We start from the raw sequence: 288,358 nt of genomic DNA on the forward strand, positions 1-288,358 counted from the left end.
GGAATTCATATTTCTCATGAGGCTCCCATGGCTGCTTTAAAAGCTCATAGCGCTTTGGATCTGACAAAAAGTGTGTGTTCTTACAATATAGTCCACGGTCATTTGGGTGGCTAGTACCTGCATCTAATTCTGCAAAGACAAAAACAAATATTGTGTTTATTTCTATTATAAACTTATTTTGTAAAACCTTGTACAGCTATTTTTCCTTATCTAACCTGAATCTGTGTTCTTGTCCCCATGATGGCTAGCTGGAACGCTGCTGCAACAGTGTGATCTGGTCCTGTTCCCTTGTCCCCATGATTGCTAGCTGGAATACTGCTGCAGCAGGGTAATCCTGGTTTCTTACCCTGAGGACATTTTTCTTTGAAAAAGAAATAGATCAATGAAACACAATGCCATGAGATGATTTACAGTCTACTTTATTTTAAAAAGAATACGAATAACATATTGTACAGATAGCCTAATCTCATATATAAGCATTTTATTTTTATCATAAAGATTTTATAAACATATTTGTCAATCTTCATGTTTTAATAGTTTCATAATCAATTGATTGTGCATGTCCAATAAATAACTTCTGTTCAAATCTAGTTAAAAAGCTTAATAATTTTTATATAAGTAACATTCAAATAAAAAAAAAATGTAAATATGGTAAATGGCAAACTATGTTAGCAAAACTAGTTCTAAAGAAAATAAAAATATTTAAGCAAACATTTTTGCCAGGTTTTTCAAATATCCCAACAAGTACGTGCTTGACCACAAAGCAGACTTTACAAATTACACAACATGATTTTTTCTAATCAGCTGATTCCTTAGCAACTAGGTGTTTTTTTTTATGTAACTTTACTAGATTTATGCATTTAAATGTCAGATTAATTTATTAAGAAAGCAGTAGGACTATTAATTTACAAAAAATATAATTAATACCTTAAAGGTGCGAAGAAGTTAAAAATATTATTCTATTGCCGGAGGCTTTCTTGGCAGCCCTTTCTGTTTTTTTGTTTGTTTTTTTTTTGTTTGTTTTTTTGTAACTAATACCTTTTCCACAGCTAGCCAATCAGAAGTGATAGGGGTGGGACATAAGCACTCGAAGTCTTGAATGTTAAAAGTGTAGATTGACATTTGTTTTCTGACTGGTTCAAGTGAACCGGTATGGACTGGTCTGCCTTGTATAGAATGAATGAAGCCAAGAAAAAGTCAATGTATAACAAGGCCTTTTGGAATGAGGAAATTAAAGAGTGAGCAGTCACTTTGAAATCCAAAGCCAGCAGTACATTTACCTTAAAGCTAGATAGAGTTTACTGTAAGGGAACGTTATTACATTCTAAACCACTTGGGGTGATTACAAACATCCTAGAAAAAGGCAAAAAGGATAAAACAGCAACATTAAAATCATTTGAGGCCATTTACTTTTTAAACGGATTGTGGTTTTACAAATATTCAGATTATTTACATTGAGGTTTACTCACAGTTTATCATTTTTAACTGCTTCCAAAGAATTTGAAGTACAGCAAAAAATAAAAAAAGTGTTATTGCTATCACAAAGGTATTGTCAATGTAAATGTCCTTCCAGCTATCTACATATTCAAAGAATCATTGCTACTACTTGACCCAGCAATAGCAGACAGATTTTAATGTATCTAGTAATATTTCCTATAGAAAATGTGAATAAAACATGATCCATCATAACATTGTTTGTTTGTATTTTTTTTATGTTATATTTCGTGTTTGTGAATGAAAGGTGAGGGACAGCTAATCATGATGCAGCAGGTGCTATGCAAGCTTACCCTCACTGCTCTGAGAGAGCATCTCGATCCTGACCTGAACACTGCACAGTCCAGACTCTACAACAATTCTGCCAGATTATGTGTCAGTCTGTGATGTGGACTAATGTCTACTGGAGGCTAGGTTGAGACCATCAAACTAATTTTACTCCATTTTTTTGAACACCCTCAATTTATGTTTTCCTTCTAAATGTTTGTTGCATATGAAACAAAAAATGCTCTATTTGTTTCTCAGAAGTGTAGCTGAGTTTTGAATAAATTCCAGCTTGTGTGTTTTTAATTTCACACAATTATGTTATACCTGCCTTTAGCTATAGATTTCTAAGAACACACAAACACAGCAATTGTATCTCATTAAAGTTGACCTTGTCGCGAACACAAGAAGAAAAGTTAAATGGGCAATGGGGAGACGAGAGTCTGGCTATTGCACATGTGTATTGAGTCTGCTGACCCTATGAATATACAGTACCATTCTCAGCCTGTCCTTTAGGCTGGAGTCTGAACACAGCAAAAAAGGTGCTGGAATCCTAATAAGGCACAGCAGGGGGGTACTCTTCATGGGGATGGCAGGAAAAACAACAGGAATTAATTGGAGATATTTACTTCCATCTGCACTTTTGGCTGCTGACCAGGAACTGACTCTGGCACACACCAGTTGTGGTGAGGCCTGCTGGGCTTACAGCCAGCCTCTCCAAATACAGGACCCTGGTCAATTTATTAGGAACCACTTGGAAATAAAGCTGTGTGAGTGCTAGGATTCCTATACTTTGGTACCAACACCACACCACCAACTTTTCACAAGGTAACATTTAGAAATATCTGAATATTGATATATGCTCAACAGATTATGCACAATGCATTACTAAATAAATAAATATTAAGTTCTAACTGTTGTGAAAACAAATGAAATTAGCAATAAGCTACATTTTTTATATAAAACACATTCTTTCACAAATTTTAGGTGAATCTCTGCGTGTCACATAAATAATAATAATAATAATAATAATAATAATAATAATAATACATTTAATTTATAGAGCGCTTTTCCAAACCTAAGGAACTTAACATAGCTGAGACAGGAGAAGACACAAGACAAAAGGGCAAGATAGAATACAGTGCATTAACACAGATCCTTGAAGGCCAGTTTTAAAAGATGCATTCTGAGACAGGTTTTAAAAATCTCAACAGTCTCTTAGAAAGCTGGGCAGTGCATTTCAGAGACATGGAGCAGCACTGCAGAAGGCTCTGTCTCCCATGGACTGAAGATTAGTTTTAGGTGGTCGAAGATAACCAGAGTTGGAAGACCGGAGAGTATGAACAGGAGAGTAGACATGAAGCAAGTTGTGCAGATATCCTGGTGCAGTGTCATGGAGCGACTTGTACGTGAGGAGCATGATCTTAAAGTCCATCCTGTATCGTATTAGGAGCCAATGTAATTTAAAAAGCACAGGTGTAATATGTTCCTGAGATGCAATATGGGTTAAAGCACGAGCAGCAGAATTCTGCGCATATTGCAACTTGTTTAAAACTCTCACGCAGACTCCAGATAGAAGCGCATTACAATAATCAAGCCTAGTAGTAATAAAAGCATGAATCAATTTTTCAGCATCAGAGAGAGATAAAAGGGGCCTTATCCGTGCAATATTACAGAGATGGAAGAAGGACACCCTAGTGACATTTTTAATATGGGTTTCAATAGTCAGAGTGGAATCAAAGATAACGCCCAGGTTACGTACTACAGTGGAAGCAGATACATTTATATTATCAATATCCATCAGAAGTTTAGAAATATAGGCTGTATCGACAATAGAAAAGTGAGATAGCCTAGACACTAGTGAAGCAGGACTTGACACAACAGTAAAGTCAGGACAAGGAGAAGAGAGTAGCTGGTTATTGATGTTATCAATCTTATTCTGAAAGAACTGTAAGTATATATTGCACTGGTCAATAGATGCTGAGGATACAGTGTTGTGAACAGGGTGTAACAGCTTATTAAAGGTGGTAAAGAGAGCTTTAGAATTTATGCTCCCTCTCTTAATAATAGAGAAATAGTATAAAGATCTAGTATTATTAATAGAAACTCTGTAGGCAACCTGGTGTTGTTCATAAATCTGCGCATGGATAGTCAAACCAGATTTCTTCCACTGTCGTTCTAGACGACCGCCATCGGCCTTTAAAGAGTGTAGCTCTTTAGTATACCAGGGGCTAGCGCAAGTAAACTAAACCACACAGGTTTTAAAGGGAGCTAGGAAATCCAGAATAAAAGTTAATGCATTATTATAGTGAACTACAGATTCCTCGATTGAGTAGAACTGAGGCTGATGAAGAGGCCAGTTTATGAATGCCTCAGATAGACGATCAGGATCAACTGACTTAATATTACAAAAAGTGATAGTATGGTTACTGGGAGGAGTTACACACAGGTTACACATTATATAGAAGCTGCACAGTACACTCTGAGAATAGTATTCTGTATAGTAAACAAGCAATATGTACAGAATTATACACAGGGTGCATGTTATATGCAGGGTGTGTGCTATAGTATAAAACAAAATTGGTAGAGTTTTAATTGAACTGCTCCTTTCTGCAACTAAGTATGTGGCCACTACAGCAACTAAGTGTGTGGCCACGATAGCAACTAAGTGTGTGGCCACTATATGTTAACTTTAAAGTGGAGTTTGGGGGCGGGTCTCCTCCTATATTTCTCCTGCCTATCAAAGCTATCTGCCTATTTAAGCCCACATCACGATCTATGCTCCTTCTCTTGCATTTTGTTTTTTCCTCCTCCTCCCTACTACTCCTCTATATTTCAATTGCCATGTTGCCTCTGCGCCTGTCTCCTCTACAGGGGGATAGTGAGTCTCACTTCCCCGGCCTCGAGTCAGCCACAGCTACTCATGCCTTTGTTCAAAAAGGGACAGCAAGTCAGAGGGGACCAATGGCCACACTGTTCTTTCGCAGCTCATGCGCTATTTCTTGTCTCACCCAGAGACTCTATTGTTTCTCTCTCACTGTACCAGTAGGAGCAGTGGTCTTCTTAAATACTAAAACCAAATACTAACAAAACTCTATCTTTCAGATACCCCTGCGGGCGCACTCCAGTGCCTGGCCTTGGCTCCTGGAGACAGGGATTTTCATTTCTTCCTTCTTTCCAGGTTATGAACCTTTCCATCCTCTGAGAGCATGGCCCAGTCCACAAGGTCGCGCCTCCAAGGATTCTCCGCAGAGTCAGAGGATTTCTGTGTTTTCAGGGGGTCCCGGGGGCCCATAGGGCCGATCTCTGCAGTACAAGGTTCTTGCGGTATAAAATCCGGACCCCGTCCTTTGTCCTGGCCCACAGGCCACTAACAGTTCAAAACAAGCAATCCTGGCTAACAGGCCATCATCTCAAGCACTCCTGGCCCACAGGCCATCATCATTCCCTCGAGGCTAAACCTCTAAATACTAACCCATATTCTTCACGCAGCCCTAGCTCCCGCCCATGAAATCAACAGTTGTACATGCTTAGAATTGCCCTAGCCTGTTGAGTTTGTATAGAGGGTTTCTCACACATTGTAAGGTTGAATATTTAAATACTGACATAAATACAGACTGACACTAACACCAGCATTCATTTTGAGTATGAAGAATACCTTAAATAAATTTAAAACACTTAAAAATCCTGCAAGGATCCCAACACTATAGTAAGTGGCATATTGCCAAAGGAAACACATGTCACAAATCAAATACACTGCCCATGTTTAAATAATCAAGCCCAGTAAACAGTGCATGTTAGTGTCTTTAGTGTATTTCTGTCTGTAAAAATATAGAAAACATAGGAACCATATTAGTTAAATGAAAGCAGTATTTTGATGCAGAGTGGTTCAATCAAATAGGCCCCTATCTATTATCAAATATTTTTTTATTCATCATTAGCAGTTTTCAGAAAGAAAAGACTTGACACAGGGATGAAGTAACCAAACCAGAAATAAAAAACCCAGACATTTAATTAAACGTAATAAAACCTTAGAGCAAGCTTTCAACATCATTCAACAAAATTTGCTGGATTTGAAACTTGTCTTAAACTCCGAAAAAACAAATTAAATGTTTTTGGCAAAAAAAAAGAAAAAAAAAAATCTCTCGATACGTCACATTTTAAATTGAAAACTTTGGAAGGTTCTTACATTGAACCAGTAAATAATTACAAATATTTGGGAGCATGGCTAGATAGTAGGATTTAAATGTTACCCTGTTCTTCAGCACAAACTAGAAAACAACTGATTTTGAGTACATTGTTGCCTCTAATTGACTATGGTGACATTATTTATACAGTATCTATTACCACGGTCTTGAGAAAACTGGATCATTTGTACCATTCTGCATTGAGGTTTATAATCAACCTGGGTTATTCTGTTCATGATTGTGATTTATATAGATCGGCTGCGGTCTGACTTTATCTTCACGAAGATTGAAACGTATATAATTGTTTATAAGGCTATCCTTGGCAAAATCCCAAATTGTCTTAATACATTGTTAATTATCTCAGACTGTTCTAAGTTTCTCAGGTCCTAAAGTTTATACAAAATTAGCAAAAAAGGCATTCTGTTTTCTTGCTCAGTGGTCTTGGAATAAACTTCAGCAAGAACTGAAACTTAGTGTTTTGATATCTTTAAAGGAGTTTAAACAAAAACTTGACATCTATGTAGCTGAGACATGCTTTTGCATGTTTTGGGTAATTGAGTAAACCTGTTTGTATTGGTTGTGTTCATTTGAATTCATATTTTTTTTGTTTTTGTTTTGTTTTTTGTATTATATGCCTCCTTCTTGATCAGGTCTCCCTTGAAAAAAGAGATTTTATCTCAATGGGACTTTCCTGGTTAAATAGGGTTAAATAATAAAAAAGTAATCTGAAGAGAATTCTGTAATTGGTGTTTTAGATTTAAGAATCTAGGCCTATAGGGAAAATATGGGGTGGTAATAGAGGGTGTTAATATATTTATCCTCCAGCTTTATACACACTTTTGGCACCTCATATACACTCTCAGAGCACTGGAGCTGGTGGATAGCCAGTAGTAGCAGACCAGATTCTCCTGAGAGATACAGCAGGTTGCATTATTATAAGGTAAGTCTTTGATTGTGGCAGGTTTCTTGAAGTACTACTCTGTTGACTGGGGAAGCAGCACCCACATGCTTAGACACACGTGTGAATGTTCAGTCCAATTATTCTCAAAACCTTGCACTAGTACTCTCGTAGGCCTCACAAGTGACACAGTGGGTCAGGAACAAGCCCGAAGGAAATTTGTGGTGAGGATTAATCTAAAAAAAAAAAAAGTCAAAGTTTTACATTATGTCAGAGGTTGTTTGAATCTTTTATTTCTTGAATTCCACTTATCTTCAATGGTCAAATTGGGATTTTGAAGGAAGGGGAACTCCCCTTTCTGATCCACTTTGACAGTAGCAGTTAAATGATACAGTGTGATACTGTAGATTCTTCAACAGAGTTGCATTAAATCAGTTTCTTTTCCCTCATACATGGGGTTTCCATGCAGGACAATTTACACGTGAAATGGCGATGCGCATGCACATTTGGGAGAATTACTTGTGTAAATCAGGTTTGTGACCGAAAAAAACGGCCAAAGAGAGGGATAGGGTGATGAAAAACATGGGAAAATCCACGGCCAGTTTCATAAGGAAACACGCATTTCACATGTAAATGTGAATAAGCTTGTTTACCCTTAAGTGACATCTAGGCTTGGTGGCAGCATGAACGCCTTGTGGGGGGCATCCACTTATTTAGGGCGGGCTCATTTTGGAAAAGTCAAATCAATGAGTTTGTATTCACTACTATTACTACTATGGGCAGCAGTGTGGAGTAGTGGTTAGGGCTCTGGACTCTTGACCGGAGGGTCATGGGTTCAATCCCCGGTGGGGACACTGCTGCTGTACCCTTGAGCAAGGTACTTTACCTAGATTGCTGCAGTAAAAACCCAACTGTATAAATGGGTAATTGTATGTAAAAATAATGTGATATCTTGTAAGTCGCCCTGGATAAGGGCATCTGCTAAGAAAGAAATTATTATTATTATTATTTTACTTCGCTGTGATGACAATAAACAAATAAATAAATAAATCATGTGACAGCACAATATTATGAACTATCCACACAGAACGAATTACCACAGCTCTTTCCGGAAAAAAAGTTTTTTCTTTTCTTTTTGTTGTAACTGTTTCATTTGTCCCTCTTAAGGATCCTTACATTGAGTAAGCACCACCCCCCAGCCTGTGTTAATACTTTATCAGTAGATGATCTTGAGTAAAGTAATGGCGCTGATACACGATCACTGTGCTAACGTGGCTTAAAGTTGTTGTTATAATAAAATACTTAAAAGATTCACCCATTGTTTCTTTCCCAAGTTACTACTCTTGGTGGTGTCTGAGCAACAGAACTTGAAACGAATACAATCATACAGTGAACAGGAGCTCTACAGAGATTGCAATAAACAGACTCCCACACAGACCACATTAATGTAAAGTAACGAATGTACATATAATGCTTACTTTCACCTGACTATTCAATACTGAATAAAAAAACCATACGCTCTTGTAAACACTATGAAGGGGTTTCCAAACACCAGAAGCAACTAGACATGTTATTATTGTGCTTTACTTTGATTTGATTAATGATTTCTCATAGATTATTTTTAATTTAAACTACTGAATTACTATAGTGAAGTTGTTTTCTACAGTTTTTGTCATTTACAGATGGAGGAGTGTTGGCTGAGAGCAGTATGTCTAAATTAAGAAAAGAAAAGCATGCAAGAATAGTGTGAACTGCTTATTTTGAAAGATGAAAGTAAGGAGACATTCATTCCTCAGACTGCTCCCTGCCTCTGCTATCCGTCTTCTCCAGCTCATCCAAAACTCTGCTGCTCGCCTTGTCTTTTCCCTTCCTCGTTTCTCCCATGCTACTCCACTGCTCCGTTCCCTCCACTGGCTCCCAAGCTCGCATCCAATTCAAAACTCTTGTACTCACCTATCGGTCTCAGCCTTTCTGCTCCCTCCTATCTCCAGACTATCATTTCTCCCTACACCCCCATTCTGTACTCACACTGAACTGCTCCATACCTTGTTGTATTCTACTACTGCTCTTAATTATAACTATTTCCTGTATCTTGTACTTGACTTTACTTGGAGCAGCGGTGCAGCGTGGGACTAACACACTAGGCCAGGAGGGGGAAAAAAGGAGGTTTCTGATTTGGATTCACATTTCTTGTAATGTTACTTTCTGTATTCTTTATTTCTCTTTGAATTTGATCTTATTATCTACTGATTTTACTGTACTTTATGACTGCTCTTATCTGTAATGTGGTATTCTGTAATGTGATACTTTGTTTTGTGATATTTTGTAATAACTGTAAGTCGTCCTGGTTAGGGCTCTGGACTCCTGACCGGAGGGTTATGGGTTCAATCCCAGGTGGGGGGACATTGCTGCTGTATCCTTGAGCAAGGTACTTTACCTAGATTGCTCCAGTAAAAACCCAACTGTATAAATGGGTAATTGTATGTAAAAATAATGTGATATCTTGTAACAATTGTAAGTCACCCTGGATAAGGGTGTCTTCTAAGAAATAAATAATAATAATAATAATAATAATAATAATAATAATAATAATAATAATATGGCTGAAGCCAACCTAACTGCATTTTTGATAAATGGCTGCATTGGGTTGTGAACAAGACCCATGACCATTGCTCTTGCACTGCAAACAGTTCATGAAAAATGTGTTTGCCAATCTATTTTTAACATGCTCAACATAGATCACACCACTCTGTGCTCAACATAGACCACACCATTCTGATCATGAACCTCAGAATCCACAAACAGACAGTGAGTCATGAACCTAAGATACAAGAAATCCTTGATTGGAGCAAATCACCATATTGCATAGAAACTTTAGAATTCTACAGATTTGTAGAAAAAAATATAAGATTGCTTTTGGTCAGTTCACCCCAATAACAAGAAAAAGAGAAATCACTGCACTTCATGCATACAGGCAAAACATGCATAAAGACAAGGAGCATTCATATTCCATTAGAATATTTCCATTAGTGGAAAAGGGAGACAACCAAGTAAGACTATAAACCCAGTCTCAAAGGTTTTCTGTGTGAAAAGGCGTAATGCTAGATCACCAAGAAGTCTCACAAACTGTAAGACTGCATGTTCTAGCACCTGTAAGTCTTCATAGAAAGTGTTTAGTCTTTATTGGCCTGTTCAGCAAACCAATTGTATATCATTGTATACTAAAACAAAATCACAATTTATATATTTAGTGCTTTTAATTTAATTTGTACTACTAGAGACCTTCTTTTGGTTCACGTGGAAAGACACATGTGTTGTGGATGCCTTTCCCTTAACCTGTTTACTGTATAACCAGTGTGACGTTTGTTCCCATAACCTTTTTTTCTGATCAGTAAAAAATTTTCTACTTGTAAGCAATCCTCATTTAGTTTTTGTAACCCTTAGCTTAGAAGATGAATAGATTATTTGTATAACATTGAGAACTTCTGCATTTGTTGAACAGTTGGAACAAAAAACAGAAGACCCTGGAGCACTCGAGGTCTGGAGTTTGACAATCCTGCATTACATGGTTTCACTATGCTTTTGCATTTTATTTTTCAGAAAGACACTTAAGAACGATACCAAAATAGACATTCAGGAGATATCCAGCAAGGCCATGGGTTGCAAGGTTGCAAGTCATTTGTATTTTGTTTTAAAGTTTTGTGAATCTCCTCTAGTCCAGTCCTGTAAGAATAAATAGGGATACTGTCAAAAATATAGACAAAAATAAATGCAACAATATGCATTTTTATGGACCAATAAACAATATTGTGTTCATTTGACCAAAAACTGATTTTGTCACAATATGAGTGTTATACAATTTTTGATTGACACTTTGTGAAACTGCAAACCTCAAATATTAAATGCAGAGACCTTGAATTGAATGAGCAGACATCAAATTGAATGAGCAGACATGGAATTGAATGGGCAAAAATCGAATTGAATGAGCAGACATCGAATTGAATGTGCAGACATCGAATTGAATGAGCAGACATCGAATTGAATGGGCAGACATCGAATTGAATGGGCAGACTTCGAATTGAATGGGCAGACATCGAATTGAATGGGCAAAAATCGAATTGAATGAACAGACATCGAATTGAATGAGCAGACATCGAATTGAATGAGCAGACATCGAATTGAATGGGCAGACATCAGATTGAATGGGCAGACATCGAATTGAATGGGCAGACATCAAATTGAATGAACAGACATCGAATTGAATGGGCAGACATCGAATTGAATGAGCAGACATGGAATTGAATGAGCAGACATTGAATTGAATGAGCAGACATTGAATTGAATGAAGAGACATCGAATTGAATGGGCAGACATCAGATTGAATGAGCAGACATTGAATTGAATGGGCAGACATCAAATTGAATGAGCAGACCTTGAATTGAATGTTATATTATATTTAATATTTGATGCTTAGACATTTTAATATTCACTGCTTGTATTTGCTATTTGATGCTTGCACATTCATTATTTAATTTTTGTTACTTTCACCTCCCATACCCACTGACACATACAACCTGCCTCAAAAGGCAGAGGCTCCCATTCACACTCAAAAAGCCAGAACTTGCGCAGATTGATTTTAAATTTGATTCACAGTTATGATGCTGAGACGTTCCAGCGGGCGTGTACCATCTATTAGAGCCCGCTAGAACTGGAAGCTGATTGGCTGACAGTACTGAATCATTTTCTAAATCAATTTAGAATCTGAAACGGGGGGAGGGGGGGGCACTGGATCTAAACTGGACAGGCCTGGTGACATCAATATAAATATTGCAAGGGAGCAGATCATTTATTATTGTGGATTCCAAGACGGCAGAAAGTAAGTGGCTGATGGGCGGTTTTATGGTTAGCAGTGATGTAGTTCACCTTGATAATGCGGGCGACTTTTTTTATTATTGTTTTTTGCTGTGTTTGTCCTGTCATGTTGTATATCTCTTGTGGGTTTACAGTTCTGTATAAAACCACTTACCATGAACTGTGTTATGCACTTGTTATAGTATTAAAGCAGCTGTTTAAGAATATCTTTGCTGTAAAAACTATGCCAGAGTTAAACACGAAGAGCAAGTGAGCTGCTTAAATGTCTAACTGAATTCATTCCTGTCCTTTTTTTGATCCCAGCTATGTCCGAAGACAACGCGTGTCTGCCATCCATGTTAATAAATATAGTTGATGAACTGGATGTCATAAGCCAGCTCAATCGCCCAAAACAGCGCAACATATATACCAACAAGTTGTTGATGACCTCTCACAACTGACCAAATAAAATTGTAAATGAACGTATTGATTGTGTTTTATTTGTTTGCATCATTAATATTTAACACAACAGTAAATCCAACACAACTTAAAAGAAAGGAGAGAATCTCTGACAACACAAGCCTCCTCAGATCGCTGCTGTCCAATTGAAACTGGCGACTGACGTAACCTTCACAGTTGCCAAATCTGCTTGAGAGTCGTGGGTTGGAATTTGCATAAACACCCATACTCTAACATGGGTTGCACTTGTTTTGGGCTTGTTTTGAAAGACAGTGCCGCTTTTTTTTCTTGTGAGACTTGTCAACACTGGTAACCTTCCCCGTCTGTCTCACAGGCAGCCACTGATTCCTGAACACCTCATTTAGTTGTTGACAAGAGTTTGTGCAGGATACAGCAGGCAGTGGCAATTTTAGGAATTAACTAATGCTGCACTTCAGTCCATTTCATCAGTATCCACCACCTCCCTTTCAAGTGCCCACTACCCATATTTACCCATAGGGTGGTGCTGAATGCTTCCTCAGCAGCTGTCAGCCGTCCGGACGTGTAGGGTTTCATAAGCCAGGGAGGTAGTATACGCAGCATCACCTGATCCCCTATATGCTGTATTGCCTGAATGAAAGGGAAATATATATAACGTCTCCGCCGGTTTTCAGCCATGGTCTATATTGATCGTGGTGGGAAGTACTCTTGTAAGCAGCGAATTGTGTTCAATGGAAGCATGCAACGCTCCAAATAAGGTTTTGGGTCATTGAATAATTTACTCTCCAATTTAAACACTATGGGGTAGATGTGCTAAGATGGGCCAGTCACAGCGCAAACATATCACAGTTTGCATTTTCCTTGCGACAATTCACAAAGTGTACATTTTGTCGTATATACTAAGAGAAAATATGTTAATAAAGAGAGGAGATTTGCGAGATTTGTGTGACATTTTTTGGAATAAATAATGAAAGGCAGTTTAATCCCATCAGATTTTATAGTGGGGCTCCCACCTTCACCAACAAATAAAAATGTGTTTCTATCAAAAAGCTTTTCATACTCATACAGAAGCCCCTTACTAAACCGGATATGTTTATCCGACATAAGGAGGTGTCAAGTTTAAAAAAATCCAATACAATCGCACACACATACATTTATAGTTGTGGCAAAGTGGTAATGACGTGCAGGTGAGTGCAGTGCAGAATAATCACACGGACAGACGTTGGTACAGGTGCAAGGGTGTTTATTTAATTTAATGAATGTCCAGAGCCTCAAGGCAAAACCTGTAAATAATAATAGTGCTGGAAGTGATACAGCGGCGTGTATCACTTCTAATTGTAATCCTACGGGTTTGACCCGCAACCCCAAAGTCCCGTTCCGACACCCACACTAAACACGTACACAAAGACAGTGCGTGATACAAGTGTTAAAAGGTGCAAACACAGAGACAGTTCCGAAAGTGAGACAGGTGAGTGGTGAGTGGTGAAGTCCGGGTTTTCGCTGGCCTGCGGCTGCAGCTCCGGATCGTGCTCAGTAATCTTAGTGAGACAATAACACACAAGACACACAGTGTTAGGACACAGACACAAAACACTCACGGTCGCGTTCACGTTTCGGGCTCCTTCTCGGTTATATGTTTTAACCATATGCAAAGGAACAGATCACTCAAGCCATGCCCCCTATTTATACCCTCGCCCATGACCCCGAGGTTAACGAGCGCATCCGCTCCTCCAGTCCTCGGATGCCACGCCGCTTACCGTCTGGGTCACTGAGCTCGGGTGCCATGGCTCCGCCCCCTTCCGAACTGACCGACTTCCATCTACCCTACGGAATAAATTGTCGTGCCATTTCATTAAGGGTACTCTGTTCCTCGTATACCGTGCTCTCACAGGTTGAGAGGGAGATCTAACACTAAGACTCATTCGATCTCTGTCACAATAGTGCTCAATGTTTTTTACATGTATAAATCATTGTGCTGAAATAACACTAGTGTGTTTTGGGTAGGTGTGGCAAAGTGCCCCGCCCCTGTGTGCATTTGTGTGATCTGTGTTGTATGTTGCGTGCGTGTGTGTGTTAATGTTGGTGTATAGATTGGTACACGGGATATAAACGGGTCTGTGTTTCACGTATATTTAAAGTGTAGATTTGTATTTAGGCACGAGGAGAGCACAAATCACTTCACGTGCTGGTTAAATGTAATATGTGAGCACGGGGTTGCACAGAATTAATTCACGTGCTGGGATTCAAGTGAAGGATTAATTAGTAATTGAATCCCAGCACAACAGTATATATGGATGCACATTGTCACTCAGTCGTGGTTGGTGTTCGGTGAGTGGAGAACGAGTGTGGAGAAGGAGGTAATAATAATAATAATAATAATAATAATAATAATAAGGAAAGAACTGTCTCACTCACCGTGTTTCGTTTGTCTGTCTGTCTGTTTACTGTCTAGTCCGTTTTGTTTGTCTTTTTATTTTGGCGTGTAGTGCCGTGTCCTGTGTTTTTGTTGTGTTCCAACCTTTTATTTTCTGTGCTGTTAATTATTAAATGCTGAGCGCGATCACGCGCTCAGCTTAAACAAACCACATCTCTCTGTTTATTTACTTCCTGCTTCTGGTCTGACGCCACCCACTCCGGCCGTCTTTGTGACACGTGGTGTCAGAAGTGGGATAACAGCGCCTCCAAGCGTCAGACCAGGAGAGGGGGTTTTGTGTTAAAAAAAAAACAAAAAAAAAACCCCACAGGACTGGTTTCAAAAAAAAAAAAAAAGTGAAAATGGAAGGCTGGAGAGACGGCTGCCGGGACCTGGAGGACCTCCTCGGGGGCCTCGAGGACCAAGGCTGGTGCATGGCCTGTGGAGTCTACGGACACACGGTGGCGATCTGCCCCTTCCAAGGTGAGGAGGAGGAGGAACCGGCCCAGGAGAGGAAGGTGGGGAGGAGGAGTAAGAAGAGAAGGGGGAAAGGAAAGCTGCAGCAGCAACAGCAACCACAACACCAGCTGGAGGAACAGCAGCCCGGGTGTTACTGCTGTGCTGAGCCTGGGCATTCCAGCACCAACTGCCCCTGGTACCCCCTCGGACAGCTACCCCAACGATGCCCCATCTGCAGAGGTGAGCACTTCGTGGCCCACTGCCCTGTCCATCAGGAGAGGGAGGAGCAGGGGTCGCCTCAGTCTCCACGACCAGCAGGGGGGGGGTAGACTGCTGCTCCCACCGCCCCAACCACAACTGCAACAGCGGCCAGAGGAGCCAGAGAACCTGTTCCCCTGGTGCACCTGGTGCGGAGAGGTGGATCACCGCTGGAGGGACTGCTCCGAGGTGCCACCGAGCTGGTGCGGGCGATGTGAGGAAGGGGGACATGACTGGTCAGGATGCCCCTATGCCAGCTCGCCAGTGCCCAAGCGGAAGGAGCCTGAACGTCCTACGCCTGAGTGGGAGGAGCCCGAACATCCTACGCCTGAGTGGGAGGAGCCCGAACGTCCTACGCCTGAGTGGGAGGAGCCCGAACGTCCTACGCCTGAGTGGGAGGAGCCCGAACGTCCTACGCCTGAGTGGGAGGAGCCCGAACGTCCTACGCCTGAGTGGGAGGAGCCCGAACGTCCTACGCCTGAGTGGGAGGAGCCCGAACGTCCTACGCCTGAGTGGGAGGAGCCCAAACGTCCTACGCCTGAGTGGGAGGAGCCCGAACGTCCACAGCCCAAGAGGGGGGAGTCGGTGCGTCCACAGCCCAAAAGGGAGGAGACGGTGCGTCCACAGCCCAAAAGGGAGGAGTCGGTGCGTCCACAGCCCAAAAGGGAGGAGTCGGTGCGTCCACAGCCCAAAGGGAGGCAAGTCGGGGCTTCCACAGCTCTGGGACCCAAGCCACCAGCAGAGGGAAAATGCCTGCTGGTTCAGCCCCAAGAGCCGGAAGGGGAGGAGTTACAGGCCCAACCCCCTGGAAATTTTTGGGGGGGAGAGAGGCAGGAGGCTGGTGTCCCCCAGCAGCCTCTATTCATGCTGCTGAAGGCAGCACGGCGCGCACCAGCCCAGCCGCCACAGCGGAGGGAGCCAGCGCCGCCAGGAGCAGAGGAGCTGCCTCTGCCTCCGCCACCTCCACCGCTTCCTCCACTAGGAGCAGAGGAGCAGGAGCTGCCTCTGCCTCCACCACCACCAGGAGCAGAGGAGCAGGAGCTGCCTCTGCCTCCGCCACCTCCACCGCTTCCTCCACTAGGAGCAGAGGAGCAGGAGCTGCCTCTGCCTCCACCACCACCAGGAGCAGAGGAGCAGGAGCTGCCTCTGCCTCCGCCACCTCCACCGCTTCCTCCACTAGGAGCAGAGGAGCAGGAGCTGCCTCTGCCTCCACCACCGCCAGGAGCAGAGGAGCAGGAGCTGCCTCTGCCTCCACCACTTCTAGGAGCAGAGGAGCAGGAGCTGCCTCTGCCTCCACCACCTCCAGGAGCAGAGGAGCAGGAGCTGCCTCTGCCTCCACCACCTCCAGGAGCAGAGGAGCAGGAGCTGCCTCTGCCTCCACCACCGCCAGGAGCAGAGGAGCTGAAGCTGCCTCTGCCTCCACCACCGCCAGGAGCAGAGGAGCTGGAGCTGCCTCTGCCTCCGCCACCGCCAGGAGCAGAGGAGCTGGAGCTGCCTCTGCTGCCCGTACCTCCGCAGGGAGTACGGTGGCCGGAGCCCCAGAAAGGGGAGCTGCCGGCCACGAAGAAGGGGGAGGAGGTCTGGAGACCACTTTCCCCAGCAGCAGTTTCGCTGCAGGAGTTCTTGTGGCCGGAGCCCCACAGGAGGGAGCTGCCGGCTACGAAGAAGGGGGAGGTCGGGGGACCACCTGCCCCCGCAGCTTTTTCGCTGCAGGATGGGACCAACAGGCTGTCAGCCGTGCCACTACCGGCAGGGGTGCTGACAGCATTGCCAGCCAAGGGCCCACTGAAGCCTCCCTTCCCAGCCCGAGACTTTGTTCTGGACTGCTGGGTTTTTAAGGGGGGAGGTGGCCGTTGAGGCCATGTGTGCTGCGCACAAGGGGGGGTATATGTGGCAAAGTGCCCCGCCCCTGTGTGCATTTGTGTGATCTGTGTTGTATGTTGCGTGCGTGTGTGTGTTAATGTTGGTGTATAGATTGGTACACGGGATATAAACGGGTCTGTGTTTCACGTATATTTAAAGTGTAGATTTGTATTTAGGCACGAGGAGAGCACAAATCACTTCACGTGCTGGTTAAATGTAATATGTGAGCACGGGGTTGCACAGAATTAATTCACGTGCTGGGATTCAAGTGAAGGATTAATTAGTAATTGAATCCCAGCACAACAGTATATATGGATGCACATTGTCACTCAGTCGTGGTTGGTGTTCGGTGAGTGGAGAACGAGTGTGGAGAAGGAGGTAATAAGAATAATAATAATAATAATAATAATAATAAGGAAAGAACTGTCTCACTCACCGTGTTTCGTTTGTCTGTCTGTCTGTTTACTGTCTAGTCCGTTTTGTTTGTCTTTTTATTTTGGCGTGTAGTGCCGTGTCCTGTGTTTTTGTTGTGTTCCAACCTTTTATTTTCTGTGCTGTTAATTATTAAATGCTGAGCGCGATCACGCGCTCAGCTTAAACAAACCACATCTCTCTGTTTATTTACTTCCTGCTTCTGGTCTGACGCCACCCACTCCGGCCGTCTTTGTGACAGTAGGCTACACATTACATTATGTAAAAATATAAATCTGTAGAGTAGGCCTATACAGTATACAGTACAGTAATAATATTAAATTAATACCTAGCTGAGGTAAAGTGGTTTGCAGTGCACAGGTGTGGTGGTGATGTGATTACGAAACAGAAGACAGACAACACAGTTCACGGTACAAACAATATGTTTATTTATAATCCTGGTCTGGAGACCGCAGAGAATAATCCCAGGCAATACACAGCGATGTGTATTGCACTGTTCCAAACGATGGGTTTTCAGTCCCAAACAATAAACACAGTTCGAAAGAATAAACACAGTACAAAGACACACACACGATCACAAGTCCAGAGTGAGTGCTAAAGTGCTTGTGGCGAAATACAATTTATTCGTGCACAGTTGTGAAGTGTTGTCTGGGTTTAGTGCTGGCCTGTAGCGACAGCTCCTGATCGTGTTAGTCGTCTAATAATAAAAACAGTACAATTAGACTTGACAAACAAACAAAACACTCATGGTTAAATCGCAGCTCTCCTTTCTCGGTTTCAGCTTAACCATAACAAAAGGAACAGATCACCTAGCCACATCCCCTTTTGTACCATCAGTCACGCCCCCTTGGTTAGTGAATGCAACCGTTTCTCCTCCAATACGCGGTTGCCACATCACTTTCCCTCTAGAGCGATGACTTGGTGTATGGTAGCTCTGCCCCCTTTCTAGATGGCCGACTTCCACCTAACCCTTGGAATGAATTGTCTGACCATCCAGTCCGGGGCACTCTGTTCTCTTTGCAGTGCCCTCACAGGTTGGGAGGGAGATTTATAACCAAGATTCATTCTTTCTCTGTCACACTAGTGCACTTTCTTTTTACTTTAGCCTGTAGGCTACCGGTAACACAAAATACGTAATGCTGCTGCGTTGTACACATTGGGTGTACAATGCGAATTAAAGATTATTTTAAACTTTAAACTAAATGATTTTAGTGTTTTCTTTTATTATTATTATTATTTTTAACTTAGCCTACTAGTAGCCTAGACAAGTAACAGAAAATAGATCATGGTGCCGCATTGACAAGTTATGATACTTACATTCGTATTATCATGAGTAGTAGCGTATAAGCCTAATTCATACTGTCCGTTTTTATTTAAGTTAGTCAGTAGTGTATTGCTAAATTGTGCACAATTAGAAACCACCTGCACATTAATAGAATAGGTGTGTTTCCTATTCCTATACAGGTGCTCAGAATGACCTGGATGTGTTTTCAAGGCTTGTAAGTACACCCTGCTTTTAGGGGAAAATAGGTATTTGGGTGTTCGCCTGGCAACGCACGAGAAAAAGGGGTCTGGGAAATGCCAGCAATAACTGTGACTTTTTAAAACGTACTTTCAAAAGTTCTAAACAAATTGATGCAATTGTAAGTGTTGTAATTGCCGGCAGCTTTAGTACATCTCATTATAATATTTGAGAACCCTTGCACTATACGTTGCACTATATCCACCCCATTTTTTCAAATTTATGCCCATAATTACATCTTCACCTAAGGATGAACCGCAAAGCAAAACTGCTGCTGCAAAGCATTCCCTAAAAAGTCGCTAAGAGCATTGTGCTTGTTTCATTTGCAACCGGCTGGCAACTATTGACAGCCGCAACACTTTAGTACATCTACCACTATGTGCATAAAATGTATTTTGGGTGAGTAAAATGCAACATTACCTTGAACTCATGAGTACATACTTTAATGCTATGTTATGGGATATGCATTAACTATAGCCTTACATTTTAACTGTAATGTTAATTTGAACTACTGTACAAAAACTTGGTCTTACAATAAAGACTTCCCTTTCCTTATATTTCAGCTGAAAAAAAATTCAACAAAGTTTTTTTTGCAGCCTTTTAATCCTGCCTTAATAATATTGTAGCACAGGATGAAATTGCTATATGAATACAGGTATACAGCAAGTAACACAGCTCACTGCACACAATTATCCACTCTCTGAATCCACACACCATCACACACCTGATGCACCCTCTTTTATCCCCCCTCAGATCCAGACACAGAAAACACAAAGTTACAAGTATGTGAACAGCACCTGGTGACCCCCATGCCTAATCCAGCACCAAGTCCCAGCACCCTGCTGCGTGGTGCAAGCAATCAAGTCCTGCAAATTAACAGTTCCGGAATGCAATACAGCCACAGACAAAGCCAGTCCGGGGAAGTTGCTACTCTCGATGTAGTTAGCTACTGCATTCACAGAGTCTCCTCCCAGTAGTATGAAGCTGTAACATTTTTTATAGCTGTTTTTTGTAAATCTTTCTTTCTCAGTCTCTTATGCTCTCCCTTTCCAAGTCAACAGACACGCTCCCTAAAAATTAACAAACAGAAAAATGTCCACAAATATAAAAAAAAAGAAAATGTACTGATACTGCACTAAGCAAATAGGGAAATGATAATATTGTATTCCTTATAGCAATATCAAGCATTCCAACTCTCTCCAAACACAGAATATGTTATTTATTATATAGATTTAAAGAAAAATTCTCAAGCTCAAGAATCCTGTTCCTTATTCACTAGTCACAAACATGCATTGCAAGTGAGTGGATTCAACCGTACTGTGGCAGGGCTGAGGCCTTACACCTGTACATAGTGTGTTTTTGTTTCTTGTTAGGGTTTTTATAAATAAAGTTTGTTTAAAATTAGATATGTGCTAGATATGGCATGGCTGAGATTGGCAATCCCTAGAACAAGTGTGGAATGTGGCCAGGTGTTAATTGATTAATTGATTATTATTTAACCCTGGCCACATGCTTTAAAAACGGCTTGGAAAAGCCAGTCCTTGGTTCTTCTTTGTTTGATTGATATTTTTACATAATGTAATGTTATTTGTTCTCTGGAGAACCCTCACGACTGTGTGTGGAACCAGCAACCTAAGCAACAAACCACTAGTGATCACTGAGTGTATATACTGGGATCTTTTCGTTTAGCAAAGGGGAAGTTAGTTTAATCCCACAACAGTATACAAGGGTATGTCGGTTCAGTTGGTTCCTGGAGAGGGACCCTCCTTTTAGTGGAGGTAGTGCTCGACCACACTTGATCAAATACATTTTATTAGCTTTGTTTTGTAACAGTGTTTTGTTCAGCCTTTTTGTATTTATTATTTTCATTACACTTTTTTTGTGTATGTCTGCACGTGTCACATGGTTGTTTTTGAGTGGCAAGGCACTTATTGGTCACATATTGCTGGCAAATTCCCATGCAAGCTATAATTAGCTGTCCCGGCATTTCTATGATCTATTCTCCAGCTACCGCATGCAGTACATTCACAATTTACTTTAGAAATGCCAGGAACCAACAAAGTACAAAAAGCTTGATAACTTGCAAACTCAACCTGTGTAGCAAAATTGCTATGAATATTGTTTACACTTTAAATTTCAATATCATACGTAGTTCATATTTTGTCAATGTGAAAACACCCAGGATGCATCTTATCTGGAAGCGGGTTTGAATTAGGGGAGGGAGTTTAGAATAAAAACATATTCAAGAACTAAAGCACTGCAAATTTTGAATACTTGAGTACTGAAATGCTTGTCCAATGAAAGGCAGAGCAGGGTTTGACATTAACCATGGCCTTGCAGCCCAGGCCGGTAGAGATCGCAGTTTGGCCTGTAGTTATGAAGCACCACAGACCTGACTGGGCTGGTTACATTGAACTAGTGTAATATACAGTATATAGTGCACATGGCTTCTGTTTCATAAATACAGGAAAATGGGCCAGTGTGCCAAAAAGCTGAAAACAAATTTACAACCCATTTTTTTAAAACATAACTACTAACTAATCCTAACTTTCCCGATGCATGTCTTTCTTGTACAGTCAGAATACATACCAAAGTGCTGTGTTACTCGTTCCTGTGACACATTAAATCTTCTACAAATAGGGTTTTCTACAACTAATCAACCAATAAACCAAAAGGAAAGCTTCTGACATCAATAAATCATAAAGAAAGTAATTATGAAAATGAAGATGAACATTTAGAGTGGAGGCTTGATCTGTTTCCATTATGGTTCCAGCTTTATTTGTTGTGAATTCAACATTTCGTTTACATCATATCCAGTCTCATCGACACCCAGATACGCGATCGAATTGTCTAACTTTTTGATTTGGATCCGATGTGTTCAGGTCAAAAATGACATTCACAATCTTTCCAGGACTCGTTGGAACAACCTAGATGCTACTCTTTGCGATACCCTTTTAACTAGGCTGGTCCCATCGACTCGCTTTCTCTCTATATAGTAGCGTTTTCCACTGGGAAAGGCTTGTGTGTGTGGTAAGGAAGGACACGAGGTGATGTCTCTTTTCAATGGCACCAGGGGGTGCCATTTATTTATTTTCTTTGCTCAATTGCTTTGGCGCTGACAAGCGGCGTTTTGTCCGTGGCACTGACAAGCATCATTTGGTCAATGGATAGGCTCCTCACAATGGATAGCTCGGTTATGGATAGGTCTGTAATGGATAGCTCTGTAGTCTCTGTGGGACATATTCCCTGAATATGATATTAATACATGAATGTGTATTAGAAATGTAACTGTATTCATTAATGAAACTGTGTGTCTTGAGAAACAGGGCAAACTGCTGTGTCTTGAGAAGAGAGCCTCTCTCTTGCAGACATATTGAACTATGTGACCTACTGAGCGAGGTGACCAGGGCTAGGTGGCACCTGGACTGGATTAGGTTTAAAGGACAGTTGAATTATGTACAGATAATTCACAAGTGCAACAACAATCGTTTTGATGCAAGGAAGACATAAACTAGCGATGTTCCAGTGGAAAAGGACATTAAAACATCAATGGACTGGGAGTTTAAAAAGGCAAGATAAACAAATGATCTCATGAAAGTGGCTATTTAGCAGAGTGAAAAGACTATAAATATCCAAGCAGAACGAAACATTCTGTGCTCCACATCGAATGCTAACCAAGGTGCTGCCACTCAGCTAAGTGAAGCTGCAACTCCGGGACCTAAAAACGGAACCAAGACGGGACACTGCCTAAAAACTGACCCAAGAAAAGGAAGCAAGCTGCAAGCGAGTCAACGACCACAAGCAACGAGACTGAGGCCCGGCTGGAGGACTGCCGTAAAACTTACAGTGACTGTTATCAGACAAACCAGTCTGGGTCTGCTGTACACTTAAAACCACAGTATCCAAAAGAAACTGTGCCCTGCTATCTGGTTTGCTAAAAGATTCAGCGAAGAGGACAGAGCGAACAGGTGCTGTGGTGGATCGTATACCGAGGACTGAATACTTTGTTGCAGCTGTTTGTTGATTCTATCAAGAATTGAAAGCTTTGTTGCCGAATTTGATCAAATGTGGGATTGAAGACTGTGTTGCTGAGAGGAGAGCCTTTTGTACTGGACACTTCAACAGACTGAGTTTCCAAACCAGTGAACCAAAAGTCTATGCTTCGAGGAACCGTTGAGTATAATTCCAGTTGCATTTTCCTTTCATGGAACTAAATCAATTAATTGTAACACATTCACATAGAATTGAACTGTTAATTATTTAGTTTGCACACTTTGCATGTGTAATAACTTTTAGTGAAACTTGATGAACTAATTATAAGTAATCTGCCTCATATTTTTGTATGAAGAATTTCTTTAAAAGTAAACTTTTGATATTTTATTTTAAAACACTGAAACTCAAAATCAATTATTGTAAGGTGACATTGGTTTTATGCTGGGAAATATTTTTAAGAAAAATAAAAAACTGAAATATCTTGCTTGCATAAGTATTCAACCCCCCCACATTAATATTTGGTAGAAAAAACTGAGAAAACCATTCAATGGCCGAGTGAGACCGATAGGAGCCAAGAGAAGCCGAAAAAAGGGGCGTATCTCATGAATACTGATAGCCCTGACACCACATAGATAACATGGACATAAACAAACAAGATAACTGCTTCCGCATCCAGCGCTCAAAGAATATCACAGACATTTGCAGAGCTTTTTTCAGATGTTATAGTAATAAAATAACGACTTGGATCGCATTATTGAGGAGTCTGGTGATAAAACAAGTGATCAGGAGATGATTTATCGGTATGTACTATTATTAAGAGATATTTGAAAAATATAGCGAACAAGGGGTGGGGCAGGGCTGGAGATGCAGTACTGAGTGTCCTGTTGATATGCAGTGCCTTTTAAACCTGTTTTACTGTGAAGAAAAATTTGGCACTCATATATATATATATATATATATATATATATATATATATATACACACACACAGTCACCTCCAAAATTATTGGCACCCTTGATGAAGATGAGCAAAAAAGATAGTATAAAATAAATAATACCAGTACTGAGCTACATTGTAATTTTTCAACATGTGGAATATATTTGACTTTATTAACCCTTAGCGGTCCATTTATTCAGTGCGTCTCAGGTCGTCAGGTCCAATTTAATTTCACACGCACAGTTTATTTCAGACACGCTGTTTAAAAGTATTTTCCTTCACAGTAAAATAGGTTTAAAAGGCACTGCATATCAACAGGACACTCTGTTTCAGACATCCTGTTTACTAGTGTTTTAATTCATATGAAACTCCATGTAAGCGCTTTTCTAAATTCACCGCATTAAGTCATTTTTGGCTCACAAACATCATCCCAATTAAAGTCGCTACCTTTCCGATAAGAACTGATACTGTAGACAGCTTTTCTAATTTAAATGAAATGCTTGCTTCAGCTGCCAAGTTTTCATTAATTTCTATAATATAATGAAGAGAATGGACATTACCCCATATACTCCCTTATTCTGGTACCAAAAGGTATTTCGGTAGTTAATTTTACTCATTATAGAAAGGCCTTGGATTCAAAACTGCTGACGACCAGCAAGTCCCGCTTTGACTGTCAAAAAGAACAAGTCATGCCCAGCACCACTCTGCTACAAGCAGTTAAGAACAAGATCACAAAATGAGTTGTTTTCCTTCAGCAAACTTACTGTATACTAAAGTTATTAAATACAGTTTACACTTTATTGTCTGATATTCAAACTTAACAGTTTATCTGTTTTTTATTGCAGTAAAACCTTTATATAAACTAAACATTTATATTCTTTAGTTTAATTGATATTGTAATGTCTAAAAGACTTTTTGTTTAGTTGAAGACAGAAACTGAACGAATTCTTAAATTGATTAAATTAAATGCTTGCTCCTGCTTTTACAGTCCATTTGTAGTACAGTAGAGCCTTAAACAAGCAAAAACACTTGTTAATTTAAATATTATGTTTCTTATTAGATCAAAATACTTAAAACATATTATTTCTCTTCAGAGTTTTGTCACTATTTTTAGATCAGAATACTTTTTTATTTAAAACTTCTATGCTTAGTAACAACACAATCAAATAAAATCAAATAGGTCTTTTTAGTTTCAAATATTGGGGCAGCAGTGTGGAGTAGTGGTTAGGGTTCTGGACTCTTGACCAGAGGGTTGTGGGTTCGATCCCCAGTGGGGGACACTGCTGTTGTACCCTTGAGCAAGGTACTTTACCTAGATTGCTCCAGTAAACACCCAACTGTATAAATGGGTAATTGTATGTAATGTGAAATAATGTATAATGTGATATCTTGTAACAATTGTAAGTCGCCCTGGATAAGGGCGTCTGCTAATAAATAAATAATAATAATAATAATAATTGTTCTGTCTAAAAAGGATTACCCTTTTGTTTTTGCTAATTTGCAATACCTAGCCTCTGTGTTTAGTTCTTTAAAAAGTATCACTCCATTTTCAAGCTAATTAAATGAGATGCCTGCTTTTGCCATGATTACAGGCTTCTGCAGCAGCAACTCTTAAATAAGGGAAAGCTTAGCACATTTCACAGGTGTTTTTTGGTCAGTGTGACCTCAAGCCAGTGCGCTCTCTTTACACAGACTCTATAATACTTATTTTTTAATGTTATACTGGACTTTTCAAAAGAATATGTCATATGTCAAGCAGAGCAACTCTGTTATAATATGTTCTTTCAACAATTATTTTACTTGTATAACAGTTTAACTTTAAATGATTTTCTAACATGTATTTCTAATTCAGATACTTCAATATAGCAATCTCTTATAAATTGTAATTTTATTTTACTTCATTTTTATACACAGAAAGCAGGAGGTTAATTTTTAATTAGGCACCTGCTTACAGCAAATGCAACCTTGAATATTAAAACTTAGGACTGCTCATACATTTACTTAATGTTATTATAGTAGGTTTCTTATTTATTTAAATACTTTTGTTTTTTCTTACTATAATCGAACCTAGTTCGATTGCTTCTGGCATATTAACTTTGCTCCATATAGTCTGCCATTCTGCTCTGAGTCTAATTAAAAAATATGCTTTTGCCTGATAGGGAGGTTTGGAACTTTCAGCAGGGCAGCCTAACCTTTTGATACCAGGAGCTCTCTCTTTTTCAGACACTTATTAAAAAGGATACAAAATACAGAATCATTACTATTAGCAATGTATTTAATTCTGTAGCATCCAATCCATATCTAATAAGTCAGCTTTTTCCCAGCAAGATTCAAATTCTCCTGCTGGCTCAGCTCGAAGTGACTCTGCGAACACCACAACAGGCCTGTGCATCCAGCATTTCACCAGAGGTGTGGGCGACCAGGGCCTTTACTTGATACCTGCAAAAACTTGAATCTTGTTAGCTGGGCTCCCATCTCTACATTCTCATTCCCATCATCAGTGTGCAAACACATTTTAACTAAATCTGGGTCCATCAAAGAACCGCACATCCTTGCAACCGAGGCCTTCCATGCAAAAGGATCTAATGACTTATAGCACAAAGGGGACGTGCCAGAACCGACTGACTCATCCTGCACACCCCGTGGCTATGCTTTTACCAGGTGAGCCACTCGGGGACCCCAAAATGTACAATAAGTCTTTGTAAATGTGTTTCATGTGATTTTTTTTGTCAAAACTTTAAAACTACATTTATTTAGCAGCAGTCATTACCTGCTAGATAACTGACCATACTAAAGTTAAGCGACCAAAGCCTTGGAAAAGACAAGGTCAATTACCTACAGGTAATGAAAGCTATGGAGGATGATAATGCTGATATAACCAGTACTTGCACCAGCTTGTACTTGCACTGAACTGCTCCATACCTTGCCACATTCAATTACTGCTTCTAACTATAACTACTTACTGTATCTTGTATTTGATTTTACTCTTATAGGTAACCGGACTGCCAACCGTACTTGGCAGTCTAGACAATTAACACACAATACATCATTGACAAGTTATGATACTTACAAGAGGACAGTCAGTTCTCGTTAATATACGCATTTCAAGGGACCAGCAACAAATTTAGCATTGTACCACTAATCTGTATTATTATTATTATTATTATTATTATTATTATTATTATTATTATTTATTTCTTAGCAGACGCCCTTATCCAGGGCGACTTACAATCGTAAGCAAATACATTTCAAGTGTTACAATACAAGTAATACAATAAGAGCAAGAAATACAATAACTTTTGTTCAAGCAAAGTACAAGTGTGACAAACCACAATTCAATAATACAGCAGATAAAAGTGATAGTTACACCATGATATGATGAACTAGTGATAGTTACATCAGGATATGATTAAATACAAAGTACTACAGGTTAAACACTTGGCAGATTACAGTATTCTGAAGTACAGGATTAAATGCAGTAAAATGGAGGTAGCTGGGTGCAGTCTGGTCAAGGCATCTGTAGGCTAGTACAAGAGTCTTGAACTGGATGCGAGCGGTGATCGGGAGCCAGTGGAGCGAGCGGAGTAGTGGAGTAGCGTGGGCGAAGCGAGGCAGAGAGAACACCAGGCGGGCAGCAGAGTTCTGGATGAGCTGGAGCGGACGGGTGGCAGACGCAGGGAGGCCAGCCAGGAGGGAGTTGCAGTAGTCTAGGCGGGAGAGTACCAGGGCCTGGACCAGGAGCTGGGTAGCATAGTTGGTGAGGAAGGGTCGGATTCTTCGGATGTTGCTCAGGAAGAATCGGCAAGTGCGTGCCAGAGTGGAGATGTGCTGGGAATAAGAGAGGCAGGGGTCCAGGGTGACTCCAAGGTTCTTAGCGGAGGAAGAGGGAGAGAGTGTGGTAGATTCCAGAGGAACAGAGATAGAGAGATCAGAGGAGGGGGAGGAGGAGGGAAAGAAAAGGAGGTCAGATTTAAAGAGGTTGAGTTTGAGGTGATGCGAGTGCATCCAGGAGGAAATAGCAGACAGACAGGTAGAGATACGGGAGGAGATGGTGGAGTCAGAGGTGGGGAAGGAGAGGAAAATCTGAGCATCATCAGCATAGAAATGGTATGAGAAACCATAGGATGCGATGAGGGGGCCCAGGGAGCGGGTGTAGAGAGAGAACAGGAGAGGACCCGAGACTGACCATTAGGGGACTCCAGTTAAGAGAGGGTGAGGTGTGGAGGTTGCTCCACGCCAGGTTACCTGGTAAGTGCGGTTGGAGAGGTATGAGGAGAACCAGGCCAGAGCAGTGCCAGAGATCCCCAGGTCAGCAAGAGATGATAGTAGAATAGAGTGATCAACAGTGTCAAAGGCAGCAGAGAGGTCGAGGAGAATTAGGACAGAGGAGAGAGAGGCAGCTCGGGCACACTTAAGTGAGTTGGTGACAGACAGGAGGGCGGTTTCAGTGGAGTGAGCAGAGCGGAATCCAGATTGGAGAGGGTCAAGCAGAGAGTGGTTGGACAGGAAAGCAGAGAGCATCTTATAAGCCAGATGTACACTGTCCATTTTTATTTAAGTTAGTCAGTGGAGCAGTGCTAAATTGTGCACAATTACAAACCACCTGCATGTTAATAGAATAGGTGTGTTTCCTATTCCTATACAGATGTTCAGAATGAGCTGGAGGGGTTGGCGGTACATGTGTGCAGTCTTTTGCTCCCAACACCTTGGGGGAAACCAGAAATATCATAGAAATTTGTTTTCAAGGCTTGTAAGTACACACTGCTTTTAGGGAAAAATAGGTATTTGGGTGTTCGCCTCAAAAATGCATTGAGCACAACACATGGCAACGCATACAAAAAGCAGGCTAGGAAATGCCAGCAGCAATTGCGACAACTGTTTAAAACATGATTTCAAAAGTTTTTAACAAACTGATGCAATTGCCTGCAGCTTTTGTACATCTCATTATAATATTTGAGAACTCTAATTTGCACTATCTCCGCCCCCTTTTTGCAAATTTATGTAGGGGCGCCCATAATTACATATTCATCTACGCTTGAACCGCAAACAGAAACTGCTGCTGCAAAGCATTCCCTAAAAAGTCTCAAATAGCATTGCTCTTCTTTAGTACATTTCACCCAAGACTTCCGACTCGTTTGCAACTGGTTTGCGACTATTGTGATGGTCGCAACCCTTTAGTACACCTACCCCTATCAGCATGTCTACATTCAATGGACAAGTCACCTGTGCAAAAAAAATAGTTAATCTGGTGATTAAAAATAACCTCTGGTGGTAAATCTCCCACCTGACCTGTGAGGGCGCTAAGTAACAGGAACAGAGTACCCTGGACTGTTTGGCCTGACACTTAATTCCTAGGTGTGACAGGGTGGCTGTGCGGTGACGTCAGGCCAGAAGTAGGAAGGGAAACACTGACACTGGGGAAGTACTGCAGTTCAAAAAGACGCGGCGCGCCGTTTATTCAAATACAAAAAATAATTAAATATTTTAACAAAAACACTTTGCTCACAGAGCAAAAATAAAAGATTTAAATAAAACAAAATCACTAACACAAAATAAACAATACCAGTCAGGCTGGGTAGGAGCAGCTGCAATGGTTTACCAAGGGGTCATGTATTACGGTAGAAATAGGGGACGAGGTGACGTAATCTGTTCCTTTGTTGTGGTTATGCAAAAGAACCGAAAGGACCTGTATACTATGTTTAAAAGAACGTGAGTGTTTTGTTTGTTTTTGTCAGTCTGTCTATATCGTCTTGTTTGTCGTGTGTATTTAGACTAGACGGTTAAACACGATCCGGAGCTGTCGCCCACGGCCAGCACAAAACTTGGACAAAAACGCACTGTTCACTAAATAACATTGTAAACTCACTACCAGCACTACAGCACTCACTGGGAGAGGTGACCGTGTTTGTGTTTGGGTATTAGCATTGGTATTATTCTTCATTGTAAATGGGACTGAAATCAGCCATCATTGTTTGTTTCTGTTTGGTCATCAGACCCCTGGATTAAAATAAACAGAAACCTTTTTCACCAGTACTTTGTTTGTCTGTCGTTTCTTGTTGGATTACTGCACTGCACTGCACCTGCACGTTCCACTTACCACTTTGCCACATGATGCGATGCAGCATTTCTTGTAAACACTAAAGGATGTTTTGTAACACTTTAATTTTCTCACAAAAAATAACCTGTTGACATTTATTAGCGGCTTGAAGAAATCCTCAGCATAATCACAACCCCCCAAGCTGTGCTGTGAAACTGTGGCACAAATACCTACCAATCAAAGTTTTATTTTAAAACAAACAAAAAAAAGACTGCACAAAGCAGGCACAAGAAGTAATGAGTTCTTTGTTCTTAGGTGCTTTATAACACAAACAAGAAATATGTCACCTCTAAATGGATATCAGGTTTAAGTAACACTGTTCCCTTTATCTATTAAGATATTGACCATGAATGAACCCTGTGATTCATCTTGTTGTGTACAGTTCTAGTCTGGTGGCAATGGCAGCTATTATAGCACACTATCAAATGCCAATGCCCTTGAGCTAGTAACTTTAAACTTACTGGTAATACACATGGAGTCAGTTTATTACTTTGACTATTTAACACCCCCATGACCTGGTTATATAAAGATTGTATTAATTTAAATAAAAAACAATTGAAGATAAAGGTGTTTGATAGACAAGCATAGCACAGTCTTCATTGCAGCTTGAGTCTCAATACATACTGTACATATGAGTCAGTCATAGTAAACCAATTACCTCACCTTGGCTGATGTTCAGGCATATTGGGGCATTACTTAGAGGTTTGTTAGGCATCCTGCCTGAGAAGATGGGGGAAAAATCCCTTTGCCAAAACTGGGAAAAGTTACTTGTGGATTAAGACCTTTTAAATGCTCCACAGGATGAGGGATTTGTTCAATTTTGCAACAGTCATGTTTAACTCCTCCACTATTTCCACGAGGTGGGACTGATGCATTAAGTACTATTTAGCCCAACTGACCATTTTTGTGTAAAACCGAGAAAAAAACAATTAAATGTCATCAATCTGTAAAACCTTTTGGTCACACTTTATTTTAAGCAGTGCTTATTTTATCAACTGTTAATAAATATGGCATTTTTAATGCTTAGTTAATATATAGTAACCTATTAATAAACTAATATAAATAGCCAGCTTAAGATGTTCATCAAAGACCAGCCCCCTACTTAGGCGTAATCAACTCTAAAGTAAATCATATTATTAAAAATGGGGTTAAATGTATTTAAATTTTAAATATGTTACTATAGTAATGCTTTGCAAATTACACCAGGTTTTATATTATACCATTTTTATTCATTTATAAATTGGTTATTATATATTACCTAACAATTAATGCAAGTTAACTAGCTAACAGTTAATACTAAAAAAAGTGCCCTTAAATAAACTTGACCAAGTTGTCTTATAGATTAACCTTGAAAGTATTACGGTGTATTGTTAAGAATCAACACAATATATTTGCCAGCATGAGCATAGTTCTTTAATATTCATTTTTCACTAAACACGGTTCATCAGTTAACAGTGAAATGAAACTAATATCCCAACCAAAGTTCGTAGGAACTCGGATCAAACCGATCGAACTGTATCTACTGCTGGTTTTGTTTTTATCATCAAGAAAGCATGGTTGTGACATGATGCAAGGTTTCATGCCACTGTGGATGACCAAAGTATATGAAAAATAATCAAAGCAAGCGTGATTACATTGAAAAATGTCAACTTTGGGAACAAAGACAGCACAGGACACAATAATGTTAAGTCATTTTGTAGGCTCTACATGCTTGGTAACTTTTTAACTACTACATATAGTAAATACTTGTTGGTCAAAGAAGTTCAGGGTTAATGCCAGTATTTTCAATCTGGCTAGTGTGTAATATCAGAAACAGTCAATTGCCAGCGGCTTATAACAAACAGTATGCAGTGAAACTGCAAAAAAAAAAAAAGGAAAAAAAGAATCTCTTCTTTACCAAGGTGTTTTTATCACATATCCACTTATTTGGTTCTCACAATTATTATATCATCCTCAGTGGCGACGCATGGGGGGGCATGCCTGGTCACATGCCCCCCCCCCCCAGATTTCTTCCAGGCAGTGGCAGGAAAAAAAAAGTGCTGAAAAGATTTTTTTTGGTGGCCTCAATACACTTCAATCAGAACCACTTTCAATTATTATACACATGAACTGCCACTCACAACTGACCAATGACATGCTTGCTGTCTGCCAAAGCGCGCGTTTCAAATTTCTGTTTGTGATTGGGCTATTTACTGTCATTCGTGAGAGGTTCAACCTTGAACTCTTCTGATTTGACAATGCACACAGCATGTGGCATAACACAGAGTGAGAGACATGAAGTATGGCCTGACAGCGGTACGGGAAAGGAAAAAATAATTTAAAAATTAGCTATTTGTTTTGCTCGCCATTTGTCTAAACGGCAGAAAACTGTTTATGAACTGTCTGAAGACAACAAGATAGCAGCTACCACCAGCAGTCCTGCACCAGTCAAATGGTAATTAAATTAGTCAGGATTTGTGAGATAAAATAAAATGTTTTGCTGTGCTGTGAACACAAAATGTTAGTTAACAAAAATCAACAACCATAAGTATGAATGAAATTATGTATAGTTATTGTTATTTATTATCATAATGTGAAATTGAAATCTGATGCGCATGTTAAAAGATCAAGTCCTTTGCTTTGTATTTCCTTTTTTATTTTTAATCGGAAGTATTCTAAACTGAATCTTTTTTTAAATTATTTATTGGATCTAATGTTTTTTTTTTTTAAATTGTTCTTTATTTTTCGAAAATAAAATGTCAATGCACGAATAAGAAATCAGGTTGCCGATTGCACCACTGTGATTACACCGTGTAACAAATTTTTTATTTTTTTTGGTTCCTGGGAAGTAAGTGTTATTTCCTAATTGCTTATGCCTCAAAAGTATAGAAAATGGCTATTATTCCCCACAAACTTTGCTTTTGTGACCAGGACAGTGATATTTTGAAATTTACCTATTTTCCAGAACATTCCAGATAGATTCAGTGCTGAGTAAACTTGGAGTAACTTATAGAACTTTCTAGAACTTTCCAGTAATATAAATAGTAGTATAAATACAGGGGCCTTAAGCCCACCAGTTCAGTTTAGTTCCAGCTGCCTAAGTGGATACATATCTGCATTTTTCTGAGATGGCATCAAGGTCATAGGAGACTTCAAAATGGTGGCATTCCTGATGGGTCTCCAAGGCAGTTTTACCAAGTTTCCCTGCTATCTTTGCCTTTGGGACAGCAGGGACACCAAGGCGCACTACCCCGGGCGGGACTGGCCACAGCGGACCGAGTTCTCTGTGGGGAGGAACAACATCAAGTGGGAGCCACTGGTGGACCCCCGGAAGGTGCTGATGCCACCACTGCACATCAAATTGTGCCTTATGAAACAATTTGTCAGAGCTCTAGATAAGGAGTCGGCAGCCTTCAAGTACCTTCAAGACTTCTTCCCTAAGCTGTCTGAGGCAAAGGTCAAAGCCGGTGTCTTCGTCGGACCACAGATAAAGAAGATCCTGGAGTGCAATGAATTCTCCAAGAAGCTCACTAGTAAGGAGAAAGCGGCTTGGAACAGCTTTGTCGCAGTGGTTCGGGGCTTCCTGGGCAATCACAAGGCCGAAAACTATGTGGAGCTGGTTGAGACTCTGGTGAAGAACTACGGCACAATGTGCTGTAGGATGTCCCTCAAAGTCCATATCCTTGATGCTCATCTTGATAAATTCAGGGAGAACATGGGAGTGTACTCGGAGGAGCAAGGCGAGCGCTTCCACCAGGATATACTGGACTTTGAACGCCGCTACCAAGGACAGTATAACGAGAACATGATGGGAGACTACATTTGGGGGCTGATTCGTGAAAGTGATTTACAGTATAATCGTAAATCTCGAAAAACTACTCACTTTTAAATCTTTTGTAGTCATTTTTGTATTACTTTAGTATAAATACATGTTAATTTGGATTCATATATTGTTTTTTTCTGACTTTATGTGAACGAAAAGACACAAATTCGCCCGTTTTCTCATTGGAAATAGGTAAATTTCAAAATATCACTGTCCTGGTCACAAAAGCAAAGTTTGTGGGGAATAATAGCCATTTTCTATACTTTTGAGGCATAAGCAATTAGGAAATAACACTTACTACCCAGGAACAAAAATTGTGTTACATAGTGTTACTCACCTTAAAAAAGTTACCATTTCCATCCCCTCCTGGAAAAAAATCCTGACTACACCACTGCTGCCAGGGTTTATTATTTAAAAATGAAAATATATATTTTTATATTTTTCGTAAGTGGGTAGAGAATATGTAAGTGTGCAGTTTATTTCAAACCTTAATAACATAACCAGAGTGTCTAAGACCCTTCACTGTTATATTTGTTCTCGTGTGAGACTTTAACTCAGCGAAAATATGTGCTAAAAACGGAGTGAAATTGATGTAGCCCTGTTAAAATGGCAAAAAGACAGCTACGTTTGGAATTTTTCTACAACAAAAAAACTAAACCACCAACGCCAGAGACATCAACAGAAACCAAACCTGACTCTTCTGTAGTTCAGAATGTTATTAACAGCACGAGAGTGTGACTATACTTCCATTTCAAACGCTCAGGTTAGTGCAGGTGCAGCTGTCTGTCGATAAGAGGCCCTTGCCTGTAAAGTGTTGTTTGCAGCTCTCTTGATTGTGACAATCTGGCGTAGAACTGTTTGTGATGAAAGATCTGGTAATGTTAGAAAGCTCGCTTAATGTTAACATAAAAATGGTTAAAATCGGGCACCGGGTTTGAGCGGGATTTTGCTTCATTCGTTTGTTTGTTTTTTGGGTGGGGGGTGCCCCACCAGTTTTTCAAGCCACAAGTCGCCACTGATCACGCTCATTGGCTTTATTTCATGTAACAGCAAATATATAGGTTGTAGCAGTCCTCAGAAGAAAATAATTGTTTCAAAATGACACAGGATCTACCTGTGGCATAAAGGAAGCCACACATCACTTTCATAATAAAGCTGTTGACTAATAAATATTTCCTAATGCAAACAAATTGCAGAATTAAAAGTCATCATACAGCTAATATAATCAATAGTAATAGTTGAGTAGATTTAAGAAATTTAAGATATCAAGTATGTTTCTTAGTGTATCTTGTTGTACATATTATACATGATGTGTAGGGTGTCTCATATTGTATTGTATAGATCAGGCTGCTCAAACTATGCAAAATGACATCTGCTATAATGAGAGATAACCTAAACACAAAGTACTATCTTATTTAAAACCACAGGAACTGCTTTTAAACATTGTTTTGAATTGTTCTATGCACATGACGATGTCTGTACACAAGATAAGATAAACTTTAATTCTGAAAAATCTGTAACTGTGATAGGCTGATTTGTTATACGTGATTAAGATTATTTTTTGTATTTAGGATTCAATAAAGAGTAACATTTAAATAGAATGAAAGAAAAGTAACGAATGATTCCCAATTCAGTGGGGCACGTTGAAGATATGGGGCTCCATACATAAAGGTTTGCACCCCCAGCTGTTTGGATGATCTAAAAATATTGTAACCTTTCCCATAAATATTGTCCGATTAACCATGGATTTAAATATCAAAACACACACAAAACATCCCTTGGATTTACTTGCTAGAAAGAAAGAAAAAAAGAAAAAAAATACATTTGGATCAAAAGCCTTCAAGAAAATGCTTTAGGAATCAGAGCAAGCACATCTGTTATGAAAGCTAACCTTACCAAGTATATCAACAGTAAGCTAATGTAATATACTGCATTTTGTAAAGGGATTACTCATACAGGATTTCCACACTGAAATGGCCACACAACACTGAGCATGCAGGTTTGGATGGTTTAAGGCATGAACATTTGATATGGTAGGAAAAAGAGTAGAACATTTGTGTGTGGGCACTGAATAGACAGTTGTACAAACATCTCTGCTTTATGAAGCGCTCTTGGAGATCTGAATTGTTCAAAAGGGTGAAAACAAGCCTTAGGGTGAGAATACGACATCAAGGTCTTTGCACTGTGTTGCATTGTTCCTACTGTTTTATGCCACTGACTGCCAGGTGGTTCTTGCCCTTCCAGCACTAGAGCCCATATGAGAAAATGAAGGGCATTTGACCCGCGTCTGGGAATATTCAGTGGCATTTTCATTCACGTTGCTTTCCTCAGTGTATGTATCAAAATTGTTGTTGATTTCCTCACCATTTGAGATATCTCTCTCTCAAAAATCAACACAACCACCATAGTTACAGTATATTGGTGTAGTCTGACATTGCTTCCTAGCAACACATTTAAAGTGATAGTTAATCTGTAATAATGGAAAGTCATAGGGGAGGTGATATGTGTTAATAATAATGCACCAGGGGAATAGGTTCTTCTGAATCAAGGCAAAAGTGGCTTAAAAAGCCAATCCGGGTTACTTGTCATTCTCATTCACGTGGGGCAAAATTTAAGAGATGGCACATTTAACATCCTCAAAATTGTGTTTTCTTACCTTAATGCCATTGCGGTAAACAAAAATGATAAATACAGGTTAAAAAGAGTTGTGAATACAGTGGTGCTGAACATGACGTAACATGCTGCCCGTCAAGGGGGTGTCTGAAAATGTTGCTAGTAAGTTACCAATATAAGAAAATTGTACTTCTTTGTATTGTTTTTACAGCCCTTTCATCGCAAATACAAGAATTCACTGTTTTTATACTGTAACGGAGTGGCAGCAGCACTGCTCAGGGCAGAGCAGCCAGACAGCAGCTGCAGCAGGAACAAGGGAGGGAGGGGTGGCCCCTGGACTGTGGACTGAGTGTGTTAGGTCCTTATTGGTTATTATGTCTGTATCTGTATCAGTGTGTTTTCTGTGCTTCATTTGCATAAATGTATTACTTTGTATTATTATTACATGTATGATTCTCTCCAACCAGGTCCACCTGAGCTGTATATAAGGGCAGCAGTGTGGAGTAGTGGTTAGGGCTCTGGACTCTTGACCGGAGGGTCGTGGGTTTAATCTCTGGTGGATGACACTGCTGCTGTATCCTTGAGCAAGGTACTTTACCTAGATTGCTCCAGTAAAAACCCAACTGTATAAATAGGTAATTGTATGTAAAAATAATGTGTAAAAAATAATGTAATTGTATGTAAAAAATAATGTGATATCAATTGTAAGTCGCCCTGGATAAGGGCGTCTGCTAAGAAATAAATAATAATAATAATAATAATAATATAGGAGAGTGGTGGCCCAGTTGGGGTTGTACTGTGTTGTCGGTTCCTGACCTGTGTGCGTTCTGAATAGAAATGCCTGTTCATTTTACGCCTTGTTCTTTCCTCCACCGCTGTAATCTGCTACAATACAATAAGGATTTCAGGTTAAAGGTCAAACATTTTTGTTCAAGTGAAAAATCTGTATAATACAAGCTAATCATTTTTTTAAAATAATATTTATATTTGGTTTATATTAAAACAATATCCAAATAAAATTATGAATATTTAGGTAATACAATATAGTACAGTAATATGTTTATTCATACATTAATGTTTTACGGTAATTTATTTAATGTAATTTATTAACAAATACTCCATCCCCCTGGAGGGTTGCAAAAGAGAAGGAAGGGAGGTGAAGAACTATAGTAACTATAGAGAAAATAACTTGTAGCATTGTCTCTAGAATCTATAACATTGTGACAAATAGTTATTTTTCAGTATTTCAACCTTGCCATTTTGTTTTCCTCAATACGTTGAAAATCTTGTACTGGAACAAAAAGCTTTAAATATCAGGCTCAAAATACTCTATTTCAGTTAAGTGTTATGCGTTTCAAAGTCTTTCATCCCATTTAGCATTCTCTTAGTTTCAGAACTGTGTGAAGGGAGCCTTTCTGTGCATCACTGGCCTGACTTGAGCTGCTTGTAAATCCTGACAGTTTTCCAAAAGCAGCAGATGCAGAATAAACATGCCCAACACAAAAGGATAAACTAAGGTCCTGCACTACCATCATAACAGTTTGTCCCTATCTCTTCAATGTGTTTATTCAGCATTGACAACTTTTTTTATTCCAAACAGAGCTTCACAGAAGACAAGTGTGCTTCACATACATCTGTTCGGTGGCATTTTAAAATAAGTGTTTATTCATGATAAGTTAATGTTACATTTAGGGTTAAATTCAAATACTATATACATTTGATAGTAAAGAATGTTGTTTAACATGTAATAGCATTGGCATACTGACACTTAAATAAAGCAAATTGAATATATATATATATATATATATATAATATATATATATATATATATATATATATATATATATATATATATATATATATATATGTAAAACATGGAAAAATAACAACCTCTGATTGGTTAAACAGCATCACATGACCGTGCATATATATATATATATATATATATTGTAACACAGTGGGGATGGGATTGGAGTCATCCCCGCAGTAAAATGTGTGGGTTTGTTTTGTTTGATTGTATTGCTTTATTGTTTAATTGATTTTGTTAATTGTTGTAGTATTAATTATCCCCTGCACCTGGTAGCCATTGTCAAATTAGTACCAGGTGCAGGGTATTTAAGAGAGGCAGATAGTCTGCCCATGGCTGCTGAGAGAGAAGGAAGCAGGATAGGTGCTCTGCTTCCGAGCAGTCGGGTGAAGAAAGGTAGTGTAAACCTGTGTGGTTTGTTTCATGGTGAAGATTTTGTTTTGTGTTCCAGGTAAACAGCTTAGCTGTCCTGATTTATAGTTTAGGTTCCTGTTTGTTTAGTTAGTGCTCGTAAAGAGCTAGGTGTTTGTTTTTGTATTTTGTTTATTTTTGTGTTTATTAAAAATTGTGCAACCGCACTTAAAAATCCATTCCAGTGTGTTGGGTCTATTTTTAAAGGGGCAACGAACCGTGTGAGGTGCAATCTATTACATGTGGTGGCAGCGTGTGTGGGCGCCCCTAGAGACCCAGAAAATGGATTTTAAAGAACTGATCGAGGTGATCAATAAAAATACCGCCGCTCAAAAAGAGCAGAATGAGAGATGGGAGAGAGAGCTGGGGTTGGCCCCGCTGAAGAGACAAGTGCGGGAGCCGACCGAACTGGAGCTGTTGTTCCAAAGGTGGGAGCAAGCGAGAGGAGCCCCGCAGACTCCAGCCCCAGAGCCCAGAGGGGAGGAGCCTCCGCTTCCAGAGGGGAGGAGCCGCCGCTTCCAGAGCCCAGAGGGGAGGAGCCGCCGCTTCCAGAGCCCAGAGGGGAGGAGCCGCCGCTTCCAGAGGGGAGGAGCCGCCGCTTCCAGAGCCCAGAGGGGAGGAGCCGCCGCTTCCAGAGCCCAGAGGGGAGGAGCCGCCGCCGCCCGAGCCAGAGGGGGAGGAGCTGCCTGAGCTGCAGCAGGAGCTGCAGCTGAATGAGGAAGAGGAGCTAAAGTGCCCAGCACCACCACAACCCCGACCTCCACCCCAGCAAAGCAGTCCGGCGCTGGTGGGTACGGTCCCTTGCTCCGTGCTCGTGGACACCATGCCGGAATGCATGGACCTCCCTGTGCTCGACCTAGTGCCCAGGTCGGGGTACCACCAGGCACAGTTGCTCACCTCGTCCCTTGCTCCTCTCCCCCTGAAACCTCAGATGTCACGACGCGGTCGTGTGACGTCACTGGCGTTCCCCCTTCCTCCCGCTGTGTTCCCCCTGGAGTCTCAGAGGTCGTTGCGCCGGTCCCGTGGCTCACACCTCTGCCTGTTGCTGCACCGTCCAGGGTACCGGCCTACGCGTCGGTCGCCCCTAGCAAGCCGTTTGGGTCCCTCCTCGCCGGATCATGGTCCCTACCCTGAAGCGCCGGAGGACTCCACCCATCCTCAAGCCCACCCGAAGGACCGGGAGAAGGTGGAACTTTGTGGACTCGAGGGTGGGTGGTTATGCTTTAGGGGAGGGGGTGGCCTTGGAATGGCCAGTCAGTGTTGCACACTTGGGGGGGGGAGGATATGTAACATAGTGGGGATGGGATTGGAGTCATCCCTGCAGTAAAATGTGTGGGTTTGTTTTGTTTGATTGTATTGCTTTATTGTTTAATTGATTTTGTTAATTGTTGTAGTATTAATTATCCCCTGCACCTGGTAGCCATTGTCAAATTAGTACCAGGTGCAGGGTATTTAAGAGAGGCAGATAGTCTGCCCATGGCTGCTGAGAGAGAAGGAAGCAGGATAGGTGCTCTGCTTCCGAGCAGTCGGGTGAAGAAAGGTAGTGTAAACCTGTGTGGTTTGTTTCATGGTTCCAGGTAAACAGCTTAGCTGTCCTGATTTATAGTTTAGGTTCCTGTTTGTTTAGTTAGCGCTCGTAAAGAGCTAGGTGTTTGTTTTTGTATTTTGTTTATTTTTGTGTTTATTAAAAATTGTGCAACCGCACTTAAAAATCCATTCCAGTGTGTTGGGTCTATTTTTAAAGGGGCAACGAACCGAGTGAGTTGCGAAGATATTACAATATATATATATATATATATATATGAGTCGCTTCACACTGAATAAATCACTACGCACCACTACATTCTAAATTCCATGACAAACTGCCATTTTATTTGTTATTACTTACAAAACCACTGCCAAAAATTAGTGGCATTTCACCTATTTCCTTTAATATATTTGGGGATGAAACTCCACATAACTGGTTCACACCAACTTTCTGAGTGAAGACAGCAGACCAAGGGTGTCCGACAACTAACAAAAACATATTTTGAGAACCAAAAAATTGAAAACATACTAGAATGTGTGCCTCATATATAACGAGTTCACAAACTCACTTCAAGATCCGGCTTCAGTCTCCATCGCAGCTGCTCCCCTTACTTCCTTAGTGTCATTTGAAACTCCGCCCATCATCACAGCTTGTATTCAGTCCTCCAGTTTCTAGTGAGATGCAGAAATTCACAATAAACTAACGTGTGCAATTTATTTTTAATAAGCGAACAATGAATTAAATTAAATTAAATTTGGGACTATATTACACTGTGGATGTATACACATTAAACGTTTCTTATTTTGTCTTAATTTAAATGTGTTTTAATTATTTTAATTATTTTTCTTCCCACAAATGACAGGTAGCCGTGTTATAAGCGGTATAAACCATTTCGGGCCATGCGATTCCCATGATATATACTAGTTCTGGGGTGGTTAAAGGCCATCACCACCTGTGGCAAAGTGGTAGATTGGTAGCAGGTGTATATCGGGTGCAGTGCGGATGCAGTAATTCCAATAACAAACAGACAACAAAGTACGGGTGAAATGAGTGTTTTAATGATTATAAATCCAATTGTCTGATGACCAGCCAGAAAACAATAATGAGCTGGCAATACACAGCAATGTGTATTGCACAGTAATGAAAAAGGGTTGCAGTCCCGCAAACAATAAACACGGTACAAAACACACACAATTAGACACACACCATCACAGGTCCAAAGTGAGTGCTCTCAGTGCTTGTGGTGAAGTACAATATATTACGTGTTATTGGTGAAAAACAAGTGCTGTGGTGATCTGGCTTTGTGCTGGCCCCTGGCGACAGCTCCGGATTTGTTTAGCTGTCTAGTGCTATTTAAAAAAAAAAACACAGACAGTTACTAAACAGAAAATACCAACAAAACACTCACAAACTCTATTTTATTTTGGGGATATCTCCTGGTCCTTCAAGTCTCCTCGTATCTCTGAAACCCAAGCGAAGGAAAAGATTTACAATTCTCCGGCCCCTTTTATGCGATTATGCATGACCCCTTGGTAAACGATTGTAGCTGACTCTATTGCCTGCAGCTGCTATCTCGTTTACCTTCCAGGTCAATACGTTCCTGCCTTTTTCCAGGCTGACTGACTTCCGACCCAGGGAATGAACTGTCAGGCCAACCTGTCCAAAGCCTTACCCTTTCGTTACTTAGTGCCCTCACAGGTCGAGAGGGAGATTTACAGCCAGAACTCATTATATTTCCGTCACATATCCCATCGCTCAGAGTGGAGCCGAAGGAACACTCGGCTGAATCTATCTTTTCCGTTACTCACCCCCTTATTACATTTTATTCTACAGCTTTTGTTAATATCATTAATTATTATGCACACAGTCTTGCTAGTTTTAACTCTTGAACTTAATAGGTTGTTGTAATTGAGGCTGAACCTTAGTCTCTTGGATCAAATGGTGACATACTGTCTGTCACGCTAAAAATGTCAGACTTTATCAGAGGAGTGAACAAGCATGTGTATACTGTTCCACTACATCCTCGAAAGTGTCTTGCAAGTCCACTTAATGTTAGATATCACCACAACTGTCTGCCCATCCCCAGAGAGAAACTTGTCTTTATCTCGCATGGTAATATACTAATATAAACAGAAAATAAATCACCTCTTTCAGCTATTAGGGGGCAGGATTTTCTGTTGCCACAGCTGTAACAGAAGGTACATAGCATAACATAACATAATATAACATAACACAATATAACATACTGTAAGTGATAGTGAATGAGAAACGAGCACAGGTACCCTGATGGCTGTGCTACAGACTGGCTCCATCAGTGGAGTGGATAGACATGTCATTATGGTTATAATTTAACTCAATCAGTCACCAGATATTAAAAATAAGGTGACCTAGACTCAAATCCAGGTCTCATTACCCATCCTTTGATGGCCTTACCAACCAGCTGCTGAGGAAGAGTGGGCACCATCTTGGGAAGCCCATTACACCCTTTCGCATCGCTCTCTTACCTACACATGCTCCCAGGTGTCTATCTCCCTCTCTGAGCCTTTGCATGCATCTGTTCAGTGTCACAGAACCTCTTTTAGGAATGGCTCTAGAGAATTGAGAGGGAAGAAAGGAAGAAATGGTGCATGTTTTAAAGATAAAAAGTCATATATAAAAAAGAAGACAGGTCTTCTCAAGTAACTAGCCTGCAGCCTTGCCAGGTAACACTTCTTTACATTTCTCCCCCGCTCCTCTTAGTGTCCCAAATGTTCAGTCCTTTTTTTATTTATCTCATCTTGGCTGGGGACTTGAAAGCGAGTATCAGGTCAAGGCAGTAATTAGGGGGCTGCTGTCTTCAGGCTCTTCTATGCCTTTGTGGCCCAGGCTTTTGCTAGCCTGCAGGGACTGCGAGTTACCCATTCCAGTCACATCACTTTCTGCTGATGACAGCATCACACCTTCATCCATCACATTTACATTTCAAACTGCCTGCTCTGCTGCTGATTAATTATTTAGCACCCCTTGGTCACTTGTAAGAATTTCTGATCTTGGATCCCAAGGTACTTGCCCCTTTTCTTTTATTGTAGTGCTTTTTATATATATCACTTATTTATATATTTCTTCGTCTGCTAAATACAGTATTGCCTACAGTACTGAGCAGGATCCAACAGCAGTGATGGCATTGTTAGTGCTGCATTTACTCACCCTGCCAGCCCATTAGAGCTACAGTCAGAGGCAATACAGAAAGGCAAGGTGAGAATAAAAACATGAATTTATGAGTACTATTAGAAAAGGACTTGAACATTTAAATCCATGATGATATTTATTTTAAAGTGTTACAGAACCTTCTGCAGTGTTTTTAAGAAACCCATTACTTTATCTTTTAACTTTTACTTGGGAACATTTGCCAGCAGAAATAATTTTTCTTCTAAACATTGCAGTGTATCCGGTCCATGCACTTCTGCAACACTACTGGTGCTCTGATTGAAATGAGTGGAGCATTGGAGAACAGGAAACCAGCATTGTTGCCATCCTGAGAAGACATTTTTTTCTCCTGGCAAATGCTCCCGAGTAAATGTTGAAAAATGTATTGCTCAGTTGATTTATGATCCATGATGTGTTATAAAAATATTCAAAAGACTCAGCAATATGTTTAAGGATATATCACTGAGATACGACAACATGGGACAATGAATTTCTTAAAAACTTTGCAGGGTGTTCTGTAACACTTTAAATCCTGTGTTCAATGCCTTGCCCCCCCCCCCCCCACCCGTTCAGAAACCACACTGAGATAAAAAAAAAAAAAATACATGACAAATCATTATTAAAAGTAAAGTTAAACACACAAATCAAATTATAATACGTGTAATTTCTGGAAAATTTCTAAGGTTATGTATTTTTTACAAATTAGTACCAGTAAAACCCTCCATTATCAACCCACTTTGTAGGGTCCCCTTTTCTCAGCTACTTAGCTCAATCCAGACGGTTGTCATGCTGATGCGCTGGGGAGACCGCACTGTGGTTGATCCCCGGAGCCAGCATCGCAGCCGTTGTGTGTGCTGATGCGCTAGGGAGGCGGTAAGCTGATCCCTGGAGCCAGCATTACACTTCAGCCATTAACACCAGACAGAAGGATATCTACATCATCATATGGAAGGAAAGGCAAATGGATGGAGACACATATGGATCACATTAGTTTACTGTAAAGCTACGTCTTAGTTGGTGCTTATCTTGGCGAGAGCCGAGTTCAAATCAGCATGAAGTTTTAACATCTACTCTCGTGTAGTGGAAATCATGAAGATCTGGATACGTCCACTGACTGCTGTGAATAGTGCAGCTGGCAACAAGGGAAAGACCTAGTGACAGCCTGGAGAGACAGCTGACAGGAGGAAAGAGACCCCATTGGGGCTGGCAAGGGTTAGCTACCCTTGTCGGCAGTATCCAGCTCTGTGTTTACAGGATGCTGGAGACACCCGCCCAAGGCTTCTAAGAAATTAAAGAGAAAAATACCCCTAGAGTCTGCGAGAGCGGGGGCGGAAGATGACTCAACGTTGGACAACACGGTTAATGACTTAGGAACGGAAACGGATATGAGTATGGAGAGTACTTCACAAAAGACTAGTTCAAGATCTGCAGTTAGCAAAGACATGGAACTCCAGGTTTGTGTCTGCGGCTGGAGCAAGGCGACAACGGTCAGGGGTTTGATGATTCATCAAGAGAGAATGAAATGCTTGACGGAGAAGGGACAAGGGCCTCGCACTGATCAGTACTTCTTACGAAGTCAGTCAAGTCAGTCGAATGAAATCCAGCGTCAGGAAGCAAACCACAGTTCGCAGGATATCAGCAACCCTGTCATAGACGTGAGGAGGACATGCATGGACACAGTTAGTGATGAACCTAATGATCCTTGTGAACCCGGTCAGACAAACCAGCATAAGAGAGAAAAGAACCTCAACGGGCACAAGCCTGGAGTTAAATGGCCAAGAGCTTGTGAGAAAACTGCATGGGACACAGTAAACACAGATCTCTGCTTTGCGTTGGAAAGGTTAAGTGGAACAGTTGAAAAGAAGCTGGATACATTTGGGGACACCATCTACGCATATGGAAGCGAGAGGTTTGGAGTTGAAAAAAGGAAGGAAAAAGTACAAACTATTCCTGGAAAGTAGATGGCAGCAGGAGATTGACCGCTTATTTAGAGAAAGGAGACAGCTGAGGAAGCAATGGAGAAGAGCAGAACAAAGTCAGAAGGAGGGACTCAATCTCTTACAAAGGGTCATAAAAGATAAGCTTGCAACATTGCACAGAGCTGAGCGCCTACGGAAACGCTACAAAAAGAAGGAGCGTGCGAGAACTAACTCTTATAAAGACCCATTCAAATTTGTAAAGAAGTTATTCACCAGTGAGAAGAATGGCACACTAAAAGCATCTAAGTTCGAGCTGGAGAGATATTTGGAGGAAACACATACAGATTCAGAAAGGCAGGAGCCTATGTCAATTCCTTCAGACATCCCACCTATCAATCCACCAGAATACCAAATGGAGGACTGTGCACCTAAGTGGAAAGAAGTAGAGCAAGCTGTGAAGAAAGCAAGGGCTTCATCATCTCCAGGGCCTAATGGAGTTCCGTACAGAGTGTACAAGAGTGCTTCAGGAGTTCTATGAATTCTGTGGAAATTGATGAAAGTGGCATGGGAAAAACAAGTTGTACCAAGAGCATGGCGTCGAGCAGGTGGAGTCTTTATACCTAAAGAAAAAGATTCTACAAGCATCAGTCAGTTTCGCCCTATTTCCCTATTAAACGTAGAAGGCAAGATTTTCTTCAGCATTATTGCTCAGAGATTGTCAACTTACCTATTAAAGAACTGCTTCATTGACACTTCAATACAAAAAGCGGGCATTCCAGGTTTCCCAGGATGCTTAGAACACATCAGTGTGATCTGGCAACAAATTCAATCAGCTAAAAAGGAGAGGAAGGCGCTCCATGTGACATTCCTGGATTTGGCTAATGCATATGGTTCAGTGCCACATTAACTTCTTTGGGCAGCATTTGATTTTTTTCAGTGTACCAATGACAATAACAAATTTAGTGAAAGCCTACTTTGGAGATTTGCAATTTAGTTTTTCAACTTCAGAATTCAGCACTACATGGCAATGCCTAGAAGTTGGAATAATGGCAGGATGCACCATTTCTCCACTGGCTTTTACCATGGCAATGGAAGTAATTATTAGGGCATCAAAATGGGTAGTAGGAGGAGAGCGCTTGGCTTCTGGAATGCGACTACCACCAATTCGAGCATACATGGATGACATAACAACCATGACTACAACAGTAGCCTGCACTAATCGATTATTGGGCAAATTAATCATTAACATTGAATGGGCATGAATGTAATTCAAGCCCACTAAATCAAGGAGCATCTCTATAATTAAAGGTAAAGTAGTAGATAAAACGTTCTTCATTAATGGTGAGGCAATACCAACAGAGAAGCCAGTGAAGAGTCTTGGGAGATGGTACGACGGGGATCTAAAGGACACAGTTTGTGTGGGAGAAGTTAGACAACAAGCAGTGGAAGGGTTGAAGAGCATAGACAGCAGCGCTTTACCAGGAAAACTAAAACTCTGGTGCTTTCAGTTTGGTCTACTGCCGAGGTTGCTGTGGCCACTGACTGTGTATGAGGTCTCTTTGACAACAATAGAGAAGCTGGATGCTTTAATCAGTTCATACATCAGGAAATGGTTGGGAGTTCCACGCTGCCTCAGCAGAGTGGGACTTTATGGTAAAGGAATACTGCAGCTACCAGTCTCCGCTCTAACTGAGGAGTTTAAGTGCGCCAAGGTCCGACTGGAAATGACATTAGTAGAGTCACGCGACAAATGCGTAAGGGAGGCAGCACCTGTGTTGAAAACTGGAAGAAAGTGGGCGGCAAAGAAAGCTGTGAAGGATGCAAAGGCTGCCCTTCGAATTGGTGATATCATGGGGCAAGTTCAGCATGGAAGAGGGGGTCTTGGTCTCAGTTCAGCTCCTCCTACATGGCAAAAGGCAGCCCCAGCTCAACGGAGGAAGCTGGTAGTCAACGAGGTGCAAAAGTTGGAGGAGAGGATGAGGTGCGTAAAGGCCATTTCCCAGGCCAAGCAGGGAGAATGGATGCGATGGGAGAGTGTGGAACAACGCAAGATTGGCTGGCAAGACCTATGGTCAATGGAACAAAGCAGGATCAGTTTCCTCATCAGGTCAACATATGATGTTCTCCCATCACCACAGAACCTAAACCTCTTGTGTTCATCACCTGCAACATTAAGGCACATTTTGACAGGATATAAGGTGGCTCTTAGCCAAGGACGGTTTACTTGGCGCCATGACCAGGTGCTGCGATGTTTGGCCTTAGCATTGGAAGACAAGCGTAACATGACCAATAAGTTGCCACCTGTTCCATCAAAACATTACACACAAAAGACAACATTCCTCCGCCCAGGAGAGCAACCACCAAGAAAAGGTGTTAAAACCAATCCTTGCCCAGGACAACTGGAAGCTGCTAGAGACTGGAAAATGCTGGCAGATGTTGGTCAACGGCTTATTTTTCCACCTGAGATTGCCACCACTAACCTTCGACCAGATATTGTCTTGTGGTCTGGATCAGCACGCCTTGTTCACCTGGTAGAGTTAACAGTGCCATGGGAGGATGCTCTAGATGAGGCGTATGAGAGGAAGAAACTGCGGTATGCTCAACTAGCCAGTGAAGCGGAACAGCGAGGATGGAGAGTTCGGGTTTACCCAGTGGAAGTGGGTTGTCGAGGATTTGTGGCACACTCTACAACCCGGTTTCTCAGAGACGTCGGATTCAGTGGCCAAGAGTTGCGTCGCACAGTGAAGAACTTATCTGAAGCAGCAGAGAGGAGCAGCAACTGGCTGTGGTTGAGACGGAAAGATTCTGGCTGGGGATCTCAAGCACAATAGAAAGAAAGAAACGCTGATGTACAGGTAAGTAAGCTGGGCTGAGTTGAGTGGGGGACGCCAGAATCACCGTCGAGCCCTCTTGAGGTGTCGTGGGCTAGTCGACGAAACACTGAGGATGGAAGGTGCCCACTTGAAGACCCCAGAGATGTACCCTACTTAGCTCAATCCAGACGGTTGTCATGCTGATGCGCTGGGGAGACCGCACTGTGGTTGATCCCTGGAGCCAGCATCGCAGCCGTTGTGTGTGCTGATGCGCTAGGGAGGCGGTAAGCTGATCCCTGGAGCCAGCATTACACTTCAGCCATTAACACCAGACAGAAGGATATCTACATCATCATATGGAAGGAAAGGCAAATGGATGGAGACACATATGGATCACATTAGTTTACTGTAAAGCTACGTCTTAGTTGGTGCTATCTTGGCGAGAGCCGAGTTCAAATCAGCACGAAGTTTTAATATCTACTCTCGTGTAATGGAAATTTAGTCTTTTAGTCTTTACATTTCGAGGGTCATATGGTAGTGTGAATTATTATTATTTATTTCTTAGCAGACACCCTTACCCAGGGCGACTTACAGTTGTATACAAAAAATACATATCAAAAATTACAGTACAATTAAGAGTTAGATACAAAATACAAAGACTTCAGTCCTAATAAGAGCAAATACAAAACACAGTATGATTTGATATCGGGGCAGTTCAAGAGCAGATAGTTACATCAGGATTAGATATGAGTGCAAGTGAAATACAAGATACTACAGATTGGGCTAAGTGTATGATTAAATACAGTAAAATAGGGAGCAGATAAGTGCAAGTTAAAGTGAATTAAAGGCAGAGTGCTATATTGTCCAGAAGGGTATAGTTGAGTTTTACAGGTGTTGTCTGGAGAGCTGTGTCTTGAGGAGGTGCTGGAAGGTGGTCAGGGACTGGGCAGTCCTGACATTCGTAGCACTGCGGCCGAGGGAGGAGAAGGAGAGGGCTCTGGAGGCAGGGGAGTGTAGCAGCGGTACAGCCAGTCTTCTACTGCAGGCGGAGCTGAGAGGTCGGGTGGGGGTGTAGGGAGAGATGAGGGTCTGGAGGTAGCTGGGTGCAGTTTTGTCAAGACATTGGTAGGTGAGTACAAGAGTCTTGAACTGGATGCGAACAGTGATCGGGAGCCAGTGGAGTGACCGGAGCAGTGGAGTAGCGTGGGAGAAGCAAGGCAGAGAGAACACCAGGGGAGCAGCAGAGTTCTGGATGAGCTGGAGCGGATGGGTGGCGGACGCAGGGAGGCCGGCCAGGAGGGAGTTGCAGTAGTCTAGGTGGGAGAGTTGCCTGGATGAGGAGTTGCGTGGAGTAGTTGGTGAGGAAGGGTCGGATTCTTCGTATGTTGCTCAGGAAGAATCGACAGGTGCATGTTAGAGTGGAGATGTGTTGGGAGTAGGAGAGGCAGGGGTCCAGGGTTACTCCAAGATTGGCTGAGGAGGTGGGAGAGAGTGTGGTAGATTCTAGAGGAATGGAGATAGAAAGATCAGAGGAGGGGGAAGATGAGGAGGGGGAAAATAGGAGATCAGATTTAGACAGGTTGAGTTTGAGTTTGAGGTGATGCAAGTGCATCAGGGAGGAGATAGCAGACAGACATGTAGAGATACAGGAGGAGATGGGGGGGTGAGATGGGGGGGTCAGAGGGGGGGAAGGAAAGGAAGATCTGAGCATCATCAGCATAGAAATGGTATGAGAAACCATAGGATGCGATGAGGGGGCCCAGGGAGCGGGTGTAGAGAGAGAACAGGAGATGACCCAAGACTGATTCTTGGGGGACTCCTGTTAAGAGAGGGTGAGCTGTGGAGGTTGAGCCGCGCCAGGTTACCTGGTAGGTGTGGTCGGAGAGGTAGAAAGAGAACCAGGCTAGAGCAGTGCCAGAGATTCCCAGGTCAGCGAGAGAGGATGGGAGAATAGAGTGATTGACAGTGTCAAAGGCAGAAGAGAGATCGAGAAGAATTAGGACAGAGGAGAGAGAGGCAGCACGGGCAGAGTTTAGTGAGTTAGTGACAGACAGGAGGGCAGTTTCAGTGGAGTGAGCAGAGCGGAAACCAGATTGGAGAGGGTCGAGCAGAGAGTGGTTAGATAGGAAAGCAGAGAGCTGGCGGTGTACTGCCCGCTCAAGGGTTTTAGAGAGGAAGGGTAAGAGGGAGACAGGATGGTAATTCTGGAGGGAGGTGGGGTCGAGGGTAGGTTTTTTGAGGAGGGGGTGATAGAGGCTTGTTTGAAGGCAGAGGGAAAGAAGCCAGAGAGGAGAGAGGTGTTGAGAAGGGAGGAAAAGGAGGGTGACTTAGTAGGGGAGACAGAGGGTGTTGGTGTTGGTTTTGGAGCGGGAGGGCGTGGGGGGAGGGAGAGGTGTTAAAGAGTATGCGGATATCAGAGATTTTAGAGGAGAAGAAAGAGGCAAAGCCATCAGAGGAGATAGAGGAGGGAGGAGGAGGGGGGGAGGGTTGAGGATGGAGGAGAAGATCGTGGAGGACTGGATAATAGTTTGGAAATAGGAGCGTTTAGCAGAGGAGAGTGTAGAGGAGAAGGAGGAGAGGAGGGAGCGGTAGAAGAGGGAGTTTGGTTCTCTTCCATTTCTTTTCAGCAGAGCGCAGTTTGGTTCTTGCTGAGTGGAGCACAGAGGAGAGCTAGGGTTAGGGAGGGGAGGTGTGGGCCGGTTGGGAGGTGAGGGCACAGAGGGAGTCGAGGGAGGAAGTGAAGGAGGAGGAAAGGGTGGAGGTTGCAGAGTCTACAGAGAGTTGGGAGAAGGAATCGATAGGAGGGAGGTGAGAGATAGCGGTGGAGGCAAGGACAGAGGAGGAGAGAGAGCGGAGGTTACAGTGGAAGGTGACAGTGGGGGTAGGTGGAGTGGGGAGAAAGGAGAGAGACAGAGAAAAAGAGATGAAATAGTGATCAGAGAGGTCCAGAGGGGTGACAGAGAGGGTGGAGGGGCAGCAGGACCTGGAGAAGGTGAGCTCCAGTTGACGGCCAGCTTTGTGGGTAGGAGGGGATGGAGAGAGAGAGAAGTTGAAGGAGTGAAGGAGAGGAAGGAATGTGGCAAAGTGGGTGGGGTTGGAGAGATGGATATTGAAGTCACCTAACAGGACAGTTGGAGTAGACAGAGAGGGGAGGAGGAGAGGAGATAGTCCATTGAGAAAGTGAGTGAGAGGTCCAGGGGGACGGTACAATACAATTAGCAGGAGTTGACAGGGAGAGGTTAGTTGGACAGCGTGAAATTCAAAGGTTGGACAGTGTGAAATTCAAAGGTGAGGAGAGGTCAGAGGGGACAGAAAAGAGTAAGGAGGGAGAGAGGAGACCAGTCCCACCTCCCTGTCCAGTGACACACAGAGTATGGGACAGGACGTAGAGAGAGGACAGAGCAGCAGGAGTTACAGTGTTATCAGGAGAAAGCCAGGTTTCAGTGAGAGCAAGGAAATTGAGAAAGAGGTGGGAGGCAAAGGCAGAGATGAAATCAGCTTTGTTAACAGAGGAGTGACAGTTCCAGAGGGCACCAGAGAGAGTGCGGGAGGGGAGAGAGTGGGAGGGGGGAGAGGCAGAGGGATGAGGTTAGAGGGGTTAGGGGAGCAGCGGCAGAGAGAGGACAGAGGACGGGAGTGAGAGGACAGAATAACAGGGATGTGAGAGACAGTCATAGCAGGACAGGTGAGACAGATAGGTACAGTAGTAGTGGGAGCAGGAGCGGTGAGGGGAGGGTACAGACTAGTAGTTGGCCTCTTCCAGAGCGCTGCTAGGTTCAGATTTTCTCCAACAGCCTCTCCTCGCAGGTCTCTCCTTGCTGGACTCCCACAGCTAGACTCCCGGCTCTTTGGTAGAGAGGCTCTTCAGTTGGCTGGCGCACAAATAGGCTAACTGTCTATTATACTAACCATCTGCCTCTGACTCTGGTTACCTGTAGACTGACCACTAGTAGATGCACTCAGCTTAAGTAGGCTCCACCCTTACTTTGCAAGGGAACTGGTTAACAGCTGCTAAACTACGCTAAAGACAATACTTAAGCAATACAATAGTTTCAATGCACTTCAATGGGATCACACAACTAGAAAAAGCTGTGTGGAAACCAATCAAATTGCAAATCAACCTCGATTCAATTTAACCACATTCTCCTGGTACTAATCACAAACAGTAAATCACCTAATTAAAACAACACCACCTTTATAATGTTACTTAAATACAGCTAATGTTAATTACTTGAAGCAGGATCACTTACCTATCTGCCTTGTTACCTGTAGACTTGTTTAGTTTCATTTCCCCGACAGGTAGTTTAGTGTTCTTTCCCCTACAGGTAGTTTATTTATTTATTTATAAATTCTGTATTCAGGAACCTTAGTTGAGAGACCATGCTACTTATGTTACAAGTGCTAAAGGAATGGCATTATGGGGCATATGGGAGCCATGACCATCCCACATTATAACCAGTTCTGTGGTATAAAGGTGGTATTGTCTGTTAATGCACTAACCTTTCATTTCTGTGACTCTCAGTATGATGTGTAACCTCGAAGTGCATCTGGTACACCAGAGTATAACCATTAACCACCCCCCCTGCAACACTCTGCCCCAAGTGTAGCTAAGAAATGTTCTATGCTGTATTTCTAACTTCGGTATTCATTAAATCCACAAAATGATTACCCTCTGGTGTACCAGATATACTTGATGATTAGAACATGATTCTGAGATCCCTATTGAGGCCACAGAGGCGCTTTAAACTTTTGAGTTTTAAAAAGTCACCTGGATGTGATGACTGAAACACAAAATGATAGAGTCAATCTAAACAACAATACAAATATATTAGTTCAGAAAACTCCTACATTTAACAACCATAACTCTTTGCAGTATTGGAATCGGAGAAGCTTTGCTGGCAGTCTCAAAAGGAGAGCCTAAGGATTGAGTGGGCATTGAGACATTCTCAGGGCAATGTGGATAAGCTAAAACTTGCACTGCTGGTACTATCCCTGCTCTTTGGATAAATGCAGATGACTTTGGTCTCTAGTGTTGACAAGCCAGATTCTTTCATTAGTAGCAAAATGTATATTCAAACTGAATGCTGCGGGTTTTTTTTTACATTTCTCTCTCTTTTTTCAAGAAGTCAGTCATATTGCCTAATTATAAAATTATATTTATTTGTCAAAGCTTACTGCCCCCCTTACAAGTGACATCCCCTGTCAAAGGCAATAATTTCTGTATTGCCTTGGGGATGTGCAGCTTGTAGTCGCCCTCTTTTATATCCTAATATAGTTAATAGGAATCTAGTGTGTATAGTATTATACTTTTTTATACACTGCTTTTTGTAATTTAGCTCAGTAAGTAACCCTGATATTAACCCTTTTCCTAATAAAAAGATGCATTTTCACATTGAAAAACAAAACAATTCTGGCCTTCTCAGTTATTCATTCATTCATTTTGTATAAAAACAGTAACATGGAGTCAGAAAGATAAGTGCCTGAACCAATAATAAAGCAATATTCGTTTCTTGTAACTGTCATTGATAGTAAAAGGAAAGGAAATATCTGTACATACATAACACCTTATTAAATTAATATGCTGGTGTGTTCATAAATGTAAAGACATTGACAGGAGACCAACTAGAGTGTATGGAGCACTTTAACTTAAACTCACAAAGTTTAGTCAGTAAAATTAAAATGCTACAACATTTACTATTTGTAATTACCAAATATGAGGTCTTATACAGATATATAAATATATGATTACTAGAACACCTTGTAGCTCAAAATCCTAATTCTTAGAATACTACATAATATTTTTTTTGTGATTTCCTAACACACCACTGCCTACTACAAACAGAGCTGAAATAAAGAAAGACTGTTAATGTGCACATTTGAGTTTTCTGAGCTTTCTTCACATTTTATAAAATGATCTGGGACTCAACTCATTCAGATTAGGACTGTAATCAACTACACATTGTCTCTGAGGACCGACGTTTGTCCAGTTAAGGGCCTCCTTCATCAATCGTCCAGCGTCAAACAGGCCAAAGCCAAAGCGGGAGAGAGAAAGCAATTAAATGTATTAAGCTGTGATAAGAGAACCACAAATAATCAATTTCCATGGCATTAGCTGTTACCTGTTCAGGGGATGTATAAAAGCTGGAATCTATTGCAAAACTCTGAGAAGATTACAGAGAATCAATCCTTAGTAGTACACATGGATTTTAGGATTTAAAAAGAAATTTGCAATTTTGAAGTTTATAGCAAAATAGAAAATAATAAATAGGGAAGGAGGAAAAAAATCACAGAGGAGCAATCAACATTCCATACTGTAAACATTTTTCATCAAGGACATTTGATGTGCTTGAAAATGTTTACTGTTGAAGATTAACAAAATATGTACTTCAAAAGAGAATTCTACATTTTCATTTGGAAGATTGCAGAGCCAGAGTAAACGATGGAGATGCTGAGTTAATTCCAATAATATCCCATTTGACCATTATTTTGTTTCTTAATAGGGCTTGGAAGTAAAAGTTACTGCTTATTAGGTTTGGTAAGATACTACTTTTGATCACGCCTGTACACATTGGGTTAAGAGCTGATTTCCAAGCATTTACAGAGGCTGATCTAAATATGACATGAAATTGCAATGCGTCTGATTATCATAAGAAGCAGATCTTGTAATAGCAGTTTAAGATGCAACTATAGCCTGAGCCCTAATCAACACTTCTATTAATGCCTGGTTGCTCTCTTTTGTCTCACCACAGCCGAAACCCTTAAGGCACTAAGGCAAGTACCATCAGCAAGGTGAATTTTCTAAGAAACTGGGGAAACTTAACATAGAAAGCTTATCTGTTTAAATATAGGAATTTTATATTGCCTAGAATGGAATCAAAATAATCACAGCTTACCTCAGTTATTCAGTTTGTGTTGTGGTCAACAACAGTTAGCTGTTAGTAGATAGGAAACAAGACCTTTATTTATGTTTTTGTTATATACATTTCCCAACAATGTATCTCTTTTTTTTTAATTGATAAAATTACAAATTAAGCAAATTATTGATTTCCTAGTTTTCCAGGTAAATATTGGGGGTACTATCGGAGGACAGACGGAAAAGCAGTTCACCGGCTGTTAGTTACTGAAATCAGATGAAAAACAACCTTTTGTATACTTGGTTGTAAAATAGACAGAAGAAAAGCTTTTTTTCCAATTAATCGGAACTACTGCAGGCAGGATTTTTTTTTTTTTTTTTAATACAGTATACTGGTGGACACTTATTCCCAAATGGCTGGATTTCTGAACGAAGTACAGTTTTTGCACCTTTAAAGTTTTACAAGCCTAATGCACAATGAAAACACAACAGTCTAAGTTTGACATCAATAACTCATTGGGCACATACATAATGTTATTACATTTTAAATAGTGAACAGATAGGTTTGTTGATTGTTTTGAGTAGTATTGTTCCTTGGGATAACAAAATACTGAGATCAAGTCATGTGATTTCATAAAACCGCCAGGTGCTCAGTGTTTGGTATTTGAGTTGAGTTAAAATTGCCAAAAGAATCTGTATAAATACATGATTTTAATTAACATAAGAACAGCGAAAGATACGACCATGCCCCACTTGAGTAATGAAGATCGTCTGGTTGTTATCGACATGATTGAAGGCGGCCTGTCTGTGAGAGAAGTTGCCCAGAGAATGAGATGTTCTACTTCAACAATCAACAGACTAGTCCAGAGAAACTAGGAAACCAGCTCTGTGAGGGGCAGACCACGTCCTGGAAGGCAGAGGGTCACCACACCAGCCCAGGACCATCACTGATCCATCTGCATAATCGTTTTCAGACTGCAATGGCTACAGCATGAGAAATTCCAGGATAAATAACCTGCGCATCAGCAGAATGACTGTAGCCTGCATGAAAATGATTTGCGTGCTCAGAGGCCGTTCAGGGGTAACATGTTGACATGTTCTGTGGGCCAGAGAACATCTGAGGTGGTGGCAGAGAGAGTGGTGGAGTGTTTTATTCACCGATAAATGCCATTTTGCCCTTGACAGACCTGATGGTGAGCATTATACTGACTGTTGCATTGTTCAAGCCAACCGGTGTGATGGTGGAAGTGTCATGATGTGGGAAGGAATCTCCTTTAACACAAGAACACCTTTGATGCCGATTGAGGGCAACCTTACTGCTCAGTGATACATTGACAAAGTCCTTGAGGCAACAGTTTTTCCGTTCCTGCAAGCCAATCCGGAAGTCGATTTTCCAGCAGGACAATGCAAGACCACACAGTGCTAGGATTACAATTGCACATCTTCAAGAAAACAATGTCTTGCCGTGGCCAGCTTTTTCTCCTGCCAGTCCAATAGAACATCTGTAGGACCAAATCGCCAGTGCCATCCATAGGAGACAAACACATCCATCCAACCTTCGCCAGCTGGCTGCAGTTGCACAGGAAGAGTGGCAGAACATCCCACAGCAGTCTATCCAGAGCCTGATCAGGTCTATGCATCAACACTGCCAGGATTGTGTTTATGCTCAGGGAGGTCATAACCAATATTAACTTTCTAATGTTTTCATTTTGACAGTGTGTAGCGTTTCATACTGAAAACTTATCATGATTCTTTGATCTGTATTTTTGTTCACATTTTCTGTGATTTTGTTTGATATCCATGTTTAAAATATTTGATTAAATCCATTAGACCTGAGTGTTGTGTTTCTTTTGTGCATCAGTATATTAATGTTTTCTCTAGAGCAGAGTAGCTCATAATATATATTTTACTGCTTAGGATAATGTTACTCCATTCTTGCAGTATGTGACAGGATAGCGTCACAGCCCAATCTGTTACTGGCAGGAAAGAGACCCAGAGGCAGGAAGCTGCAGTTTCTAACCGCGTATGCACACTTTTAATAGTCAAACAAAACACAGGAACAAAAATAAAAGGTCTACACAAAACACTGTTGTCAGACTGGGCATTTGTCTTCACTGGCCAGTACAACAATTACACAGCACACACACAATTTAACAACTCACCACCTCAAACACCTTCCCCAAACAAAGAATTTCTCCTTGATTTTATACATGTGGCCACTCACCAATTAGCACCAATTACCTAACTGGGGAATGGCCACACCTGTGATTGCTGGCAGGGACAGGTTTAACCCCAGCCCTGCCAACCTTACACCCCCATACACACACTATTTACAACAGCAGGGCTTCTGCTCTTCCACACAGTCACTCAAAGCTACTGTACATGTAGTTCCAGGCTGTTCAAATCAAATCTACTGTAGGCCTCTACTCATTGTATTGATGTTAGTGTGTTTCAAGAAATTACCAGGCATTAGAGGATAACAAAAATGCAGGTGAAACTGACACCTATTGTAAAAACGGTGTACACACCAGTAATAAGTGGTTGCCTGCTCCGGCCTCCATGGGGAAAGGGAGCGAGGCTGCAACCCAAGTTTTACAGCAAGCTGGCAAGTAAAGTTTCTGTTACTAAATCCAATCCTGCTAGTCTCCAATCCACTCGAGCTTTACAATTTCAATGGGACTTTTACTTCAAATAGAAAAGAAAAAAGAAAGAAAGAAAATGTACTTGTATTTAGGAATCCAGCTAGGTTTCTAGGTTTGGAAACCACTTTTGGCAAAGCAGTTCATGTCTGGCCGGCATTATGGTAATTAACCAGTTTGAAGTTAGCTCACACACGCAGCAGTGGGGGAGAACCTGACAACTCTCCTTGGCATAGCCCTGCAAAATTTCCTGGCATGCTTTCAAAGTGCCATGTGGAACTATTTGTACATTTAGGTACAGAACTGTGCTGCACAGGAAATACCATCGGAAGCCAAGGTGGCCCAATATTTATTTATTTAGCAGACGCAATATGCTTCTTAGCACGAAGCTATCTTCAGCACTTACTACTGGACTAGGTTCAAAAGTGTTTACTAAATCAAAAGCTTCATTTAATCTGTAACATGTCACCCTGTGTTCATATTTATTTAGAATGATGTCATTGGTACATTATCACACTAACCTCCTGCCCCCACTTTTTTTTTTTTAACCCTTTCGTCTGTTGCTGCACCTTTAAAACCTTCTTAGCCCTGCTGTTACCGTTTCGGTATATTATAGTTGTTTTTCCACAAAAAAAACTTTTTGACACTACATTTCAAAACAGAATGTTGTCAGCATTGTCTTTATGAAATGATAACGTCTTTCAATAGTATTTAAGTGCTTCGGTCTGGGAAAGAATACGGGGGAAGGGGGCGAGGGGGCAGGGGCTGTTAAAGGAAGTTTATCAAATTGCATACCAGCATTGATCATTTTAACCCTATATCAAATTCGGATATACATACAAGAAATAGTATATTACTAGGTATAGTTGCAGTAATTACAACACTGGGGTCATTAAAACAATGGTTACTTCCTCAGGGCTAGCACAGGACAAGCCTTAATAGGCCAAACAGCAGCTTCTCTTTCTTAGTATTTCCTTTAATCTGTGTCCTTACCGGTATGTAGACTCCTGAAAAAATATTTTCGTAATATTTAATATCCTTCTTTAAGCATAAACAAAAGACAACTTTCTATTGAAAACCTACAGTATTACAGATATACCAAATACAACACCCTTTGGACACAGCCAGCAAGCAGCTATACTTTGCAGCAGGAGTCGAAGGGTTAATATTGTGTCTTAAGGTGGTTTTCCCAATTCATTTGTCCTTGCACCGCATGTATGATCCCTTGATACAAGGCTTTGTGAAGCACAACCAAAATGTATGGCTTCCCAACAAATAGTGTTGAAAACAACTCAATGAACTTACGCTTCTCTGTCTCTCTCTCTGGTTGTCAACATGATACTCTAGTTTGCTGCCAATAATAGTTACATAAGATGAGTTATTCTAAATGATAACTTCCTTTAAGTGCAACAGAAACATATAAACAATATTTAAAAGAAATGTGTGCATACAATTAAAAAGCACAATCATAGAGAGCAATTTATAAACCACGCTTTGTGTATTTTTTCTTTTTTGACATTTGAAGGATGCATTCTTGTTGATTACAAGGCTGAAATTGAGGTAAAACAAAGAAAGTTAAGTAGACAGTGTTATTAGCTGAAACATTTGTCAACTTGACTTACTTAGTTTCTTATCTAACTTTAAAAATGTTGTTCCTTTATAATATATAACAATATTTGGTTTAAATACTTATTAAATGGCGTTACTGTACATATAGTTCATATTGTACCAAAGTTGTAAAAGCTTTCAGGTTTCTATATTGTCAATTGATGGGAAATAAACATTTATCTTTGTGTACAACTGAAATAGTTCTGCTTTTTTGCACACCTTTATTCATACACTCAAATTGGTATTTCTTAGAAAAATTCTGGACAACAGCCAAAAACACTGCATATTATTTGTCACGATGACAGCATGCACTGGCACATATTGCATGCTAAACTAAGCCATATTTTTCTTCCTGTTATATTCAAACCATTCAAGCAACTAATGTACTTGCAAGTGCCTCTCCTATTTTAACATTAAAATAAAAAAAAATGTATATCATTGGTATATTTGTTCTCTTTGAATGGGTTTGGAGAAATAATTTAATTGAATATTGAATATTCATCTTTTAAATAACAGATTCTTAAAGAAATTAACATAGAATTTTCTAAAAGGCTCTTAGTAGTATACAACAGTGTGTACTTCATATTATTAAGGGCAAATAAATTTGATAAGATGATTCATTTTATTAAAAAGACAGTACAACTCATTGCAAACAGCTGTTTACAGTGGGCTTTTCACCACAGAGCTGTTTTTAAGCTCAATTGTGCATTTTGCAGATAAAGTGGAAAAACTACTGGAGGCTGTATTGTAAGCAGCGGTTGCCATGGAAACCACAGTTTCAAGAGCTGGTTCTCCATTACCACTTAATTTAGGCTTCCTAATTGCATTCCACTGAATCGGTAGCGACAATATCTGCAGAGCAAAACTGCATGCCCAGTCTAGCGCAAACCTCTTTGAAACAGGCTTTCTGAAAGCCGGTAGCTATAAAAACTCAGCAGGACACCAAGCATATGAGAAACCTATATTGCTGCTTCCTGCTTTCCCATCCTTTAGCGACTTCAGTGTGCTCCTCACCAATCTGGCAGTTCACTCTGGCTTAAAGATCATAAAGGCCCAACATGCGGAAACTCTTCTGTGCAAAACAGATTTAATTATACACTGGGCCTAGTATCATGACCATCTTATTTTACCAGACACCAGCAGGTAACCAATATGAAGCTTTACATCTCTTGAACTGCCCTTGTCCTGGCAGTTGTGCACACAATGAGACTGCCAGGACGTGACCTAAAGACAGCATCTCAGAGCCACTAGACAAAAAAAGCATTCCAATTATCGACCACACAGCTTTAATAGAGGAGGCAACTAATATGATAGTTTAAGTGATTCTGCCAGTGAGAAGCTCTCCGTCATTGTCAGATTAACACTTGAGTTAAAGTCTTGTAAATCAGGCACGTTATGCTATTGGGTGCCAAATAAGCAGGGACCATGTTGTGGTTAGGAAACCAGAGGTCTCTTCCCTCAATAGGATTAGTATTGGACAGTCTGGTATTGTACCTTTTGTTCATTATTTCGTAGTTACTAATGTCTGCCTCTTAAGAAGTTCCAAACAGAAAATGTGGGATATAAATAGAATAAGAGCTGCATGCATGCCTTCCTCTAAAGCTCAGTTCCAGTGATGCATATTTATTATGTTTGTCTCCACCAAGATTTCACTTTTCAAACTTAGGGCTTAGAAATCAAATATCCCAGCACAATAAAGACTTTTAAGGATAATTCCAGACAGTCAGCAAGCAAACAACGAAGTTTGACAAAAGAGCTCTGAAGAAGACCGCAAAGCATGCACCTCTACCATAGGCTCACAAGGCAGATTGCTCCCAGCAGCTGTGCTTTAATTCAAATCCTTACATAGCGTTTTCAACAACTAATAACCTTCAGGATCAGCTCACATCATTTTAAATGAAAAGATTATGACCTGAAGTCTTCTATAACACATGACTGCAATCTTAAAATGTTATCACTGTTGCTAATTTTTATATTGTGTGTCTCTCATAGAAGTGGAGCACACACGGATAACTCAATTTACTATGACACACAGACATTAAGGGTCCATGACACTGACACCTATCATGATAATCAATACATTTAAAGCACATTGTAAAAAAGTTGTTAAATGATCGGTACACTAAACATATTGCAGTAGTATCGTGCTCAGTGAGTATGAGTATATACCATACAGGCTCTGCTGTTATTTAACTATGTTAACAATGTGTGTAACAATAAAAGCAATACAAAGGAAGCACCCTTCACCAAGTGTATTTCTACAAAGAAACACTGCAACCAAAAAATTAACAGGATTTAAAAGCATTTATATATAAATCCTCTTAAACAACAATTTTTCAGAGAGAAAAAATATCAATGTGCACTATGAGTTCAAAACAGTGTTTTGCATTTTGATACTACCTTACTGCTTAAAAGTATTTGTTTACGACAAATCTGTATTATTGTTATGATATCTGCAATACAGCAGAAACTTGTTTGCATAGTCAATCACCTGCTCTTACCAGCCAGTAAAACCCTTAGAGACACCTAGAATAAGCAGCCACCTGGACTGTACCTGAGCAGCCACAAATATTCAGCCCCCTTGGGGGCCGTGTTAATTCAGTTCATTCCAAATGAAACAATATCAGTAAAGGGTTTACAAATGAATTTCTTATGAAGGTTTTCAATGGCATACATAGCACAAATGCACAAATTCACAATTAATAAACATCCACACCATACTGCAGTTACAGAGGGGAAGCTCTTTTCAGAAAGATGGAGCAGGCCACCCCCATACATAAAATGAGGCCCATTGCTGTCTCTAATTGATAACTGGGAGACCCCTCTTCCTTAACCCCTTGACTTTTATACTTCTCTTTCTAGAACAACCTCTGCTCAAGTGTTCTTGCTTATTCAGTCATGGTTGGCCCAACAGTTCACAGGTTAAGCATTCCTGGTGGTATTCCACACAGGACATTTTATATTGTTCCTATCATGAGCCCTCTGTTAAGCCAAGATCTAACAAGTTGATCTGAAAAATAACTCATGCATCTATGCTGTTTCATTTTTTTTTTTTCATCACTTTCTGCTGCTGTATCTTTTTCTTTCTTTACTCTTATTCCATCAAGTGTTATGGGGTTGGTAGAGTGACTCAATTTATAGTATTGTCATGGCTTTAAAAAACGGAGACAATTGCTTAAAACCTTTGGCTCTAACCTTTAAAGAAACTTGGTGTATTTTTATTGTTAACTCTTTAGGAAACAGAAAGTTAAAGAGAGACCTTCTCACAACCACCTCTGGTAAAAAGATGAGGTTTACAACAAGCCCTGGTAACAGTTTTGCAGTTAAAGACGATGGCTTGTTGTAAGGGTGGTCTTTCCATACACCGAAATTAGCATAGCAGTGACGCACAGTGCCTAACTGTTTATGATTAAAGATGATCATGGGATATCTTTATTAGGTCCACCTACTTTAAATGTGTCATTTGAAGGGTATATTATTCAAGGCAATCCATATGGTCTCACGCAGTACAATGAAAGAGTAAGCAGTAAGGGTATGCTGCCATCTCAGGGGAAAATGATTTGTTATACAGGAGTGTAGCAGGGCAGAGCCCTGCCTGTAAATAATATTGTTATGTGGTGATTTGGTGGTGGCTGGCAGGGATGGGGTTAATTTCCTATCCCTGCCAAAATACATGTGAGAATGTGGCTGGAGCTAATTGAATCATTGATAATTAGGCTCCAGCCACATGCTATAAAAAGGGGAACAATCCTTTGTTTGAGAGAGGTGTTGGGTGAGTGTTTGTTTGTGCTCTCTGTATATTTTTGGAAAAAGGTGTAGTGAAGGCTAATGCCCAGCCTACATTTTTGTGTTTTGGCCCTTGCGCTGGTTATTTTGTTCTTGTTTATTGTGTGCGAGATTTGTTTTTGTTTGACCTTTTATTTTGGCTCGGTGAGCAGTGTTTTGTGCAACCTTTTGATTTCTTTTTGTTTATTAAACTGCGCAGAAGCGCGTTAACTGCAATTCCTTGTCTCTGAGTCTCTCTGCCTGCCCAATACCATCTGGGCCCACGACGCTACCCTGTCACAAGGAGATGTGTGTAAAAAAGGAAAAATAAAGTCACACATTTATCTCTCCAAAACATATATTTTCAATGTTGATGCCTAAAGGAGTACAATAGCATAAAGTGAAGTTTTTCAAGGTAGTAAAATAACTCTTGGAGCTATTTTATAGTATAGTCACAAAGTGCACTCTATGCAAAAAAATAAAATAATCTGCACCTAATAATAAGCTAAATCTGCTGCTTTCCTTACAGAACAAAATATATTTTCTAATATATTAACACACAGAGGGCTTGATTCTAAAAGCTTTCTACTCCATATCAGTGCCAGCCCACTTGTTCTGCTTGCTCTATATAGATAGATAGATAGATTATATTGAAGAATAACTGGATAGTATTGCATTGTCTATTAATTATGAATTATTTAATTATTATCTAAGTTATTGTAAAGCTTGATACGAAAAACATACACAACTGATGGACATTAAAATCGACACTGGAGTTTCAAGTAGAAACATTTATAAATAATCTTGAAGCTTCTTGGTCAGCTAACGCAATGCATAATGATTTTTCATTCGTAAATAGTGTGAAGTCGGATATACACACATTTAATAGAAAACTGACAACCTAAAACATTTTAAAACATCCAATTCCTCAACGTTTTCTGTTGTAGCTTTCTTGAGAATTCCATCATATGTCTTTATGCCAAAATGTTATACAAAATACATTCTTTACATGCTTTTGGACGCCTTAGGAATGTCAAGAGGTTTTCTTTCTCTCTCCAAATATAGCTCTGAAGCTGAACTGAGCACAAACATTTTGGTGGCAAATAGAAACGTCTGCTTTTATGAGGATGTTCAGTTCACAGCTTGAGCAATGTAATTTTTATACAGGTCCCAGCAATCAATAAAAAAGCCACAGGCAGAATGATTTATCTTGTTGGTTACAGAGACTGTCACCAAGAGAAATTGTAAAAGATCAATTTACACAACCCGGTGTGAGAAAGTTATTGATATAACATGGGTGATAAGTTTCTGTTCGTCAGTGGGCACTCACTGAAGAAAGAGCACTCACCTCTCATTGGTCCACTAGCCAGAGTCTAAAAAGGTTCCTTAGTGCATACAATGAACAATAAACCAATGAAAGGAAAGATTCCATGGTCGATGGATGCTGTGTTAACTGGCCTGTGGTTAAAGTGATTGGACAGGCTCAGATATATTCTACATTTCTCCTGTGAGAAACTTCACTTTGAGACCTTCTGTCTTATTACAATGAGCCCTTTCAACTACAGGTCAAAAGTGTCGGCTCACTTGACAGGAAGTAAGGAAACAAGCTACCTTCCTGCGCAGCGTATTAACTTCCACTTCTCAAATGAGTTAAATGAAGCTTCTCATTTGTAGTTAGCTGCAGTTGAGGATAAGTGAACTCAGGGTTAACCCTCCCTACCAGAACATACATGGGAATGTGGCTGGGGCCAAAATGGAATAATTGATGATTAATTAGGCTCCAGCCACAGGTGTATAAAAAGGGATATTGTTAATATTAGAGTTAATGTTGGTGAAGGTTAGTGTCAGTGTTTTGCTATGCTGTGTGCTGTTTTGGGATTGAAGGATGTATGTACAGTTGTTTCTGTTTCTTTTATTTTGGCCACTGCACCTATTTGTTTTGTTTGTTAGTCTAGTTGTGTAATAATCATGCACACTAGCACTTAAACCTGCAGCTTCTTGTGTCTGAGTCTCTCTCTTCCTTTTTTTTTTTTTTTAAGTCATCACCAATTTTTTACCCTGGTTTTCTCCCCAATTTAGTATGCCCAATTATTATCTGTATCCTCAGCTCACCACTCGCAACCCCCCCGTCGACTCGGGAAACAGTGGCTGGAGCACGTGTCCTCCGAAATGTGATCCTGCCAAGCCGTCATTTTTTGCATTGCGGATCCACAGCGATGCCACCAGACCTATAGTGCCGGAGGACAACACAGATCTGGCAGCTCCACTGCAGAACCATAGGTGCCCTATCGGCCACAGGGGTCGCTGATGCGCGGTGAGCCGTGGATTCCCCTGCCGACCTAAGCCCTCCCTACCCGGGCAGCGCTCGGCCAATTGTGCGCCGCCCCCTAGGAACTCCCGGTCACGGTCGGCTGTGACATAGCCTGGATTCGAACTTGCGATCTCCAGGCTATAGGGCACATCCTGCACTCCGCGCTGAGCGCCTTTACTGGATGCGCCACTCAGGAGCCCCTGAGTCTCTCTCTTCCTGACAGAAACAGGGACCCTGTCACAGACCTAAAGGTATCTTAAATACTGAAGCTTACACAAATACACAAACCTGCACTCAAAGCCTAATTAAAAAAATTAGTAAAGTTACTGGTGCTTTTATTTATTTAAATGTTTTACAAGCTGTTCACAAATCATGTCTGCTTTTGTGTACGAGGTACCTGAACTGGAGAACTGCTCCATGTAAGTGGAAGTCAAGTTATTATTTACACTACTGGAAATACCCAGGATGCCACATATTCTAGTTCACCGCTGGGATATTGAAGCCTGAAGGCAACCAGAGCACACCTCGAATTCTGAGCAAATATTGAGGAAAACATTTATATTCATTAGTTGCAAAAACTATTGCTACATAAAATCATGAAAAAAACAGAAAAATTTAAATCTTTTTTTTTTTTTTAACAAATATGTTTTCTAATAGTAATAGAACCCAAAGAAGAGTGCTTTAGGTCTGATAAGTCCCTCCTTGTTATGTTAAATGCCCTTGCCTTCAGGTTCTATTGTTTAAATTTACAGCCGTGGCGGGTATGTCACTGAAATAGTTGTTTAAAGTACATTTCCCATTCTGACATCAATGAGTTTGGAAAAATCACTTTTCAGCAAACTTTTCTATTGTGGTGTGATTAAGCCACTAACAATGATGAAACTTGATGTCACTCTACCAGCCCCTATATAATGTTGTGGGTCATAAACCATCCCACGCAATTCTCCCAACTATGCACATCCCTTAAACCAGAGTGATGAGAATGCACTGGGCTGCCGGTTTCCCTTGACCCTGCTGCCGGCTAACTCTACCCTTTGATCTGACAAGCAAGGCCTATTCTGAGTGACAGAGTGAACTGATTTGGCATTCTTTCCTTCCCGTCACCAGAATCAGGAGCCACCCACAGAAAAGCAAAAACAGTTTAAAAAAAAAACAAAAAACACACTTCATCGGATACCTTGATCAAAACCCAGCAAGATGTAACAGAGTAGATGTGTCATAGCAAAATATTACAATCATTAATCACAATGTGCTGCCACAGCATACTCACTGCATTGGTAAATAATCACTGTAACAACAACATGTTACAAAAATGAAGGAAACACTGAGATACAAGAGAAAAATGAATTCTGCACCCCTTATCAGAAATGATTTGGGGGTTAAGTGTGGCCATGCTGTCTCTTAGTGATCTACCGGTAATTGCTTAACAAACTTCACTAAGACAGCAATTTAAAATAATGGCAGCAAATGTATGTACAGCTATGCCCAATTTTTTTGCATCACCTAGAATTTTAGAATTGAGACAATGTAACTACAGAAGTCTACTGGAAGCTATTCATGGAACAGGAGTAAGGGCTGCGTGCTGGAAGAACCTCAGGAATTGAGAATAGAAGTGCTTTGTGAGTACATGGTTTTCCCCTAGGCTCATGGAGAGCCACCCTCACGGAGGTGAGACCAAACCGATCGGCCTCCAAGGCTGGGAAGCAACCGATACTTAGAGGTGAGAGAATGGGAAAATGAAAGAGTTATGATAGATTTGGCTGGGGCTCCCCTCTGGCTTGCAGAGAACCTTCCTGGCGGAGGATGAGGCCAGCGTGGTTGAGCTTCACTTACCCCCAGAGGGAGACCGTTGTAGAGGTGGAGTGGCACTGTGGAGGAGGGGAGGATGGTGGAAAATGAAAACGGAAGACAGAGAACAAGGGCATGACTTGGGGTTTAAATAGGGAGATTGGCAGAGATTATTGGCAGGACAGAACAGGAGCCCTAGCTCCTGCCCTCCCGAATCACGCATGACTACAATAACAGTAGTACAGTATTTCATGTTAGATTTCAAAATGTCACATTTTTCAATTTTTGTCAGTTTTTATTAAGTATATGGAAAACTACAAAGCAGTATGTAATTCAATATGTTAGCGTAACATTATTCAACAGGTTTCATTTGACTTTGTGAAGCAAAATTAGTTAATTTTATAGGGTGATGCAAAACCTGGTCATTGCTATAGATTCCAGTTCAATAGTTGTTATTAAGACAGTTCATTAGGAATTTGCGATAACTGCTTTACAGTTGCCAGCGGAATTATAACTCAGATAATGTATTGCTTGGATATTCAATTTACAGTCAGCTGTGCTAAAATGTTTAAGCTCCTACAATCATGTTACATTTTATACCTAAACAAAATTCCTCTGTTTCTTCCAGCAATTTAGTATTTAGTGAAGCTGTCAATAACTCACAGGAAATATTTCCACTAGTTTTGGTAATTAGTTCTGACAGGGTTTTGGAGGAATACACCTGTATAATGAATAACTTGGAATATGTAACTATTGTCCAGTATTGATATCCACCACGTTGGATGCATTGGCAACTGCTGTAATTCTCATATTGGTGATTCTATACTTGGCTGTTGACTCTCTTAACTCCATAGACAGACACGTAAATTGAATACACACAGGATCAGTGGACAATATTTTTATTATTATTACTATTACTATTATTTAAACATGTTTACATCTGTATAAACTACAGGACTTTACAGCCTTATTATTTACATTTGTCATTCAACAACTAGGACTGTACATGCTTCTCGTAGTTAATAAACACACACATCTTCACCAGCTTCATCTCAGAATAGCTGTATAAACATTGGAGTCAAATCATGACATGTTAAACACTAGACAAACCAAAGCATTTTGTCATAAAACAGGCAAAATCAGCATAATAAAATACATTTTCACTTATGAATGAGAAAAAATGCTTCAACAATAAAAAACAAATATTCTTTGTAAATTCATAGTACATTTATATATTGTTTAAATTAAGAAACCAGAGAAATGAATCATATAGTTTACTTACTAATACTAAACAATACAAACTAATTGCAAAAGATAAAGTACACCCTACTGTACATACTGTATAGGACACATTTTTCTTGGGGTACTGGTGAAATGAATAAACCATGTCTCACAAGTATCACAAAAATCTATTATGAGCACTTGGGTGTACTTTATTACTTGTATTATAAAAACATAACAAATAGTATATTAGTACATGAGTTAGCCATTAAAAGTACAGGTGCTGATGTCTATTATGAAGAATATTTTTTTTCACTTTTATTAGAAGCTTATGGTCTTATCAATAGCTTTTAAGTGTTTCTTTCCAAACAGCACTGTGGAACAGCCTACATAACTCGTGTGTATTGATGTCAGAAGCCGACTATAAAGTATCAGCAGTGTTGTGCAAGTTACTTTTAAAAAGTAATCCATTACAGTTACAAGTTACTTGAACAAAACAGTAATGAGTTATTGTAACGTATTACTTTGTAAAACAAATAACTAGTTACATTTATAAATAGTTACTTCTCAGGTACAGTTTACGTTTTTCTGAGATTTTTTTTTTCGGTTTGGGCAGACTGCAGCTCGAAATATTAGATAAGATCAAGCTATTGAACCCACTTGTTCCCTCCTCAGACTGAACTGTCTAGCAAAATGATCTGAAAAGCGATTTCCATGTTATGCATTAGCTCTAGTCCTTTTTTTTAAATGTAACAAGGTGCACTGGTGTTTGCCACTATAAAACCATTGGTATATATAACATTTTAAATACTAGACAAAACAGAGATATTAGTAATAGAATAATTAGGATGCCTTAAATATATTAAGAACAACTGAAGTACCTGAAGTTATTGCAGAGGCTTCACACGCTGCAAAACAGACTCTTATTTATCATCTTTTGCTCTCCTTTCCCAGTGGAGTGAGCCAAAGATGACAATTCAAAATATTTCGTCTCTACTTTATCAAATGGCCCCAGCAGTCTGGCCTAAAATTAAAAGCTTCCCACACCAGTGGGATTATATTTGACTTTAATAACTGAAATGTGTTTTTGCTTTTTATTACAGGGGTCATAGGGCTTCTAAACAAACCAAATGTATCAATTATTTAGAGATGATTCCTTTTGAAGTTGAATTTCGTAGATATTATTTGGAGGGTAAATTCAATGTTCCAGGCCCAGCAGCAGTGTTTTATTCATCACAAATTTCTCTAAAATGAAATTTGCTGGGGAAACTTAATTTGCACTATTGCGTTTGCTTTGCAGCAATACCAACTGTGGTGTTATAGGCCCTAACTACCCCTGGATTCCTTACTAAAAGAAATAGTCGGTTGCTTATTCAGCACATCCTTGTTGGCTGTTTATTGCTTAAGAAAGGAAACGCCATGCTTCATATGCAGCCCAATCTTTAGGTGGTTCCAGCTTTCCAGTTTCTTTTTGAAACTAGGAAATCAATACCCCAAACAACAACTTATGAAGTAAATAGACTGCTGTCAAAACTTGTGTAAAAGAGGTTTCAAGATGGATGAAAAGTCAAATGGTGCCAAACTGCTTTTTGTATAGTTAAAAAATAATTCTCTATGGGGTAATGCCTGTTTGAGCTTCTCAGTTGCATAACAGAGATCGGTGTTGGATTGCAAAGTCAAAAGCCTGGAGTGTTTCCAGCCAGCGCGCCACCTGCCCCTCTGGCTCCCGAAACTGCAGCAGCCATTGCAGCGAAACGTGGTCGGAAACCACAGAGGTAGGGACGGTAGTGCTTGATGGCTTCCACCACAGCCAGCAGCTCCACCTGGGTCACACAGTAGTTGCGCTCCGCACGGCTGAGGGTCTGACTGAAGTACGCTACAGCTCTCTCTTGCTCCCAGGGGCTTTCTTGGGACAGCACCGTGCCGATCCCGACATTGCTGGAATTTGTGTCTAGGATGAAGGGGGCAGCCGGGCATTGCACAGACCAAATGGCATCACCAGGAAACACCAGTCCCTGGCTAGTGGAGGGCAGTTTTTGGTTGGGCATCCACCTTCCAGTAGCCGCTACGAAGATCGAGTGAGCTGAACCAGGATGATCTAGATACCTGATCGTGTGACTCGTCAATCCAGGGCAGCTGGTAGGAATTTTTCTTGGTTACTGCACTCAGACACCGGTAGTCCACACAAAAGCATAGGCTGCCATCTTTTTTTGTAACCAAGACTACCAGTGCTGGCCACGGACTGTCATGTGGCTTGATGACATCAAAATCCAGCATCTCCTGTATGATGTTTTCGTGTCAGAAAAGGGGGAGGTGGAGAGGTGGTTCCCGGTTTGGGGGGACCACCCCGGTGTTGATTTGGTGTTGCACCAGGCTGGTCTGACCCCCAGGTTCCCTGGAATTCATGAAGCAGCTGCGGCAGCTCACCCTGTTGTTCCAGGCTGAGACCTCTGCTACTCGTTTGACACCCCCCCTTCATGGCTTTGCTCAGTGTCGTCAGTGACTCGGCCCCTCTTGTTGCAGCTTGGGTTTGACTCGGCTCTGAGTATACTGTTACTGTAGTCTCGACTGCCACCTTTCACTGCACCCCACTGTCACCGATGCTTTGCTCCAGGTCTTTTTGTTCACAGCTGCTGCCTTTCGTCATAGCCCCAAAAAGGGCTGTGGTCGGTTTCTATTCGCCTCCCATTTGAGAGTTGAACGCCTCCCAGCTTGAGGTGTGGTTGAAGCTAGGCAGCCTCCACTCCGCTGTGGGATTCTCCCTGTGCCCCCTCTCCATCGCGGGCTTGTCTCTGAGCCCCCTCTCTGCCAAGGGCTCCTTCAACCCCGGCTCTGCCGCTCTCCCGGGTTCCAGCTTGCAGCTCACTTGCTCTCCAGGTGTGCTCCAAGAGATCCAGCCATAACCCCCGATCACCTCATCTGCTAGGGGCCGTCGGCTTGCGCCCACATACTGCTCCTCCTCCTCTCTCCCACAGCCAGGCTCCAGCTTAATCCTGGGCTCCATCAAAACCACAAGGACTCACCGGAAGCGATCACACTGATGTGATTGGCACCAAAGAAAAGAAAGAAAGACTGACATGATCAATGAATGCTCAGGCAGTTTATTGTTACAGATCCCAAAGGGTGTCTGCTTGCTCCTCTGTTGCGACCCCCCACCCCCCTCATGGTGACCACCGGCCGTCAGACCACCACCATCCAGTGTCCCCCCACGTTTACACACACACCACCCTCCCCGCCCCGAGTCTTTCCCCACATTTATAACAGCCCCCCACACCAATGTTTAATTACCCCTTTTCCTCAGTTACATGTTACCCTTTGCATAGCGCCCCCAGTCCCTGTACACGCCACAATATCTTTAACATGATTATAAATTGTTAGTTTAAAATGTTGTTATAATGATACTGCAAATATCTGGCTCTATTTTTAGACTTCAATATGCATTTTGCAAATATGCACTCAAAGTTTGTAAACCATACCCAGATAAAGTGCATGGCTCCAATTTCCAAATGAAAATAATACTTTTGTTAAAAAAATCTACATGCATATACTACCTAATTAGTACCCAGTACATATGCAAGTACATATATAGATACATACATACACTTAGCTTGTTTTTGAACTACAGTAAAATGTTTTTATCATTCCAGATTCATGTGCATAAAGAGTGACAACCCAAATCCAAAATGTATTAAACACTAATTATAAAGCCTTTTTTTCAGTCTGTAATTAAATGTAAAGTCACATTGTGGGATGTTATGTCACATAAAAAATAAAATGGTATATAGTATTACTTAAATTGTGATAATTTCATTTAAAATTATTAATTATTATTAATTTCTTAGCAGACGCCCTTATCCAGGGCGACTTACAATTGTTACAAGATATCACATTATTTTTACATACAATTACCCATTTATACAGTTGGGTTTTTACTGGAGCAATCTAGGTAAAGTACCTTGCTCAAGGGTACAGCAGCAGTGTCCCCCCACCTGGGATTGAACCCACGACCCTCCGGTCAAGAGTCCAGAGCCCTGACCACTACTTATAAACATATTACTGTATAAGAAATGGTAATACACTGAATATAGTATACCAGCATGGCTACAGTTTTTATTATTTTATTTTAAGCACTAATACATAGTTAAGAAGGAGTATGTGTTTAGCTGCTGTGTAAATGGGTGCATTTCCTTATGTAGCCTTGCCTGGGCTCATAAACCATCTAAATCAATTTGTTTTAAAAGCACGTTTTTCAGAAACTTATTACACGCTTTAGAGATATATTATATACCTTCAGCTGCAAAACAAGAAACATTACAGGTACAGCAGCAGCCCATTTTTCTAGCCACTGAAAATTATGCTGTATACTAGTCACAGGGGAGCAGTAAAAATTACACTCCAACAGTAACGGGGCAGAAGCCCACAAAGCCACAGCAGTGCTAGTGGCATGGCCAGGCAGCGCTCAAATAAATCAAGATAATTCTCTGCCTGCCTTGAACTTAGACCCTACTACAATTCATCGGTACGTCAGGAAAAAAAAAGTCTGCAAGTGGAATTCAGCTTTACTGGGGAACGTGATTAGTCACCGGTCAGATTGAGCCTCGATTGCATCTAAATGGTCCACTTTATGAACCATTTATCTTCCGCTCAGACCATTTTCATTACACCAAAAACTGATGCTGAGCTACCAGCTGTAAGATACAGCCTGGTGAAAATTAATAACCTTTTTTTTTCTCTTCTCCAGGATCGCATATGCGTGCAGGAGCATTTATACGTGTTTTGCAGCTATTTGCATCTCAGCATCCCTGGCAGTCTTTCAATTTCCTCAAGTCTCTTAGCCTTTGCTCCCGTTTCGCTTTCGCTACACAAACAATTCATCCTGCACATTTAAAATTCTCTTAGCGCCCTGACACCAGGATATAGCCTCAGAGCAGGGAGCAGTTTACACAGAAAAAAAGGGGTATTATTAATTCCTCTGTCCTGCTTTTGACACTAAAATATAGGGATCTGGAGATTACCACTGGGTCCCTTAAAGACCATTTAGAGCAGTGCAATTTTAAAAAGGAGACCTTTATTAATACCTGCTTAGGCTACTGACAGTGGGGAGGGTGAAAGGGGGTCTGGCTGTGATGGAAAATGGCCTCTTAGTGGAGCTGAGTCATGTCGCATGATAATTCATGAGCAGCTTATTGAGCCGTTTGTAGCTGCTGAGATATATGCTGATATGATTACAATGACATACAATAAAACTGTGCAGTATTAGGCAGTATTAATGGTGCTTATCCATTGTCAGGAATTAAGGGGAATTAAAATGAGTCTGACTCTGAGTAGACAGGGTTTTGATAGGGCTGATTAAGGATATTGCTATTTAAAGGAAACTCATTAAAGTATTAATTAAAGTACAATGAGCCCTCAACTGTGTTGTTTTGCTGGATTGTTATGGTCTACTGGTATTTTGTACCCTACACTTGCAGCAGTAAATTAAAAAACAAACTAGTGGACATACAATTAAATAAACAGCATTTACCTTCTGCAGGATATGGCTCTGCTAGACACTAGGCGCTACTGAATATGTAACACAGTACATCTGGAAGCTTTAGCCAGTAGATTAGTATTTTCCCCAGTGTACAACTTGCTAAGAATTTTAAACTTAAACATGTCCTACAGAAGGTTATTCTTCTGTGAGGGTCAAATATAATGCTATTGGCAAAATAACTCTGGGTCACAGTTGGCAAGCTTCCTCTGTAGACAACTGGAGTTAATTTGCAGAGTACAGCAGTCACTAGGTTCAGGTCTTGTCTGGAAATGAAATACTCTTACTCTGTGGATAGGGAAGCAGGTTAATGTGCAAACACATCTTAAACTTGAAATACGTGAAAATGGAAATTAAATAAAGCAGACTAGGCTGAACTGCTAGAATGAAGATGTTACAAATGATGCTGTGCATTTAATATGTGATGTAATTTCCACATGACAAGAGGTAGACCTTTTTAATTCAATGTATTTGACTTTAAAACTTTATGGGAGATTAAATGCATGTTTGCACTTTGCTCACCTTGCTTCATTTATTATTGCATTTACTGTGAATTCACATGCAGAATTTTTACAATCTAATATTACATAGGTTGTACACCTTATTAACCACACTAATCAATTTTGTTTATTATATTAGAATTAGGTATGGACTTCTCATTTTGAGTCAATATCCAGTTAAAACTTTAACCCTCAAACAAACCTCAATATATGTAACTGAAATATTTTATTTCAGAAATTGATAACAGACTGGTGCATGCAGATACCGGGAACTGTTTCTTTGTATATTTATTTAATAATTATCATTATAACATAATACACTGTGGGTATATAATTACAATCAAATATAGTAGTACAAAAGTTGAAAGTCAAATTGAAGTAATCTGAAGAATAACAAAAGAGCTCAATTGCATCTCTAAAACAGTCAATGTATGTTTTCTCCCAGCCTACATCGGCTTTCCTGAAACTAAAATGGAAAAATAAAGACAAACTTTATATTAAACATCTTGTTTAAAATGTTGCATTTGAAATCAAACAAAATAACGTTTGATATCCAGGGGTTGGTTTTTCAAAACCTAATCTGGATGACAGTGATCAGGATTTTGTAATCCTATATTTTGTGATTGAGATTCCTTTAAAAAAAAAAATAGTTTCGTAATTTGAATAATTTGTAATCTGGATAAAAGTAATTCAGCAGTGACATTTTATGAAAAAACGATCTAGATAAAAGGAATCACAAAATATAAGATTACAAAATCCAATCACTTTGATCCAGATTACAAGTTTTGAAAAAACAGCCCCACGAGACAGTTCTAGGCGACTGTTATTGAAGCCAGTACATGTTATTTTATTCATGAAACAGACCCAGTTAAAGCTTTGTGAACAGGACCAATTTATTACTAAAGTTTTAGACAACAGTTCTGATTTGTATATTTAGATATAAAATATGACAATCGAATTGTAAACAAAATTACCTGAAATATTGTTTCTCACGAAGCAGTATTTATATGAACTATTTTAGCCTTTTTTTATATGAACGGCCACTCATTGTAAACAGTATTATTAATAATATATTATCTCAAGACAATATTTTACAGCTTTATTATGCTGGATTTTAAATTGCGTTGTACACCCAATCATTACCTTTATAAGTATCTTCATAAAAAATGTACATAAGGACATGTTACATGTTTCCAGCTCATTGATTCCACGGTCTGATCTCAATATATACTGTATCCCTGAAAATCCCCTGCTGGAAGAAAAGCCTGGCCCCATGCTGACAATGTCTGTGGGTTTCATTCAAGATGCCCATAAAGTTAAAAGAGATTTCTTTATTTATTTGAAGATGTTTATGTGGAGTAGCTGTCGGAGTGTGCATGTGTTCATTTCTAAACAGGCGTCTTTCCCATGCTGGGGTGGGCAAGTAAATCTTCTTAGAGAATTGTGGCCCTGGGGTCAGTACCCCTGCTATTATTCAAGGAGTGCCATGGAATCTTGAAGGTCCACAAAGGAGACAGGACCTTTGCTTTTATGTGTCATCTGAAAGACAGCAACTCCCTCAGTATTGTGTCCCTAGATACCATGCTGGGTGTTAGAAGATGGAGTATTTCTCTTTAGGCAGGATTGGAAACCTGACCTAGAGGTGAGTAAGCCACCTACTAGGGGGCCACCAATCCCTAGCCCATCTTCAATACTTTCAGCAGTAAGTTTGGATGTTTTTTTTGGCTTCTGAAAGTGGAGGGACAGACAATGGCTGCAGTCAGTCATAATGCTGGCAGGTGCAATGAGAGCTTTGCCTCACAGTTCTGCTGAGCATCTCACTCCTGACATAAACAGCCCCGGCTTATTCAGTCTTGACAATTATTGTGTTGAATTATGCAGTGTTTTTGTGAGATGGACTAATACCCACTGGAGGCTAAGTTGAGACAATCAAACTAATATTGATTGTCACCTGAGCTGAATTCAAACCCAGGCCTTCAGAGGCGAAGGCAGGAGTGAATGAACCTGCTCTAATACAACAATTTGAGATTAGTTAATTTAAGTAACATTAACTAAGCTGTAACTACATTGTTGTTAGACCTTTTTTATTTTATTTTTTTACATTATTTAGTACCCATATTTAGCAAAATAAGATGACCAGGAATATAACTGTTAAATACACATTGTAGGGATGCAATGGTTATGCTTTTTCAAAACTTAAACTGAATCAAAACGGACATTTGCATAAAATTCCAATCCGAATGATACCGGCAAACAATAAAACCTAACCAAAAATGTTTTTTTTTGTACAATAAAAAACCGTCTGCAGTTACAGCTCTAAAGGGGCGTTCACGTGCATGCTGCCTTCTTGTGTATTGCATTAACCACTGTTCACACTGAAGGCGGCAGGGGGGAAAGCAGGTGGTTGGTCTGTTGTGACGTCATACCATATATATATATATATATATATATATATATATATATATATATATATATATATATATATATATATAGGGTATTCAAAGTTTTTATGTTTGTCATTAACGTTTTACAAGAGTTGTAGCGCAACTATCTTCTGTTTGTTTTTTGTTTATATAGCCATACGCTGATAAAGGTCCATGAGGACCGAAACATGTTCATGTTTGTTTGTCTGTTTGTTTGCAATAAATTAAAAAAGCTGACTTTGAACAGCTCTTGATGCTCGGACACATACAATATCAACTTTTCCTCCATCATGTTTGTTTGTTCTGTGTGGGCCGTCTTCTCTTGGGGAAAGGAATGCCTTGGTGTGAATGTCTTGATTGAAAACAATGGCTTCTACTTTTTTTGTTCTGCGCCCTGGCGTTGCGTCGCTTCCGTTGTGAGCGCCCCTTAAGTCGCTGCATTTTTGGAAGCTCATCCCACACTTTGCTGCACGAAGACAGTTAATATTAACATCCCTTTATAATTTGAATATGGTAACATAAATAAAAAATGATGACAAGACTTACCTGATTGATTCTGACTGCCCTCAGAAGGAATAACTGCAGCTGTTTTCTTTTGGTTTGTTGATGAAAGGTGGTGGTGCTCGTACTAGCAGACATATACAAACACTTGGCCTGCGTTCCCTAACCTAAACCTTTTGTTAAAAAAAACATCCTAAAAAGTGAAAAACTGAAGCTGGAAGTTTTGGTTGTGTTAGCACCACTCAAAAATAAAATAAACAATATTATGGATTATTTGTTTAATCATTCTGATTATGTGTTTATCACGTTTAAATGATAATACTATTATTATTTTAACACCTTTGGAGTCTGATACTTTCACTAAAGCTCTGATATAAATCTGGGCTGACACCAAAATCTAGGCTGAACAACTCACACAAATAGTGGAGATATGTCGAGATCTTTTCATTGGTTTTGGGGGGTTTACATGCTCTAGACAGATACCAGGCCACTTTTAATTTGCCACTTTGAAAAACGCAGCCTATGGTCTATTATACCCACCCTGATTTCAAATGGCCACTGCTCCATCAAAGAATAAGTATATATAATTACATATTTTCTGAAACTGCACAAGATAAGGATTTTATAAATGGGTAACATGACCTTATGCATCAATGGGGTGTTACCCATAATCCTTCTGCAATTTGAGGTAGTGTCACTGCATATCGTAAAAGTCACTTTTTTCCATATATTTGGACCTGTGATTCTAACAGCTTTTGTTCCACTGTTAAAAAGACAGTGGATTGCCCTGAGTATCCAGAATTCATAGATACCAAATATGTGCACCTTTCTATAGTTTGTAAGGCTTTTATAGGTCCTAGACTGAGACTAGGTCACTTTGAACTTTCCCCTCCCACAAGGTAATGTTGCTGCATGACAACAAGTGACTTTTAGTAACTTTTGTTACATTTGTTACTGGTCATGGTGGTTTGTTCTGGGGTTTAGTCATTCTAGTACTCATGTACCATGTGGTACCTTTCAAAACACTCCTCCAAACAGAGGCCTGGCTGAGAGGGACAGTGTGGACAGTAGTATCGTGTATCCCTCCACATGCCCTTGCGGGGCAGGCACAAAATCAAAGTCAGACTCCATTACGAGGTCAGCAACAGCCTCTGCACTGAGCTGTTTTCTTGCCATTTTACTGAGTAAAACTTCAAAATTAACAATAAAATAATAAAAACACAAATACATTTCACGGCCAATTTATCCCAAATTTAATAGAATTATATTATATATATTTTTAAATGAAGCAAATGAAAACTTTAAATCAATTCAAATTGTTTGGAAAAAAGAAAAAAATTTGATCTGTACGGTATTTATTGAAAAACCAACCCCCAAAAATCCTTAATTACTGTAAAATTGTAGAAATTTTTTTTTAAAGCCAGTCCTACTCACAATTGACAGAACAATATATATTTTTTTATAATATGTATATGTGATAAGGAGAGAAAGGATCAATGTTGTAAATCTCCCTCCCGACCAGAAAGGGCGCTGTGTAAGGATGGTGGTATGCTGCCTCCTATATGGACTGCCGTGACAGTAGGCGGAAACCAGAAGGTGGCCATATTAGGGGGAGCGCATAGTTGCACGTACCCGGAAAGACTCTATTGCAATAATCTGCAGGACGGCCCTCTATTGGAGAAACCATGGCGACGGTTTATCTATACTGTTTATCTTTTTGTTGTCTTGGTTTGTGTGTGTTTTCGTTGCAGAGGAGGAGTGAGCCCACTGAACTATTTCCACCACCAGCAGTCATGAGAGCACTTCCCTGCACAGCACCAAATTCACTGGCACCACGCTTCCCAGGACCCGAGCACGCACACTTCCGTGCACGGAGGACGTGGGACGGACAAAGTGTACCCCCCAATACCATTGTTGGTAAATGGGTGGATTGCTTTTTGTTGTTGTTATTAAAATACACAGATTACTTTTGGGAGAAATACTGCCTGGACATTCATTTCATTCACTACACCACTTACACCTGATGACATCTGGTGTCAGAGTGGGATCGGAGATGGACCCACTGCATTGGCAGCGCTGTTGGAGGCGCAGGAGCGGAGGCATCAGGAATCATTGATCCCAGGATGCACAGCCTGTTCCTAGAGGCTGATCGGGGGAGGGACCGGCGGCTGAACCAGCAGTACCCCTACCAAGGATGAGGGTAGTAAAGATGTCGCTGGAAGATGACTCCGAGGCTTACTTGGTTGCCTTTGAGAAGCAGCACAGTGGCCTCGGGAGTGGTGGGCTACCCAGCTGGGCCCCAATTTGATCGGAGAGGCCCAGGCAGCCTACCAAGCCCTGACATATGAGCAAGGCCTGGTTTACGACCAGGTGAAGCAGGCCATTCTCCAGCAGCTTGACATCACGGAGGAGACGCACCGCCACCGATTCTGGGAATACCAGCAACCCCACGTGGTGGCCTAGCAGTTGTGACCTGGTGGCTCTGCCCCGGCACCAACGATGCAGAAAAGATCACCCAACTGATTGCCGTAGAGCAGTTCGTGAAGGTGCTGGGGCCGGACACCCAGAGCTGGGTCACCAGGCATCGACCCACCATGCTAGAGGCAGTAGTCCGAGTACAGGACCCCCACAGCACTTCACCCCCTCCCCCCATGGGGCCACTTTGCATCGGCACCCCACGGACGGCCTTCCTCCACAACAATGGAGGGCAAGGTCGACCCCCAGCGGGATGAGAGCAGAGAATCCCTCCCCATTGCCAAACCGGCAGCGGGACATACAAGCTCCGTGGGCGCCCTTTCACCCCACTTGTTACCGGTGCCATGAGGTCGGCCACCTCGCCTGGAATTGTCTGGCGGCGATGGAATGTTGTGCGGCCTCCCATTACCTAACAACAGCACCAGGTAAATCCAGGGGTAATGATTGGAAGGGGCCTTGCATTGTTGATGTACAGGTTGGTGATGTGAGCACCCACGCATTAGTGGATGTGGACAAATTTTAATTGAGAAAGCTCTGTTGACGGGGGTACCTCTCTCTTCAGAAATACGGGTAGGAAAAAAAATGACGCGTCCCGAGCCGGGCACTATCACTTAATAAGGTACATCTGATACAAAATACATTATTGTAATCTTCATCATTTTACAGTATAGATACTCTTGAAGCAAGTGGGGGTAGGCTGATTACAGGGGAGTTCTCAGTAAAATAAGCCATTCTGACAGTGTGCCATAAGAATAGTCATTAGCCTTACGGCACTGTAAAGCAGGGAATGAGTCAAAGTCCGGCATACATGTCACAGTGCGCATGCATGATCAGAAGTGCCGTAAGATCAGCCACTCAAGCGTGATTACAGTACCGTAACCATAACCACTGCCAAAAAAACAGTCTGTCGCGTCCGTGAAATTACTCTGTTTAGACCTAATAGAAAATAAATAAAATTATGCTAAACTGACTAAAACAGCCAAATACAAAAATATTCAAAGAATATATAAAATGTTAGATGAAGTCCTGGACCATTGTGAAACTAGAAAAGAAGTGAAAGGGGATACTATGGACAGATAACTGGAAGCTGCTTTAAATTAGATACTTCTGTGAGCTTCATTTACTGTGCATGTGTTTAAGTTCATTTCGTTTGTCTGATTACTTTGTTGCATATTGATTGAATTCAAGTGGAGACCTATCCAGTCATATGTATTACAGTAGCAGGCTATAATAAACCAGCATTCTAAACGAGAACTGCATGTGCTTTTTGGTGGGCTGACAAAGCTTTAATTCTAGCTTTATTTTTTTGCTGATATAAATCTAGGTGGCATGTTAAATTAGAAGTGTTTCCTCATCAGAAACTATTTTAAAAAGCTGGCAAACATCTCAGTCACTTTGCAATTATTTAATCCACACGTTGGCTTCAATTTCAAAAACCACAAGCTGCAGTTCTACTCCATGAGATGCACATGATTTGCTGTTTTTTTTAATTCTTTCTACATTGTGTCTAATTGTATAATACATTGGTGTGAGTGATGCAATAACACTGTATTGAGCTTATTTTTCACTTGCATTTCGGTTTACCGAAAACAGTCAAAAACAGCTGAAACATTGATAACAAACCAAACCGATCATAACCAGGGCAGTAGTGTGGAGTAATGGTTAGGGCTCTGGACTCTTGACCGGAGGGTCATGGGTTCAATCCCAGCTGGGGGACACTGTTGCTGTACCCTTGAGCAAGGTACTTTACCTAGATTGCTCCAGTAAAAACCCAACTGTATAAATGGGTAATTGTATGTAAAAATAATGTGTAAAAAATAATGTAATTGTATGCAAAAAAAATAAAATAAATAATGTGATATATTGTAACAATTGTAAGTCGCCCTGGATAAGGGCGTCTGCTAAGAAATAAATAATAATAATAATAATAATAATAATAATAATAATAATAACCTACTAGCATCCCCATCCTCAAAAGAAGTTGGGTAGCCATCTGGCCAACTGGGTAGCAAAGGTCATAGTGTCTGATTGCACTGGACACCACAAGTGGGGTTGGGATCAATGGGTACCTGTAGAGCAGGGCTCTTCATCTAATGTCCCACAGGGGACAACCAAGTGGCCCACCCACAGTCAGCAAAAATTATAAACATTAACTAAAATAAACATGTGGTGAAAATTGTAGATTCAACAATGAGTGGACCAATAAATATGTATTTATTTTACCAACTGTACCGAACGCAAAGCCAATGTGTTTATTGTGCAATGAATGTGTGTCAGTAGTTAAGGAATACAATATGAAAAGGCATTTTGAAACCAAACATAGAGCTTTTCGAAATACGTATATCTAGAGGCCTCAGCAGTTAGAAGCTCAAAAGTAGAGGTGCTGATCTCTTCCTATCAACGTGCTTGTGCAACTCTTGTGCGATCTTGCACTCATTGATTGTTTTTTGAGATTCATTAAAAAGTATACCAAACAAAGGAGATTAACAGTTTGGTCAAAGACATCAAATGTCATTATTTGGGAAATTAACCAAAATGTAGAAATATCGATTTCCCATATGCTACTGTTATCCCTTTCCATGGGACTATTCTGTCTGTTTTTAATTTATTCAAGTTTTCATTTTTGTGTCAGAGATGGAGTAGAAACAAAGAAACAAGTTTATTTATTTTAAGTGGCACACTCACATATTTTGTGATGAAAGTTTTTGCGTGCGCATCTTTACCTTACTTGCAACCACATTGTTGCACAGTTGTCGGAGGCTGGGCATGAACCAGTGTCCCACACACCTCAATTGAGAGTCTTAACCACAATGCAAAAGAGCTTGACTCCTCTGAATTCATGGTTATTGAGCTTTTAACCTTATCTCCTCTCACTGACAGGAGACAGAATCTGTAACGGCACTGTATCACACAACACAGCCCTGTACAGTGGCACAGTTTGCTGTTAATAACCAATATGAGTTTTGAAACAAAATTAATTACAATAAATGTTCAGATATTCTCTCATTTTAATTAGCTGAAATATGGTATACTATCACTGTGTTACAGAGATAAACAGGAGTAATTAAACCCTGAACCCTCCTCCATGCAATATGTGTTTAGTTTATTTATATAATTGAATATATTACTGTACATAAACAATACATTTTGTGTCAGGGGAGATGGACATGACAACGGTTTTTATTACTATTATTTATATCATTGACCATTTTTGTTGTACACTTTTTGTCGCCAGAATATATTTGAGTACACTATGTAACACAATTTTTGTTCCTGGGTAGTAAGTGTTATTTCCTAATTGCTTATGCCTCAAAAGTATAGAAAATGGCTATTATTCCACACAAACTTTGCTTTTGTGACCAGGAGTGATATTTTGAAATTTACCTATTTCCAATGAGAAAACGGGCGGATTTGTGTCTTTTCGTTCACATAAACAATCCAGGAGCCTCAAAGCCGTGCTGCTCCATAATGGTAACAAGTACCCGTCTCTTCCCCTGGCTCACTCGGTGCACCTCAAAGAGGATTACAACAGCATCAAGACCTTGCTGGACGCCTTGAAGTATGTTGAGTACGGCTGGGACCCCCGGAAGGTGCTGATGCCACCACTGCACATCAAATTGGGCCTTATGAAACAATTTGTCAAAGCTCTAGATAAGGAGTCGGCAGCCTTCAAGTACCTTCAATACTTCTTCCCTAAGCTGTCTGAGGCAAAGGTCAAAGCCGGTGTCTTCGTCGGACCGCAGATAAAGAAGATCCTGGAGTGCAATGAATTCCCCAAGAAGCTCACTAGTAAGGAGAAAGCGGCTTGGAACAGCTTTGTCGCAGTGGTTCGGGGCTTCCTGGGCAATCACAAGGCCGAAAACTATGTGGAGCTGGTTGAGACTCTGGTGAAGAACTACGGCACAATGGGCTGTAGGATGTCCCTCAAAGTCCATATCCTTGATGCTCATCTTGATAAATTCAAGGAGAACATGGGAGCATACTCGGAGGAGCAAGGCAAGCGCTTCCACCAGGATATACTGGACTTTGAATGCCGCTACCAAGGACAGTATAACGAGAACATGATGGGAGACTACATTTGGGGGCTGATTCGTGAAAGTGATTGACAGTATAATCGTAAATCTCGAAAAACTACTCACTTCTAAATCTTTTGTAGTCATTTTTGTATTACTTTAGTATAAATACATGTTTATTTGGATTCATATGTTGTTTTTTTCTGACTTATGTGAACGAAAAGACACAAATTCGCCCGTTTTCTCATTGGAAATAGGTAAATTTCAAAATATCACTGTCCTGGTCACAAAAGCAAAGTTTGTGGGGAATAATAGCCATTTTCTATACTTTTGAGGCATAAGCAATTAGGAAATAACACTTACTACCCAGGAACCAAACAAAAAAAAAATTGTTACACAGTGGTATTAAACGTTTGTCCCAGCACTAAAACTATGTAACAATAGGAATTTACCAGACAGAATCCAAGGGTTCATTCCTGCAAGCATGTTTGGCTTTGAGGACAATGAGACTGGATGAGATATGTTCAGAGTTGTGCCCCTACCTGTGCCTGTGTCATTAGAGATTTGGCGAGATGCAGAACTGATCAAAAGTTACTGAACCACCCTAACATGGATGCTGAAAGACCCCTCCACTACACCCACAGAAAAATACAACAACTTTAAAATAAAAAAAATACTCCCGTACTCCAATACAAACATCACCCACTGTCACTTACAGTGAATAGCCTGTTAGTCCCACAGAACAAATTGGCAAGCCAACTGCCTTCTCTGTGTTGCTGAAAACAATTTGAGAAGTGCTGTGGTGAAAGACCTTCTCCAGCTGTGGTGTTTCTATCTGACTCACACGTGAAATGAGGTCAGCTGTTCAGTTCATTTCGAGGGAGGGGGATCACAGAATCAGCACACAGCTTGGCACAGTTGCCAAGTTTAGGTCAAAATCAATCAGATATCTTGTTGGAACCAGATATCTGACATAAGATATAGGGAACCAGACATCTTGTTGTAAAATGAAACTACTTTGCTATACAGTATGTTTACTATAATAGTAGTCTTTCCAAACTGTACAAACCTGTATAGCGAATGGAAGTGCAAAACAGGCAAGTCTTGTGGAATGATTTTGTTAGTGACAACCAATTGAAATGGTATTAATGGACCCCATTGTTTCCAGTTTATTGGAGTAAACTTAGAAGAAACATGGTCAAAGAGATATGATCAAAGTTTTGGCTAATGCCTTCATCAGTATTATTATTATTTGTTTATTTAGCAGACGCCTTTATCCAAGGCGACTTACAGAGACTAGGGTGTGTGAACTATGCATCAGCTGCAGAGTCACTTACAGTTGCGTCTCACCCGAAAGACCGAGCACAAGGAGGTTAAAGTGACTTGCTCAGGATCACACAATGAGTCAGTGGCTGAGGTGGGATTTGAAACGGGGACCTCCTGGTTACGAACCCATTTCTTTAGCCACACAGCCTCCTATTGACCTAACTTGTCTACTTGAATTATTTTTATTTATCTACATCTATAGTTAAAGATTATAGTTAGTTTTGATGATAGCCAAACCAGTCTGAGGCCAGAACTTATTCAAAAGTAGGTCATCAAAACCTAGATTCTGATACCCTTAAGTTGTTTTAGGGAATGGCAGATTTCATCACATTATAGGGTGAGTTGTTTTCACATAGCTAAAACTGAAGGTGTGATGTGTGACAGGTACTCTATTACATCCCTTTAACTTGGGATTATAATGTCCCTTAAAAATGTATATTACAGTAATGTGTAACTGGGACTGTAGGATCTGCTTCCTTCACTCAATACACAGACACTGAACGGAACCAGTTTCACTCTAGCCACTCTCAATTACTCATGCTATTCACCTGGTGATAAAAATATATTGTTCATTATAGGGATATATCTCTATAGAGAAAGTGGATTTTGGAACTCAAAAAAGTGCTTTTCTGCTTCTTACAGACCTAGTTCTTAAGGTTTTACCTTTATGGGTAAGTAATTGGCCTTCCCCACTGTGCTCATTTTCAGACTACTCCAGGCTGGAAACCTACAGGCACTGAATACACGGGCAGCTAAACTTCTGCCTAAGACTATTGATTGGTGTGGGATACATACTCACTGTTGTGTGATATATTAGGGGGACACGGATCAGTTATCCCAGTTAGTAGCAAATGCAACCGCTATAGCTGTGAAACTGTGAGGAATCTTGAGAGCAAATGGTTTCCTGCTAGACCTTCACCTTCGTAATGCATTGAAGCTAATTAGTGAAAAACATTACATACACTACCCTCAGACCACTACCTGTGCAATATATTTAATACTTGCTTACAAATATACTAAGTGCTTGCAGTATAAATAACCTACAGTCTAAGTTGAATTTTCCAATTTGTAGTATGTAACCATTTATAGTGCAACTGCAACCAGGAAATAAAGGACTACCATGTCACATTAGGCATTACACTTGACTGTCACACAAATAGAGCATTTGCTGTGCCACGGTAAAAATGACACTTACATTGGTCTGCTAAAATCTTCATTAAAGCACTCATTTTGTTATTCTAATCTAAAAGAAAACACTCTGATGCAATGAAAACATGAGGATTCAGATAGGAAATCAAAAATCTGTTGCAACTGCAGAGTTATTATGACTGCGTGTGTTAGCTGTCAAATCCTTTTACGTATATATGAAATTCCACTGTCAGAAAGGGTTATTTTAGGGGTTACTGTTTTACATATTTTGTAGGTTTGTTATCTGGAAAATAATCCTCAAATGAGTGTGGCAAGCGGTCCAGATAAGCTGCGTACCTACTGTTTTAAAGCATTAAAAAATCTGAAATACGCACTAAATTTAAATTTAATGCATAGAAATGTGCATAGCAATCTTCCTGCACAGCTTGTCTGCCTCTCCAACTACATCTCACAGAATACAATGTCTTCAGTTACTAGGAAACTACACAAGAAAAAACAACCCAACAAACATTATCCAATCTCTGGCTAGCCTTGTTGTCTTTGCAACCAATCACAGTAAGAACATGAAACATTTGCCAGCAAGCTACACAGGTTGAAGTGTAAGTCCAGCTACAAATCCAACTGGAACCATCGTCAGAGGTAACCGCTTAAAAAAAAGATGCTTATAATATTAAATTAACTGTTTTATTAATGCGTTTCTGTATGGCTTTATATTGAAGTTAGCATGTTCACTGAGTTTAAGAATTTAATGTTAAAAAATAAGTAACGTAATTAATTTGCAGAGAGTGTCATACCTTGAATAAAATGCGATGAGCCGATAAAAGAACCTTGTAGAGCACACTCGTGGTTGTACAGTAGTTCAAAGTAACATTGCAGTTAAAATGGAAGGCTCTTTTTAATGCCTACCTCATTACCATTAAAGATTGTATTGTATTTATCGAGATTACTCATGACTTCAATGTTGCATTTTACCCCCTGAAAATACATTTTACTCACTCAGTGTTAAAATTAGAGGGTAAGTTACTCCCAGACCCAAAACCTTATCTGGAGCGCTGAGTGCGGCTGTATTTTAAATCTGTAGCATTGAACCTGGTTGGCTACAACATCTCATGAAATTTCAGTTTCTCAGCACGATCAAAACAAGACCCCACATTTTTTTTAAATATAAGATGATGTTATAACCATAATTACAGTGTACAGGTAAGTATAAAATAGAAATTTACAGTCCAAATTAGATAGAATAATTAAGAATGTCTTATTTTGGAATTTCTCACCTAGATTTTTTTTCCCCTGTTTGCTACCATCCTTAAAAATATATATATAACTAAGAAATTGCCTGCCAATTATAACAACACTATCTTGTGTTGAATCAACCCTAAATTACTGTAACACTGCATTCATGAAGCAAAGTAAAGAATATTTATTGGCCATATTATAAGCTGCGTGTTCACAATCCACAAATTCTCCTAGAATAAGGTAATATCCAAGTCCCTTCCTACGAATGCATAAACCCTACAAAGATACAGTGATGATAAAGTATTAGACAGATATAAGTTATAGGGCAATTTATGACAACCTATTTCAGTGCTGAGGTTTTTTACAATCTCTGTTACAGGTACCTGTGAAACACAAAGATTACACTCCTTGGGATAGACTGCAATTTACTGGTACAACTCTGAACCAGACACCTCCTACCGGATTTCACCAGCAGCCTGGCTCTGACAGATAGGCTGTGTGCAGGGGAAATAGACATGCTAACAGCACCCACAAGGATAAGCCATCCTCTTACAAAAACACCACAGGGTGATACAAGAAAAGGACTTGAGCATCGAAAGTTGATATTGATGTCAAATCAAAGCAAGTTTAGTACCTTAATATGTATGTTTTTTTTAGTTGTTGGTTTCTTTTTTATTTTAAACAAGGGATTAGTTTGCTGCCACTTTATTAGGAACTGTAGACAATAATATCAGGTATCACATGATTAAGTACATGAGGCCTAGAGTGATGGGTTACTCTAGTTATTTTGCTGGGAAATGGGTAGAAGTAAAGGTCTACAACTAAAACTAAAACCAGGAAATAAAGGACGACCTTGTTACATTTCTTTAAAGGGAAAGTCTCATTCAAATTGTGAATTCTGCTCCCCTGGTTGGATATGTCCTTTTTTTCTGGTTTTCAATTTATATAAATGTATGTACTGCCCCTGCTTGCTGCCATGTGTAAGAGCCCTGCACTTCTCCTTCCCAGAATCCTACTGGAAAATGACACTGCAGTCTGGTTGAGTTCCACTTCTCTAAATATGTATAAATCAGTACCCTTACAGGGAGCGATCCCCGTCCGAATTCAAGAGAGGGATTTTAAAATAGACTAAACGAGGTGGTCTGTTTCAGAGCTCCTGCAGTTGTGAAATGTGGAAACAGTGGCTCGCCAACACAGGCTAAAATGGCTCATTGAAACACTGAATACAAATCTGATTCGGGGCTTGACACCAGCTGGTTTTATTAGGTGTCTTGATCACAGTTCAAATGTCTACACAGGCTTTAGGAGTCTTCTGGGTTTCTATCACACTGCAACATCATTTTGCATGCAACGTGACAGCCCAGCTGCCCAACATGTCGGCGCCCTGCAGCACAACCTTGAGAACATGCAGATAGCTTTAACAAGTAAAGGAAAGCATGCATTTTAGATTTTTTTTTTTTGCGATAAAACTCAATACATTTATAATTAAGTTTTTCAAAACTCTAATGCAACTTCCCCTTTAAAAAGATATATCTCCAGATATATCGAAAAATGTACTGTAAGTGTGACGTGCAGACAGACAGACACTCCTTATATATACCCAGATTCTGATACTCAGTAACTTATGCTAAGTAATGTTAATACCAAGTTTCATAACAACTGGATACATGGTTCTCCAGATATATGCAAACATATAAGAGTGACATAGAGATGGAAGGATTTATGTACGAACAGCAGACACCCCCATGTACATGCAGAGAGTGATACTCTCACAAGAAAGGGAGGCAAGTGCTAAGAAGAGAAAACTAGATTGTCAAGCCTTAGTTAACGTACCAGAGAGGAGTCACTATATAGACAATAAATCCAAACAAACACTTCAGATAGTGAGCATATCGACTACAAGAAATATACAGGGTGACTCGCAGGATGAATTTCCATTAACTGAGTCAGTGGCAACTTTATTGGCATCACCAATAATTTACTGGAGTCGCTCCCGCTCCCTAGTATCACTGGCTGGATACCACCCATCTCTGCTTTTTGACCAACCCGCTAAAATGTTTTAGTGCTAGTGTAATACCCGAGATAAAAAGAAATACATGTTAATAGTACAGTCCTGGAATCTCCCCCTGTTTGGAACCCCCCTCTGATTCTGTGTGTTGGTTTGGACCAGAGTTCTAAACAAACTGTCGTTTTTTGGGTGTGTGGTGTAAAAAGAAAGTACCGTATGTGTTTGTGTGATACTGTTACAGTTTTGTGAACCGACAGCAAAATAAAAATACTGACGAAAAGAAACAAATTAATGTATGTAACACGAGCGCTAGAAACACTCGCCATTGCAGGTTTTGCAATTACAGCTGCTCTTCTGCCTCAGTCTTTTTTTTTTTTTATGTACCGCTTGCAATTAAAGGAAACCAATCCACTAGGTCATTGTATTTAAGGAAATATTATATGACACATTGAAATACTTTAGATATCCCATTTCCAGTTTCAGTTCTCACTTCTAGGTAGTTTCTGAGTCCAAACCAGTTTTTGACCAAATAGGTGAAATAGGATAAATGGATAATGATTTTATACCTGTGATGTATTGCCATTGAACACCTGTCATAATATGGTATAACGTAGATAGCCAGGATGGCACTGATTCAACGTGATGTTCCTACAAGGTGTGTAAATTCTACATGGTCATTCCTCGCTATCTAAATCCTTAAGGGAAGCTGAATGTGGAAATCTAAGTTTACAACAATAATCCCAGGTCAAATCTGGGTTCTAATACAAAATGGCGGCACCTAAAAGAGACAGGGCCTCAGATAGGAGGCTGTGTGGTCCAGTGGTTAAAGAAAAGGGCTTGTAACCAGAAGGTCCCAGGTTCAAATCACACCTCAGCCACTGACTCATTGTGTCACTTAACCTCCTTGTGCTCCGTCTTTCGGGTGAGATGTAGTTGTAAGTGTCTCTGCAGCTGATGCATAGTTCACACACCCTAGTCTCTGTAAGTTGCCTTGGATAAAGGTGTCTGCTAAATAAACAAGTAATAATATCACCTTTTTTATTACCTATGGCAATGAATTAGAGGTAATAATCATGGAATTATTCCATCAGATATAAAGCCTGAAGCTTAGATAGTTGTTATTACAGGCCGCTGACATACGCCTTAGGAGGGTTTGGTTGTTGCTTTTTTGGTTATTTTAAGTGATTGTAGCTGACAAAATTCCATAAATCTTACCTGTTGTGCACCTGCATTTGTTACATAGGTCTCAAATATGCAGTTTTGAAAGAAACACATGTTATGATATCTAGTTCTACACAAGATCAAATAAATCTGTTTGCAAACCATGCTTTCATATAGCGTTGCACTCCCTTGGTCATTTCAACAGCTCCTTTCTTGTCATTAACTAACCAGCTGCTTCTCTTATAGATTGATATGCTTTCTGACAGAATTTGATCCATAATACACTTCTCACGTGAAACAACCAAGGGAGTGCAATGTAACCAGGTAAGATTTATGGAATTATTTTGTGAGGTACAATCACAACACTGCAATTGGGTGAAAAAAAGAAAAAAGAAAAAAAAGAACAGAAACAAAACAAAACTAAATGGGTGCCATTACAAGACTAATAACCGTACATTGAGCCTTTATTGAGAATCTTTAACCACAGGGTGGACACAGGCAGTTTTTTTAATGACACAGATCCATGGAAACATGAGGTGCTGCTACAAATTAAAACATCATTAGTCCTACAAATGCTAGAAAGGTGCAGTAATGTTTTTTTAATCACAAATTAAACACAGAAGATTGATAATGTTATTCAACAGTAAAGCTTGCAAGGGTGCTGGTCACAAAGCCCTGATCAGCACATTTGATATATGGATTTAAATCAATTTTCCTTATGGCAAATCTATATGCTACTCCACTTCTTTATATTCAGCTATTTGCTGAGTGGCTGTTACTGAGGAGCAAAGGTCACAATCTTGCAGTCTGAGCAGTCGAGTAATCTTTTACTCCTCATAACAGTAGTGAGAGATATTAAATCACAGTTGACGTACCTGAAGCCCAGCAACTTCATCCATATTTTATCTGCTGTAAATTTTATACCACAGCACTTTTTAGGGTGATGTGTTTATTAACTGCCGGAGAAAAAAAACAGTACAGAAATTCAGTTTGTTCAGGAAATAAAATGAAAACAGCCTGGCAAGTTTATGAAGTAAGCACAATAGCCATTTATTACTTTTTTTGTATGCGAACTATACCTAAGTACCATTTATGGTGCCTATAGCCAATAAATGTGCACAGCTTTCCAGAAACAATAGAAACCCCCATAACTATATTACTTCTGAATTCCACAAAATATATGGCAAGGGGCACTTACTGTAACCATTTGGGTCACATTTTGCAGATAGAAAATACAAATGTTTATGGATAAAGCAAACAATGTGATTGTGTGCTAAATCACTCACAGCTGTCTATTTTCCTCACATGCTCTTTCTTCCCTTTTGTCAGCTACTTAAGCTAGCCGAGCACAAGGAACCAACGCTTTGTGTTGGTGGCTCAGTGGGGGGCACATTGTTTTATGAGCAGAAGGTCTCTCATTCAAATTAAGCAACAGAACCCAGAGTAGAGGGCACTGCAGTCTGGTAGCTGACAACTTTAGGACAGTAAGAGCCTGACCCTTAAGTGAAGGTGCTTACTGAACAGAAATGGGCAACTATTAGGCAGGAATGCCCAATATGCAGGGTAATTAATAAACTGTTAAACTATTCAAACTGAAAAACAGAAGCCTAATAAAAGTGAGGGATAGAGCAAGGGTAAAAAATAAATTGGTCTTGGCTGCCTGTCTTTTCATATTTCTCTTTCCTGTGTCCATTAAACATATTTCTTACACTGGTTGTGAACAGCAAATAGTTTCAAACAAATGGGGGTGTTATTTTATTTTATAAAATGACCTGGACAAACAATTTGATTGACTGAAATTATTTTAAACCACCCAAATATCTGAACCACATGGCTAAATCTTATTAGCTACAACACATTAACATACTGTAGTACTTATAGATCATTATGAGAACAGCACATAATATATGTATCTATCATTAGATTGCCATTTGAGTTACAAGTTGATATGTATATCGAGTATGTTTGAGACTTGGTAATTTCCTGCACCAATAAAAAAAGAGAAAGACTGGTAAGTAAAGCTACTAATAACCTATTCATGTGATCATCGCAATTTGAAAACGTGATTGTGAATGGCAATCATATGGTTTAAAAGCGCATTATTTAGGTAGTGTGAATAACTTATAGAATAATATCGGTAATGCTACATACCAGTCTTTGTATGTATTTTTTTTTACTGGAGCAGGAAACTACCAAGTCTCAAAAAACATCTTCAAACACATCTATGATATATGAGCTCAAATGGCGTCTAATGATACACACATGCATGGCATATCTATTGACTGTTTATTAAAATGTAACTAAATTTTAGCAATATGGTTAATGCATATTCATAAAATACTTACTTATGAAACTCAAAAGAAAGCGTTACTGAGCACAATGTTCCCTTAATTTAAAAAGCATGAAATGTCACCGGTGTATGTTATCAGTTGTTTGTGTGCACTTTTATCAGGTCTGCCCCAAAGACAAAGTTGATTGACATGGAAGAACTGTACTGTCAGAGATGCCACCCTTTACCAAGGTCCTCATGTTCTAAGTGCTGAAGTTTTTATTTTCCTAGTCTTACAGAGTGCCTACAATGCAAGGTCCCATGATAACTGATTCCATACTGTACTCCAAACATGAAGGGTCTTTAGAAACAAATCTATTTATCCAAAACCTGCAGCCTACAAGCTGTAACCTTCTAATAACATTATATTACACAGCATCATTCAGACATGTACACTTCGTTTCAATTGCCATAGTTTTTTTTTTTTGTATTATTATTGTTTAATGTATAAAACCAGAGTTTCATATAATTAATACACAGTGGGGGCCAAAAGGCATTGACACAATTTTTCTTCTTAATGCAAAATTCTTCAATTCACCTATATTATTACCACTCAAGAAAAGTGGACAATATATAAAAATATGCTTGTAGTTTTAAATTACACTACTATTGAAAATAAAAAATACTACTCTTTCCTTTGAGTTTGCAGCCAATTTGTTCTCCAAGTTGAACTACACATTTTCATTCATATTTCACTTCATAATTCCAAATTCAAATCATAATTAAAAAGTGTTGAGAAGAATTTTTCTATGTTGTACATATATTGTGTCAATAATTTTGTAAATGGCAATCTTGATTACTCTTTCTCTTTGCTCAGTTTATTCTACCCTCCCCCTCAGCAGGGACAAGGCTGGTCACAGCTCTGTGGCTAAGGAAATTAGCTGTCTTTGAATCCCTACACTTTAAGGACTAAAAGCTATTGTGCTCTTGCTAATATCCAGCCCTGAGTAGTTTAATTATTACATGGTGCAGGCCAGGAGGTGCATTTATCACACTTTTCAGACAGAAGGGATTTCCAAGACCAGAACTCCTTGAATATTTTTTATTACCGGTATTTGATTAAAATACCCACTGCTTTGGTATGCTATATTCTATAGCTGTTTATGATGTATCTACTCTTGAAAGATATAATTATTATTTTTGTTCAGATTTAAGAAGTTATAAGTTTTTTGTAACACACAGTGGCGCTCAATTCATGAGCATGTAAAATGGTCATGTGACAGGGAGAGAAGGAAAATGAGCTGCAAGTCTACCTCCCGACCAGAAAAGACGCTGTGTAAGTTTGATGGTACGCATGGTAGGTTGGAACCAGAAGTCGGCCATTTTGGAGAGAGTGCATAGTTGCGAGATTACTAAACAAGTCCATTGTGATCAGCTGCGGGGCCTGCAGTGATTGGATAGACCGGGGCGCCAGGCTGATCACAGGGAGGAGTTTGGCAGTAAAAAGGGGATGCAGCTACGTGAGTATAGCCCCTTACGTGGACTGTACTAATGCGCCGGAGCGCTGTGTTTGTTTTTGTTTTGTCTGTCTTGCAGGGGAGTAGAGGTTAGGGAGCTGCAGCCATGGAGCCAGCACAAACCCCAGAGCACTGCTATCACTGCACAGCACTTCACAGCACTACCCTGCACCACTGTTCCTGGAGCACTTGTTTCTGCGCACAAAGGTGGACATTGCGATAAGGAACTGATTTTGTATAGAGAACTGTGTTATTATTTTTGAAACCTGCTCTGTTGACTTCCCCTATACCATTGCTGGTATAGGAGCAGATTGTTATTATTTTGTTATTAATTAAATAGACGTTTTTACAATTCAATTGAACTGTTTGGACATTTCATTCTTACCTACACCACTCACCTCCTGACAGGCCATTTTTTTGAGGATGCAACATCGACAATGGATAATTCCAAAGCATATGACATGGTTTTTTTTTAGATTTCCAGAAAGCTTTTGACAAAGTCCCACATAAAAGATTAATCCTCAAACTGAATGCAGTAAGGATTCAAAGAAATGCATGCACATGGATTAGGGAGTGGTTAACATGTTGAAAACAGAAAGTACTGATTAGAGGAGAAACCTCAAAATGGAGCGAGGTAACCAGTGGTGTACCACAGGGATCGATATTAATTCCTCTGCTATTCCTTATCTACATCAATGATTTAGATTCTGGTATAGTAAACAAACTTGTTAAATTTGCAGACGACATAAAAATAGAAGGAGTGGCAAACACTGTTGCAGCAGCAAAGGTCATTCAAAATGATCTAGACAGCCTTCAGAACTGGGCAGACACATGGTAAATGACATTTAATAGAGAAAAGTGTAAGGTACTGCACACAGGCAATACAAATGTGCATTATAAATATCATATGGGAGATACTGAAATTGAAGAAGGAATCTATGAAAAAGACCTAGAAGTTTATGTTGACTCAGAAATGTCTTCATCTAGACAATGTGGGGAAGCTATAAAAAAAAAAGGCCAACAAGATGCTTGGATATATTGTGAAAAGTGTTGAATTTAAATCAAGGGAAGTAATGTTAAAACTTTACAATGCATTAGTAAGACCTCATTTAGAATATTGTGTTCAGTTCTGGTCATCTCATTATAAAAAGGATATTGCTGCTCTAGAAAGAGTGCAAAGAAGAGCGACCAGAATTATCCCGGGTTTAAAAGGCATGTCGTATGCAGACAGGCTAAAATAATTGAATCTATTCAGTCTTGAACAAAGAAGACTACGCGGGGATCTGATTCAAGCATTCAAAATTCTAAAAGGTATTGACAATGTCGACCCACAGGACCTTTTCGACCTGAAAAAAGAAACAAGGACCAGGGGTCACAAATGGAGATTAGATAAAGGGGCATTCGGAACAGAAAATAGGAGGCATTTTTTTACACAGAGAATTGTAAGGGTATGGAACCAACTCCCCAGTAATGTTGTTGAAGCTGACACCCTGGGATCCTTCAAGAAGCTGCTTGATGAGATTCTGGGATCAATAAGCTACTAACAACCAAACGAGCAAGATGGGTCGAAAGGCCTCCTCTCATTTGTAAACTTTCTTATGTTCTTATGTTCTTATATGCTTTGTCAGAAAAATATCCTCAGAAAAATGTCCCAGGTTACTCTCCAATGGGGTATTGGAATATATTCATTTTTATTGTACCATGGATAGAAAAACAAAAACGAATGGAGTTCAAACTGGGTTAAAGTTACCCGGTTATGTTTTATTGTAACTGTACACGTCATGGTAACATTTCTTGTGAATGGGTAACAGTATTCATAAAAATATTCCTGAGCCTGTCAATTTTTAGTACTGTAAAAAAAAGAGTAGGTCTCTGAGAATACGATGTTTGAAGATGGAACTGTTAGAGTTATCCTGACACTAGCTATTCCTGGGAATATTTCTCTTTCACAGTGATTGAGCGGTGAATGACCTGGACTGACCATTGCTTAGAGTGTAGACAAATATTCAGGAAATCATTGTAATTCTACTTCCCACTGGATCACCAGACCTTTACTTGCCAATCAAGACTTTCAATTTAAATGCTACCTTACTTTGCTGAAGCAACAAGCCGTTTGGAAACCACACATGTTAGATGATACTAAAGCACTTTCAGGGTGGATTTATTGGATTTCAACAGTGTCAAAATCAGGAACGTGATCTAAGCAGTTCAGTATGATCCTAATGTAATCCTTATGCCTATAATGGGGTATACATTTGAGTGTGTGTAAATTATATATATATATATATAAATATATATATATATATATATATATATATATATATATATATATATATATATTATTTTAGTGGTGCAATCGGCATCCTAATTTCTTAATCATTTCTCACACACGCATTTAATACACAATAATCAATGCATCAACAACATTTTATTTTTCAAAATCAAGAACAATCAAGGATTTTTACTAGAAGATCCAATAACTAAAAATGTTGCTGTGCATAATAGTTAAATGGCAAGGCACAACTTACATTCAAATGAGAACACTTTAATAAATAAGTTAAATTAAGACAATATGCCCATTATTACTGCAATAAATACTACACTTTAATGCTAACTTATGGGGTATGCCATGCATTAACTACAGTCAAATAAAAGCAAAAACAATTATTCTTAAATATTTGCTTTACAGATCACAAACAATACAGCTGTGAAGCAAATAAACACAGAAACTGAATATTTTTTTTAATTACAACCCTGTAGATGGAATATACTTAAGAAAAGGCCTGCACTGCATACTATATATTTCTAATATTTTAAAAAATAATACTGTACCAATACTACAGCAATGCAAATGAAGAAATGGTAACATTCCTTATTGATCGCATTGCTATAGCAATATAAAGCATCCCGACTCCCTACAAACACTGAATATCGTATTTATTATGCTGATTTACCTTCCAAACATTTGGTAGGCGAGGTTGAGCGGGATTAAGATGGTGTGAAGAAATCCTACTGTAAATATCAAGAATCCATTATTCACCAGTCACAGACACACATTGCAAATAAGTGGATTCAACCATAGGTTTTTAAATTTTTTTTTTTTTAAATGAAAACAAGAACTTATTGGTCACGTGTTTCTGCCAATTGCGAGGTTACAATTAACTGTCCCGACATTTCTGATCCATTCTCTAGCAACTGCATGCAGCTCTAACTGTAGCCAGTGCCATGGTCTTTCACCTTTCATGAGAATTAAAATCTCAGGCGCTAAAATAAAATAATTATAATACAATAAATGTAAAATTATATTTGTGTAAAAAACCTTTCAAAACAGCTGAACTAACCTGCTGTGCCTTTTTATTTTAAAACAAACTTTTACCCATAAAGTAATTTCCTGGGGAAGGTCTGGCTGTTACAAATTCGTCGTTTTCTTTTTCATGTTTTCCAATACATTCAGTACAGGATATGTTTAATAATAAAAATATGCCCCTTAGGTCAACAAACAGCAGGCGTGGGGTTCTGCTTATTCAAAATGCATGTTTTACACAACAAACGTGATATTAAAATAAACAAATACATACTGTACAATACAATAGCTGGATATCCCAGTTTTTCCGTAGCTGAAGTTGGTCAGAATTGACTCTGTTGACACTGCCATAGGCCTTATGTTAATACTCAGCTTCCTGACTGCTGATCTATTACAAAAATGTATCATAAAGTCTAATGTCTAATATGGTAAAAAAAAATGATTCTCTCAAAATGAACACACTTTTCGTACCAGTATCAAATTCACACACAATACAAACATGTATATGTCTGTTGGACAGCCCCAATCACCACCTTCTAAAAAGTATTTGAACTTAAACCCCTTCAAAAGGTGAGAACCCTAACAGTATTCCTTTCATGGTTTTGCTTAATTGTAGCTAATACATGGGAAAAAGCACTTAACCCATAACCTCTATAGAGACAAGTTAGTACCAGCAGTTAGGACAGCAAGAGAATTAGGACCACACCTAAGAACTTTATAGTGCTCTTAAACAACACAAGAGAATGCCAAGCACAAGGATTATTTCAGCTTTAAAGTACACTTTTTTTTTCAGTAGCCATGAAGGGCCCTAAAACTAAATGAAGTCTATTAACTCTCCTTTGATGTGACCCAATCTGAAGACACAAATGACTCAAATCTGTTTACTCCTTTGATTTGAATTACACAATCAATTACCACCCCCTACTGTGGCCCAAATGAGCTAGGCCCAAAGACAAGGGATTGGTTAAATGTTATTGTTGGTAGGCCATTATCTAACAATCGGGGCGGTTAATGCAAGAACATTACATTCATTAATTCCTCCACAGGATTCTCGGAGGGGTTAGTCAAAACCTGACCCACTTTCCCTTTCTACCTTTGTGTCCACTGTAGGGAAGTAGAATGACAATACATTTCTTTTTTTTTTTTTTGTAAGGACCGATTACATCAGCTTTGTGGAGGGGACCATTTCTGTGCTCACGGTAAATTATCTCAAGGGGACATGCTGCAGGCTCTCCAGTACAATATATAATTTTAAGTTTAATGGACCACACATTAGCAAACAGATTGTTTCCTGGGGCGATATTTTAGGGAGTTAGCATATGGAAAACTCTTTGTAAATAAGTGGTGTTAGTGGTTTAATATCTTTCTTTGCAACCAAAAAAATGTGGTTTGGAGCAAGAGGCACAGTTTATACAATTACATGTGAATAGAGTTTACCAGTGTTTGCCAGCACTGAGGGGCTGAGTAGTGAGAACAGGCTGTATATACTTCTGCTGATCTATAGTGAAGCTGGCAGAGCATTTGCTTTAACATCACAAGTTATATTAGAAAAGACATACTCTTTTCTATTGCTGTTGAAATCATTCTTTTTTCTAGAGATTACATTTAAAAGTAATCTCTGGAAAAAAAACTGTAATTGGAAATGTGGAAATACAGTATAGGCAACAAATAGTACAGATGTTTCTATAAAATGCATGTACAGAAAATACATTTGAACAGGCTGCATACGACATTGTATGAGGAACTTTACATTTGAGGCAATAAAAGTATTTAATAAATCAAATGGCTTAAAACATAATTCACTTCATGCTAAGTTTGTTTTTGAGCCACAACCCTTAACCCTTACTTACAATGGGAGTGGAACCCTCCTCCAGTGGATTTTGAATTTTTGAGTTTCTCACTATGAGGTGCTGGACATCTCGCCAGGTGAGATTCGGACTGGAACAAAAAGAAAAAAAGTCAGTACAGTCAGTACATTCCACAAAAAAAAAACAACAACATTATTTCAACCTGAAACACAACAAGTTAACCATAGCTGCTTATTTTCACTAAGGTTTACTCAGCTATATTGCTGGTCTCTTTTCCATGGTGGTAACAGAGGTATTTTGAGCAACCACATTATATGTATTTTAAGAAAAGGAGGGGGGGGGGGGGGGGGGGGGAGGGAGGCGTGAGTGCATTGTGGGGTTTGATACAATACTTCATGGAGCAACAAACAAAATATCCCACATTCATGACTATTAGTTTTGTTCGGAGTAGTTTCATTTGTATATAAGGTGGCACAGGATGAAGTTTAATAAGTGTTTTTCTTGAATGTATCTAGAATGGAAGGAACACTAAACGTTTCCATTGCCCGTAAAAAGAGAAATTATTCACGATAGCTCTACTGCAGAGTTTCACGTTGCCACAACAATGGTGATTTTGAGTAGACCTTCAGTAACCCCCCAGCAGACCCTCTCTTTATTAACTCTGCAGTGGTGTTTGTAATGGCAACTGCTATGTAGCTTTGCTACAGCCCATTTCATTACAGTTGTTAGTGCCTGGGTGGCTTGATTCTTAATTTTCATGCTTCATGTTCTCTTGGCCAGCATAGTAGAGTGGGCACCACATTATTTGGCTTGAGAATTGCTGCTTTACAGTAGCAAATGATATAAGGTTAAATGAGATAAATAATGTGCTGTATAGATAATACAGAGTATTATAAAATACTTTCAAAACCTCTTATTTGTTAGGGTTACCAGCAGAAGCATGCTTGTTTTATTTGGCTCACAAACTGAATTGGCAGCAAGCAGATTTCAAGGAGGAGGTAGCTTGTGTCCCTGCAACTGAAAAGACGTTTGGGGGGATGTCTGATGAACATGTGTGGTAATAGCAACACTAAGATAGTCTTACATTTACACTTAGCAAAACTGCATTACCTCCTCAAAGTGAGTCAGTTATTATATACAGTATATTGAAAAAAATCTAATATTCACACAATGCAAAAATCAAGCACTAACATTCAGTACTGCAGCACAGGCATTCAACCATTAGTAACAGTGAGCCAATTTATAAAACCATTAGTGACACTTTTCCTGCAGATAAAAACAGTCAAAATTATCTGGCAGCAATTAATGTTAATGGCTGTGCAGTAAACAGCAATGGGCTAATTCCAGCTCTGTCAGCTCCATCAAACAATCCCACATTAGGCAGCCTTTCACTGATCCATTAAGCATATTCAGAGCAGCAACAAACCCAACGCTGAAGGCATGTGCACTAAACATTACTACAGTGATCTTCTGAAGATATCATTATCTCTTAAATACTACTTCCCCTATGTACCATCATTATGCTGTACATTATAAATACTTTGATTAAACTTCCCTATCCCATAACACACAGCTGCAGACAATTTATGCAGTTTTTGGGCACACCAAACAAAAAAAAAGAGGGGAACAAATTTCAAATGTAGTAAACATATTGTACTGTATGCAGCATTATGGCCCTCTTGTAAAGACAAGTGCTTACAAAACAAGATCATTTCAAAAGAATACTACAGGTTGTTAAACAAAATAGCTGTCTCCCATGCAAGATCCGATTCAGTGAGCCACACGTCTGACAATCAAAAATAGAAATGTTACAGACGATGAACTGTCAACAGCTACAGAGTAAGGAAAAAGAAGCACAGCTGCACAATGATTTGAAATCACAAGCTGGAGCTTCTCAGAGAAGTCTACAGTAACACGAGCAGCAACGTCTTTCACATGTTACTGCACCAGATGAACATCATTTGCTACTTTTCCTGTTAGTGGACAGGAAAGGAACCAACAAAGTGATTGCTGGTTACAGCAATCTGATACTTTCTTTCAAGAAAACAATAAGCCGTGAAAGCACAACTGGGCTGTTGCTTCCTACATGCTTTTGAGATACTTCCAGCAAACAAGAAATGACTGAAAAGTAATGAACTTTTCATCATAGCATAGACTGATGTAAAATAAAAGTTTAAACCAGTTGTATTAAAATTGGAAACTGCGGGCTTCTATTAAAATATGTAAATAGCTGGTAGCTTGTAATGTATTAGTAAGGCCACATAACTGGAAGGAATTGGGTTCAATTGGGTTATTTTAATAATCTGATCAGTGGTATGTCTATATACTGCCAATTTGTTTTTCACATACATTTTACCAATTTTTATTCCCAATTTATGATGTCCAATTACGCTTCCTCAACACAGCAATTCCCCACAACAGCTCAGGATAACTGAAAGTGAATGGCTGCCTTCCAATAGCCGTCACCAGGAGCTACTGACCTCTGGAGCACATAGGCCAGCCCTGCAGGTTTCTGCTTGAGCTCATCAGGCACCTGGCCAGAAGGTCTGCTGTAGCACTAAGAGGAGAAACAGTCCCTGACAGTTCTCCCTCCCTAACCTGTGTGAGTGTGTAAGATTTATGGTTTAATTGACTATGTTTATTAATTATGTCTTACTCAATATTTATTCTCCTAAACATAACATTTATTAATAAAGTACAATCATGATTCCAATAACTTATGATTGACAGGCACTTTATAAAACAGATTAACATAGACTTTAATTCTCGACGAATCAACTAACTAGGTTTTAAACAATGGTTAGATAAGTATATTCACCTCTCCTTTGGGAGCCATGTTGACTGGAGTCCGCAGGTTGTGCCCAGCAGCACTGGAGATTATGAGGACTCTCATTGCAGCTTGGGAGGTAACATATTATACATAAAACTATCACAGGATTTGACCTACAATATTTTCAACATGTTTACAGCACTCCCCACTTCCCTCTGTTTATTTGAGGGTGTTTTCTGTTCCCACAATAGTTCAACTATTTTTACTGTTTTACTATTTGCTGCTTCCTTCATTGAGATAGTCCCACCTTTGATCTAAGTTAAGGTGTTTTATTAATTCTCTACAAGTGCCAGATCTAATGCAATGCCCCCTGTGGAAACCAGACCAAGAACTTTGCACAGCCAGGATGCTAACCTGCACTCTCCAAACTATAAGACTCACCATTACACACCACACTGTTATTCCTTTTTACTAGGTGAGCCATTCGGGGACCCCAGTAACACCAATTTTTAACTATATTACTCCTTCTGATGGTTTCGCTAAGGGGAGATTTTTTATCATTTGCATGACTAAATACAATAAAAAATCAATGTACAGAGGATAAAAATATTCGGTTTATACATTTTTTAATTAGTTACATTCAATTAATTGTAGGAACAATATTATATTTATTTAGCAATAAATAAATAAATAAAACTAATTTATACCATGGCTTAAAACTACAATTTAAAGCCAGATGCAGACTAATATATAACGACTAGGCTATTCCCCAGAGCTCCTTGGAAACGAGATGAACAACTGAAAACATGGGTATGTTTTTTTTTGTTATCATTTTAGTTTTTAGTTTTCACCCTTAATACGGCATTAGAAAGAGTTCATACATACGTAACAAAAGAGCATGATGTTAAAAATACAAATAATATGTTGTGGCATTGTGGCAAGCTGGCCTGAGCGGTGATGTTAGACTCGGAAGAAACACACACAGCACTGCGAATGAAATGTGAATGCGCTTGCTTACGTTTTAATAAATATAAATTTTTAACACACAAACACTGAACAAACACAATGGCACAATGGTCAAACGAACAGACACTAATGAACAGCGGACGAAACAAACAAGTATCGTGCTGGCATACACTTAGAAAGCTTCCAATATATGCCATACAGGTGTATGCCTGGTATGCCTGTCATTTATACTGCAGAAAAAAACACTCATTTTCTCAGCTCTTTCTTTAAACCAAACCAGCAAACTGCTGATTTGAAAATCCTCCAATTGTATCATTGAATATGATGTCATTACATTTTAGAGGAAACACTACAATTCTGGGATCTCCCTTGCAATTTAAACCAGTAAAAAAAAGGAAATGGAAGTGATACAAATAAGGATATCATGTCATGGGTCAAAGTGCAAAAAAGGACATGGACAGCACTAATAGAGTAGCGTACATTGTTCTTTTTTTCTCATAAATGTCTATTTCTATATTGATCATTTTGATAGGAATTAAGAATTGTGGCAGGGCCGATTACAGGGACTGGCAGCCGGGATTCCTAAGCAGCAGGTGCATTCCTAACCTCTGAGTAAAACAATAAGAGATCTCCATGTGTGAAACCAGGATCACTATAAAGATACACGGCAACAGTTTGTGTATCCAGGGTTGCTGTTCCAGGATAGGAATTACTTTAGGGGATTTTAATCCCAAAACAGTATAAGGAGGACCTGTCAGTGAAGGTTCCTGCAGCTGGACCTCCCTTTTTAGAGGGAGCAGTGCTGAGCCACTTGTTTTGGCGATACTTTATTTTTATAGATGCTTTTTCCCACTGTGTTTTATTTGACGTCCCTTCCAGTGTGCCACGGCTACAGAGATGCATTTCACTTTTTGCTGTCATATTTTATTCAAAACTTCACATGACTTTGCATAGCCACTTAGATTTGCATTATCTGCAGTGAATACAACTATATCGTCATTTTTCCAAACAGTACATTAGAGGTAGCCTACCCTTTCCTGCAACGGAACTTTCCACAGCGACAACTCCGGTTGATAATTTTATTTTGCATCTCCATACTTGAATATGTATAATCTCTTTCATACATGTATGTGGATTTATTATTAATGAACTTACTGCCCACTTCGCAACCAACATGTGTACAATATCTGTTTCATACATGTATAGGCCTAATCAATCTACATACCACGTCGCAACCAAAAATGTGTCACATACTGGAGTGCTCAGAGAAGCGTTTCGTCCACGTGGATTCACTCGCACTTATACAGTACATTAGTAAGACCCTACTTATTTCATGGCCATGAAATGTGACAGGGACTGTGAAATTAATTCTTCACCGTGAAAACTGTCTATTTTGTGTACTTTTACCTTGCAAGTATCCAAAATGAATAAAAACATCTACAATAATTACTGCAGCGGATTGTGTACAATAATTTTGCATTCTACTGGTGGCAAACTATTTTGTACAACCTGGAATGTTTCATTGGATCACATACGTCGAGCTACGATCCAGTGGCATATAGACTGAGATAAAAAGGTTAAACGTTTAGTGCTGTGGATGAAATTCAAAATAGGGTTAACGTGGATTCAAGTGTTTTCAAGGGTTTATCATAAACTATTTTAAAGGAAAATTATAGTTCAGGCATTAATATAAATCAAAACAAAAAGGGTTATATTGATGTACAATCCGCCTATAATTGACAACGAATTTGTCAATAGCCATGCAGCTGCAATCAATGTTGCAAAAAGGTCCTACCTAATGTTAACATCATCTTAGCAGAGGAACAGGAAACCACTAGAGTAATTAGAAAGGTTATACTGTAGTTCGTGTAATGGTAGAAGGCTGTTTGTATTATTATCTAGCACATCATTAAGGATACAATTGTTATTTAATGTGTCTCAATCATCTTTCTGATCTTCATCAAATCCACTTAAGTAATTACAGAGTTCACTGGCACTTGGAGCTGACTAGTTAGAAATTTGCTGGGTTTAATGAAATGCAAGCCTTGGTCTTTACAACTGCTTCAGATAGCTTTCATTTTGAACATACTTTTAAATTGATGCCATATTTTGTATGCTATGGACTGGTAAAATGGAATCCCTTCTGCCAGAAAACAACAACTTCAAAAACAACTGGATGACTGGAGCACAATCGAGGATATTTTACCAATAACATAAAAGTAGGTCAAGAAGAAATTAAAACAAGATTCAGTGTCTGAGAGTGATTTGCCTGTGGGCTGGAAGTACAGACTGCCAGTGACAAAAGTCATTTTGATCTGATTCCTGTAAAACAACTGTGGAAAAGTGGTTTGTAGTGTGCAGGTATAGTTGGTGCTGTGCTCAGGAATAACACACACAAGACAGTGAAAGTTCAATAAAACACTCCTTTATTTGGCTGGGTTGTGTGTCAACAACACTTAAATAATAATCACGGGCGTTACACAGCAATGTGTATCGCACTGTGCAAAACAAGGGTTTCAGTCCCGAAACAAGACATAAATAAGACTAATAATTAACACACAACACAGACACGGTCACTTCTCCCGATAGTGAGTGCTCTTGTGCAGGTGTGGTGAAAGACAAACGGTTCGTGAGACAGTGGTGTACTGTAGTCCGGGTTTCGTGCTGGCTTGTAGAAACAGCTCCTGGCTAGTGCTTAGCCATCTAACAAAGACAAATGACAAACAGTTAGCACAACAAACAAACAAAACATAAAACACTCACAATAATTAATTATTTCCATTTCCTTAATGGGTCCTTTCAGTAACCACATCAAAAGGAACAGATTATGGCGTCACATCCCCTAAAATACCCTTAAGGCTGGTTTATAATTCTCTTGCAGACAAAAGCTATTTGTCAGCTACAGACACGTCTATGGGTGCGTGTGGCAAAGTGGCTGCTGATTAAGACCGGATGCAGAGGTGATGCAGTGTAGAAACAATCACAAGTGAAAAACTGTAATCCAGTTTGGAAATGTTATTTTTATTTTTACACAAATCCTGGTCTGGCGACCAAACAATAATCCTCCGGCAATACACCCCTGGTGTAAAGCTCGGCAGGAAAATAATAGCGATTTGTAAACAAAACAAATAATAACAGTTTATCCGATCCCACAATACTACTAACACAAATCACCAGTCCGGGTGCGTGCAGTCGTGCTCAAGGTGGGTGATAACAGTGACTGTGGGGTTGTTGTTCCAGGTAGTGCTGGCCCAAGGCGACAGCTCCGGAGACGTGTTAGCTGTCTAGTGAATTTACAAACAAAAGACAATTACTAACAGTGCTACAAACAAACAAAACACTCACGAATATTTATTGTGTACTTTTGGGAACTCTCCTGGTCCTTCCAGTTCCGTATGTCTCTGAACCCAAGCGAAGGAATTGATTACACGTCTCTGTTCCCTTTTTATGCTGTCACGCATGACCCCTTGGTAAACTAATGCAGCTGCCTTTACAATCAGCGGCTGCTACATTGTTTACCTTCCGGATCAATACGTTCTTGCAACAGAGACTCGCCTTCTTCCAGACTGACCAACTCCCCGACCTGGGAAAGAACTGTCAGTCCAGCCTGTCAAAAGAACTCTGTCCTCACTGCTTAGCGCCCTCACAGGTTGGGAGGGAGATTTACAACCAGAAATCATTATATTTCAGTTACAGTGTGCCAGAAGGACTGAACCACCCCCGATGTCGCAGACATTTTGACGCAGCAAAGTGGTCGTAGCTGTTGGTCATACTTTAATTGCACCACAATGCAAAGATGGACATTTCAGTAGACCTCTTAACTTTATATCTCATATACAAGCGGTACAAAGATTCCAAAAAGTGATGCCATTGGTCCGTCCATCCCCTCAAACGCCAGAGATTCCAAAGGGGTGAATTTTACACATTAATACCAGAAATGCGTGTATGTGACAACGAAAATTATTTTCGTTATTTCAGAATGACATGGGAGAGGCTTGACCACTACTAAAAAGAGTGGAACCTTTGCTCCAACATAGCAATACACACGCGATGCCAGTGACACACTGGCAGTCATGTTGTGTATACTTGCAACTGGCAATTCCCAGCAAGGTGAGGCCACAGGCTTCCGATTAGGAAAAGCAACTGTGAATTCATTTTTCCATGAAACATGTGCTGCAATATGGGAGCGCATTACAAGAAGAGTTTGTGAGCTTCCCTACTGAAGATCAGTGGAAGAAAATAGCTTCGGAATTCAAGATTTTTTTTTAACTTTCCCCTCTGCCTTGGCGCTATTGAAGGCAAACATGCAGTGATAAAGGCACCTGCAAATGCAGGGGCCTGTTTCACGAACGTGGTTTAAAGAGTTATCCGGCTAACTTCCAGGTTTAGATTTGGAATTCAGGCTTATTCGGTTTCACAGAACAAGATAATAATAACTCAGGCTTAAAACCATGGTAACATATCAAGCTTGAATAAACCTGTTTCGGAGCAGGACAACTAAGAATAATCCTGACTTTTATTCTGGAAGAAAAAAAATTGTAAAATGGCAGCACCTTTCCTACCGGGAGTTGTAGATGTTGGCGCTGTTATTGTGAGAAGGGCTTTTCATCGGGAGAGGTATTCAGGGATCGTCAAGACCCGCTGAATTATCCCGATTCTAACCTGTACGAGCGATATCGGTTTTCAAGAAATGGTATATTATATCTGGCGGGTCTCTTACGACCCTCTCTTGAATTCTGAACCCGACGGAGCAGAGCCCTTACATGTATGCAGGTGCTCTGCATCGGCTTAAGATTTTTGGCTTGTGGTACATTTTTGTACATTGTTGGCGATGCTGAGGGACTCACTGAGGCAACGGCAATACGTAAAATCTACATCACATTAAAGAGGTTGCTGCCAGTCTTTGTGTCATTTCCTGGACATGGCCCAGACAAGAGAATGAAAGAGGCCTTCTGTGCTGTTGCAGGTAATCATTATAATAAACTTAAGTAGCTTCCAATATTTTTTATTATTTTGTTTGTATAAATAAAAAAGATAATGTACATAATTATTACATTTACATAATTACTGTTATGATTATTAATATTGGGCTTATTATTATTATTATTATTATTACATTTGTGACTTACATAGGCTTCTTCAACGTGATCGGTGCGGCGGACTGCAGCATATCCCCATAAAGTCGCCGTCCATTCAGCAAGAGGCAGATTACGTGAACAGGAAGCACTTCCACAGCTTGAATGTGCAGGTAAATTATATTATATTTTAGATCATATAATATTGTATGCACTAGAGAACACTAGAGTTTAAATCCCTTCATGGAGATGGAGGAGGTTGTTATATTGTTGCACAATCAGTGACAAAGTAGCCACAGTTGCTACAATTAAAAAGTAACCAGTGCGTGGATAAAAGTAATTTAATATATCACAGATGTGTAACATTACAGATCATTTTTAGAGTTCTTGTGAATGCGTTTAAAAACACTGTGTATAATAAACCTGTTATGAATTCATCTTGACTTTGTCTGCTAAGCACTTTAACCATTGTAATAGATTTGTTTATTTCTCTCTTTTTCAGATGATCTGTGACCCAAACGTTAAGGCACAATGGCCTGGATCAGCACATGATTCAAGAATGTTCTGGGAGAGTATGCTGAGTCAACAATGTGAGCAAGGTTAATATAGTTAATATAGTTTCTCTAACAGTGCCATCTCCATTTGCATCTTCTTCATCTTCAGTTGGCGATACTGTATTTCCTATTGTAGGTATTGAATGTAGACCTGCTGGACTTCCATGGATGTTCTTGGCTTGTTCTGTTAAATTTAATTAGGTCATTTAGCAGACGCTTTTATCCAAAGTGACATACATGTGGACTATAATTCTCAGAATTAGAAGGCGATGTATTTTTAATGAAAGTCAAGATCATCAAACACAATTATAAATGCTTATGTATTAAAATGTGTGGATTGACCGATTTATTTATTTATGTTTGCTTGCTCAATAATCTGCTTGTCATTTGTGAACTACACAACTAGTAGACCTACCATCGTTTTATTTTGGCATCTGGATCAGCCAGTTTATGAAAAAGTATTAATTGTAATTGAGGTATAATTTTGAATCATTTTCTTAATTGGAAGCTAGATTCATGCCTATTAAATAAAATTAGGTTGTAGGCTTTTGTTATTACGCATCACAACAAATAAGTTGTCATTGAGGTCTTTCTTAAATTTTGTGTGATGTTTTTTGCAGGTAATGCTCTGCTTCTTGACAAGACAATATTCAACTACCGTAGTAGGGCAAGGAGGATAGTTGAAAATGCGTTTGGGATTCTGTCAGCACGCTGGCGCATCTTGAGACGGCCCATTGAAGCAAAGCCTGAACAAGTTGATGGCATTGTTAAAGCATGCGTTGCCTTACACAACTATTTGAAAAGCACAAACAGCACCCTGCCACCGAATGTGCGTTATGTGCTTAGTCACTTTGTTGACTGTGAAGACGGTCTGTGAAATAAGACCAGGAGAGTATATATATATATATGTGTGTGTGTGTGTTTTTTTATGTGTATCTGTATGTTAAGTACGTTTTAATTTGTTAAAGGTTACAGTTTCTGTAGCTTACGGCAGCATTGATGAATGTTTTATGGATTGTCTAATCGGGCAAGCAGGAGATTTTCAGACACCTACAAAAAATAAAATACGTATTTGATTTTGTTTGCCATAGTTATAAAAAAACCGCAAGAGTTCCATTTTTGTATGCTATTTTGTAATGGTCACTATGGCCCTACAGTAGGTGTGTTATTCCTCATAATCTCAGATCTGAGAACCCTGTGAATTAATATGCACGAGAACAAAGAGCATTCCTTAAATGTTAAATGAACGAAAAAATCAGCCTTTTTCAACAATGAAGGATATTTATTTTGAACAATAAAGGATATTTGTTTTGACTGTCAAAAAGCAGAAGCATTTTCTATTCAAACACCTGAACACCTTTTGAAAAACTTTCATTGACAATGAATTTACAATCCCTTTTTTAATACAGTACACTTAAAACATACTTAGTTTTGTTTATTTATTTATTTTACGATGTTATGTTTTCAGAACTTGTCGTCTGGGGATGCAAAAAAACAAACACATTATAAGCAGAACTGTTTCTTTTCAAACACCTGAATGTAAAGAAGTAACATTTTTTGAAAACTTACCATTGCCTAGTCTCACAAGAAAAAAAAGCAGCACTGCCTTTCAAAACAAGCCCAAAACAAGTGCAACCCATGTTAGAGTATGAGTGTTTATGCAAATTCCAACCCACGACTCTCGACAAACAATCCTGCTTATTATAAGCGGACGGCAACTGTGAAGGTTACCTCAGCCACCAGTTTCAATTGAACAGCAGCGATCTGAGGAGGGTTGTGGTTAGGGACCGGTGTGCGGTCGTAGATAAAAAGTTCAAGTGAAGACAAAACACAAAATGTCATACCAAATATTTTCCTATAAGAGAGGTACTACCTTGGACTAATCAAACATTATTTCCAATTTAATGCTTCCCTCTCATCGATAACACAGTAAGCCTGCCCTCTTCTGACTATATCTAGGGCTGCTATACTGCGCGCGCCCCCTTACTGAGACACACCTCCCAAACACACAAACACACAGAATCAGTCTCCCAGAATGCAGTAAGTTTCACTTTCTTTATCTGTTCCCAATTTCCATTAATAACATTATATCACCGCATTACCACATTCACTGCCCTAAAAACAAACCTAATCCTTATTCTCCAGATTAAAGTTAAAAGTAAATTGTTTATTTGCTAACAGAGATGCTGCGAGATCAATGCATGTAGGCCTCCATTCATTGAGATCTCTGTCCCTGTACGACTAGCCATTCAACTACTACCTGTACTTCACTTTGATTTTCTATTTATGCATTTATTTTTTCCAGGTATCCGATCAACTCCAACTCCTGCTGGACCCCAGACCCCAACGCCTCTGTATGGTAAGTACGCTTATCTTTTAATGCACATTATATTGTTTTTTCAGAATTTCAAACCGGCAGATGTTTTTTTTTTTTTTTCTTTTAACACTAGAACTGCCGGATTTTTGAACTACCTAGAACCGCCACGTGGGTCACTGTGACCCATACATTTGTAAACTGCTTCGTTATGAAAATTAAAGACATACTATCGGATACAGCTGAAAAAGTTTATTCATGAACATCACATCTAACATTTGCATCACAGAAACACTGTATTTAAATGGAAAATTAAACATAAAGGCTTTATTTTTAAAATGAGCACATATACAGCACGACTACAAACAGTGAAAAAATATAATAAAATATACATTTCAAAAGAAAAGGGTATGTATATATACCCATGTACAGGTGTAAACGGGTATATGTACACACAAAACTATAAAACCGAAATCATTGCTTCTAATACTACATAAAAATAAAATATAACACTACTTCCGGTATGACGACTGCATTGTACTCTATGGAGGAGCGTACACATCTGCCAGCTGACTGTGCCTGCATACAGGAGCTGTGTTGTAAACACAGACGCAGTTCCATTGAACACTGTTGTGTAAACACGTGTAAACTGGTACATACAAACCTGTAAAACCATTTTTTTTTAATAGCAATATAAAAAAAGAATATATAACATATGTTTCATATTAGGCACATAAGTTGTTATCCTACCTGTCATTGTTTGCTGTATGCATTTGCTGAGTGCAGCTTGCCATATTCCAATCAAAATGACTACTTTCAAGATGATATAGTCCCAGTTGCATTTGTGGAACAAAACAAAGGATTGCTGTCTCCAGGTATGTTGAAAAATAAGCAACTAGGCTTTCACTGAGTTTGCATCTTGACAAATCCACAATCATAGCAATGTCTCTGTCTCATAATCAGTCTACAACAAAGAAAGGCTTGAAATAAAAATAAAAAAACACGTGTGCTAGGAGGAGGGGGCGTGTCTTGTTTGCTGCATTTACAAAAATAGAATATCTTACCTTATATTAAAAAAAAGACATGTATTGTAATGCATGGGTCACATTGACCCACGTGGTGGTTCTAGGTAGAACTGTTTATAATTTTTGCAATTCTGGCAATCAAACGCCGTCTGGATATTTAATTCATATATTTAGGAAAAGTCAAAAACGGACATACACATACGATTTACAATGGAAGAGTAATTAACATTTTAAATCCAAAATGGGCCAAACTGACCTGGATGGCGGTTCTAGTGTTAAAATTGTATACATATAAGGAAGTCCGTATTGCGGCGTGTTCACTATATACAATGTTTATAATGTCTTTGAGTTGGGAATGGAATTCAGTCCATTACACTCGTGCTCTCAGAGATTCTCTCCTTTCTTTTACGTTGTGTTGGATTTACTGTTGTGTTAAATATTAATGATGCAAACAAATAAAACACAGTCAATACTTTCATTTGCAATTTTATTTGGTCAGTTCTGAGAGGGCATCAACAACTTGTTGGATGTTGTTGCACTGTTTTGGGCGATCGAGCTGGCTCATAACGTGGATGGCTGACACACGTTGTCTTCGGATATAGCTCGGATCAAAAAAAGGACAGGAATTCAGTTAGACATTTAAGCAGCTCACTTGCACTTTGTTTAACTTTAGCGTAGTTTTTACAGCAAGGGTATTCTCAAACAGCTGCTTTAATACTACAACAAGTGTACACCGCAGTTCATGGTAAGTGGTTTTATACAGAACTGTAAACATGATTTCCATTACACGAGAGTAGATGTTAAAACTTCATGCTGATTTGAACTTGGCTCTCGCCAAGATAAGCAACCAAGACGTAGCTTTACAGTAAACTAATGTGATCCATATGTGTCTCCATCCATTTGCGTTTCCTTCCATATGATTATGTAGATATTCTTCTGTCTGGTGTTGATGGCTGAAGTGTAATGCTGGCTCCAGGGATCAGCTTATTGCCTCCCTAGCGCATCAGCACACACAACGGCTGCGATACTGGCTCCGGGGATCAACCACAGTGTGGTCTCCCCAGTGCATCAGCATGACAACCGTCTGGATTGAGCTAAGTAGGGTACATCTCTGGGATCTTCAAGTGGGCACCTTCCATCCTCGGTGTTTCGTCGACTAGCCCACGACACCTCAAGAGGGTTCGACGGTGATTCTGGCGTCCCAGCATCACCCCCCTCCATCCCCCACTCAACTCAGCCCAGCTTACTTACCCGTACATCAGCGTTTCTTTCTTTCTATTGTGCTTGAGATCCCCAGCCAGAATCTTTCCGTCTCAACTACAGCCAGTTGCTGCTCCTCTCTGCTGCTTCAGATAAGTTCTTCACTGTGCGACGCAACTCTTGGCCACTGAATCCGACGTCTCTGAGAAACCGGGTTGTAGAGTGTGCCACAAATCCTCGACAACCCACCTCCACTAGGTAAACCCGGACTCTCCATCCTCGCTGTTCCGCTTCAGTGGCTAGTTGAGCATACCGCAGTTTCTTCCTCTCATACGCCTCATCTACAGCATCCTCCCATGGCACTGTTAACTCTACCAGGTGAACAAGGCGTGCTGATCCAGACCACAAGACAATATCTGGTCGAAGGTTAGTGGTGGCAAACTCAGGTGGAAAAATAAGCTGTTGACCAACATCTGCCAGCATTTTCCAGTCTCTAGCAGCTTCCAGTTGTCCTGGGCGAGGATTGGTTTTAACACCTTTTCTTGGTGGTTGCTTTCCTGGGCGGAGGAATGTTGTCTTTTGTGTGTAATGTTTTGATGGAACAGGTGGCAACTTATTGGTCATGTTACGCTTGTCTTCCAATGCTAAGGCCAAACATCGCAACACCTGGTCATGGCGCCAAGTAAACCATCCTTGGCTAAGAGCCACCTTACATCCTGTCAAAATGTGCCTTAATGTTGCAGGTGATGAACACAAAGGACATGAGGGATCCACTCTCCCATCTCATCCATTCTCCCTGCTTGGCCTGGGAAATGGCCTTTATACACCTCATCCTCTCTTCCTGCTTTTGCACCTCGTTGACTACCAGCTTCCTCCATTGAGCTGGGGCTGCCTTGTGCCATGTAGGAGGAGCTGAACTGAGACCAAGACCCCCTCTTCCATGCTGAACCTGCCCCATGATATCACCAATTCGAAGGGCAGCCTTTGCATCCTTCACAGCTTTCTTTGCCGCCCACTTTCTTCCAGTTTTCAACACAGGTGCTGCCTCCCTTACGCATTTGTCGCGTGACTCTACTAATGTAATTTCCAGTCGGACCTTGGCGCACTTAAACTCCTCGGTTAGAGCGGAGACTGGTAGCTGCAGTATTCCTTTACCATAAAGTCCCACTCTGCTGAGGCAGCATGGAACTCCCAACCATTTCCTGATGTATGATCTGATTAAAGCTTCCAGCTTTTCTACTGTTGTCAAAGAAACCTCGTACACAGTCAGTGGCCACAGCCACCTTGGCAGTAGACCAAACTGAAAGCAACAGAGTTTTAGTTTGCCTGGTAAAGCGCTGCTGTCTATGCTCTTCAACCCTTCCACTGCTTGTTGTCTAACTTCTCCCACACAAACTGTGTCCTTTAGATCCCCGTCGTACCATCTCCCAAGACTCTTCACTGGCTTCTCAGACACTGTTGGTATTGCCTCACCATTAATGAAGAACGTTTTATCTACTACTTTACCTTTAATTAGATGCTCCTTGATTTAGTGGGCTTGAATTACATTCGTGCCCATTCAATGTTAATGGTTAATTTGCCCAATAATCGATTAGTGCAGGCTACTGTTGTAGTCATGGTTGTTATATCATCCATGTATGTTCGAATTGGTGGTAGTCGCGTTCCAGAAGCCAAGCGCTCTCCTCCTACTACCCATTTTGATGCCCTAATAATTACTTCCATTGCCATGGTAAAAGCCAGTGGAGAAATGGTGCATCCTGCCATTATTCCAACTTCTAGGCATTGCCATGTAGTGCTGAATTCTTAAGTTGAAAAACTAAATTGCAAATCTCCAAAGTAGGCTTTCACTAAATTTGTTATTGTCATCGGTACACTGAAAGAATCAAATGCTGCCCAAAGAAGTTCATGTCGTACTGAACCATATGCATTAGCCAAATCCAGGAATGTCACATGGAGCTCCTTCCTCTCCTTTTTAGCTGATTGAATTTGTTGCCAGATCACACTGATGTGCTCTAAGCATCCTGGGAAACCTGGAATGCCCGCTTTTTGTATTGAAGTGTCAATGAAGCAGTTCTTTAATAGGTAAGTTGACAATCTCTGAGCAATAATGCTGAAAAAAATCTTGCCTTCTACGTTTAATAGGGAAATAGGACGAAACTGACTGATGCTTGTAGAATCCTTTTCTTTAGGTATAAAGACTCCACCTGCTCGGCGCCGTGCTCTTGGTACAACCTGTTTTTCCCATGCCACTTTCATCAATTTGCACAGGATTCGTAGAACTGAAGCACTCTTGTACACTCTGTACAGAACTCCATTAGGCCCTGGAGATGATGAAGCCCTTGCTTTCTTCACAGCTTGCTCTACTTCTTTCCACTTAGGTGCACAGTCCTCCATTTGGTATTCTGGTGGATTGATAGGTGGGATGTCTGACGGAATTGACATAGGCTCCTGCCTTTCTGAATCTGTATGTGTTTCCTCCAAATATCTCTCCAGCTCGAACTTAGATGCTTTTAGTGTGCCATTCTTCTCACTGGTGAATAACTTCTTTACAAATTTGAATGGGTCTTTATAAAAGTTAGTTCTCGCACGCTCCTTCTTTTTGTAGCGTTTCTGTAGGCGCTCAGCTCTGTGCAATGTTGCAAGCTTATCTTTTATGACCCTTTGTAAGAGATCGAGTCCCTCCTTCTGATTTTGTTCTGCTCTTCTCCATTGCTTCCTCAGCTGTCTCCTTTCTCTAACTAAGCGTTCAATCTCCTGCTACCGTCTAGACTTTCCAGGAATAGTTTGTACTTTTTCCTTCCTTTTTTCAACTCCAAACCTCTCGCTTCCATATGCGTAGATGACGTCCCCAAATTTATCCAGCTTCTTTTCAACTGTTCCACTTAATCTTTCCAATGCAAAGCAGAGATCTGTGTTTACTGTGTCCCATGCAGTTTTCTCACAAGCTCTTGGCCATTTAACTCCAGGCTTGTGCCCGTTGAGGTTCTTTTCTCTCTTGCTGGTTTGTCTGACCGGGTTCACAAGGATCATTATGTTCATCACTAACTGTCCATGCAAGTCCTCCTCACGTCTATGACAGGGGTGCTGATATCCTGCGAACTGTGGTGTGCTTCCTGTCGCTGGATTTCATTTGACTGACTTGACTGACTTTGTAAGAAGTACTGATCAATGCGAGTCCCTTGTCCCTTCTCCCTCAAGCATTTCATTCTCCCTTGATGAATCTTCAAACCCCTGACCATTGTCGCCTTGCTCCAGCCGCAGACACAAACCTGTCTTTGCTAACTGCAGATCTTTAACTAGTCTTTTCAAGAACTCTGGAGAGTGAAGTACTCTCCATACTCATATCCGTTTCCGTTCCTAAGTCGTTAACTGTGTTGTCCAACGTTGAGTCATCTTCCGCCCCCGCTCTCGCAAACTCTAGGGGTATTTTTCTCTTTAATTTCTTAGAAGCCTTGGGCGGGTGTCTCCAGCGGGTGTCTCCAGCATCCTGTAAACGCAGAGCTGGATACTGCCGACAAGGGTAGCTAACAGGTCAGACACAGCAAAAAACAATAATAAAGGTGAACTACAATACTGCTAACCTTAAAACCGCCCATTAGCCACTTACTTTCTGCTGTCTTGGAATCCACAATAACAGCTGACCTGCTCCCTTGCAATATTTATAGTGATATCACTTAAGGGTAAACAAGCTCATTCACATTTACATGTGAAACTGGGTGTGGATTTTCCCGTGTTTTTCATCATTTACACGAGTAAATGAGATTTACCCTAGCCTTCTCTTTGGCCGTTTTTTGGCCACAAACCTGAAGAAGAAATTCTCCCAAACGTGAGAATTTCACATGTAAATTGGCCCGCATGGAAACCCCATGAATCTCACTGGTTATCAACGTCCTCTTTATAGCGACCTCTAGAGGTGAGTGGTGAAACAGTGGGGTCCTCCTGAAGGTCCTGGTGAAGCTTTTCCAGACAACCACAAGATGTCAATGAAGGCTCCCAGTACCTACCAAAGGTAAGTAATTTGATTCAGTTTGTTGTCCAGTTGCCCCTTGTGGTTTCCCTGGTAATTGTCTTTTGGTTTCCTTCCGCAGATACCACCCCTCGGTTCCACTGAGAATAAAACTGACTTGTCCTTATGTTTTGTCTTTCTTTGACCAAAACTTTCACTATTTTCCTATGATAACTACTTTTACGCTCTGCCCTTAAAACACTTTGAACCACAGCTGGGTTGCCAACACCAACAATCTTAATAATGCAGTTCAGAGTGGTACTCACATTGTTGTTCCTAGTAACGAGCCGGACTAGTGCTTCCTTTTCAGGGCAGCAGCGTATGGGTGTGTTGTTAAATTCATCGGTGCTCTGCATCGCTGAGTCGGAAGTGACATCACTTGGTGCTCATCGGTGCGGGGAATTTAACAACTGTAACTGCAACTGTAAATATTTCCAAATATGAATATATTAATGGATACACTTTCAAATACAGTTTGCCCACTTTTCACAACATATTTTTTTGAAGTATAAAAGGACAAATAACATACACAATAAATAAAAATGATCTGTTCTCTCTCTCATATCGAATTCTTGTACGTCACCAGCTCAGTAAGCTACTCTGGATAAGTTGGCAAATGTGATATTGTTTATCAATATGTTTAATAGCGCTATTATAAATTTATAAAAAATACACAACTATGTAGAGATCACGTGACCCACGGGCATGATGGTCGCTGTTTGCTAGAGCTCCGGATCCCTAACCCTGGTTTCAGCTGCTTTTTATATTTTGCTTTACTTTTCACCTTCTTTTTTGACGTTCTTACTTCGCCAAAGATGCCTGGATCTCAAATAAATGCGGCTTCACCTGGTTCATCGCCTGAAGGGAAGCGTATTAAATCTTCTTCTTAGAAACATCCTGAGGCCCATGTTGTGGACGCCATTTCTGAAGCACTACTCAAGCAGCAAAGCTCGCTCGAGACTCTAATTACTAATATCGTGATTCAAGCTGTAGAGAAATTAAACAGTATGCTTCAAGATACCAAGGATGTGCTGCAGACACTGAAAGTAGATGTCGACTCTCACATGGAGATAATCCATGGTTTAATTTCTAAAGTGGATTCTTTACCAGAACAAGAGCGAACAAACGTGACCTCAACCAATGCATCTCTCAGCTGGATAAGGTGCAACTCAAGATCGCGGATGTGGAAGATTGTTCGAGGCGCAATAACATCAGACTGGTCGGGCTGAAAGAAAGCGAGGAGGGGAGCGACCCGATAGGCTTTCTACAGAAAATGCTCAGCCAGTGGATACCTTCCATTGTGGGCAATACTGTTGAGATAGAGAAAGCTCATTGGATCTACAGCGGGAGGCCAAATGGTACAGAAAAAACTTGGACCATGATTTTTAAAGTTCTCCGCTACAATGATCGACAAGCCATTCTTTGGGGGGCAAGAGAAACAGGCACGATTTACTTTATTCGCAGGGTTAACGCTCAAAAAGAGCGCCTTACTTTATGGACCTATTATAGCTTACTCGATTGCAAGCTGGAAAAGGGTTGAAAAGCAGATGGGAATCAAAATTAAATGGCATCTACACTCTCCTATTTGGCATAATAAAGATCTTTTGTCTGGTAGACAGCCTTTCTTCTCAATGGCACGGTCTAGAAAAGGTATCAATACCTTAAATGATAAATTTAATGGGGATGGTCTTCTCAGTTTCCAGGATTTATGTTCAATTTTTGATTTATCTGGTTCATCTTTTTTTTTCTATCTAAGACTTCGATCTGCCCTGCGAGCTCATGGGGCTCCCTGGGGGTCCGAACTACAACTACACTCTATGATAAAATGGATTTCCACAGGGGGCTCATCTAGGGGGATGGTCTCTGAGATTTATTTGCATTTACTTAAAGCCTCTTACAATTCTTTGTCCTTAACTGCTTTATGAGAAAGAGATCTTGCTATAGTTGATATACCAATTGAATGGGAAGCAGTTTGGGACAACATATTTGGAGCTTCAAAAAACCCTAAATCACCAGTTAATTCATTTCAAGATTTGCTGGGGGCAAGCAGCAGCTGAAGTATCCTTGCTGATGGACTCTACAACAGTTTGAATGAGTTCTATGTGCTTTGTTTGTACCAGAACCGAACCGTAAACCGCGATAAAGTCCACATTCCGACCTAAACCCGACTCTCTTTTGCAGTTCACTCACGGGCCCCGCGGGTACCTGACCCGATGCAGGACTCTACCGTGTGCACTAAGCACTGTAAGCACCAGGCACCTTTATTTTAGAGCCACTGATTCCACAAAAGCGGCAAGCCAGCTTTCAGCACGAATGCAGGGGAACTGCAGTCAACTCAAAAAAGCTCTTAATTTTACGCTCAGTTGCTAAACACAGAGGTCTTACCTTACCATCTTGAGAGGCAAAAAGAGAAATGGCTTCCATGGGCTGACAGGTTTAACCCCTCGGTAGGCGGGACCGAGGATGTCACCCCAGGAAGGGACCTATCGTCAGCTCTGATATAAAGAGCTCAGTAAATATCTACCAATAGGCAGGCATATCCCATACTTAATGTCTGGTGGTCATCTTCGAATTGAAAGGGAACAAGTTTCCTGATTAAACATGTTATTTATAATGAATAACTATATCAGCAGTATATAATAATATTATTGTTTATTTATTTACCACTTTTATCCAAGGCAACTTACAGAGGCTAAGCTGTGAACTATGCAACAACAATCACTGCTGCAGGGTCACTTAGAATAGGACCTCGCACCTCATCCTAAAGACAGAGCACAAGGAGGTTAAGTGACTTGCTCAAGGTCACACAGTGAGTCAGTGGCTGAGCTGGAATTTAAAGCCAGGAACCTCCTGGTTCCAAACCTTTTCTTTAACCACTGGACCACACAGCCTCCACAGAATATAACTATGAACAGAAAAAATAAATAAATAAATAAAAAACTGTTGTAAAAACATTTTCAACTTAAGTGGTCCGCACATAAAACAAAGCAAGAAAAGATATCCACAGTTGGGCATTTACATGGTAAGACATTTGATTTAATACACTGCTTCAAGCAAATGCATTTAAAATTAGATGATTTAAATGCAATGCACAAAAAATAACTTTGGTAAAGGTACAGAAAGAACATGAATACAGATGTATTTACCTTTGTATATGTTGCCCCTATGTGAAAGAAAGGGTTAGGGTTACACAAATACAAAATATTAATGCATGATGTCATAATAGTTTTTGTAAATGCACTTTAGCTACAGCAATCTGATTTTCAAGAAAAACACCACCAGTATTCACAAAAATCCTAGTTCCTTGTTGTATAATTAAAAAAAAATCTGCTGTCACATTTAAAAGATTGATTTAATTATTTCACATCTGTGCTTTATAAACTGGGAAATGTAAGATGTTGCAACACCAAACTTCCTGAAAAGCTGTGTGCTGTGAACTCTTGAGAGCTGGCATTGTTTAAAACTCCTGCAGACCTACAGACCTGACAGTAACCTGATGTTTCACCAATTTACATTTACAGAAATTAACTATAAATGCTGTGTTTTTTAAACACCAAATATTAATATTTTTGTATTACCAGTAAAAGCACCATCTTTGGTCCATCCCCTTCCTACCCTAAGAATTTCAGGCTGAAACTCCAAACTTTCTTAGCGCTAGGCCGCTTAAAAAAATAAGCAAACAAAAAACTGCACATCTGACTGGAACGAATTCGGCCACGTCAAGAGACATTTACCCTACAAGATCATCCATGCAAAATGACGTGCCAGTCCATTTAACAGGGTCGAAATTATTAAACTGCAAAAAATTGGTGTTTAACAATAAAGCCTACTCAGCCCTAACAGTTCAATTCATACTGTAATACCCGACACACCCAGTTGTATTTACAGTAGCATTTAATCTGAGAGTAGAAGCACAGCAAATCAAAGTTTACATTTTTATAAATGCAGTGAAAGGTAAAGCACATATATAAATCAGCTAAAACAACATCTGATGAAAACAAATACTGTAAATGTGCCTCCATATTGACTTCGATTATCAAATTCAGACTAAAGAAGGTCAACAAATACAGAGTAAAATTATTTTATCTAATAAGGTACCTTACTGGTCCTGATTTCTTCGTGCTCCGGTTGTCTGAATGTGTGAGTTCTTTAACGTTGCACTGCTTTTCTGTTATTTTACATTGATCCACATTTAAAGCTGTATGTTTAAAAGAAAACAGTACAGAAATGAAAAAGGGAAGAATGTACACTTACATGCTAAATACAGTAATAACATGTCCTTTCTCTTGAAATATCCGGTGTAGATTGCTTCATATTTTCATCCTTTTCTCAAAGCACTGTTTGCAGTTTTCTCCTCACGTCCGTTGCCTAGTTACAGTTTGTGTTAAGATGTCAGACAGGCAACGATTGCATACGTCATGCATGATTCACACTACAATAGGTTATCTTTGAATTAGCCAACCTTTGTTTGCAAGTTTTAAAAGCCGGGAGAGAGGAAAAGGGGGTAGGGTTTGAAAATGCCGTTCAGGCAGGGAAGTTATAACCCTTTACTCGCGTCAAGCGGTTTGGGTCTCGGCTGCTCGGAGCGACAGAATTCAGCGTTCGCTACCGGGAACAGCCTTTAACCCATTAAGTGCCACTGTCCTAATTTGAGACAACAATGTTATGATCACTGATTTTGTTAAGTTTGAATTTGTTTTCACTGAGAGAATAAAACATTCACACTGGAGAAAGTTAGACTAGTGTCAGTCACTAGTCAGTACTGAGATCGTTGTAACCAAGTTGATCCTGGTAAATGATTGTTCTAATAGGGCTAATTTCCTTATAAAAAAATGGTTCTTGCAGTTGGGATCGTTAAAAACAGAGGTTTGTTATAATAAGGGTTCGTTGTAGTGAAGTTAGCCTGTATATATACAGGCTGGGCATTCGCCTTCACTGACTACCATGAATAATCCACAATTTTAATCCATAGGTTAGACTCACCCAAACACCAACCTCTCAAACAAACGATTTCCCCTCCTTAAATACCATGTGGCTGGAGCCTAATTAACCATTAATCATTCAATTAAGGCTCTAGCCACATTCTCACATATATTTGGCAGGTATGGAATTAACCCCATCCCTGCCAACCACCAACAGCAATACATCAATCACACTATTTACAAGCAGGGCCCTGCCCTGCCGCATACACCTCCCCCCCCCCCCCCCCGGTGCATAGCACACATGGCCCTAACTGCCACCTCCCCCCTCCCCTAAACCACAACCACCCTCCCTCAAGTCCCCTACTGTCCTTCTCCCATCTTTGAGGGAAGGTTGGCCAACAGTCCGTCGCCTTCATGGCGGGACTGAGATTCAGCGACAGGGGACCCGGGCGCAGTGGATGGGGTGTCAGGCGATCAGTCAGCTACAGCCCCAAGCAGAGGTGTGAGCCCAGGCGACCGTACAGCGACATCTGGGCTACCAGGGGAAGTGGAACAGGAGACCAGGCGACCAACTGTGCCTGGTGATGCCGTGACCTGAGAGTCAGGTCCAGTGACCATAGGTCCAGACACAAAGTTGAGGGATCCAACCCCAAGGCGCCCGGCTGTGGCACAGGGGTGGTGGTCGGGGCTGTAGTGGAGGTGGTCTCCTCACCTCCCCCCTTTCTCTGTAGCTGGCGGCTCCCTCTTCTTGGGCTCTGGCAACAGAAAATCCTGCAGCGGAACTGCTGCTTGTAGAAATAACAAATCCCCGGGAAATGACAAGCAGGCATCCCCAGATGGTAACGTGCAGGCATCCCCGGGTGGTGACGTGCAGGCATCCCCGGGTGGTGACGTGCAGGCATCCCCGGGTGGTGACGTGCAGGCATCCCTGGGTGGTGACGTGCAGGCATCCCTGGGTGGTGATGTGAAAGCATCCCCGGGCGGTGGCGAACTGGCATCCCCAGGCAATGGCGATGCGGAACTGGGCAGGAGCGGACCCTCAGGAGGTGACGGCAGGTGCAGTCCCTCGGAAGGCGACGGCAGGTGCTGTCCCTCGGGGGGCGACGACAGATGTGGACACTCGGGAGGTGATGGCAGCAGCGGACCCTTGGGAGGCGATGGCAGCAGCAGGTAATCTTCCTCTGGTGGTGGAGGCAGGAGCAGCAGGCAGTTTCCCTTTTGCGGTGGAAGCAGGAGCAGCAGAAAATCTCCCTCTTCAGTTGGAGGTGGGAGCAGCAGGTAGTTTCCTTCTGTCTCTGGAGACTGCTGCAGCTCTCCCTCGGTCGCTGGAGACTGGTGCGGCTCTCCCTTAGTCGCTGGAGACTTGGGCTTCCCTTTTGTGGGCTCTGGACACGCAGGCTTCCCCTTATTGTGCTGTGGATGCTTGGGCTCTTCCCTTTTGGGAGCTGGATGCTCGGGCTCCCCCCTTCTGGGTGCTGGACGCTCGGGCTCCCCCCTTCTGGGTGCTGGACGCTCAGGCTCCCCCTTCAGGGGACCTCATCCTGATGGTATGCCTCCATGAAACAGGGGTCTTCATAAGGACTCTTCTTATGGTGCCCAAACTCTGCACAGGCATAGCAGATGAGGGCCCCTTCTTTTTCCTACTGCCGTTGCTGGTCATGCCAGTCTTTTTTTTTTCAACCCCCCACAAAAAAATTCCTTCCAAAATTAAAATGTGTACCTGCAGTACCTGCTCTGGCCTGGGTCCATGGAGGGACTATAATCCCATGCTGGACAACATATATGACATGATGACAAAGGGTTATTTAGACTCAGAGAGTAACTGCAGGTTTAAGTGCTGGGGCACTCATTTATTACACAAAATAAATCAAAACACTGCTCACAGAGCAAAATAAAAAGGTCAAACAAAACAAGTCACGAACACCATAAACAAAAACACAGGAACAAAGTAACTGGCACATGGGCCAAAATAAAACGGTTTAAACAAAACAATAATAAATACTAACAGTGCTGTCAAGCTGGGCATTCGCCTTCACTGACTACCACCGAATAATACACAATTTTAACGCACAGGTTACACTCACCCAAACAAAGGATTTTTCCCTCCTTAAATACCATGTGGCTGGAGCCTAATTAACCCTTTGTGGTCCATTTATTCAGCACGTGTCAGGCGCGTCAGGTCCAATTTATTTTCACACGCGCAGTTTATTTTAGACTCGCTGTTTAAAAGTATTTTTTTTCACAGTGAAACAGGTTTAAAAGGCACTGCATATCAACAGGACACTCAGTACTGCATCTCCAGCACCGCCCCACCCCTCGTTCGCTATATTTTTCAAATAACTCGTAATAATAGTACATACCGATAAATCATCTCTTGATCACTCGTTTTATCACCAAACTCCTCAATAAAGCGATCAAAGTCGTTATTTTATTATTTTATATTTAATCCAAGCCCCAACCCTTAATATTAAATCAAAGACTAAGCCTAGCCACACATTGCCACTATCTAATGGAGAAGACCAATCCATTCTAGACCCAGGCTTTGAGGTTTTAGCCATAAATCACTCCTGAATTGTGCTTATGTTCAAATGTTCCTATAAATGGGTGTGGCAAAGTGGTTTGCAGGGCACAGGTGTAGGTGCAGGTTTATGTTCCAAACAGGTTTTATTTTATAATCCTGGTCTGGCAACCACAAAGAATAATCCCAGGCAGTACACAGCAATGTATATTGCACTGTTTCAAACAACGGGTTGCAGTCCCGAAATAATAATACACAGTTTGAAATGAATAAACACAGTAGAACACACACAAAGACATGCACGTTCACAAGTCCAGAGTGAGTGCTAAAGTGCTCGTGGTGAAATACAATTTATTTGTGTACAATGGTGCAGTGTTGTCCAGGTTTAGTGCTGGCCTTAAGCGACAGCTCCGGATTGTGTTAGCCATCTAATAATAACTAACAAGTAGATTTTAGACACGACAAAACACTCATGGTAATTCACAGTACTCCTTTCACTGTTCAGCTTAACCATAACAAAGGAATAGATCACCTCGCTACGTCCCCTTATGTACTGTCAGATAACCCTTGGTTAGCGAGTGCAACCGTTTCTCCTCCAATCCGAGGTTGCCACATCACTTCCCTTCCGGGCCTAGATGGCCGACTTCCACCTAACCCTGGCAATGAATTGTCAGGCCATCCAGTCTAGGGCGCTCTGTTCCCTTTACACAGTGCCTACACAGGTTGGGAGGGAGATTTATAACCAAGATTCATTCTTTCTCTGTCATAATGGGACATTCTGTTGGTGGTCTGACAGAGAACACAACGGTTAGATAATATCTATCTAAATTCTATGGACTTTTCTAATGCCATTAAACTTGAACCTTTTCCAACAAAGATCTATGTGTCACCCAATCATGTTAATACAATACTAAAATGTGTTTCTCGACCATGATAGATTGGCACAGTACATTTGCAGTTAACTATGCTTTTACCACAGATAACTATGACTTTTACAATGCTTTACCATAGTCATCTTTAATTTTACAATACATGCTTTATCATACTCATTAGTAATGTTAAAATGCTTACTTGTGCTTAAACATTTTCACTACAGTTTTACTATGCTTTACTGATAACTTTTATAAATGTGTTCCCTTTTTCAGGTCAATCAAATTATTTACAGTTTTTTTTTAATATTTCAAAGGAAGTTGTAGCTGTAGCGCTTCAACAGAGCAAATCAAAGCTTACATGTCACATGAATGCGCTGGAAATATCATAGAATAGTGTCAGAAGTGGGAACAAGTGGGTTTGATAGCTGGACCTTCAAAGAATATTTTGAACTACAGCTTGAGCAAACCAAAAAAAAAACTGTGCCTGTAAAGTAACTATTATTTGTAACTGTAATTTTTTTTTTTTTTAAAGTAATAAGTTACATTAACGGGTTACAGTTTTGTTCAAGTAACTTGTAACTGTAACGGAATTCCTTCTCATGGTCAAAAATAACTTCCCCAACACTATATTTTTACATACACATTGAGAAAGACTTAGTCGAAATGTCTGTCATTGAATTGTATGAGTTTCTGTTAGTACACTGTAACGACATAAACCTCTTGTGTACTTTTTTAATCTTCCAGTCTTTAGTCAATATGCAAAACCTGCCAAATTTTAACAGATTTCAAAATGTGTCTGATGCATCCTGTGCAGTAGACAGAACGACATAAACCTCTTGTGTACTTTTTGAATCTTCCAGTTTTTAGCCAATATGCAAAACCTGCCAAATTTTAACAGATTTCAAAATGTGTCTGATATATCCTGTGCAGTAGACAGAACTGCCAATTACATTTTTTGTTTATTATATAACAAAAATGTCTTATTTCAATGTAGGGTCAAGTACTGGCAGTAGATAAACGTACAAACTAATTCACATTGCTGGTCAGTTTTGAAGTCTGCAATCATGAAAATTATTATCATTGAGTATAACTGGACCAAATGACAGTGGCTGGGAGATGGAATCTGTGTCAGTCAGCAGTAATTTACATAATAATGGGTTCCCAGTTTTCATCAGCACCTTTTGTTTGCACAATGTTCAGTGCAACAGTAAACTGTCAAAATGTCATTCCTCTCCAATCAGCCACCTAACATAAACTGTAAACAAGGACATTGGAAGATGGTCTCTAATTAAGGATATAGTGGTGCAGAAGGATGCGGGCAAATTCATACACAACAACATAAGGTGGTTTGATAAAGTGTTTACTTAAGACCACAATTGCTGAGCTACTTAAAATATTTTAATGAAAAAAAGATACCCAAGCAATTAGGCCATATGCAACATATTTAAATAAATAATAAACTGGAATTGCAATATGTATATAAAAACATGTACATATTCCAACCAAGGGTACTGTTAGAATATATCTATAGTGTGAGTTTTGCAGGCTCCAAACCCAGTCTAAAAGGCGATTGTATTTAGTGAAAAATGTATACATTATGTAAAGTTGAAATAATGGCTTCACAATGCCAAAAACAACATTTCTGAGCAAGATGAGGCTGGTGAAACAATTTAAAAATACAAAAAAAGACTGCATCTACCCAATCACGCTTTGGTCATTAATATAGAGATGTACGGGAGAACATCTGTTGATCTCCTGTCTTGCTATAGGGACATTTGCCTTATATATAACATAATATATGTAGGGATTCAATAACACATTACTAGATGTGTGCTAACCAAGCATTTATTAGTATTACAACATTCACACCTCCTGTTTTTTCCATACTCCATTTATCATCACCATTCCTGTAAAGCATATATTAGGCTCCTACCAGAGCCTCACAGTATAGTTCTCTATGTGGGGGCAGGTGGGGTCATAATAGAGTACCTGCTACATAACAATAAACATCCAACAAAATGTTAGCAATGGAAAGTGAGAATGTTGTTCTTCTAATGTGATGTAAGAAAACAATTATTTAAGGTTTGGTTACCTCTATAAGTCATATTTTCATCCCATTACTACCAATATTTTATTAACACCTTTATAATACACATTTTTTGTATTCCTTTTAACATTTATATTTGTATTTTCCCACCCCCTTCCCTGCCTTTTCGCACCTTGTTGTGCATGACCCCCCCACCATACATATACTGTATGCATTCACAAAATAAATCTTTCCCAGAGTCAAATACCAAAAAGTCATTAAGCATTTGTCTTGACTTCTATATTTAATGTAATAATATAAAGTTATTGATTACAGACAGCCCATTTTCACAAACTATATGCTAAAAATGGCAGCTATTTTAATTACATACATCTGTATATAGTCTATATAAATGCTTAAAATTTGATTACTGGCATCAGTTTTGAATATAGAATTATGTGCAATGCTAGAAGCTATGATCTCAAATAAGGTTTACACACACACACACACACAAACTAATCGTGTTCCTTTACAATGTATTAATTTGCTGCTTGTGGCTGAGAAAAGATGGATTTTTGTTTTCTGATTGCAGGAAAAACACAGTCCACTAGCACAAATCCAGTCTGTATATGGCATCTAATTAAGTTATTTTCCCTAAAAGAATATTACCACTAGCACTGGGTAAGTGTTCAATTGCTTTAGATCTCTATCTATTACAAAGAAGGTGTGGGATGTGCTGTGATGAACTTTAGAACTGCATATGAGGGTGTACTTGTAAACTAAAATCCCCCCCAGAAACCTACAATACGGTTGTCCATAGTAACCCATTATGTTTATATATATATATATATATATATATATATATATATATATATATATATATATATAAACAGTGGAATATAAGGTGTGGAAATAATATATGTCAGTTTCACAGCAACTAAGGTGCATGACCACATACAGTTGTTGGAAGAGAAGCAACTGTTAAAAAGGCAAGTAGTTAACAGCTGCCACTATGACCTTTAACTGCATCCATGGCAACTGGGCTAAAGATGGAGTTCCGTTATTATTCTCACACCCACAACATTAAGCGTGTGAATCCCTCTGCAATTTAATGGCTGAAATCAGAAGGCGGATCTGTGTTCATTGGACCAGTGCCCATATCCTCTCGGCTAATGAGTGTAATCAACATTTTCATGCCAGGGAGCTGGTGCACAACAAAATAATATGACATATAGAAATATTTACCCAAAACACAGAGAGATGGTCAAGGGATTTAAACTGTTACAATGTTCATATATTATGATAACATTTTTATTAGGTTTTCCTAATAAGGAATTTACCATAACTGACCAAGCAAATTAGCATGAACTATGATTATCTAAAACCACATAGTAATTAATTAACCGTTCAATATTTGTAACTGCTTTATGACTATACCAGGTACAGTATAGCATACTGGCCTTTGTGTTTGTGTACATGAACACAAATTGGAAGCTTATGTCCTACTCTCAAAAGAGGTGATCAGGAGCAGTTCCAACTCAATAACAACAATGGCCTCTCTTTTTGACAGTACCCACTGAAATGTCCATTACTAATTGTGCTGAATTGAGTGCTTTAATTTAATTTTATGTGGAATACAGCGCGTCCACTAAGTTCTAAGATAAGACCACCATCATGGTGACCAGGAGTGAAAGGTAAAGTTATTAGCAGCAGTGTGGAGTAGGGGCAGCAGTGTGGAGTAGCGGTTAGGGCTCTGGACTCTTGACCGGAGGGTTGTGGGTTCAATCCCAGGTGGGGGACACTGCTGTTGTACCCTTGAGCAAGGTACTTTACCTAGATTGCTCCAGTAAAAACCCAACTGTATAAATGGGTAATTGTATGTAAAAATAATGTGATCTCTTGTAACAATTGTAAGTCGCCCTGGATAAGGGCGTCTGCTAAGAAATAAAAAAATAATAATAATATTAACCCACAAAAACACCAAACCACTCTCAAGCACACTTTACTGAAAATGAATGGGTCAATGTTGCTGACATTCTGATACTCTTATGGTCATCAACAGGTTCATTTTTTGACTAGGTGCCATAATAATTTCTACGTAGGGGCTGAACTTCAGTATTTTCCAATTACAACTTAATTATAGACAAGATAACTTGATAACTAGGACCCATTACTCGTACTTGGAAACCAATACTCATATGAATACTCATACTCAGATTTTACTCAGATTACATCATCAGAAGTGGGTGGGACTAATAGCGGAAGGTGTTACAAAGCATCTCTGGGTCTGAATGTCACCCAGAAAGGGACCAGACAGTGGTTTAATGATTATTTAACAAGGATTTTCAAAGTCATAATGTGTCATTTTAATTATTGTTGAGCAAGATTTATTATTTTTTATTATCAAATGATATGAGATGTCTGTGATGGGGTGGCAATTAATATACACAGCTGAATTGGAGACTACTTTGACCAGATAAAAAAATCTGCAAAATATATGTATTTATTTTAATTTATTACAGTACATGGTAAAGTATGATGAGATCAATCAGAGAAACCAACAAATCTGCAAGACATATGTGGCGGAGTGTCCCGCCCCTTTGTTCATTATTTATTTTATATTGTGATTTATGCTTATATTACGGCAAAGCGCCGCTTATTTGTTATTGTTTTTATGTTTAAAAACTTCGTGAGGATGCGTGACTGATCAGCTAGTAATTTGTTTAACTAGCTGACAGTCACGCATCCTTACTAAACTCATGCAGACTATGGCGGAGGGGTAATAATTAATTAATGGCTAGTTAACCCCATCGGCCAGAATATAAAAGCCTCCAGCTGTCCGCGCTAGAGCGGAGAGTGTACAGAGGAGAGTACGGGAGAGCGAGGGAGCACAACTGTTAAAAACAACTGCTAAGCGTGCTGGTTTACACCAGCACGATACTTATTTGTTTATTTGTTTGGCCAACGCGCCTTTTGGTTTTGTGTTTGTTTAAATCTTCTTGTTTATTTATTATTTAATAAAAACACTGAGCGCCGTAGCGCTGTAGTTTCACCATCCATTGTTTACTGTTACTCCTTCCTGGTCCATGACGTCACTGCAACAACAGCTCAGCGACAACATACTATTTATTATTTGAGTGTTATTGGCTTGTGTACAAAACAAAACAAAATATACTCTTTAAACAGTGCGTAAAACTCATGGAACGCATCTTTGCCATAAAAATGCTTTTCAACCAAACAGACAATAGCTAGTGTGTGCAAAGCAAATTAAAAATAGAGTTATTAGTTATTTTATAGGCACATAGCTTAGTAACTGAAAAGTGCCTCATTCGTGGGGTTTCCATGCGGGTTAATTTACACTTGAAATGGCGATGCACGTGCACGTTTGGGAGAATTACTCGGGTAAATAAGGTTTGTGGCCGAAAAAAACGGCCAAAGAGAGGGATAGGGTAAATCTCATTTACTTGTGTAAATGACGAAACACACGGGAAAACCACACCCAGTTTCGCATGGAAATCTGCATTTCACGTATAAATGTTAATGAGCGTGTTTATTCTTAACTATAAATATTTCAAGGGAGCAGGTCAGTTGTTACTGTGGATTCCAAGACGGCAGAAAGTAGTGGCTGATGGGCGGTTTTATGGTTAGCAGTGGTGTAGTTCACCTTAATGCTAATGCGGGCGGCTTTTTTATTATTGTTTTTTGCTGTGTCTGGACTGTCATGTTGTATATCTCTTGTGGGTTTACAGTTCTGTATAAAACCACTTACCATGAACTGCTTTATGCCCGTGTTATAGTATTAATGCAGCTGTTTGAACGTATTGATTGTGTTTTATTTGTTTGCATCATTAATATTTAACACAACAGTAAATCCAACACAACTTAAAAGAAAGGAGAGAATCTCTGACAGCAGGAGCCTCCTCAGATTGCTCCTGTCAAATTGTAACTGGCTACTGAGGTCAACTTCACAGTTGCCAAGTCCGCTTATAATAAGCAGAATTGGGCTTGTTTTTTGAGAGTCACTGGTTGAAACACCCATACTTTAACACGGGTTGCTTGTTATGGGGTTGTTATTATTATTATTATTATTATTATTATTTATTTCTTAGCAGACGCCCTTATCCAGGGCGACTTACAATTGTTACAAGATATCACATTATACATTATTTCACATTATACAGATATTACATTATTTTTACATACAATTACCCATTTATACAGTTGGGTTTTTACTGGAGCAATCTAGGTAAAGTACCTTGCTCAAGGGTACAACAGCAGTGTCCCCCACTGGGGATTGAACCCACAACCCTCTGGTCAAGAGTCCAGAGCCCTAACCACTACTCCACACTGCTGCCCATGTTGTTTTGAAAGGCAGTGTCGCTTTTTTTTTTCTCGTGAGACTTGGCAACACTGGTAACCTTCCCCGTCTGTCTCACAGCAGGCAGTGCCAATTTTGGGAACGAACTAATGATGCACTTCAGTCCGTTTCATCAGTATCCGCCACCTCCCTTTCAAGTGCCCACTACCCGTGTTTGCCCAAGTGTGGTGTTGAATGCTTCTTCAGCAGCTGACAGCCATCTGGAGAGGTAGGGTTTCTAAGCCAGGGTTGTATACGCAGCATCACCTGATCCCCTATATGCTGTATTGCCTGAATGAAAGGGATATATATAGATTACTTAGGCACTTTCTCGTAGCTCCTCCATTCTGCTCCCGTGTTCAATGAAAATAAACAACAACATTTACGAGGGAGAAAAAAAGAAAGAAGAACATCTATACATTACAGTGGTTTCTGGGATACAGTCATCCAGCAAAGTGTTTTTTCAACAACAGCTGGGTTAAACTAACCCGGTTTCATTACAGCAATCTGGACGCTCTAACACTGTTGGGCTGGGGTTCAGGCAAATCGGTTTTGAACTCGGTTGGCGATTTTTTTGCTCTAATGTGGACAAGGCCTTAGACGATTGCCTCAGCGACTGCTGCTTTTAAACTTGAGCTCTTTGACAACATAATTCTGACTGCTTTTGTCCCCTTAAGATTTCTCCAATAATGTACAGTTTGTCGTTAAGTAAAATTGACAATCGTTTAGCGCTGGCCAAGATAATACTGCATAAATTACAGTAATAGAGAGCAAGGTCAAGTTCAAACAGCAAGAAGGAGGCCTACGCAGCACAGACCACTGCGTGCCATCGCGGTGCGTGCGTAATAACAGGAAGTATGCACTATCAGAATACGTACTAAAAGGAGAATTTGAACAGGATTTAATACAATTTTATTCGGTTCCATGATACTGGTTCTTTCTATCAGTGTGTACGTTATATCCTAGGTACTTTGTAAATGGGTTTGACTGTAGTTTTATAACCAACACAAAAACACCTTTAAAAAAAGCTTTTTTTTCTTTGACAAATTAAAACAAAATCAATTCATGGATGTGTGCACACTGACATCATGTATACCCTTTAAAAAAGCAGAACATTCCCAAATAAACCTAATATCAACTCAAATAAAGTGTTTTTGGAATGCACATCCTTAGGAAATCCCTTTTTCAAAGCAGATCCATGTAGGAATTCACTGACATGCCGGCAGCAGCTCTCCTTTGAAACTATAAAAGGTTGTCCAGAATTATCATGAAATACAGCATGAGCTCATAGTGGTTAAGTCTGTTGTGCCTGTTAGTTAAGTGTGTAGACATCATTTAAATGTGTGCTTGTGACAGAGATCGAATGATTCTTGGTGTTAGATCTCCCTCTCGACCTGTGAGGGTGCTGTGTAAAGGGAACAGAGTACCCTGGACAAAATGGTACGACAGTTTATTCCAGGGTTAGGTGGAAGTCGACCATCTAGAAAGGGGGCGGAGCTACGGTACATGAACTCAATGACCCGAATGGGAAACAGCGTGGCATCCGTGGATTGGAGGAGCGGATGCACTTGTTGACCAAGGGGTCATGGGTGACGGTATAAAAAGGGGACAGTGAAGTGACCTGTTCCTTTTTGTAGTTGGTTAGAGAAAGCCTAAAAAGGAGAACGGTGACAAACATGAGTGTTTTGTTTGTTTGTACTGTCTTGTTAAAAACCTGTTTGTTCGTTGTTTAGACAGCTAACACGATCCGGAGCTGTCGCCAAAGGCCAGCACCAAACCGGACAACATCACCACTTGTTTCACAAAGAACTGTATTTGCACCACAAGCACTAATTCACTCACTAAAGGACTTGTGTATGTGTGGGTGTATAAAAAACGGGACTTCTGGTTGCGGGTCAAACCCGGAGATTATAGGTAAAGTAATACACGCTGCTGTATTACTTTCCATCATTATTGTTTAGTGTTCAGGCTTTGGAAAACAAGACCTGATTGAAGTGGCACACAAATAGCACACTTTTTAAACTGTCAAAAGGTGTAGAACAAATCATTCAAGACTATTAAAATTTAAATTCAGAGTTAAGCCCCTAACCCCTTCAGTGAAAATGAGCAATTTGGCTGTTGGCCTCACATGTCCTATGGGAGGTACATGTAAGGTCAACTCTTACAAGGAGCTGGTATTTGTTGTGGCCTCCCATACGTTCTACAAAAAGAGAAACAAACACAGCCTAGTGGTAGATTGGGAGGTTCAGAAGAAAAAAGGTAAGTTGAATTTGAAAAAAAACCCCCAAAAAAACCTACAGGATAAACCTTAATTACTAACATTGAGTCAACATCAAGCCACTGTTAGGTAACCAATTAACTGTTGACTTGCCATATATGTTGAATTTTGGCAGTGGAGACCACATAATCAATTAAGGTTAAAAACATAATGCACAAATCTGGACAGTAAGTCAAAATAAATCACAAAACAGTTTCTGCACTGCTGTGTAACATTTTAGATAGACACTCATAAAAAAGGCTGCTTGACTAAACAAACATTTTCCCTAATGCTTTCATCAACAAATCTTCACTTCAACAGGTGTAGAATAACGCAAATGCACTAAACTGCATTGAAATAGGGTTACTTTTTCTCATTACCAGAATAGTTTATTTATTAAGTCTTAGAAAAAAAAAACCAAAATGGAGCCATTCAAGTATATCACCATTGCAAAAATTGTAAAATGATCATGTTTACCACTGTTAAATAACTTAACTTCTGATTCCTACAGAATATTTACTCATATGGTTCTCCTTTCCTCTGTTTTTCTGTGCATGAAAGATGAAAGGCCTCCTCTTGACTCACTAGGCTAGACTGAAGTTTCATACTTATGTTGCCCAGTAATGCTCTGCTGGATGATACATGGACTACTGCCACCAGTGCTGAACAAGCCTCTGAGTTGAAGGTACTCAGGCGGAGGTTTGTGACAGCTCCAATTGCCACTGTATAAATACAGTTCACATAACCATCAGCTCCACAGTGATCGTTAGCCAGACCGCCATTTCCTGAGACCCAGATAAAAATATTTCCTTTACCACCATGGCCCTAAAGGAAAAAGAAAAAGGAACTGAACTTTTCAAAAAGACTTTATTTCATACAGTAAGCTATGTGTTGCTGCCAAGCTTGGAAGGTGTCTTTGATTAAGAAACTTTCAATTACCGTGCATTTGATGCAGCAGGATCTGGGCATGCAGAGGAGTCCTGTGACAAATTGTACATTTACTGTGCAAATAAAATTATAAGCATATAATAGCTCTATTTAGAATGCTTGAGTGTGTTAATACCATTATGGATATAACATTTTAATTATGTAATATGATTACATTTTTTTCTGATTTTGAATTTAGAAAATATATGTATATCATTTAAATGCATATTGAAATATTAAAATATTACATATTGAAAAAAGCTCTTACATTATAGTGAGAATAAAAACTGCAATAAAAAACCTCTTATCACTAAAGAGAGAAACTAAAACTGAATACAATTTGAAGTAAATAGATAAAAATGACTGTGCTAGTGCATTTTAATTTTAACTACTCTTAACAAAAGCAAGAAAGCTCATATACATTTGTGTAAATACACATATATACTTAATAACATGATTATTTTATTCTTCCATTGTGCTCCTCAAAGAAAGGGTAACCATACATGTGCACTTGCCTTGTTTTTTGCTTGAACACCAATGTTAAGTGCTCTCAATTTCATAGTCTGTGTAGGGGAGGCTCATTTTTAATGCCCTGTGTTTTAACCTGGGAAGGAAAATTGTGAAACCCTGGGGTACTGCTAAAACCAAGAGAAGTGGAGCTATGAAATCCCATACAGCCTACAACATTGCAAACCCTGGTATCTCTTTACAAAAAGCTGCTGAGTCAAGCCCTAACTAAAGACACCCTGGTTTATTGTGCAGTCGACGGTGCACCTTCTTTCAAAGCTCTGTTGCTGTTTTATTGGGCCGTCCAATTTCTTGACATTATCTTCCAGGCTCCAGCAGCAGCTATAGATACCAATATAGTTATTATTGTAGGTGAGGGCGGCTGCTTCCATGGAATCTGTCATATGGCTGTCAAGGAGGCGAATGCCGGAATCAATTTAAATGCTGATTATCAAAAAGCACAAGTTACCAATTCACATTAGTTTCAGCATTCTCCTAAATACAAACTATTAGTAAACCAAATCAGTGCAATTTAAATTGGGTGTCAGTACAGTACCAGCAGTATAGTATTTTGTACAAAAAATGCTTAATCATAGTAATATAGCACAGCTATGAATGTTTTTGAAAATTCACTTTCTGTGAGCTTGACAGTAAGGGAAATAGGTAGGAAGGTCTGTGTTTGAGGAAAGGTAGCAATTTTGAAGGAAGTGTGAATAGTGGTTGTAGAAGGTGATCATTTCCACCTCATCTTAACTTGGCTTTAACCAGGTTACACAAACTGTGGCTGTGTACAAGATAGCACTTCCAATATTCATACCAGGATCGTAATTACAAACCTTTTCTACAAATAGAGACACTGTTTCTTTCAGCAGCAGCTTGTTGTACAGCCTTTAGTTGCTCTTTGTACTTCCTCTGAGGAAGAAGCTGCATCAACAGTAATAAATCCAAACTTTCATACGGAGGTGTTTACACACTTAAACTGTGGGATGTTTCTTAGTTTGTTATTTTCTAGACGCTGATTTACCAATCTGTATAATTTTAATGCATAGTGTGCTAAATAAACAAGTAATAATATAATAAATGGGTTTTATATATTACAAAACATGTTTTAAAAAACATAAAGTATATTAGTATATTACAGATACATCATTTACTGAATTTGGTTACTTCACGCTAGGCAGTAAATTGTATTGACAGTAAATGTACTGTACTCAACTGTGTAAGGTCTCTTCCCTTATTCACAGTCTTCAAATATTCAGATAGTCAGATAGCAAAATAATGAGAGAGCACTGTACAAATTCAGAATGTAGAGAATTAAAAGGTACATCAAAATGTAATTTGTGACATCCCAATTCTGCGTAAAAGTAACACTTATACATTTACTTGTATTGCAAACTATTACTGAAATTGTGCAGTATAAAAAGGAGTATATACGATAAAAGAAGCTTCTAAGTGCAGATGCCAGTGGGTTTCCTTTCTTGCTTTTTACCTAACTATCCCTATGTCCCTTAGCGGTCCTGGTTTACAGCTGCATTGCACAAGCTCATTTTAAAATGCTGGTGGCAAGCTTAGACCTCAAGACATTTTTTTAGAACCAGTCTGATGTTAGCTCCCCTTTAGTCAGGCATTCAGCCTTCCTTAAGGTTACTCGGTGCTGTGGATATTTGTCCAGACTGCGTTCGTCATTTGGTGGCTTTTTAAAAATTCTTTACAGTATATTATACAAGGACATTGTAGCCTAAACAATTTCATTTCATTGTGTTATGCACCATTACTGCAAAGTATGTTGGGCAAAAATATAAATAAGGTGTTTTTTATTCTCAATTGGATTTTAAACAGTTCAGCACACAACCTAGTTGCTTGCAAAGACAAGGACAATCAAATGTAATTGTGGAGATGGCAGAGCCAGCAACGTACCTATTAGACATGTCAGAAAGGTCAGGAATCAGATCATGAGTGGATTCATAATGGTCGTTGAGATCAAAACTGGCTCTGGGCTTCTGAAAAGCAAGAAAGAACCTGTATTTAGTATAATTTTGTTGATAACAAATTAGTGGATTCATTAAGGTAGTGTAGTAAAAGCCATAGACAATTTGGTGTAAAAACTGATCTCTGTCACAGGATTATGTGACTTTGTGGTACGTCAATCTAACTTATTGTCAAGTCTTATTCTTAAAGCTTGTGTTGAACAAACACTGTGATGTTCTTTTTGCAAATAGCTTTTTATTTTTGGAGTAACTGCACAGAACTTCAGCAACTTTGGAGTTGCATTAGTCAAATTACTAAACTGTTGCAGTTTGCATCACATTCAAGACATTTACAAATAATGTAACAAAGACTATTTTAGTTTTACAACAAATTCAACCTTTGAGTGTTCTATAATTATGGATGATGCATCATATAATCCAACACCTGGATTTAATTTAGCACTATATGTAATAATAATAATACTAATAATACTAATAATAATAATAATAATAATAATAATAATAAAGAACAAAATTAAATGTAGCATTTGACCTTTTATTGTCTTGTAAAATAAAGCAGCACTACAAGTTATTAAAGGGCTATATATATATATATATATATATATATATATATATATATATATATATATATATATTTATATTTATATATATATATATATATATATATATATATATATATGTTTTCAATTATATGAATCCAACCGTCCCCCATTCTGCTTACATAGTTTTTCTTTAGGCCTGTGTCTCTGTGATCTATACCTTAAAACAGGGCAAGTGGAATGGTAAATAAAAATAAACAGCCATTTACTGTGTAATCATATAGTCATTTATTGTGTGCCAACGTAAACAACAGTGTTGAGGTCTGTCCTGACTCTGCCCTGCAGGTACACATCGGCAGGCAGGCAGGAGGCAGGAGGCAGGCAACTTGAAAAAACTGGAAAATGGAAAGGAAGACAGCACAGGATGTGGATGAGATGCTGAGCGCCGAGGAGCATAAACGGCCTGATTGTGATCCTTAAGTCACACCATCAGCCATGCAAAACAGGACATACCTTTCTGGATTGCTGGTTCTGCAGACTGAAACAAAGCAGCCCCATTCTAAGCAGGAGGTCAAATCAAAATGAATTTTTATTTAGTCTGCAGTGCCCCTTAGATTGGGTTTCATAAAGGCTGTTTGGGGAAAGATAGGATGGATGTGGTGGCCGTAGACATGTTTTGCATATGAAAATGAGAAAGCTATGAAATCCATGTCTGGGAAATATTACAGACAGGCTCCATGAAGCTGTTAGCTACTGTTGGGCTGATAAAAATCAAAACACCAGATACAGATTTATTTTACCTTCATTGTTATAATAATAATAATAATAATAATAATAATAATAATATCATCACAGACTTACAGTGGTAGGTGTGCCGAATTTATAATTAGCTGTAAACAATATATATATATATATATATATATATATATATATATATATATATATATATATATATATATATATATTGTGGCTCTCAAAATTATTCATCGCCCTTGGACTTTTCCACATTTTATTGTGTTACAACATGGAATCAAAATGGATTTAATTAGGAGTTCTTGCCACTGATCAACACAAAAAAGTCCATAATGTCAAAGTGAAAAATAAAGTCTACAAATTGTTCTAAATTAATTACAAATACAAAACAGAAAATAATTGCTTGCATAAGTATTCACCCCCTTGAGTCAATATTTGGTAGAGGCACCTTTGGCAGCAATTACAGCCGTGAGTCTATTCGGATAAGTCTCTACCAGCTTTGCACATCTGGACACTGCAATTTTTGACCATTCTTCTTTGCAAAATTGCTCAAGCTCCGTCATGTTGGATGGGGACCTTTGGTCAACAGCAATTTTCAACTCTTTCCACATATTCTCAATTGGATTGAGGTCCGGGCTTTGACAGGGCCACTCTAGGACATTGACCTTTTTGTTTTTAAGCCACTCCAGTGTGGCTTTGGCTGTATGTTTGGGGTCATTGTCCTGCTGGAAGATGAATCTTCTCCCGTCCCAGGTGTCTTGCAGACTTCAGCAGGTTTTCCTCCAGGATTTTTCTGTACTTTGCTGCATCCATTTTGCCCTCTATCTTCACGAGCTTTCCAGGCCCTGACGCAGAGAAGCATCCCCATAGCATGATGCTGCCACCACCATGCTTCATGGTAGGGATGGTGTTCTCATGATGATGTGCGGTGTTAGGCTTGCGCCAAACACAGCGCTTAGGCCAAAAAGCTCTTTTTTGGTTTCATCAGACCATAGAATCTGTTCCACTTGGTCTCAGAGTCTCCCACATGCCTTCTGGCAAACTCTAGCCGAGATTTGATGTGAGTTTTTTTCAACAATGGCTTTCTTTTTGCCAATCTCCCATAAAGGCCAGTTTTGTGAAGCACCCGGGCTATTGTTGCCGTATGCACAGTGTCTCCCAGCTCAGCCGTGGAAGACTGTAACTCCTTTAGAGTTGCCATAGGCCTCTTGGTAGCCTCCCTGACTAGTGCTCTTCTCGCCCGGATACTCAGTTTTTGAGGATGGCCTGTTCTAGACAGATTCACAGTTGTGCCATATTCTCTCCATTTCTTAATACTGGACTTTACTGTGCTCCGGGGGATATTCAATGCCTTGGAAATGTTCTTATATCCTACCCCTGATTGGTGCTTTTGAAGAACCTTATTCCGGATTTGCTTTGAATGTTCCTTCATCTTCATGATGTAGTTTTTGTTAGGAAATGTACTAACCAACTGTGGGACCTTCCAGAGACAGGTGTATTTAACCTGAAATCATGTGAAACACCTTAATTGCACACAGGTGGACTCCATTCAACTAATTATGTGACTTCTAAAGACAATTGGTTGCACCAGAGCTTATTTAGGTGTGTCATAGCAAAGGGGGTCAATACTTATGCAATCAATTATTTTCTGTTTTATATTTGTAATTAATTTAGAACAATTTGTAGATTTTATTTTTCACTTTGACATTATGGACTTTTTTGTGTTGATCAGTGGCAAAAACTCCTAATTAAATCAATTTTGATTCCATGTTGTAACACAATAAAATGTGGAAAAGTCCAAGGGGGGTGAATACTTTTGAGAGCCACTGTATATATACAGTCACCTCCAAAATTATTGGCACCCTTGATAAAGATGAGCAAAAAAGGCTGTATAAAATAAACAACACAGGTAATGAGCTATATTTTATGCTCAAATATATGGGAAAACCATATTCTTTTATCGAATACAATTGCTCAGAGAAAAAAGTTTTTTATTAACAAGTAATAAAAAATGTTCTCAAAAAGATAGGTGTCAGAATTATTGGCACCCCTAAAGATTCTTATAAATAAAATCAAACAAAATAAAATCTGCATTAACATTCTACTTCTTTAAGTTCATCTCAGTCTTAAGGAACTGTATTATGGCCTTCCATGGCTTCCTGTTTTACTGGGGTATAAAAATGAGGTAACACGCATATGAAATCCATTTGTCATCCATCACCATGGGGAAAGGCAAAGAACTAACAAATGAAAAGAGACAAATGGTTGTTGACCTTCATAAATCAGGCAATGCGATTGTAGTCTGCTTTTCTAACCTTATAGAGCTGGCTGTTTTGTGTTTTTTCCTCTGCTATTGCAGCTAAAAAAAAAAAAAAGAAAAAAAGAAATAAAGACGCGTGATCCTCCACCTGACCCCGGCTCTGCTGCGCCCCACTGTTGAGTTGACTCCGCTGGATTGTCTCGGCCCACCATCTCGGTGCGCTTAAAAATTCAGTTCACCCGCGTTGCCGTGGTGACTGTTCTATTTACCCTCACAGCTTTGCTGTTGTGTGCGTGTATGTGTTTTTTTCTTTTACTGCCTTGCAGTTTAAAAAAAAAAAAGAGAGAGAAAATAAGCATAATTCCTCCACCGGACCCAGCTCTGCTGCGCCCCACTGATGAGTTGCATCTGCCGGCTTGTTTCAGCCTACCTACTCGACGCACTTGGTAATAACAATAATAATACAATTTTACAGCTCACCTGCCTGCCGTGGTGATTGTTATTCTCCCATAGCCCAATTGCTGTGTGTGTGATCCTCTATTTTCTTTTCCTATTACTGCCTTTGCAGTTAGAAAAAAAAGCAGTACACTTTTTCTTCCTGTCTAACACGCCACAGCTCCTTGAGCCTGCCCTGTTGTGTGACTGCACGCGGTCCAGAACTAGGTTATCCCCGCTCTGCACCCTGGTGCAGCCCTGTACTGCTTTCCTGATTGCCTATCGCAGCCACTCAAGCCTTTTTATCCACCCCAGTGTATGCTATGCGCTACCCTGTGTTGTGTTGACTACACGCAGTTAAGGCTAGGCGCCTCTCGTGCCTCAGGGCCTCGGTGACTCGGTGCTTTGGCGCCCTCAGTGCTTAGACGCTCCGTGCCTCGGTGGTTTAGCGCCCCAGCATGTCAATAACACCTGCACTCGTATTCTACCTCACTCAATGTCCTCGGTGCTTCTGCACCCTTGGTGCCGGAGTGTTTCAATACACAGGTCCACACCCTCCGGTGTTTAAATGATGCCCTTGGGACCATACAGACATCAAGCATTGCTAAATTCCATGATTGCATGTCCCACACATCGTCCCCTGCTAGCATGGCTGAGCCGTGCATCCCTGACCAGGCAGCAGGCTCAAGCCCTTGCTCTGGCCACAGCTCAGCCAATAATGCGGGCCCCGGAGCTGACCCCACCTGCACCAGTGGTCAGCCCGGATGTTACAGAACTGAATGTCTGAATGATGTGATTTCGATTGTGGCCTCATGGGAAGGTGGCTCCTTCCTTCAGAAGCAGCCCCTTCCTCCCCTGACCATACCTTTGGACAAGCAGTAGACGAACTGCTGCAGCGCTTTCACCGAGAACACAAAGTGCTTCGGCAGGTAGCCTCAATGCTCCCCTCCTGTACATGAGAGAACGAGATGCTGGCGTCCATCATACTTGCACGGTGACTCGAATGGTTCCGATCCCCACTGCCCCGCCTGATGACCTGAGGCACCGCCTTCAGGCTTCCGCGGCAGCTAACAACCGGGCCTACCCACAATGACAGGAGGGAGCCAGATGTGGGATTCCAACACAGCAGCGATCTTGAAGGTAGTCCCAACGATGCCCCAGATAGCCCCCATGCGGCTGCAAGGGATAAGGGTGATGAACTACCTGGATGACTGGTTGATCTGTTCCCAGTCGCAGGAAGGAACAGAGGCCCACACAGTGATTGTGACAAAGCATCTGTTGAGGTTGGGTCTCACCCTCAACGATGCCAAGAGCCAATTAATACCGGTGCAAGTACGGTCAAAGACACCGTCGCCGATGCTGGGAAGCCCTACGCTGGTGGAGGCAAGCCTCTCACCTGAGTGAAGGCGTAAGGATGGAGTTATACACAACCGTCAAGTGGTGACGACAGACACATCCAACCTGGGTTGGGGTGCGGTCTGGGCAGGCAGAGGAGTCAACGGGTCCTGGACAGGCCGCTGGACATCCCTGCAGATAAATATGCTGGACCTCCGAGCAGTGCACTAGCCAACGAATGGCCCAAAGTGCTTTGTACACTTTCCCGCCGATACCACTGCTCCCTGCCTTCCTCGAGAAGGTCAGGAGAGAAAAAGCGACAGTTCTCCTGGTGGCCCTGCTGCAGGGCCAGGCCTCGGAGATCCCGCTGTGCAAGGATCACCTCAGTCAGATGCAAGGCACCCTCTGGCACCCGGAACCCGACAGACTCCAGCTGTGGGTCTGGCCCCTGAACAGGACTGTCTGTCCGCCTTAGGACTCTCAGAGTGGCAGTTAGTACACTGCAGAACGCTAGGGCTTCCTCCACAAGAGCACTATATGCTTACCAGTGGAGATATTTTCAAAAGTGGTGTATGGCCAGAGGTCATGACCCCATCTACTGCCCCATCACCATTATTTTACAGTTTCTGCAAGATTTGCTAGAGGCGGGCAGGTCCCCCTCTATGCTGAAAGTGTACCTGGCAGCTATATCTGCATGCCACATCCCCGGGCGCCCATATTCTAGCAACCTCTCAGACTCTGACCTCTCCTCCCTGCTCCAGGGTCACAAACTCACCACGTGTGCCCTGGACCCCCTCCCCACTCACCTCTTTCAAGCTGCTGCTCCTGCTCTACTTCCCTTCATCTCCTCCATTCTCAACACCTCTCTCCTTTCTGCTCTCTGCCTTCAAACAAGCCTCTATCACTCCCCTCCTCAAAAAACCTACCCTCGAACCCACCTTCCTCCAGAGCTACTGTCCTGTCTCCCTCCTACCCTTCCTCTCCAAAACCCTCGAGCGGGCTGTACACCGCCAGCTCTTTGCTTTCCTGTCCAACCACTCTCTGCTCGACCCTCTCCAATCTCACTTCCGCTCTGCTCACTCCACTGAAACCGCCCTCCTGTCTGTCACTAACTCACTAAACTCAGCCCGAGCTGCCTCTCTCTCATCTGTCCTAATTCTCCTCGACGTCTCTGCTGCCTTGACACTGTCGATCACTCTATTCTACTATCCTCTCTCGCTGACCTGGGAATCTCTGGCACTGCTCTGGCCTGGTTCTCCTCCTACCTCTCCAACCGCACTTACCAGGTAACCTGGCGTGGAGCAACCTCCACACCTCACCCTCTCTCAACAGGAGTCCCCCAAGGGTCAGTCTTGGGTCCTCTCCTGTTCTCTCTCTACACCCGCTCCCTGGGCCCCCTCATCGCATCCTATGGTTTCTCATACCATTTCTATGCTGATGATGCTCAGAATTTCCTCTCCTTCCCAATCTCTGACTCCACCATCCCCTCCCGTATCTCTACCTGTCTGCCTGTTATCTCCTCCTGGATGCACACCTCAAACTCAACCTCTCTAAATCTGACCTCCTTTTCTTTCCCTCCTCCTCCCCCTCCTCTGATCTCTCTATCTCCATTCCTCTGGAATCTACCGCACTCTCTCCCTCCTCCTCAGCTAAGAACCTCAGAGTCACCCTGGACCCCTGCCTCTCTTATTCCCAGCACATCTCCACTCTGGCACGCTCTTGCCGATTCTTCCTGAGCAACATACGAAGAATCTGACCCTTCCTCACCAACTACGCCACCCAGCTCCTGGTCCAGGCCCTGGTACTCTCCCGCCTAGACTACTGCAACTCCCTCCTGGCTGGCCTCCCTGCGTCCGCCACTCATCCGCTCCAGCTCATCCAGAACTCCGCTGCTCGCCTGGTGTTCTCTCTGCCTTGCTTCTTCCATGCAACTCCACTGCTCCGTTCACTCCACTGGCTCCCGATCACCGCTCACATCCAATTCAAGACTCTTGTACTCGCCTACAAATGCCTTGAACAGACTGCACCCAGCTACCTCCAGACCCCTCATCTCTCCCTACACCCCCACTCGACCTCTCTGCTCCTCCTGCACTAGAAGACTGGCTGTACTTCCTCTACACTCCCCTGCCTCCAGAGCCCGCTCCTTCTCCACCCTCGCCCCGCAGTGGTGGAATGACCTTCCTACAGATGTCAGGACTGCCCAGTCCCTGACCACCTTCCGGCGCATCCTCAAGACTCACCTCTTCAGACAGCACCTGTAGAACTCCTCTTTTCCCTCTGGAGACTTATCACTTTTCCTTAAATGCACTTTACTTGCTCTTATCTGCTCCCTATTTTACTGCATTTAATCCTGTACTTTAGAGTACTGTAATCTGTCACAAGTGTTATTTAATCTGTAGTATTTTGTATTTAATTATATCCTGATGTAACTATCACTGACACTGTTATCGCTCCGTTATTGAATCGTATTTTGTCATATACTTGTACTTGCTAGAACCAAAGTCATTGTATTTTATCTTGCTCTTAATTGTATTAATACTTGTACTGTGATTATTGAAATGTATTTTTGTTTACGACTGTAAGTCGCCCTGGATAAGGGTGTCTGCTAAGAAATAAATAATAATAATAATAATAATAATAATAATAATAATAATAATAATAATAATAATAATAATAACAACCCATTATCTAAAGGGTGCTCAGTGGCCGTGTCCCCCTAGGAAGGACGTCCTCCCTGAGTGGAGTCTGGATTGGTATTGGAGGCTGTCACTAAGGCCCCATTTGAGCTTATACATTCCATAGAGCTGAAATATCTCTCTATGAAGACAGCCTTTTTATTGGCCATCATCTCCACTAAGCGGGTCAGTGAGCTGCAAGTTCTGTCTGCACAGTTCCTATATGCATGTTTGGGATAATAAAAAAAACAGGCTATCGTTGCGCACAAACCCTGCATTCCTACCTAAGGTTTTACGGCTTTCTATTTGAACCAATCAGTGGAACTAGATTTGGAGGAGGATAGGAAACTGAATTCACTCTGCCCAGTGAGGGCATTGAGAGGTTATGCGTCAGTCTGACCAGCTCTTCGTTTGAATTGGTGAAAGGACCCTGGGTCAAGCCCTGTCGAAGCAGCGACTTGCCCACTGGATTGTGGACACAGTATCGACTGCGTACAATAATGCCGGCCTACCCCCACCTGTGGCCGTGCACTCTACCAGAGGTGTGGCTGCATCATGGGCTCTCTTTCGAGGTGCCTTATTGACTGACATTTGTACTGCGGCTAGCTGGGCTATGCCACATACATTCACCAGGTTCTACCGACTTAATGTGGTAGATCTCTCTAAGCCTTCATTAGATATAAGGGTCCTTGAGGTTATATGCACACACCACCAACACTAGTTGGTGGTAGCAAGGCGTCCCTCGTATGCTGTCCGCTCACGCTCCCTCACAATGGTTCTGGTATACTTTCCCAAAAGTATTGGTTGGTGGTCGTCTTCGAATTGAAAGGGAACATTAGGTTACTTACCGTAACCCTGGTTCCCTGAAAGAGAAGAGGACCACCAAACCTTGCGAGGTCGCATCACTCATATTCGCGAGTTCGATGCAAAAGAGGAAGTGGGCTCAGCAGAGGGACTACTTATTCCCTCGGCAGGCTGGACCGAGGACGTCACTCCACGGAGGGGCCTATCGGCAGCTCTGACATAAAATGCTCAGCGAATACCTACCTAAGGCAGGCATATCCCTAAAAGTATTGGTTGGTGGTCGTCTTCTCTTTGAAAAGGCCTGTGGTATTTTGTAATATTGTAAATATGTGTTATTAATGACTACCTACATTTGAAATTCTGAAAGAAGCTTAATAAATTCAATGACAAATCTTTTCACTTAAAGTCTTTTTCAATGTCTTCAGAACTAAACGCTGAACTAAAATGACCTTTAATGAATTAATGAATGATGTGATTTTATTTTAATAATCCCTGTCTGTCCCTGCATAAGGACTCTCAAATAATGTTTATAAAATGTTAGTGGAGTCCCGGTAGGTTTCCTATTTAACAAGCCATGTATGACAAATAGCAATGTAATGTACTAGATTCTTAATCTTTAATTAGACTGTGAATATCTGCTGGAGAGCGCAGTTAACTTTGACACGTTAAATCTTCTGGTTAAACTGTCGAGCATGGATGAAACATTGTAACCATCTAGTCTCTCTCTCTCTCTCTCTGCCTCTCTCCATTCACCAAGACAGCCAATAGAGGATGATAGCATCTTGCAATACCTGCTCTGTACTAATTAATCGCTGTGGTATTTAGGACCATTCAAGTAGACAAATATGACAGAGACAGGGACAATTAGAAACCTTGTTCAAGCTACATTAACTTTACTAGCTATTACAACATGCCAGCTCAAGTTTGCTTGTAAAAGCTGCAGAGGGATTGTTATGCATTAGCAATGCCGTTATGAATGAAAGAAAAGGGAAATTGTGTTTATTGTACTTTAAAAATGGCACAAAAAAAAAATCAATTATCTGCTATGTCACTTTCTTAAATATGCATTTCAAAGTGAATTAGTATTGTAAAGCAGGCTGTGTTGAGCTTACACTGTAGAGTATGAGATCACACTTTGAATGAATGTTGCCATACAACAGGTTGAAGGTCATAAAGCAACGCTGTTATTTTTTATTGAATCTTACATATCTTACTGCATGTCGGTATGGATTATGTTTAAGTGCTATCAGAGTTTGAGTAATAAATAAACAGCGTATAAAGCTGTTTATTTATTACTCAAAACTCAGGCAGAGCCACAGTGTTACTTTTATAGCAATTGAAAGTGAGGGGCTGGTGATTTCACAGTCCTGTAAAAGTCTTACAGCACGGTCATGTGATCGCTTATAACCAGAGAGCTTGGTTTGTCCAAAGCATTTTATAATGTGTAAGTTATGCAGTGTCCATGGATATGTAACAAAACTGGACTTGTACTACAACTTTCTAAAAGTGGCTTGCAAAACACCCAACAGTGGAAAATAACATACAATACAATAACATGAGACTGACAACCACCAAAATGACTTATTTCAATGTTCTGCAACTGTGGGGCCACAATGCAACATATGCACTATAACCCACGAGTTCCTAGAAATTAACTGTTGATCATATTTATTGACTTATTTATATATTTCTGTTTAATATCCTAAACATGTAAAGCTAAATTATGATTCAAAAGCATTTTTGGAATGTTTGCAACTAACATCCTGTGGCAGGATGACAGAGGTTTGAGGCTCAGAGACAGTGGAAGGGGCAAAATAACGATCTTTATTAAACAAAAATAATAAAATAAACAGGCACAGGCCAACAAAAAGGTTCAAACAAAATACAGAAATGTAGGCTGGGCATTAGCCTTCACTACAGTTTCTTTTTCAAAAAAAGAAACCCAACCCAGCACAGCACACCAACAAACAAAACTCACCCAAAAACTCCTCTCCCTAACAAAGGGTTTCAGCTGTCTTTTATAGTCTGTGGCTGGAGCCCAATTAACTAATAATTAACAATTAAACACTTAAGGCTCCAGCCACATTCTCACATGCATTTTACAGGGAGGAATTTAACCCCCTCCCTGCCAATCCAAAACAAACCAAGAATCACAAAAACATAATGAAAACAGTAAAAACAACAACAATAACAAAACACAAATTTATAGGGGCGAGCTAGCACCCCATCACACATCCCTACTCTACAGACAACTGTTTCTACCAGGATGCACATTTATATATCTCTGTGTGTGTGTGTGTATGTGTGTGTGTGTGTGTGTGTATATATATATATATATATATATATTGTAGCTCAAAGAGCGAGCTGCCATATACAGTGGTCCCTCGCTATAACGTGGGTCTCGGGGGACACACAATATGAGCGTTATAACCAAAGAGCGTTATAAACGGGGGAGCGGGTGGTGGGTGCCTGACTAAAATACAAAATAAAATAACTTCCTCTATATAATGCATGTATAGTGAAGCAAAAATGTAACTTTCCATGAATTAACCATGCATAAAGCACCATGTAATCAACACTATATTTTTTACAAAAAAATAAAAAATAAAAAATGGTAACATTCTCACTCGTGGATCATTTTAACTATAAGTAGCCTGGTTAAACAGCGGTCGGGAGTTCAGTTCGAAGTGACAGACAAGCAAACCAAGTGCAAGAAGGAGAGAGGGTCGGGAGAGGGGAAGAGGGAATGAACTCACCCCAGGTTCGGCTGCCGGAGCGGGGCTGAAGCGAAGCTGAACTGTCTCGTCTCCGGGAGAAAGCTGTAGCTCCTCTCGCAGCAAAAAAGTAAATACATAAGGAAAGATAACCACGTAACAGGCCGAATATTTATTTATTTATAAAACGAATGCTGAATAAGATGTCTCTGTTATAAAGTGCCAATCCAGCTTTTCTTCAGTTCAAATACTGTATCAAAAGGGAGAGACAGGAACAGAAGTTAGACTGAGAAGTTGTTTACAGTTTGAACAACACTGGTACTGTAGAATTATTGCAAGAATCACTAGTATAGGTAACTGGGGGACATGCTGTAGGTGCGTTATATCCGAGGCGCATTATAAACGAGAGCCTTATAGTGAGGGAGCACTGTATATGCACAAAAGAAATGCAACACTCAGGTCTAATGGATATAATAAAATATTTTAAACAAAGATATCAAACAAAATAACAGAAAATGAACAAAAATACAGATCAAAGAATTATGGTAAGTTTTCAGTATGAAACGTGCCACACTGTCAAAATTAAAACATTACAAAGTTAGTATCGGGTATGACCTCCCTGAGCATTAACACAATCCTGGCAGCGTTGACACATAGACCTGACAGACTGCTGTGGGATGTTCCGCCACTCTTCCTGTGCAGCTGCAGCCAGCTTGCGATGGTTGTTTGGTCATGGTTGTCTCCTGTGGATGGCACTGGCGATTTGGTCCCACAGATGTTCTATTGGACTCAGGTCAGGAGAAAAAGATGGCCACGGCAAGACCTTGGTATTGTTTTCTTGAAGTCATGCAACTGTAATCCTAGCACTGTGTGGTATTGCTGGAAAATTGACACTTCCAGATTCGCTTGCAGGAACAGAAAAACTGTTGCCTCAAGGACTTTGTCAATGTATCGCTGAGCAGTAAGGTTGCCCTCAATCTGCACCAAAGGCGTTCTTGTGCTAAAGGAGATTCCTCCCCACATCATGACACTTCCACCACCCCACCAGTTGACTTGAACAATGTAACAGTTAGCATAACGGTCCTGGGCCGTTGTGGTGATCCTCTGCCTTCCAGGACGTGGCCTGTTCCTCACAAAACTGGTTTCCTGGTTTCTCTGAACTAGTCTGCTGATTGTTGAAGCAGAACATCTCATTCCCTGGGCAACTTCTCTCACAGACAGGCTACCTTCAATTATGCCGATAGCAACCAGGCGATCTTCATCAAGCGGGGCATGGTCATATCTTTTGCTGTTCTTGCGTTAATTAAAATCACGTCTTTTCGAATGGCTATTTATACAGATTATTTTGGCAATTTTAACTCAACTCAAATACCAAACACTGAGCACCTGGCGTTTTTATGAAATCACATGATTTGAGCTCAGTATTTTGTTATCCCAAGGAACAACAATACTCAAACAATTAACAAACCTATCTGCTCACTATTTAAAATGTAAATAACATTATGTATGTGCACAATGAGCTACTGATGTAAAACTTAGACTGTTCATTGTGCATCAGTATATATATATATTAAACAATTTTATTATCTGCAAACATGAAAATATATTTAGCTCCTAGGCACTCACAGTATAACATTATAAAAACGAGGTAGAGGGAACTGGCAACAAAATAAACTGGCAACTGTCTATAAAAAATGTAAAAACAATTTACAAGATAGTTCATAAAGATTACAATATAGACTTATTTCAGGAAATGGGCCAGCAGTGGTGGTGTTTAGAATTCCAGTCGCATAGTCAAGCCTACCTAGTTTTCTCTTCCAGCTGGAAGAATACGAATATTTTCCAAGTATCATAGTGGCAGGTCATCCAGAACCAGAAATGACACTGGCATTGACTTCTCCCCCTATTGTATATGTAATAAGCAGCATGACCTTTACAACGGAAGGAGGAACCATGTAACACATACAAAATGGAAAGAAATACAAACGGTAGTCCCTATAGTTTTTAAAGTTTATAGCTTAATGTCATGTTTAATTACAACTAAAATGCTCTGTCTGTTTTCTACAGTCTACAATTTAGACTTCTGGACAAACAAAAACAGACCTTGTAGGCCAGGTTTTACAGTTTGTTCGTTTACATTCCGAAAGGTAGTTTCAGCTGTAGAGACACATGCTTCCTCCCGCCTTAAACCTGTCAGCCCATATGTCACCCTCTGATGCAAAGAGCAATGCTCTTTGTACAAATTGCAGCAATAGAAGGTTATAAATGACATGTTCAAGCTGTTACAGCCCAAGAAACAACAGGCATTTAAGTAAGAGGTTGCCTTTTTTTATAACATTTTGGGAAATACATATATTTTCAACACTTGCTTTTAAAGATACCATAACACTTATGTACTGTAAAATATATTATATGAAAATAAATAAATAAATAGATAAAAAATGTATGGGGCAACTTTTCAACAGTTTTCCTGAAAAAATATCTACAAAGAATATTCACAAAGAGATCTAAATTGAACTTTTTTTTCCCCCTCGAGATAAACAAACTCAGATTCAATTGTAGATTCGTGCTGGCTTAGCATGGCACATATCTACATCCCCACCCCAGAATCTGTTGTTACCAAATGAGAAAAGCAGCTCAGTGCACAGGAACAATCCTCCCTCTCAGCTGAGCTGCGATGATGTCAGCTTTCTGATTACAAACTGATTATTTATGCTTCAACAGCTGCCAAGAGCAGCAAATAAGTGGCTAAAAGAGTGTCTAGACCAGGCATTGAGGCCTCCATTGTTTGGTGGTTGTTACCTGCTTGACAGCAATGGCTACAGCTGCCTGGTGTGAAAGGGAGCTGGGATGGGGAGGCCTTGATTGACAGAAAGGCCTGCGGGGTCAGGCACAGCCATCCTCTGATGGCCCCTATGCCTTTTATACTCCCTACTCTATAGGGATAGCCCTTGCCCCGCCTTAGGGATGAAGGCTGAAAGGAAATGTTTGGGTGTAATGAAAAATCGTTGGACCAGTTTGGCGATCATGAGCCATTGCCATTAGGAACAAACAGCAGCCAATATCTGTAAACACAAATAAAAAAAATGTCCAAATGTATATCATCCCTGGCAATATTACATCTCAATCTATTTTGGCACTTGTTTTTTTTTTTTTTTTTTTTTAAATCACAAAATATTGGTCGACCTGATTTGAAACAACCTAAAAATAAGCATTCCTAGGCCTGTCTATGAACATTCTTATATTTTACCTTTAATCAAAGGTTTCTCTCAATAAATTATACAATTATAAAACTATATTACATTTTGTGTAAATGTACTTAACTTTGCAAAAGAGAACAAGGGCCAGATATTCAAAAGAGATGCGAGTTTTGCTAGGACAGCTGCAGAGATTTTTTCCCCTAAATTCTGCCTTCAGTAAAATTTTAAATGGGAGCAAAAAAAACAAAAAAAAAACCTTGCTCATTGTTTTTTCCTCTGGAGGAGGAGTTGTGAATAATTATGTAAGTCCACCTACAAGTGCAAAATTCAAACAATATGTTTTCTGCAAATCACAATGTTTTTGACGTCACTTAACTAATTTGCAACAAGCTAAAATGCAATTTAAATACTATTTACTTCTATCAAGAGGGAACTTAGAGCTCACTAAGCTTTGTTTAAATTAACTTTAGTTGTTCAGAGATTGTCACTAAATATACAAACATGTATTGCATTTTCATTATTAAATAAGTATCAAAAAGTAAATACCTGTGTCTGGACACTTTCCCTCTTAGATGTCTGCAGCTCCAACTGCACCAAGATGGTGTTGATGTTCCAGGTAAGCTCTCAGCTTCAGATACTGATACAGTAAAACAGATGTTGTGACACTGATGGCTTAGCTGTGCCCACAACACTCCCAACCTCTATGGGAATTGTTTGTTACACATTTCTCTGTTACAGTGTTTGGCTCTGGGGCAGGTCCTCCAACAGTGGATGTGGCAGATTTTTGAATCTGAGAACTTTTTCTTTAATTCAAATATCAAATCATAATATATATATTTTTTAATATAATGTATATCCCACGGAACAGTTGAAACAGCATTCACGTTACATAGGGAGTTGGTGAAAGACTGACGAAGACAAAACTGACGGACAGTGCACTAAACCAGTGTGAAACTTCTTGAAAACTACTACACAATTACTCACCTCTATATATTAAAAAGCATTATTATTATATGATTTCATAATTCTTTAATTGTGTAATATAATTAGACATGTCTCCTTGATTTAGTGCCCCATCCGGACAGGTTTGTCTTGGCCTGGAACCATTTAAATGTATTAAAAAAATATATGAAAGATCATATATTAATATTAATTTTTAATATGTAGACTATAGTGATGGAGCATGGTATAGTTTTTAATACTTTTCACAAATCTTATTTTTGGCGTTTGCCCTTTTTGTCAGCTATTATTATAATCTCTATTCACTAAAGTTGTCTTTTCTATGTTTTTGAACACTTTGAGCCATTGTCTCACTTCACATGCAAATACACCTGCCACCCATTGGGTGCAGTCTAAGTTGCGATTCATTTCCTGTTTAGATTAATTTAAGTGTATTCATTTTTGCAGCCTTGCAACATTAGCAAATTCCCTGCAACTGACTTGCATATATCTTGCATATTTTCACAATGCAAGCAATGCTGCATTAACCCTTTGCGGTCCATTTATTAATTGCACGTCAGGCACGTCAGGTCTAATTAATTTTCACACGCGCAGTTAATTTTAGACACGCTGTTTAAAAGTATTCTTGTCCACAGTCAAACGGGTTTAAATGGCCCTGCATATCAACAAAGCACTCACTAGGCATCTCCAGCCCTGCCCCACCCTTTCGTTCGCTATAGCTTTCACCTATGTAAGAAATAAATAATAATAAAAATAATAGTCGTACATACCGATCAATCATCTCCTGATCACTCGTTTTATCACCAAACTCCTCAATAATGCGATCCAAGTCATTATTTTATTACTATAATAAAATGCTCTCGTTGACCAAGGGGTCATGGGTGACGTTATAAAAAGGGGACGTAGTGATGTGATCTGTTCCTTTGTGAATGGTTAAAATAAATGACCAGAAGGAGAACCTGTGTTGTGAAACGTGAGTGTTTTGTTTGTTTTTGTTTGTCGTTAATAATACTGTGTGTAATTATTTGGATGGCTAACACGATCTGGAGCTGTCGCCAAATGCCAGCATTAAACCCGGATCAACAATACTGCACTTTGTTTTCACTTAAGAACGGGATTCACCACAAGCACTGGAGCACGCACTGTGGACTGGTGTTTGTGTATGTGTTACGTGTGGGTGAACTAAAAACGGGACTGTTATTATTTCAGGGCCAACCTGCAGATTACAAATATGCAATACATGCTGCTGTATTGCTTCATTACCATTGTTAGTATTTACTGTTGTTTTGCTATCAGGGCATTGGATTTTAAAAAACATTAAACAACATTGCACCTGGATTATAATGGTCTGTCTGTTCATTGATCACCTGCACCTGCACACTGTTAAACACTTTGCCACACTGGCTTATAGATTTTCAGGCCCTGTTCAAAAGATGAAAACCTCAAAATGGAGGTAACTTCATTCCTTTTGGTAGAAAGTCTATGGGAATTAAACAGCTTTCTACCAAAAACCATTTAACTTACTGTACTTCCCATTTCTTAGGGTTTCATCTTTTGCACCATGAAAACAGTACAGGTACTGGCATGAAAGTTTGAATCAATATTTTTCTCAGTTTATTTGTTTGCTTATTGTTTATATGCTGTGCCAGAATGGAAACCAAAGGCAATCAATACTAAGTTACACAAATTAGATGTAGATCAATTTTTTTCCCCTGCAAACTTTACATAATTTGGATAAGCGACTATAAAAAATCTCTGGTACATTTCCTAGTTATTACTTTTGAATCCGACATTTTAAAATTGTATTTTTATGTTTGCCATCAAAATTAACATGCATTTCACTACATGTGCACATGCCTCAAAACTCAAGTCTTATTACACACTCAAAACTCAAGTCCTACTACACACTTGTTTTTTTTATAGTACTTTGAAATGTTCTTTAATACCTTCTAGACTAGTCATATCGTCACAACACTGGACCTGGTAAGAAAGATGATAACACTTTGCCGAGTCTAATACATATTTATATCCCATATATATCTACAATGCCTTTTAAATGAAGTGAATGGGAAACAAATGGGAGGAAGCAGACAGTATAAACACAAGGCTGTGAGGACATGTTTCCTTTTGTGAATCTGTTCTGGTTAACCAGGGCATATTCAGAGCACAGAAGTTTCAGAGATTCTCTCATCACATATAGTTGTATCTATCCAGCCCCATGTCTGGTATGGCATGTGAAACCCATGGGAGGAAGATGGGGTGGTCAGCAGATGTCACACAGTCCTTTTAAAGCAGCATCCCCCACAGGCTGAATTAGGATCTTCTGCAGGGGATGGGTTTGGGGAGCTAGGTAGTGAAGCTGCGCCCCCATCTTGATAACACTATGACCAAAGTTCTTGATCTTGCCAAAGCAAACATACCTCATCTACTCACAGAAAAACAGATAGCCAGAAATAGGGATAAGCCAGCAAAGAAATGGAAGGAGAAGTCAGTATTTTCAGAGCTCCAAAGCTGGATAAGTACTGTAATTACCGCTGTGACAAATATGGTATTTGAAAAGACAAAAAAAAAAAGAATGTTTGTAACATCACGATATACATTTGCTTGCCATAACAATATAATGGAAAATATCATGGAAAATGATGTTATGTATTAACTGGTATTATGTATTAACTGTATGGAAGGGTGTTTCCCTCATTTTTTTGTAAGACAGTTTGGTTGGGTTCAGGGTTTTATTATACTCCTGAGATTTCTGTACTGTAATACAATGTTATACATTTTTCAGCTTCTGTAAGTGAAAATAAAATAATTACATGAACAAACACAACCCTTGCTGTATGTTCATGAAGTATTATGTTTATATACAGTGTAACAGGTGCAGTGAAAAGAAAAAGGAAAGTATGCTGAAAACCTAAATTAAACAGCTGAAGTTGCTGAATTAATTCCCTTATAGCAAGCTCAGCATCTGTACAGAAATGTGGTTCAATTTGGATCATTGTGATTTGCTCAGTTATTCAAGTGTTGGATTTAAATAACTGCAAAAAATAACTCCAAAATAGATCCAATATTAATTGCAATACTTTATAAACTTTAATTTGCTTTATATTCCTTGAAGAAAGTGTTAACAGTGGGACTGTACAATAATGTACCCCAAAATGGAAGTTAAAATAGGATTGTTTTCTTAACATGTTTAAACATGTTTGTAACAATAAGTGTTATATGAATCGGCTTTTGAAATAGGTAGTATTTTGTGCATTCTTAAAAGACGGCAGGTAAAAAAGCACCTTTATGAAGAGGTAGGATTCAAACCACGTATGCGGTGGATTATAGCCTGCAAACACTGCGGCATACAGAACAGGCAGAATGCTACCTGTTAAAAGCAAAATATTTAAAATAAGACTTCAAATAGTGTGGGAGATCTGCCTCGCAGACAAAACAGTATGTATACAGTACATACACCATCATTCCATTGAACTGAATCGTTAAAATATCTATGTTTTTAGACTGCTGTGCTATTTTGCTTTGCTATATGGTTAACAGTATGTATATTTTTTTGATTATGTCCTTGTGACAGAGATCGAATGACTCTTGGTGTTAGATCTCCCTCTCGACCTGTGAGGGCACGGTGCAAGAGGAACAGAGTACCCTTAATTAAATGGCACGACAATTTATTCCGTAGGGTAGGTGGAAGTCGGTCATTTAGGAAGGGGGCAGAGCTACGGCACCCAAGCTCATTGACCCGGACGGTAAGCGGCGTGGCATCCGAGGACTGGAGGAGCGGGTGCGCTCGTTAACCTCGGGGTCAGGGGCGAGGGTATAAATAGGGGGCATGGCTTGAGTGATCTGTTCCTTTGTAGATGGTTAAATTACATAGCCGAGAAGGAGCCTGTATTGCGAAAACTAACCGTGAGTGTGTCTTGTCTGTGTCTTAACACTGTGTGTCTTTTGTGTTATTTCTCACTAAAAGAATACTGAACACGATCCGGAGCTGCAGCCGCAGGGCAGCGAAAACCCGGACCTCAGCACTCACTTTTCCACTGCAGGAACTGTCTTTGTTTGCACCACTAACACCAAAATCACGCACTGTCTAAATTGTGTCTGTGTTTTGTGTTTTATGTGGGTGACGAAACAGGACTTTTTGGGTTACGGGTCAAACCCGTTGGATTATAAAACGGAGTGATACACGCCGCTGTACCACTTCCTACAGTGTTATTATTTGCAGGTTTGCCTTAAGGCTCTGGACATTTTCTGAATAAAATAAACACCCTTGCACCTGTACCAAACGTTGTTTGTGTAATTACTCTGCACTGCACTCACCTGCACGTATTCACCACTCTGTCACAGTCCTAAAAATAATAACATTTTTATCTTTCATTAAACTACCATTTTATCATCTCAATTAAAATAGTACAAGATGTCCCCCTCAGGCCATAAAAAAGTTTGTAGTAAACCCTCTTGAAAATTAAGGTAAATCGACCAGGTAAAGCCACCCTGGTGGTTAACATATACATCACTGCTGAAGAGTTGTCCGTCTGGACCCACATGTGCCCCTTGTAGCACCGCAAGAAAGTGTTGGAGAGCAAGGTAAACAGCCTGCAACTCCAGCATGTTTATGTGCAGGGATGTCCAACAACCCGACCAGGTGCCGAGGACTCCTCTGCCCTCCCAGACTGCCCCCCAACCCAAGTTGGAGGCGTCCGTCGTCACCATCTGATGGTTTACCACTACTCCCATCCACACAACTTCGTGCAGGTGAGAGGTCCACCTCCACCAGCGCAGGGCTGTCGAACACGAGCGAGACACTGTCAGCCGACGGTGTCTGTCGCGCTTCGGATGTAAGTGGAACGCATTGAGCCACGCTGCGGCCATCAGACCCAATCATTTCTGACACAACATCAAGGTAACCTCAGATCCCTCTCAAAATAGGGAGAGGCAACCTCAAATAGCTGCTACCCTGTCGTCCGACAGGTATGCGTGCAGCCGGAGTCCAGCCAGAGCCCCAAGTACGTTGTGCACTGCACCAGTGTAAGCCAACTCCTTGCATCGTTGATGGTGAGGCACAGCCTAGCAAGATGCTCTGTCACAATCGCCGTCTGGGCCACTGCTCCTTCTCGCAACTGGGAACAAGTCAACCAGTCGTCGAGGTTGTTCAATACTTTGATCCCCTGCAACCTCAAGAGGGCCAGGAAAGCGTCCATGCACTTTTAAAATGTACGAGAAGCTAAGGAGAGGCTGAATGGCAGCAAGGAAAACTCGCTCCCCTGAAAGGCGAATCGGATGTACTTCCTGTGCGCCGGACGAATGGGAACGTGGAAGTATGTGTCCCGTAAGTACTAACTAACAGTGCCACCTTATCCGCGTCTGGGACCCTCGCCTGTGACAGCCATAGCTGTCTGCAAGCTACCACCAAGCTTGCCAGGCTCTGGCCTAGGGCTTGCCCTTGAAGGCCAGAGATCTGGAGCAGCGTGCCTGAAAGGAGATAACTCGGAAGCCACCGGCTCAGGGAGTGGGGCTTCCCTTAGTATTCCATCCATGTAGGCAAGAGGAGCGGGGGGACAGGGGCCCCAAGAACAGCTGGCGGCTCGGCCGCAGGGGGCGGCACCTCCACCCCCGTGGCCCTAGCCAGCCTATTGCAAAGCACCCGGGGCTGAAAAGCCACGCAGATGCCACAAAAAGTCTCAACCCCGAGGGCGCAAGTGGTGTGCTGGACACCCAAGCACCTTGCACACAGGGTATGCCCATCCTCCTGGGGCATGTTTGCCCTACAGGACGTGCAAGCCTGGAACCAAGACATGCTTGCCATCACTCCTCTAATACCGCCTGCTATATACACCTCAGGCGCCGCACAACGTGCCTGCATGGAGTACACCAGGGAGACACACAGGCTAAAGCAGTTGCGGGCGAATTGAAAAACAACAGGGGGAAGAACACACTCTTTTTTTTTTTTTTTTTTTTTTTTTTTTTTTAAACTGCACTGCAGCTAAAATTCACAGAACAACACAGGCAAGCGGGGTTATGCGACATGGTCAACACACAGGTAGACAAGCATGAACAACAGTACACAAAATATTGATTTATTTATATTTCGGCCAACAGCGCCTTTGTACATCGGTGCACAAGACGCTTGGTGCACACGGCACTTGCTGCGCCCACATGCACAGTGCGCACGGTGTTAGCGCCTCGGTGCGGGTTACGTCCGCGGTACACTCGACACTTGTGACGTTCTGTGTAGGCGGTACACACTTGGTGCACGTGGTGCCTCGGAAGCTAGTGCACCACCGCTATCAAGCTTGACGTCAGCACTGATGGGACGTGCTGCATCGTTCTTGCAGGTCCCCTGGATGACAGCGGCTGAACCACGCTGGTCCATGTTCCGGACATGCAGCCTTTCCCAGCCTTCCCGGACATCATGGAGGAGGTACGCTCCTCCTGGGATTGTCCAGCCTTGGCGCCAAGTGTGCTGAAGCAAGCCTCGCAGCTTGCCTCTTTGGAAGGTGCAGAGAAACCGGGCCTGGCGGGTTTTCCCCCCGTAGACTCCACCATCGCGGCCTTGGTCAAGGCCCCGCCAGTGGAGGGATGGCCCAAAGACCCTCCTCTCAGGCACACTGCTCCAGATCTCCGGTCTTCAAGGGCAAGCCCTGGGCCAGAGCCTGGCAAGTCTTATAGTGGCTCGGAGACAACTGTGGCTGTCATAAGCGAGGGTCCCCTACGCGGATAAGGCTGCACTGCTAGACGCACACTTTTGGGCCAGCCGTGGAGGAGATCCTACAGCAATCCTAACAAGAACGCAAGGCGTCTCGGCAAGTGGCCAAGCTGCTCCCTCCCCGCGTTCCAGCGCGGCACAGTTTGACCATTGGCAGGCTCCTCCGGTGCGGACTATCACCAGGACAGTTCCGGTTCCCACAGCTCTGCAGCAGGGCAAGGGGAATGCAGGACATGGTGAGTCCACGCAGCAGCGTTCCAGGAGGCGATTTCAGGGCCGTCGCCCTAGGCAGCTGCCTCAAACGGCCCCACCCCAACCTCAGCAGCCCCAGCAGGGGCCCTGAAGGCTTGCGGCCTCAGACCCACCCCTTTTCTGCACACTGTCTGCATTAATGGTGCGCTTGCACCTCGGACACCTGGGTGCACAACCCTCTCCAGATCAGAAGGAAGTGGCCGCCTTGCTGTGCAAGCGAGTCATCCATCTCGTAGACCCCACCTCCCATGGAGAGGGGTTCTACTTAAGGTATTTTCTGGTGCCCAAGAAGGATGACGGCCTTCGCCCATCTTAGACCTGAGGTTCCTCAACAGGTTCTTGAAAGAAAGTAGGTTCCAGATGCTGAATCACCGACACATTCTCCAGTCAGTCCGGTTGGGCAACTGGTTCACCACGTGGACTTACGGGACGCGTATTTTCACATTTCCATTCGTCCAGAGAAGTACCTCCGCTTCACCTTCCAGGGAAGCATTTACGAGTTATCTGTGCTGCCGTTCGGCCTCTCATTAGCTCCTCGTACGTTTTCAAAGCGCGTAGACGCTATCCTGGCCCCCTTGGGGTTGCAGGGGATCAGAGTAATGAACTGGGTCTGAGGGCTGCAGCCGTATTAGCCATCGAGCTGGGTTTATTCCGCATGCGCCCGCTGTAAGCGTGGCTCAATGCGTTTCGATTACATCCCAAGCGCGACAGACACCGTCGGCGGACAGTGTCTCACACATGCTCAGCTGCCCTGCACTGGTGGAGGACGACATCTCATCTGCGTGAAGGTGTGCGGATGGGAGTGGTGTTAAACCGGCAAGTGATGATGACGGACGCCTCCAACTTGGGTTGGGGGGCGGTCTGGGAAGGCAGAGGAGTCCGCAGATCCTTGTCGGGCCGCTGAACGTCCCTACACACAAACATGCTGGAGTTGTAGGCTGCTGGACAACACAGCAGTGGCGGCATATGTCAACCCCTAGGGTGGCCTACGGTCCCTGGGGTTGCATCGCATTGCCTTCCGGCTTTTGACGTGGTCTCAAAGGAACCTGCTGTCCCTATGGGCTATGCATATTACTGGAGTGGTGAACTGGGCAGTGGACCTCCTCTCGAGGGAGGGTGCGCATCTGTCAGAGTGGCAGCTCCAACCTCAGATGGCAGAGCGCATTTGGGAATGGTTTGGGAAAGCACAGGTCAATCTCTTCGCCTCGGCGGAGATGACACACTGCCCCCTGTGGTACTCCCTCCACCATTTAGGCGGTCCACTTGGCATCGATGCCCTAGCCCACGAGTGGCCCACAGCACTCCTGTACGCATTCCAGCCGATACCGTTGCTCCCGGCCTTTCTGGAAAAGGTCCAGTTAGAGAAGGTGACAGTTCTCCTAGTGGCCCCCAGGTGGTTCTCAACCCTGTGCCAGCTCTTACAAGGCCAGCCCTAGGAGATCCTGCTTCACCTGGATCTCCTCAGTCAGGCAAGAGGCACCTTCTGGCACCCGGAACCGGGCAGGTTCCAGCTATGGGTCTGGCCCCTAAAACAGGACCGCTGGTCAGCCCTAGGGCTATCATACGCGGTTGTGGGTACAATGCAGAACAGTAAGGCAGATTCCACTAGGTCGTTGTACACCTACAAGTGGAAGTATTTTCACAATTGGTGTCTGGCTAGAAGTCATGACCCAGTCTCTTGCCCCATGCCAGTTATCTTACAGTTTCTGCAAGAACTACTTGATGTTGGTAGGTCATCTTCCACATTGAAGGTGTATTTAGCGGCTATCTCTGCGTGCCATGCCCCTGTAGATTTGGTATCTCCAGGTGTGCATTTTTTGGCTACCCGGTTTCTTAAAGGCACTCTGCGGTTACACCCTCCCAGGAGGGCCGTTCTCCCTATTGGAGGCTCTTACAAAGGCCCTGTTTGAGACCATATACTCCATAGAGTTGAAGTATCTGTCTATGAAGACAGCCTTCCTCTTGGCTATCACCTCCGCTAAGCGGGTTAGTGAGCTGCAGGCGCTCTCTGTGCACAGCTCCTGTATGCGTATTTGGGACGATGACAGCAGGGTGTCACTGCATACAAACCCTGCTCTCCTCCCCAAGGTGATTACAGCCTTCCACATGAATCAGTCTGTGGAAGTGGAGTCATTTCATCTACCCCCGTTTTCTTCGAAGGGGGATAGTAGATTGAATTTCCTCTACCCAGTGCGGGCATTGAAATGCTATGTGGATAGGACAAGAGCTCTGCATCATTCTGACTAGCTCTTTGTCACGGGATACGGACCCTAGGACAGCCCCTCTCGAAACAGAGACTGTCGCATTGGATTGCGGATGGTGCTGGCTTACCCCCACCTGGGAGGGTAGCTGCACATTCCACTAGAGGGTTGGCTACATCTTGGGCCTTCTTTAGAGGGGCCTCGTTGTCTGATATATGTAATGCGGCTAGCTGGGCTACGCCGCATATGTTCTCCAGATTCTATCGCCTTAATGTGATAGATCCTTCCTTGCCTTCATTAGGCACGAGGGTCCTTGAGGTTGCACGCTCGCACTGCTAACTTTGGGTTAAGCGGTTCTGACGCATCCCTCGTATGTTGCCGTTCCTTCTCCCTCGCCATGGCTCTGGTATGTTTTGGTGGTCATCTTCGAATTGAAAGGGAACGTTAGGTTACTTACCGTAACCCTAGTTGCCTGAAAGAGAAGATGACCACCGACCGCGAGGTCGCATCGGTTGCCCTCATGGTTTCGATGCAAACAGAGAAATGGCTTCCATGGAATGTCGGTTTTAAACCCTCGGTAGGTGGGACCAAGGAGGTCATCCAGGAAGGGGCCTATCGGCAGCTCTGGTATAGAGAGCTCAGTGAATACCTACCAATAGGCAGGCATATCTCATAAGTAATGCTTTGGTGGTCGTCTTCTCTTTCAGGGAACAAGGGTTACGGTAAGTAACCTAACGTTTTATCTTGAGGTTAATGTTTTTGATACGCTTCTGTAAACATTTTAAAAGGCACACATAATTATGCTGAGGTGGGAAGTAAATAGTAACGTGATAAACATTTAGAGTGCAAACTATTTTGTACAATTTATAATGACTTTACCCAATAGAAAGTGAATACAAGTGTTTCCAAAATACTGTCTTTTAATTCTGTGCATCCAAAGCCATGTCATTAAGTTTGTTTTTCTGTCTCAGCAGTTTGTCAGTCCCAGACTGTTGTGAAAAATTCTATATTAAATAAATGGGAATAAAGAAATGTGTTAACCAGATTATTCTGCCTTTTATAGCTGAAACCTCCTGACAGAAGAGGTACAGTTTCAAAAAAAGGTTGAAAACCCCTGTTTTATACCATAACTGCTAAACTTGAAACCTGATTGAATGAGGTTCAATTCAGTTTATAACTACCAGTAACCACAAAGAAGTAATATTGTACTATTTCCCTTTATCACTCTAACCTTACTGTCCTAACCTTAACCTAACTTAGCCATTTTGTTGTAAAATGTTTCTTTATTTTTCCCAGTTTATAATAAAGTGGGATCGTCCTTACCTTTTAAATATTAACATTGATTTTGCAGGTTCCCATGCTTTTAATGTGCTTTACCACAGTTAACTGCAGTTTACCACATGTTTTTCAATATGCTTTATTTCACTCTGATATCCTTTTCACCAAGGTATTCTGCAACATTTTCTAAAACAAATTTCATCCATAATGAGTGTTGTTTTAGGTAGTTAGGGAAAGAACTGTTGCTAAACAACCAACATAATATGCACAAATAGGAAAAACTAAACAATTGTAATTTAGATTTTTTACTAAATAAATAAATAAACAAACAAACTAAGAAATAAATAAATTCGTAACCATCTTTCCCATTTTCTAGGTATGAAAAAGAAAGTGGCCAAGGACCTACACTTAGCCACTTTCTTTTCCTTACCTAGAAGTGGGATAATGCATTTTGTTGATAAAAATATAAGCTCTGTGCTGATTTTGTCATGGTAGTACATAAGCGGTTGGATGCGGTAATGAGTGCCTGAAGCCCTTGCCATGGGTGATAAGCCTGCGTGAATTTTACGAGCATGGGTATCAAGGTTGCCCATGCACTGGGGATTTAACAATAAAAGAAAAAAAAAGGAAGGCAGATGTGTGAATAACTAGGCATTGTAAATCTTCACCGTGGCAACCTGCGGCCGAGAAAAAGTCTGTGATGGGCTCATGACTTGAGAAGAAAGCAACGCAGCAGAATGTGAAAGGATTTTCTTCAGCCAGTTAATACACTGCTTATGGCAGCTAAATGGGGGGGGGGGGGCTGTGGAAATGTGTTAGAAGGAATTACATACAGCTTGCCATCTTATAAATGAATACCGTTTAGCCTGGGAATATAAATGAGTGGATTTTGCTTGAAAAAAAAAAATTGATAGTAGTGGTGCTGCTTTTTTGGGGGGGGGGGGGGGGGGGCAGGGGATTATGCTAGGAAGTAACAATAAGCAAATTGGTCCTTCTCAACAACACATCACAAGGTCACCACAAAAGTCATAAGTGGGGTTGTGAGAAGTGGGTGATAGTGAAAAACAGATCATGATAAATGGCCTCACATTTTACAAAATGTTGCCCTTAAAAAAAAAAAAAAAACACTGTGCTGGATTTTTTGCTTACTTTCTTTAATCCAGAGAGCGATGCATACTGATATATGAAAGCGAAGCTCTGGCACTAATTTTGCAATTATTAAATGGACACACAACAGAGAGAACAGACAGCTCCATATTACTGTTTAATAACAAGCAAATAATGCTCTAAGGGGACAGAGGCAGGCAGTTTCTGCTCGGTTCTCATTAAGGAGCCTGCAACACAGTGTAAGAGAGTGATATTTAATTATGGGATGGACTGATAACGCAGAGCTTGGCCTTGCTGGGAGACTTGCAGACCCCGTGATACCAAGAGCTTCCAGCTTCCAACATCAATTATTGTGATTATGTACATCAGGCTTACCACATGCATTGGGCTGGGTGTTCCATCATTGACCCGTGTGAATGCTCACTGTGAGCCAGGTGCAAAAGCATGCTACTCATTGGTGTGTTCTGGACAGCAGAGAGAGGGAAAAGAAAGAAAAATGTGTCTGCTGCATTGCTGAAGAAGCAATTTATTATAGGCTGCTCGTGGAAGACAGAATTTTTTGCCCCAGTGCTTTCTTTGCCTCTGTTGACTGTCTAAATGAGAAATGGGAGCATATTAACAAACTCAAAAGGGTACTGAGAAACAACTTGGTACAGCCCCATCAAACTTAGTAATACTGAGTTGTGCCATAGGTCAAGCGCGTCTAAGCGAGCCGTATTTAGGCTCCAATGCATCACTTTATTAAAGCACTTCAGATAAGTACAATTATGTTTTGATTATTTGTTTTTGCTTCTGAAGTTCTGGATAGCTGTTAGAGAGATTATGAACACACATTTCAAAACAGCACGACAAGTTGATCAGGAATTTTAAAGCATACAGGCTTATGTCACTTTTAGAAAAATAAATGTTTAAAATGTTTTGGCTACTGTACATAATCTACATTTAAAGTCTATTACAGTATATTTATTCTATTTTACCAGAAGCCTATTAAGATTTGCAACTAAATAACACAAGATGTACTCATAGATTGCAGCAGCAGTAGCAGCACTATTTTATAATAAATAAATACATACATACAATAAATTAACTCAATAAAACACAGAAACAAGGCAGCTCATTTAAACCCAAGCATTATTGCCAATATAACAATGGATTAAACTGTAATGAGATGTACTTGGTATCCTATTAACTTTAGACAAAGGTGAAATTATGTAAAAGTCTAAAAGTAAATTTTTAGATAATTATTTAAAACTATTTTTCATTTATGTTATTTTAGAATGTTTTATATTGTAATATTAACAATTGGATTGCCCTTTTGTGTGATTCTGTGCTCATGCTGTTTTCAAGAAACCCATTTTACATTACATATAAATTTCAATGGGTTCTCCTCCTGGACAAACAATAAGAAAGGACAATGTGATTACACCTATTGTGTCATAATCTGCAAATCGTTGTGATATAATTCAAAAGTGATTATGATTCCTCTTTAAAGTTTCATTCTACAAAGTTACTTACTTTTAAAATAAAGCTTGCATCACCATACTGTACTAGACACATTACTTAAAATAAAACATGGTAATAGCTACACGTGTACAGTAGGACTACTCTACAATGTGAACATTTTAGGCATAATTACTGTATAGATGGTCCACTATAGCGTTACTCCTGTTGTTTCAATCAGTAAAAGGTGGCCTGCATTAAATAATGTATTGCCTCACTAGAGCTATATTTTATAATGGCTGTGGTGCCACCATCATTTTGATAACTGGGATGATTTTTTATTGGTCTAGCAGGAGGTTTAATAGACCTCGATTAACATTAATCTGACGGCTTACCTAAAAAAAAAGGTAAGATAGTCCAATATTAGTACTGGGGTGTCAAACCAGATGTAGTCCTATTTAAAGTTCTCTTGTATTTAGTAGGATGAAATTGCAGCCTTTCTACATTTAAATGTACCTTTCTAAATTTTAATGTCTGTTGGCTTTCATCAGATTTGCTGTTATTTTTTGTAACATTTTAATTTCGTGAGAAAAGCGATCTGATTAGATGGTAATTTGTTGATTTGTTTCTCTCACATTGACTGGATGTACATCATTATCTAAGGTTGAAGTGCGTTGCTATGGTTGCTACAGTTGCTACAGTAAACATATCTAATGCTAAGCCAATCAAAGTCAGAGCAGAGAATGATGGGTAATGAAGTCTCCCCCCGCCTTTTAAGAATTTTAACTTGAATAAAAAGGTATATATTTTAATTGAAAATAAATATTGTATAACAGAGATCATTTTTAAGCATAAGGCATTAAGCAAACTGCATGCTTTAACTTTAATTGTTTTATTAAGATTAAACATGCTTTGAATTTTGTAGTGTGTTTACAGTTTTATAACAGATGGTCCCCAAAAGGAAAAGCAATGTAGTATTTCCATTTTATCATTTCAGCTAAAGACAATGCCCACTGCGCCACTTAATATTTTAGCTATCTCTAGTGTAATCACGAAACTGCAGTTGCTATTTATCTCACGTTTTGCTGTTGGATAGGTACCTACTACTGCCGGCATGACCTCCGGTGCACACACATTAATTTTACCTCAGTATTTCTATAGCATCAATTAATAAAAACTGACTACGTTTTCAGCAAATGAACATGTACTGATAAATGAGGGTCCTGACTTAATTGCTCTGTAAATTAAGAGCTCACAATTGTGACACTGTATAGTAGTTTTAATATTAAAAAACTCATTAAATGTGTGTATATTTTGCTTAGTTAATTATGCAGTAATGTAGGCTCACCTTTTAAGACATTAGTGGCTCTATCTAATATCTATTTCAACAGTGTACAATTTAAGAATTTCAAATCTTCTTGGTTCTTGTTTCCCATGTGAGTACTTCAGAAAAAGAGCTTTGGAAATAGTATTTTAAATATTTTATTGCAAAATTCACATGGTTGTATTATTATTTTATTTAAGGGAGCCTGTACAGGCATGTAAAAACAACACATTATTAACCAATTGGAATTCAATACCTTATCGATGGTGTATTCACCAGTTATGAAATATAAACACATGACTAACAGATTAATGGTCATAAAAAGATAATTGTCTAATTAGTTGGAATAGTAAGGGGTCTTAAATATAATGTAATTGAATTGACCCCCTATATGTTTAATAATAACTAAATAAAACATTTTAAATGGTCATTTATGCTTATTACATGCCTAACAGTGGAGCCTATACTGTAACCTCTGTGTATACTAGAACAGAATACACCCATTTAATAGAGTTATGCCTGGATTACATCTTCTTTGCCAGTATCAAAAGTAATGTATAGAAATAAGTATACCAAAGATATGTGTATATCAAAAACTAAACTAAAAATGATCAAGTTTTCAACATTCTTAGTTGAATAATGTTTAAAAACAGACTGCATATTTATATCCTTAAATGTTTCTTTTCAAGACCTATAATAAAACACAGCATTCAAATATCATTATGTTTCAGCTTAACATTTACAAAATTAGGCTATACTTTTTATGAAAATATGGTGAAGTGGTATAAATGTTTTTCTATCCTCTGCACATAGATCAGTATGTACACAGAATTAATTAAATATATGTTATAATGTCTATGATGGTGCTATAGTTTTGATTTAATCCAGACCAATATAACTTGAAATTTAGCAGAGAGCTGGACCGGGGAGCACACATGGAAGCTGAGTAAAAGTAAGTTCTGAACGGAATGCTTAATAGAATAATAAATACATGCATTGAAAGGTTTAGCAGGTTAAGATGTAAATGGTGGCTGTTCAAACAATTAGATATTGCCCTGGGCAAAAACTGTGCTAGAAAAGTACCAATTCTTAAAGGACCAAAGAACCTCTTATTTTTTCCAAACTTTTCATTGTGCTGTACAAAAATATTTTGTCCAGCAAGGACAAGATGACCCAGTTTAAGAAATAACTGAAGATTGTTTTCACTCATTTCTAGAGATTATTACTGTGGAAGATCAATATTTTGATAGTTTTGTTCTGGTTTCAATATTGTACTCAGTATGTATTATTCACATATTTTTTGTATTATCTTGGCACTTGTTTATGGATCTAATTTGACAGTTTGAAGGGGAATGCTGCAGGTGCTGAAATGTTTTGTGATACACAAAGCATGTTTTATGGATCAATTCTAACTTGTAAAAATAAGATTTTTGTCAATTGTTTTGATTTAATTCATAATAAACTTACACTGCTATTAGTAAGATTGTCTGTGAAGTTGTGCCTATGGCACTTGCTCAGTACATTTTGAGTTTAAAACAAGATATAAAAAAATATATAATATAACTTTCGATAACTTACTATAAAAAAGTATATCGAGTATAAGACATTTTATTATTGTTATTATTAATATGCTTTTTTTATGAAGAAAACTGTACAATGTGCATATGCAAGGAAGGGATGGTAATATACAACTGTTTACAGGGCTGATACAGGGCTGTACCCTACCAGACATGCTCAAATTACTTTTTCCAGTAAATAAAGAGAGCGACCAAAATATTTATGGCTGTATAGCTTTAGATTTTCCTAGCAAGTGAAAATAATATATTTTTAAATCTGGCCTTTTAAAGCTCACACGTTTTGACAATGGTGTTACATATACAAGTTTCTGAAACAACGCAGAGGTGCGAAAAAGGTCATAATTAATTCATCCCACCAGGATCTCTTGATGTGTACCAGCAGTAAGTGAAGTTGATTTATTTATTTATAAAAAAAATAATAATAAAAATAAAAGTACAGGCCTTAAGTAAAACAATTGCTTGAGAAGTACTGCAATTAATCTAAAACAAAGAGAAAAAAGAGCCAGCAGAATTCAAGGCTTCAACCAAGGTGATGTCACACAAACACACACACACACACACACACACAAATTCAGGGAGGTACTGTCATGTTCATACAGTTAACACAGCCTAAACACATCTTGGATTTCCTTCAGCCACAATGAAGACTAAACCGTCTCAGACTCCCATGATCCTTTGTAGTTATCATTTTAAAGCACTACCGTAGCGAGCCAAAACTGTAAAGTTTCCTTTTGCGCGCCTGCAAGTTGATTAGATCTATTTCAGCCTGGTAGTGGTAATGGGCTCCTCTCTGTGAGACTGCTTAGCCTCTGCTCCCCTGGCAGCTGGAGAAACTGGAATTAATCAGGTCTGCTGGGAACTTCTTCTGCATCTCCGCAGGCCAACGACTCCACAATCATTTACTACAGAATCTTACTGTCAACTCTTTGTCATTTAGGCTTTTGATTATGCTTTCCTCTCCTCAGAAAAATGGAAATGGGTGACAGATTAGCCTAATGCTGGATTTCACTGGTTACTTTTTATAGACATCTATTATTACCCTTTGTACTGTACACACAAAGAATATAGATGCAAAAATGTGATATTCTAAGCTAGGATGTGAAGGACAAGCTCTTCAGGTGACTGTTTCTATTTTAATTAGGATGTGATCCTACTAATGAACCTGAAACAATGACACAGATGTGTACTGTTTTGTCCTGAATGTGACAATAGGTGCCTAACTTTGTTCATCGTTTATAGTATCTTAGAATACTAACTACCAATTACTGTGGTTTTTACTTTAAGATGAAAATGAGATGTTCTGATTTTATTGTCATGAACATGTACCATCATTTTTATAGGTGTGCCTGTGTACAAGCACAACTGAGTATTCATAACAAGTATGGCTATTACTTATAAAATATATATAAATGTAAAAACAATTGAATGAGATGCTGGCTCCAGTAGGGCAGTGACAACTGTCAATCTCAAGTCTAGAGATAGAGAACCAATCGAGGGGGAAAGAGGAGGAATCAGTGTGCCACAGTCCCTAACACAGTGGAGCTAAATGTCATTCTTTGTTGTGTGGACGTACGTATATTTTCAGAGATATATTACTTTCACTTTGAAATATGGATTTCCCAATAACTTTTCTCAAAATATACTGTTTAACCCTTTGCTGCTGACGTGCTCTAATTTCGTTACTATGATGTCGATTACAAAACGCATCATATCTCAGCCGTCCAACCAGCAATCTTGACTATGGTGAATGCCTCCATGTAATTGGTTTAGGGCTGGGGTGGGTGGGACATATTTTTTTTTTTAACTACAAGGATGATTAACTTGCGTCCGCCATTACAGCTGAGTTCAATGGGGTACTCACACATTTGAAACGTCTGTATCTCCCCTTCTACACACCTTAAAGTGCTGATATATAACCTATCCGAAAGCTAAGAATTTGGAATAATTGATTACTTATTTTTTTAGGTTTTATTAAAAAAAAAACTTTATATTATTTTTAAAAAAAAATACTTCCGGAATGCTGTGTGTGTGTGTCTTTGATTGTGTGCAGGGCAGGGGATGGCAATTGAGATGACAAAAAACTAAGTTACTGTACAGACATCTGAGATCCCCTTTTATTTATTTTTTTTACTATTATTTTAATTATATTTGTTTTTATTTTATTTTTATGTCCTGTTTTGAAAATGTTTCTCTGGACGGAGGTGGAACTAATATAAACGAGTTGCACGCATCTGATGCTTAAATAACTTAGGTGTAACTTCAATATTGTAATTATTATCGTTTCCGTGTGTGTAAAATGATTTAAAATTATTTAGATGTGGTTATTACTTTTATTATCATTTAACTATTTTTATTGGTAGTACACTTTTTTTGTCAATTGTTTTGTCTTTTTTTTTTTACCAATACAGCAGCATACTGTATTTGCTAGTATTTTTCATTTTGAATAATAATAATAATAAAACATACAACATCTTGTGTGATATATATGAATATATATATATATATATATATATATATATATATATATATATATATATATTGCTACCTCTATACACATAAATAATGTTCTCTTATCACAAACAAGATAATATTACGTTTCCAGTTTCATTTCACAGCTGACCTGCATTCGCCATTTCAGCTCTTTTTTTGTAAAATACATGCATTACAAAACCCTGTATAGCTCTGCAACTATACAAGCAATTTCAATTCTGATTTGCAATCCTTGTAACATTCCATATACTGATTTTTTTCTACATCGTTTAGAAAAAAAAAGTACATTTGCATGTTTTACAAATATTATTAATTGTTATACAATTTTTTATATTTTTTGGGAGGCGTGGCTTATATGTGAAAAAATATAACACATTCCACAACCAAACATATTATATCATTGGAAAGGTCTACTTAATGCCTTTCTGTTGATATAATGGGTTTTAATTTCTGATTTACAGTTACCAAATTACAAACACTAACACAAAGTTGTCACATATTCACGCCCAAATATGGTCATTCCCCATAGGCGGCATAGGGTTAACAAAAAAATATATATAGTTTTCTTTTGTTGATATTGGGTAACTTGGCCTTTTTCAAGGCCAGTCCTTCATTTTGTATGTGTGCTTGACCGTGCAAATAACTGTATTTTCATTTTTCTTTTCAAATGACTAGTATCTTTTATTTAAATGTATTTCTGTGCTGGATTTCAGGGTTTTCTGTGCTTTTTGGGATCTTCTCTTTGTCTCGCAAGAATAGCCATTTTGTGTGTTTTAGTTTTTTTTGTATATTTAAATGCAGTCTTCTTGTCCTTGTTTTAGTTAAAACAAAGTAATATAATCCTTTTCCAGGAGGAATTTTTGGTGGTGTAATTTTTTTTAAAGTTGTTATTTAATTTTGTACTAGTCCTATTTAAATGTCCGATACGGGACTACTCCAGCTGTCAAAAGACGGCTGGAGAACAAATTCAATTTAGCCTCCTCAACAAGAGGATGCTAACAAGGGCGGACATTTAACGATAAAAACGGTTCAAAACAGACTAAAGATTAAATGTTCTGAACATGGCTTCGCAATCAAAGAGATCATTGTGTACAAGTGGTACTTGTACAGGTATATACAGACAAAACTTAAGCTACATGACTGTAAAATAACTAATAACTCCACTTTTAATTTACATTGTAAACAATCATCTCTCCATCACAATAAATCCCAAAACAACACTCAAATAATAAACAGTATGTCTTGCAGATTTGTTGTCTTCTCTGATTGATTTCATCATACTTAGCTGATCTCATCATACTTTAATATGTACTGTACACAAGCACCCCCTCCCAATAACAATACTACCATAAATAACTAGCAAATAAATGTATCCACTTCACTATGTATATTAATTACCCCATCATAGTCATCCCATATAATTTGATAATAAATCATTTCTTATGCAACAAGAATTAGAATTGCACATTAGGACTTCAGTGTTAAATCAAAATTAAAACACTGAATGGTCACTTTCTGAGTGAAAATCAGAGTCAAGGTGCATTTTAATGACACGTCTGATTTCAGTATAGCCCACTTCCGGTGACATCACCGAGTATTCGAGCACAAACATTCGTACGAGCATTCGTTTCCGTGTACCAGTACAATTACGAGTAATGGGTTCTCTGCCCCTCCACTTCAGAACAATAGGCTAAATGCTAATAAGACTACTGAATAACTATACAATTAAATTGTTTTGGTCACTACCACAATAGAACACTAATAATTCCATGACCCTTGTAATTAAAGGATATTCTCAGTAGTATTGTATATTGCCTAGGTCAATGAAGTTGACAAGAGTTATAAATTAAACACCACATGGACCAAAACACACTGCCCAGTTTCCAGACTGAGGTCCAGGGCAGCTTAGACTCGCCAATCAAAATAGAACCCCCTGGGCACAAAGATTATGGCAAATCAAACATTTACCAGTGCATTTACCAGTGAGTGTCTTTAGTATATTTCTGTCTGCAAATTATGTAAATATTTCAATGAAGTGACAGTATTTAGATTCGGCGCAATTTAGTGCATAGACCCCGAGATGTGATTTGTGATTGTGATTTTCTCAAACAAGCAGAAATTAATATAAAAAATACTAAAATAAGCTATTAAAAGTCATTTACATTTTAAATTTACATTTTTAAAGGGCAGAGAAAGTTTACAGCAGCATGCAGAAAGAATATATAATTTACAATATTTATAAATATCAAGAAATGAGTGGATATAACTTATCAGTTACGCTTCATTTTCATTATTACTGATAATAATGAACTGAATAACTATTATTTTATTTATAAATATTTATTTTGAAAAAATAAATCAAGAGTAGTGTCTATTATTCTGTTGTTCTTGCTGTTTGACATAAATTATGTTAGTTTTCGGAATACTATTGGAATATTCTAAGTGGTGTTTTCCAAAAACTCACTTTCTGAACTTTCCGAACGTTTTTGGAAAACTGTGTTTACGTGACTTTTTCTATTGGAATTACTTTTCGGAAAACTATACAGTATACTCCGAAAAATATTGGAATTTTTATGTTCATGTAAATGCACTGATTATCTTGTAATTTGCCGAAACATCAATATTTTTCAACAACAATTGTAAGGTCCCTCAGGTCAGAAGCTTCTTTACATTTTAGCTCTATTTTTAATGATATGTTCTCTTTTCTCACAAGTATTTATGAATACCACTGTTAAAGAAAATATTACAAAGGCTGTGGGGTTTTTGCTGTAATAATGTTCAGGCAGGTCAGATAATGATTAGAATGATTAGCGTGGTCTGCATTTGGGATATTTCATGTGTACTTCAGGCTGGAGAACCTGTGGTCCAAAGCCAGTACCATGAATTATGGTCCTAGGTAATGTAAACTTCTCTCAGTGTTCATTTCCTTCATGCTGTTTCCTACTGAGTCTGTTGCTAATTTCAAGGTCTGACATTAAAAAGATGGCATAACGCACAGCCAGGAAACAAGGTCTGTAATAGCAGAGAACTATATCCACATACTCAAACTAGGACACGCGTTTTTGTGAACAAAAACTATATCTTCCCGTTTTGTTAGCCTTCCCATTTTCTGTGAACTGCCGATATCCCTGTAATCACCGCAATCAAGACACATTTCTAACATGGCATGTTTTGAGTGAGTAAAGCACTGGATCAACAGCGTGTACTGCTGTATCTGTAATATGGATGATGCATTAACTTGATAATTAATTATCCCTCATGACCTTTCAGTCCTAAAATAGACAGGTGTCTATAACATCAAACCTCTGTTGACATGCAAAAGTGCATCACTTTAGATAAAATTATTTTTAAGGGAAAAACCAAGCCTTGATGAAGTAGGTAGATATAACTACCTTTAAAAAGATCTAAAGTTGGCAAAACCATGAATAGTTTGTCAGAACTGTGAATGATGGTTATGTGTTGACAGTTATCATCTAACTGCAAATGTAGTAATCTTTAACAGAAGTTAAATCACAGATTCTATTAGCATAACAACATTCTCACCAGTTATTTCAAGACATTACTTTCAATTTGACAAGTGCACTTTGTTCAGCCACAGCACTATATAAGAACATAAGAAAGTTTACAAACGAGAGGAGGCCATTCAGCCCATCTTGCTCGTTTGGCTGTTAGTAGCTTATTGATCCCAGAATCTCATCAAGCAGCTTCTTGAAGGATCCCAGGGTGTCAGCTTCAACAACATTACTGGGGAGTTGGTTCCATACCCTCACAATTCTCTGTGTAAAAAAGTGCCTCCTATTTTCTGTTCTGAATGCCCCTTTATCTAATCTCCATTTGTGACCCCTGGTCCTTGTTTCTTTTTTCAGGTCAAAAAAGTCCCCTGGGTCGACACTGTCTATACCTTTTAGGATTTTGAATGCTTGAATCAGATCACCGCGTAATCTTCTTTGTTCAAGACTGAATAGATTCAATTCTTTTAGCCTGTCTGCATACGACATGCCTTTTAAACCCGGGATAATTCTGGTTGCTCTTCTTTGCACTCTTTCTAGAGCAGCAATATCCTTTTTGTAACAAGGTGACCAGAACTGAACACAATATTCTAGGTGAGGTCTTACTAATGCATTATAAAGTTTTAACATTACTTCCCTAGCCTTAAACTCTTGTTCTATGCTGCATATAGAAACTATGTGTGGTTACATAAAAATACAGACATTTTTAGGGGGGAAAAGAGGCCATAGAGCAGAATCTGACATTTGTTATGTTTCAAGTGTTTTATATGCTACTGCTATCTTCCCCTGGTAATCCCTTCTATGCATTTGCAGTATTTTGTTGCTTACTCTTCCAGTGGGACCCTCTTGTTCTACTCTCTGTGTTACTGGTTTCTTGAGCTAACTTTAACTACACCATTTACATTTTGTGTGCCTAATTTCCTGTCCATATTGGCAATTAAATACATTATAACTCCAAGGTCCTTTCAATATATTCCAGTTCTATCTTTGAATCCCATTCATGTTGTACTTCTATATTTTATAAAATACAACAAATAATAAGTCTAGCGTTTCCTTCTGCAGTAGCTAGGGTTTACACTGGGAATTAGTCATAAAACTCTAATTAGCACCATAACATGTAACAATGTTTCTACTGGAGCTAGAATTAAACAGGCAAACCTTGGTGGTTTTGATATTGATTACCACTGTAACTTCTAAAACAGAGCAATTTAGTCAAAATGTCATAATGGTTTCAGGACTCATTTTACACAACACAGGTACCTTGACCTACCAGCAAGCAATGCATGTGACAGGACGTGTTTGTTATGTCTTGGGCCGGATTTAAAATATATCAGGAAATGTGCATGCTCTGGCAGCGATCATAATTTCAAGAAGCAATTCTGAAATCTTGTTAATGTTTATTGTGGTCATGGTAGGCCATGAAAGTGAGTAGCATACATGAAAAAAAAACATTTGAATCTGAATAAGGCAGGCCTCTTATGTGACATGAAGCAGTGTGTTTTATGTTTATGTTTAGGATTGAGTTTTTATATCATTAGAACACTTTGAATCCCTTAGCATGCTATGAACTGCCCCCACCCACCCAACGTGTCTTTTGCCCCATTAGGAACATTTACATTTAATTATTTTTTCCTTAAAGGAAGGCTAACCAATCCTTTAAATTCAGGCTCTGCACACATTCTGGTAACAGTAAGGCTCTGGAGCTCGTTTCTATACTGCGAGATTGTAAGTTCAAATACTATAGGTCTTTCGACCAGTATTTCCATCATCTATTACCTGTTTCTATATTCTAGTCGAATCATAGTTGGTGTCATGTTTCAATATGACAGGTAGGCTTGTACACATTTGGAACAATGCATTGTGTTACTGTGACAGGCTAGCTGCAGGGAGGACTTCAGACCAGAAAGAATCACAGAGACAGACGTACGGTGTGTAACTGAGTAGCGGCAGCGCTCAGTGTTTTAATAAACAAACAAAAGGTTTTAAACAGAAAACAGGACACGGCACTTGAGGCCAAATAAAACAGACAAACAAAACGGACTAACACTCAAACAAACGGTGGACTGAGAGACAAACAAACACGGTGAGTACAAATACGTATTATTATTATTATTATTATTATTATTATTATTATTATTATTTTCGTTTATTTTACTTTCTCCTCTCCACACCCGTTCTCCACTCACCGAACACACAACCCGAGTGAATGAAATGTGCATCTATATATACTGTTGTGCCGGGATTCAATTACTAATTAATTATTCACTTGAATCCCAGCACGTGAATTAATTATTTGCAACCTCAAGCTCGCATATTAATTACTTTAAATGCACGTGAAGTGATGTGCAATCCTCGTGCTTAAATACAATTATTCATTTTTAAATAACTCGTGCTGCACACACCCATTTATATCCCGTGTACCAACTACAATACACCAACATTAACACACCACACGTAACATACAACATAAAACACAAGAATGCACACAGGGGCGGGGCACATTGCCACATATACCCCACCTTTTGCGCAGCACACATGGCCTCAATGGCCACCTCCCCCCTTAAAATCCCAAAAGTCCAGCACAAAGTTCAGAGCCAAGAACAGGGACTTTAAGGGGTTCATGGGTGGCAATGTTGCCAGTAGCCAGGCTGCTACTGGCAATGCTGTCAGCATAACTGCCAACAGCTCCCAGGCTGACTCCTTCAGCCGGGGCAGTCCTGGCAGCGGAAAAGCTGCGGGGGCAGGTAGTCTCCCAACCTCCCCCTTCTTCAAAGCCGGCAGCTTCCCAGCTGACAGCGGAAATGGTGGGGTTCCAGCCACAGTACTTCCTGCTGTGATGCGGAGCAACAGGAAGCCCCAGGGGATGCGGAGCAACAGGCAGCCCCAGGTGATGTGGAGCAACAGGCAGCCTCTGGCAATGCGGAGCACCAGGCAACCCCAGGCGATGCGAGACTGGCATCCTTGGGCGAAGCGAGGCAGGCATCTGTGGGCGGTGTGAAACTCAGCTGCAGCTCCTCTGGTGGTGGAAGTGGGAGCGGCAAGCAGTCCTCCCATGTTGGGGAAGGCGGAACCAGCAGGTATTTACCCTCTGCTGGCGGAGGTGGCGGAGGCAGAGGCAGCCCCTGCTGCTCTCCTCCTGGTGGAAGCGGTTGAGGTGGTGGAGGCAGAGGCAGCTCCTGCTGCTCTGCTCCAGGCGGAAGCGGTTGAGGTGGCGGAAGCAGAGGCAGCTCCTGCTGCTCTGCTCCTGGCGATGGAGGTGGGAGCAGCGTGTAGTCTCCTGGCGACGGAGGTGGGAGCAGCGTGTAGTCTCCCGCTCTTGCAGGGGACTGGTGCGACTCTCCCTCTCTTGCAGGGGACTGGTGCGACTCTCCCTCTCTTGCAGGGGACGGGTGCTGTTCTCCCTCTGTCTCGGAAGGGGAAACCAGCAGGCATTCTTCCTCTGCTGGTTGTGATGGGGAAACCAGCAGACATTCTTCCTCTGCTGGTTGTGATGTGGACAGCAGGCATGCTCCCTCTGCCGGTGGAGATGGGGACCATAATATGGGATCAAACAGGTGGAGGCCCCTTCACCCTACACACTCTCAGGAGAAGAAGAGAGGATCACAATAATTTCTTGATCAATTTCAATTTTATTTATTTCATGCCACAGTATCTCAAAGCGCTTTACATGTCGGTGTGACAGAGACAGAATAACTCTTGTTGATAAATCTCCCTCCCGACCTGTGAGGATGCAATGTAAATTGAACAGAGTGCCCTGGACTGGATGGCCTGACAATTCATTCCCAGGGTTAGGTGGAAGTCAGCCATCTAGAAAGGGGGCACAGTTGCGGTATATTAAGTCATTGCCCCAGAGGGAAAGCAATGTGGCAACAGCGGATTGGAGGGGAAACAGCTGTACTCTCTAACCAAGGGAGCGTGACTGAAGGTACAAATAGGGGACGTGGCTAGGTGATCTGTTCCTTTGTTTATGATTAAGAGAACGCTAAAGGATGAGCAAAATATTACCGTGAGTGTTTAGTGTTTGTTTGTTTTGTCGGTTCTAATTGCACTGTTTGTTATTTATTAGACGGCTAACACGATCCGGAGCTCTTGCTTAAGTCCAGCACAAACCGGGACAACACTGCACTATTGTTCACAGATAAATTGTATTTGCATCACTAGCACTAATAACACTCACCCTGGACTTGGACTCGTGTGTGTGTATTGTGTGTGTGCTTAAATACTGTGCTTATTATTTGGGGACTGAACCCTGTGTTTATTTAGTTGAGCAGTATGCATCGTTGTGTACTGCCAGTCCTCCATTTATTGTTTACTGTTGTCATCAGACAACTTAAAACCACCACTTCACCAGTACTTTGTTGTCTGTCGTTATCTTGAACACTGCATCACCTGCGCACTGCAACACACCTTGCCACAGTCAGTTAAAAAGAAATAAGTCTGCAGTATCAAGAAATAGTAAAAATTACAAAGCAACAATACACAATTATGATAATAACAATGTCGATAAATAATAATAATAAAAAAGGAAACCATGTCAAAGATACTGTGCATCTTCCAATGCCCTCTGTCGCTGTAATTGTCTCAGCCTATGTCATAAATACACAGCATAAATTAGAGCAGCCATGTTTCTCTGGGTTCAATGAGGGAAATGGCTGTGGTGTTGGTGAAATAAGACAGGTAATACAACCAAGTAGTGTGAGCAGTGTAAAAGAGAAACACTACTTCTATTATATATTCTGCTCCTGACGTCGTACTAGCTTGATAAGACATTGTATTGGTATATAGAAACAAGCCCCTGATTTCGATGACGGGGGAAACCGCTAACGCTGGAGTATAATGCATTGGCCCCCAGTTTTGATTAAATAAATACAAATAAATAAAAAAAGAAAAAACATGGAGTAAATGGAAGCAAACTGCTTTGCCCTATCATTCTCCATCTGTGTTGGTGCCAGTGGTCAGCATACTGTAACTTGCAGGGTGTGGCCTCAATTACATGTTAGCATTGAGCGATTTTTATGATGGTGCAGAAGGGGGCCACTGCGTCTCAAACTAACCATAAGGGGAAAAATGCAGACCTATTTACAAACATGTTCCCGTTACGAAAAGGAAACATAAAATTGCAAGTGGTAAAGGTAAAGAGAGAGAGAGAGAGAGAGAACCCACTTTTTTTAAACAATGTTCTAATTTATTTATATTTCTTTTTGAATTAAAACAAACACTAAATATAGTAGCTATGTGAACTATTAAGTGGAACATGCCTTCATTAACGTTAGGGCTACTCTGAAAGATATAAATGTATATAGAGTATATAAAAAAATGCATACACATCATACTTCCTAATTACTGGAAGTAATTTATTTCAAAGTGTTTCCCATTTGAATATGCACTTAATCATTTGCTGTGTGGGGTCTTTCGAAATGTGTGTGTATGTTTCAAACCCGACACAAGAAGAAAAGATAATCTTAAAAAAAATCATCTGCAGCACATTATTTCACACAGGTATGAAGTATGGACGTCAAGACTTCAGCCTTTCAAATGGTTAATTGGATTAGTAGATACATGAATGTATAAAGCTATGCATGCTGCCCCTTTGATCATAAAGTTACGGAACTTTATTCATTTTCCCTGATCTCTGTGCATTTGATCAACTGTCATGTGACCTAACTCACAAGCCAAATTACTGTTTTTTGTACATAGGTACCCTTTATATAGACCTATTAAATAAATACAAAAATTGTAATGCTATGAGTGTAAATAACCAATGGGACTCAATCTGTATAGGATAATACAAACACAGCTCTGCAGTATGATGGGCTAACAGCTTCATAAACTTTAGTTCGGATCTAAAAAATTATATAGGTTTCTAACAGACAAAAACTGTTTTCTTGAGTAATATAAACCCAATACTTTATACCTATGTGAAGCAATAGATTTCTGATCTTTTTTAGGAGCATCTTTTATTTCCACAATTTCTTCTTCGGGGGAATGTCAGTTGCTCTGATTTGCTAGCAGCTTTTGCCTCCCACTTTTTCTTCATTGGTCAGCACAAACTGAATTCCGCCAGCGCCCATCTCAAACTCCCTTTAAAATCACAACATGAATGGGACAGCACAATCCCGCACAAACATACACTCTATAGCACTTTGCCCTTTATGTTTGTCTTTTATCTTGTGTCATCAAAATCAGGCCTTAAGTGTGTGTGTATATATATATATTGTGAAGGGTTTTAGTCCTTCGGGTTCTTTTCCAGCACTTAAATTGACCCAGCCACACACAAAACTTGATTTTTAACAGCGCTGTTGCGCTAATTTTTAATAGTCACAAAACCAAAATAAACACAATACAAAACAAACACCTAGCTCTGTACGAGCACTAACCACACCTCAGGAACACCCTGACTACCAGTGGGACAGCTAGGCTGTTTCCCCACTACACAATAAACACCACACAGGTTTCATACAACGTACTTTTACCTTACGACTGCTGGGAAGCAGAGTACCTCTTCCTGCCCCCTTCTACTCAGCAGCCTAGAACAGACTGGCTGCTCTCTTTAAATACCCTGCACCTGGCTCTAATTTACAATGATCACCAGGTGCAGGGGATAATTAAATAATAAAACAAAACAATTACAACAACCAATGTGCATTTGCATATGTTTTCTGCAGGGAGTATTTTAACCCCCTCCCTGCTGTGTTACAATATATATATATATATATATATATATATATATATATATATATATATATATATATATAGTAATATGTTATTACAAAAACATATTTTAATATTATTTTTTTTAAAATCACAATCTTTAACCCTTTGGCGCCGAGTCATTAATGCTTAAGCACCGATGGCGTGCGCTCTCTTCTCAGGTCTCTCACAGCAAAAATAAGCCGTGGGAGAAACAAATCAGTGTTTCTGAGCCTTGTCATTGAATAAGGCTAGGTACTAGGAAAAAAAAACTGTATCCCTACATGCGAATTTGCATGATACATGTCAACAAAGTGACGCACAGGAAACGCGTCTACCAGCGGTCACAATAGAACAGATGCCTGATCTACGGCTCTTTTTGAAGGTAATTGTCTCTGAAATTATAATTCAAAACACATTTAGATTCAATATTTAAAATAAGAACTTGAATAGTATTTCAATGTTTTTTTTTTCTTTTTCTTCAGACGCTTGAAAAGGACGAGAAGAGGCTTGTGCTGTTGATGGTACGCACACACCTTTATTTATTCATTTGTTTTTTTATTTTATTTGTTTGCTTGGTAAAAGTGGTTGCCACATTTCATTGGATTTTTACTTTTACTGCTTTATAACCATATGTGACAGAAAGACAATGATTCTTGGTGGTAAATCTCCCTCCCGAATCTGTGAGGGCACTAAGTAGCGGGAACAGAGTACTCTGGACTACTTGGCCTGACACTTTGTCGGTCATGTAGAAAAGAGACGGAGCTTCGCTACACTTACTCATTGACCCGGAAGGGAAATGATGTGGCAACCGCGGATTGGAGGAGCAGCTGCAATCGTTTACCAAGGGGTCATGAGTGACGGTATAAATAGGGGTCGAAGCAATGTTATCTGTTCTTTCGTTTTGGTTATTAATAAGTGACCTGGGAGGAACTGTATTTGTGTGGTGAATAATCGTGAGTGTTTGTTTTGTTCTGTCTATTGTTGCTTGTAATCACTAGACAGCTAACACGTTTCAGAGCTGTCACCAAAGGCCAGCACAAACCCGGAACAGCACTTCACTTGTATCACTGTAAACTGTATTGTACCACAATCACTAATTCATGTACTAAACTGACTTGTGTATGTGTTTTGTGTTTAATGTGAGGATACAATAATGGGACTATTATTTTGGGACCAACCCAGGGATTATAACGTAAGTAATACACACCATCATGCACTGGACATAAAGAAATAAAATAAACAAACCTTTTTACCTGGATTACAATTGTCTGTCTGTTCTTTGATCACCTGCACCTGCACACTATTAACCACTTTGCCACATGTGGTGTCAGAGTGGGATTAAGGACCACCGCGTCATGGCCCAGAATGTACTGGGCAAGCCAGCTGGGATCCTGCCTGATCGGGGAGGCTCAGGCAGCGTATCGGGCAATGACAGACACCGAAGCCACCGACTACGACCTGCTAAAGCGAGCCATCCTACGCTGGCCAACATCACGGGGAAAACGCACAGGGTACGATTCCGGGAATACCGAAGATCCCCAGATACACGTCCCAGGCTGGTTGCGCAGCAGTTGTGTGACCACATATTGCACTGGTTAAGCTCCGCCCTGAAAACGGGTCTGCAAATGGGCGAAGCCATAGCAGTGGATCAATTCTGCCAGGGGGCAGGTCCATTCTATTGAAGGTAAGGATGTTGATGGCGCTGGGGCGCTAGTATATCCACACTTCAGTATCAAGGGGCAATTACTGTATAGGGAAAACCTAGCCATGGGCACAGGACAGCCTGTAACACAATTATTGGTTCCCACGTTTTGTCGGCCCGAGGTCATGAGGCTGGCACATGATATCCCTTTTGCAGGGCACCTCGGAGCTGACAAAACAAGGAAACGGATATTGGCTCGATTCTATTGTGTAGGACTTCATACTGATGTGTTGAAATATGTAGCCACATGCCCAAACTGCCAGCGAGTGAGCCCTGCCCCTTTGATTCCACTGCCGATTATTTCCACCCCCTTTGAAAGCATTGCAATGGACATAGTGGGCCCTTTTCTATCTTCTGATTCCAGCATACGCATATATTAGTGGTGGTAGATTATGCAACGTGATAGCCGGAGGCATTTCCATTGAGGTCCACTAGTGCTGCTGCAATAGCCACAGAGTTAGTCCAGATTATGGCTAGAGTAGGGATCCCCAAGGAGAGTTTGACTGATCATGGAAACAACTTTCTGTCTACCACGCTACAGCAAGTGTACAAAATATAAAAAATACGTCCCATCAGGACATCTGTTTATCATCCACAGACGGATGGAGTGGAATGTTTTAATCAGACCCTAAAGCAGATGCTCAGACCTTTTGTAAACCAAGAGCAAAAACATTGGGGATTGCTTCTTCCCTACCTCCTTATTGCAGTGAGAGGTGCCGCAGAGGTTCTCCTCCTTTGAGCTCTTGTACGGCCGACAGCCTCGCGGCATCCTCGATGTTTTGAAAGAGGGGTGGTAGGAGCACAAAGGCTTGTCCAAAAATGTATTGCAGCATGTGCTCCTACTAAGAACGCCTGGCTTTGGTCGGTTTTTTGGCCCAGGACAACCTCAAATCGTCTCAGCACTGGCAACAGCAGCATTACAATAAAAATGCATTAATTTAAACCTTTCGACCAGGAGTCAAGGTAATGCTGCTGCTTCCCTCCTCAGAATCGAAATTATGTGCTAAATGGCAGGGGCCATATGAAGTGATTCGGACTATAGGAAAGGTGAATTATGAAATTAGACATCCTGATCGCCGTAATGAACATGAAATTTATCATGTAAATTTATTAAAGCCCTGGCAGGCAAGGGAGGCCTTATTTATACCCCCAGGCAATGTAGAGGATGATTTAGGCCCCTGTCCAGAGACCCCTAGCACTAAAATAATTTCAATGGGGGAACAACTGGTTCCAAATCAGCAATGGGAGCTGCGTAAGCTTATTGAGTTCAGCAATGTTTATTCTGACTTGCCTGGCAGAACTAACTTGGTTGAATATGACATTGTCTCGCAGGTGTCACAGTACGAGAGAGACCTTACCGGATCCCAGAAAGTCGACGAAATGGCATTCGCAAGAGGTGTGGGACATGCTCGAACTTGGGGTGATTGAGCCTTCCAGGAGTGGGTGGTGCAGTCCAATTGTCATAGTGGCTAAGAAAGACGGCACCAATCACTTCTGTGTGGACTTCTGGAAGGTAAATGCTATTGCCAAGTTCGATGCATACCCTATGCCTCGGGTCGACAAACTTTTAGATAGACCGGGAAAGGCGAAGCTTATCTCTACTCTGGACCTGACAAAGGGATACTGGCAGATCCCCTTAACCCACAGTTCTAGAGAGAAAACCGCATTTTCAACCCCTGAAGGGTTGTTTCATTTCAAAACCATGCAGTTTGGGCTACATGGTGCACCTGCTGCCTTTCAGAGATGGATGGACCAGGTTTTACGCCCACATCATGAACATGCAGCAGCGTATATTGATGACGTGGTTATTTACAGTTCCACCTGGCGAGAGCATTTGGCTAGGGTTACAGCCATCCTTCAGTCTCTAAGGGTAGCCTGGCTGACAGCTAACTTGGGAAAATGCACATTTGCCAAATCAGAGACTCAATATTTGGGATTTTTAATGGGGAATGGAAGGGTGAAACCCGTTGTCACCAAAATCCAGGCTTTGGTAGACGCGCCGATCCCCAAAACCAAGACAGATGAGGTCACTACTGGGATTAGCCGTTTACTACCGCTGCTTTATCCCCGAGTATGCCACAGTGGTTAACCCTTTACTTGACCTCACTAAAAAGAGTGCTCTAAATTTAAATGTAATATACAGTACATATATTTATATGTCAAAAATTTGTAATTTTGTAATCTTGTTTTTAGTTTTTGTTATGAATTTGTAATTTGTATTTTTGGTATTTTTCCTGTAAAGTGCTTTGGCATGGCATTGCCATGAAAGGTGCTATATAAAAATAAACTGGTTGATTGATTGATTGTTGAATTGTTTTGTGTGTGGGTGTGGAGTTTGCAGGTTTGAAAGATGGCTGGAAGAAGCTACAATAAACTTATGGAGTCCCTAAAGACCACCAGAAAGCCCCTTTATGTATTCCTAATTGTTTGTCTTTCTCATATAGCATGACCACCACAGATGCAGACCATGCACACTCCTTGCCCACCAAACGCCGCTGTACACATCGTCGCAACACACCGGATCGCTGGTCACCAGACAGGACTGCACCTGCTCACTATACACCCGCTCGCTACACACTCGCCTACACTACTGCCTTCACATCTGATGCTTCTGCGGAAGCTGACGTCCTGTAGGAGTTGACATCCCCATGGTTACCAGCGCTCTTCGATCCACCACAGTTAAGTTTACCCGCAAAATAGATTTTTTTCCTCCTCTTTGTCATGCAGGTTATCATCGCTGATATCTGCAAATTTACAAAAATGCCCAGGGATGGCATTTAGTTGTAGAAAAACCTATCTACGGTAATAGTCAAGGCGGTTGGAATGAAGTTACCCCAGAGGAGTTAATGCGATTTATTGGCCTCATAATTTACATGGACATTGTACGGTTATCTGACGTTCATCGGTATTGGAGCACGGCTTCTTTACATCACGGCTTATGGGCTACAGTGTTCATGACACACGATTGATTCAAGGCAATAATGGCTGCGCAACATATCATCAATCCCGCCACTGAAGATAAGAAGAACATAAGAACATAAAAACGTTTACAAACCAGAGGAGGCCATTCAGCCCATCTTGCTCGTTTGGTTGTTAGTAGCTTATTGATCCCAGAATCTCATCAAGCAGCTTCTTGAAGGATCCCAGGGTGTCAGCTTCAACAACATTACTGGGGAGTTGGTTCCAGACCCTCACAATTCTCTGTGTAAAAAAGTGCCTCCTATTTTCTGTTCTGAATGCCCCTTTATCTAATCTCCATTTGTGACCCCTGGTCCTTGTTTCTTTTTTCAGGTCAAAAAAGTCCCCTGGGTCGACATTGTCTATACCTTTTAGGATTTTGAATGCTTGAATCAGATCACCGCGTAGTCTTCTTTGTTCAAGACTGAATAGATTCAAATCTTTTAGCATGTCTGCATACGTCATGCCTTTTAAACCCGGGATAATTCTGGTTGCTCTTCTTTGCACTCTTTCTAGAGCAGCAATATCCTTTTTGTAACGAGGTGACCAAAACTGAACACAATATTCTAGGTGAGGTCTTACTAATGCATTGTAAAGTTTTAACATTACTTCCCTTGATTTAAATTCAACACTTCTCACAATAAGGGCTTGTAACCAGGAGGCCCCCGGTTCAAATCCCACCTCAGCCACTGACTCATTGTGTGACCCTGAGCAAGTCACTTAACCTGCTTGTGCTCTGTCTTTTGGGTGAGATGTTGTTGTAAGTGACGCTGCAGTTGATGCATAGTTCACACACCCTAGTCTCTGTAAGTCGCCTTGGATAAAGGTGTCTGCTAAATAAACAAATAATAATAATAATAATAATAATAATAATAATAATAATAATAATAATAATAATATATCCAAGCATCTTGTTGGCCTTTTTTATAGCTTCCCCACATTGTCTAGATGAAGACATTTCTGAGTCAACATAAACTCCTAGGTCTTTTTCATAGATCCCTTCTTCAATTTCAGTATCTTGCATATGATATTTATAATGCGCATTTTTATTGCCTGCGTGCAATAAAAATGTGCTACCTCAAACTGTGCTACCTCCTCAATCACCTAAAAGCCACATGTTTTAAACTTTATCAGTCAAACCAAAATGTAATTGACATAGCGGTCACTAATAGTTTCCTTCTCTTCCAAGAGGGAACAGCCAGTTTTGAAAGATGCAGAAAATATTCTCATCTTCATTTTAGAGAAAATCTTTGCTGGCAGCTAGTGGAAATAGGTATAGATGACGATGTACCGCTATACGAGCCAACAGCCAAATTAAGTCAGCCTCCCTGATTGTTCCATACGCTACATGTTCCTGGCTACCTAGAGAAGCATAAGAACTGCTGGCTTTGTTACCGAACAGCTAAAATAGAACATAAGACGTGTGTTGCATGCTTCATTCCCGAATGCAACAGGAAACTGTTATGTATGATTCGCGAGCTGCCTTGCTTCTAAATTTGGCACTCTCTGGATGCCGATACACATCGCAGCGCTAATAGATAGTCAAAAAAGACAGCAGCAGATGGATTGGGTTGAAAAGGAAAGGACAGCCAAGATAAGTTAGCTGGGCTTGTCGATGAAACACCTGATACAGTAGGTATCCACCACAGTGTTATAATTTATGTTTTTAATCTTGTTTTTGATTTTCTTTGCAGGTATGGTAAGTGCTATATATATGTTTAGTTATACTGTTAATTTGTCCCACAGTTCATTTTTGACAGGTAATAAATTATCTAATTTTAAATAAAAACTACTTTTAATAAAAACAACTTAATTTTCCCTTGTTTTTTTCAAACATTACCATGATAAAAGGTTTTACATAAGATTTGGCAATGTACTTTGTGATATTTTGCTTAGTCTGGACTACTTCCATAAAATAGCTGACAGTTCGGAAAATAGGGACCATGGCTCGGACAAAATCTTGTAGCTCCTCAATAGTAGAAGATATTTAAAATTTCGCATCTGTCATATGCTGATCATTTTTTATATCTAACTTGGAAAGGGGTCAAAATCAAAATTGACAGTTTATTATTACACATTTTTTCAATTATTTTTTGGGCGGTGCAGTTTATATAAAAATATATAATACATTTCACAATACAATACATTATATCATTGGAAACAGCTAATAAAGGCCTTTCTATAGATATATTGAGTTTTAAATTTCTGATAAGGTTGCCGAACTACAAGCGCTAAACACAAAGTGGTCATATTCAAGCCCAAATATGGTCATTCTACCTAGGCATCAAAGGGTTAACTATTAATAGCATAATTAATAACATGCTTATAATTTTTATATAACCATTTATAATTGTTCCCTAAGCTAACCAATATTTCTAACACAACCCTACTCTAATTGCAGATCATTTGAGTTGGAACTACTGTACAACACATGAAGTGATTGGGTAACAGGAAGCAGCAACAACTTTTCATCTATAGCGTTGTTTTTTTTTCCAAATGTAAAAGAGGAATAAAATGTATTTTAAAACAATGAGAGTCTTTGTTGTCATTACCTTCTGCAGATAAAGAAAATACACATAAAAAGGCTGCCTGTATTACACAGCCATATAGAATTTAAACAGTGTAGGGATGTAACTGTAGATATTACAGAGCACAGTTATAGACTAAATAAAGGCTTTTAAGTGTTGCTGTATCAGTGCAAAACTGACTGGAGTCCACTGTAACAAGGAAATTATACTTATAAGATGGGATTTATTTTTTTATTTTTTTTAATTCATTAATTTAGAAAGTGCAGGGGAAAAAAATCTAAACAAGATGAAAAGCATCTTTAGCATGCCAGAAACATCTGGTTTCATATTCAGGAGACCAAAAAGGAAATTGCAAGGCAAAACTTCTGTTTTGATTTATTTTATTATTATTTGAGGGCTATGTGCTGCCAGTCATAAGGCTAACATTTGTGGTCAATAAATACAAGTAAAACAATGGTACAGAAGCATTACAGGGCATTCGTAACATTTCAGGATTGATTAACTTAATATCTATGACATAGATTTCTTTCCTACATTTTAAAGATACCAAAGGGGCACTAATAAAGTAATAATTTAATGTACTCAATACCCATTAAATATAAGGCTTATTTCCTGCTTCAGCCCAGCAGCATCCAAGCCACTAAGTGTGCAGTGTTTTTGGTGAGGTGCAATTATGTTGCAGACACAAAAATGTTAGAAATTGATAAGCATGGTTCCATTTTAAAATGTGAATTTAAACACTTTTTGTTTTTCTTGTACTGGGTTGTTAAAACTATTCATTGGGATAATTAAATTATGTATTTTAATGAAATAAAGTTTTGTTTGGTGACCTTTGTCAACATTGCTGGCCTAAAACTGAACACATTTGTAGAATAAAGTATTTAAAAAATAAATGGTAAATCTGCCACTGTGTGAATGCTTATCAACAGTTACTTGAGGTTATGCATTTAATAAAAGGCACTGTCAATGACTGTCTTGGCAAAGAGTCAGTCTTCATTTGGCCCCAAACTTAAAAAATAAATAACTGTTTGCTTAACTGCCCATAGGCCAAAATACTTGTGTGACTCACTGACTTACATATCTGCTGAAGAATCTCTTTAAAAAAAAAAGGAAAGAAAAAAATAATTGCTTCCAGGATTAAAAAGTAATAAAAATGTAATGCAGTTTACATAAAAATAATCAAATGTAATGTTAAGCATGTTCTTACTCAGTAATATTCAATTAATATCCATCACCAATGATAGTCACCACCACTCCATGCCAAGCTGGCATCGCATTCAGGTCAAATCTTTTTGGTCTATTGGTCTGACCAGTGTTGTGGTAAAAAAACGGAAGATTAATTAAATATGAATACTGTATATTGATAGCATTCACTGAGAAGGTAAAAAAGTGAGATAGAGGAATAACTGGAAAACAGAATTAAAAAAACCTCCTGAAGGCAATCAGCAGATCTGAACCTTTTTGATGTTGAGCTGATGAGTGCTGAAGCAAGACTCAGTCTGTCATCACAGAAAAGGCAATACATGTTGTTCATGCGATTGCGATAACTGTAATCAAATATAACAGGGAAGATTGCACATTTTAAATTATCTCAATAATTATTACAACTTTCAGGAACTGTCAGGTTTTTATCACATCAAATGGCTGGATACATTTCCGTTCTGTTTAATAGCTAAGTCTTTACTTTGAGTAAACGCCAGTGTTCTTCTAAACAATGGTGTTGATTCTCCACGGTCTCTTCTTGTTAAAAGATCACATTGAGGCCAACATCTAATTTATACATTTGTAAATGTTATATATTACACTGAATTGTTAATGTAGTGCACTTTGACAAGCTGGCTTCACTGTCACTGAACACCTATTCATATACAGTAGTTAAGTGTAATAGCCACCTATAGCAAAGACTTTATAGAAAATAAATGCAGCTTAAATGACCCTTTCCAGTTTTCACTCTCTGGGATAATGGAAGAGCTACCAATTTGTACCGGCAATTGACAGGAACAAAACCATGTAAGAGGTTTTTAGATAAATGTATTTTTAATGAGAAATACTTTACATTAAAATAAGCTGTATCCGACAGTCATGTACAATTTGTAACTAAAATGCAATCACTTTTTTGTACATTCTTACATAGTTCAGCTTTCTGTTCACTCTGTCAGAAAGCAGATATGTGAGGGGCAGTGTTGTGTGTTATACACTGCCGTTATGGATTGTGTCCCCTGTCGGTGAGATGAGATGAGGTTAAAAGCTCAAAAACCACACATGCAGACGAGCCTGGCTCTTTTGCATTGTGTTTAAGACGCTCGCTTGCAATGTGAAGGGTTGTCGGTTCACGCCCAGCTTCTGCCCTTTTACAGATAGCAGACCTTGCTGCCACTACAGGGTGTTTGCATCCCATTGAGGTAGTTTTATGCAAGATACAATACAATTGAGTTTTGGGGTTATAATTAGACCAATAACTTACTGAATTATTTACAGACTGGTGTCCCTGATTTTAGTTTAAATATTTTAACAGCTAAACAGTCCATAAAGTAAAAAATGGGGAGAGGTGACGAAGCCCTTAGAAAAGACGATTCCCTTGGTTTTCATTATAAAACATCACATTATGGTTTACCTATAAGCCTATGTTAAAAATATCAGCTATGTATATAAAATATTATCAGTATGGCAAAAACACAATTAAAAAAGGCAATTCCTTTACTCATTAGTTTACATTTTTCTATTTGCCTTGCTGAGCTTCCAGTTCATATTTACAAGAGTTGCAAGGCTTTGAAGTGGATGAAAGCTTGTGTACGTCTAACTGAAACATCCTTTCAGAATGGTCAACAAAGTAGTAAACTAACCAGGGTCACAATTATGATAAAGCAGAAGTAAACAACAGAATGTACTATAGGAATGCTTAAAATGTTCATCCAGAAATTATAATTTACTATGTAAATGAACATGATTGTGGGACATTGCAACTTTTCTAAAGGCATTCCGGCAGGATATACAGTGTATTTACTGTACAGTAATAGCTTTAATATTTTTTTGCTAATATTATTTTACTTGCTCATATTCTTATATGTCACTTTGTACCTCTTGTTGTACATTAACTAGGCAGCAGTGTGGAGTAGTGGTTAGGGCTCTGGACTCCTGACCTGAGGGTCGTGGGTTTAATCCCTTGTGGGGGACACTGCTGTTGTACCCTTGAGCAAGGTACTTTACCTAGATTGCTCCAGTAAAAACCCAACTGTATATAAATGGGTAATTGTATGTAAAAAATAATGTGTAAAAACATAATGTAATTGTATGTAAAAAAAATAATGTGATATCTTGTAACAGTTGTAAGTCGCCCTGGATAAGGGTGTCTGCTAAGAAATACATAATAATAATAACTACTAATTTAGGTACACAGGCAGAAAAAATAGTTTTACTTTCCTTTGCACTGTAATATTTACACAGTACTTGGCTGAATCCCAACAGCCAGCCCATAACACCAAATAAATACTTCCAAAGAAATACAGTGCTGCTAAAAATGACCTTGGAGAGACTTGATTTCTCTTTGACACCATTTGTCATCCTCTGCTCAGACAGATCAACAGTTTTCAACACAATCAGTATTCACTTAACCTGGGCCCAATCTAAGGAGAGTTTCCCTGGGTTTCACCTTGGTCGACTGCTAAGCACCAGACCTTTTTTCAGCAATAATTCTGTCTGGGTACGACAAGGATTTTTCATCCTTTGGTCAAAATTGGTGACAAAGAAGGGAATAATGGTTCCTGACATATCAAATGATAGATTTGGCACAAGGCATGCTGAGCTAGGAGACTTCATGTGCCAAAGTGCAAAGATAGATAAGCAGCCAACCAGCCCTCCTGACATAGCTCATTTTTCCCTTCCTACCGAAAACAACCTATGCCTTTTTTTCTTTTTTTTGCTGTATATGGTTTTTCTCCAAACTGGACAGGAAGTGAAGAAATGCATAGCATTTTAACCCAAAATAAATGTTTCCCTGTCTTGTAAAATGATCAATCTATGTCCTCTTTCTCCAGCACAGTGAGGGTACTGCTCCATGCGGCTTCAGAAAAAAATTAACAAATATATCTAGTGAGAGAGAAACAGATGGGACTAAGAAATGAAAGCAGTCGATTTTTTTTGGAAAAATTTCAAAATGTACAGTTTATAACACTGGAACAGACCCACTTTCATATTTTAGCATGGATCCTCGGCTAATAACTTGAGAAAAACTCTCAATTTCTCCCCTGTTTAAACCAATGGCAGAATGACACAAAATGGCCTTTTTATCACTATAGTTCAAGTAAATTAAGTCTTACAAAAGCCAACGTCAATTTAGAGATACAAAGCTTGTTAGTCTCCAAAGCATTTGTATTCTGGGATAGAAACAGTGGCCTGTGTACGAAAGGGCAAAGCTCGAGGCCCTGGATCAAGTTACATTTTTACACACAAAAGCTTCTTTCAAAATCTAAAATAACACAACAGGAATCATTTTTAATTCCTGCATGGTTTCCTTCATGGCATGTGTTCACATTTAAAATCCTGACCTATAGTGTGTGGGGCTTATATCAAAAGCAGCTTTAAAAAAAAAAAAAAAATGACAGAAATACAAGATAGTTGTCTGATTACTAATGACTAGACCTGATTGTAATCAGTATTAGGAAAGATTTGGTTTCATCTCCCCTGTTTTTTTTTTCTATAATTTTATTTTACTCTTGACAGATAATTGCATTATACATGTAAAATACATTTGCATTAATTATTAATTAATGCATTCATTAATATAAAGCAATTGTCTTTAATGATCTGAAATAAAGAAAAACTTAATATCATATATATATATATATATATATATATATATATACAGTATATATATATATATATATATATATATATATGCATTTTGTTGTAGATCACCCTCCACGACAGCGTGCTGTCCTCTTTATGCCAAATCTGTGACAGGAGGACAAATAGTTAATATAACATTTCTTGTTGTAGAATTAATCAGATCCATATTAGTCGTAGTAAATGTCATGTTGGCATCTTTCTTTTCACACATTATAGTTTAAAATCTTTGCTTTAAGACAATAATGAAGTAATGATATGCAGTGCCATATACCATGCATCTTCCTGGAAGTGTTACTGAAGAGGTCAAAGCAAGAGCAAGTGAAGGGAAAGAATACTCAAAGAAAAAAAAAACATAGTTGTTAATGCTTTTTTTCTGTACCGGTAATATACAACCAGAGATGAAATGTTATTGATGCCCCCTATAGACAGTATAGCACTTCAGGAAGGAACTCCACAAGGAAACTTAAATATCTTTCATTCAGACAATAATTATATCCATCTGGGAACATGAAGGAAATATTGCAGCTAAAAGGATAATCAGTTCATTAAAGACTAGTATTAAATGTCTTTCATTGATATAGCCTGTATATTTGATTCAGTATGTTCATGTGTCCTATTATGCAGAGTTAAGGTATAGGTGTCTATTTTAAAGATAATGTGACGTTTCAGAAATAAATACAAATATTTTAGTAGTAATAAATTAGCAAGAAACCATTGAGAATAATAATGTAAATGTTCCTTCCTGCAGCAAGATGTGTCTTGTAAGTTTTATTCCATTAAAATGATGTAATCCTCTCAAACACTCCCTTTGAATTTGCACTTGCTTTAAATATGCCCATGTTTTTTTTAGAAACAGTTTATCAACAAAATAAAGGAAAACACACAAAAAGATTTTCTCCTACAGTAATTGACTCCTTCTTCACATATATAGTTATACATGTGCCAGTTTGGCTTTGGATGTTTCACATGAAAGGTGTGTGACTGAGTCTACAGTATCTGGTTTAACACATTTTGAACTTCTCTCTGCACAGCTTAACAAGCCCATGTGAACAGAACGTTTTAAAAGTACTGTAAATGCACCCTCCACACCCCACTGGCAAGATACGGAGTATTTTAAAAGCAGAAACGTAGGACAATTAATACAACAGCCTTGAACAGGCTGTTTTGTAATACAGGATTTTGAAACTACCAAAAGTTCCATGTGTATTGAAATACACATAATTTGGTACTTCTATGAAAATACACACTGTTGTGTACCCAATGTAAAAAGGGTTAATGACCACAACCTAAGATACTGCAGTAAATATATGAAATCAAGTCAACTTGTTTTCAAAAGAAGAACCAGGTTTTCTGTGTTCTGTGGAAAAGGGTAAAACAGGGATGTGATTTCTAATAACAGTACCAATACATTTAAAATACAAGTTTTTAAATTTGCATAGGTTGCATCATCAGGTAAATATGGGTTTGAGAAGAACATTTTTGAATATGCTGCAGGTGTATGCTTTAATTAATACTGCAAGAACTTTACTTAACAAGAAGCGTCAATATTCCAGAGGCTTCACTGCTGTTTTAAAAAGCCCAGAGTACTGAAATGCCACAATCTCATTATTCGCGAAAAGATTTTTTCCACCAGCAGGGATTTCTGAAATTAACCTCAACTGTCAGTTATCTGTTCTGAAAGTTAGTAACCCAGATGCATAGCATTAAAGAAGCTAAAACAATGCACATTGCAGAATTCTTTAGCCGATGGGCAATTTCATGAAAATCTAACATTTCTTACAATGGATGCGTCATCAATATGAGCTCAAGGTCTTCGCCTGGTATTATCTGGCTCCTGACTAGTAGGTGTCTCTGTGGTGTGGTGAAGTAAACCAACTCCAGTCAATTTTCCTCCCTGGTACAATGGCCAATATCAGAGCTCTCTATGACATCAGCAATCCAGCATGACCATGATTTGAACCAACAAACTCCCAACTGCATGACTCGCCTCACATGTAAATCACTTGTGACATTACTAGGTACAAGACTTGGACCTGAAGCTCAAGGCTTTTTTATGGTCAAACTTTAATCTTTGCACAAAAATGTTATGCTTGCCATTAATCTGATATCGATGACTTGTCATCAGTGTAACAGACATACATTTTCTATAGAACGGTTCTAGTGCTTTATATATAATGTATATTTATTATTACTCCATATCATTACCCATAATGTTAGCAGAAAGTTTCTTCTGTATATAAAATAGAACATACTATACATCACATTTAATTGAAAGGTTACAATTATTTAGAAATCCCTTTGTCTATCACTCCCCTTTTGTTTTCATCCTTTTAGCAGTATTATGCAGCGGTATCAGTTGACCTAATGCTTGTAGTCATTTTTTTTTTACACTATATTAACAACAAAGCCCAAAGTATTTTGTAAATTTCGTGAACGGACTGCATAAGGCCTTTCATTACTATGCAAGCATAATCATTCTCTTGACTATGTGAGTGCCTTTTTACTTATTACTATATATAGTGTGTAATTTTTCTGTTTCTCAAGGACTTAAAATATTTTGCTGCTAGAAAGGACCATTGTCAGTTTTAGTAAGGGGGGTCTCGATTTAATGGATTTTTAGGGGCGCATGTAATGGATGGATCTCACTTATTATTCTAGTAATAAGAAAAGCCACTGCTCTCAGTCTGATCAAGGGGTATCAGTAATGATTATTCAGCATTACAACTGATACAATTTAGTGTTAATTCTACAGGAAGGTAGGTAAGAACACTATTTCTGTAGTAGGAATGCAAAATAAACTTCTCAGCTTTTACTCGAGGAGAATATTTGCAAGAAGAACTAGAAAATCTTATAAGAGCATCACCCAGATCATTTTCCCTTAACAATGCTAGTGCTCTGCTTGAAATGTATGGCTTGTGAAAATGCTTTGAGCATTGTTGTAGAAGGGAGCCTGATCTGAACACACAATGATAAGAGCAATGTATCACTGTGATATGGACAACACAAGATACAGCAAATGTCAAGAAATGTATTTCTTGTAAACACTGCTTAGTTTTAATACAACTTAAATCTGCACTTCAGACTGTTCTCTGGAATTTGGTATTACATTTGTTATTCCTTGTTTATCATAAGTAATTTGTACAGTCCTTAACAGCACCTATCAACCAAGCATCTGTCTTGCCCATAATGACTGAAACTGACATGCAACAAGCAGATACTGCTTTTATATTTTATGGAATGCACAGAACATAAATCCTGAACTTGCGCTATGTCCTACTATAAAAAAGTTCACATGAAAGAACACAGAAACACATTGGAGAAGCCACAATTGGTTACTGAAAAGGACATCTAATGCGTGAAGCTTCTGGAAGTGCCGCATTGAAATTGAGTTCATTAGTAGCTTTAAAAAATACATTTAACAAAACGATAGCCCTAGTAATTGCCTTTGCTCTGATTTTGACGAACAAACAGTTGTTTTTTATTGCCGTAGCACCATTTAATTAAGTATTTAAAAAATTGTACATTTATTAAACAATTTTGGCATATGTGACAGCAGTGTTTTGTTATAAATATTAATTTTATTGTCCTAAAAATCCATAATGGTACATTGTGAACAGTTAACCTTTACTAAACCTTAACCTTTAAGGAGGCTGTGTGGTCCAGTAGTTAAAGAATGGGGCTTGTAACCAAGAGGTCCCCGGTTCAAATTCTGGCTCAGCCACTGACTCATTGTGTGACCCTGAGCAAGTCACTTAACCTCCTTGTGCTCCGTCTTTCGGGTGAGACGTTGTTGTTCTAAGTGACTCTGCAGCTGATGCATATTTCACACACCCTAGTCTCTGTAAGTCGCCTTGGATAAAGGCGTCTGCTAAATAAACAAATAATAATAATAATAAACGTTACGTTTCATAGCGATAGACATTTGCCCTTTCATCAAAATCGGGCTTAAAAAGTGCATATAAAAATGACCGGTGTTTTGTTAACAATATTTAACTTTGTAATTGTGTTTGGTTAAAACAGTTCAACAACATAAACATTTTATAAAATAATACAGCACTATTGCAAAGAAACAGTCAACATTGTAACAGTCAAAAACAATTATTAAGATGAGGCGGGAGCGCCACCAGAAATATTTCACACGGTATACAGAACTGAACGTTAGGTTACTTACCGTAACCCTGGTTCCCTGAAAGAGAAGACGACCACCAACATTAAGTATGGGATATTCCCTGCCCTAGAGGTAGGTAATACTGAGCTCTCTATATCAGAGCTGCCGAAGGCCCCTTCCTGGGATGACGCACTCGGTCCTGCCTACCGAGGATACAAAACCATTACTCACCGGAAGATCTCCCTCTTTTTCCGTCGAACCCGTGAGGGCGACTGGAGCGACCTCATGGTTGGTGGTTGTCTTCTCTTTCAGGGAACCAGGGTTACGGTAAGTAACCTAACGTTCCCTTTCAAGTCGAAGACGACCACCAACATTAAGTATGGGATAATGTATATCAGAGCCGTCGCGAGGGTGAAGGAACAGCAGCATATGAGGGACGCACAAGTGGTGTGAACTTACACCCTCAAGGACCCTTGTGCCCACAGACGGCACAGCAGGATCTACCACATTAATGCGGTAGAATCTGGTGAAAGTATGCGGCGTAGCCCAGCTAGCCGCAGTACAAATATCAGACATTGAAGCGCCCTTAAAAAGGGCCCTCGATGTAGCCAACCCGCTAGTCGAATGCGCAGCTACTCTACCAGGTGGGGGTAACCCAGCACCATCATATGCAGTCGACACCGTGTCTGCAATCCAGTGTGACAGACGCTGCTTAGGGGGGCTGTCCTAGGGTCCGTGTTCCGTGACAGAAAAAGAGCTGGTCAGATTGACGCAGTGCTCTTGTCCTAAGCACGTAACATCTCAATGCCCGCACTGGGCAGAGAAAATTAAATCTCTCATCCTCCGTTGAAGCAACGGAGGTGGATAAAAAGACTCCAGTGCCACAGACTGGTTAATGTGGAAAGCTGTAATCACCTTGGGGAGGAAAGCGGGGTTGGTGCGCAGCGACACTCTGCTTCCATCCTCCTACACGCGCATGCAGGAGCTGTGTACAGACAGCACCTGCAGCTCACTGATCCGCTTTACAGTGGTGATAACTAAGTGGAAGGCTGTCTTCATAGACAGATACTTCAGCTCAATGGAGTTTAAGGGCTCAAACGGGCCTTCATGAGAACCTCTAGTACAATATTTAGGCTCCATTCGGGGAGAACAGTCCCCCTAGGAGGGCGTAATCACCGTGCGCCTTTAAGGAAATGGGTAGCCAAAAATGCGCACCCGGAGGCATAGAATCTACGGGGGCACGGCAAGCAGAGATAGCCGCTGAATACACCTGCAAGGTGGAAGGTGACCTTCCAGCACCAAGCAGTTCCTACAGGAACTGCAATATGACTGGCCTAGGGCAAGTGATGGGGTGTGGCAATGTGCTCCGCCCCTGTGTGCATTTCTGTGTTGTATGTTGCGTGTGGTGTGTTAATGTTGGTGTATAGTCATTGGTACACAGGATATAAAGGGGTCTGTGTTTCACGTGTATTTAAAAATGTATAATTGTATTTAGGCACGGGATTGCACATCACTGCACGTGCATTTAAAGTAAGTAATATGCGCGCACGAGGTTGCACATAATTAATTCACGTGCTGGGATTCAAGTGAATAATTAATTAGTAATTGAATCCCAGCACAACAGTATAAATAGAGGCACATTTCATTCACTCGGGGTTGGGTGTTCGAGAGTGGAGAACGGGAGAGAGAGAAAGGAGAAATACAGCTAAAGTAAAAAATAACAATTGCTACAGCGTGCTGGAAGTGCCAGCACGGTACTTGTTTAAACGTTCGTCCGCTTGTTTTGTGTGTTAGTGCGTTTTGTTTATATATTTATTTTGGCGTAAGTGCCGTGTCCTGTTTTGTGTTCTGTCTGTTTAAACCTTTTATTTTGTTTAATAAACGCTGAGTGCCACCATTGCACTCAGTTTCACTCATCACCACCGTCTGTCTGTGTGTTTCTTCCGGGTCTGACGTGTCACCACTCAGCCAGCCTTGTGACATATGGTTGTCAGAAGCGGGATAACAGCGCCCCCCAGACTCAGGCCAGAAAGAGTACCGCAGTTTCTTTTGGAAAAAAAAATGATAATGGCAGAAGACGCCAGGAAACTACGGGACTGGATCCTGGACAATGCTGGGCTGGAGGCCCAGTCTATGCCTATAGCCACCCGGATCCTGTGGCTGATAGACAGGGAGCAATGGGAGGCCTATGGGAGGGAACACACCCTAAGCACCTGGGAGGAAGGTGTGGAGTTGGTCCTCAGCTACCTGGAGGCAGCTATAAGTGGAACAGCAGCCCAGGTAGCAGGGTCTCCAGCAGGAGGATTCATGGCCAGCTGCACCTTCCTAGAGATGGGGGAGGAGCTCGAACGTCCTACGCCTGAGTGGGAGGAGCCCGAACATCCTACGCCTGAGTGGGGGGAGCCCGAACGTCCACAGCCCAAGAGGGGGGAGTCGGTGCGTCCACAGCCCAAAAGGGAGCAGTCGGTGCGTCCACAGCCCAAAAGGAAGGAGTCGGAGCGTCCACAGCCCAAAGAGAGGGAAGTCGGGGCTTCTACAGCCATAGGACCCAAGCTACCAGCAGAGGGAGAATGCCTGCTGGTTCCACCTCCACCAGCAGAGGAAGAATGCCTGCTGTCCCCATGTCCACCAGCAGAGGGAGAATACCTGCTGTCCCCATGTCCACCAGCAGAGGAAGAATGCCTGCTGTCCCCGTGTCCACCAGCAGAGGAAGCATGCCTGTTGGTTCACCTGCTGCTGCCGTCCCGAGAGCTAGAGGGGGAGGAGCCATCACTGCCATCCCGAGAGCCAGAAGGGGAGAAGTTACAGGCTCAACCCCCTGAATTTTTCTGGGGGGGAGAAGGGCAGGATGCTGGTGTCCCCCAGCAGCCTCTATTTATGCTGCTGAAGGGAGCACGGCACACATCAGCCCAGCCGCCACAGCAGAGGGAGCCAGCACCGCCACAGCCTCCCTCTGAGTGGCCAGCATCAGCCCCATCGCCACTGCCTCCACCACAGTCCCCTGCAAGAGAGGCAGAGCCGCACCAGTCCCCTGCAAGAGAGGCAGAGCCGCACCAGTCCCCTGCAACGTCAGGAGACTACACGCTGCTCCCACCTCCATCGTCCGGAGACTACACGCTGCTCCCACCTCCATCGCCAGGAGACTACACGCTGCTCCCACCTCCACCGCTTCCGCCACTAGGAGCAGAGCAGCAGGAGCTGCCTCTGCCTCCGCCACCTCCACTGCTTCCTCCACTAGGAGCAGAGCAGCAGGAGCTGCCTCTGCCTCCACCACCGCCAGGAGCAGAGCAGCAGGAGCTGCCTCTGCCTCCGCCACCTCCACCAGCAGAGGGTGAATACCTGCTGGTTCCACCTTCATTGTTGTGGGAGGACTGCTTGCCCCTCCCACCTCCACCAGCAGAGGGTGAATACCTGCTGGTTCCGCCTTCACCGCTGTGGGAGGACTGCTGGCCCCTCCCACCTCCACCAGCAGAGGGTGAATACCTGCTGGTTCCGACACCACCAGGAGCAGAGGAGCAGGAGCTGCATCTGCCTCCACCTCCGCCAGGAGGAGAGCAGCAGGAGCTGCCTCTGCCTCCGCCACTGCCAGGAGCAGAACAGCAGGAGCTGTCTCTGCTTCCCGCACCTCCACCACAGGGAGTACGGTGGCCGGAGCCCCACAGGAGGGAGCTACCAGCTACAAAGACAGGGGGAGAGGTCAGGAGACCACTTTTCCCAGCAGCAGTTTCGCTGCAGGAGTTCTTGTGGCCGGAGCCCCACAGGAGAGAGCTACCAGCTACAAAGACAGGGGGAGAGGTCAGGAGACCAGCATCCCCCGCAGCAATTTCGCTGCAGGAGTGGACCAGCATGCTGTCAGCCGTGCCACTACCGGCAGGGGTGCTGACAGCATTGCCAGCCATGGGCCCACTGAAGCCTCCCTTCCCAGCCCGAGACTTTGTCCTGGACTGCTGGGTTTTTAAGGGGGGAGGTGGCCGTTGAGGCCATGTGTGCTGCGCACAAGGGGGGGTAAATGTGGCAATGTGCTCCGCCCCTGTGTGCATTTCTGTGTTGTATGTTGCGTGTGGTGTGTTAATGTTGGTGTATAGTCATTAGTACACGGGATATAAACGGGTCTGTGTTTCACGTGTATTTAAAAATATATAATTGTATTTAGGCACGGGATTGCACATCACTGCACGTGCATTTAAAGTAAGTAATATGCGCGCACGAGGTTGCACATAATTAATTCACGTGCTGGGATTCAAGTGAATAATTAATTAGTAATTGAATCCCAGCACAACAGTATAAATAGATGCACATTTCATTCACTCGAGGTTGGGTGTTCGAGAGTGGAGAATGGGAGAGAGAGAAAGGAGAAATACAGCTAAAGTAAAGAATAACAATTGCTACAGCGTGCTGGAAGTGCCAGCACGGTACTTGTTTAAACGTTTGTCCGCTTGTTTTGTGTGGTAGTGCGTTTTGTTTATATATTTATTTTGGCGTAAGTGCCGTGTCCTGTTTTGTGTTCTGTCTGTTTAAACCTTTTATTTTGTTTAATAAATGCTGAGTGCCACCATTGCACTCAGTTTCACTCATCACCACCGTCTGTCTGTGTGTTTCTTCCGGGTCTGACGTGTCACCACTCAGCCAGCCTTGTGACATAGGGTCATGGTTTCTAGCCAGACACCAAGCTTGAAAATACTTCCACTCCACAAAAAACCTAGTGGAGTCCATCCTAACGCTCTGCATGGTACCCACAACTGCGTCCGATAGCCCTAGGGCTAGCCAGCAGTCCCTTACAGGGGCCAGACCCATAGCTGGAACCTGTGTGGCTACGGGTGCCAAAGAGAGCCTTCCGCCTGACTGAGGAGATCCAACGAAGTGGAATCTCCCAGGGCTGGCTATGCAACAGCTGGCACAGGGTCAAAAACCACATTCTCCTGGCCACCTAGAGAAATGATGCTTTCTCTAACCCGACTTTTCCTAGAAAAGCCGGGAGCAGCGGTATAGGCGGGAAAGCGTACAAAAAAACGCTTTGGACCACTCATGGGCTGCTCTCAGTTCCCACGTGCGGGGGCTAAGGAGAGGTTGAACCACAGCACAGAAAACTCGGGACGCTCCCCTGTAAGGCGAAGCGGAGATACTTCCTGTGCACTAGACGAATAGCAACGTGGGATATGCGTTCTTTCAGTCCAGTGTGATAAACCATTCGCCCGGCCGGACAGCCTGCCGAGTATGGCAGATGCCAGCACGTAACATCCGGGGCAACCACCGGTGCAGACGGGGTCAGCTCCGGGGCCGGTGTTATTGGCTGAGCTAGGGCCACAGAAAGGGCTTAAGCCTGCTGCCTGGCCAGGCCCAGGGCCGCGTACAGCTCAGCCATGTACTGAAGCACTCAGGCAGCAAGGGTTCAGATGCACCGAGGACACTGAGTGAGGTAGAATACAGTACTGGGGCACCGAGTGCAGGTATTATTCACATGCTGTGGTGCTAAGCACTGAGGCATGGAGCATCTAAACACCGAGGGCGCCCTGACTGGGGGAGCCCAGCCTTAACTGCGTGAAGTCAACACAACCTTGGGTAGTGCAAAGCATACACCGGGGTGGATACCCAGACTCGAGTGGCTGTGGTAGGCAACCAGGAGAGCAGTACAGGGGAGCGCACGGTGCTGGACCATGGTGCAGAGCGGCGATAACCTGGTTCTGGACCACGTGCAGTCACACAACGCGGATAATAATAATAATGTGGCAGCGCATAGCGTATGCCAGGGTGGAGCACAGGCTCAAGAAGCTGCAACCTGTTATTTCTTTTTAACTACAAAGACAGTAACAGGAACATACACGCTTATACCCAGCCATTCAGCTATGGGAGAAACACATTCACCATGCCAGGCGGGTGACCAAGCGCGCTGAGTAGGCGGGCTGAAACAAGCTGGTGCTGGTGGATTCAACTCAACCATGGGACACAGCAGAGCTGGGTTCCCGTGGAAGAATCAGCTTATTATTTATTTCTAACTGCCGGGCAGTAAGAAACAAATGCGTACACACACCACAGAAGCTGCGTGGGTAAAAATATCAGTCACCACGGCAACGCGGTTAACTGATTTTGTTTTGTTTTTCCAGCCCACCGAGTATGCGGGCTGAAGCAAGCCTGTGTATGTAACTCAACAGCGGGGCGCAGCAGAGCTGCCGGTGGATATCATACTACATTTTATTTATTTATTTATTTATTTATTTTTCTAAACTGCAAGGCAGTAAAGAAAAAAACACATAACACACACACAACAGCAAGGTTGTGAGGGCAAAATAGCGGTCACCACGGCAGCACGTGTGACTGCTTTTAAACAGCGCACCGAGTAGGCGGGCTGAGACAAGCCAACAGAAGCCACTCAACAGCGGGGCCAGCAGCGCTGGGTCCTGGTGGAAATAACGCTGTATTTTTTTATTTTTTTATTTCTAAACTGCAAGGCAGTAAAGAAACGAAAATACACACCCTCCACGCAAGCTGTGCCGGTAAAAATAATAGTTACCACGGCAATGCGAGTAACTGATTTTGTTTTGTTTTTACCAGCCCACTGAGTAGGCGGGCTGAAACAAGCCGGCGTAAGCATCTCGACTGCGGGGCTCAGCATAGCTGGGTCCCGATGGAGGAATCGCGCTTGTATCGTTTTTTATTATTTTTAAAAACACAAGGCAGTGAAATAAAACCACACATACGCGCACACAACAGCAAGCTGTGAGGATAATAAAGCACCATGGCAACTCGGGTGAACTGAATATTGAACTGAATATTTTAAGCGCACCAAGAGGATGGGCTGAGGCAGTCCAGCAGAGTCAATTCCACAGCAGGGCACGGCAGAGCCGGGGCCCGGTGGAAGAACACGTGTCTCTTTTTCTTTTAAACTGCGACATTATTATTATTTTATTCCTTAGCAGACTCCCTTATCCAGGGCGACTTAATAGCAGAGGAAAGCAGAAAAGAGCGATCGCTGTAAGGCTTTCAGCAGACTGCAATCGCAGAGCGATGTAGGCTGTTAAGCAGAAAAAAGCTTACCACGGAGTGAAGCACCTTCTACAGGCAGAAGGCAATGAGGTACCTCGTGCATCAAGCACCTGAGGCGCTATGCGCCCTGATGTACTAAGCACCTGCCTACCGAGCACCATATGTCCTGTGGGTATGATGCGTCACAGGCCGTACAGGGAAGGACTTCCCGATATGGTGCTGACTTTGTGCATTAGCACTGAGGCACTGCTCGTACTACGTTGAACACTGGTAAGTGTTAACGTAGTGTGTCCACTCACTAGCGTTACAGCAAGGTATACTGACCCCCGTGCGCACCGAGTATCCTGTTTTCACAGATACTGTGCAGCACCATGAGCTATGTGCTAGGTTGAGCAGTGCTTACGCAATAACCCATGCGTCCCAAGCGCACTGTGTACTGCATTTGAGATGCTAGGCAGAGAGTCCTGAGACAGGACGTCTGGCTTGTGCATAGCACTAAGCACTGCTTTCACTGCGTTTGACCCACAGGTAATAACCCAGAGTAAAATTTGCTAGCGCTACAGCTAAGGCTATTAACACCACTTACCCTGTGCTGGGTACCGTGGGCACAAGTGCACCGTGTACTACGCAGTGTATGGGCACTAGTGTACAACCAACTACGCCTGCACCGTGTAATATGTACACCGCGTGCAGCGATTGAGCTGAGCTTTATGTAGCAGTTTACAATAGCTTGAAAAAGTTGCACATATGACCATTTCCCTTCCCTTGTTTTTTTAATGCTTTTGTTTTGTCACTAAACTTTGTTTTGTTTTTGTGATGTCTGTTTGGTTACTGTAGTAAATTGACCTTTCATATTTGTGTCGCGTTAAATACCTGTCTTTGCTTTCCAGTATACCATAATGTTGTCAGGTTGCTGTACTGGTATTTGATGAATTTTCCTGTTTTCTCCATTTTCTTCCAGGTACGCTTTTAGTAAATTTATATCACTCACCATCTTTTTTTCTTGAGGCAACAATTTCCTGATTTTCAACGAGCATGTCTCTGTTTTCATCAGTAACATTTTGAAATCTGGTCTTCATTTTAATTAAACTGCCAGTTTGTCTACTGTGGTGAAGTCAGATAGATGCCCATGCGACCTGTACATAATAAACCTTATAATCTTATAGCTGTTCATAATAAGACTGTAAACTCTGAGAGTTCTATTTTAATCTATAGGGCTGTAAACCATTACTACTACAACTAATAATAATAATAATAATAATAATAATAATAATAATAATAATAATAACATAACTTGGCAATTATGTGTTAGTAATTAGGAAAATGTATTATTAATTTTAACATAAGATATTGATAAAATAAAAATACAAATTAAACTTTAAATGTGCACTTACAGTGCTCAATCCTGGAAGAACAGCAGAATTCAGATCATGCAATAGTACTTTGCTATTATTCAATCGTTTGCCCATTACTACCATTACATAAACTGTAGAATTCTATAAGCTTAATATGTCTGTTTCGCTTCAACCGATCGCACAAGATACATGCTAGTCCACAATTATGAAGACGAAGGTATGCACAGTGCGTAACGTGCGTACGGCTGTGGACATCAATGAGATGAGGATACATAAGCTGTGTTAAAAATGTCTATTGGTTTTTTTAGACTAGCATATTGTTTGTTATTATTCTACCTGAATGAAACTGAGAGAAATCTGCAAGGAAAATTAATTTAGTACGGTAGTGTGTTACTTTACATAAGAAGTAATATGGGCTCCGATATGGCATTACTGAACACTGATAGATAGATAGATAGATAACCCCCAAAAGAGAGCAAAAAAGTCTGTGCAAAACACCAACAATTAGAAGCCCTAAACATAGTAGTAGAGATAGTATGATGGTGATACAGAACAAGAGGTGAATAAAGTGGAAATGCAGTGCTTACTAGCTCCCACTGCTTAGGCCACATAGGGTCATAGAAATGCAGTTCATCTCTTATTATACTATCTGACTGCTGTAGGTATGAGATCATTCTTCTCTATCTGTTGTAAACCATATAGAAAAATCAGTCCTACAGCTACTCTGTAATTCACCAGTACAGCTTCTTCATTTATATGTTTTAAAGGGAAAATTATTATTTGGTTGTGCTGAAACTCATTATATATATATATATATATATATATTTATATATATATATATATATATATATATATATATATATATATATATATATGTATATTGTAACACAGCAGGGAGGGGGTTAATATCCTCCCTGCAGAAAACATGTGCGTATGCACATTTTGGTTAATTTGCTTATTGTTTAATTGTTATTCTGTTAATTGTTTTATTGTTAATTATCCCCTGCACCTGGTGATCATTGTAAATTAGAGCCAGGTGCAGGGTATTTAAAGAGAGCAGCCAGTCTGTTCTAGGCTGCTGAGTAGAAGGAGGCAGAAGAGGTGCTCTGTCTCCGAGTAGCCAGAGTTAAAGAGTAAGTGCGGTGTTAAACTTGTGTTTTGTGTAAGTACGGGGAAACAGCTTAGCTGTCCCGTAGTAGTCAGGGTGTACCTGTGTGTGAGTTAGTGCTCGTAAAAGAGCTAAGTGTTTGTTTTGTTTATTTTGGTTTTTGTGACAATTAAAAAAATAGCGCAACTGCGCTTTTAAAAATCAAGTTTTGTGTGTGGCTGGGTCATTTAAAGTGCTGGAAAAGAACCCGAAGGACTAAAACCCTTCACATATGGTGGCAGCGGTAAACAGCACTACTGACCCGAGGAAAATAAAAATGGAGACTGGAGACTGTTTGGAGGTGATGAAAATACTTAAACAGATGGTTGCGGAACAAGAAGAGGCCAACCGCAGGCAACGAGAAGAGAATGAAAGGCGAAGGCTAGAGTGAGGGTTCCCCCCACAAAAACCAACAGAACCGACAGAGTTGGAACTGCCGATCCAGAAGACGGACTGGGCTGCGCTGAAATGGGAGTGGCCTGCGGCACAACCAGAACCGTCTACAACAGAGCAAGAGCTGGGTGAGGAAACACCGGTAGTGGAACCAGAGCCGCTTCCGGAGCCCAGAGGGGAGGAGCCGCCACTTCCGGAGCACAGAGGGGAGGAGCCGCCGCTTCCGGAGCCCAGAGGGGAGGAGCCGCCGCTTCTGGGGCCCACAGGGGAGACGAAAAGCATACCTCCACCACAGCCTCGACCACCACCCCTATGGTCCAGTCCGGCGTCGCTGCGTCCGGTCCCTCGCCCCTTGCTCCTGGACACCCTGCCGGCCTTCCTGGACCTCCCTGTGCTGGACCTAGAGCCCAGGAGTCTGCAACACTGGCCACAGCTCTGCCCCTGGTTCCCTGCTCCGCTCTCCCCGAGCACCCAGACGTCGCTGGGCTGCTGCCAGACTCGAGGGTGGGTGGTTGTGTTTTAGGGGAGGGGGTGGCCTTGGAATGGCCGATCAGTGTTGCACACTTGAGGGGGAGGATGTGTAACACAGCAGGGAGGGGGTTAATATCCTCCCTGCAGAAAACATGTGCGTATGCACATTTTGGTTAATTTGCTTATTGTTTAATTGTTATTCTGTTAATTGTTTTATTGTTAATTATCCCCTGCACCTGGTGATCATTGTAAATTAGAGCCAGGTGCAGGGTATTTAAAGAGAGCAGCCAGTCTGTTCTAGGCTGCTGAGTAGAAGGAGGCAGAAGAGGTGCTCTGTCTCCGAGTAGCCAGAGTTAAAGAGTAAGTGCGGTGTTAAACTTGTGTTTTGTGTAAGTACGGGGAAACAGCTTAGCTGTCCCGTGGTAGTCAGGGTGTACCTGTGTGTGAGTTAGTGCTCGTAAAAGAGCTAAGTGTTTGTTTTGTTTATTTTGGTTTTTGTGACAATTAAAAAAATAGCGCAACTGCGCTTTTAAAAATCAAGTTTTGTGTGTGGCTGGGTCATTTAAAGTGCTGGAAAAGAACCCGAAGGACTAAAACCCTTCACAATATATATATATATATAGATATATAGATATATAGATATATAGATAGATAGATAGCTATATACAGCAGTCCAGATAAGCTGCACTGAGACGATAAAGAATCTTGTAGAACACATGTGTTAGTCAAGGAGATACACTCTTCACGGCCACCCTAAAAGACATTTTCAAAACACTGGTTTGGGAAAATAAGGGGCGGAAGATCAATGGAGCCTACTTGAATCACCTACGATTTGCTGATGACATCCTCATATTTACAACGTGCCCAGAAGAAAACAAGAATACAAGAACTACGCGTGGCTAGCATCAAAACGGGTTTGAAAATTAACCTGAAGAAGACTCATATCATGTTCAATAAATATACCACTCCACAGGCAATTGAAGTCAATGGGATCAAGCTTGAAGAATTCAATAACTACGTATACTTAGGAAAGTTAGTTTTGGCAATGGAGAACCAAATGTGCGAAATCAACAGAAGAGCAAAAATGGGCTTGAATGCCTTTGGAAGGTTAAGCTTGGTTCTGAAAGGGAAACTACCCTTATGCCTCAAGAGGAAAGTCTTCAAAAATTGCGAGCTGCAGTGCTAACTTACGGATGCGAAACCTGCACCCCCAATGCAAAAATGACTCAAATGACTCAACGGAGTACGGAAAGATGTATGCTGGGAACAACAAGAAGATACAAGAAAAGGAAGGAATGGATAAGAGCGCAAACAAAAGTATGAAACGTTATTATAAGAGCGAAAAAGCTGCAATGGCAGTGGGCCGGACATGTAGCAAGAAGAACAGACGATCGCTGGACCAAGGAGATACTAGACTGGATCCCAAGAGATATAGAGCAACCAAGAAGAAGACCTCCAGGAAGATGAAATTAGGAAACACGCTGGAGAAATGTGGATGAGAGATGCAGCAGACATGCTTTTGTGGAAGAATCTTGGGGAGGCCTTCATCCAGCAGTGGATGGAAAAAGGCTGACAATGATGATGATGATATATGTTCTTTATCCAAGGCGACTTATAGAGACTAGGGTGTGTGAACTATGCATCAGCTGCAGAGTCACTTACAACAACGACGGAGCACAAGGAGGTTAAGTGACTCGCTCAGGGTCACACAGTGAGTCAGTGAGTGAGCCGGGATTTCAACAGGGGACCTCCTGGTTACAAACCCTTTTCTTATATATATATATATATATATATATATATATATATATATATATATATATCAGCTCAAAGAGCCAGCTGCCCAACGTTTTTATATGTTGTACATGTGTTTGAATCAAAACATTGGAGGTATTTATAGGTGTTTGACGGCATGACAACTACTTGTTATTGTTTATGTTCAAATCCATGATTTATTTTTACATGATGTAATGATGTTCTTTATATTGTGACATCATTTTTACTTCTATCTTTAAATCTGTATTAATTTTAATTAACATTATTTTATATAAACTTGTATTTATGTTGTGATGCAATGCTGACTATGAGTATCAGCCTTGATTTGGCCTCCCCAGCGCATCAGCATGCACAATTTTTGAATTAATTTTGTTTATTTATTTATTTATTTAAATGTTATATATTTATTGGAGTTAATTACTTCATTCTTTTCTGTTGAGTCTAGCTGGCATAATCGTATTCAGTCTGTTTAACCATTTACTTTCTTTTATTCTTCTATATGTCGCATTGTCTAATTTTAGCTGTTTTAATACTACAAACTTTACATCATTTATGTCATGTCCTTGACTGGTGAAGTGCTGTTCTATTGGTTCATTCATTTTTTTATTTCTAATTAATGAAAGGTGGTTCTGAATTATTTCATATAAAGTTGTTCCAGTCTCTCCAACATATTTGATTTCATCACATTTTTCACAGGCTATTCCATAAACAACATTGCTATTTTTACATTAGGTATTAGTTTTTAGTGGATATGTGTTGTTCTTATGTTTAATTATATTTTTACTTTTGTCCATGTATTTAAGATAACCTTTCTCGTTCCTATTCTTATTCCTAGACCCTTTGGGATTGCCCTTTAGTGTGCATTGGATGTGCAGAGGACATGTGTCAATATTGGTGCATGTCAGCAGGTTTACAGAAGAGGTCAGTCTCAATTGAACCTTTTTCAAGTTTTACTATGGGATCTAAAAATTCTATTTCTTTTCTTGTCCATCGAAGATCCACCTTAATATTACTGTATGTTTCATTTGCCATTTTATGAAACTGCAAAAGAGATTCTTCTCCATGTGTCCAAACCCCAAAAATTTCATCTATAAACCGAATGTATTCTAAAGGTTCTCTTTCCGATTTTCTAAGTAATTGTTCTTCCCATTTCCCCATGTATGTACTGGCAAAATGCATTCTTAATTTAGATCCTATTACAGTACCATCATTTTGTTTGTAATTCTTATCAACAAATGTAAAATAACTGTTTTCTAAAACTACGTTGATCATGTTCAACACCTCTGCTGTTGGTATTGATTTATCTAGTCTATTATCTAGTGCTCTTTGACAAGCTTCTAAAGTTTCTTTACGAGGGACACTTGGGTACAAGGATTTTACATCCATGCAAAATAAAATTGTATTCTCTGGAAGGTTGTGCTTGAGTGATTCAAGTCTTTTTAAAAATTGTGTTGTACCCTTAACATAGCTTGGTAATTTCTCAACGTGTGACCTAAATTGTTTTTCCGCTATTTCAGCTATTATGTGTGTTGGATTATCAATTGTACTGACTATCATTCGCATAGGGTGATTTTCTTTGTGCATTTTAGGATTTCCTCTTGCTAGGCCTGTTCTTGCATTATGTGGCTGCATGTATTTTTTCAATTATTTTGATATAATTCCTTTATTGTATAGTCTCTCCGCAATTTCCTTAACCTCTTTTACAGATTTATTGATTTTATTACTTTTAACTTCTTCATATGTATCTGTATTATTTAAATCACATTCTACAGATTTCATATAGTCATCTGTGTTCATTATCACTATTCCCAAACCTTTATCTGCTGGTCTTATCATTATATCATCATCATTTAACAACTCAGTCATAGCTTGTTCTTCAATATTGGTTAAATTAAGTTTACATTGTCCTACTATAATTTCTTATCAATTTCATTAACTTTATGTTATATAGGGTGATACCATGTGTAGGCGGAATGACTATTAACCCATTGTGTATCCATGTAATACATAAATAAATGTTTTTGAAAATGTGTATTTCTGTATGTGTATATTGTATATTTGTAAGAAAAAAAATGTATATGTCAGCATTTTGAATTAAAAAAAGAAAGACTTATGAAGTAAAAACTTGTATTTTCTTATATCACTTCTGTTAATATGGTTTAGTCCAGATGAGGAGCAATTTGGGGGCTGTAAGAATAAAGACCTGTTGCGTTCACCTGTTGCAGGAACTGGAATCTGAAAGATTTTTTTTAATAGCATGTCTGGTCTTGATTTTACACAAAATTGTCTGACAGGTGTTTTTACCTTTTTTGAGAAGTGATTTTAGCTTATTATGTGAGTTAATGTATATATCCATTTAAAGCATAAAGTGTTATACCTTTGTGAAAAGCTGAGTGTCTGTAGAACCTGAACATACCAAGGGTTACACTTTGACATTAAGTAAAATCTAAATCTACCCAACTGGAAAGCAAAACAAAAGTAGAAAAGCATGCACATTTTTGTTGCTTTAAAAATATTTTTTTAATTCATGACAAATATCATATGTATACTTATGTACATACATATGTTAAAATATTAATAATGTCTGAGCAGCAGCAAACATTTCAACAACTTTTGTTTCAGAAAAATAATTAAAGAGCACTTTGTCCATAAAATATTTAAACAGCAACATGTTTTTAATATAAATAAATAAATAAATAAATAAATACTACATTATAATAACTAATTAAAAACTATACAAGTAATATACTACATTGGACCAAATTCATAAATGGTAAAATGAAAAAGGAATCAATAATGTAAAAAACAAAAGGTAACATTAACAGAAAAGACTAATGCCAAATTGTAAGCGTAACACATTATCCTACACGAAACAATTGGACAACGTACTATCCTTATACACATAAGTATATTTATACTTCTATTGAGAACTAAACGAGCAAAACTGGAACGTTCACAGGCTCATCTACTTTAGAATCTTCATATCAATGTGTAGAAGTTTGTAATCCAGCAGGAAATATGTCTTCTACCATATTTCTTTTGGATCAGTAAGCGTTCTGGGTCTTGCAAAACGATTTAGAAACCTCTCCGGTAAAGCATTGCGCTTTGATGCTATGGTCTACGGTAATCTCGAGTAAACATTGCAACCATAGATACTGAAATGCTGCACTGTGTCCAAAAACTCAACTCTATTGGTTAGGGGCTTTAGTGAAATACATTTTGATTGGTTTGTCATGCCTGAAGTTTGTCAGGTAATTCTTTGTACTGTAGAACGCATTGTGGTTGCTCGGCAGAAACTACAAACCAGACTAGCTGCTGTTTGTTTGATTGTCTGAAGTCTGACAAAGGTTTTTATGCTAATTTGAAAAAAAAAATAACATACTTCTCACAGTGCTGTGTGCAATTACGTCACCAGACAAATTCGTCTGAAATTATAATGAGCCGTCTGCAAAGGGTTAAAGGATTGGAGAAATACTATCCCAGACCCCTTCCCCAACCTGGTTCTAAACCCTTCAAACCCTTTTCCACCCGACGCTTTTTGTTTTCCTGGGGAGGCACCTTGGGTTAAACAGGTTGGCTTGGAGGGGAAAGACAGTGCCAATTGTGTCTTCCACATCCTCAGCTGTATCAATTTGTGATCGGGTTGTGGTTTGCACCATTTTATTAGCAAAACCCTGATCAAATTGAGGCCAGTCACAATATCACAAAGAATGAGTACGTTCTTTGTGATATTCTTTATAGTAAGACTAACTTTGGTGGTTGGGTACATCCTAGCATCTCCATGGATACAGGACATGCCCACATGACTTACTGGCTTCCAAGATAAAGCTTCCAACAGATTAGACCGAATTAAAGTTTCACCAGGTAGGGGCCCTCACAACTTATCCTTGTGCACTTACCTTTTCTCAGAGCCCTGGGTCCCTCTGCCATGTCACACTCTGATAACATACCACATGGGGAGGTGAGCTGGAAGGGGGAAAGCAATTATTAATGTCCCACTGCGGGTAAGTCAGTGAGTTAGGATTTTTTCCACTCACCCACCTGAGGGCCAGCCTAGACTTCACTTTTCCAGTCCGGCTTCCCTGTTGGATTTGAATTTAGTAGAGTCTTGTGGCCGCATACTTCCCTCTGGTTCGGACCTCCCAAGGGCACCCAGTCGGTTCATGGACTCAGTCATGGGAACGGCTTCTTAGAAGGCTTCGGCTAGCCACACTGACATGGCAATGGTGGTGAGCTTATGCCATCGAACCCACGTCTTGGGAAGGACATGGGTCAGCTGCTCCACCACCAGAAGTTCTGGTCCGGGCATAGCCACCAAGTGCAGTTCCTTAAGTTTTTAGGCTCTGTTTTTACCCGCCTGGAACTGGATGGTCCGGAAGCGGGGTTGGTAGGTTTCCTCAGTTACCCAGAGGTGATGCAGAATGGCTTCTTTCACATGCTGGTAATCCTTAGTTTCCTCATGGTCCGGGCCCAAAAAGCGGCCTGAGCTTCCCCCACTAGATACAGAGCCAACTTAACAGTCCAGCAAACTTCTGGCCAGCCTGCGGTCATAACCATCCCCTCGCAGGTAACTAGAAACACTTCAGGTTGTCTCCTACAGAGTAGTTTCACAGTCTGTTAGGTGTCTTGATCACACAGCCCCCAAGCAGTGAGTTTTTTGCGTCTGTCCCTTTTTCCTTCAGGCGGCCTGGTGGAGCTCTCAGGGTTAATCCATTGTGGTAAAGCACAACAAACAGGTAAAAAGCTAAACAATATACACTCCCTTCTTCGGTCCTTCCTCACAGCCTTTGTTCTCCAAACGCAACCGGGGGCTTCAGGCAGAGTAGTTCCCAATATACTCAGGCTCCTCCTCCTCAATTAGCATGGACCGATATACTATGAGTATCTTACCAACATGACTGACTGAAGAGCTGCACCTTCTTGCATCTACCTTACCTGACCTCATTAAAGGTCTATTTCAGCCATCCTTGTGAGGAACGCCTGCAGTTGACATCAGCGCCACCTGTCGTTGGGAGGTTGGATATGCTTGAATACCTTCACCCTGTCACAAAGAAGATTGAGAAAATAAGCACCCAGGCACTACTGAGCGACTTAGTAGTTTTGGTGTCTTAATACCAAGGCGGCAGACTATATTTTAATTTAAACTGGCCACAGTGGCACCAGAAATTATTAGTCAGTTAGCCTGTTTTAATGCCCATGGTTTTATGGTATACATTGAAATTAGGTTACATTGTATAAATAACAAAGTCTCAATAAAGGTATACAATTTTATTCCTAAACAAATATTGGATTAATTTGAAAGATAAAATATACCATTAATATTTCTCATATGTAAGCGCATTTCTTGCAAAAACTCGTTCAATAGCTTTTTATTTTTTAAAATGAAAATTCCAATCATTTCAGTTCACACAGAAAGGCAACCTCCTTCAACACACTTATATTTAATTAAAGTTAATTGAAACAATGAAGGGGAAAGGCCAGAAAGGCCATAATGATCAAGATGAAAATACAGTCCAGATATATATATAAAAAAAAAAAAGTGTTTAGCCTCTAATTATCATATGCAGCAAAATAATGAAACAAACAACAACTCTATGCTGACTCTTTTCCCACACAGTTGTAGACATGGAAAAGAAAAGTAAAAACAAGCCTTTCGCTGCTTTTAAATTCCTTAATTTTGATAACAAAACAAGTTCTTCTTAACCTGATTTTACTGTCTTACTAATTAAGTACCTTCAGTCTGTATAGATATACAGTACTGTGCAAAAGTTTTAGGCAGGTGTGAAAAAATGCTGTAAAGTAAGAATGCTTTCAAAAATAGACATGTTAATAGATTATATTTATCAATTAACTAAATGCAAAGTGAGTGAACAGAAGAAAAATCTACATCAAATCAATATTTGGTGTGACCACCCTTTGCCTTCAAAACAGCATAAATTCTTCTAGGTACACTTGCACACAGTTTTTGAAGGAACTCGGCAGGTAGGTTGGCCCAAACATCTTGGAGAACTAACCACAGTTCTTCTGTGGATTTAGGCAGCCTCAGTTGCTTCTCTCTCTTCATGTAATCCCAGACAGACTCGATGATGTTGAGATCAGGGCTCTGTGGGGGCCATACCATCACTTCCAGAACTCCTTGTTCTTCTTTACGCTGAAGATAGTTCTTAATGACTTTCGCTGTATGTTTGGGGTCGTTGTCATGCTGCAGAATAAATTTGGGGCCAATCAGATGCCTCCCTGATGGTATTGCATGATGGATAAGTATCTGCCTGTACTTCTCAGCATTGAGGAGACCATTAATTCTGACCAAATCCCCAACTCCATTTGCAGAAATGCAGCCCCAAACTTGCAAGGAACCTCCACCATGCTTCACTGTTGCCTGCAGACACTCATTCATGTACCGCTCTCCAGCCCTTCGGCGAACAAAGTACCTTCTGCTACAGCCAAATAATTAAAATTTTGACTCATCAGTCCAGAGCACCTGCTGCCATTTTTCTGCACCCCAGTTCCTGTGTTTTCGTGCATAGTTGAGTCGCTTGGCCTTGTTTCCACGTCGGAGGTATGGCTTTTTGGCCGCAAGTCTTCCATGAAGGCCACTTCTGACCAGACTTCTCCGGACAGTAGATGGGTGTACCAGGGTCCCACTGTTTTCTGCCAATTCTGAGCTGATGGCACTGCTGGACATCTTCCGATTGCAAAGGGAAGTAAGCATGATGTGTCTTTCATCTGCTGCAGTAAGTTTCCTTGGCCGACCACTGCGTCTACGGTCCTCAACGTTGCCCGTTTCTTTGTGCTTCTTCAAAAGAGCTTGGACAGCACATCTGGAAACCCCTGTCTGCCTTGAAATTTCTGCCTGGGAGAGACCTTGCTGATGCAGTATAACTACCTTTTGCCTTGTTGCTGTGCTCAGTCTTGCCATGGTGTATGACTTTTGACAGTAAACTGTCTTCAGCAACCTCACCTTGTTAGCTGAGTTTGGCTGTTCCTCACCCAGTTTTATTCCTCCTACACAGCTGTTTCTGTTTCAGTTAATGATTGTGTTTCAACCTACATATTGAATTGATGATCATTAGCACCTGTTTGGTATAATTGTTTAATCATACACCTGACTATATGCCTACAAAATCCCTGACTTTGTGCAAGTGTACCTAGAAGAATTGATGCTGTTTTGAAGTCAAAGGGTGGACACACCAAATATGGATTTGATTTAGATTGTTCTTCTGTTCACTCACTTTGCATTTAGTTAATTGATAAATATAATCTATTAACATGTCTATTTTTGAAAGCATTCTTACTTTACAGCATTTTTTCACACCTGCCTAAAACTTTTGCACAGTACTGTATATGTGTGTATGTGAGAAGTAACCCATGACAGGGTGTGCAGTAAGACAATTCTGGTTTTGGTTTTGCAGTGCGTTGTGAAAAATTGTTTTACCACACACCCTGGAGTGGGTTATTTTACTTATAAAATGGCTACACTTTTTTCTTGAAAATAATTACACAAAATAGCTTTTTTAAGGAAAAAAATAAGAAATATATTATGTATCCTTCCACTGAGAAAAAAATAGTCCCTGAAGACTGTTTGATTGTATTTTTGTAATATTTTGTACTTTTTTTTATTTGCCATAAACATTACATTGAACATTGCCATTTATAATAACATTTTCGAGATGAAATGGCATTTGTGAATTGAAAGCAGACTGATTTCCCACATCTGAGGGAGGATTCATGTAACAGCCAAACACTGCACTTGACATTGAGGGAGGGGCTTCCGAGTGGTTTATTTTATTTTATTTTTTTATTTTGTAGGAAATTATCCTACTCAGGCTTTGCAGTCTTCCACAGAAGATGACCAATAATTTCTGAGGCTGTTTTCACACCAATGGCCGGTAAATAGCATAATTTCCCTAGATTGTAAACCAGCATTAGATGATATGTGGACTAAACGACTTCCGTGTCAGTTTGTGCAGTGCCGCAGTCCTTCCCGTCCGCGGCGAGCACAACAGAATTCTATGCCGAACCCGACCTTGTTTGAAAGCCCAACGGTTGTGTCAGCAGAGAGCAGGGGAGATTTTAATTTTGTTTTAAATATGTTTCTGAAATTGGAGGGTAGTGGTGAGATGTATCTGTTGTGTATACTTTAAACATTGCATACTCTCTAGTCAGTTTTATATGGCGATATTTAGTTTAATAAGTAGATGCCGCTGCTGCATATATATTACATGCTGAGTGAGACTTACGTGGTGATTTCTCAGATGGCTTTTGAATAGTGTTACTGCTACTGCTTGCCTCAGAGTTTTCTTTGTTCTGTTCTCTGACTAAATATTTTTCTGCAATTCTCAAGTGACAGAGATGAAGAAAAAAAAAAAAGATTGTTGAGTGATTTAAATGCTGTTTCAGTTGTATGTTGACATTTTTACCTACAGAAACATCAGTTAAGTAAGTTGGTCTATGAATGTCATAGCCATGCGGTAAGACAATTATTACCGCATGGTCATGTGATCTTGTTCAGTCAATCACAGCACTTAATTTATCCAAGCCATTTTATAAAACAAGACAAAACCACACTCAGTCTTTATATACACGTAGTATGTATTTGTAGTCCATTTATGTAATGAAACATGTATCTGTGTTTGTGTGTGGTGACTCAAAAATATCAATGCGCCAAGAAAGAAATGTAATATTGTAAGTGTGAGGCGTGTGAGTAGTAATGGAATGTCCAGACAGCAATTTACGTGCAACCAAATATAATTTTTATCATTATTTTTAGTTACACGATAAAAAAACGAAAAAAGAATGGCGTGAGGGAGGGGGTTACTGGAATAAATAACAAAAGAATAGAGGGTTCGTATTTTCCTCAGTCCTCTTCACGATATCCCGGACATGGAAGGGATAAAACAAAAGAGACGTTAATACGTATTCCAAACACTGTGATAAAACACACAAACCAAAACAAACTATATAGTGTCTCCCTCAAGCCCAGTAACCCCACCTATGCTTTCAAGGACCATCCCCGAAACACAGTAGCACGTTCCCTTTAGTATGCAAAGCCCTGCCCTTGTAGTCAGTGGAACACCAATCCCAAACTGACAAGTGTCCTTACAACTCACTTGACTCAAGTGGCCGGAATTTACATACTCGCACTTCCGCCCCTCACCAAGGTGACACCCCTCATAAAGATGACTTTCGTCATGGTCACGAGACCTTGGTAAGGGAAGTCCCGAGTTGGCTTGATGCCTTCTACTGTCGGGAGGCTGAATTACAGACCGAAACCCCTTTGACTCATCACAGTAAGATTTATACTTCCAAGCCAACCTAAATCCCATGGAATGTTGACCAGACAATTCCAATGACAAGAACAACTTATGTATGCATTACACTTTAATTTTAACTGGATTATACAAATATTTCTACACATCAATCTACCACTATTGATTGTATATCGTTCTAGTTAGTTTTTTTACCTTCAAAATGCAAAGCAGCAGGGGCAAAAAATAAATAAATTAGAAATACATTGGTTTTTACATCCCATCTGCCTCTCTTTCTCTTCTCAATTCAAACCAATAACTAAACTCGATCTGGCATCCAGCCTTTCAAATAAAAAACACAGGAAAAATAAGCAAGGAAATTATTTCTGCTCGCCAGTTTCACGAAGACAACTGTTCTCCTGTGCTGGAAACCAAAACCGGCCAAATAAAATATCTCTGTTCCACTAGGAAATGGCTAGCTAAACAGAGTGCAATGAATCTGCAGTTGATGAATATAAGGATTTCTTCATGTAGTCCCTTGTGTCTGAAATTATTATAGAGGTCTTTTGTAGTTAAGGACATTCCCTAAACTGGTTTTGCAGTGCAATGAAAAAAATAATAATAATTTGAGGAGGCAAAGCACATTTTAAACCTTTCTCCTGTGTCACTTTTAGGCTCAAATATGTTATTTTAGGAATATGAGCTGTATTTGGTATTCATAAGAAGAATTCCAAAATAAAGAAAAAGTTTAAAAAACATCTTAAATCTATTGAAACAAAGATTAAATTCTAATGAATTTGCAATACCAAATACATGATAAAACAAAGGATTTAGCAATACCTACCAGCTTTTCTCATGTTGGTTTATTGTTACAATTGTTCAGAAAGATCAGTTAAAAATGAGACATTTTTAATATGATATTAATGTTGTAATAACTTTACCAAGAAACAATTAATTTATGGGATATAACAAGTCATACCTAGCAGAACATGCACTGGGGTTCTTGGAATTGACATGATTCCTGTAAATTATTATTATTATTATTATTATTATTATTATTATTATTTATTTCTTAGCAGACGCCCTTATCCAGGGCGACTTACAATCGTAAGCAAATACATTTAAAGTGTTACAGTACAAGTAATACAATAAGAGCAAGATAAATACAATGACTTTGGTTCAAGCAAGTACAAGTGTGACAAAATACAATTCAATACTACAGCAGATAACAGTGACAGTGATAGTTGCATCAAGATATGATTAACTACAAAATACTACAGATTAAACACTTGGCAGATTACAGTACTCTGAAGTACAGGATTAAATGCAGTAAAATAGGGGGCAGATAAGAGCAAATAAAGTGCATTTAAGGAAGGATGATAGTGTCCCAAGGGAAAAACAGAAGAGTTCTACAGGTGCTGTCTGAAGAGGTGAGTCTTAAGGAGGCACCGGAATGTGGTCAGGGACTGGGCGGTCCTGACATCTGTAGGTAGGTCATTCCACCACTGCGGAGCGAGGGTGGAGAAGGAGCGGGCTCTGGAGGCAGGGGAGCGTAGAGGAGGTAGAGCCAGTCTTCTAGTGCAGGCGGAGCGGAGAGGTCGAGTGGGGGTGTAGGGAGAGATGAGGGTCTGGAGGTAGCTGGGTGCAGTCTGGTCAAGGCATCTGTAGGCTAGTACAAGAGTCTTGAACTGGATGCGAGCGGTGATCGGTAGCCAGTGGAGTGAGCGGAGTAGTGGAGTTGCGTGGGAGAAGCAAGGCAGAGAGAACACCAGGCAGGCAGCGGAGTTCTGGATGAGCTGGAGCGGACGGGTGGAGGACGTAGGGAGGCCAGCCAGGAGGGAGTTGCAGTAGTCTAGGCGGGAGAGTAAAGGCCTGGACCAGGAGCTGGGTGGCGTAGTTGGTGAGGAAGGGTCGGATTCTTCGGATGTTGCTCAGGAAGAATCGGCAAGTGCGTGCCAGAGTGGAGATGTGCTGGGAATAAGAGAGGCAGGGGTCCAGGGTGACTCCGAGGTTCTTAGCGGAGGAAGAGGGAGAGAGTGTGGTAGATTCCAGAGGAACAGAGATAGAGAGATCAGAGGAGGGGGAGGAGGAGGGAAAGAAAAGGAGGTCAGATTTAGAGAGGTTGAGTTTGAGGTGATGTGATTGCATCCAGGAGGAAATAGCAGACAGACAGGTAGAGATACGGGAGGAGATGGTGGAGTCGGTGGGGAAGGAGAGGAAAATCTGAGCATCATCAGCATAGAAATGGTATGAGAAACCATAGGATGCGATGAGGGGGCCCAGGGAGCGGGTGTAGAGAGAGAACAGGAGAAGACCCAAGACTGACCCTTGGGGGACTCCTGTTAAGAGAGGGTGAGGTGTGGAGGTTGCTCCACGCCAGGTTACCTGGTAAGTGCGGTTGGAGAGGTAGGAGGAGAACCAGGCCAGAGCAGTGCCAGAGATCCCCAGGTCAGCGAGAGATGATAGTAGAATGGAGTGATCAACAGTGTCAAAGGCAGCAGAGAGGTCGAGGAGAATTAGGACAGAGGAGAGAGAGGCAGCTCGGGCAGACTTAAGTGAGTTGGTGACAGACAGGAGGGCAGTTTCAGTGGAGTGAGCAGAGCGGAAGCCAGATTGGAGAGGGTCGAGCAGAGATTGGTTGGACAGGAAAGCAGAGAGTGGTGTACAGTCCGCTCGAGGGTTTTGGAGAGGAAGGGTAGGAGGGAGACAGGATGGTAGCTCTGGAGGGAGGTGGGGTCGAGGGTAGGTTTTTTGAGGAGGGGAGTGATAGAGGCTTTTTTGAAGGCAGAGGGAAAGAGACCAGAAAGGAGAGAGGTGTTGAGAAGGGAGGAGATGAAGGGAAGTAGAGCAGGAGCAGCAGCTTGAAAGAGGTGAGTGGGGAGGGGGTCCAGGGCACACGTGGTGGGTTTGTGACCCTGGAGCAGGGAGGAGAGGTCAGAGTCTGAGAGGGGCAAGAAGGTGAAGAAGGAGGGTGAGTTAGTAGGGGATGCAGTGGGTGTAGGGGTTGGAGCAGGAGGGGGTGTGGGGGTGGGAGAGGTGTTAAAGAGTTTGCGGATATCTGAGATTTTAGAAGAGAAGAAGGAGGCAAAATCATCAGGGGAGATAGAGGAGGGAGGAGGAGGGGGGAGGGTTTAGGAGGGAGGAGAAGGTAGAGAATAGTTTACGTGGGTTGTTAGTGGAGGCTTGGATTACAGATTGGAAATAAGTACATTTAGCAGAGGAGAGAGTAGAGGAGAAGGAGGAGAGGAGAGTGCAGTAAAGGTCTAGGGCAGCAGGGAGTTTGGTTCTCTTCCATTTCTTTTCAGCAGATCGCAGCGTGATTCTTGATGAGCGGAGCGCAGAGGAGAGCCAGGGATGAAGAGGGGAGGGGCGAGCAGGTCGGGAGGTGAGGGGACAGAGGGAGTCTACGGAGAGTTTGATAGGAGGGAGGTGAGAGAGAGCAGTGGAGGCAAGGACAGAGGGGGAGAGAGAGCGGAGGTTACGGCGAGAGGTGACAGTGGGGGTAGGAGGAGCAGGGAGAGAGGGGAGAGACAGAGAAAAAGAGATGAAATAGTGATCAGAGAGGTCCAGGGGGGTGACAGACAGGGTGGAGGGGCAGCAGGCCCTGGAGAAGGTGAGGTCCAGTTGACGGACAGCTTTGTGGGTAGGAGGGGATGGAGAGAGACAGAAGTCGAAGGAGTGAAGGAGAGGGAGGAATCCAGCAGAGTGGCTGGGGTTGGAGAGATGGATGTTGAAGTCACCCAACAGGACAGTTGGGGTAGACAGAGAGGGGAGGGAGGAGAGTAGATAAAGTGAGCGAGAGGCCCAGGGGGGGCGGTACAGTACAATGAGCAGGAGTTGACAGGGAGAGGTTAGTTGGACTGCATGAAATTCAAAGGTATTAACAGAGAGTGAGGAGAGATCAGAGGGGACAGAAAAAAGTAAGGAGGGAGAGAGGAGAAGACCAGTCCCACCTCCCCGTCCAGTGAGACGCGGGGTATGGGACAGGACGTAGAGAGTGGACAGGGAGAGAGGACAGGGGTTACAGTGTTATCAGGGGACAGCCAGGTTTCAGTGAGAGCAAGGAAATCGAGAGAGAGGTGGGAGGCAAAAGCAGAGATGAAATCAGCTTTGTCAGCAGAAGAGTGACAGTTCCAGAGTGTACCAGAGAGTGTGCGGGAGGGGGGAGAGGCAGAGGGATGAGGTTAGAGGGGTTGGAGGAGCAGCGGCGGAGGGAGGGCAGAGGACGAGGGCGAGAGGACAGAACAGGGATGTGAGAGACAGTCATAGCAGGACAGGCAAGACAAAAGGCACAGTAGGAGCAGTGGGGTGGAGGGTACAGACCTGACTAGTAGATGGCTTGATCCAGAGCGCTGTTAGGTTCGGATCTATTCCAACAGCGTCTCGGCACAGGCCTCCCCTCGCTGGACTCCCACAGCTAGACTCCCGGCTCTTTTGTTGAGGCTCTTCTGTTTGCTGGCGCCGAAATAGGCTGCTTGATTAATGTTACAGCTGCGTGGCAAAAGAACCAACTAAACTGTGTGGAAACCAATCAAATAGCAAATCAACTTCTAATCAATTTAACCACTCACCTGGTACAAATCACACACTAACTCAGCTAATTCAAACACCACCTTACAATGTTACCAAATGTAGTTAGTTTAAAATTACTTGAAGCAGGAACTTACCTATCTGCCTTGGTCCCTGTTTACCTGTAGACTGAACTAATTATTAGATGCCCACCCTTAAATAGATTCCACCTCACTTTGCAAGAGCAATGTGCTTTACATGTTACTATGGAGACATTGTTAACGTTAATTTCTTTCTTTTTTGCTTTGTCGCCCCCAAAATACTGTTGATTTAAATAGGCTTTTAAGAAGTGTGTTTTTATGTGTTGCATATATCTTAAGAACTCCCCAACCCTGGGCTAGCACCATCACTGCTACAAAGTGTTCACAAAGTTTTTTTTTCTGACACATGGTTGTAACCACTCCCTCTTCAAAGAACCCATACGAGTATGACAGGCACAAGTACAAGCACTGGCTGTACTGCACACCCTAATTCACTGTGTGACATTCTGATCCCGTCCTGACCTTTTCACAAGCACTGGCTGTACTGCACACCCTAATTCACTGTGTGACTTTCTGATCCCATCTTGACCTTTTCAGGATGTAATCTGACCAGAAACTGTAATTTAGAAATTATAATTGAAATACAGCATTTTATCAGCAGATGTCGCATACACTAAAGTTCATTCATGCAGGCGTGGCTTCATTTTTCTATGTGAAATCAATACAAATGATGAGCTATAAACAATCTATCTTCACTTAAATGATCAGGTTGTAAAATTATTATAATGAAACCTAAACATTAACACCTACAGCTGGTTTCAGACACTTATCTTGGACTATGTTATCTAAGGACTGTTGTTTTGTATCTCATTTGATTATTTTACATTCCTACTGAACACCTCCACATTCTGACAGGAGAGACCTAAACAAACACCTGAAGACCTATCCATGTACCTGAAGTTTACAGATTGAAATTGGTTCTGAATTATACCTCCTACTCAGTAATTATCATTAATCCTAATAAACCTTTATGTAAGTGTTAGTTTCAAATCAAACATGCCTACAGAAATGTAATTTCATTTGTATCTGCTGTATTGCAGAACAATAACTATATTTTATGTGAGTTATCTTAAAGGGTACATCAGCACTACATGAAAGATAAAACATAAACTATCCCACCTTGCTGTAATGAATGTATTTGGTCATTGTATAATAATCCGTATGCGCCCAAACATCTGCATAATGCCACACTGCAATGTCCAAAATCCTGTTCTCGAGCATCTCCTCTGAGCCAAAAAACATGACTTCCGCACGTACCCTCACATGTACTCTGAAACGTACCAGCGCATGCCCAATGAAGCGTTGTATAAGCTATATTACCTCCGTGTGGAAACACACTAGTCTGTGACAAACATGGTCTGTCTAATTTTCCATAAGGAAGGAACTTGTACCTGCTTTCGTTTTGTGTAGTAGACATCTTTCACACTGTAAATGTTTCCTTGGCATGTTGTATTTTGATGTATTATTATGATTAATGTTGCATTCAATAAAAAATATAAATAAATTAATTAATAAATAAAACGCCTGTGCTGTGTAAGTGGTTGCGGGGAAAAGAAAACAAGGACGGAGTTCTTCTCATTTCCAGCACTGTGTTATTTCAATATACGTCCCAGAAGTCTAAGATATAGCTCCAGCTGATTCAGAATGTTTGCAGAATGGACACGTATCAAATAAACTAGCAAATTCGATTTGGAAACGATATATTTCCTTTCGCAAGTGAGGTCTTTGAGGATGATCCGATCTAAAAAAAATAAATATTGCATTTTTTCATCCTTCGTATTTGGTTTTCATTTGCATTTCCTGACACAACACATGCACAATCGTCTACACACCGTTGAGTGGGAAAGTCGAATTTGGCCACAAATTCCATCTCCCTATCAGTTTCTGAACAATCTGATGTTGAAATATTGTCTGGCATTATTTCGGATGTTCCCTGTGTACAGTCACACTGTGTTGCTGAGGAAAATTTTTATTTAAACTGTTAATAACACAAATTCGATATGGCAGTGGAACGTTAGATTTTTGCTTGTCATCACAGTTGCCAAGTCCACTTATAATAAGCGGAATTGGGCTTGTATTTTTAAAATGTCGCTTTAATTTTTTGAGAGGTGTGGGTTGCGTGATTGACTGGTGTCAATGTATATGCATGTCATTAGAATTTTAGAATCATCCTATCCCCACAAGTTCAACTAAGAAAAACTAGAACTACTAAAAAAAATATAACTACTAATAAAAAAATGGAAGTTTTATAAACACCCCCTCTCCCCTCCCTCTGAAGTGAGTTGAGCTTGTTTGGGGCTTGTTTTGAAAGGCAGTGCTGCTTTTTTTCTTGTGAGACTTGGCAACACTGCTTGCCATTGTAACTGTGTCTGTTTGGGTGTTTTTGTTATCAGACACCTTGGGGTATACAGAAATAACAGAATCACCCAAACAGACACAGTTACAATGGCAAGCAAACATCTACAAATGGAAAGAAATAACATACCGTTCCATTGCCACAAGTTGGAGGGATTTACAGGCTGAATTGGAACCACAAATGTTATTATAATGGAACCTTATGCCGTATAGTAAATTATGCATCATGTGCGCTTTCGTTGTTAAATATCGAAGTTGTATCATTAACAGTTTCAATTCAAATTTTCCTCAGCAACACAATGTGAGTGTACACAGGCAACGTCTGGAATAATGCCAGACAATATTTCAACATCAGATTGTTCAGAAACTGATAGGGAGATGGAATTTGTGGCCGAATTTGACTTTCCCACTCAACGGTGTGTAGATGATTGTGCATGTCTTGTGTCAGAAAATGCAAATGAAAACCAAATATGAAGGATGAAAAAATGCAATATATATTTTTTTTTAAGTCGGATCATCCTCAATAACCTAATTCTGAAAGGAAATACATCGTTTCTGAATCTCATTTGCTAGTTTATTTGCTACATTTTGTGTACATTCTGCAAGACATTTCAAATCAGCTGGAGCTATATCTTACTTATAGCTATAACTTTGGGGACATATTGAAATAACACAGTGCTGCTATAATTGTGGGTGGGTCCCTTCATTAGTTGGAAATGAGAACAACTCTGTCTTGGATTTTCTTTTCCCCGCAACCACTTACACAGCACAGGCGTGTTTTTTTTTTTTTTGAATGCAAAGGTAATCATAATAATACATCAAAATACAACATGCAAAGGAAACATGTACAATGTGAAAGATGTCTAATACATAAAATGAAAGCAGGTACAAGATCCTTCCTTATGGAAAATTAGATGGACCATGTTTGACACACAGACTAGTGTGTTTCCACACGGAGGTACTATAGCTTATACAGCGCTTCATTGGGCATGCGCTGGTACGTTTCAGAGTGCATGTGAGGGTACATGCGGAAGTCAAGTTTTTTGACTCAGAGGAGATGCTAGAGAGCAGTGATTTTGGACATTGCAGTGTGGCATTATGCAGATGTTTGGGCGCATACGGATTATTATACAATGACCAAATACATTCAGAACAGCAAAGTGGGATAGTTTATGTTTTATCTTTCATGTAGTGCTGATGTACCCTTTAATCCTCTTATACTTTAGATGCACTTTGTAACATTTTGTTTCAGTCATCATTGACTTTAACTCAATAGAGTTGTCAGAGTCATGTCTAAAAGTATGTCAGGTACACCAGTGGAAACATGAACCTGACCCCCTGCAACTTTATGCCCTTGTGGATGTAAGAAATACTATATTTGCATAATGTATGTGATATTAGTCTTTGTACTAAAATTAAGTCTCTTTCGACTGTATTTGTATTGTGTTCAGTGCTGTTAAAAAGGTCACCAAAAGGTGTTTCTATCAGGAAAACACAGGTAAAAATGTAAGGTTCTACCTAGGGTTAATATGGGGAATCCAAAAGTAATTTTTTAAAGCGTCCAATCATGTATTTTCTTTCCAATTAGATATGCCTTATTTGAATGTCATTGCATGCCCTTAATCAATAAGCAATGACATATGAAACATATCATTCAAATGTTAAAATACTGGAAATGTGGATTCCTCCTATAAATACATCTTAGCCCATCATATGTATCTACTGGCTCTCTATTGTTTATGAATATGTTCCTTTGGCTGTTTTACTTATTGTGTGCACAACCTAGAAATTAATCATGAACATTAGCTCAGTTGCGTGAAGACCACTGGGGAAGCTTAATACAGATGATTGAAAATATGTTTGCTAACAAGTACTTTATAAAAACTGCACATATAAAATTCATAGTGAATGGCAGTGCATGACAGGTAAGATTTATGAAAATATTTCATAAGCTACAACCACATTTAGGCAAAGAAAAAAAGTAATAAAAACCTGCGTCCCAGAATTAATCTAAAAAGGCAGGTTTGTTTTTATTAGATAGCGCAGCAGATAGGAAGCAGACATACCGGAAAGCCCTCGTAATAAATAATAATAGTTTTGTTTTAATTGTAAATTGAGTTGTTGCTAGTTTGATGCTGTAAAGTTAACAATATTAGCCAATTTGCAGAGCTATTGTCTGATGCACTCAGCTTTCGACCTTCAGGGCATTATATATGCACTGATGCTAACTTAGTGCACCAGCACTCAGCGCCAGCTCACCGAAGGGCCATATCCCCAAAGGGCCGGTAGTCTAAATTGTGGTAGTCCAAATGAGGACAGGCCAACGAGGACTGGCTGCAACATTTTTAAACCAAGCAACGAACGTGAAGGCTCTTTTCCTTTTTCTTTTCTTTTTCTTAATTAATGCTCTCGTTCCACTTGTACCTGTCTGTTTTCACCTCCCTCTTGGCACCACCCTCACCGATAGCCATTTCTACTTCCTCTCCTCTACTTCTCCCTACCATGACTAACTTTTATATCCCCGTAATCCTTTCCTCTCGTTCCTGTCCTGGCTTCTCCCTGCCACTGCAAATCTAACTCCTCTAACCTGATCTCCCTGCCTCTCCCCCTTTCCTCTGCTCCCACGCTCTCTCTGGTGCCCTTTGGCTCTCACCTCTCTATTGACTTCCTAGCTCTCACTGAAATCTTGATCTCCCCTGATAACTCTAACACTCTGACCACCCTTTCCTCTCTCCTGTCCTGTCCCACTCTCCTCGCCCCTCTGGACGGGGTGGGGGAACAGGACTTCTATTCTCTCCCTCACTGATATTTTCTGTTCCCTCTGCTCTCTCCTCTCTCTCTATCTGTTAACACCTTTGATTTTCATGCTGTCAAAATCACCTCTCCTGTAAACTTTTCTGTACCTTCTTCTCTTAGCCCTTCGCCTCTTCCACCTTCCTCTATTTCAGCTGACAACTTTGCCTCCTTCTCCTGCAAAATCACTGACATCTGCAAACTCTTAAATACCTTGCCCCCTTCCCCACCCACCCCCTGTCCTCTGCTCACTCACTCTCCATCACCCTCTGCAACCCCTAGTAATTTACCTTCCTTCTCCTCCTTCTCGCCCCTCTCGGACTCCTTGCTTCAGGGCCATAAACCCACCACGTGTGCTCTGGACCCCCTCCCCACTCACCTTTTCTAGACTGCTGCCCCTGCTCTACTCCCTTACTCTGGCTCTTTCCCCTCTGCTTTCAAACAGGCCTGCATCACCCCCATCTTAAAAAAACCCTCCCTTGATTCCTCATCCCTCAAGAACTACCGTCCTGTCTTGCTTCTTCCTTTCCTCTCTAAAACCCTTGAGCGAGCGGTGCATTGACCAGCTCTCTGCTTTCCTGTCAAAACATTCTCTGCTCGACCCCCTCCAATCTGGTTTTCACCTGGCCCACTCCACTGAAACTGCTCTTCTCTCCATCACTAACTCTCTATTCTGCCCGATCCCTTGGCATTTCCCTCTCTGTCCTAATTCTCCTCGACCTCTCTGCTGCCTTTGACACAGTCAACCACTCTATTCTCCTGTCCTTCCTCGCTGACCTAGGAATCTCTGGCACTGTTCTTTCCTGGTTCTCCTCCTACCTCTGCGATCGCACATACTGGGTGTCTGGCATGGCTCAACCTCTGCCTCTTGCTCTCTTTCTACAGGCATCCCCCAAGGCTCAGTCCTGGGACCCCTCCTGTTTTCTCGCTACATTCGATCCCTGGGTCCCCTCATCTCCTCCCATGGCTTCTCATATCATATCTATGCTGACGATGCCTAGATCTTCCTCCCACATCTCCTCCTGTGTCTCTACCTGTCTCTCGGCCATCTCCTCCTGGATGCACTAGTATCATGTTAAACTCAACCTCTCCAAATCAGACCTCCTTTTCTTCCCCCCTCTTACTCCCCATCACTGATCTCTCTATCTCTATTCCTCTTGAATCCACCACCCTCTCTCCCTCCTCATCCACCAAGAACCTCGGTGTCACCCTCGACCCCTCACTCTCCTACTCTCAGCACATCTCTACTCTGGCACGCTCCACAAAATTCGCCCCTTCCTCAATGACTACTCCACGCAGCTCCTAGTTCAGGCCCTGGTACTGACCTGCCTTGACTACGGCAACTCCCTCCTGGCCAGCCTTCCTGCTTCCACTATCCGTCCGCTCCAGCTCATCCAAAACTCGTCTTGTCTTTTCCCTTCCTCGTTTCTCCCACGCTACTCCGGTGCTCCACTACCTCCACTGGCTCCCTGTCGCCGCTCTCTTCCAATTCAAAACTCTTGTACTTGCCTATCGTTGTCTTGTCCTTTCTGCTCCCTACACCCCCTCTCAACCCCTCTGCTCCTCTGCCACTGGCAGATTAGCTGTACCTCCCCTCCGCTCCCCCGCTTCCAGAGCCCAGTATTTCTCCACCTTTGCCCCTCAGTGGTGGAACAACCTACCCACGGAGATCAGGACTGCTCAGTCCCTGACCACCTTCTGGTGCCTGCTCAAGACACACCTGTTCAGACAGCATCTGTAAACCTCACAACTCTCGACTATACTGGACTATATGGCACCCAATTGTATCAGTACTTGCATCATCTTGTACTTGCACTAAACTACTTCACACGTTGCTGTATTCATAACTATATTTTTTGTATCTTGTACTTGATTTTACTCTTAAAGTTAACCGCATTCACGTTTTGTAATTGCTCTTCTTTGAAATCGTTCTTATCCATTTATTGTACTTACTACTTGCTCTTAATGGAATCTACTCTTATAAGCAAAAATTGTTACTATTTTAACAAGTTTAACTGCTCTTAGTCGAAACTGCTCTTAAACATAATTATTTACTGTATTTTTTATTTGCTCTTATTTACTACTGCTTTTATCTGTATATATGTGATATTTTGTAACAACTGTAAGTCGCGCTGGATAAGGGTGTCTGCTAAAAAAGAAATAATAATAGTAATAATAATAATAATAATAATAATAATAATAATAATAATAATAATAATAATAATAATAATAAAAGTTTTCTCTTCGGTGTATTCCTCAAAGGAAATGTCAACCCAAGGTATGCATGTATTTTATAGAATCCTCTCAATATCAGATCATTGTCAAAACCTCAAAAGACTATTCCCTTGGATGAATGACAGCTCTCCTTACCATTTAGTTTAGTGATCAGAGAAATATAGGACTTCTTGGGTACAAAAGGTTTATCTCGCTTCACAGTGTCATGGATTTCTTGTTACTCTGCCCACTTGACCTAAAGAAGACAAACCAAAATGTCAGGCAGTTCGATAGGGAAAGATTTATTACCAAAGTATTTCTAAGGGGTTTTCTTTCAAGCATAATTTTATGTTTTTGACATCCAGTTCACATTTTTGTAAAGTTTCACGCAAACCTTTAAAATACCTTACCTTTACAGAAAAGTTTTACAAATTGGGATTCCATTAAAATGCGGGTTGTTAATCATGTTAAACCCTAACAGAACTTCCAGTTCACAGCACCTCCAGTAATGGCAACAATTAATTTGGAATAAATATTCCTCAGGGGTCTTGACACAGGAGTGTGCTGTTACTATTTATGGTGCTGTGGTAGTACAAATGATAACCAGTGTCTATTAGTGCATTGTTGTGTACTAGTGCGACTGCATTGCCATTGAGGGCCCAATTTTGTGGAAACGCAGTAAAACATGAAGGTAAGGGCAAAATGCTTTACTTTTGCGCTGGATTGCACCGCACCCTTCCTGTTGTGATGTTGAATGGAGTTTGCTGGGCACTGGCATCATTCTGTTAGAACTGAGGAAGGACACGAAATAGATATGCAGCTCAAAACAGCAGGCTTTCTATTTGGCAGCAGGAAATCATACAGGCATGCAACACAATTCACCACTCACTGGAATCCACAACACTTGGTAGGCTGCCTCTTTTACAACCCATAATCCCATAATATTGCTACAATGTAAATTACCTGTAGCCAATCAGTGGCTGTGATCAGTCCCACTCCCCCTGACTCCTGACAGATGCACTGATTAGTCTTGGTGGCCCCAGGGGTCAACGCTGGTGCAAGTTGCATCTATAGCCCAGTGTGGTAACCAGTCCCTGCAACCAGGAGAAGGCACTCCGGCACGCTGACAAGCAGAGACGTAAAATCTTTTAGATCGGAACTAAAGTTTATGAATCCGGGGTGTAATGGCAAAACAAAGTACCAGAGCTGTCCTAAATATTAATAACAGTACATTGAAAACAGCTAACCTTTACTAAATTTCACATTTAAATTAAATTCCAACTGTCAAAATGTTTACTAATGTTTACTAGTGCTTGACGTATTAAAAAATATATACTAAAATCCAAAAGTTCACTATTTGATTGGTTTCCACGCAGTTTAGTTGGTTCTTTTGCCACGCAGTTGTTTTATATATATTAGGCAGCCTATTTCTGTGCCAGCAAACCGAAGAGCCTCAACAAAAGAGACGGGAGTCTAGCTGTGGGAGTCCAGCGAGGGGAGGCCTGCGCCGAGACACTGTTCCAATAGATCCAAACCTAACGGCGCTCTGGAAGAAGCCATCTACTAGTCAGGTCTGTACCCTCCACCCCACTGCTCCTACTGTGCCTTTTGTCTTGCCTGTCCTGCTATGACTGTCTCTCACATCCCTGTTCTGTCCTCTCGTTCTCGTCCTCTGCCCTCTCTCCGCTGCTGCTCCTCCAACCCCTCTAACCTCATCCCTCTGCCTCTCCCCCCCTCCCGCACACTCTCTGGTGCACTCTGGAACTGTCACTCTTCTGCTAACAAAGCTGATTTCATTTCTGCCTTTGCCTCCCACCTCTCTCTCGATTTCCTTGCTCTCACTGAAACCTCGCTGTCCCCTGATAACACTGTTACTCCTGCTGCCCTGTCCTCTCTCTACGTCCTGTCCCATACCCCGCGTCTCACTGGACAGGGAGGTGGAACTGGTCTTCTCCTCTCTCTCTCCTTACTCTTTTCTGTCCCATCCGACATCTCCTCATTCTCTGTTAATACCTTTGAATTTCATGCAGTCCAACTAACCTCTCCCTGTCAACTCTAATTGCTAATTGTACTGTACCATCCCCCTGGGCCTCTCGCTCACTTTCTAGATGAACTCGACTATCTACTTTCCTCTCTCCCCTCTCTGTCTACCCCAACTGTCCTGTTAGGTGACTTCAATATCCATCTCTCCAACCCCAGCCACTCTGCCGGATTCCTCCCTCTCCTTCAATCCTTTGACTTCTGTCTCTCTCCATCCCCTCCTACCCACAAAGCTGGCCGTCAACTGGACCTCACCTTCTCCAGGGCCTGCTGCCCCTCCACCCTCTCTGTCACCCCCCTGGACTTCTCTGATCACTATTTCATCTCTTTTACTTTGTCTCTCCCCTCTCTCCCTGCTCCTTCTACCCCCACTGTCACCTCTCGTCGTAACCTCCGCTCTCTCTCCCCCTCTGTCCTTGCCTCCACTGCTCTCTCTCACCTCCCTCCTATCGACTCCTTCTCACAACTCTCCGTAGACTCTGCTACCTCCACCCTCTTCTCCTCCCTCACCTCCTCCCTCTGTCCCCTCACCTCCCGACCTGCTCGCCCCTCCCCTCCCCAACCCTGGCTCTCCTCTGCTCTCCGCTCACCAAGAATCACGCTGCGATCTGCTGAAAAGAAATGGAAGAAAACCAAACTCCCTGCTGCCCTAGACCTCTGCCACACTCTCCTCTCCTCCTTCTCCTCTACTCTCTCCTCTGCTAAATGTACTTATTTCCAATCTATAATCCAAGCCTCCACTAACAACCCACGTAAACTATTCTCTACCTTCTCCTCCCTCTTCAACCCTCCCCCCTTCATCCTCCCTCCACTATCTCCCCTGATGACTTTGCCTCCTTCTTCTCTTCTAAAATCTCAGATATCCGCAAACTCTTTAACACTTCTCCCTCCGCCGCACCCACTCCTGCTCCAACCCCTACACCCACTGCATCCCCTACTAACTCACCCTCCTTCTTCACCTTCTTGCCCCTCTCAGACTCTGACCTCTCCTCCCTGCTCCAGGGTCACAAACTCACCACGTGTGCCCTGGACCCCCTCCCCACTCACCTCTTTCAAGCTGCTGCTCCTGCTCTACTTCCCTTCATCTCCTCCCTTCTCAACACCTCTCTCCTTTCTGGTCTCTTTCCCTCTGCCTTCAAAAAAGCTTCTATCACTCCCCTCCTCAAAAAACCTACCCTCGACCCCACCTCCCTCCAGAGCTACCGTCCTGTCTCCCTCCTACCCTTCCTCTCCAAAACCCTCGAGCGGACTGTACACCGCCAGCTCTCTGCTTTCCTGTCCAACCACTCTCTGCTCGACCCTCTCCAATCTGGCTTCCGCTCTGCTCACTCCACTCAAACCGTCCTCCTGTCTGTCACCAACTCACTAAAGTCTGCCCAAGCTGCCTCTCTCTCCTCTGTCCTAATTCTCCTCGACCTCTCTGCTGCCTTTGACACTGTCAATCAATCTATCCTACTATCCTCTCTTGCTGACCTGGGAATCTCTGGAACTGCTCTGACCTGGTTCTCCTCCTACCTCTCCAACCGCACTTACCAGGTAACCTGGCGTGGAGCAACCTACACCTCGCCCTCTCTCAACAGGAGTCCCCCAAGGGTCAGTCTTGGGTCCTCTCCTGTTCTCTCTCTACACCCGCTCCCTGGGCCCCCTCATCGCATCCTATGGTTTCTCATACCATTTCTATGCTGATGATGCTCAGATTTTCCTCTCCTTCCCCACCTCTGACTCCACCATCCCCTCCCGTATCTCTACCTGTCTGTCTGCTATTTCCTCCTGGATGCACTCACATCATCTCAAACTCAACCTCTCTAAATCTGACCTCCTTTTCTTTCCCTCCTCCTCCTCCTCCTCCTCCACCGATCTCTCTATCTCTGTTCCTCTGGAATCTACCACACTCTCTCCCTCTTCCTCCGCTAAGAACCTTGGAGTCACCTTGGACCCCTGCCTCTCTTATTCCCAGCACATCTCCACTCTGGCACGCACTTGCCGATTCTTCCTGACTAACATCCGTAGAATCCGACCTTCCTCACCAACTACGCCACCCAGCTCCTGGTCCAGGCCTTGGTACTCTTCCGCCTAGACTACTGCAACTCCCTCCTGGCTGGCCTCCCTGCGTCCGCCACCCGTCCGCTCCAGCTCATCCAGAACTCTACTGCCCGCCTGGTGTTCTCTCTGCCTCGCTTCTCCCACGCAACTCCACTGCTCCGCTCACTCCACTGGCTCCCGATCACCGCTCGCATCCAGTTCAAGACTCTTGTACTAGCCTTCAGATGCCTTGACCAGACTGCACCCAGCTACCTCCAGACCCTCCTCTCTCCCTACACCCCCACTTGACCTCTCCGCTCCTCCTGCACTAGAAGACTGGCTCTACCGCCTCTACACTCCCCTGCCTCCAGAGCCCGCTCCTTTTCCACCCTCTCCCCGCAGTGGTGGAATGACCTTCCTACAGATGTCAGGACTGCCCAGTCCCTGACCACATTCCAGCGCCTCCTCAAGACTCACCTCTTCAGACAGCACCTGTAGAACTCCTCTGTTCTTCGCCTGGGACACTTATCACTCTTCCTTAAATGCGCTTTACTTGCTCTTATCTGCCCCCTATTTTACTGCATTTAATCCTGTACGTCAGAGTACTGTAATCTGCCAAGTGTTTAATCTGTAGTATTTTGTATTTAATCATATCCTGATGTAACTATCACTGACACTTATCTTCTGTATCATTGAATTGTATTTTGTCACACTTGTACTTGCTTGAACCAAAGTCATTGTATTTATCTTGCTCTTAATTGTATTATTACTTGTACTGTGATACTTGAAATGTATTTGCTTACGATTGTAAGTCGCCCTGGATAAGGGCGTCTGCTAAGAAATAATAATAATAATAATAATAATAATAATAATAATAATAATAATAATAATAATCTACTGTATATCCAACAGCAAAAAAAGTGTGTCTTTTTAAGGCTTCTTCCCGTTGTAAAATACATATGCACTAGTCGGAGCAAAAGTACTTTATGTACACCTGTGTTTTTGAAAGTCAGTATTAACAGTAGATACCACAAATAATGGGTTGCAAGCAATGATAGGCTACAGTATAAATAGGTGAAAACTGAAAAGGTTAAACACTTCTTCACATAGTTGGATAAAAAACAAAGATGTGATATTAATTAAGTCATTTTTCACAGCCAGTGCTGTGTTATTGAGCTGTAGGATAGCAAGTGACAATAGTACAGGCAATTCATCTTGACAAATGGGAGTTGGATCCATGAAAGGTGTCTGTATCAATAAAATACAAATACCAAAATAAAATGTTGACTTCAAGTAATAAATAAGTGTCAGAGCTGTGCCTAAAAAACACAGCAATGCAGGGATCGACAGCACCTGTGTTTCAAATAAACATCCCCTTACCTGGTCAGTTTGAAACACAGTCACCTCTGTCTGCGACATCATCAAGGCCACACCACAAAAGTTATGCCGACCACCGGAAACTAACACAGACAGTAAAGGACAGGGCAAAGCATGTCACCAAAATCGCATTACATGGAAAGGTAGTTTTTTTTTAATGAAAATCAGTGGTAAATGCATTTTCCCTAGCGTTAGAGGGTTGTCTCGTCAGAATCGGGCCCTGAATGTAATTTGGTTAGGGTAACCAGGGAACCTCACCATAACTATTGAACAATAATATTTAGAGTAAAGGCATGGACGTGTATAGTATATTCCATTTCACAGAGACATTGAACAATTACACCACACATAACCAAATGAAAACATGCTAGAATGTACTGTGCATTAACTCATACACAATAGTTCCAAATGTGAATGATACTGTATTTTTTTTTCCTTTTTTGTTCCAAAGTATTGTTAAGCTTATTTTCTTATCAAATATGTTTTTTTTTTAAATTCATCCTCAAATTCTGAACATTAAAAAGCACTACATTTTGTAAAACCATTACTTTATTATAAGTATTGATAACTGTACATTTATTATTATTATTATTATTATTATTATTATTATTATTATTATTATTATTTTTTTTTTTTTTTTTTTTTTTTTTTTTTTTAAGGTGACTTTGAATATCAGGTGGTGATGTTTGGAATACCCCCACCTGATAAACACACACACACACACACACACACACACACACACACACAAACACACACGCACACCTACAGTGGTTTGCAGAAGTATTCACCACCCTGCAAAGTTTTCACATTTTGTTGAATTACAAATAACATATGCACAGTTTTTCAAACAAGCTTTTTTTATTCAAAGCTGTAGTGGTTAAACTGAACACTGTTATATGAGGAGGAGGTTAAATGTCAACAAAACTTGCAAAGAAAATGTACAAAATGAAATTTACTGGTTGCATAAGTATTCAGCCCCTTAAGTCAGTACTTGGTAGAAGCACATTTTGTAGCTATTACTGCTATGAGTCTTTTTGGATAGGTCTCTACTAGTTTTGCACAGTAGGATGATGAAATTTGTCCCCGTTCTTCACGGGAAAATTGCTCCAGTTCTGATAAATTTGTTGGGGATTGTCGATGGACTGCAATCTTCAAGTCTCCATAAATTTTCGATTGGATTAAAGTCAAGACTTTGACTGGGCCACTCAAGAACATTAATTATCTTCTTGTTCAACCACTCCAGTGTGGCTTTGGCTTTGTGCTTCTGGTCATTGTCCTGCTGAAATGTGAATTTCCTCCCCAGTTTCAGTCTTGGCTGACTCAAAGAGGTTTTCCTCAAGGATTCGCCTGTACTTTGCACCATCCATTCTCCCCTCTATCCTGACAAGCTTCCTAGTTCCTGCTGAAGAGAAGCATCCCCATAACATGATGCTGTCACCACCATGTTTGACAGTTGGGATGGTGTTGACTGGGTGATGTGCAGTGTTGGGCTTGCGCCAGACATAACGTTTGGAATTTAGACCAAAAAGTTCAATTTTTGTCTTGTCTGACCACAAAACCTTTTTCCACATGTCTGCAGTATCATCTACGTGCTTTTTCGCAAACTCCATACATGCTTTAAGATGGAGCTTTTTGAGTAATGGCTTATTTCTTCCTACCCGTCCATACAGGCCAGCTTTGTGTAGGGACCGGCTTATTGTTGATGTGTGAACACTGACCCATCTCAGACACAGAACTTTGCAGATCTCTCAAGGTCACTGTTGGCTTCAGAGTGACATCCCGAACCAGTTTCCTGCTTGCCCGGCTGCTCAGTTTGGGAGAGCGACCTGATCTGGGTAGTGTCTGGGTGGTATGATGCATCTTCCACTTCTTAATGACGGACTTCACTGTGCTGTGAGGGGTCATCAGCGCCTTTGAAATTTTCTTGTACCCTTTTCCTGCTCTGTGCCTCTACCACTTTATCCCTGACTTGTTTCGAAAGCTCCTTGGTCTTCATGGTTGCTTTGCTGGATCACTATGTGAGTTGCAGCTTGAAAGTCTGTATATACCTGAAGGAAATTATCCCTGGGCGCTGCTGCAAGAGGATTATCGACCCCAGATTGAACAGAAGGATAGTGCGAATGGTAGAAAAAGAACCAAGGATAACTGCCAAAGACATACAAGCTGAACTCCAAGGTGAAGGTACTTCAGTTTCTGATCGCACCATCCGTCGCTTTTTGAGTGAAAGTGGGCTCCATGGAAGAAGACCCAGGAGGACTCCACTTTTGAAAGAAAAACATAAAAAAGCCAGACTGGAATTTGCTAAAATGCATATTGACAAGCCACAATCCTTCTGGGAGAATGTCCTTTGCACAGATGAGTCAAAACTGGAGCTTTTTGGCAAGTCACATCAGCTCTATGTTCACAGACGAAAAAATGAAGCTTTCAAAGAAAAGAACACCATACCTACAGTGAAACATGGAGGAGGCTCGGTTATGTTTTGGGGCTGCTTTTCTGCGCCTGGCACAGGGTGCCTTGAATCTGTGCAGGGCACAATGAAATCTCAAGACTATCAAGGCATTCTGGAGTGAAACGTACTGCCCAGTGTCAGAAAGCTCTGTCTCAGTCGCAGGTCATAGGTCCTCCAACAGGATAATGACCCAAAACACACAGCTAAAAGCACACAAGAATGGATAAGAACAAAACATTGGACTATTCTGAAGTGGCCTTCTATGAGTCCTGATCTGAATCCTATCGAACATCTATGGAAAGAGCTGAAACTTGCAGTCTGGAGAAGGCACCCATCAAACCTGAGACAGCTGGAGCAGTTTGCTCAGGAAGAGTGGGCCAAACTACCTGTTAACAGGTGCAGAAGTCTCATTGAGAGCTACAGAAAACGTTTGATTGCAGTGATTGCCTCTAAAGGTTGTGCAACAAAATATTAGGTTAGCTGTCCCATCATTTTTGTCCATGCCATTTTCATTTGTTTTATTATTTACAATATTATGTTGAATAAAAAATCAAAAGTCTGATTTCTATTAAATATGGAATAAACAATGGTGGATGCCAATTACTTTTGTCAGTTTCAAGTTATTTCAGAGAAAATTGTGCATTCTTCGTTTTTTTGTGGAGGGGTACCAACAAATTTGAGCAAGTCTGTACTCTGCTTGCGAGATTTAAAATGAGATTACAATCAGGATGGAGGCTTGTTAGCGGGATATCAAGCTGTATTACAGTTAAGATACGGAGGATTTAAAACAGAATTGTGGCGAAATGTACAAAAATGCCTACACACAAAAACCCCAGAAGAATGTTCCTGTGACCATAGGGATTTCATTGTGGAAGACAGCAATGGAAAGAAGCACCTAAAAATACAATTAATAAAACCCGAAAAGCAGAGTCCCTATTTATATTCTATATGCATTTTTTTTAACTTTATCAATGTGGAGTAGTTTGTGTAGATTCTACATGTAAAGTCTAATTTGAAAGCGTTGTGGAGAATGCTCAGGTGCCAACAAAATGTGAAAACTGTGCAGGGGGGTGAATACTTCTGCAAACCACTGTATATACTGTACCTGTATACACAGTGCATAGGGGCTTTCATCTCTGGCACACCTCCAGATGGGCACACACTGGAGGTAGTGTATGTGTGAGTATGTAGAAATGCAATGACTATGCTCAAAAACACAGCAATACAGTTCACAGGACAGGAGGCCATATGCGTATGCATGTGTGCACGCTATAAATGTTGAAAAGCCTTCCAGTGTCTGAATTTCTTGAACCTAAAACTCTGTACTGGGGAGTATGCCAAGCACACCCTTAATTTATTTTAAGTGATAAACACTCAAGCGTATTGTCTTTATTTGTGTACCAAGTAAAAGAGATGTGTACACTTTATTTTAAGAGCCTTTTTTTACTGTTAATAGGCAACTTATTGCATACTTGTTACTTTTTGTTAATGGCTTGTCAAAGAGTAAACAGCTTAAATGACATTTTAATTACTTTTGTACATTTCCTTTTCTTTTGTGTGATGTTTGTTTTCAGTCCAAGTATAGCAGCTCTCGATTTTGTTACTCTGTTATTAGTTATTATCATCTGTCTCTAAATCTGCCTTTAGCTGGTTTTGAACTTCTTTTGAGCTTGTCTGGAGAATACAAGTGCAATGACTGAATTGACTGTCTGTGGCAATGTGCCCCGCCCCTGTGTGCATTTGTGTGTTATGTGGTGTATGTTGCGTGTGTTAATGTTGGTGTATAGAGATTGGTACACAGGATATAAACGGGTCTGTGTTTCACGTGTGATTTAAATTGTATATTTGTATTTAGGCACGGGATTGCACATCACTGCACGTGCATTTAAAGTATAGTATGTGAGCACGGGGTTGCACAGAATTAATTCACGTGCTGGGATTCAAGTGAATAATTAATTAGTAATTGAATCCCAGCACAACAGTATATATAGATGCACATTTCTTTCACTCGGGGTTGGGTGTTCGAGAGTGGAGAACGAGAGAGAGAGAGAGAGAGGAGTTAAAATAAGTAAAAATAATAATAAGTGTTTTGTACTCACCGTGTTTGTTTGTCTCCCTGCACCGTTTGTTCAGTGTTAGTTCGTTTTGTTTGTCTGTTTATTTTGGCTACAAGTGCCGTGTCCTGTTTTGTGTCTTAAAACCTTTTATTTTTTGTTCTGTTTAATTATTAAATGCTGAGCGCGATCAAAACCCCAAGTCTCTCTGTTTATTTCCTGCTTCTGGTCTGACGCCACCCACTCCGGCCGTCTTTGTGACACTGTCTCATCCCATTCCAATTATGTGATCTTTCAGATCCACTTATTCTATATATATATATATATATATATATATATATATATACAGTATATATGATTTACACAACCTATTCAACACTTTCAATGTGTGAAAAAATGGGGGGGGGGGGTGAAAAACAAATCAATTGAAAATAAAAACCTGAAAAGTCTTCATTAGATAAGTATTCAACCCCTTTGCTATGACACTTCTAAATAAGCTCAGGTGCAACCAATTGCCTTAAGAATTCACACAATAAGTTAAATAGTGTCCATCTGTGTGCAGTAAAAGTGGTTCACATGATTTCAGGTTAAATACACCTGTCTCTGTAAGGTCACATAGTTGGGTAGTGCATTCAAAGCAAAGATACTACCATGAAGACCAAGGAGCTTTCAAAACAACTGCGGGATAAAGCTGTGGAAAGGCACAGATCAGGGAAGGGGTATAAAAAGATTTCAAAAGCATTGAATATCCCTTGGAGCACAGTCAAGTCAATCATTAAGAAGTGGAAGGTATAAGGCACCACCCAGAATCTGCTTAGAGCAGGCCGTCCTAACTGAGCAGCCGGGTAAGAAGCCGGGTAAGAAGGGCATTGGTCAGAGAAGCCAGCAAGAGGCCAATGACAACTCTGAAGCGTTCCATGGCTGAGATGGAAGAAACTGTCCATGTGTCAACAATAGCTCAGGTACGCCACAAATCTGGCCTGTATTGAAGAGTGGCAAGAAGGAAGCCATTTCTAAAAAAGCCCATGTAAAATCTGCTTGGAATTTATAAAAGGACATGGGGGAGACTCTGAAAAGATGTGGCAAAAGATTCTGTGGTCCGATGAAACAAAAATTGAACTATTTGGCCTAAATGCAAAGCGTTATGTGTGGCGCAAACCCAACACAGCACATCACACAGGTAACACCATCCCTACTGTGAAGCATGGTGGTGGCAGCATCATGCTATGGGGATGCTTTTCATCGGCAGGAACTGTGAAGCTTGTCAGGGTAAAATGGAGGAGCTAAATACAGGCAAATCCTTGAGGAAAACCTTCTTCAGTCTGCAAAAGACCTAAGACTGGGACAGAGATTCACCTTTCAGCAGGACAATGACCCCAAGCACACAGCCAAAGCGACACTGGAGTGGCTTAAAAACAAGAAAGTGAATGTCCTAGAGTGGCCCAGTCAAAGCCTGGACTTGAATCCGATTGAGAATCTCTGGCAAGATTTGAAGATTGCTGTCCACCAACGATCCCCATCCAACTTGACAGAGCTTGAACAATTTTGCCAAGAAGAATGGCTGAATATTGCACGATCCAGATGTGCAAACCTGATAGAGACTTACGCCAAAAGACTCACAGTTGTAATTGCTGCCAAAGGTGGTTCTACCAAGTATTGACTCAGGAGGGTGAATACTTATCTAACCAAGACATTTCAGTTTTTTTATTTTTCATTAACTGTTGTTTCACAATAAAAAATTTCTTGCCACTTCAAAGTGTTGAGTAGGTTGTGTAAATCAAAGGAAAACAAAAATCCTATTTAAATGCATCAAGATTTCAGGTTGTAACACAACAAACTGTGAAAACGTCCAAGGGGGGTGAATACTTACTATAGGCACTGTATATATATATATATATATATATATATATATACACAGAGAGAGAGAGGGAGTAAGTGGGGCTGCCAGAATTGAAAGAATCAAAACAGGAAGTCCATGCAGCCTCTGCACTTACGACACTCCAGACAAGCTCAAAGCAAGCCTTTAGAGAAAACAATTCTAACTAGAGTTGCCAGCAACTTTACGGCTTCCAGTACCAGTACCAGTACCAAACACTTTAGCAAATCATGCAGAATACCAGTACCAGTAACAGTATCAGTATCAAACACTTTAGCAAAAAGCGTATAATGCCAGTACCAGTACAAAACACTTTAGCAAATAGTGTAGAATGCATACATGGGTTACCATATGTGTTCCATATTAACCATGTCCCTATACGCACTCTACAAGGAGTTATAAACCAGTTTTACATTTGACCTTTAGGAGAGGTCAAAGGTTACGGGCAATGACATTTTTTTGATAGAGCATACATGGGTTACCATATGTATTCCATAGTAACCATGGCCCTATCTGCACTACAAGGAGTAATTAGCCAGTATTGTAAGTTGATGATGTCATCCAACGTGGCCGCCATGTTTTTTACCATAACAACTTCCACTGAACAAGTGTAAAAGCCAACCATACTTAGATCATGTATAGCAATTTTCGTTTCAATCGAACAAGCGCTTTCCGAGATGTTTGTTTTTTGATTATTTTACATTTTTACTGTATTTTTGTGACGTTATCCAACGTGGCCGCCATACCACAAAACCAATCGGCTTCTTATGAACCACAGTTAATGCTGGACTTTCCCTAAATGTGTATAGCAAGTTTCTGGACTCTACAGTAAGTTGTTTTCGATAGGTAGACGTTTTAACAATCTCCACAAAATCCAATATGGCTGTCGAACCATGTGACCTACAACATTTGTTTTTGTTTCTGGTACACCATCCCATAATAATAATAATAATAATAATAATAATAATAATAATAACCAAAACAATAGGCTTTCCCAGCCTTTGGCTAGGAAGCCTAATAATAATAATAATAATAATAATAATAATAATAATAATAAACACAGCAATAACAGTAGGCTTTCCAGCCCTATGGGCCTGGAAGCCTAACAAATCAATATTGGAGCAACACAACCCAGAGCCGCTGACAACAATTGCAAACCATTAATTAGTAAGGGGAAATATATAACAATTCAAATGACATTTAAAGATATTTATTCTTTAATAAAAGTTAACAAGATAAAACATGATATAAAATTAAGATCAATTTTCAATTACAGTAAAAGTATTGTAGATTTAAAAGTACTGTACATTTTATTGAAAATATGGTTGTTAGTGAACTTTTAAAAAAGTATGCATTGCAAATGAGCTCCACTTGAAATCTGCATGTCCTATTCTGATCACAGGCATTTTTAAACCACAAAAGCAAGGCGTTCAACATCAGCAAACTCTGCTGACTTGCATCCACAGTTTGCTCTTCATAGGCCGTCGGTTTTTCAGAATGGTCAGATCTTTCTTTTTCTTGTATGGTGGTGCATTATCATCGCTTTCAACACCTCCACGTTTGTCTGCAAGGATAGTGCATGTTTTTTGCGCTGCTTCATGGAAATGGCATTGATACGTGAGCACTATAGCAACACAAAATACATCATAGGCTCTGTAGTCCCAAAACTACACTAAAATATAGTACAAAGGCGCTAATCTGGATGCAAGTTAATGCATTTCTCAATATCCTTTACACCACACAAACAGGCCATTTGTTTTAAGTGAATTCGTATTAAGAAGTAATTTACAATAAGTGACTGCTAAATTTGGCTGGGACACTGTAGAAAATTCGCAGTATCAGAAAATTTGTTTAATCTAAGTTAGTTTTAATGACAGCCAATCCAATATTTCCCTATGGCAACCACTTATTGCTTGGTTTTACCATTGTCACAGCAACAAGTGCAAGAGAAAATGAATTGTTGTTTCTGTTGATACAAAGCTAAATATAATACGTCTTGGAAAGAGAGAACAAGCAGAAAAACTGGCACATGAATACAATGTGGACATTTGCACAATCTTCAACTTCAAGAAATCAAAGAATAATCTGTGTACATTTTACAGGGATGCAGACAACAGTGAACCATCCAAAGTCAAGATAATTAGGGAGTCTAAGTTTCGTAGTGTGGATGACGCTGTGTGTCATTGGTTTCTTCAGATTTGTAGCTCAGTTCATGGTACGTATTGAATGAAACCTACTATACATGTAGAAGAAACTGTTAGCATTTGTTTACATTTGCAGTAAAGGACACAACATGTTACTTTACTGTATTAAAATGCAGTACATTGTGTGAGTTTTTGTTACAAAAATAGTTTGCATTCATTTAAAAATGGACAGTTAAACTTTTCCTAATGACAAAATTATACTGTGGCAAATTACTATACAATACATTCCGTAAGGTCTTTTTTGCTGTTTTTTTGTTTACATGCAAATTACACAAAACATACTTTTTTTCCAATGATTTTCTGACAATTAAGTTATACCTTATTATAACATGGTGATCGTGATATAAAGTGTGTCCATTTGCACTTAATTGACCAATATTTTAAACACTTTAAAACCTAAATTTACTATGAACTTGTAATGAGTCATCAGGTGCCTTTCCACTGAGAAAACATTTAGGAAAATAGTCCCAAGAAAGTTCATATACATATACAATAGTATCACAGAACCAATGGTCCTTTTGTTTTTGCACGCTGTTACCAGACATAAACTATCACACTTACTTTTCTTCATTAGCGATGCCTCCACCTGATGGTCACGTGGTTTCCCTATTATTGGCACGCGCCCACAGGAATTTATATTCAACCATATAACAAATGCAAATTAAGCAAGAGCAATATACAACTAATAAAATCACACTCACACACAGTACTGAATTTTATATAAAAATAATCTTTATAAATGGGGATTCAAGTTAAACTAATATAATGAACTGCAGATAAGTAAATTGTACATACAATATAAACAATTCCAACAACAAAATACTTTCCCCAAAATGTAACTTCTTTTAAGTCACTAAACAGTAACTAAAAGCTCTATGCTTCAGTGGTATTTAACTCAAATGTACTCTTCCAATATATTCTATTCAAAATAAACGCTAGTCGAGTGCATTCCAGCCCCACGTGTAACACACATGTAGACAGACGAACAAACAAACAAACACTGTTGCAGGCCTGAATCGTGGCTCGGGTACGTTGTGGCCTAGAAATAAAACAAAATGGCCGCTTCGCAAGCTTTATTGAGAACCCACAGTTACGCTTGCTATTTTAAAACAAAACACTTTGTGGAAAAACTCACAATTCTGAAAGGCTTCTCCCAGTTGCAGCTCTCGATTGCTTGCGGTCTCTGGATCACAGCAAACCTCCTGTCACCGCAGTCTACCTCGCTCTCTCTATTTCTCTCTCTCTCTCTCTCTCTGGAACGTGGTCCTTCTCAAACACTGTCCATTTCTCAATTGCTTTGTTTATTTTATGATCTAGTCACTGTCTCTTTATTTTCATTTCAAGCACGTATTAACGATGCTTAAACTTAAACCTTGCAATACAATATGTTGTATTAACAAGTCTGTATATAACAATGCCTAAAGATAATAACTCGCACTGAGTGACTACGTAAACTGACAGACCTACGCTGCTTAAAATAAAACACGAGCTTGGTACGTGAACTCAAAAGAAATAAAAGCAGAAGTAACAGAATACTCTTCTGAAACTTGTTTAAACTGAAGTACTGACTACTAAAGTTTATAGGAATTTCCTGACTTAAGAAATCCTCACTTTTACTCCGCTGAATCACTTACTCTATACTGCTCTATTCTAGCTCCCGTATTTATTTTTTTTTCAGACTCCCCTCTATTCTCTTTTTTTTCAAAACTTTTCCCTGAGACTCCCTCCCACTCTGGCAGGGACGATTTCTATTGGCTCTCGGGAGATCAGTTTAACACACAACACCTCATTGGCCATGAGAACACCTCTCCTCCCTCTGAGTCTGCTCTGCTGAAAACAGGTCCTAAAGCCATCCCACATGGTCTATACAGAATTTCTGTATATACGTTAGTAGTATTTTACCACTGGGCTACATATATATCAGCTTACAGTACAATAATACGACAAAAAATGGACTGAATGATAATACCCGAAAATAATCGCAATATAGTATTAGGCGGTGGATTGTACCAATCACTGGCTTATTTTGACCCCCCACATTCATTGTCACTATTTTTGCTTTGAAAATAATTTGCAATTTTTTTAGCAGTCATTTTTTAACGTCTTAGCCTCTCAAAGTGCTCAACACAGAAAATCTGCCCCTTCAACTCTCTGATTGGTTAAATGTTGTGTCAAGACATAACACAGCTGTCATGTGTTGAAATCAATCCTTATTGTTAAAGGCCCAGTAGCAACTGCAAGACGGGCAGATCGGGATGAAAAGGCCTGGGGAGAACCCTGCACTCGCTTCTTTAGAGGGCGTGGACAAGCTGGGCTTGGCGGTGCTTCCCCCAGTGGACTCCACCTTTGCAGCCTTGGTCAAGGCTCCACCGGTGGGGGGCTTACCCAAGCACCCTGCGTGCCCAAACCTGCAATGCAGGGTCACAGAGACACATTTGAACTAGGCGTACGCAGCTGAGTCACAGGTGACTCGTCTGACAAATACAGTGAGAATCCTGACCGCCTATTTGGATGGTATAATGCAGGAAGCCCCACTCCCTCTGGTGGCTTCCAAATTACACCTCCTTTCAGGCACGCTGCTCCAGTTCTCTGGCCTTCAGGGGCAAGCCCTAAGCGGGAGCCTGGCGAGCCTGCTGGTGGCTCGCAGACAGCTATGGCTGTCACAGACGAGGGTCCCCGACATGGATAAAATGCTGCTGTTGGATGTGCCGATATCCCAAGGGCATACTTTTGGGCCAGCAGTAGAGGAGCTGCTACAGCGCTCTCACTGGGAACGCAAGGCATCTCTTCAAGTGGCTGTGCTACTCCCTCCCCATGCTCCGGCACGGGGCAGGTCGAGCTGCTGGCAAGCTCCATGCATGCGCCCAATAACCTGGACAGACCCGAGGGACCGTCTGCAAGCCACCGCGGCAGCAGATAATTGGACCCTTCCTCAAGGAAGAGGGAATGCTCAGCGTGGTGCTCCCACGCAGCAATGCTCCAAAAGACAGTTCCAGGGCCGTCGCCCGAGGCAGCCGCCTCAGAGTGCTCCATCCCAGCAGGGGCCCTGAAGGCTTGTGGCCTCAGACCCACCTGTTTACACAACATCAGCTGCAATACTGGCGCAATTGCACTTCGGATTCCTGGGTGCTCGCCACTGTGCACACCGGTTATGCTTTGCAGTTCCATGCCGGTTATGCTTTGCAGTTCCATGCAGAACCTCCTCCCTTTCGAGGGATCACGGTTACATCAGTTACTGACCCTATCCAGACCTTGGCACTCAGGCGAGAAGTAGAAAAACTACTTCTCAAGCAAACCATCTGTCTCGTAGAACACACCTCTCAAAGAAGGTGCCAAAAAAAGACGACGGCTTTCGCCCCATCCTAGATCTGAGACACCTCAATGGGTTCTTGAGAGAGAGGAGGTTCCAAATGGTCACGTATCGCCACATCCTCCAATCTGCCCGGACGGTTTACAACAGTGGATTTGAAGGCCGTGTATTTTCACGTTCCTGTGCAAAGGTGTAGTGATGGGAGTGATGCACAGCTGTCAAATAGTGATGACAGACGCATCCAACCTGGGTTGGGGTGCGGTCTGGGCAGGCAGAGGAGTCAGCGGGTCCTGGACGGGCCGCTGGACATCTCTGCACATAAATACTTTGGCGCTCCGAGCAGTGCACCTTGCGCTTCAGCATTTCCTTCCTGTGCTCCAGAACAGACATGTCCTCGTACGCACCGACAACATGTCAGTAGCGGCGTAAATGAACTACCATGGTGGGCTTCGGTCCCCGGGGTTACACTGCATAGCCTTTCGGCTGCTAGTCTGGGCACAAGAGCATTTATTGTCCCTCCGGGCTGTTTACCTTCCCGGAGTGGTGAACTGGGCGGCTGACCTCCTCTCGAGGGAGGGTCCTCACCCGTCAGAATGACAACTCCACCCTCAGGTGGTGCAGTGCATTTGGGATCGCTTCAGGGTAGCCCAGGTCATTCTCTTTGTCACAACTCATTGCTCCTGTGGTTCTTCCTCCACCATTGTGAAGGTCCACTAGGCATAGACGCCCTAGCCAACGAATGGCCCAAAGCGCTTTTATACGCTTTCCCGCTGGTACCGCTGCTCCCTGCCTTTCTGGAAACTGTCTGTTCGCCTTAGGGCTCTCAGACGCGGTATTTAGTACACTGCAGAATGCTAGGGCTTCCTCCACAAGAGCATTATATGCCTACAAATGGAGGTATTTTCAGAAGTGGTGCATGGCCAGAGGCCATGATCCTATCTGCTGCCTCATAGCAATTATTTTACAGTTTCTGCAAGATCTGCTAGAGGTGGGCAGGTCCCCCTCTACGCTGAAAGTGTGCACTCAGTTTCACTGGGAGCCCATATTCTGACGACCCGGTTTCTAAAGGGTGATCGGTGACTGCGTCCCCCTAGAAGGGACGCCCTCCCCGAGTGGAGTCTAGACGTGGAGGCTGTCACTAAGGGCGCGTTTGAGCCTGTACATCCCATAGAGCTGAAATATCTCTCTAGGAAGTCAGCCTTTTTATTGGCCATCACCTCAGCTAAGCGGGTCAGTGAGCTGCAGGCTCTGTCTGTGCACAGTTCCTGTTTGCGAGTCATAATGGGAGATAATGGAAACAGGCTATCGTTATGCACAAACCTTGCATTCCTACCCAAGGTGATTACAGCTTTCCACTTGAACCAGTCAGTGGAATTAGAGGCTTTCCATCCCCCACTCTTTGATTCGGAGGAGGATAGGAAACTGAATTTTCTCTGCCTGGTGAGGGCATTGAGAGAGTGTGTGGATAGGATGAAGGCGCTGCATCAGTCTTCTGCAAAGGTGAAGGGACACTAGGGCAAGCCCTCTTAAAACAGCGACTGGCCTACTGGATTGTTATTAGTATCCCTGTGCTGCAATCATTTTTCCCTGCCACACTTGTTCCCAGCAAGGATGTAAAGATACTGCTCTGTTTGAGAGTTTAAGAGGCCCAGCCTTGGACGTGATCAGGCCCCTGTGTGTGGGAAACCCCAATGCAACTGTGCTGGAGTACCTCAGCACATTTGATCATATATTCGGAAGCACTAAGAGTGGGGACTATTTATAGTTAAAGTTCCACACTACTCTGCAGGTTTCTGGGGAAATGTTGTCTGATTATTTAGCCAGATTAGAGAAGCGGTTGCAGAAAACCTACATAAAAGGCAGCACTGAAGTTGTAGCATTGGGAAAAGCATGTATTACTCTGCTGTTAAAGGGGGCACTGTACTCTGATATGTTACTAGAGAAACTCAGACAAAGAAAACCAGGATGCCCCGTTCTCTTTTTCTGCTCTAGTAAGAGAGATAAGGGGGGAGGAGGAGAGAGAGAGTCTTAAGTAGACAACCCCTAGTCAGGGTATGCCAGGCTAGTACGCCTGATGCCACCACTATGCATAAGACAGAACTGGACTTTCTGAGCAAGCAGCTGCAGGAAATGAAAAAGAAAATGCAGAACATAAAAAAGCGCAACCAGTCAACGAAAGACAACACATTATTCTAATTCTTTGTTGTATTATATATGTAAGGTAAGGCAAGTTTATTTTTCTGTTAAAAGTGCTCCCGTCTATAATGTTCTGCCACCCAGCTGTACAGAATTCCTGGGGAGAACCCTGGAGCTGGGCCGCTTGCTTCAGCACACTGGGCGCTGAGGCCGGACGATCCCAGGACTAGCATACCTCCTCCATGAAACCTGGGAACGCTGTGAAGGTCTGAGGGCGAGGAGTCACAACCTGCTTGTAAGTACGGCAAAATTCTACTTCTTGGAGACTTCAATATTCATGTAGACTCTTCTGTTTGTACATTTGCAGCTGATTTTTTGGCTCTGCTGGACTGTTTTGGCCTTATCCAGCATTTGATGTTTCTACACATAAACATGGCCATATTTTAGATCTTATCAGTTCTTGTGGTCTGTCTATTTCTAACCTGCAGGTCCTGGAATTAGGTATATATGATCACTTGGCTGTTCTGAAATTAGAAATACCTCTGTTACTCTCAAATGCTAAGCGTGTCATGACCTTTTGTAACTTGAAGTCAGTTAATCCTGCTTTAGTATCTGTGGCTATTTCTGCCATTACCCTTTGTGTAGCTCTGTCCTATCAATTAGACTATTAAGTGAAATTATATAACGACACCCTTACCAATATTTTGGACAAAGTTGCCCCTCAAAAAACACGCTTAGTCTCTTTTACACTGTCTTCTCCCTGGTACACTAAGAAACTGCGTTCGTTGAAAGCAGGTGGTCGGAAACTTGAGCGCCTGTGGAGCAAAACTGGCCTTTTAATTAACTTACAAGCTTTTCAAATACATCAACAGACATATGGGGCTGCTTTGAAGTCAGCCAAAACTTTGTTTTATTCAAATTTAATTGATAGTGACTATGGTAATCCAAGGGCTCTCTTTACTACCATTAACCAGCTGTTAGAATCTGTTAGTAAATCTGCTCCTTTGGCCTCCACTGATCAGTGTAATAAATTTCTCAGATTTTTCAACAATAAGATAAATACTATAAGATGCCAAATTGTATCTTCCTCCTTTTCTGTTGCTCCAGTAATTGCTACTCCAGTTTTTTTATGGGAAATACTTTCACTGTTTTCTCTGAGGTTACCCCCTGCCAAGTTTCAGAGCTTGTTTTAAAAACGAAATGTACAACTTGTTCCTTGGACCCGATTCCCACTTTTTTACTTCAATCTAGTTTCCCTGTTCTCAGTTCATATGTCACTAATATCATTAATGAATCATTGAAATCTGGATTAGTACCTTCTCTCTTTAAACTTGCTGCTGTTACACCTTTGTTAAAAAAAAACATAATCTGGACCATGATGTTTTTAATAATTATAGGCCAATTTCTAATTTGTCTTTCAAAAATTCTGTAATGGGTAGTTGTTGCACAACATCAAAATTATCTGCAATGTAATGAGCTTTATGAACCTTTTTAGTCAGGTTTCAGAGCCAAGCACAGCACAGAAACAGCCCTTGTCAAGGTGGTCAATGATCTTCTGATTGCTGCAGACTTAGGGTCATTGTCTATCCTAGTTCTGTTGGATTTAAGTGCAGCGTTTGACACGATCAATCATGATATCCTTTTACATCGCTTGGAGAATTACACAGGTGTGTCGGGCACTGCTCTCCAGTGGTTCAGATCCTATTTGACCAACAGAGAACAGTTTGTAAAAATTGGTGGTTTTGCTGTTTCAACATTGTCTAACTGTTTAGCAGAAATCAGATTATGGATGCAACAAAATTTCCTACACCTAAACTGACAAAACTGAAGTCATGCTGCTTGGTTCTCTGTATCAATTACTAAAAAGTGGTCATTTTAGTCTGACCATTGATGATTTTGATATTTGCTCCTCCACAGAGGTCAGAAACCTGACTTTTGAAACCCATGTCAGACATATCACTCATTTAAGAAATATTTCTCTCTGAGACCTTAGTTGTCTCAGTCTAATACAGAGAAGTTAGTCCATGCTTTTATTTCGTCAAGAATTGATTATTGTAACACCCTGCTTGCTGGTGATTCTGCCAAGGTTCTTCACAGGTTACAGTGTGTTCAAAATGCAGCTGCCAGGATTAGAATTAGAATTCCATCACATGATCATATAACTCCTATTCTGTCATCATTGCATTGGTTGCCTGTTAAGTTCAGAATTGATTTCAGAATCTTACTTCTGACTTACTAAGGCCCTCCATGGTTTAGCATCTGTTTACCTCCAGGACCTCCTTCACTCCTATACTCCAGCTTGCACTTTACACTCTACTGAGGCTGGTCTGTTAATAATCCCAAAAACAAGATTGCACACCATGGGTGACTGTGCGTTCAGTTGTGTGGCACCATGGCTGTGGAATTCTCTGCCAAATACCATTTTCACACAGAAATGCAGCTACTGTGCCGTCTCTGAAACATTTTAATGAGTGTGTAAAATACCCTTTCACACAGCATGAAATTGCGCAATCTATGCCGGTGTAATACTGACATAACCCTTTCACACACCCAAAGAGATCGCTCGATTACAACTTTCAAACCTGTCAATCAACAGATTGTTCTCATGGCAACAACAGACTGTTCTCGTGCAATCTGAAACACTGACAAGACCTAACACATGCACGCAGCGCTTAATTTATAAAGAAAGAGGTGCCGGGGCGCAAATAATGACAATAATACCGACCCTAAGAAGCGCATATTCAAAATCATAACATGTTTATTTGAAAGAGTATTGCATGTACTTGTGTTAGGTGAGACCCACCTGTTCTCTCTTGCTTTCCATGCTCTTTAAACCTGATAACTGCTATTAGCTGCTGTGTTGCTGCTACTATTTCATGTATTATGCTACTATCACGTATTATGCACTTTCCACTGTATTTAATGTATTATGCTTTTTTTTTTCTCCCCTCTATAGCATGTATTATGGATTGTCTTGTTGTTACTGCATCCTGTAAAGCACTTTGTGATGGTGGTCCACTATGAAAGGTGCTATATAAAATAGATTGATTGATTGATTGATTGATTGATGTTTACAATCACGTATTCTACATCATATACAAAGTAGTAGTGTGTGCAGAGAAATTAATTAAAGGCAACCGCAGGACAAATTATTAAAAATAAAAAAGTCTGTATACATGTTTTGTTATGGTTTTGCATTTAAATGGTTTAAACAACAAACAAATTAAGAGGCATTCAGAGGCACTCCAGAAGGACGACATTGATGAAAAAACGCACCCCAACACGAACATTGGTTTGCCCCATGGTCTGCACTATTATCAGCAACGTGTATGCAACAGAAGCTGTTGGTAGATTACAAAAACGATTAATTAAACTAGGTAGGCTAGGTAGTTGTTACCTTAGTATGTTTTTGTTCTCTATTAATTCAGTTCTATTAATTGAAAAAGGCAAGAGAACCAGATTGTTATTATTTTTATTGTTTTGGTTTAATATAATATAACAGGCTAATATTCCTATTGAAGTAGTTGTCGTTGTTCTTTGTTGAAGTTAATGTTCAGCTTTCATATTTTGTTGTATACTACTCATTTAATCAAACCAAGTAGTGTAAGAAGTTACTTGTATCATGACGTTTTTCAAATCAAGTAAGCTTATTTGTGTATAAAAAAAACGACAATAGAGTTGCAACCAGTGTCATCTTACTTAAAGGCACTCAAGCTGAAATCGTAAAGTAATTTAAAGTAAGCTACAAATGTGGCAGCGGACTGTCTCTCTAAACCGCGCATGCAAGAACTTGCAGACTTAATACAACTGTGTTGAGATTTTAAAAAGAAAGCATTTTCCCAGATGTTTAACTAGAGGTACTGGCACTATGACTCTACATGCCCAGGCACAAGCCCCGGCACAAATTAAGCACTGCATGCACACCCCTTACCTACTACGTTATAGTGACGTGGCATGTTGACTTTGAAACCACACCCACTATAGCGCTTCAGTGGCGGTATAGCCTTTCACACAGGCAGTTATGACAGTTCAGTGCCTGGCACACATCATTCCCCTAGCTGGACACTTGCAAGGTGGTTCAGAGATGGCATAAAATATGAGTGTTCTGTGGCGGTATAGGCAATTCACACAGACCTATAAGCCGCTTCAGTGGCGGTTCTGAACCGTCATAACTCCTCTGTGTGAAAGCAGTTGAAGACTGTGAGGGACTCTCATCAATGTCTTTAAATCACGTTTGAATGCTTACTTTTATGCTTTGGCTTTTTGTAATAATTAATTTTTCTGATGTAATCAACTGTTGTAATTTGTGCCTTGAGACTTCTTGTGAAAGGCGCTATAAATAAAATCTATTATTATTTTTCTTATCCTCCTGGGGCATGCAAGCCCTGCAAGACATGCAAGCATGGAACCAAGACATTCCGGCTGGGTTATAACCCTGGCACTGCACACCGTCTTGCACTCAGTGTAAGCAAGGGAACACCTAAACCTTGCATGCACCAAGGTACTCAAGCACCATGGGCGCCGAGTGCACGGAGCACCGTGCGCACTGAGCGTGCCGAATGTCTTGTGTACTACTTATTGTGTGCACCAAGTGCAATGTGCATTGAGTGCACCGAGCACCACGTGCACCATGCACCAAGGTGCTGTGTGCGCTGAGGCACAACAGCACCGAGACGCTATGTACAGCGAGGCACCGGGGTGCCGTGCGCACCGGGTGCACCGAGGCGCTATGCGCACCTTGGCACCGAAGCACAGAGCACCGCGTATTGTGCACACCGAAGTGCCGTGCACTGAAGCACCATGCACACCGAAGTACCATGCACAATGTGTGCACTGAGCACTGTGTGCACCGAGGCACCGAAGTACCAAGGGCTGAGTGTGCACCAAGGTACCAAAGCACCGGGGCAGCTAATGCAGTGGTGTCTACCCTAACCATGTGTAGTCAGCCACCTGGTCAGCGCGCAGCATGCACCAGGGGAGACTGCAGCTGCGGTGGGCGACAGCTCAGTTAGTTTGAAAAAGAACAGAGCAGATGGGAGAACACACTAAAGCACAGCCCCGATGGAGGAACACACGACTGACTGACTTTTTTTTTTGCCCAAGCTCGCGAACGACAGCCAGCAGAGTCACTCAACGACTGGGCGGCAAGCCGAGCCCCAGTGGAGGAACGGTGTTCTCCCTGAAGGTGTAGGCTGAAAGACAACACACGCACACACCAATACTGCACAGGCAGTCACACTCATACGACGGACAGCCAAGAAAAGACAGCCTGCGACACAAGCGAAGCAGACTGTAAGAAAGGGAAAAAGACATAAAATGGAGCTGCTGATTCCACGAGAGCACGAATGCAAGGGAATTGCAGTCAACTCAGAAGAGCTCTGTTTGAAAATGGACTGATTAGTGGCACAGAAGCTTACCTTACCAAGGTGAGATGGCAAAAGAGGAAGTGAGCTCCACGGAGCGACTACTTATTCCTTCGGCAGGCGGGACCGACTACGTCACTCCACGGAGGGGCCTATCGGCAGCTCTGACATAAAATGCTCAGCGAATACCTACCTAAGGCAGGCATATCCCAAAAGTATTGGTTGGTGGTGAAATGAAAGGGAAACATAGTTTTCTAGCATAAAACCTGCCCCCCCTATTAATGTGGACTGGACAAGTTAACAGTACATCAATAATGGGGTTGGTCTCAATAAGAAACTATGGATAAACAAAGTGTTCAGTTTATTTTAAATGTATAAATCATTGCTTTGAAATAGCATTGTATTCTCTGCACACATTACATTATGTAAACATATACCGTGTACAGTACAGTAATAAAATAAAATACTCCTAGCACACTTTCTTTTTACTTTAGCCTGTAGGCTTCCAGTAACACAAAATAAATCATGCTTATAGATTGTACACATTACTGTTAATGCAAAAAAAATAATAATAATTGAAATGAAATTACTTTAGCACACTTTTTTACCATAGCCTACATGGTATACAATTAACAGGGTTAGACTCATGCAGAAAATAGTGAGTGGAATCTATAGGGTTGCCAAGTGTGGAGGAACAGTGCCTGCCTCAGATGCATACAAATGCAGGATAAACCCCCTGTTGAAATCTGGACTGGGCGGCACTGGCTTACTGCACTGCTTTGTTTTCGAAATCAGAAAGGCCCTCTGGTATGGCTCTGTCCACTGGCCTGTATTTGGGGCAGCCTTCCGGGTAAGGTCCGTCAAGGGGGCGGCTATTGAAGCAAAATAAGGAATACATTCCCACGCTATGGATGACCATGTCATCTGTGTAGGCAGTGGCGTAGTGCTGATGGTGTTCCAAAACTCGGTCCATCATCTGCTGGAAAGTGACCGGGGCCCCATGCAACCCAAAGGGCAGTGGTAAACTGGTATAACCCGAAGGGAGTCAAAAATGCAGTTTTCTCCCGAGACAGGAGAGAACACATCAGGAAAGGCTGCCACAAGTCCCTGAGCTTGTTGTCTCTGCTCTGGGGTCAAATTGGATCCAATTTGCACTGAAACAATCTTAACCGAACCCCAGGTCCGTGGTACCATCAGATGGCATAACTAGCAATGTCTTCCTCTGCAGCCAGGGCTTCAGGAGGTTTATATGATAAATATGCATCTCTCTCCTATGTCCTATTTGGCAGATCTCGTAATCCACATCCCAAACCCGAGAGGTGACCTCAAAGGGCCCTTGCCACTTAGCCAGGAGTTTAGATTCTGAACTTGGGAGTAATAGCAGAACCTTATCTCCCAGCTGGAACATACACAATCGAGCCCCTCTATTATATATGGCCTCCTGTCTCTGCTGGGCTCACTGCAAAGCCCTCCCGAGCTCACTGTCCTGTGGTCTCCAGACAGTTACGCAAGCCCAGCACATACAGCAGCTCGAATGGGGAGAACCCTGTGGTGTACCTCTCTGATAGCAAAGAGGAGGGGAGAGCAACTTATCCCAATTCTACACATCATTATCAATAAATCTGTGCAACATGTTCTTCAAGGTTTTATTAAAACGCTCCACCAGTCCATCAGTTTGGGGGTGGTAAACAGATGTCTAGCTGGGACATAAAATTGGTGCCTTGGTCTGTCAACATTTCATGGGGAATACCTACTCAGTAGAAAACTTTGAGACGCTCCTTGGAAACAAATTTGGTAGGAGAGGGATGGCCTTGGGGTAGCATAATCCACAATAATATGTATCCTGACGCACTCCTCTAGCGGTCCAACCATATCCACCTCAATATGCTCAAACGGAGCTTCCACCAATGGCAAGGGCACCTCACCCCTTCTTCTACTCATGGCCAGTAGAACCGTGCCACATACCTGTGCCTTAGTTTTATCGCGCCCCAAGTGTCCTGCTAGGGGAATGATGTGTGCCAGGCTTAACAAATCATCCCTAAATTGCTTAGGGATGAGCAACCGGTGACGCACTTCCCCAGTCTGGGGCAATTTATCAACCCGTTACAGTAGATCTCGGGTCAACTCAAAATGTGGGTATGTGGTGGCGCGCCTGTGGTCAGCTACCTGACCACTTATTATGGCTGCTTGGTCAAAGAGACGCCCCACCATGTCCCAGCTGAAGGAGAAGACATCTCTAATACTGCTCCCAGTCCAGCCCTAGAATAAAAAGCCCTAGAATAAAAACCTACCTGTACTGTGGCCATTCTGTCCCCAATTGTAATACTCACCTGGGCCCTCGAGTAGGTATGTATATCCCCATGTACACAGGACACTGCAACCCATCCCTTTAGCCACTGATGTCCTGGTGAGATCAAGCTCTTCTGAATCAGATGGACTACACCCTGAGTCAAGAAGAGCTCAGGTGTGTGTACCTTCCACGGTCACAGGAACTAGAAAGCCCTTCAGTTGGAGGGGTTGTACTCGATGGGCATGCCGACCTGATTGGGTGAAATCACATTCCATGGAAGGATATATGTCCCAGCACGTGACAAGACCAGCAGCGCAATGGCATGGTTTCTGATTTGAACAGTGGCCATGACTTTGAACAGCTGCAGGTATGCCTCCGGGTCGTCATCAGCGGTCATTTTCGTGGCCCATTGTAACCTCCAGTTGACAGGAGGGTCTTCCACGCCGTGCAGCCTGCCCCTGCCCACTGCCTCCAGCAGCACAGCCTGGCTCTGCTGGAGCATGAGCAACACAACACGCCCTCTATAAACTGATTTGGGATCATTCAGCGATCCCCTAAACTAACCCTACCTCTGCACCGTTTTACCAACCCCAGTTGCAACACATGGCCGTTGGTAAACCCCGATATATCGGTAAAATAGGCTTACTTTATTTTGGATGGTCATCCAGTCCCAGAGTATATATAGTGAAGCAAATATTTAACTTTCTGTGAATTAACCATGCATAAAGCACCATGTAATCAACACTATTTTTTACACAAAAAAGGTAACATTCCCACTCATGGATCATTTTAATTAGCAGTTTTTAAACTATAAATAGCCTGGCTAAATGGTGGGCTGGAGTTCAGTTCGAAGTGGCAGACAAGCAAACCAAGTGCGAGAAGGAGAGCGGGTCTGGAGGGGAAGAGGGAATGGGCTCGCCCCAGGTTCGGCTGCCGGAGCAGGGCTGAAGCGAAGTTGAAGCGTCTCGTCTCCTGGAGAAAGCTGCAGCTCCTCTCGCAGCAGAAAATTAAATATATTAAAGATGTGAAAAACCACGTAATAGGCCTAATTTTAGTTACCAAACGAATGCTGAATAAGATGTCTGTGTAATAAAGTGACAGCGCAGCTTTTCTTCAGTTTAGATACTATATCAAAAGGAAGAGACAGAAACAGAAGTTAGACTGAGAAGTTGTTTACAGTTTGAACAACACCGGTACTGTATATAGGAATAGGGAATTGGGGGACATGCTGTAGGAGCGATATATCCGAGGCGTGTCATAATCGAGAGCCTTATAGCAAGGGAGCACTGCATATATACAGTCGCCTCCAAAATTATTGGCACCCTTGATAAAGATTAGCAAAAAAGGTTGTATAAAATAAACAACACAGGTAATTAGCTATATTTTATGCTAAAATATATGGAAAACCATATTCTTTTATTCTAATACAATTGCTCAGAGAAAAAGTTTTCTATTAACAAGTAATACATTTTTTTCTCAAAAAGATAGGTGTCAGAATTATTGGCACCCCTAAAGATTCTTATAAATAAAATCAAACAAAATTATATCTGCATTAACATTCTACTTCTTTAAGTTCATCTCAGTCTTAAGGAACTGTATTGTGGCATTCACTGGGGTATAAAAATGAGGTAACACGCATATGAAATCCATTTGTCAACCATCACCATGGGGAAAGGCAAAGAACTAACAAATGAAAAGAGACAAATGGTTGTTGACCTTCATAAATCAGGCAATGGGTACAAAACAATAGGTAAAAAACGAAATACACCACTTACCACTATTAGGGCAATAATTAAGAAGTTCAAAACCACTGGAACAGTGGTAAACTTGCCTGGTAGAGGACGCAAGTGTATCTTGCCCCCACGCACAGTGAGGCAGATGGTTCGGGAGGCAAAGGGAAATCCAAGGGCCACAGTTGGAGAATTACAGAACGTGGTTGCATCTTGGGGTCACCAAGTCTCCAAATCTACAATTAGACGCCACCTCCATGCCAATAGGCTATTTGGAAGGGTTGCCAGAAAAAAGCCTTTATTGAGAGCAACCAACAAACGTAAGCGCCTGGAGTTTGCTAAACGGCATTGGCACTTCGATTGGAACCGGGTGCTATGGTCAGATGAGACAAAAATAGAGCTCTTTGGCCATGCACACCAGCGGTGGGTTTGGCGTCAAAAGAAGGATGCGTGTGCAGAAAAGAACCTCATACCTACTGTAAAATATGGTGGTGGATCTTTGATGTTATGGGGCTGTTTTGCTTCCACTCAACGGCATCATGAACTCTACCCAATACCAGGACATTTTAGCCAAAAACCTGGTTGCCTCTGCCAGGAGGCTGAAACTTGGCCTCAAGTGGATCTTCCAGCAAGACAATGACCCCAAGCACACATCAAAATCCACAAAGAAATGGTTAATTGACCACTGGATCCCCACTAACATCATCCAGCCTCAAATACCCCCTTTTCCTGGTGCACCAGGTGCCAGTGCGAACACAACTGTGTTTACCCCAACTAACTTTTTTCAGTTTTTACATTTTTGAATATTTGGTAACCCAAACCAATTTGTATGCCCAACAATATCTGGCACAGCTTGAGAACAACCTGGGGCCACATTCTAGGGTGTGCAAGTGGGTCCCCACAAATGTTTTTGAAATGAAAAAGTTCTGGGGCTTATGGCTTCTAATGGGACTAAGGGATAAACCTAAAATGTATTTATTTTGGTCCACCAACCCAATCCATGCTGCCCCAAATGTCCCCTCCATTTGCCAGGACATACATCAGTTAATCTTAAAGTTTCTACATTACAACAATTCTAAGGCTCTCCTGAGGGACCATCCCCTTTTGACAGTCTCTTCAAATTACGGCCACTTTTAGACCATCTGCAGCATAAATTTGAAGAGACATATACACCTGGCCAAAATATACCTGGTGTCAGGCTAGGGCATGTGAACACCTGAAAAGCTGTATAAAGGTGCACATATTTGATATTTTTTTAACATTGAACAATCCAAAAGCTGTCAGATCCACATGTCCAAATATTGTAAAAAACAAGTGACATTTGCTACATACAGTGACATTACCCCCATCACAGCCTGCACCAGATAGAATAAAGTGATCTCTCCTAAAGGTCAGCTCGGGTATAAAAATAAAACCCGACCCAACCACGGCCAATCCAAACCCGACCAGAGCCCGAGACCATTTAATTTTTTTCATACCTGACCTGACCCGACCCCAATATCACCATAAATAATAATCAAACATGCTACTGAAAGCATATTTCAAGTCAAAACACAAATTAAAAAGAAAACAAATACTCTCAGCGAAGCATCCAGTTAGATTAACATTTTACTTGGTAGTCTCAGATGCAGACATACAGTGGCTCTCAAAAGTATTCACACCCCCCCCCCCCCCTTGGACTTTTCCACATTTTATTGCATTACACAACATGGAATCAAAATGGATTTAATTAGGAGTTTTTGCCATTGATCAACACAAAAAAAGTCCATAATGTCAAAGTGAAAAATAAAAGCTATTGTTCTAAATTAATTACAAATACAAAACAGAAATTATTTGATTGCATAAGTATTCACCCCCTTTGCTATGACACACCTAAATAAGCTCTGGTGCAACCAATTGTCTTTAGAAGTCACATAATTAGTTGAATGTAGTCCAACTGTGTGAAATTAAGGTGTTTCACATGATTTCAGGTTAAATACACCTGTCTCTGGGAGGTCCCACAGTTGGTTAGTACATTTCCTAACAAAAACTACATGAAGACGAAGGAACATTCAAAGCAAATCCAGAATAAGGTTCTTCAAAAGCACCAATCAAGGGTAGGATATATGAACATTTCCAAGGCATTGAATATCCCCCGGAGCACAGTAAAGTCCATTATTAAGAAATGGAGAGAATATGGCACAACTGTGAATCTGTCTAGAACAGGCCGTCCTCAAAAACTGAGTATCCGGGCGAGAAGGGCACTAGTCAGGGAGGCCACCAAGAGGCCTATGGCAACTCTAAAGGAGTTACAGTCTTCCACGGTTGAGCTGGGAGACACTGTGCATACGGCAACAATAGCCCGGGTACTTCACAAAACTGGCCTTTATGGGAGAGTGGCAAAAAGAAAGCCATTGTTGAAAAAAACTCGCATCAAAGAAGAAGAAGAAGATTCTATGGTCTGATGAGACCAAAATAGAGCTTTTTGGGCTTAAAACTAAGCGCTATGTTTGGTGCAAGCCTAACAACCCACATCATCCTGAGAACACCATCCCTACCGTGAAGCATGGTGGTGGCAGCATCATGCTATGGGGATGCTTCTCTGCGTCAGGGCCTGGAAAGCTCGTGAAGACAGAGGGCAAAATGGATGCAGCAAAGTACAGAGAAATCCTGGAGGAAAACCTGCTGGTCTGCAAGAGACCTGGGACTTGGGAGAAGATTCATCTTCCAGCAGGACAATGGCCCCAAACATACAGCCAAAGCCACACTGGAGTGGCTTAAAAATGTGCAAAGCTGGTAGAGACTTATCCAAATAGAATCATGGCTGTAATTGCTGCCAAAGGTGCCTCTACCAAATATTGACTCAAGGGGGTGAATACTTATGCAATCAATTATTTTCTGTTTTGTATTTGTAATTAATTTAGAACAATTTGTAGATTTTATTTTTCACTTTGACATTATGGACTTTTTTTGTGTTGATCAATGGCAAAAACTCCTAATTAAATCAATTTTGATTCCATGTTGTAACACAATAAAATGTGGAAAAGTCCAAGGGGGTGAATACTTTTGAGAGCCACTCTATAGCATCATGTTTGGATAAACCTAGCTAAAAAACAGCAAAGTTAACGCTGAACATCAAATTATATGTCGATGACTTGTCACACACCAAACTTTAAACTCAATGCCAGAGTTTTAACAATGTCATTTAAGTTTCTCAAACCACGGAATTACCATATACGACTGACTTGGCCCTGCTGCATGGCGAGTACATCCTTTTTCAGTGTGCTGCTGCAAAGATGAATTTCACGTCTTTTTGCCATCATATTTAACACTCAGAGTACTACATCACAGCGAGTGCTCTACGCCACAGGACTACAGCTGTCACACGCAAATAACAGCGCTTGGGATAGCGTAGCAAATTACTTAATTTTACACCCAAAAATGTATATATTATATGAAACCTATATATCACAAGAAACGTAAGACATTGAAGTTTTTTGTTCTTTCTGTTATTGATATATTTTTGGACTGAATATAGAAATATGTATTGGCAAAGACACCTTTGTTATACAAACAGTATTTTTTATCATCAAAACATCAGTTATTTTCAAAACCAACCATGCGCATAAACACTTTTGAAATACGACATATAAATCCCCAGAATGTTCTTTTTAAAATGTAAAAAACCACAGATGTTTACAAACAACGAATCAAAAGATATATTCAATTTTGCATGCAACGCATCTATCTGTACAAACAGATCGGAACCGCACAGCACAGCACAGTAAACGTACTTGCCCTCGAAAGCCTTTTATATAAAGATTGTTCAACATGTATACCAACACAAGTGTTAATTAAATATAAAAGCATATGCAAAACTACTACTACTAGGCCACCAACTTTGCATTTTGTAACCGAAGGTAAGTATTTTCTGTTGCCACGCAGTGTACCAACAAGCTGGTTTTCGTGCTGATAAGTGAAGACTGAAGCGAGTGGTACGGATGTGTAAAAATTGTCAGTAATCAAAGTATGTCCCTTATCCAACAGACCATCCATGAGAGACATAACATCATAGGGCTGGCCAAATTCACTCTTCTCTGTGTCGTTTGAAGCACCTGTGTACACTTTTAATTTGTATACATACCCGTTTGTACTGTCAGCAAGCACCCACAGCTTTATTCCAAATCGGTGATGTTTTTTGTTTGGAAGATAGTGCATAAGTGACGTTCGGTTTTTCAATCAACCAGGCTTTCGTCGATTGCAATTAATTCATTTAAAACGTAGTACTTCGTAAGAAGAGACTCCACTTTAGTAAGTACTGGTCGCACTTTGAATAAACTGTCGTAACCAGGTTCGTCTTTTTTCTTTTGGTTTTTGTTGTTCAAGTGCAGGTTTGCAAGACAAAAAAGAAACTTGTCGCGGGACATTATTCGCGCGAATCCTGGTGTTGCTTGTTCGTCTTCCAGTATTCTTTCATGTCAGGCTTCCACACTAACCCCATATTCAGCCACAATCCTAAAACAGCACGTAATCTATTTTGTGTCATACCGCCAGACACCGGCCACCATGAAAATAGCCTCTCATACGTTTTAGATTTAGCATTTCTTTCCCTGTATTTGTTGTTAATTTCTAATGTGTATATATTGGATTCGTTGCAGATGTGTTCTTGGAGCTCCGTTGAAAACAACAGCTCAAAGAATTCAGCAGGCCGGGTTGCGCTGCGTGGAATACATCTCAGATCACTAACCTCTGTATACTTCTTTATGTTCGATGTTATTTTCTGTTCTGACAATTCTGTTACTTGGGTCCAAATCGGGACTCTGGAGTTTTTGTTCAGCAACCGAATTAAAGGCACGTCTTTGTCTGTACTGTCACCTCCCGCCACATCCCCCTCCTCTTCTTCATCCCCCTCATCATCCTCCTGTTCTCCATCCTCCTCCTCTTTTAAATCGCTGTCATCACTATCCACATAGCTATACAGTCCCAACCAATTATACGTTTTATCAGCCTCAGAAGCCGTAAAAACTTCAAAACATTCTCCGTCCGAATCGCTTAAAAACCCACTCTCTAATCTGCCATTTCTCAAATCTCAGCTAGCCTAGGAGACAGGGTTTTCTTTTTAACCAATAAAAAAAAAGGTGTTCGCTTTACAACCATTTTAATTGGCTAATATTAACACCAAAGCCCTCTGCTATTGCTCGGCGCAGTTTGTTGCTAGGTAAAATTGACCAATAAAAAAATAACAGAGAGCAAATGGGAGGGCAGATCTATGTCCGATAATCGGCCCTGTAGTACTCTGAGGGTTAAGTAAAAGTTTGCAAGATTTGCACTGTACAAATCCACTTGAACTTTTACTATCGTGGAAAACAAAATGAAAATCAAATGTTTCCAAACAGAATATTTCCCCTTTCCAGCGAGAGAACTTTCCACTGCTAAACATTCTCTAGTAGACAGCTTTCTTTTTATATCAACAGTCTCCATACTTAATAATGTAGAATCACTTTTTGGCTGTATTTTTTACACCATAAACAGGAGAACGCAGAGACGCCTCTCACTGCACGCTTCATACTTTTTATGCTTTGCTCACGTGGGATCCATGATAAGTTGGAAGTAATTTTAGGAAGCATTTGCATTTGCAAGAGGAAAAAAAAACACTCGCTAAAATGTAATAATGCATTTATTTATAAAACACTGAGCTGGCCCGGCCTGACCCGAGCCCGAGTGCTTGACACAGAGTGTACACCCGACCCGACCCAAACCCGACACATATAGTCGGGTCCCGTCGGGTTCAGGTCGGGGAGCCAGGCTTTAATCTCACCTCCCCCACTCTTGCTTTAAAGATGGTGTTATGAAACTAATTGATATTCCAGGGTTGGGGGTAGGAATACAATATTGGGCCCTGAGACTAGAACGTATATAGCCCTCCTCCTGCTCATCCTACATACATTTTACTCAGATAGACATTCAAAGAAACAATAATAGTTTAATAATAAATGGTTCACATAATCTTTTTTTTTTTTTTCGCTTTTAGTGATATTGTAAATAATAGATCAGGAAACTAATGATAATGGGAATTAATAATAATTCAAATATTATTATTAGTATAAGAAAATAGATCAGAGATTTCCTTTAAATCAATACAAGGTCCTTAATCTTTTGCAAAAGACCGTGAATGTTATCGTTCAAACTATGTTTAATCACTGTTCCACATAAAAAAATATGTAAATACAGTATTCATGTATTTGACCCTTTTCCGTCTTCATGAAAGAAAATCTCTGTTCTAATACATAACGCCCTTTGAACACCACTGAATGGCAATGTAGACTACAGGGTTACCAAACTTTTCTTGACCTGAGGTCCACCTGTTCAGCTGCATTTCAGTGTTTATTGGCTATACACCGATACCGGAAAACCAAAAATCAGAAGCCCTAATTATATGAATTTATATTGTATGTATTATTGTGTATGTGTATAAATGTGTATTATGAAAGTCCACTCGCTATAACACCCTTCACAATAACGAACCTGGCCCCTGGATCCCAACTAAAAAAGAATTGCTGTGAAGATATTGTCAGCAGCGGCGCTGGGCAGAGATATAAACTCAGTGCACCAAGAGACTGACTGATTGCTGCTGACTGACTGATGATATCCACACTGACCTGTTTGATTCTCTATTGTTTCAGGAATAAAGTTGACTTGGCAATGAATAGTGACCTCGCTTCATTACTACCACACCGTTAGAGTGTAACACAAAGCAAAATTGATTAAAGGAAAAAAAACGGACTCAAGCATCTGATGAACTTTGAAATTTCGAACCATGTCCGACTGATTTAGAATAAAAGCTCTATTAGTTTGGGATTCCTGCATGTTGGATTGAAACAAAACTAGAGTTGGTGCACTTTGAAATGTTTCATGTTAGATTGATTTTGAATAAAAGTTCAGTTTTGATTCCATTTTTTCTTTTTGTACTGTGTTTTAATTCTTTAAAGAATGGAATGAAGCAAAGACAGAAGGATACATGCGGCAAACAGGTACATGTAATTCTACTTTTAATCACAATCACATCTCATTAACTTACTTCAACAGTTCATGGTTCATTTTGATTGTCCTTTCGCTACAATTAACCCCTCGATATAATGAACAAAAGGCTTGCACCCTAAGAGGTTCGCTATAGTGAGGGTGTACTGTATTTAAAATAACATTAAAATATGAACCTGTATGCTAAGGTTACGCAGACAATTTTTTCTATAGAGTAATACTTTTCAATGTATTCATAAAACTGCCCATGTTTGGGGCTACAGCCTCTTGTACAAACAGGAAACAACCTAGGGGGAAAACTCATCATCATTATTATGCACAGTGTTTTTCAAGCTCTGGCAAGCTGCCTTTCTAGGTTTCCAAAGAAACAAAGATTTTGTTTCAAAGCTTACTATGATATCATCTGAATTATGCTTTGGGCTCCTTGCTACAACTGAAATGGCCTAAGTTCCTAACTGTGGTATTTAATTTTTTTTTTTTTTTTTTTTCAGTTTCTGGTATTAATAATTGGGGCCAGATGTTTGGCTAATGCAGATATCTGTGAGTCAATGGTACTTGCAATTGGGCTTAAAGATATACAGAATTTGTAAAATGTTCTGTAGAAATAGGGAGCTAACTAATTTTTTTCAGTATTAAATGTGTATCCAATTCCTTTATAATTTAACTTAGAAAGATAATGATTTAAGCTTTTACAGCTATATGTATAAGTATAGGACTACTTAAACACCAATCGATTATTGTTTCTCAGTTACAAAGCTTTGCAGAAATTAACAGAAGTTAAACTATGTTATATTCAATTATGACATCACAAATACATTATTTTAGAGGTTGAGGATGTAAGTACTATTTTAAGGTGTTGGGCAGGTCATTCTAGAGTAACTGTGAGATACACACAATTCAAGCAGACATAATTTGAATACAAACTCAACCTATATTTTCGTGTTAAAAGATGTGTACACCTCATCATTATTTATCTACAATATGACTTCAGTTATCCATACTAATTTGGGGGAAGTAGGTGCACTTCTTGGAATAAAGAAAGCTGTATTATAAATAAATCTAGATGTTTCAATATCAGGCTCAGAGCTAAAATTAAACCTCCTTAATTCTAGATAATACTTATTTAAAGAACTAATGATAACCCCTTAGTTACTGGAAAATTGCAGTTTTAAACAGGTTTTTATAATCTACTGTGGAAAATGAAAACTAAGATATTAATGAGTTAGTTTACAATTCACTTAAAACAAAAAAGTTACTATGTGTGAATCTGGAAGCAATTTGTGGTTCCAAATCATGTTATTTAGCTCCAAAATTATTGTAACTATTAACAAATGCTTAAATGACATTGACCTTTGAGGTATCTCAGGGTCATACAGGTGTGTTTACGCAAAAATGTTGAAGCTAATGACTTCTCATTAAAATTGTCTGTGGTTACCAGGAAAGTTCCCTTAAGCGACATTTGATTCTAATACGAACATAAGCAACCAATGGCCTTTTATGTTTTTTAAATCAATTTATTTCTGAGACCAAGTGGAATGCCTTATGAACAACAAAGCATTGCTTGTGTCTGTGTTGTTTATAGGACAAAGCCCTACATGTGATTGAGAGACAACAAAGTCCTTGTAATCTGGATATATACATAAACACATGACAGAGTCCCCTGTGACTTAAACAACATTTGCACTTCTTACTGTGGCTGCCTCTTATGTAGCATACTGTACATGTCTTATCCATATTTTGGTCATTCTGCAGAACACTTGCCCATGGCAATCCTACACACTAGTCTTCTGTAGTTTCTTGAAATTTGCACTAGAGATTTTTGTTGTTGTTGTTGTTGTTGCTAATAAGCAATTAATATCACCTATGATTTTCCTAATTCTGTTTGATTAAAACAAAAATTCGGGGTAACCACTTCTCAAACAGTACCCAACTATTTTATCCCCATTTTTCCTCAAATTTAAAATGTCTAATTGTATTCCCTCACTGCAGCAACTCCCTGCAACAGTTCAGCTGAACTGAAGGTCAGTGGGCATCCTTCGATCCCACCACCAAGCGAATCACCTCTTTACTCCCATAAGGCCAGCACTGCAAGTGCTCCCCTGACTGCATGACTCACTCTACACCACTTGATCATGCTTCAACCAGGAGAGCCACTCGGGGACCACAACAGTACCCGTTTTAATCAAAGATTTTGAATACCATTTTTTCCAGAAAATATACATGTACTCATAAGTTACTTCATAAGGCAGGAACCAGGTCTGCGTAAAGGGACTAGTAGAATAAAGACTAAGTGCTTGTGACTTTAGCAACAGAATAGGGGTTTCCCCTTGACTACTCAGATGCCGAACCGATCAACCTCCAAGGCCATGAAGCGAGGAACTTCCCCCAAGGGGAAACTAAGGAAGGATAGAGGACGAACTAAGATCTCCCTGGCATACTGAGACGTCTAATTGAGAGAGGTCAGACTCGGCTGACGCTCCGAAGCCGCCTGGAGAGCCTCGCGATCTATGCAGGAGAACAAAAGCACTGTAAAAGAGAATAAAGAAATAAAAACACATCAAAGGCCAGGGGTCTCCCCCACCATTTGAGTCAATGACTAGCTTGAAAGTTGGGAGTAACCTTTGCTCTCCAAAGGGGGAGACTGGCATGGGTGCAAATGAATAGATTCAAGCAGGCGAATGGAAAACAAAATGTAGTTTTTTGGCCAGGGGTCCCCTGTGGCCAGAGGGAACCTTCCTCTCGGAGAGCGACGACATTGTTGGCCTCTACAGTTGGGAAGTGAGCTTCACTTGCCCCCAAAAGAGGACCCCCAGTTCCCCGCAACTGCACTACCAATGCAAAGAAGAGAGAAAACTGTTAGTTAGAAATGTGATTTTTTTATAATTAAAAAAAAAAAGGATTAAAACTAAATCTAACCACTCGGCGGAGAGGAAAAAAAAACATTTTTGTGGGAGGAAACCTCTGGTGGTCCTGGTGGAGAGAAGGCCCCCACTCCGGGCATGCTAGCAATACTTTGTTGAGCAGAAATAATATTAGGGAGAGAAGAGCAAATGTAAGATTCCACTGCAGAGGAAGACCAACACCCCATTTTTTTTTTTTTAAGGACAGGATGATTTTAACTTTGGCTGCTGATGTTGCTGCACCTATATGGAATTAATGGAGGGAATACCATTGGGGAGGAATACAAGCTTTATAAATGAGTGAGGAAAGATGAGTAGAAGAATGTGATCAGTAGGGATAGATGAGAAATTAATTCCAGCTAGATAAGATTTGATAATTCCCAGGGAGAAATGTGGCTTGTCTTTTGCATGAATGGGAAAAGAAAGAATGAAATCCTGAAGGAAGAAGGGGAGATGTGATGTTACTTGCAGAAGGTTATGAAAGTGGACCAGCCTGTTGAATAAGAGGAGTGGGTAGAAGGAACGAGGGCATCGCCCTATATAATCTTGAGCTGATGACAGAAGATTGCAATGAATTTGTATGAATTTAGTTGAAAACCAGTTAGCTGAATGGAGGAATGGGTAGAGGGAAAGGTTGAGCTGATGTCTGAATTGAGCGATCTGTAAACGAGAAAGAGCATCAGCAGTGTTATTAGAGATACCTGGAAGGTGCTGGGCTTTCAAAATAAAATTATTGATAATTGACATCCAGACTAGCTGCAAAGAAGTTGCATAATTAGAGGGGAAGAGGAACGGCCTTTATTAGTAATGTGAACAGTAGATTGATTATCACAAAAGATTAAGATAGAAGAAGCATCCGTATGGAGTGAGAGGTCATGGGGGGCAGAAATTAAGTCATCATAAAACAGAGAAAGGCAGTTTCAGTGCTGTAGGAGAGAGGACCACATCCTAATGTGACAAACCAATCAAAATGTATTTCACTAAAGCCCCTAACCAATAGAGTTGAGTTTTTGGACGAAGTGCAGCATTTCAGTATCTATGGTTGCAGTGTTTACTTGAGATTACCGTAGACCACGGCATCAAAGCACAATTCTTTACCAGAGGGGTGTCTAAATCGTTTTGCAAGACTCAGAATGCTTACTGATCTATCTTATTTCTTTTGGAAGACATTGTTGTTGATGTTAATGGAATGAATACCAGAAGGAGAAGAATACCCCCCTGAATTAGGAACTTCTTCACACTGATATGAAGATTCTGAAGTAGATGAGCCTGTGAACATTCCGGTTTTGCTTGTTTAATTTTCAACAGATGTTAATTATGTGAAATAAACCCTGGTTATAAATAGACTAAAGTTTATAAGGATAGTACATTGTCCAATTGTTTAGTGTAGGCTAATATGTTACACTTAAAATATTGCATCAGACTGTTAGTGTTACCCTTTATTTTATTTATTTACAGTGCACTCCATTTTTAAGAATCACATCAGTCATGGATGATTTGATTCTTATAAGCAGTTGGTTTTTAAAAGCGGACAGATATGATTACAATTAGCAAAAGCGTGCTTCCGAAAACAAGTCCTTGTGGATAAGCAACTTGTTATATGATCACGATTATGTTTACTCAAGGCTGCAGAATCCTATTTTACTACAGCATACTTGAAAAGCGATCGTCTCGTGAGGGTGCCTAGTTTAACTGCCATGCGGTGTTACGTGTAATGGCCTTTGAATTAAAATGACACTACAGTACAGCATTTGATTGTCAGGACTACCACTGCATTTAAGCATCTGTGGCTTTTTTTTCAGTTGCAATGCAAATCTCACAGGTTTTCAAAAAGCGGATATGCAAAGCTCTGCAATCCACCACCCCCCCACCCCCTCCTCACCACGTCTCTACACAATCCCCCTCCCTCTACATGTATATCACACAATAACAGTGCTGTACTTAGTATGTATTCAATGAGTGTGTATTCAGTTTATTAAAACGAATTATCACTAACAGAGAACCAAAAAAAATACCTGCACAATTTTCATCCGCAGAAAGCGTCTTTCTTTTTCCTGCCATGTCAACTCACACGTAAACTGCACGACTTGCTTTATTTCTACTGGGAGTCTTATAAACGGATTGCGTGATTCTTACAAGCGGATTATTTTAGCATGGTTAGTATCGGAATGATTTTGTTCCAGTGGTTTTGATCACTATATGCGGTTGATTCTTATATCAGTAATTCTTCTAAACATAGTGCACTGTATTTATTTTTTTATTTATTGGTTCCTTTTTCACTTTGCCATTTATGAATTTGGCCCAATGTAGTATATTACTTGTATAGCTATTAATTAGTTATTATAATTTAGTATTTATTTATATTAAAAACATGTTTTTTAAAAATATTTTACAGAGAAAGTGCACTTTAACCCTTTGCAGTCCATTTATTAAGTGCGTGTCAGGCACGTCAGCAGTCTGCAAAGAGTTAAATAACCTGATTGCGTTTGAAAGGCAGGATCGCAAAAATAAAAAAAAAAAGTTAGAATCCCCTCTACCTAGAACCACCAGAGAAGTCATTTTGACTGCCTTTTATAATACATGTTTTTATTTTGAATATAATCTACAATCTTCTATTGTATTTTTATACAGTGCTCCCTCGCTATAAGGCTATCGATTATAACATGCCTCGGATATAACGCTCCTATAACGCTTCCCTATACTAGTGATTCATGCAATATTTCTACAGTAAATACAGTACCGGTGTTGTTCAAACTGTATGCAACTTCTCAGTCTAACTTCCGTTTCTGTCTCTCCCTTTTGATACAGTATCTGAACTGAAGAAAAGCTGCAATGGCACTTATAACACAGACATCTTTTTCAGCATTCGTTTTATAACTAAACAAATATTAGGTCTATTACGTGGTTATCTTTCCTAATGTATTTACTTTTTTGATGCGAGAGGAGCTGCAGCTTTCTCCAGGAGACGAGGCGCTTGAGCTCCGCTCCGGCAGCCGAACCTGGGGCGAGCCCATTCCCTCTTCCCCTTACCCAACCCGCTCTCCTTCTCACACTTGGTTTGATTGTCTGTCGCTTCAAACTGAACCTGACCACCGTTTAGCCAGGCTATTTATTGTTTAAAAACTGCTAATTAAAATGATCATCGAGTGGGAATGCATTGTGTAAGATTATTAGCGTTAATTACATGGTGCTTTATACATGGTTAAAAGTTACATTTTGCTTCACTATATGTGCATTATAGAGAGGGAGTTATTTTATTTTGTATTTTAGTCAGATGTGTGTTGTTATGTGTCCCGCGATGCCCCTCCCCCCCTCCCCCATTTATAACGCTCTTCGGTTATAACGCTCATATTGTGTGTCCCCTGAGACCCGAATTATAGTGAGGTTGCACTGTATAAAAGCCTGTTATTATCTCTACTGGACCTGGCAGCCATCAATTCTTTCATTTGTACAAGGAATGCACCAGGGAAAATATCAGTAGGAGAGATTTCATCTATAAGCTAATCGCAGCACTTCAGCAGAAACATTTCGATCAGAAAACTGCAAAGCAGCAGCAGGCTGCAGCAGCTCAACCTGGATTCTGTGCTGCACTGAGTGACACATACGCAAGATAAAACATGTTACTTTTGTTTTAAATTAAAAACTACTTTCGTTTTTATAGTTTGGTATGTACACATACCTGTTTACACATGTTTACACACAGTTTCTTTTGAAATGTTTATTATAGTTTTTCATTTTTTGAAGTAGTGTTATATATGTGGTAAGTTAGAAAATACACCATTTTATGTTTAATTGTTCATTTAAATATGTTGTTTCGGCTGTGCAGATGTTTGATATGATGTGCTTGAATAAAACTTTTGAATTGTATCTGATAGTTTGTCTTTCATTTTAATATTCATGTTGTTTAAGAATGTAACTGTCAAAATGACTCCCGGTGGCAGTTTTAGGTACGAGTACAACCGTGGCGGTTCTAGTGTTAACATCTTTACCTTCAATAATATTACGTCTCAGTTGAGGAGAGAGAGAGTGATGGTGAACAACTGAAGCAGAGGAGGTTCCTGAACTAGAGGCGGTCGCTAGAATGAAGATTGGCAGCTTGAGAGTAGGTGTGGCTGTGGCTGAAGCAGCGGGAGAGACAAACGCTGTTGCCATTGATGAGGAAGTAATGGCTGCCGTTTCTAAGTGAGTGATCCTGCTATCTAGTGCATCCAGGCGATCAGAAATACTGTAGAAATTGACATATGGGAAAAAATCTGACAAAGCAAATTGGAGGAAGGATCAGATGAAATTGAAAACTGAGGGGTTGTAGTCGCTGGAGGCGAGTGAAGCTTGCACAGCAGGGGCGAACCGTGAACTGACAAGTGTGGATCTCTGCTTTGACTTTTGAGGGGGAAAAACAGGCTTGATCGATATGGAATCGCAATATGAAACAAATAAAGCAGGCCGATTTCTCCCTGCTTCAATGGGCAATCCTTTTTTGAAAAGAGCTTGCACGAGTTTGTCGATGGGCCAATCCTTGTAATAAAAGTTGCGCTGGAGAATCATGCTGAGGTTTGATGTGTTCAGAGCGGGTATAGCTAGCTGGATAAGCGGAGGTTGAAGCAGCAGGATTGGCAGAGGCTTGATGGAAATCTTTGGCAGCATTGTCAGATGGAGGAGAAGCAGGATGGCCGAATTTCTTTGAGAGTTTTTTAGGTGGATTATTTGTTGAAGGAAGACAGCCAGAAGGAGTGAAAAAAATCTCCATCTGAGTCAGATGAAAATGAAAGCTGCCTCGGGTGAGTAGTCATTTTAAACAGATTGAAAACAACGTTTTTTGTTTTAAGATTGGGTCTGCAAGTCTGCATGGTAACCGCAAACTGAAAAGCAAGACAAGAATTAGGGAGCTGGCTACAGTTTAAATAGGGTGACTGACAGGTAATTAAAGGGTGACTGACAGGTATTATAGCAGGATCACACAGGGAGGAGCCCCAGCTCCAGCCCCCCTAAATACACCAAGGTTCTACAATTCATAAACAGGATGTTGCATTTTAGTGTATTATTCCAGATTAAATAGATAAATATATTCAAGATGTAGATCTACTAAATTAATGCACAAACACCGTATATGCAGCATGATCAAGTGTTCTTGATCTCTCATTTACAAAGGACTAAATAAATCAACACAAACAAAACTTTTAATGTCGCTTCTCATACCGAATGATAATTTTCGAGTGGGCTAGCAATGAATAACCTGAGAGAACTTTTGTTGTGTTAACTGAAGGTCAGCAACAGGTTGACAAATCTACTGTACATTTTACTTTGAGGTAATACACATACTAATCAACAAAATGTATAATATACTGATATTTATTTTAAAACAAGATATTGTTTAGGGGCATTGTGATATGTAATCCCTCTTAATAGTTTTGTATTCAAGAAATAATACAAATTAGTGGAAACCAGAACACAGCTTTAAGTGCATACAAGGCTCACAATACAAACCAATACATAGAACAGTTCTTGGTGTGGGAATCCTATTTGCAACTCATGAAAGAAAGTAAACTATTTCATTTTTGATCTGTATAATACCTAAGAAAAGATATACATCTATCTGCAAGAAGAAAATATACTTCACTTAAAATATTTTAATTAAGCAGATCATTTAACTTTCAGGCTTCTTGCTTGCTTGGAGCCCTGATTGATAACAGCTTTAACAAGCATTTCTTCTCAATGCTGTCTGGGTAGTACCGCTCAACGTTGACTCAACAAACTCACCGATTCTAGGAGCTGGTTAGACAGCCAACACAACAAGCATAAATAACAATTTTTATTTCTGTATATAAATCTACATGAAAATCACATGTGGAATAGCCTATTTTTCATTCACAATACTTATAAATGATTATAATAAAAAAAGTTATTTGTACTGCATTTAAAATCTTATTGTCCATCTTCATTCAACAAAGTGTTCCCGACTACCCAGAAATGTTGACCTTTCAGTGACGTTGATGTTGACTCGGTGCTGAAAATAAAGGTTGAGTTCAAGTATGCAGATGTTTCTTTTAAACAATACGGCAATCCATTCTGGTACTTTTATTCATGCAAGAAAGGAGACAAACAATGTTCCACAATGTATTCTGGTGAAAATGGAACATGGAGCCATATGGTTACACAATAGGGTTTGCATAGAACCTGTGGAAATGCAGTAGTAAAACTAGTTACAATTATATCTCTAATATATATATAAAAACAAAAATACTGAAGCACAAACATTTATACAAACACAACTAATCCTCTGAAGCTTATTCCAGGGTTAGATCTGCAAATTATTTCCACCTGTGCATTGACAATAATTTAAATAGTCTCAGATGAGGAAGGGAACACATGACAAGAAAGTGTGGGTGGCAGAAATGTAAAAACAAATGCAGCTGAATTTTCAATTTTTGGTAATGGCCTACCTTCAGATTTTATACAAAGTTTTTCTGTGTAATCTAGAATGGCAAACTGAGTCTTCAGCAGCCGATCAACACTGTTATCCTCCACTCTACCCTTCTGCCTGCACAAAACAAACACCAAGGTCTAATATGATAACAAAACACCTGTGTTTGAATATATATTGTGTTTTTTTCCCCAACCATTATGATGACTTTTTAAAAACTATTTCAGAAAATGGGATGCAAAACCGAATCATGCAATTTTATTACTCAATACTTCACTCATAATCGTGCATACTCAGTACAGCAGTGCTTAAGCAGGGAGCAGGAGGGTGTGAGTGGCTCCTCCAATTAACACCAGGGATCAGACTACATCATCTGCTACTGCAAGTACTGTGGTTAATAGCATGTAAGAGTTTATATCCGAAACTTGCCTCCTCTGAGGAAAAGAATTATCTGGGCTCCTCCAATTAAAACCCATCACATCATCTGCTACTGCTAGTACTTTGATTAAGAGCAGATAGGAGTTTATAACGGAGACTTGCAATTGTGTGATTATATTTTTCATATCGTTGCCCACCACTAATTATTAGTGGAGTTCCACAGTATTTCTGAAAGCTTCTTGCCCTTTCCAACCATTAGATCGCAGTTAGTTTAAACTCTGTAGAGTATGAGTTTATATGACCTCTTTAATCATGTATTTAATTTTAGCGATTTAGGCTGCATTCACATTGGGTGCGTTTCAAATGGACTCGGTCTGCTTCATTTCATATGAAACAATATATCAGTGTGCTTGCTGTTCACACTTACCTGCGAGCAAAGGGACCAAGTTTGTTTGGATGCTAACTAAAGGTTTTTTCTTTGGTCCTTTTTGACAACAGTAATACAACTATCAGAAACTGGTACATGCATTAAAGTACTGGAAATATTTAAGTACTACTTTTTGGAACACCCATCAGAAACGTGTTCATGCATTAAAACTACTTGAAATACAAATGTACTTTGGTAGCAGGAAAACACCTGTAAGTCATGAACATGTTGCAAAATTTGACACCTAACCAATTTATTACATCACACGGATCACGTTTTGGTACGCGTACCACTTTCTGACATTACACTGGTGCTTAAATTCTGCAATGTCTTATGTGTTTATGTGCAATATAGGATCCAGTAAACCAGTCAAAAGTGCCTGTTTTCACTTTCACTATGGTGAGTAATTACTTTTTGAAAACCGGGCCTGCTTCTGGTATCAGCATTTTTATGTACGCTTTTTAGTGGTTATGTTCTATGTACGCTTGCTATAATTGATGATAATTTTTGGACGACCACTAAGTTACATTTTTTAATTCAGCAGTTGAACAAATACATAGAGTATCTTAAAGAATTTTCTTTTTTGAACTCTGCTCCTGCTTACAGGGGTTCTCAGTACAAGACGGCTCTTTTGGGTTTACGTCCAGGGTCTTTTATATGACCTACACAGAAATATAAAGACACGTTGAAAATTGACAGGCAGATAAGGAATACATTAATATAGTGGCAGGGTTTTCATAGTAACAGAAGGAAGGATTCGGTCAGGTAGTGTCCACCAATACATTTTTCATTCAGAAGGGACCAAAACAACAATGTGGGCTCAAGGGAAATGCCAGGAAGGAGAAACAATTATTAGAATAACGCAACAAAATAGAGACTTTTACTTCAAATTAAATAATAATAATAATACATGCAACAGGGGCTCCCGAGTGGCACATCCGGAAAAGGTGCTCCGCGTGGAGCGCAGGATGCGCCCTATAGCTTGGACGTCGCCGGTCCGAGTCCAGGCTATTCCACTGCCGACCATGGACGGGAGTTCCCGGGGGGGGGGCGCACAATTGGCCTAGCGCTGCCCGAGGAGGGGGGGGGGGGGGGGGCTTAGGTCGGCCAGGGTGTCCTTGGCTCACCGTGCACCAGCGACCCCTGTAGTCTGGCCGGGGGCCTGCGGGCTTGCCTGTATGCTGCCCAGAGCTGCGTTGTCCTACACTGCTGTAGCTCTGAGATGGCTGCATGGTGGGCCTGCAGTGTGAAAAAAAAGCAGTCGGCTGGTGGCACACACTTCGGAGGACAGCATGTGTTCGTCTTCCTCGCACCCGAGTCAGCGCGGGGGTGGTAGCGGTGAGCTGAAAAACAATTGCCGACTACTAAATAAAAAAACTAAAAAAAACTTCTTTCAAAGCTCCTGTATGCAAAAAAGTATGCCCTGAGAGGTTTTTGTGTCAGAAAGTCTTCGCAAATTAAAGGTCACTAAGGCGTTCTCTTATTTCGCAGCGGAAGTAGATGTAGGAAGGTTGATTCTGAACCATTGATGTCTAAAATGGGATCTTGCATGCTAAGGACTATCCCCAATGGACTGTAACTTTCAGACAAGATTAATTGCAAAGTACAACTTGGATCAACACACCAAAAATATTTTAGGGAAACTATATGTGTGAGCTGTAGTTTTGAGGAAAGTTTAGCCATGTTGAAACCACAATGTACATTTTAGTTTTAATATAAACTCAAATTGTGCATCATAGCACTACTTCACCTACTTCAGATGCATTATCACATGTAGCTACAAGTAACGTAATGTAGTTGTGTTAATTCTGAAACTAAATTAATCCGGTATGAACAGTACTACTACTAACAATGGAATGTATTTTTGGTTTATTTTAGTTTGATGTGCATGTGTTGCACTAGATACTGCACTAAATACTACTTTTGAATGAAGTTGTTGAGTACCAGGCAGTCAACATGATTTAAACTACTATTGTGGAAAGCTGCACATGGAGTCCAGAGTTAAGGGTGCACTTTAACACTGGAATTTATAATTTTCTAGTCAATTGACTACACAAGTGTATGTATCTAAACATCAGAGAGTTGGGCAATGTTAACATGCGTTAAATGCCTTTTCAAATCCTCAGGCTCTCTGTTTCAATGTGAAAGTTCAGACCCACATAATGGGCCACTTCAAAGCTATTGATGGACTATGTTAAACATATAGGTTCTGCTTCAAACTTTAACCTAGGCTTTTATATTTAAGTTCAGATCCTAATTATCCCCAGCCACCCTATACACTGTTTAACAGAAACTGACATGTTGTTAGAGGTACAGTATATAGGGGAAGTATATTTCAACATACTTCTTCACTCAGAAAGGCAGATTCAGATGGTACTGTACATGTTAACAAAGCCAGGCTGCATAGGAAAAAACAGTACACAGTCTGAAGGGCTTTGTATACGTATGCTTCAAATTACCAGTTTGGTTTAAAGCACATGTACTGTATAGCGACCATTTTACAAATACATAATTATTATTGCTACTTGTAATACTTTAAGTTCTAATCTTTCATTATTTTTATTTTCACTGTTTTGTATTATGTAAAATACATTATATAAGTAACTAAATGAATAGGCATGCAGTTCTTTTGAACAGTGTATTCTTATTTAGCTCCCTTCTGTGCTTGATTGCTTCTTTCTTACAATTAAGAGAAGTACAATTCTGCCACCATCTTGTTCTTAATAGTTCTGCATGCCTATAGCAAATGACGCTTTCTCTTTCCTCCAGCTGCAATTTAAATATTTACTTATGTGGTAAGCAACTCCCTCGCAGAGAAGTTAATAGATGAAAGATGGGTTAACCATAGCTAATGAAAGACAATGAAGCTAAATGTTCACAAAAATCCAGTTAAGCCTATTGGGGATTGATTTAAAAAGCCCACATGCTGTTATAGTTTCATCTAATCACACTTTCCAAAGGATAGTCTTTTTTTAGAAAGAATAAATAAGCAAGTTTTTAATTCGGCATCACTGACAGTACAGACGCATTGAGACAATACTGTAGACGGAATACTGCTGGCATGTCCTTTGTTAGTGGAAAGTCAAAAAATAAAATATGTTATTGGTGGCAATGTCTCATCATTTTCTTTTAGAAGTGTAGCAGGTTAGTTCCTCCTGTGTTAGCCTCATAGGGAACAACTTTTATGTTATGAGGATCACTGTACACCCTAATTGGCTACTAAATCTTCCAATGTACAAATAAGGAAAGACCTTGGTACACCTTTTGAAGCAAAAAATGAAGGTTGTGGTATAAAAATAATGAAATAAACAAAGAATATGTTTGTGGTTTTTTAGAAAACTCTGCCAATTTCTTGATATGTTATGATATGGTAGGTAATTGTATTCTCATAAGATTCTGAAATGTATCCAATTACACAGAATCAGGCTGAATGAGATTTGGGGATATTTCTTTCATGTGTTTCATGACTCCATTCATGACAGCAAATGGTACAACATGGATTTCACACAGTTCCCTTGGCCTTGCTAATCATCAGATCTAATAGAAGCTCTATGGGAAGGACTTGACTTCTCAGAGCAAGGTGACCCCTACATCATTTCTTGTCAGGTCAGGTCCAGGGGTCATAAAGAACAACACTATAAGCTTCCGGAAATGTCAAACTGTGCTTCTAATACCCCAAAACATTAGATTGTATTCTGAATTCCATACTCTGTTAAAACCTTGAGATTACATGATTAACTCCAATGTCTTTAAAATCACCAAAGCAGAAAGTTTGATATCAATAAACTTACCCATTGCTAGTTCTGTTGATGGTGGAATTATATGGATCAGTCATATATAACATAAATCCAGTCTTTCTATTCCTGCGTATCATTTTTTTGTTCAAACCTTGTTGGTTCTTAACAATTCAAAACTAGCCTTATTGTATATTTTTAATAATTACAACTGGACCATGCTAAGAGGAAATTGAAGTATACAGTACTATACAGTACTTCCTTCCATGTCATCATACCTGTGAAAGGGGGAGGCACAGCAATTGATTTTGTTAAGCCACACAGGCAATCCAGATTTATTTACAATATTAACAATGTTTCAGTTGTAATTACAAGTTACCACCACTAGGGTAACAGCAATGGTAGCACCTAGGGTGGGGTAGAGGAGAGAAAAACAAGTGACTGAACCAGCGATTGTACAGCTCACAGGCGTGCATACAAAACTGAAGTACAAACAAAAGAATGATACAAATTTGAAATAATGCTTATAAAATTAAGTCATCTATAGGCGGTCGAGCGCTGTTCCCACTAATAAGGGAGGTCCCGCTCCAGGAAACTCAAATATACTTACCGTACTGTAGGTGGGATTTAAAACAAATTACTATTCTAACAGTTGCATGTGATTCGTTTGGCATCTCACAAGGATTCCTTGGTTTCCTTTAACCAATATGTTCTAGTTATTCAGCCCAGGTTGTGTTAGTGGCTCCTTTTTATAGCAAGAACGCCAAGACACGCCCACCAGCCAGTCACGAAATTGCAGCCATCCAATCCTTGGCTGCGATTCCCTGTAAACAAAACACAGCTGGTAGTGCATCAGGCAGAGCACCTGGCTCTTTCCTGTTGACACACGCATGCCTCCAAGAAGCCACTGACGGTACATTGTCCCTGTTACAATAACTTTTATGTTTCAAAAGCAGCATTTGTCAAGCATCTAAAAATCTGCAAGTAATGTTAGCTCTTTGTCATGCGGTTGTCTTCCTTCCAGCTGAGCAAAGCGCAATCTACTGTCCACAAATATTCCCTTCATTATAGCCTAATTACATGCAAATTTCATAAAATGAATGAGTTTTAAGTACTTCACAATCTGTCATCCTAAGAATATTGAAACATTCTGACTGCTCGATAAACAATCAACAATAATCACTCTATGCAAATCTGGTATTTTCTGCACAATTATCACAAACTATAAATAACCGGACACAAAGACATTTGGCATTTGCTCATTTTTGTAACAGATACTGATGCAAACGAACAGTTCTTTAGCATGCAATTGACTTAAAAGGAGCTCTCACCATTCTAGAACATTCTTTTGAGTTTAAAGAGTAGCCACTTGGTTATTAATTATAATTATAACAAATAAGTAAATAAATACCATATTTTTTAAAATCCTAAACCAGGCCCCTCTATGGCGTTTTAGATATTTTTTATAGATGAAAATACCACAAGGCTTATATGCTCTGTTAGATGCTTTGTTTTCATAACCTTCACACTAAGAGCAGTTGCGCTGGAACCATTTTTATAGTGGGGGTGCTGAAAGCTATTGACTGTAACCTCTTGTCACACGGCTGGCTGAGTGATTACGTCAGACTCAGGAAAGGAAACACACACAGGACAGTGAAATGATGAAGGCGCTTGCTTGCGCCGGTTTATTGTAAAATAAAAAGGTTGAACAAAACAGAGAACACTGACTGCACAAACAAAGTAAACTACTGCGTGGGGCATATGGCTAAAGTGTGCCCATAAGCCCCACAGCCACGGTATAACTCTACCGCGAGGTTCTTTAAAAAAACCTCCCAGCCATCATCCCCGACCTCCTCCTGCTGCTGCTGTTGCAGCTTTCCTTTCCCCCTTCTCTTCCTACTCCTTCTCCCTACCTTCCTCTCCTGGGCCGGTTCCTCCTCCTCCTCACCTTGGAAGGGGCAGATCGCCACTGTGTGTCCATAGACCCCACAGGCAAGGCACCAGCCTTGGTCCTCGAGGCCCCCGAGGAGGTCCTCCAGGTCCCGGCAGCCGTCTCTCCAGCCTTCCATTTCCTCTTTTTTTCCCCCCCAAAAACGATATTTGTAATCCTTCTTTTTTCTCCTTTTTTTATTTTTTATTTTTTTTCCAAAAGGTGCATCTATATATACTGTTGTGCCGGGATTCAATTACTAATTAATTATTCACTTGAATCCCAGCACGTGAATTAATTATGTGCAACCTCGTGCTCACATATTAAATACTTTAAATGCATGTAAAGTGCAATCCCCGTGCCTAAATATAATTATACATTTTAAATAACTCGTGCTGCACACACCCATTTATATCCCGTGCAGCCACATCTATACGCCAACATTAACACACCACTCGCAACATACAACACAGAAATGCAAACAGGGGCGGGGCACATTGCCACACCCCTGTATATGCATTCGGTTGCTATTATGGTTATACATATTAATAACATAAAGCCAGCATCAACACCTGTTTATCTGTTTAAGTTAAACAAAACAGGCTGAACAGTTGCATTTTATTTACAGTTGTCGTTGTAGACAAGGACAGCCAGGAAGCTCCAAAGGTTGGATTGTGCTCTGGTGTCATGCTGATGATTTTTTTTCATGAGGGAAAGGACATCTAGTGGGTCCAGAATGTCACTGTGTATGTGCGTTTTTTGTATTGCTCCACAAAGCAGCACCCCAATTAGCGGCATTTGGGACAAGCTGATTTTAGCATGTGGGGCCGTTAAGAATTTACAAAAAAATCAGATATTCTTTTTTGGGATATTTTCAATAACCATTGTACTGTATTAACTGACTCTCGTGAGATTACAACCACGCGATTTATGACAGTCAGCGCTGGTTGGTCTATTATTGTTCGTTTGTGTTCAAAAGCAATGTAAAAAGGCACAGTACACTGCACACACAGCTCATAAGATTAATTAAACTAGCAGGATTTATCATTACACCAGCAGGTGCACAGCAACCCAGCAGTTTAAACCAACACCCCTAGTTCCAAAATGTTTTTCCAATATTATAACAGCAAGAGAACATTCAAAGAGGAGGTTAAATGTCTAAGAGACTCACATGGCAAAATCATAGATGAAGAAAAAAAATAGCAAATATATTAAATGATTACTTTTCACAGGTTTTTACAAAGGAGGACACAGACAACATGCTCCACATGTCGACCTGTTCCTATCCACTTTTAAATAACTTTAGCATAACAGAGGCAGAAGTGTTAAAGGGACTAGAAGCTCTTAAAATAAACAAATCCGCTGGCCCGGATGAGATCCTCACAATAGTACTCAAAGAAATGAAAGAAGTTATTTACAAACCGCTAACCAAGATCATGTAACAGTCTCTTGACACAGGGGTTGTACCGACAGACTGGAAAATAGCAAATGTAAACCGATCCACAAAAAGGGAGACAAAACTGAACCAGGTAACTACAGACCAATAAGCCTGACTTTTATTATATGTAAACCTATGGAAACTATGATAAAATCTAAAATGGAAAATTACCTATATGGTAACAATCTCCTGGGAGACAGTCAGCATGGTTTTAGGAAAGGGAGATCGTGTCTAACTAACCTGCTTGACTTTTTTGAGGATGCAACATTGACAATGGACATGCACATGGATTAGGGAGTGGTTAAAATGCAGAAAACAGAAAGTACTGATTAGAGGAGAAACCTCAAAATGGAGCGAGGTAACCAGTGGTGTACCACAGGGATCAGTATTAGGTCCTCTGCTATTCCTAATCTACATTAATGATTTAGATTCTGGTATAGTAAGCAAACTTGTTAAATTTGCAGATGACACAAAAATAGGAGGAGTGGCAAACACGATTGCAGCAGCAAAGGTCATTCAAAATGATCTAGACAGCATTCAGAACCCGGCAGACACATGACAAATGACATTTAATAGAGAAAAGTGTAAAGTATTGCATGCAGGCAATAAAAATGTGCATTATAAATATCATATGGGAGATACTGAAATTGAAGAAGGGAACTATGAAAAAGACCTAGGAGTTTATGTTGACTCAGAAATGTCTTCATCTAGACAATGTGGGAAAGCTATAAAAAAGGCTAACAAGATGCTCGGATATATTGTGAGAAGTGTTGAATTTAAATCAAGGGAAGTAATGTTAAAACTTTACAATGCATAAGTAAGACCTCATCTAGAATATTGTGTTCAGTTCTGGTCACCTCGTTACAAAAAGGATATTGCTGCTCTAGAAAGAGTGCAAAGAAGAGCAACCAGAATTATCCTGGGTTTAAAAGGCATGTCGTATGCAGACAGGCTAAAAGAATTGAATCTATTCAGCCTTGAACAAAGAAGGCTACGCAGCGATCTGATTCAAACATTCAAAATCCTAAAAGGTATAGACAATGATGACCCAGGGGACCTGAAAAAAGAAACAAGGACCAGGGGTCACAAATGGAGATTAGATAAAAGAGCATTCAGAACAGAAAATAGGAGGCACTTTTTTACACAGAGAATTGTGAGGGTCTGGAACCAACTCCCCAGTAATGTTGTTGAAGCTGACACCCTGGGATCCTTCAAGAAGCTGCTTGATGAGATTCTGGGATCAATAAGCTACTAACAACCAAACGAGCATGATGGGCTGAATGGCCTCCTCTCGTTTGTAAACTTTCTTATGTTCTTATGTTCTTACTGTATCTAGCTAAAGTTTTTTTTTTAAACAGACTCCTATGTGTTCATTAATACATATAGTACTGAAAAGATTAATATAAAAAAGCTTTAAAATATTATAGTAATCAGTCTCATTGAGACATGTGACTACAGTCTCTGATTTTACTGATTGAATTGTTGAGACATAATTTTAGCAGAGAGTGTAAAGCTGTGAATCTGGTTAACACTCTTGCCACTTCTAGGATGGCTTTAAATTGGATTAGGTCTAAAGGACATTGTTTTTTGACAGTGTAAACACAGCTGTCCTACTCTGAGCCTCCCTCAAATTGGCCTACCCCAAGAGGTACAGAGGTACATCACCTTGAGAACATGAAGTAAGCACACAGCAGGTATTGTCCTTGTATGAAACCTGAGAGATCAAAGGATGTGTGGATTGTTTTAGGCTATTCCTTTTTTAGATTGTCTTTTCTTGTCAGTTGAACTCCTGCACAGGATCCTGAACAATTATCTTGGTAAATGCTAACAAGAGTCAACTACTAAAAGTATGCTAATGCCTAATGAAAATTTAGCAGAATAAAACGATACTGTTTACGATAGCTTATATATCTGTTACAATGTGTATTAAAACCATGCTGTATTACCCCTTATCTTAACTTGTAACATGTCCTGCACACTTCAATAACAGTACACGATAAAGCGTATTTATTTAATAAATATGCAATAGCTGGTTTATTGCTAAATGTTAACCAAATGTCGATTGAAAATGTTAATTGAATATCACGTCCATTTATATTACGTTTTGTTACCCTTGAAAATATGTAATAATTTCCCATTGTTTACATGTTTTTAATTGAAAATACAGTTAATCTGACTTAAATGTTAATGGGAAGTAACAAGGAATAATTGAATGTAGATTTGATAATAATTGCATATCTATTAAATATTAATTTAACATTAATTTAATATGCAATTGCATATCTATTTAATATTAATTTATGACACGCTATATAAAGTGTTACAGAAAGATCTATTACCAAATGTATATGTAATGATAGAGAGTAGACATTAACATAAATCGGTTGTTCATTTTGGACGAAATGCTTACACTGTCAAATTCGCCTTTCATGCCTGCAAGTACATCTTTTAAACTGGCTTCTTTCAGAAATGATCTAAGCATTGTTTCTAGTTCCTAAACCTCTGGGAGTATTCAGTAGGAATGGCAGATGAGTCGGGTTATCAATCACACAGAGTTTTATCAAGACTGATGGCTGTTGACATTAAATGACATGAATCTGGCCACGGCAATCCCTGAGGTAGCACATTGTGTGTCTTTTGAAATGCAGATCATGTTTTAACCTTAAACAGTGCATAAAATTATGTCTTTGCTTATAGTGGGAGATGCATTTCTCCAGCCTGACCCTCTGAGCTTTGTTTGTAGACTTAGTTTGAGAGCATCCTTATAAGAGTTCAATAAGAGATTTCAGAGAGGCCTGATCCACATTAGTGCTGACACTAGCTTTCAGAGAGATGAAGGAATGAGTCTGATGATGAAGACGTTTCAAGGACATCACGCTACAGAATAGCTATCTCTTTGGGTCAGTCAGAGCCTCAAATTGCTTAAATACTGCAAACTCATGCAGGTAGCTGTGATGAACACATGGTATACCCTCAGGAGGTCTGTTAGCTAGAAATGAAAAAAAAAATGCTCTTTTTGCAACCAGAGGTGTGCTTGTCTACTAATTTCACAGAGAAAATCCTGTTTGGGTTTTTAAAATAAACCTTGAATGTTATATTAGCTGGATAACATTTACAAGTTCATTTGATAGGTAGAATAAATATTTGCTGCTCATATTTAGAAAGAAGACAAGCTCTGAATTGACAACAGAACTAGCAGAAGGCATAGGTGTGATTGTCCATCAAATCAACAGTACGAAGTTCACTCTTGAAATCAGGACTTAAAGGATGTGTTGCAGTATGAATACCTCTGTTAAGAAAGGGGAACAAGACTAAAAGGCTAAAATATGCACAAGAACACAGAAATTGGACTATGGAACAATGGTCAAAGGTGCTTTGGACTGTTGATGGATGGACAATGACACCTGTGCCGTCTGCCAATTCTGTTGTCAATTCAATGCTTGTCTTCTTTCTATTCCTTAAGGAGACAGCTTTTAGCTTTCTATTCCTTAAGTTAGACAGCTTTTTGGGTCTTCCAGTCCTGGGTTTGTCAATTACAGATGATGTTTCTCTGTATTTGTTGATTATGCTTGAAAATCTATTTCACTCAATGTTTTTCCTTCTTTATGCAAGTCAAGGTTGTTAAAGTAGTAGAAAACACTAGTGGAGGCTGTGACAGG

Source organism: Acipenser ruthenus, chromosome 8, assembly GCF_902713425.1.
Source record: "Acipenser ruthenus chromosome 8, fAciRut3.2 maternal haplotype, whole genome shotgun sequence".
In the NCBI taxonomy this organism is placed as follows: domain Eukaryota; kingdom Metazoa; phylum Chordata; class Actinopteri; order Acipenseriformes; family Acipenseridae; genus Acipenser; species Acipenser ruthenus.